This window comes from Balaenoptera borealis (assembly GCF_965194805.1).
Source record: "Balaenoptera borealis genome assembly, chromosome: 18".
NCBI classification, from domain to species: domain Eukaryota; kingdom Metazoa; phylum Chordata; class Mammalia; order Artiodactyla; family Balaenopteridae; genus Balaenoptera; species Balaenoptera borealis.
Window position 1 is genome coordinate 24,742,243 of NC_138877.1, and position 208,124 is coordinate 24,950,366.

At 39.7% G+C, this 208,124-nt stretch overlaps 2 protein-coding genes, 3 long non-coding RNA genes and 2 pseudogenes across 11 annotated transcripts; 3 read left to right on the forward strand and 4 right to left on the reverse strand.

The window, feature by feature from the left end:
• Positions 1–246: 246 nt before the first annotated feature.
• Positions 247–70,235, reverse strand: DNAJC15 (DnaJ heat shock protein family (Hsp40) member C15). Of its 2 annotated transcripts, XM_082365736.1 has the most exons (7): positions 70,078–70,235; positions 37,736–37,787; positions 35,361–35,434; positions 27,086–27,162; positions 20,444–20,514; positions 5,088–5,167; positions 247–475 (listed from the first exon to the last, which is right to left on the reverse strand). In XM_082365736.1, exons 1-6 carry the CDS (start codon positions 70,180–70,182, stop codon positions 5,100–5,102), a joined length of 447 nt encoding a protein of 148 aa, XP_082221862.1. In that variant the 5' UTR covers positions 70,183–70,235; the 3' UTR covers positions 247–475; positions 5,088–5,099. The 2 variants fall into 2 exon arrangements, with proteins under 2 accessions (XP_082221862.1, XP_082221861.1); XM_082365735.1 differs by lacking the exon at positions 5,088–5,167 and having other exon boundaries at positions 70,078–70,234.
• LOC309615550 (integrin alpha-5 pseudogene) lies at positions 44,386–48,720 on the forward strand (annotated as a pseudogene). The gene has a single exon. The product of its transcript is annotated as an integrin alpha-5 pseudogene (transcript).
• Positions 70,236–72,489: 2,254 nt separating the features above from the next.
• Positions 72,490–77,944, forward strand: LOC309615665 (dihydrofolate reductase pseudogene; annotated as a pseudogene). The gene has a single exon. The product of its transcript is annotated as a dihydrofolate reductase pseudogene (transcript).
• A 9,587-nt stretch (positions 77,945–87,531) lies between these two features.
• Positions 87,532–98,986, reverse strand: LOC309615728. The gene is made up of 2 exons (XR_014237026.1): positions 98,900–98,986; positions 87,532–87,929 (listed from the first exon to the last, which is right to left on the reverse strand). It is a non-coding gene; the product is annotated as an uncharacterized lncRNA (long non-coding RNA).
• Positions 98,987–99,064: 78 nt separating this feature from the next.
• EPSTI1 (epithelial stromal interaction 1) lies at positions 99,065–204,909 on the forward strand. 4 transcript variants are annotated; one of them, XM_082365666.1, is made up of 12 exons: positions 99,283–99,364; positions 111,548–111,623; positions 114,762–114,820; positions 117,861–117,944; positions 122,201–122,274; positions 130,130–130,213; positions 140,267–140,340; positions 154,944–155,037; positions 163,984–164,064; positions 191,574–191,647; positions 197,097–197,196; positions 204,365–204,909. In XM_082365666.1, exons 2-12 carry the CDS (start codon positions 111,619–111,621, stop codon positions 204,371–204,373), a joined length of 738 nt encoding a protein of 245 aa, XP_082221792.1. In that variant the 5' UTR covers positions 99,283–99,364; positions 111,548–111,618; the 3' UTR covers positions 204,374–204,909. The 4 variants fall into 4 exon arrangements, with proteins under 4 accessions (XP_082221789.1, XP_082221790.1, XP_082221791.1 ...); XM_082365663.1 differs by lacking the exon at positions 111,548–111,623 and having other exon boundaries at positions 99,065–99,364; XM_082365664.1 differs by lacking the exons at positions 111,548–111,623; positions 163,984–164,064 and having other exon boundaries at positions 99,065–99,364.
• On the reverse strand, positions 129,111–172,928 carry LOC309615710. The gene is made up of 4 exons (XR_014237004.1): positions 166,304–172,928; positions 164,705–164,809; positions 163,344–163,483; positions 129,111–130,129 (listed from the first exon to the last, which is right to left on the reverse strand). It is a non-coding gene; the product is annotated as an uncharacterized lncRNA (long non-coding RNA).
• Positions 194,163–197,088, reverse strand: LOC309615742. Its single transcript, XR_014237039.1, has 2 exons — positions 194,800–197,088; positions 194,163–194,387 (listed from the first exon to the last, which is right to left on the reverse strand). It is a non-coding gene; the product is annotated as an uncharacterized lncRNA (long non-coding RNA).
• Positions 204,910–208,124: the final 3,215 nt, after the last annotated feature.

Consider the following 208,124-nt stretch of genomic DNA (forward strand, 5'->3'; position numbering starts at 1 on the left):
AGGAAACAAGGGACAACACGAGCATAAATATAGGCAGCAAGAAACTTTCTACCCATCGCTCACAAATTCCAGTTATATTACCGATGATTATACTTGTATGCGGGGTTAGGGGGGAGGGGGGGGTGGGAGGAATTCGGGACTAACAGAAGTCTTAGAATGTATGACTACCAGAGAGAGGAAGAAAATAAGGGGGAAAGATCAGTGATTGAATTTTAACGTGTTCCTCTGGAAGATAAAACAAAGATGGATTGTTCATCTTTTATTATTATATAGCTTAGTAGTGGAAGAAATGATTGTGGTCACTACATGTATGAAAATTATGAAGGTCATGATTTAGATTAACTTGCAGGACATTTTTTATAAGGTGCCCCTTTTTCTCCTTCACAGTGGTCCTTGAGCATCAATCAGTGTTTGGTGGCTGCTTCTAGCAAGTCTTTTGCTTCATTAATTTTGGTTGCTAAGTAAGGAGATCCACCTGAGAGGACAAAGAAAAGTAAATGGATTAAAACACACTTCATTACTGACATTTTTTAAAGTCTCAAATGAAATATAATACTTATGGAGTACAGACTTAGAGTGACTGTGCCCTAAAATAAAATTGTCAGTTCTTTTTTAGAGTTCTTCACAATGAATTATTGCTAATGCAAAGAGCAAGAGGAAAACTGAGGTGAATTTCAAATTCAGAATCATTATAAATCACAAACAGACGCTATTTGACATACAAAAATACTGGCCCCAAAACTGTCACGTTAAAGCTATTTAAGCATCATACGCCTTCTAACTTCTAGTCCTGAACACTTTCATTGCTTAACGCTAGAACTAACTATCATATTACAGTTCACCAGTCTCTTTGTGTTTGTTTTTATTTTTTTTTCTCCCCTTGAGTACAAATGATCTATAGCTGTTGAAAACATCATAAGACCTCAGTAGCTCACAACAAACCAAAAACATCTAGATAGCATTTGTGTGTATATTGTCCTGACTTTATCCAGGCCTTTTACTGCTATCATACCACCCACTTTAAAAAGGAAAAAGAAAAAAAAGGGGGGGGGAAGAAAGCAGGGAAACAGAACAGCATAAGGGCAATGCTGAAGGAGCTATATTTAGCTTTTTACCCTTGAGGATATCACTGACATTTTCACATCAAGATCTGAATCGCTACAAACACTTACGGATTATATCACAGAGTGTCCTTGAATATACAATAAGAATTACAAATGAAATTGATGCAAGTTTCCATATGCACTTGATTATGAAATAAACTGATTTCAGGATTATCTTTGAAAATGATCTCAGAATTAGGTAATGTCAATCTTGGTAACAAGCTGTTTAAATTTTGAGAGTTACCAGTGTAATGCCAGGCATCTTGTATATCCTCAACAAATACTAAAATATTAATTGAACTCAAACATAACCTTTAATTGATTGATATGCATTCTGGATATTTAAATCACTGGCCATAACATGCTCACTCATTTAGCAGAAAGAAAAAAAATCAAAGGCATGGAAGATCGAAAGTCTCATTAAACATTATATTTATTGATGGCAATGTTAAAGGAAAAAAACTGACAGTTTATTCAGAATAACATTGAATTACCCTTCACCCTCTTTTAATTAGAGGGACACTGGACTTTTCAATTATGTGCATGGCAGAAACTGTGGGTTCGGCACTCATTCTACTTTCCTAAAACTTGGAAAAGCTCCTAAGCCTAAAACTACGATTCCTATATTCTCTTCAAGTAGTGTTTGATTAAAATTAGGATCTATCAATGAGAGGCACTCTTGTGAGATTTGAAAGGCTGAAGAGAAAGGTTTCCTTGCTGGGCCTCTTTATTACTGCTGCTAGCAAGTGAAATCATGGTGTAGTGATGGCGGCAACTGTGCTTTCCGTACAGTTCCAGCGGCAGTCCACGAGGTAGTCAATGAGTAGCTCTCCTGACAGAGCAGCTCTGTAATTACCAGGGGAGCCATTCTTGTAAGCCAAGTCTAAAATGTTCTCCTTTAGACCTTCCAACAATTTGTAACCATTCATTCCCTGCACTAAATGCTCTCCTGCTTAAAACATCTGGTTTCTGGCACTAAATCTTGACTGATATAAAATATATAGGATACATATCCTTTATTTAATGGAAACAATACAGTTTTGAATCTTTCGATCCTGCTCAGGTTTCTTGGGGAAATCATCTGGATTCCATTTAATTAGAATACTCACCCTCATTCTTGATCTCTGAACCTTTGTACTTTCACTAAATACTAGTGGAGCTCTTCTGCTTTGGGCTATCATGAACTATCAGGTTTTAAACCAACCCTCCCATTAACACCAACTAGAAGACTTTAATAAAATTCAAACACATCAGTATGAAAGCACTGGAGGTCTACCAAGTCAGCCAGGTGTTGAGGGCCAAGATCTTGGAGATGAGGAAATGCACTGTGATGAGCCCAATATTCTGCACTGCTTTATCTCTTCAACGAACCAGACACAAAATAGTACATACTGTACAATTCCACTTACATGAAACATTAGAAAAGACACAACCTATCAATAGTGGGAGAAAGGAGAACGGTGATTGTCCAAGTTGGGGTAGGGATTGGCAATGAGAAGGGACACCAAGGAACCTTTTGAGTTTCGAAATGTTCTATGTCTTCATTATATTACTGGTTACATGGGTGTATACATTTGTCAAATCTCATCAAACTGTGCATTTAAATATATATTTTATTGTATGCAAATTATATCTTAATATAGTTGATGAATTAAAACCAGCAAACTATATGTTGGTTATAAGAGACCATCTTTTTAAGAGTATAAAAAGGCATACACTAATGAAAATAAAGCTGGCATTGGTATGCTAATTATCAGATGAAGTACACTTTAAGGCAAAATGCAATACTAGAGATAAAGTGGGAAATTTCATAGGGTTAAAAGAGTCAATCTTAAATTTGAACATACCTAATAACATAGCTGCAAGATATATAAGGAAAACATAGAACTAAAGGGGAAAATATACAAATCCATAATCAGTGGGAGATTTAATATACCACTAGCAGAATTAGACAAAAACAAACACTAATAAGAATATCAAAAGGTTGAATAACATGATGAACAAACTTGATCTAAATGACATACTTAAAAGACTCCATCCTACAACTGCAGAATGCACCTTCTTTTAAACGGCCCAAGCCACATTCAAAAATCATAAAACTTTGGGAAGGTAGTCAGAAGTGTTGTGAATCATGCAAAAACAAACAAATATCAGCTTATCAAATCAGACTAAATTCACAACCAAGTAAGGTTTATATCAGAAATCCAACACTGGCTTCAACATTAGAAAATTAATCAATGTAATTCATCACATTAACAGAATGAAGAATACATGTATAATCATTTCAACAAATGCAGAAAACGTACATTCACAATAAAAACTTTCAGTAAGCTAAGAATACAGGGAAATTTCTTTTATGTGAGAGGAGTTAAAAAAAATATAGCAAATATCATACTTAGTAGTAAAATGTTGAAACCTTTGGCTCTTATATCAGCAACAAGAAAAAGATACCTATTATCATTTCTATTTAACACTTCATTGGAGGTTCTAGACATTGAAATAAATGTCCTCCTCTATTGCCCCCCCCACCCGTCCCTGCAAAGGATTGGACAGAAAGAAATTATCATTCTTCACAAATGACATGACTAAGTATGCAAGAAAACCAAAAGGCTCTAAAGACAAAATCATAGAATTAATAACCAAATTTAACAAAATGGTGGCTATGACAGCAATATACACAAAAACTAACTTTTCATGCCCTAGAAATAAATAACTATATATATATATATATATATATATATATATATATACATAACTTTTAAAACAACACAGTTTATAATAGCATTTGAAAAATCAATACCTAGGGATAAATTTAACAAATTATGCATATGCCTACAAATTGAAAAATCTCATTGAATAAATTACAGCTGACCTAAATAAATGAAAGGATGTCTTGTTCACAGATTGGAAAAATTCACTATTGTAAAGATGTCAATTTGCCCCAAACAGAGCTACAGATTCATAGCAATCCCAATCATAACCTAGGAGGTTTGTGTGTGAATTATGCATTTGCACATGCAAATTGATGAGATAGTTCCTAACATAATAAAATGTAAAGGGCCAAACATAGCCAAAAAATCTTAAATGATAAAAAATGTAAAGAATTTACATTACCAGGGCTTCCCTGGTGGAGCAGTGGTTAAGAATCCGCCCGCCAACGCAGGGGACATGGGTTTGAGCCCTGGTCCGGGAAGATCCCACATGCCGTGGAGCAACTAAGCCCGTGTGCCACAACTACTGAGCCTGCGCTCTAGGGCCCATGGGCCACAACTACTGAGCCCACCTGCCACAACTACTGAAGCCCACGCGCCTAGAGCCCGTGCTCCGCAACAAGAGAAGCCACCGCGATGCGAAGCCCGCACACTACAACGAAGAGTAGCCCTCACTCACCGCAACTAGAGAAAGCCTGCACAGAGCAACGAACACCCAACGTAGCCAAAAATAAAAAAATAATAAATAAATGAATTAAACAAAATTATCGAAAAACTAACACTGGATATATGTTGACCTCAATGAAGTTTGATGACACTATCAATTCATACTGTCCAAAAATCACTGGGGCTCAGCAAACCCATGATCAAAACCACTGTGATGAGCATAGTAACCAGGCATTATTCTAATATAGTATTTCATTTGGTTCATCCAACTATCCTTTGCAGTTGCTCAATTCTTATTTTCATTACATAAAGAGACTGAATCACAAAAAAGTTTAGTTACTTGCCCAACACTAGCCACAGAGTTAAAATGAGGTGGAGTCAGGATTCCCAGGAAGGTCACCACACCACACTGTCTCTCACTCTCTTTACAAACTTCTTTGCTTATTAAATTCTTACCATGTTAAACATTTGGTTGTTATAAACCTTTTCTACTTTCTTCAAGCCGGTAACCCCATCCCAGGTCCTCTTCCTTCTTAGGAAGATTGAAATCATGCTTTGTGGTTTACTTTTAAAGTATATGTCTATCTACTCATTAGATAATAAATACCTTGAAGAGCAATCATGTCTTACATTTCTCTGTATTATCAGCACAGCTCTGAGTACACAGAAGAGAGTCGAGATGTGTCCCTGATGGGGAGAAGGAAGTGATGAATCACTATTCCCTTATTTTCTTAAATCAAGTACCAGTTTCAGAAAAGTAAAATCACTCCAGAGAGACAGAAAACAGGATAAACAAGTGTGTTAGGAGTGGGTGCTTTAAAAATAAATATCTGTAAAACATCTGGGTAGAACAATCCTAACCAGCACAAGAGAAAATAAGCAAATATTCTACAACTAACAATTGTTACAAAGTTAGGTACAGGCATACCTTGTTTTCTCATGCTTTGTTGTATTGCACTTTGTAGATACTGAGTCTTTTACAAATTGAAGGTTTGCAGCAACCCTGTGTAAAGTAAGTCTACCAGTGCCATTTTTACAACAGGTTTATTTTTTAATTAAGGTATGAACATACATTGTTTTTTAAACATAATGCTATTTCACACTTAACAGACAACAGTATAGTGTAAACATAACTTTTGTATGTACTAGGAAACCAAAATATTCGTGTGACTTGCTTTATTGCAATATTTGCTTTATTGTAGTGGTCTGGAACTGAACCTAGTATCTTTGAGGTATGCCTGTATAATTTATTACTAATGTGAGTTTCACAGAAAGTACACCAATGCGAGGATTAAGAATATATAAGTTCCTTTTTTCCTTGGGTCTTCCTTATGCAGATCCATATATTCCTTAACTCTCGTTAAAACTTATGAATGTCTACATCCCAAATCTGTAAAACAGAAGTAAGAAGTATTGCCATCTGCTGATTTGAAGGGTTCTTAAAAGCCACCCATCTTAAAAGAAATATGTTAAAATCACAAAGAAGCACATTGGAGACTGACTTCTCTGAACTTCAGAGGAGTTCCACTGATCTGCTCCCCAGTGAAACTGGTGAAAACTATGTAATAACCCCCAACCATTTGAAACCTCTAGAAACGGTCTTAAAAAAAAAAAAGAAGAAAGAAAAATCTACTAGAGAAGATCTATGAAAAGTCAGTAAGAAAGGTAGGAATCTGTGGTAAACGGCTCCCTCCTATTCCCCTCCCAGCTCAGCAAGGCAGAGACTCCATGCTGGACTGGTCTAGCAGGAACACAGGGCTCCACCTCTCCCCAGCTCCTGGACAGAGGGCTTTCCTTCTGGGAGGAGTAGGACGGACTTTCGTATTTCTCTTCCTACTCCCAGTTGCCTGGTGCTGAGGCTTAGTCACAGGAAAGTGGAACAGAGGCTCTACCGTGGACATGGCTCCCTTAGAATAAATACTGGGACCTCAACAGCTCTTTTCCCAGTCCACAAGGCATGGTGGTTTCACACCAGGAGAGGCAAGCTGAGAAGACCTCTGGCTACTTCACTAAAGTAATCCAGCCAGTTAATAAACAAATAATAATAACAAGCTACCCTGGGGGGTGGGGAGTGGCAGACCAATACCCAGAGCTGCTATAATACATAATCTAAAATATTCAGTTTCCAACAAAATATTTCAAGGCATGTAAAGGAACAGGCAAGTATGACAGTATGACCCATACACACATCATGAAAAAAGTAGCAACAGAAACTACCTCTGAGAGTGACCAAATGCTGGATTTATGGAAAAAGATTCCAAAGTAGCCATTATACATTCACAGAACTAAAATTAAAAAAAAAAAAATCACTAGAGGGGCTCAAGAGTAGATTTGAACTGGCATAAGACAGGATGAGCAAACTTGAAGATACAATGATTACGATTATGCAAACTGAAGATCAGAGAGAAAAAGGAATGAAGGAGAAAACACCAGAGCCTCATAGAAATGTGGGACATCATAAAATCCATAAAAATACATGAAATGGGAGTACCAGGAGAGGAAAGGAGAAAAAAAATCTTTAAAGATACATTGGCTAAAAACTTCCCAAGTTTATTGAAAAACAATAACCTACACATCCAAGAAGCTCAACAAACTCCAAGTAGGATAAATTTAATAAGGCCTAAAACACACATCATTAAAACATGCTAAAAGTCAAAGACAAGGAGAAAATATGGAAGGTAGCATTAAATTAATTAAAAAATGAGGCCATTAGACTGAGGTGGCTTTAATGCCTTAGTAGACTACATAATCAAACTAAAACCTAAGGCTATAAATCTCTCAACATTAAGAAATTAAAACCTGAGGACAACTAATCACAAACAGCCAACTAGACTTTTCCAGGTAAAGCAAATGCTTACACTACAGCCAATCAAATAATTTTCTTGGTTTGATTCTGCCTCTTCTCTATAAAAATCTTTCCACTAGAGGGCTCCTAACCACTTTTGGTTTGCTGCTGCCCAATTCAAATCAATTTTTGCTCAAACGAACTCTTAAAATTTTTAATATGCCTCAGTTTATCTTTTAACAGTAGCAAGAGAAAGACAGTGTGACACTTATAAAGGAACCCAATAACATAAAAAGCTAACTTAGCAGAAACAATGGAGGCCAGGAAGGCAGTGGTATAACATAAAGTCCTCAAAGAAAAAACTGTTGACCAAGAATGCTATACATTCAGCAAAGCTGTTATTCAGAAATGAAGGTGAAATAAACACTATCCTAGATAATCAAAAACTGAAAGAATTTATTGTTAACCAATCCACTTTAGAAGAAATACTAAAGGAAATTCTTTAGGCTGAAAGAAAGTGACCTCAAATGGTAATCTGAATTTACATATGCAAAGAGCACTAGTAAATGTAACTGTGTAATTATAAAAGACAATATAAATGCCTATTTTGCTTTCTTCTCTTAACTGATTGAAAAGGTAATTATAAAAAAATGTGCATAAAATGTACTGTTTGGTCTGTAACATAGAAATATAATACATGCATAATACATGGGCTAGTAATAGCACAAAGGTGTATAGGAGCAAAGCTGTTATAGATTAAGAAAATAACAGCAGACAGTAATGATTCTAACAATGTACTGTTCAGCTTGTAATATTAGTAGATGTTATGTGTATAACAATAATACCACAAAAGGGGGAAAGTGGGAATAGAGCTATATAGAAGTAATATTTCCATATATATTATAAGAATTAAGCTAGTATAAATCTGAAGCTGATTCTGAGAAATTAAGATGTATATGGTAAACCCTAGAGCAATCACTTTTAAAAACCCTCAAAAATAATGAAATAATAAAATCAAAATGCTACATTAGAAAATATTCAGTGCAAAAGAAAGCAATAAAGGAAGACTAACAGAGGGGTAAAAAAGACATGACATGGAGAACAAAAAGCAAATGCAGGGACTTCCCTGGTGGCGCAGTGGTTAAGAATCTGCCTGCCAATACAGGGGACACGGGTTCAAGCCCTGGTCTGGGAAGATCCCACATGCCGCAGGGCAACTAAGCCCGTGAACCACAACTACTGAGGCTGCGCTCTACAGCCTGTGTGCCACAACTACTAAGCCTGCGCACCACAACTACTGAAGCCCATGCACCTAGAGCCCATGCTCCACAACAAGAGAAGCCACCGCAATGAGAAGCCCGCACATCGCAACGAAGAGTAGCCCGCGCTCACTGCAACTAGATAAAGCCCACACACAGCAACAAAGACCCAATGCAGCAAATAAATAAATAAATAAAATTTTTAAAAAAAGCAAATGCAGACATAAATCCAACTATATCAATAATAAAATTACATGTGAATGGAATAAACAATCCAATCTGTCATTAGGTTGTCGGGTTGGATTAAAAAAACATGAACCAACTAAAGGCTGTTTACAGGAGACAGACTTTAGATTCAAAAACACAAATAGGGTGTCGCCGCCGCCGCCCGGGCCCGCACCCCAATCGTAGGCCCCGGCGTGGCAGGCCGCCACCGCCGCCGCCGCCGTGCGGCCTAGAGTGTGGCGCCCGGGGAGGCGCGGGGCCTGGGCCGGGCGCACCGCAGGGCCGCGGTGGCGGTGGCAGCGGCGGCGGGGCGGCCCGGGTGGCGGCGGTGGCATCGGCAGCATCGGCGGCGGCACCGCCGGCGAGGCCCCTCCACCACACACGCACACCAAATTTAAAAAAAAAAAAAAACACAAATAAATTGAAAGTAAAAGGATGGAAAAAGATGTATCATGAAACACCAACCACAGACAAACTAGAATGGCTATACTCATGAGACAAAATAGAGTTTAAAACAAAAAAGTGTTACTATAAATATGTATGCTCTTAACAACAGAGCACCAAAATATATGAAACAAAAACTAAGAAAAATGAACAGAGAAACAGACAATTCAACAATAAGAATTAATGCCCCACTTTCAATAATGGATAGAACAACTAGACAGAAGATCAACAAGGAAGTAGAAGACTTGGACAACACTTAAAACCAACTAGACCTAACAGACATCTACAGAACACTCCACCCAACAACAGAATATACAGTCTTCTCAAGTGCACATGGAACATTTTCTAGGAGAAGCCATATGATAGGCCATAAAACAAACCTCAATAAATTAAAAGGATAGAAACAATACATTATGTTCTCCAACCACAATTGAATGAAATTAGAAATCAACAGCAAGGACAAATTTGGGAAATAAATACAGGCCATAGCTTAAGTAGTGCTTAGAGAGCAATTACAGTTTTAAGTTCCTGGGTTAAAAAAGAAAAAAGATCTAGGGACTTCCCTGGTGGTCCAGTGGCAAAGAATCCACCTTCCGATGCAGGGGTTGCGGGTTCGATCCCTGGTCCGGGAACTAGGTTCCCACATGCCATGGGGCAGCTAAGCTGCATGCCACAACTACTGAACTCGCGCGCCTCAACTAGAGAGCCTGCGTGCCGCAAAACTACAGAGCCCACGTGCTCTGGAGCCCACGCGCCACAACTACAGAGCCCACGAGCCCTGGAGCCTGTGCGCCACAGCTAGAGAGAGAAAACCCACACACCACAACTAGAGAGAAGCCCATGCGCTGCAAGGAAGAGCCTGCGCACCACAACAAAAGACCCCACATGCCGCAACGAAGATCCTGCCTGCCTCAACTAAGACCCGACGCAGCCAAAATTAATGAATAAATGAATGAATGAATAAATAAATTAAATAAAAAAGAAAAGAAAAAAAGATTTCAAATCAATAACCTAAACTTCAACCTTAAGACACTGGAAAGAGAAGAGCAACCTAAACCTAAAGCAGGAAGAAGAAAGGAAATAGTAAAAAGTAAAACAAAAATTCATGAAAGAGAGAATAGAAAAACAATAGGGAAAATCAACCAGCTCAAAAGATGGTTCTTTGAAAAGAAGTCCTTAGCTTGTTGACCAGCAAAATAAACCTTTAGCTTGTCTGACCAAGAAAAAAAGAAAACAGATTCAAATTACTAGAATCAGAAATCAAAGAGAGGACATTACTATCATACCTTGCAGAAATAAAAATAATTATAATGGAGTACTATAAATAACTATTTCAACAAATTAGAAAACATATATAAAATTAGACAAATTCCTCAAAAGACACAAATTACTGAAACTGTCTCAAGAAAAAATGGACAATCTGAATACATCTATTACAAGTGAAGAGACTGAATCAGTAATCAAAAAACTATGCAAAGAAAACCCAGGTCTAGATGGTTTATAGAAGGGGAGGGAATGCTTCCTAACTCATTTTACAAGGCCCATATTATCTTGATAACAAACCAAACAAAGACATCACAAGAAAACTATAGATCAATATTTCTTATGAATGTGAATGCAAAAAACTCAACAAAATACTAGCAAACTGAATCCAGCAATATACTAAAAAAATTTTGTACACCATGACCAAGTGGGATTTATCCCAGGGATGAAAGATTGGTTTAACAGCCAAAAATCAATTAATGTAACCCACTACATCAACAGAATAAAAAGCAAAAAACAAAAATCACATAATAACCTGAATACATGCAGAAAAAGCATTTGACAAAATCCAACATCATTGCATGATAAAAACACTCAACAAACTAAGAATAGAAAGTAACTTCTTAACCTGACAAAGGGCATCTATGAAAAACCCACAGCTAATACCCCGCTTAATGGGGGAAAGATTGGGTGCTTTTCCATAAGATCAGAACCAAGACAAAAATGTCCCTGCTTACAACTTCTTCTCAACATTGTACTGAGCTTCTAGTCAGGGAAATTAGGTAAGGAAAAGAAATAAACTGCATCCAGATTGGAAAGGAAGAAGTAAAACGAACTCTATTCACAGATGACATAGTTTTATATATAGAAAACCCTAATGAACCTACCAAAAAAACTATTTGAATAAACAAGTTCAGCAAGGTTGAAGGATATGAGATCAATATATTAAAATCAATGATATTCCTATACATTCACAATGAACAATTCAAAAATGAAATTAAGAAAATAATTCTAGGGACTTCCCTGGTGGCGCAATGGTTTAGAATCCACCTGCCAGTGCAGGGGACTGGGTTTGAGCCCTGGTCCAGGAAGAGCCCAGATGCCACGGAGCAACTAAGCCCGTGAGCCACAACTACTGAGCCCGCACTCTAGAGCCCGCGAGCCACAACTACTGAGCCTGTGCTCTACAGCCCTCAAGCCACAACTACTGAGCCTGAGAGCCAAAAACTACTGAAGCCCGCGTGCCTAGAGCCCACGCTCCGCAACAAGAGAAGCCACCACAATGAGAAGCCCGAGCACTGCAACAGAGAGTAGCCCCCACTCGGTGCAACTAGAGAAAGCCAGTGCACAGCAACGAAGACCCAATGCAGCCAAAAATAAATAAATAAAAATAAATAAAATATAATAAGAAAATAATTCTATTCACAACAGTATCAAAAAGAATAAAACACTTTAGAACTACAAAATATTGGTGAAAGAAATTAAAGAAGATCTAAATAAATGGAAAAACATCCCACATCCACGGATCAGTAGATTTAATGTTAAAATGGCAATACTCCGTAAGCTGACTTACAGATTCAACACAATCTCTATGAGAATTCCAGTTGACTTGTTTGTAAAAATTGACAAGCTGATTCTAAAATTCACATGAAATTGCAAGGGACCCAGAATAGCCAAAACAATCCTATAAAAAAGAATAAAGTAAGAGGAGTCACACTTCAAAAAATTAAAACTTATTACAAGGCAAAGGTTATCAAGACAGTGTGGTACTGGCACCAAAGACAAACATACAGATCAAGGGAACAGAACTGAGGATTGGGAGATGGGGTGCGGGTGGAGCTAAAGGATGACAGAGTTTCCTTCTGAGGTGATGAAAATGTTCTAAAATCGACTGTGGTAATGGTGGTACACATCTGTAAATATACCAAAAACTACTGAATTGTACACTTTAAACGGATGAATCATATGGTACATGAATTATATCTCAATATAGCTGTTTAAAAAAAGAAAAAACAGACAGAAGGCTCTGAAGAATACTTTGAGTCTGATTCAGTTTATCAGATCCTTAGAGAATCACAGAAACCTAGGGTTGGAAGAGTCTTAAAGGGTTCTTACCTATTACACAATACATGAATACCTCCTATTACATCACCAACAAACTGTCCTCCAACAGTTTTCGATCTCAGATTACCTTTACTGCTTTGCTTGAACATCACTTTTTCCACTGCTGTAGCTCCAGTGCCTAGAACAGTGCCTAGCTCCCAGTAGGTACTTGTAATTACTAGTTGACTGATATCTCATGAAGGGGAACTAGGATAGCTCCAACTACAAGCATACTCTTCCTTATAGAGGCCCGATCTTCACTGCTCGTAGTTTCTTCTAAGTGAACATAATTCTGCCTCCATAAGGGCACAGAAGAGAGACTTCACATATTCATGCAACATTTTAAGTATTAGATATTGCATAGAGGTCCTCCAATTTTCTCACGATAGCAAGGTTTCTTATTCATTATTGCTTCACCCAAAAACCTAGGAGTTACCCTTCTTCATTTTTACTACCCCCCATGAGCTTTGTTGGCTTTATCTTCAAAATATATCCTGAATTGGACCATTCTTTACCTCCTTCGTTACAAAACCCATAGTGCAAATCAATATCATTCTTTCTTTGGTAACAATTTTCTCTACTAACTTCCTTGCTTCCACTCTTGACATCCTATAGCTATCTTTTCTCCATAGCTGCCAAAGCAGACTTTCTCATATTGTAAACCAGATCATATCATTCCCATTACACTTAAAGGTAAAAGCCAAAGTTCTTAGCATTAGCTCTCCAGCTATGTCATCATCTGGCCCTGGATGTTCTCTCCAATCATATTTTCTACCACTTTTCTCCTTCTCACTACACTCTAGCCAATCTCCTTACAATTCCAGAAATACACAGTATGTTCTCATTCCAAGACCTTTGCACTTGATCTTCCTTCTGCCTAAAATACTCTTAAGATTTCTGCATGACTTCCTACTCCCTCAGGTCTTTGCTCAAATACTATCCCCTTACAGAGAATTTTAAGATGATATAAGTAATACTGCAACTGCCTTCTCTCCAGCTGCTGATCTCTACCCTTCCCCCACTCTGCTTTATTTTTCTTAAAAGCTCTTATTATCATGTGACATTTTTCATACTAGCCTTTTCTGCCTAACTACTCCCAAAACTTAGTGGCTAACAACAACAATGTTTTTTTTCCCTCACTATTCCATGGATTAGCTGGGCAGTTCTTCTGAGCTGGGTCAGGTTAGCTAGGGCTGGTTGGTACAGGATGGCCTCACTGGGACTTTACCTGGGATGGCTAGTCCTTGCTCTCAACTTGGTCTTTTATCCTTCAGGAGGCATAGACCAACCTGGTCTTCTTCACATGGTAGTCTCCAGGTTCTAAGAGGGTAATGGCTGAAGCTGCAAAGCTTTTTGAGGCCTAGACTCAGAATTCATACAATGTTACTTCTGCTATATTCTATTTTGTTGAATGAATGAATGATTCCTCATATGACACTGCTTCCAGCTCCTCAACATCCTGTTTGGTTTCCTCTGAATACTACTTAGTTTGTCAATGTCTTCCAAAATCTAGCATCCAGAAAGGGACACAAAATTCTGGACAAGATCTAACTTCAGCTCAGTACAGCTGGGTAATAAATAGTAGTTGAATAAGTGAGTGACAAGTACAGAAGATTGTGGTAATATTCAGTCTCATAATACAGATACTGTGTGCCCTTTAATGCAGCTTAAGAATGCACTGGCTTATTTCTAATGGCTTTTACACCGTTGAACCTTATAGCCTTTAGATCAAATATACCCCCATGGCTCTTTTTCATGTGAAACACTGCCAAGTCTCTGCCCTATATTTACACAATTGATTTTGGGGACCTAAAAGAACATTACATTTATCCCTGTTGAATTTAAATTTAATCTCTTCTAATTCACTGATCTCTCTAGTTGATCATTTCCACTGACACACTTTTTGGTCTGAGACGAAAAAGTTTGAAAACTGTTGCTTTCATACAAAATACATGGTATTCAAAAAAATAATTACCTTGTATACCCAAAGAAGGCCTGAAAAGGGAGAAAATAAGTTCCTAGAGGAGTATTAGGAACCCCTGGGGGTCCACAGTGCACGCCTTGCTAAGGCTGCTATACATCAATGAGAATGAACGAATGACTGCTCCACATTACAATATGGATGAATTGCACAAAGATAATGTTGACCCAAAGCAGCCAGATGCAAATGACTAGACATTCAAGAGACAAAGCTAACCTATGATATATACATCAAGATAGTGGTTCCTTTTAAGGTTGAGGTAGACTGAAAGGGGTCTTGAAAGTACCCCATACTCTTCAGGGGTATAGTGATGTTTTCGTCCTTGATCTGGGGGCTGTTTATACGAGTATGTTTGTAAAAATTTACTTAGATATATATTATGATGTGAACTTTTCTGCCTGTATTTTCTACTTCAATACAAAGAGAACCTAAAAATAAAAATAGAGATTGAGGAGGAACATAATCTCTTTTAAAAAAAGTAAATCGAATTACATCACTCTACTGCTTAAAACCTGACAGTAACTTCCCACTCTATTTAGAATAAAGTTCAAATATTGGGTTGGCCAAACACGATCCAAATATTGGGTCGTTCGGGTTTTTCTGTGACATCTTATGGAATATTAATATTATACAAAACCTATAGTGTTTCATTACCATAAAGCATACTGTTTTCAAACTCTGGGCACCACCTCACCTCATGCAGCTTCTCCCCTTGCTTATTACACCCTTATCACACTAGTTTTCTCCCTTAAGCACAATAAGTTCTTTCCTCCTAGGAACATGCTAGTTCCTTAACTTTCCAACCACTCTTCACATGGCTAGCTTCTTTTCATCCCTTAGGGCTCCTCAGAGAGGCCTCCCCAGTCATCCCATGTAAAGTTGCCTCTTTCCTGTATTCTATAATCTCAGGCCATTGTGCCCTTTATTGCAATTATTGCAATTTGAAATAGGTTTACTTGTTTTTTGTCTGTCCCTCCACTAGAATGTATGTTCCACGAGGACAAGGATCTAGTTGCCCTGTTTTACAGTTTTTGGGGTTTTTTAAAAATTTATTTATTGTATTTTTATTTATTTTTGGCTGCATTGGGTCTTCATTGCAGTGTGCAGGCTTCTCATTGCAGTGTCTTCTCTTGTTGAGGAGCACGGGCTCTAGGCGTGTGGGCTTCAGTAGTTGTGGCACACAGGCTCAGTAGTTGTGGCTCAAGGGCTCTAGAGCGTAGGCTCAGTAGTTGTGGCACACGGGCTTAGTTGCTCCACGGCATGTGGGATCTTCCCGAGCCAGGGCTCGAACCCATGACCCCTGCATTGGCAGACAGATTCTTAACCACTGCACCACCAGGGAAGCCCTGCCCTGTTTTACAGTTTAAATCCCAAGATTTATTAGCACAATGTTCTGACACCTTGTAGAAGTTGAATAAATAATTTCTGAATGAATAAAAGAATAGTTTCAGGTCATTTCACATCAAGCTAATAAGTCTTTTAAAATTTTGATATGATCATGATATATTCATTTTCACAACACTATTTTATCTGTACATTTAATTTGTATGCCTTCTTTTTATTGATTTGCTTATTCATTCACTCATGAAAAAAATTAGAATTTATTAAATGTCAAACACATAGGTTCTAAAGATAAATAAGCCATGTTCTTTACTTTTAAATATCTCACCACTTATCAAGGAAAATTAATATGTGAGAAAACAAAATTATCTTATACAAAGTCTTAAATCTAATTAAAATGTTGAAATGAAGGGAAATGAAAGATGAGCCCTCTAAAACAAATAATAGTCTAGTACATCTATCAAAAAAGGAAATTGAGCTAATTAGGCATCACTTTTTCTTAGTGATTCCATGTTGACTCTTAGTGATCATATCTTCCTTTTTCTAAATGTTTGAAATACATCTTTTAAATGCAATATATTGTAATAAGTTGTCATATATTATTACCAGGGCTTCATGTCAAATTTGGCTTCTTTTACAATAAGGGTAATTAAGGAAAACCCATTCAACAGTATAAATTACTTTGACTTGTTTTTAATCCCAATATTTAATTTAATTTTGATTTAAATACTATTAAAGAAGAGAAAGCATTATATGTTTATTGAAAGGGGACATACATGGAAAAAAGACTGAGAATGTGCTGCGGCAGGCAGATTTCAGCTAAGTGTAAGGAAGAACTTTTTAGTAGTTACTGCTGCCTATCAGTGCACTGCTTTGCAAAGCAGGAAGCTCTCCATCACTAAATATCTTTAAGGAAAGCTAACAGGGCATTTTTCCCAGGATGGAGCAGAAAGATTTAGTAGGCAGCATTGATTAGATCAGTGTCCTCAAACTATGGTGAAGCACTTTTTAAAAAATTTTCTTCGATGTCATAGCAATGTCAAATGGCTATAAAGATTTCTGAATGCTTACTTTTGATTTCAGTTTTTGATTTGTTGCACACAGGTAACAAACTGGCCTGGTATGAACAGGCAAACTACACTTTGAGAAGCACTGGATTAGACAGTCTATGAGAGATCTCTGAGGTTCTATAGTTTTTCAAATTTACCTAGTCTGTCTTCCTATTTTCGTTAGGCATTAATATCAAACTACTGACTTCATAACAAACTAATCGTTTTCTCCAGTAATTTAAAAAAGTATAAGCTAAAAGATATTCTAAAAGCATTAGATCAAAGAGCTGAGACATTTTTACTGCATTAACCTTTTATCTCACTAAAAGAAAAGGCAAAATTTACTTTTTACCAAAGCACATCTGAATGCTCATTTAAAACTGGTTACAAAAAATTTATTTCCAGTCATTTCCCACACCTAATTTTCTGGTGTCACTTTCTTTGCACAAGCTAATAACGAAATGTGTAACAAGTTATCGTTGATCACACATTTGAAGTTCTCGCTTTGTTTTACCAGCTGGTAGCAAAACCAAGAGAAAAGTCACGCGGGGGTGAGGTGGTGAGAGAAAGAATATGCACGAATTTCAGAAGCACTGGCTGGAGGAGTCAAGTGTTTGCAACCACCTATAAATAACACTCAGTGGTGACCTGGCCAAGCAAACAGGTAAAGAACTGTAAAAAGAGCAGGCAAAATTGAAAGTTGCCCGTTCTCATACTTCCCCAAATATTCCTGGCTTTTTCTCTGCAAGGACAGACATTTTCATTTAAAATCTATTATCTTCTTATAGAGACAGACTGTACCAGGTGAGGAATACCCTTATCTAAATATAACTACTGTAGAGTTAGAAATCAGAAAATATAAACCATTGTGAAAATAAATAACAACAACAAAATCCATTATCTTCTTCCCATTAAAAATGAAGCAAAACAAAACAACCTTCCTTCTCAAGAGATAATTTCCAGATTTATGAGCTATCATCTCCCAACTCCATCAAACATGAATTTTTTTCCCTCAAGTAGTTGCAATATTCCTTAAATCATCATACTTGTACTAGAGCACGAGTTCTTAACTATGAGTTAAGATGGGTTAACTCATTATATGGATGGGTTTTAAGAAGTCTATGAATTCTCTGAAACTCCAAATATTATAAAATTTTGGGTGAATGAGTAATTATATGGACAAGATGTCTACAGTTGTCACATTTGTTGTTGACAACTGTTGATTAAAAGCATCTTTCTTAGGTTAAAAATGTGATCCGAATAGAAATACAAGGTACGGGTTCTTAATTAACTGAATAGGTATATAAAAGTATTACATTATATCATATATCCAAAAAAAGCTTTAGAAATAAATCCTTTCATTTTACATATGATAACATTGACATTTGGAGAGGTTAGGGGAGTGTTCAAGGCCATGCTGCTAGCTAGAAGGCAGAAGATGAAGAATGCTGGCTCCTACTTCCGGATCCATTCCCTCCCACTCTGCCACCAATGCAAGGCCAGACTAGAGGATACTAGTAAGCACACTATGGGCAGCCAACAACCCCAATTCTGATAAATATACAATCTCAGAATAAATCAAGTAATTCTTTAAACACTACTGGCTCATAACATATATAAACATTTTCTATATTTTACTAAGGTATCTAAAAATATATATTCTTTTAGACACATTTTAGAGCTCACTTCCTTGCCAGTAGACACAATCAACAACTTGTCAATCATCTGAAATACATGAGTGCTTGATCCCACTGCAGTCAATGAGAGAAGGGCATACACTTGATAAACTCCTCCCTCCCTTCCTCCCTCCCTCCCTCCCTTTCTTTAATATCTTTATTCCCTCCCTCCCTCCCTTCCTTTCTTTAATATCTTTATTGGAGTATAATTGCTCTACAATGTCCCCATATCTCCCCCTCATGTCCCTCCCACCCTCCCTATCCCACCCCTCTAGGTGATCACAAAGCACCGAGCTGATCTCCTTGTGCTATGCAGCTGCTTCCCACTAGCTATCTATTTTACATTTGGTAGTGTATGTATGTCCATACCACTCTCTCACTTCGTCCCAGCTTACCCTTCCCCTCCCCGCTTCCTCAAATCCATTCTCTATGTCTGTGTCTTTATTCCTGTCCTGCCCCTAGGTTCATCAGAATCACTTAAACACATTTCTTTCTGAGTCAATTACTCTAAAAGCCCACAATGCAAAGTAAATTAGTTGAATGAATCTTTTAGTAACTGTTGAAGCTGTTTAGAAATTTTAAGCAAAACCTCTTTTCAAAGTTTATTCTCTTGCTTATTCACACTAAACAATAGCAAGTACAAAAACCAAAGGAGATGATATTTAGTGAAAAGAATTTTTATAGTAAGTAATTAAGTGAGAAAGCTGAAAAAGAATGCCTGATTTTGGAGTCAGGATGGGTAGAAATCCAAAATTTGTTTTTAATTTTTTTCAAAATAATTAGAAAACTGAAAGTCTGTAAGAACCCAAGAAACCCTTCACTCTCTGTCCCCTACTCCCCCACTTCTGACTTCTGAAATACAGTGTAACCTTCTGCCATCTGTTATTTTAGAGCAGAAACGGTAAAAAACATATGGGCTTTCTCTCTCAAGCAGCTGTAGGGTAGTTAAAGTTATAATAATTGTCTTTCTGTAAGATAAATTTACATTTAAAACCTGGCCAGTTAAAAAAAAATAGCTCAGCCTCAGAGCCTTCCAGAATAAAATTAAGAAATTCAGGATCATCTGTGACATACTACATTAAGAGATTTAGAGAATATCCTCTAAGTCTTGTACTTTTATGTGTAAGGTTAAACAAATGTAATTCATGATGCCCAAATCAGTTAATACAGTCAAAGAGTCCACAACTCATGTTTTTTCTTTCTCCATCAAAATGCTAGGAGCCTCGGGACTTCCCTGGTGGTCCAGTGGTAAAGAATCCGCCTTCCAATGCAGGGGACGTGGGTTCAATCCCTGGTCGGGGAACTAAGATCCCACATGCTGTGGGGCAACTAAGCCCACACACCACAGCTACTGAGCTCATGCGCCTCGACAGAGAGCCCGTGCGCCACAACTACAGAGCCCACGTGCCCTGGAGCCCAAGTGCGACAACTAGAAAGAAGCCCGCATGCCCCAAAGAAGATCCTGCGCGCCACAACAAAAGACCCTGCATGCCACAACTAAGACCTGACGCAGCCAAAAAAATAAAGAAAATAAGTAAAATAAATAAATATTTTTAAAAAAGATTAAAAAATGCTAGGAGCCTCAAACAGGGGTTAGATACTCATATATAGAAATCGCTAACTAAGTTTTCCAAAACTGATAACTATAAATGCATCACTTCGGTGGGTCACTGAACTCCAATCTAAAGGCTCATTTATTTATAAGAAAAATCACAACACGTGTGACACATAAATTTCCATTTCAGCTATATATCATTTATAATGAGCTTAAGTAAACTGAAAGGAATTCAGAGCATATTCTGATCCACATATTGTGAAAAACAGGAATTTTACCTACCTTTATCTGGGTGATTCAAAATCATGATTCTCCTATGAGCTGTTCTAATCTTGGCCTTGCCGGCAGATGGGCTGTAAAAAGAAATTAAAGTGCTTGTAACAAATAGTGTCAAATGCAGATTATAAATTAATGGTTTATATGAGTTTTAAGAAATTAAAAACTAATGAGAATTTCACCATCTTGTGGATAAATATGAAATTACAGCTTGTCACTTCATTCTACCAACCATCAAAATAAATCATATTCAATGCTGCATGTACTTTCCTTCAGTCCTTATTCTCAATTAAAAAAACATATACACAATATATAGGATAGGAGAATCATAGCCTGTAGACTATTACTGTGAGTTTGAAAGTTTATGCTTCAAGCTCTTTGAGGGGAAGGCAGTACATATAATGTAACAAACAGGAATTTGAACTCTAGGGCTACCAGACTTCAGGATTTTAATCCCAGCACTGCCATGAAAGATGGGGTAGCCTTCGTCAAATTTTTTACCCTCTCTGAGCTTCAGTTTCTTCATTGTAAAACAGGGTTAGGAACAACATAGTCCTCATAGAGCAATTACAAGGATTAAATTAGTTGATGCCAACAAAGTGCTACAGCAGTGCCTGGTGTGTAGCAAATGTTCCATAATAGTTAGCTTTTACTATTATTATCTTTCAACAGAACATCTCAAAACGCTTCATAGCTCATAATTTATTTAGCTTTGTGAAAAACCTATGGGAAAAGCTTGGCTGTTAGAGCCTATGCTCTAAACAAAAATTAAAGGAGAAAGTTAAATAAACCTAAAATTATTCCTGTAAAACCTAATTTATCCAGTACTGGAACTCCTTCTCTCTAGTACATTTTCCAGGTAAGGAAAAAAATTAACATTAATAATAACAAAATCCTGGTGTTCCTACTTAATATTTATACTAGCTTATCTAAGCTGCTTTTCTGGGCCTCAAATGGAAATAACAGTAGCTGACTCAAAGTACACAGTGGTTGCTGTGAAACTCAAAATAATCTATATGGATGAACCACACTATAGGGGCTAAAAGCAGGAACTTTTAGAGATATTCAGACACAGGTTTAAATCCATCACTCATAATCTATAAAACTTTGTCTTGGGACTTCCCTGGTGGTCCAGTGGTTAAGACTCCGTACTTCCTCTTCAGGGGATGTGGGTTCGATCCCTGGTGGGGGAACCAAGATCCCACATGCCGTGTGGTGCGGCAAAAACAAACAAAAAAAACACTTTGTCTTGCTTACTTGAACTCTCTGAGTTATAATTTTCTCACAAGCAAAATTTTCTCATAAGCATACCTCCTAGGATTATTTTAAGGACAAATTAGATTATATAAGCAAAAGGATGAGCATGACCTGGCATACATTTAGTGTTCAAAGAATAGTAGTTATTATCATGAACATAAAGAATGCTTATGAAAATGTATTACATTTCCTACTTTTTAAAAAATGGGGTATAAATAATCTAATCTAGCATATTTTGAATGACTCAAAAAGCATTATCATGAGTATCAATTAAGTGCAAAGAAACTCTCAAGGTCTGCAGAGGTTTGCTTGCCCTTCTACTAAATGGTCATAAAATGCTACCCATTTAAGTTTTTCTGTCTGTTTTGAACACTGCCTTCCTTGCTGTCAGTTGTCAATCCTCAATTCTGCCAGTGTTCTAGTCCCTAGCTGTTACTTACCAGTTACTTGCTACTTCTAATCTCCTAGGGTTAAATAACAGATTATTAAACATGTTAAAATACACTATCAATTGCTACATAAGCATATAAACATTCTTCTACAAATAAAATAAATAAGTCTTAAGTCAAAAAGCAAGTCAAAAGAGAAATCAAAAAATATCTTGAGACAAATGAACAACCTACCAAAACTTATGGGATGCAGCCAAAGCATTTCTAAGAGGAAAGTTTATAGTAATAAAAGCCTACATTCAGGGGGAAAAAAAAGAACTTGGATAAACAACCTAACTTTACACCTCAGGGAAGTATAAAAAGAAGAACAAACTAAGCCCAAAATTAGTAGAAGGAAAATAAAGATTACAGTGAAAATAAATGAAATAGAGACTAAAAAGACCAAAAAACCAAAAATCAATGAAACGAAGAGCCAGTTTTTTGAGAATATATACAAAACAGACAAACCACTAGCTAGATCACCAAGAAAACAGAGGACTCAAGTAAAATTGGAAATGAAAAAGGAGAGATTACAACTGATACCACAGAAATACAAAGGATAAGAGACTACTGTGAACTGTACTATACAATAACAAATTGGACACCCTAGGAGAAATGAAGGGATAAATTCCTAGAAACAAAGCATCTACCAAGACTGAATCTTAGAAAATATGAACAGACCAGTTACTACTAATGAGACTGAATCAGCAATCAAAAAACTTCCAACAAAGAAAAGTCCAGGACTTTTTTATACATAAAAATTTTTTTAAATTTTTTACATAATTAAAGAATAATTAACACCTATCCTTAAACTCTAACAAAAAATGCAAGAGGAGGAAACACTTCCAAAATCATTTTATGAGGCTAGCATTACCCTGATACCAAAACCAGAGAAGGACACTACAAGAAAAGGAAAATACAGGCCAATATCCCTGATGATCACAAATGCAAAAATTCTCAACGAATATTACCAAATCGAATTCAACAATACATTAAAAGGATCATATGCCATGATTAAGTGGGATTTATTCCAGGAATGCAAGGATGGTTCAACGTCTGAAAGTCAATCAATGTGATATACCACAGTAACAAAACAAAGGATAAAAATCACATAGTCATTTCAATAGATGTAGAAGAAGCACTTGACAAAATTCAATATCCATTAATGATAAAAACTCTTGACAAGGTTGGTATAGAGGGAACGAACCTCAACATAATAAAGATCATATATGAAAAGCCCACAGCTAACATTATACTCAATGATGAAAAGCTGAAAGCTTTTCCTCTAAGATCAGAAACAAGACAAAGTTGCCCACTCTCACCACCTTTATTCAACATAGCATTGGAAGTCCTAGCCAGAGCAATTAGTCAAGAAAAAGAAATAAAAGGCATCCAAATGAGAAAGGAGGAAGTAAAACTGTCATTATTTGCAGATGACATGATATTACATATAAAAAACCCTAAAGACTACACCAAAAAACTGTTAGAACTAATCAACAAATTCAGTAAAGTTGCAGGCTATAAAATCAATGTACAATAATTTATTGTGTTTCTATATACTAATAACAAGATATCAGAAAATCAAGAAAACAATCCCATTTAAAATTGCATCAAAAACAATAAAATACCGAAGAATAAATTTAACCAAGGAGGTGAAAGACCTGTACACTGAAAACCAGAAGACACTGATGAAAGAAACTGAAGACACAAATAAATGGAAAGATATTCTGTGCTCATGGATTAGAAGAAGTAATTTTTTAAAAATGTCCATACTATCCAAAGCACTATACAGATTCAATGCAACTTATATCAAAATTCCAAAGGCATTTTTCACAGAAATAGAACAAAAATTCCTAAAATTTGTATGGAACCAACCACAAAAGATCCTGAATAACCAAAGGAATCTTGGGAAAGAAGAACAAAGCTGGAGGCATCAAACTTCCTGATTTCAATCTATCACTATATTACAAATGCTCTAGTAATCAAACAGTATGGTATTGGCATAAAAAGACACATAGATTAATGGTACAGAACAGAGCCTAGAAATAAACCCATACATATACGGTCAATTAATTTACAACAAAGGAATAGAGAATATACAGTGAGGGAAAGGATAGTCTCTTCAATAAATAGTGTTTATTGGGAACAGAAAATCTGAACAGTCATATGCAAAGGAATAAAACTGGACCTTTATCTTATACCACACACCAAAATTAACTCAAAATGGATTAAAGACTTAGATGTTAACACCTTAAAACTACTAGAAGAAAATATAGGAGATAAGCTCCTTGATACTGGTCTTGTAAAGATTAAGCAAGATGAGAGAATCCTAGTTCTTAAACAAAGCATTAAAAATTAAATGTAGCTCTGATATATCTCCAGCATAGATAATTCCACCACAATTGAAAACGTAACTTTAAATATCATTTTGCCTAGATCAGGGATTTCCAGCTGCTCCCTGGAATGCATCTGACTGGGAGTAGGTGAGTGCGGTGTGTAGAACAGAGTAGTGCTCCCTGATCCTGTAGCAAATGGAGCAGTTTTGGTCTCATCTTTTTCTACTATCAGTCTATTGAATAACATTTAAACAGAGTTCCACAGACGTTTTTAGAAAGTCTGAAAATCACAAATGTGTGCATAATTTCAGAATATATCAGGTATATTAAGTTTTCCTGGGCAGCTCAGTAAAATATTTCAGGCTTACGCAATATGTAAGACTATACAGAGTCATCTAGTAACATAGTCATCTAGTAACATAGGGGTTTCTTTGTTTTTAAATAGAGTATCAACAGAGTCAGCTCCATTTTGTCTTTACCTACTTGTTATGTAGTCTAAATCATTTGGATTCACTTATCACAGAAAATGGAACCACAGCAATGTATTCACACCTTAAAGAATCTCCTCAAAATCAACACTGCCTGACTGAAAAAAAGGGCTAGAGGAAAGCAAATAAGTTCCACCTTTCTACTTAATGTGTTAAGGGCAAATATTTAGCTTCTGCATTCATGATAGAGATGGGAATAGAGCGGTGCCAACATTTATTCAGCTCCTGTTATTTGGTAGGCACTTTGATAAAAAGGTATCACTCATGTCATTATAAATTCCGACAAGGCAGATATTATTAATTCCAAATCAAAACTTAAGAAGTTGAAGGGCAGAAAAGCTAACAATAAATGCCTCAGCAACAGAATCAGGATGAGGATCTGTCTGCTTAGCTAATATTTATTTAGTTACCAAGTTCTACGTTTATGCTAAAACTTCATATGTGTTCATCTTCGCAGCAACCCTATGCAGTAGAAACTAATATTTTCTCTATTTTACAAATGATGAGACTGAAGTCCCGCACCTAACAGGTGGTAAAATTGGTATTTGTACCCAGATTCACTTGATATCAGAGTCTGTGCTGTTAGCCACTCAATTTTCCTTGTGAAATTTTGTACAGCTTCCAGCTCAATGGGATAAAACTTTATAACTATGTATCTTAAGTCAACTCCTAATTATCTTTCCTAAAAACAGGAGTACCTTGGATGATATTAAATGATACCCTCAAAACCTTTTGTGTTTGGTTTAATAATGTGCATCATATTCACATTTCAACACTATGAATGGGATGATATGGGGGCCCAAGAAAAATAACAATGCCACTCTGAATAATATTAAAGCAAAGAATAGTTAGAAATATAGCTAATTTCCTAGTTTGGTTCCCCTGCTTAAAATCATTTCTTTTTTTTGTATTCTCAGTGAGAGCGCCCATCTCTTCTTTTTTTTTTATTTTTTATTTTTTTAATAAATTTATTTTATTTATTTATTTATTTATGGCTGCATTGGGTCTTCATTGCTGCACATGGGCTTTCTCTAGTTGCAGCGAGCAGAGGCTACTCTTCATGGCGGTGCATGGGCTTCCCATTGCAGTGGCTTCTCTTGTTGCAGAGCATGGGCTCTAGGGGAATGGACTTCAGTAGTTGTGGCACGCAGGCTCAGTACTTGTGGCTCGCGGGCTCTAGAGCGCAGGCTCAGTAGTTGTGGCGCATGGGCTTAGTTGCTCCACGGCATGTGGGATTTTCCTGGACCAGGGCGCGAACCCGTGTCCCCTGCATTGGCAGGCAGACTGTTAACCACTGCGCCACGGAAGCCCCCATCTCTTCTTATATTTAAATGAAGCACCAAGCTAAATTGAGCTGTTCCTCCCCTACCCACCTTTTTGTTTTTTCTTGATTGGTCGTAAGAAATTACAAAATGTTTGGCCTTAAATATCTGCTAATCTAAAAGAGATTAAAAAATTCTGTTGATATAGGACTTTATGATCTATTCTCCTTAATTATGTTGACTAAGTCACCATAAGATGTGTTGTAGGTAACATATTGTAACCAACCCCCATAAAAATTTGAGTGAGCTCTAAGGGAACATAAGGTAAACAAATAGAGATACTGGTAAATCTATGGTAGGGGATGTATTATTAACTTTAAGTGTTAAATGATATACAGCAATCACATAATATCATTAACTTTCTCCAAACTGTCCAAAGTTAGACAATAAATAGATACTAAGGTAAAACAAGTATAACGAAATATGCTAGATGTCAAATTGTGGAACAAGGAAAGAACTGTGAAACAGATCCCATGTTATAATTGAAAATATGATACATATCAAATTAGAAAACTGAATCCAGAAAGAATTCATTGTCACAATAAAGGTTATTTTGATAATTGCATTGGAACTTTAGTATTCAAATACAGTAGCTCCTTGTTAAGAAATAAAGGCACATCACAAATATGCCTGATTTTTTTTAGGGGTGGTAGGATAATCTCTTAGATTTGAGGTTTTAAAATGTAAAAATTTGATATTTTCTCCTCTGCCTCCTATTCATAATTTAAAGTATAAGGATAACTTTATTGTCACATTTTCTCCTTTTTCAAGACAAACTTAGCCACAGAACAAAATAATACATATGCAGCACACCTACCTTACACCTAAAATAAGACTCGCTTCTCGCCTACTCATTTTTTGTTCAAATCCTCCTTTATAGTAGGATGAAAAGCTCTATACAGGAAAGAAAGAGCAAGAAATAATTAGTTCCACGTATGAGGTGGCATGACCTCAATCCCATCACACAGCTGCAATAAGAGTAATGTATTTTCCAGAAGTCAACTTGGAATTGTGGGAGGTGGGGAGGGAGAGCACTAAACAATAATCCTCTACAAGAAATTATGACCAAGATAAACACTACACTGAAGGAATAAAACAGGTCAGTAGAAGCAAAAGGCTTGAACTTTATCTAAGCTCTACGGTAATTTTCTCACTGGATAACCTTGACCAAGTCACTTACTGTAGAGATGACAGACATCTTTTTAACCTACTAGACTGGCTGACTGAGAAAGAGGAGAAACTGACAAGGTGGGGAGGACCATCAGGATATTAGACACGGAGGCCAAGAGACCGGAAGACTAGACTGAAAGGTCAACGTGGCTGGAGAGGCCTGAGCAAGGAGGAGAGAAGTAGCAGAGAGATAACTGGCGCCAGATTGTGGAGGGCCTTGGAAGCAATGGAAATGATTTAGGATTTTATTCTCAGTGGCAGGAGAACCAGAGCACTGGGGTAACAGATCTGACTTGGCTTTAGAAGAATTACTCTAACTGCTGTGTGGAGAAGACAGGTGCAGAGTGCAGGCAGGAGACCAGTTAGGACGACATAACAGTAATCTAGGCAAGAGATGATGCTGGTATGCACCAATGTGATAGTAGAGGAGGAGGTGAGAGCTGTCAGATTTTGTATGTATTTTGAAAGCAGAAATAACATTTGTTTGGATTGAATATGGGATATGAGAAAAAGCAGGGAACTAAAGATGATGCAGTAAATGCTGCTATACACTGCACAGATCCCCCTTCGGAGCTGAGGCACTTACTCCTCAGACACTGGGGCAGCTGCTGGCAGACAGCACTCAGCTGTCAAACTCCAGCAATTGCCTTGGCTGAAGAATGTCAATCTCACGCTCCCTTCGAAGGAGGGTCTCTAGCTGATGACTGGCTGACGTCAGAGTATAAACACTGTAGTTCTCCAGGGCTCAGTCCTTGGACTTCTTAGCTATATTTACCTCCCAGGTGATGTCACTTAGCTTCATGGCCTCTTGCCCCAAATCGGGATAATCACGATGAGTCACCTGAGCGTCAGAGCTCCCGGGCGGGGTGGGGGGGGGGGGGGGTGGCGGCGGCTGGCTGCCTCAGGCCTTTTACTAAGACTGCAGTGCAGCTTAAATTATCCCTCCATTCTTCTTCCTCCTCTTGCCTTCTGGAGCTGTTGATCCTAAAAGCATTCTCTAATAAACTACCAGGTTGCTAAACTTTGTCTCACTCTGCAAATAACTGCAAGGTTTCTGGCCTAAATTGCCATTAATGACTTAGAGAAGGAGTGGTTATTTGTTTCTTGTGGGTAACACACATCAGGAGATTGGTTTTGGTTATATTAAGTTTCAAATGTCTATATAAGTGGAGGAAAAGTCTGACCTGGAGATAACATCTGGGAGTCATGAGTACACAGAGGGTATTTAAAGGTGTGAGACTAAATGAGGTCACCTAGAGGGGGAGTGTAGATAAGAAGTCCAAAGACTGAGCCCTAGAAACTGCAACATTTAGTGGCACAGAGATGGAGAGGAATCAGTGAAGGAAACTGTGACGGCCTAGCGGTGCAGGAGGAGGAAAAGCAGATGCCAAAAGTGAGGAAGTGAAAAATAGTTTGAAGTGCTTCTGATAGGTCAAGTAAGATGAGAACTGAGGACTGACGGCTGGATTTACCCTTTGGTAAATCTAAGTCTAGTGAAGGTACTGGAAGTGAAAGTTTGATTAGAGTGAGTTTAAGAGAGAACAGGAGAGGGTTTCCTTGGTGGCGCAGTAGTTAAGAATCCACCTGCTAATGCAGGGGACACGGGTTCGAGCCCTGGTCCGGGAAGATCCCACATGCCGCGGAGCAACTAAGCCCGTGTACCACAACTACTGAGGCTGCGCTCTAGAGCCCACGAGCCACAACTACTGAAGCCCATGCACCTAGAGCCTGTGCTCCGCAACAAGAGAAGCCACAGCAATGAGAAGCCCGCGCACCACAACGAAGAGTAGCCCCTGCTCACCACAACTAGAGAAAGCCCGTGCGCAGCAACAAAGACCCAACGCAGACAAAAATAAATTAAAAAAAAAAAACAGAGAACAGGAGGAAAGGAATGGGAGACAGCAAAGAGAGACAACTCTTCAGGAGCTCTTAGAGAAAACAGGATGCACGAACTCAACTTTTAGAAGGAAAAAAATTCACACATGATTGAATGCTTGCATGTTTCTAAAACGTGAACCTATATTTTTCTAAGGAAAAACAAATAAGTGTATGCTTGCATAAAACAAAATCTGAAAGTATATACACCAAAATGTTATTTTGGGGGTGGTAGAATTATGAATAATTATTTTCTCCATGTTTATTTTTACTTTCTAAATTTTCAACAATAAACACAGTTACATATACAATTTTTTTTTTAAAAAAAGGACTAAAAGGAAACCAAGTAAATTATTAGAGCTTAAGAAATGAGTCCTAAGGAGCCAGATCTGGTCATTTGTGTAAGCTATTCTCTTTGAACAGCTTGTCATAAATTTCCATTGGTAATAATTCCCTGGCAATTAACTCATTCAACAAATACATTAGCACCTACTATGTGCCAGAACTTTTCAAATGAGACAAGTGAAGTTCTGCCCTTTATCACATAGATGCGAATCTATCAATGTACCAGTACTGTGAGGAATATGATGTACTATTCCAAATTTCAAGTAATTAACAATCTAGTAAGAAAACAAAAAACAAACCCCTCCTCCAAATTGTGAGGGGAGGAAGGGAATCAAATTGTTTAAGTACACATACTAATGTGGACAAATTATGTATATATACACAAGCACACACACACAGGGGAATATATAAAGGAATAAGAGATATATAGGGGAATATATATAAAGGAATAGAAAACTTAACAGAGGAAGAACAGCTGGTTTGAAGGTTTCTCTCAGGTGATCAAAATTTTTACTAGATGCATACCTTACTCCCTAATATTTATGAGTATCTACCTTTGTGAGCTCCAAATTTTCAGCATAATAAACATAAATTGATGATGTTTCATGAACTGTCATTTCCACTATATTCACAAAGCTCATTAACCTTAAAAGTAGCCATTATATCTAAGCAAATTTTTTACTTTGTTTTTTCCAGGTAGAAAAGGAGACTAAGAAAAAGTTACTTAAAGTCTAGCATCTGGATGAGGCTCATACCCTAAAACATTAACCTGTTTACAAATAAGCTTACAAGTAAATATACAATCATCACAATCTTTCTAAGGGAACTATATCATTTTTGAGGATAGACATTTAATATTTGGGGGCTATATACAGAAAGGCAGACAGAGAAAACAACGAAAAAAAACTGCTCATGCTACTTCAGAAAAAATCATGCCTTCTAAACTCATATGGAATTTAGGTTTTACATTACATAATTTTAAAAAGAAATTGTAAGCCCTTTGAAGCTTACAAGTAATACACCAATACTACATTATATTAGGATATATAGACATAGACAATGCAGAACTATTTTCTGACAACACTGGTGGGTCAAGGAAATGTTTAAATTAAAAAAAAATGTGATTACAATAAGGAACAACTATATCATCAAACAGATGGAGTAGATGGTTAGATTTTTCTAATAGAATTTCCAAGAACAGTAATAGTGGGATTTATTCTGCTGTCTATTGGAAACACACCCTGAACCTTACAAATTATTATTTTGTATTATTTTATTTATAAAGTATATATATATAAACAAAAATCAAAATAAATTTCCTTCTAAAATTAACATTGAATGCTGTAGTGCTATATATTATTAAAGAAGATGTGAAACGAATCAAGTTAAAGTCTTCATTAGCTAATTTAATCAATCACTTGAAACATAAAAGCCCTCCAAACAACCAGGAAAATATATCATTCTGCAGTCTTAAGAGAAGAAACATATTTACCATAAACTATAAACTTTAATTATGTATAATAATCTATTTGATTTATAGAGCCACAGAAGGATGAGTTTAATTAGTGTTATTTCCATGAATTTCACTTAACCATCAAACAATGTAAGTCCAATTTAAAAAACTTATATTCAAGTAAAAAGAAAAATTCACAAATAGAAAAAGAAAAGCCTCAAAAGAAGATAAATGACTTGGGGTTTTTTCCCCAAGAAAAAAATTAGAGGTAATTAGACAATAGCTGGGTCAATAATATACATTAATACTTTAAAAAATCAAGTAAAAGGTACTGGTTCAAAACAGCAGACTGAATAATAAAAGTCTTTTGCTTTCCAAAGTGCCTTTGAAATGAGAAGAGAGATATTTTAAACAAGAAAAATCCATAAGAGGCCTAGAAAACAAGAAATGGATCAAGTAGCAAACCAGAAAGTTTAAAGAAATCCTGGAAGATTGAAAACAGGTAAGACTGCACATATAGAAAAATCACAGTAGCCCCAGTTTAGCAGCCCCTCTGACTAAATTCAGAGTCAATAAATACAAAAAATAACATCAGGGTAATTAATTAAACCAGTACAGCAGAGAGAGACCATTCCTAACTCCATTAGTATAGGGCATAAGGGCCTGCCACCTACCACTTTAGCCCTCAGGCCAAGAAAGAGAATCACAGCCTCGGATGCATCTAACTGTGGGTGTTAGGTCCCAAGAGAAGCAAAGGAGAGTACCAGCAGATCACACTGAACCCAGAGGGCTGAAGAGTTATGCCAAGGAGTAAAATACACATAGTACTCAACCACTCCTGGGTTCTGGAGGTTCCAAGACTGCCTCTGGACTCCTTGATTTGGAAGAGACATGACATGACTGTTGATATAAGACACCTACGTGCTCACAGCACACTGCCAATCTTCTCATTCAATTAAACTGTTGAAGTAAATCTACCCAACTGCTAAGAAAGGCCACTTGTATGAGTTCCAGGAGCAGAGACACATTGGAAGGAAAAAATAAAGAAAAAATATATGAGGATCTTACAGAACAAAAAATAGACAATTTTCACATAAGCCAAGGCTAAAAATTCCTGTGAAATTTCAGAATATCAATAATAAAGAGAAAATCCCCCAAATTTCCGGCACTCAGACAAACACACAAAGAAAAATCACCCCAACCTAAAAACCAAAAACACAAACAAAAGAAAATCAAAATCAAAACAAGCAGTGAACAAAGGAAAAAGGACACCAGAAAATCTGGCTAAGTCTGAGAGTACCAAAAAATGTGGCTGAGAGTATGCAGGGAAGTGTAAAGGTGGGCACGGAGATTCAGTCTGAGCAGAGACTTCCGTAGTATCCCTCTAATACTGGCTCCACCAGATTCCAAGAAGCCAGCAGCTACATGATAACAGTGAGAGGGAAAGAAACAAACTCTCCACACATTCCATATGAACAAAATTATTCGAGGCAACATTCCAGAAGAATGGGGAAAAAAGCATGAGAAAAAGAAAGATGAGATTTAAGAAAAAGATGATGTTAAAGCATCGAAGAAGTGAATAAAGTTTAAGAAAAAAATGAAAAGAGAACCCATAGGAACTTGAGCCTTGAACATTCTCCTTTGAGTGACAGGGATTTATTGATACACGACTACAGTCCCTATTTGTTAGTAACTCTATTTGATTAAATAATGAACACAGTTACAAAATCAAAACACTGTAAATGGTGTGCTTATGAATTTGGCTCTTTGGAATCAGTGCCAAGAGAAAGTATGTATATATTTCATTCCTCAATTTCCCTGGAATAATTAATATTTAAAGAATTATTTTAAAAACTCCTATCTTCACTGAGGTATAATTATGATGATGATAAAGATATTCCAAGATGTTTCACTGCAAACTGCAAGAGTAGTACTTTGTGGAAAAGGGGCCAGATTTATCAAAAGGCACTTGTCTTAACTTGAAGCCCACAAAAGGGAGGGAAAGGGGGCACATATCACTTTTCTCTCCTTAAGAAATGCAGGGGTCGGGACTTCCCTGGTAGCGCAGTGGTTAAGAATCCGCCTGCCAATGCAGGGGACACAGTTTCGAGCCCTGGTCCAGGAAGATCCCACATGCCACGGAGCAACTAAGCCCGTGAGCCACAACTACTGAGCCTGCGCTCTAGAGCCCGCGAGCCACAACTACTGAGCCCGCATGCCACAACAACTGAAGTCCGCGTGCCTAGAGCCCGTGCTCCACAACAAGAGAAGCCACCGCAATGAGAAGTCCACACACCGCAATGAAGAGTAGCCCCTCCTTGCCACAACTAGAGAAAGCCTTCGCACAGCAACGAAGACCCAACACAGCCAATAAATAAATAAATAAATAAATAGAGACACCTTTGAAAAGAAAAAAGAAATGCAGGGGCCGCATTCAGGGTACCCATAATAATCTCTTAAACTATTCTACCTTATCTGTGAGCCTCCACAGAGCAGTGAAATGTTTCTCATTTTCTTTCTCTCTTTTCCTTTCAGTGTTAAATAATGTAGTTCTACAAAACACAAGTCTATTTATGGTATAAATATATCTACTGAAGATCAGCATAACAGGAGAGAAATGATTTCTGAAAGTCTCTCAATTTGCTATACATAAACATATGGAAAGACATTTAAATAACTATGTCAAGCCACCATCACCTAAGTCCCTGGACTATCTCAATACCCTCTTAACAGGTTTCACAGCTTCTCCTCTGACTCATTCTAGTCTATACTCTTTGCAGCAGGCAGAGTGATCACCTAAATTGGTAATCATGTTGCCCACGTGCTCAAAACCTTTCAAAGGCTTTCCATCACACTTAAACCAAAATCTGCTGTCTTTGTCACAGTTTATTTGGCCCTAAGTGATCTGGGCCCAAACTACCACTATTCCTTCCACATACACCACTGGAGTTACTCTTGCTGCTAAACTCATTTCCACCTCGGAACCTTTGCAGTGTTCCCACTAGAAAGCTCTTTCTTCAGATGTTCACATGGCCTGCTCCCTCATCTTCTCAGAGAGGCCTTCCCAGACCTATCTAATATAGATTCCTCTCTGCTGTTAAAGAATCAATCTCTTACGCTGATTTAGTTCTCTAAAGAAAACTAAACTTCTACCTTCAACACCTCTACATATTATATATCTTATTTATTTGTTAATTGTTTCCACTAAAAAGTAAACTCCTAGAGGGCAGTGTCTTTGTCTGGTTCATGACTACCTCCCACTCCCCACAATAATGTCCAGTATGTAGTAGGTGCTTAATGAACATTTATTGAATGAATGCTAAATACCTATTAATACTTTAGCCAAATAAAATATAAACAGGAAAACAGAAAATAAACACATGCTCCCTCTAATCACAGACATGCATTTATAAGTCTGCAAAATCACTTGCAGTTCTTTTGACCCCGAGTTTAATTATCTGTCATAAAATAGTATGTCATCCTTTGAAAGTGTGGTTATTGTTCATGACTAACTAAGCCTCACAAACCTATAATGCCTTTGCTAAAACAAGCCATTCATTCTCAAATTGCTGTAAGCCAAACTGATCTATCCCAGATCTTCTGTTTACCAGAAATCAATGTTTATGTTGTACTGCTTCAGTGAGTTTTCTTTGCATGGTCTCCAGTGGTCACAAACCACAGTTCACCACACTATAGCTTTTTAGATACCTACTATCATTCATTTTTTACTTATATTCAGCTCAGCAGAGTAGCTGTAATGCTGGTAGATGAACGTATAAGCCCTATAGGTTTCAAGGTTGGAATCGTATAATTTTATGTTTGAGATAGATAGCCAGGTGTGGTGGTACGAGGAAACTAGTTTCAAATTTGAAGATGAAATAAACTTTTGGGTAAGCTCCATCAGGACAGGGACTATGTCTGTTTTGTTCACCAGCTATGCCTAGCCCCTGGCACAGGACAATCACTAAATGAATACTAATTAAACAAGGAAAATAAATTACCTCAAAGTTGATGTAATACTACTTAAAGGAATATGATAATTAAAGTCAAAGTCAGGAATAAGCTTAGGTATAAAATAACATGACCAAGAAACTTAAAAGAAACTAAATCAATAAAGTAGATAAAGTTGCCAATGATACAAACATTTGTATGAAAATCCAAAACATTTTTCTGAATTACTATCAATAATGGCATATAAACTAAAATCAAAGCAAGGTTAGATTTCTAACTAAAGCCATTTTTAACTTACAGGAGTTGAAATCTTTTTTGCAGTTTCTGTGATTACTTGTCCTAGAGGTTTCCAGATTTGAAATGTGTAGCGACCTAAATAGTAACAGGAATAAAAGCAAATATAATATATTTTCTATAATGAAAGCCAACACCCACAAAGTGCTCACCATAGTATTTATTAATAGTTTACTTTATATATGTTATTTTAATAACTATCTCAAAATCTACCAGAAAGACAGTCACGTTTTTTCAAATTTCTAATTTATTAAATGGAGGACAGATTTCACTTTAATATAATTTTCATAGCTATTAAATTAAACTTTAGTTCATAATTAGAAAATTAGAAAATTTCAATGGTTATGTATAAAATCCTACTTTAATACGTTACAGGTCATAAAAACAATAACATCCTAGCATTCAATTTCTCACTGAGGATGACTACTCTCCTAAAAGCTTCTTTTATTTTAGTGCTTTCCTTTCTTAGGCATCCTAATAATCAAAACTCCTCTGAGTCTGGACAACTAAGTATCAATAGAAAAACAGGTCCTAAATTGTTTTGAGGGTATAGAACAAGAATAAAATGTTATCTGGCTAATTTACCTTTTGTACCCTAATCAGAATGTGTGTCCACTAATACTAGGGTCTCTTTTCCCAAAGCTCTGCTGGAAAACCAGTTATGACCCTCTGAACTTAAATTCAATTTCTAACCATAATGTTATTTGCAAATCAAGATTTCTACTGGGAAAGTTCAACTACATAGATATTTTATAAGAAGTAACCTGTCTAAATATACTGTCATTCCTGTGCAAACAACATGTTACAGTGAAAAACAAAGGATGCTAGACATAGGAAGATGTGAAGTAGGAGATAAAATCTAAGTAGGAGATAAAAAGCTCTTGAGATCAAGTAGAACATTAAATAGAGTAAAATTAAATGAAGCTGGAACCCTAACTCATCTAAATCTCTTATATAAATATCAACTTCCATTTGATTCTACAACAGTATAAAATATGGCTTTTAACGTACCTCAAAATTCCTTCAAAACCACAATCATGCAATCTCAATGTAAAAAAGCAATTAAAGGCTTCAAGAAGTGACATCTGGACATTTACTTTAACCATAAAGGAGAAGATCTAGTTCCAATAGTCTAGGGGTACTTTCTCCTAAATTCTACTCTTCAGTCGTATTTGATCCTGAAAGAGAACTGCCTGCTATTAATATTCTAGTTAGTAAACTGAATTTGGCAACAGAGTAGTATGTATAGAATACATACACCAATTCTTCTCATTGTAGAAAGAAGACCTTGGCAAAAGTATACCTTTCTCTAATTTCAAATAAAAATCTTACATTTGCATTTGAAATAACTATGCCTATTCTGCTACAGTAATTAATACAAAAATTGTTTTATGTTTATGGGCAAGTTTGTCAGAATTCCTTTTCAGACATGATACTCTTCTCATGAAACCTCAGTAAGTAGTTAACTATAGTTATATGAGACACAAGACTTTGACAGTACAAGAACCAAGAGAATCTGAACCACTGATCTTCCTGATTTTAAAGTTCTTACTGGTAAGGTGCTTTAAATAGAGTTGTGTGGAATTAAATATTATACAAAACAAAACAAAATCTTTTATGTCTCTTTTTCTATTGGATCTCACTGCATATAACCACAGTGGAATGTAGCTCCACCTAAAAAGAAGATCCAATTAACAAGATCAAATCCACGGAACTTAAGAGACACAAATGCTAAATGAAAAATGTAAATCTTTATCAACAAGGAAATGCTCTCAGATTAACATTTAATTAGAGAATAGCTATGCAATTTAAAACTATAAATTAATGGTTAGAAGAGACAGCAATTTTACTTTAAATCTTTATAACTATTCTTTCTAAAAAGATTTTGGCAGTAAAAGAAATTCTCCTGGGTTTGTCAAAGAAATTACACCAACATGTTAAAATGAATGATAAATATACTATAATGAATGGCTACGCTCATCAGAAAGAACTGACAGCTCAGAAAATGCGTATTTTTATCGGCAAGAAAAAAATATGGGAGAATAAAAGAGCCCCATTATCACTTACACTGCTTCATATTAAAGAGATTTTATTTTTTAATAGTACACTATAGCTCAAACTAAAAAAATGTCAGGAGGATCAATTATTATTGGGGCTAGTTTTCCTAGCTTTTGTATCGTTAATTTCCTTCACTACAAAGTTTATCTAGATTTGCTACGCTGACAAATCTTCAGTGACTATAAATGTTGCAAAGAATGGGAACGTATGTCTTAAAACCAAAAACCTCAGAATACTAAGAGTCTTCTCATGAATCACTATAGAAGCCATTTGGAAATATTTCTCCTACATTTATTGATATATATCCTTTATTTATCTTACCTGCAAATCCAAGAGCTGCAATACCCAGTCCCACAGCTATCAAACTTCCTGCCTATGGAGGAAAAAATGATTATCACTTATAGTGTTACATACTGGGTTTTTTAAGTAAATCATTTTAAATAATGAGAATAATTATGATTAATAACACATTTTCCTCAAGCTCTGCGGTGTAGAATTTTTAAAAATCTTCAGGATTACAGCTAATTTTCAGTGAATTAAAATAATTCTAGATTTCATTTAATTTCCATGTATTTGAATTTGTTCTAACCAAGAGCTTTTATGTTACCTATTGCTAAAATGTTTCCTATAGACTATTCTCAACAGTGGGTTTAATGTATTTATCTTCTATAAAGCTAAAAGGTAAATATTTCCTCCTCCTTTACATATGCAATGCTCAATGGACTCTGCTATATTTAAAAAACTTGATAAAACGTATCCATGTTTAGAAAAGAAGTCAAACTGCGAAAAATTAGTAAAAGTGATGAATAACTTAAGAGCTAGCTTATTTCTACCTTTCTAGATCAATGTAAAATTTTTACAGTAAGAGCCAAGAATTCAGAATTTAAAGTTATGAGCTCATCCTGATAAATTTTAAATTAGTTATATACTCCATATCAGTCTATGCTTTTCTCCTTAACCACCTTGGGAAAATATATGTCACAACAGAAGAAGGTTTTATGTAGCAAAGATCAACGGTTGCCCCCCCCAAGATCCATTTTCCCCTTCTTCTACAGGATCAAAATTCCTATTTTTAGCCAGACACATATTTCCAAGCCCCCCCTTAGACTTAGGTACAGCTATGTTTACTAAGTGTTGGCTTATAGGATATAAGCAGAGTGGTGTGTGCAGCCTCAGAGAAGTCCTTCATGGGACGGTGGAATGTCCTTCTCCTTTTCCATTCCTCCTTCCTGCTGGCTGCAATTTAGACATTATACCAGGAGCTGCCATGTCGGATAAGGAAGGAAGAACAATGAGATGAAAGGAGATTGTGTCCTGGATGATCATGGAGCTGCCACAGCACCCCTGGACTGCTTCTATTTACATGAGGTAAAAATAAAATTGTCTTCCTAAGATACTACTACTATTTTCAGTTTTCAGGTACTTACAGCCAAATCAAATTTTGATAGGATCAGAACTAAGGAGACACTATAGAAACGGTTTTTGTCTGATTAGTGGTGAAAGAGGCAAACCCATAAGAATCCAAAAACTAAAAAAAAAGCTACAATAATCTCACTAGGGAATAGAATGGAGTCATTTCACAACAGTACAGCAGAAATCATAAGATGGAGGCTGAGACTAGATGGATAGTAAAACCGAAAAGCCCTATAGCCATCAGTTTTCAACTTCTGTAAGGGAATGCAAGTCTTAGGAAATCAAAGCCCCAAGTCTTCAAGAGGAGACTCTATAAGGATAAACATCAAGACACAAAGGCCAACTGTATGAAAGTGCTCTAACTTTAACACCCAGTAACTCTCTCTTGGAAGTCTAGAGCTCTTCATAGACAAGACGAGGAAAGTTCATCTAGGTTTCCCCTCCTCAGTTCCAGTTGTTTTTTTGTTAAGGAGTTAGACTTTTTTTAAAAAATAAATTTATTTATTTTTTGCTTCACTGAGTCTTCCTTGCTGCACGCAGGCTTTCTCTAGTTGCCGTGAGTGGGGTCTACTCTTTGCTGCAGCGTGCGGGCTTCTCATTGCGGTGGCTTCTCTTGTTGCGCAGCACAGGCTCTAGGCGCGCAGGCTTCAGTAGTTGTGGCATGTGGGCTCAGTAGTTGTGGCTCACAGGTTCTAGACTGCATGCTCAGTAGTTGTGGCGCACAGGCTTAGTTGCTCTGCGGCAGGTGGGATCTTCCTGGACCAGGGCTGGAACCCGTGTCTCCTGCGTTGGCAGGCGGATTCTTAACCACTGCGCCACCAGGGAAGTCCTCAGCTCCAGTTCTAAGATTCACATTTTCACCAGGCAGAGCACTAGGGCAATCTCAGTAAAGGAAGATTCTTTCCCTGGCAGAGAAGGACAAGCCTAGAGCTAGCTAGCAAGAGACCAAACAGTCTTTGAGGTTCCTTTCAGGTTGTCTAGACGTAATTACTCCTGAACTGAAGGGAAACGAGTATTGATTTCAAGAAGGTGTTCTGTTGAGGTATATTTTTGCCATTTTCTAGAGCTTCCCAGGGGCTACATATTTTGAGTTTTCCAGGCTTATTTTCCATTGGTTCACTTTAAGGATCCTCAGTCCAACCAAAGTACTCAAATGGGGCTTCCCTGGTGGCACAGTGATTAAGAATCCGCCTGCCAATGCAGGGGACACGGGTTCGAGCCCTGGTCTGGGAAGATCCCACGTGCCGCGGAGCAACAAAGCCCGTGCGCCACAACTACTGAGCCTGCGAGCCACAACTACTGAGCCAGCGCACCACAACTACTGAAGCCCGCACGCCTAGAGCCCGTGCTCTGCATCAAGAGAAGCCACCGCAATGAGAAGCCTGCACACTGCAACGAAGAGTAGCCACCGCTCACTGCAACTAGAGAAAGCCTGCACGCAGCAACAAAGACCCAACTCAGCCATAAATAAATAAATAAATAAATTTATTTTTAAAAAAGTACTCAACTGTTTTCATGTGTGAATTTATTTTCCTTCCTTATAAAACTTGTTTATTCTTTCACCTGACTAGAAATATTTATCTTTGCCTATGAAGATCTGACGTATTCTTAATATTTCAGCTTGAACCAGCCACAGAATGGGAGAAGTCATTTGCAACACATAACGATGAGCACATACCCAAAAATACAGAGAATTCCTCCACATTAAAAAGACAGATGATCCAGTAGAAAATGAACAAAAGAGCCCAGGGGGACTTCCCTGGTGGGTCCAGTGGTAAAGAATCCGCCTTCCAATACAGGGGACATGGGTTTGATCCCTGGTCGGGGAACTAAGATCCCACATGCCGCGGGGCAACTAAGCCCACGTGCCACAACAAAGAGCCCACGTGCTGCAACGAAAGATCCCACATGCCTCATCGAAGATCCCATGTGTGTCACAACTAAGACCCAACACAGCCAAAAATAAATAAATAAATAAAATATTAAAAAAAAAAAAAGAGTAGGTCAGGGACTTCATAGAAAAAAATCTAAATGGCTAATAAACATATGAATACTAACAATAACCACAAAACCAAAATGTTGTAGAAATATTAATACAAGAATATAAAGATCTCTGGCCTTTGTGGAATTTGTTCCATCCACCGATGCATCAAGCACCAAGCAATAATATCTACACTTCTAGGGTTATTCTGAGGATAATATTAATAATGTATGTAAAGGACTTAGCACAGTGGCTTGGCACATAGTAAACAGGCAGTAAACGTGAACCACTTTAATGTTATCAATAAGAATAACTAGCTATTAGGAATGTAAGTGGTGTAACAGAAATACGAACAATGTTTCATAAACTCTTAAATTTGTCCAAGTAAAAGATTCACAGAAGTGGTTTTTGAGGTAGGCCGTGGAAAATGAATTGGTCTTCTCTAGATTAGATAATCCAAATTTTCACATTTTGAAAAATGCATATTTGAAAAACATAAAGTCTTGAAAAGTTGAGTTATTTTAATTTCACATTTTTATAGATTGATTATTGCATCATTTTTATTATTTCTACTATTCAAATATATACATGTGAGACAAATAGTTGCCTCCTTATCCTAAAGAGATTTTTATGTCAAGGTATTTATATCAGAAACATTAAATCATCAGACATTTGATCATTTTTCACTTTAATCTAACAATACGTAAGGCTCAATTGTGTTTAACAATTAAAAATTCAATTTAATTTAACAAATTAAGTATTAAGTACTCTGATGATTATTCTCCATTTGTCTCTCCAGATTCATTTTCCACCCTTCTCTGCCTTGCTCTTTACCTCTGTCTTCCCTTATCTCAAAAGACTACATTATCCAGTCCTCACTTGCCCTCTCTCGCTTCTGGTTGGATTTGGCCAATGAGAGGAAGTGTTGAACAGAACACCATGCACTGGTTACCAATCCCAGAAAAGGACTCTATACATTTCTGCCCATTATATCTTGGTATCAAGGTTGTGAAGGAAAACACAACAGTCAAGCACTAGGTAGAACAGTGATTTACTCACATAGAGAAGAGACAGAGTAAGATCAGCTCCAGTCATGTGCACTAGTCTCATATGACTAGTGGATGCCAGCCAGCCGACAAAGGGAAATTGGCCCACGAGCACCCTCCCCCTCTTTATCCCACACTATCCCTAGAGTCTGAAATACTGAAAGCTGGGGGCAAGCCTGAAACAGGGGACGATAATCCCACAAAGTACAGGTTGTGTGAGCTCCTCATCTCTTGGTAAGGAAGTGTTCCAAGTCCAAGACCCATTCTTACGAGGCCAAAAGGGGTTGAAAGGCTATGCACATGAGACTTTTTCCCAACAGGAAGCATCAGCAGAAAAGCAAAGAGTGGAAGGAGGTAGAAACAATAGTACAACTTATTCCCTGCTATATTTCCTCTTTGGCCATGGCTCTTGTTGAGTGGCTCCTCTTCCATACCTGTAACTCTCACTGGGTTCTGGAGCATAGTTCCCAACCCCTTGCCTCTTTGCCTGAGTGGATAACTGTTTCCAACTGGTGCTAGTCCCTGGGTGATTCTTCATCCCTTTTTGGTTACTTTAAACTATGCCCACAACTCTGCAAATAGCCCCTTCGTTAAACTATGTTCCAAAAAACCATCCATTACTACCAGGACCCTCAATGATACAAGCATGACTGTACACCAGTCACTACACACAACAAGGCAAAGGCCTATATCAAATGGGTCCTCTACAGGATGCTAAACATGGTGAGCCTCCAACGTTTATGCTAATCTCCCAAAGATCTTTATTTTTAACCTATAGCATTTATTTCACTAATGTATGCTTAGATGTGTTCTGTCTCCTTAAGCTTTTCTAGATAGCAAGAGCTTTTAAAAAAATCTGATGAGGGGCTTCCCTGGTGGCGCAGTGGTTGAGAATCTGCCTGCCAATGCAGGGGACACGGGTTCGAGCCCTGGTCTGGGAAGATCCCACATGCCGCGGAGCAACTGGGCCCGTAAGCCACAACTACTGAGCCTGCGCGTCTGGAGCCTGTGCTCCGCAACAAGAGAGGCCGCGATAGTGAGAGGCCCGCGCACCGTGAGGAAGAGTGGCCCCCACTTGCCGCAACTGGAGAAAGCCCTAGCACAGAAACGAAGACCCAACACAGCCAAAAATAAATAAATAAATAAATAAAATAAATTTATTAAAAAAAAAAAAGACAGGCATCTATGTATATTATAGACATTAAAAACTTAATCAGTATTTTAAAAAAAAATCAAAATCTGATGAACTCTATGGATCAACACCTTAGAAAAGCACAAATATATATATATATATATATATACACCCTAGAAAAGCACAAATATTTTTGAATATAATTTGAGGGAATCCATGGGTTTCCCTGAAGCCCTTCAGCTCACAAACCCCAACATGAGAACCTCTAAAAAATAAATAAATGTGGGGCTTCCCTCATGGCACAGTGGTTGAGAGTCCACCTGCCAATGCAGGGGACACCGGTTGGATCCCTGGTCTGGGAAGATCCCACGTGCCGTGGAGCAGCTAAGCCTGAGTGCCACAACTACCAAGCCTGCACTCTAGAGCCCACGAGCCACAACTACTGAAGCCCGCGTGCCTAGAGCCTGGCTCTGCAACAAGAGAAGCCACCGCAATGAGAAGCCCGTGCACTGAAACAAAGAATAGCTCCTGCTCACCACAACTAGAGAAAGCCCACATGCAGCAACGAAGACCCAAGACAGCCAAAAATAAATAAATTAAATTAATTAATTAAAAAAATTTTTTTTAATAAATGTGGACTTCCCTGGTGGTGCAGTGGTTAAGAATCCACCTGCCAGGGGATTCCCTGGTGGCGCAGTGGTTGAGAGTCTGCCTGCCAATGCAGGGGACACGGGTTCGAGCCCTGGTCTGGTAAGATCCCACATGCTGCGGAGCAACTGGGCCCGTGAGCCACAACTACTGAGCCTGCGCGTCTGGAGCCTGTGCTCCGCAACAAGAGAGGCCACGACAGTGAGAGGCCCGTGCGCCGCGATGAAGAGTGGACCCCGCTCGCCGCAACTAGAGAAAGCCCTCGCACAGAAACGAAGACCCAACACAGCCAAAAATAAATAAATAAATAAAATAAATTAAAAAAAAAAAAAAGAATCCGCCTGCCAATGCAGGGGACACAAGTTGGATCCCTGGTCCAGGAAGATTCCACATGCCGCAGAGCAACTAAACCCGTGAGCCACAACTACTGAGCCTGCGCTCTAGAGCCTGTGCGCTGCAACTACTGAGCCCATGCACCGCAACTACTGAAGCCCGCGCACTCTAGGGCCCGTGCTCTGCAACAAGAGAAGCCACCGCAATGAGAAGCCCACGCACCGCAACGAAGAGTGGCCCCCACTCGCCACAACTAGAGGAAGCCTGCGTGCAGCAATGAAGACCCAACGCAACCAAAAAAAATAAATAAATAAGAAAAAAAATAAAAAATTAAAAATAGAGCTGGGGCTGGGGCGAGGGAAGTGGAGAGGTGCGTCCCCCCCACGCCCCTTCGGGGTGGGGGGCGCGGGCTCAGCGTTCCAGGGACCCAGGAATGCCCCCCCGCCCGCCCCCCGCCCCCCGCCCCCGGCAGGCGGGGGGAGGGCTCAGCCGGGAGTTTGGCAAACTCCTCCCCGCGTTGAGTCATTCGCCTCTGGGAGGTTTAGGAAGCGGCTCCAGGTCGGTGGCCCCAGGACAGGGAAGAGCGGGTGCTATGGGGAGCCGGACGCCAGGGTCCCCTCTCCTCGCCGTGCAGCTGCGCTGGGGCCCCCGGCGCCGATCCCAGCTGCTGCCGCTGCTGCTGCTGCTGCTGCCACCGCCGCCCAGGGTCGGGGGCTTCAACTTAGACGCGGAGGCCCCAGCAGTGCTCTCTGGGTCCCCGGGCTCCTTCTTCGGCTTCTCGGTGGAGTTTTACTGGCCGGGGACAGACGAGGTCAGCGTGCTGGTGGGAGCGCCCAAGGCTAACACCAGCCAGCCAGGAGTGCTGCAGGGCGGTGCCGTCTACCTCTGTCCCTGGGGCACCAGCCCGGCACAGTGCACCCCCATTGAATTTGACAGCAAAGGCTCTTGGATCCTGGAGTCCTCACCGCCGTCCAGCCTCGAGGGAGAGGAGCCTGTGGAGTACAAGTCCCTGCAGTGGTTCGGAGCGACGGTGCGAGCCCATGGCTCCTCCATCTTGGCCTGTGCTCCCCTCTACAGCTGGCGCACCGAGAAGGAGCCGCTGAGCGATCCCGTGGGCACCTGCTACCTCTCCACAGACAACTTCACCCGGATTCTGGAGTATGCGCCCTGCTGCTCAGATTTCAGCCGGGCAGCAGGGCAGGGTTACTGCCAAGGGGGCTTCAGTGCCGAGTTCACCAAGACTGGGCGTGTGGTCCTGGGCGGACCAGGGAGCTATTTCTGGCAAGGCCAGATCCTGTCCGCCACCCAGGAGCAGATTGCAGAATCCTATTACCCCGGGTACCTGATCAACCCAGTTCGGGGGCAGCTGCAGACTCGCCAGGCCAGTTCCATTTACGATGACAGCTACCTGGGATACTCTGTGGCTGTAGGTGAATTCAGTGGTGATGACACAGAAGACTTCGTTGCTGGCGTGCCCAAAGGGAACCTCACCTATGGTTACGTCACCATCCTTAATGGCTCAGATATCCGGTCCATCTACAACTTCTCAGGGGAACAGATGGCCTCCTACTTTGGCTATGCAGTGGCTGCCACAGACGTCAATGGGGACGGGCTGGACGACTTGCTGGTAGGGGCGCCCCTGCTCATGGAGCGGACAGCCGATGGGCGGCCGCAGGAGGTGGGCAGGGTCTACATCTACCTGCAGCGCCCGGCCGGCATGGAGCCCATGCCCACCCTTACCCTCACTGGCCATGATGAGTTTGGTCGATTCGGCAGTTCCCTGACCCCCCTGGGGGACCTGGACCAGGATGGCTACAATGATGTAGCCATTGGGGCTGCCTTTGGTGGGGAGAACCAGCAGGGAGTGGTGTTTGTATTCCCTGGGGGCCCAGGGGGCCTGGCCTCTAAGCCTTCCCAGGTTCTGCTGCCCCTGTGGACAGCTAGCCACACGCCGGACTTCTTTGGCTCCGCCCTTCGAGGAGGCCGAGACCTGGATGGCAACAGATACCCTGATCTGATTGTGGGGTCCTTTGGTGTAGACAAGGCTGTGGTGTACAGGGGTCGCCCCATCGTGTCTGCCAGTGCCTCCCTCACCATCTTTCCCGCCATGTTCAACCCAGAGGAGCATAGCTGCAGCTTGGAGGGGAACCCTGCGGCTTGCATCAATCTCAGCTTCTGCCTCAATGCTTCTGGAAAACACGTTCCTGACTCCATCGGCTTCACGGTGGAGCTCCAGTTGGACTGGCAGAAGCAGAAGGGCGGAGCGCGGCGGGCCCTGTTCCTGGCCTCCCGACAGGCCACCCTGACCCAGACCCTGCTCATCCAGAACGGGGCTCGGGAGGATTGCAGAGAGATGAAGATCTACCTCAGGAACGAGTCAGAGTTTCGAGACAAACTCTCCCCAATTCACATCGCTCTCAACTTCTCCCTGGACCCCCAAGCCCCTGTGGACAGCCACGGCCTTCGGCCCGTCCTACACTACCAGAGCAAGAGCCGCATAGAGGACAAGGCTCAGATCTTGCTGGACTGTGGAGAAGACAATATCTGTGTGCCAGACCTACAGCTGGAAGTGTTTGGGGAGCAGAACCATGTGTACCTGGGCGACAAGAACTCTCTGAACCTCACTTTCCATGCCCAGAATGTGGGTGAGGGCGGCGCCTATGAGGCAGAGCTTCGCGTCACGGCCCCTCCGGAGGCTGAGTACTCAGGACTCGTCAGACACCCAGGGAACTTCTCCAGCCTGAGCTGTGACTACTTTGCTGTGAACCAGAGCCGCCTGCTGGTGTGTGACCTGGGCAACCCCATGAAGGCAGGAGCCAGTCTCTGGGGTGGCCTTCGGTTCACAGTCCCGCACCTCAGGGACACGAAGAAAACCATCCAGTTTGACTTCCAGATCCTCAGCAAGAATCTCAACAACTCGCAAAGTGAAGTGGTTTCCTTCCGGCTCTCCGTGGAAGCTCAGGCCCAGGTCTCCCTTAACGGTGTCTCCAAGCCCGAGGCAGTGCTATTCCCGGTGAGCGACTGGCATCCCCGAGACCAGCCGCAGGAAGAGGGGGACGTGGGCCCTGCTGTCCACCACGTCTATGAGCTCATCAACCTGGGCCCCAGCTCCATTAGCCGGGGCGTGCTGGAGCTCAGCTGTCCCCAGGCTCTGGAAGGTCAGCAGCTCCTCTACGTGACCCGGGTCACAGGACTCAGCAACTGCACCACCAGTCACCCCCCCAACCCACAGGGCCTGGAGTTGGATCCCGAGGGTTCCCAGCACCACCGGCTGCAAAGACGGGATGCTCTGGGCCGGAGCCCTGCCTCCTCAGGGCCTCAGATCCTGAAATGCCCGGAGGCCGAGTGTTTCAGGCTGCGCTGCGAGCTGGGGCCACTGCACCGGCAAGAGAGCCGAAGTCTGCTACTGCATTTCCGCGTCTGGGCCAAGACCTTCCTCCAGCGGGAACACCAGCCATTTAGTCTGCAGTGTGAAGCTGTGTATGAAGCCCTGAAGATGCCCTACCGAATCCTGCCTCGGCAGCTTCCCCGAAAGGAACTGCAGGTGGCCACAGCCGTGCAGTGGATCAAGGCAGAGGGCAGCCACAGCGTCCCGCTGTGGATCATTATCCTAGCCGTCCTCATTGGCCTCCTGCTCCTAGGTCTGCTCATCTATATCCTCTACAAGCTCGGATTCTTCAAACGCTCCCTCCCATACGGCACCGCCATGGAAAAAGCTCAGCTCAAGCCTCCAGCCACCTCTGATGCCTGACTCTTCCCGATCTCCCAGACTCCCAATCCTGAAGGTCCAGTCCCCCCACCCTCAGTCTACTGACAGGGAGGGGGCTGGGCGCTTCCTGAAGGTGCTGAGGGCCAGGGAGAAGCTCCTCTCCCCAGCCCAGAGACATACTTGAAGGGCCAGAGCCGGGAGGTGTGGAGCTGGGGATCCCCTCCCCCCATGCACTGTGAAGGACCCTCGTTTACACATGCCCTCCTCATGGATGGGGGAACTCAGATCCAGGGACAGAGGCCCCAGCCTCCCTGCAGCCTTTGCATTTTGGAGAGTTTCCTGAAAACAACTTGGAACCAGAACTGGGAGATCCAATCCCAGTTTTCCGGCTCAGACGTGCCACCACGACTTCCTGTCCAGTTCCAGCCTGCAAAGATCTGTCCTCAGCCCTGCCAGAAGCCCCCAGTTAAGAACCTGGAACCTGGGGAGCGAGACATGGCAGCTCTGGACAGCCCCCACCCTGGTGGGCCAACAAGGAACAATAACCGTGGATGGTGCCCCAGGCCCCGCTCAGGACAGATCCCACACCAGGATCCACGCTGGCCCAGAACCAGCTGCAAGGGGAATCAGAACTCGAACAGGGCCAGATCGAACCTGGGGCCTGGGGTTGATCTGGGACCCAGACTCAGACATTGGTAACCTAACTAGGCAGATCCAGGACTACATTTGAGCCTGCTCCAGACCTGGGCCTGGAGGCCCAATCCACCTCTGACTCAGGAGAAGTCAGGAATTGCCCAGGACCCTGAAGGGGCCACGATGGCAACAGATCTGGAACCTTAACACTGGCCGGACACAGGCCCTACCAGTCCCCTGGAGAAAGGGGGAGCCCGCTGTCCCCGGCCTGCAGGATCTGTGTTCGGCCCGCCAGCTGCACTGACGCTGCCCTTCCTCTCCCTGCCCAACCCTCCCCTCACCTTGGCTCCGGACACCCGGGACTTATTTAAACTCTGTTGCAAGTGCAATAAACCTGGCCCGGTGCCCCCACTGACAAAATAAATAAATAAATAAACAAACGCTCACTGAAATAAGAAGGGTGTTTCATTTACTTTGAGTTCCTAGAGCATATCAGATCTGCCATTTATATTTCATTTCTCATTCATTCAACAATAGTACAATAAGAAAAATAATGCTAATGCCAGAATTAATCTCTATTTCTGAAGACTAACTTTATAGAAAGATAAACACTAAAGGCCTTGCAACCTTTAAAAACAACAAAAACAAACCCAAATTAGGTAGATCATTGGAGCAAACAAGAATGTTCAATAAATGACCCCAAACTGTGCAATCAAGTCTTACTCATCCACACTGAAAATGGACAAAGTATTAGCATAGCTAATCAACAACTCATTTCTTATTGGAATTAAATTACTTATTGGAAGGGGATTGTATCTGATTTACCTCTTTAATAGTATTTTCAATTAATTTGATATTAAAATAGTTTATACCTTTTGAGCATAAACAATTGATAACAAAAATCTATTATCTGGAAGTTGAACTCAACTTGAAATTTTAAAACTATTATGCATCCTGCACTACCAGATTTTTGTACTCTGTAATAAGAATAAAGGTCTTCCGCATAAAGTTTTCTATGGAAATACTAAGACTGTCAGAGAGATAAGCAAATAAGTTAAAACTTTAACCTCAAACGGTCCAGAATAAGAATATTATTTGTTTCCTAGAGAAAAATATTTATCTACTACCTGTTTTTCAGTCACTAGAAAGTCATTTGTATTTTTTTTTCAGACACAAATTTAAGAGAGCTCTAAAACAACAAATTCCACCAACTCTCCACATATGTGAATGACCCAAACAGAAAAAAGAGATCATCTAGTTGCAAATACAGAAGACAGGAAGCACAGGAAAATCCATCTGAAATCTGAGCAAGTAGTTCACGCAGAACTCTCAGCCATACCTTTATCTGATCTTAAATTTTTTAAAGTAAAATAACATCTAAAGCATACTGGGGCTTAAAAAAAAAAGCCCATGGTTCATTTGGCATAACTGTGTAAATATCAGAAAATTCCATCAACATCTTCTCTATTTGACTACTGTTGAAAAAAATTTCACATATGCTTTATCACTATGCTATTTCACATTTATTTAAACTTCAGTGTTGTACCTTCAGGCTAACAGGATCTATTTTATTTCTTTTATATACGCAACACCATATTTGATCTATGTCAAGCACAATGATGTGCTTCAATTTTTATTCTGAATTTTTTTTAAACAATGATGCTTTACAACTAAATTGCCAGTAACAGAACAAAAACGACATTGAAAAGACAATTTAAAAGCAAAATGGAGAGTGAGGCATAAGTGTTAGTATCATAAGTACTGTCATTGTCTACCAACTAGGCAATAACCAGGTTAAATGTCTATGATTGCTCACGCAACTAGACTGATATCACGTTACATCTGTGTTTTTACAGAAACTAGGGAAATGTTGCTACTTCTTTGACTTAGGGAAATTAGAATATGGGCTGAAAATAAGACAGGCAGTGTGATTTAAAAAGAAAGATACGTATACACCTGCACTCTGGCCTAAGCTAAAATGGCCATAGGTGTCAAACATATGTAGGAGACAGTAGATGGTAAATGTGGGTGCCATACAAGGTATTTTTGTTGTTGTTGTTGTTGTTTTAAATATCCACAAGGCTGCCTTCAGGAAGTTTTAGTTTTGAAACTTTTTCTTTGAAGGTTCAGCTGGATGGAAAAGTAGCTAACACTTTCTAGGCCTGCAGAAGATCTAAATAAATTCTTAGATACATTTTTTTCTATATAAAATTATGCAAGCACATATTTAGAACAAGTTGATCTTTCTATAAAAAAGGTATATATGTGCAAATATATACCTAAAACTAATACAGTTACAAATCAGTTAAAAATTCTACCAACTAATTCTTTTACAACTGGTCCAGACCAGTGTTTGGGGAAAGTGGTCTATATAAGGAAAATAGAAAAATTCCATTCATATCAAATTTGGAAATTCAGTTTTTAACAATCTCATCATGGTCACCACAGAAAATACAGATGATATGTATACATATAACTAATTCATGTGTTATTGGCCAATGGTATTGTAAGTTTTAAAAAATTCATAGCAACTTTAAATTATATTTCTCAAAAATGCCAAAAAGCATAGTTTTCACTGCATCCCCTTTGACCATACACAATGCATGAATATTTTAGATTTTAAAATGTCCAAGCATATGTATAATAGCATTGCAGAAATTAACGAACAGTAAATTCCCAATGAAATCACTGACTGATTTAAAGTGGTTGGAGAGTTACCAAAACGAATCCTCTGCCTAGGGACTTCCCTGGTGGCACAGTGGTTAAGACTCTGCACCCCCAATGCAGGGGGCCGGGGTTTGATCCCTGGTTAGGGAACTAGCTCCCACATGCATGCCACAGCTTGCCTGCAAGCTGCAACAAAGCAGGCCACGTGCCGCAAATAAGACCCGGCGCAACTAAATAAATAAATAGAATAAATAAATAAATACATATATTTAAAAAAAGACTCTTCTACCTAGACTGCTAAAGCTGACCGGAGAAAAGTCTTATGAACACACTACATAGCACCATTAAAAAATTATGGTTTCTGATGGCGGCTGGGCTTTCAAATCCACTCAGTATCATCATCTCCTTCATCCTTGATTCATACCATTCCCCATTCCTTTTTGCCCTTACTGTTCTAAATTTTACTTTTGTCATTAGCCTTCATGTTTTTCACCCATGAAGCAAGCATGAACTTCCTCAGTCTTCCACCCTTTCACCCCTGAATGTATAATCCATGTGCTTCAAAGTTAATCAAGCCTGGGCTCCAATTTCAGCTCAACATTTACCAAATCTGTGACCCTAAGCTGATCTCTCTAGGCCCATTTCCTCATCTATAAAATGGGAATGTGGGAATGTGAAAACCTAATCACAGTGTGCTCAAAATGATTTATGAGAAAAGATTATGAAAAATGACCAACGCACTGTATAAACATGGCAGATGTCTGTTAGCTCTTTATTCACACCCACAATTTTACTCTTATTCCTTTCTGTTCTTCTCTGCTCATTCCTCCTGGAAAATCCCTGCTTATTTCAAATAGCTTTAAGGTCACCTCCAGGTAAAACTTTCGCCACCCATCTCCTCACTCAAGTATAAGTTTTTAGTGACCCCATAGTACTTAGCAGTTCTATTATAGTACATAGCACATTATTTAATAATGGCTTACCTATTTCAAACCCTTTCTAACATGTGAGCTTCTGGAGGTAGGGACTGTTTACTTCTTCGGATTTCCGAAATCTAACAAAGTACCTAGTACATAGTAGCTTCTCAAAAGTTAATATAATGGGATGAAAATGATCTTAAGAAGCATCCCCACTATCCAGATGCCTTTTGGAACTTGAATTATTTGTGTACTGTATTGGTGTCTGCTAGTGAATGGAATTATGATGGGAATGGGAAAATATAATGGAAAATGATAGTTAAATTTAATTAAGAAATTAACACATAATCATGTCTCAAAATATTCTGGACCAGGTATATATATCCAAAAGTCTCACAGAAGAAAAAGAAAATGAAGTTAAGGGCCTGTGCCAGGTAAATTTCATTACAAAAATGAAATGAATATAACTCACAGATCCATGTAGAAAAACATGAAGGAGTAACTGAATTGTTAAACAAAGAAAAATAACAAAACTCCAAATAAAAAAAGTCAGGCATTTTTTCAAGCAGCCATTTGGAGACTCTCTCCCATCTCTGAGTATTTCAAAGAGATAGACAATAAACAATAGAAATCAGAAAAATATACAACGGAAAGTGACATGTGCTATGAAGAAAATTAAGCAGCCAAAGAATTATGTGTGGGGACTTCCCTGGTGGCACAGTGGTTAAGAATCTGCCTGCCAATGCAGGGGACACGGGTGTGAGCCCTGGTCGGGGAAGATCCCACATGCTGCAGAGCAACTAAGCCCGTGCACCACAACTACTGAAGCCCGCGTGCCTAGAGCCCATGCTCTGCAACAAGAGAAGCCACCACAGTGAGAAGCCTGTGCACTGCAACGAAGAGTAGCCCCCGCTCACTGCAACTAGAGAAAGCCCACGCGCAGCAACGAAGACCCAACGCAGCCAAAATAAATAAATAAAAACAAATAAATAAATTAATTTTTAAAAAAGCCAACAAGATTTGTTGAGAGACCGGATGTGAGGTATAAAAGAGAGAAGATGATGAATGGATAAAGAAAATGTGGTGCACGTGTACAGTGGAATATTATTCACCCATAAAGAGAAGGAAAGTCTAGCATTTGTGACAACATGGATGAACCTGGAGGACATTACACAAAGTGAAATAAAACCAGACACAGAAAGACAAATATTGATTGATCTCACATACATGTGGAATCTAAAAAAGTCAAAAACTCATGGAAGCAGAGAGTAGAACAGTGGTTAACAGAGGCTGGGGTGGGAGAAATGGGGTGATGTGGGTCAAAGTTCCTGTCAGATGAATAAGTTTTATACTTGAAATTTGCTAAGAGTAGTAGACCTAAGCGTTCTCACCGCATGTGTACATACATGTGCGCACGCACACACACATATATACACACAGAAGGTAACAATGTGAGGTGACCAATGTGTTAATTAGCTTGAATTATGGTGATCATTTCACAATGTATATGTCTATTAAATCATGTTGTACACCTTACATATATACAATCTTTATTTGTCAATTATACCTCCGTAAAGCTGGGGGGAAAGAATGTCAAGGTTATTGCCTTACAGAACTGGAAGAATGGAGTTGCCTTTTGCTGGGAGGAAAGTCTGTGAGAGGAAGTGGGGCAGAGGGAAGGGCTGTCATAAGCTCCTTTGGTCTTGCTTTTCTAGAACACTTGCCACCCTGAGAGTGATAAATAAAACCCAAGCAAAGCTGTACATGAATTCCTAACACCTGGGGAAGAAACGGTCTCATCTACTAATGGAAAAGAAGAATGAGCAGGTTGTCTCAAAATACATCCCTTCTTTGTTATCTTGCAGTGGTTCAGTTCTCAAGGGTTAATCACAAGCAAATCACTTTCTGCTGAACTCAGTGTTTTATGCTGCCTTATTATTTGGTTCAATTTCTACAAAGAAAGCTCTTTGAATTTAAACAGCAAGTGGAAAGGAGAAAAAAGGGAAGAAACAAGAAAGACTGCTTGCCAAATCAGCAGAATTTGAGAAAGAGAGGTAGTGCACATGCAGATCAAAAGAAGGAGAGCAAGGGAATTTATATTCCAGAAAAAGTGTCAGACATGATAAAATGACATTAGGAAGAGAATTTTTACAATTATCCTTCCCTAAAATTTTCAAGCTGGCATGAATGTCCCAGATTTTCATATCTAAATCCACCTGGCCCTTACCATTACTGTTCCATTGCCAAAAAAAAATACACTTGAACTTCTCTCAAAGCACCAATTTTTTAATTAATTTAAGTGAAAAATTTAAATTAAGTAAAAAGAAAAAGCAATGTTTAAACATCTTACTTGCTTGACTTTAAAGTCACTTAATTTATTTTAAACCATAGGCAAGCATTAATATCTACAGCAAGACTAGAGAGTAAATAAAAGGGCAAAACAAAAACAAACTGAAACAATAAAACAAAACCCAAAAGCAAACATAACAAGAAACAAAACTCTCAGGCTCAGGACAAATGAGTACTTCTCCACTCCAATATAATGAACAAAAAATTCTCCAAACTTAAATCCTTGCTATAACTGATGATCTTACGAATAACCTTTTAAGTACTGTTTAGCATATACTCAGGGACCCACTGATACAAACCTTGTCTCTAATAACGCAAGCAGCTTTCTTTGTTAAATGTGACTAGTCAGAAAGTCCTGTCCCAATACCAACCTAGTCCTGGTCGCCTCAGAGAGTACCAGGAGTCCCTGGGTTCATCGTAGGTTTGCCAAACCAGGCTGCACATTTGGCTTCAAGTTCTCAAACCCAAGGATACTGTTGACGGTTCACTTTATGTGTCAGTTTGGCTAGGTCAGTCAACTAAACCTCAGTCTAGGTGTTGCTGTGTAGGTATTTGGTACATGTGGCTAACATCTATAATCAGCTGACTTTATTAAGTAAAGCAGTTTATCTTTGATAATGTAGGTGTGACTCATCCAATCAGTTGAAAGGCCTTAAGAAAACTGAGACTTCCCTGAGGAAGTAGTAATTCTGCCTCAAGACTTAGCTGCTGTCTGAAAGTTGCCAGCCTGCAGGCCTGCCCCACAAATTTTAGACTTGCCAGCCCACACAACTGTGTAAGCCAATTCCTGGAAATAGATGAATAATACATTCTACTTAGTTCTGTTTCTTTGGAGAACCCTGGCTGATACATATTTCTACTGTGTTTCAGGACCAGAAAATAATGCTTTTAGGCATATCGCCCTGACTCATTCATTATTCACTAATTCAACATTTATTTAAACATTTAATCGGGGTGCTTACTACAAACCAGGCACTGTACTAGGGGTAGAGATATGGCTCAATAAGGTCGCCTCACAAAGGTTACAAACTGATTCACAATCTCAAAACAAAACCTGCCAGTCCTCAAAACCTTACTAGTTTGCTTTTATATTTTATTTCTCCATAAATTTATCTAATTTCTTTTAGAACTTACTAGATTTTTAGCCAGAAATATTTCTTAGGATAATAAAGGGATGGTTATTCTAGTTGTCAATGACTCTCAAAAGTGGACACATGACACACCCTCTCTTAGGACCAGATTTTAAATCAGATCATGGACCATAGATAAGATTCCCTCTAGGCTATTTGCAAAGGCACATGGTTGTAACCCCATCCCTTTGTCATGTTACCGCATGATACCTCATCAATGTGCAGAGACACTGGAGTTAAGATCCACTGCTTTATACAGCTGCACTGAGATAACCAATGTGCTGAGAATAATCTAGTGCACAGATTTTACTAATTAGTGTTAACATATTCCATCAAATTTGAAACAAGCATGCCCTAACTAAAAACTCTCTTTAAGGTGTATACAACTATAATAATATAGTAATTGATATTTTTTTAATTGGTAAAAACTTTCACTTTAACACTAGGTTTAACCTGAGGGAGAGATTCCATTTTTCTATCTTTATTACAATTTAGTAAGTCAGTGCTAGTAGGGAGTAGTGGAAGTAAAACGCTGAAAGACGGTTTCAGCAGATAGTTGATCAGAGGCTGCCAATAAGAAACTTGCACTTACCCTTACATGTTTTCCCTGTGAGCTGGTCCCTACCTGTGTCTGGACCGGGTCACTTCCCAAAATAAGCTCTCCATCCTCTGAAGCTGCTGGCTCTGAGTAAGGGAGTTGGGGTATCTGAGTCTTATCCCTACTACCCTCATTCAGTTGAGTCTAATATGTCTCCACCCTTCTGTTTCACCACTGTTCATATAAAGATAGTATTATTGACCCCAGTCCCTAACACAGAAGGATGTCTGGTATATATATATGGCTTCTCAGTTACTAAATAGCAAAGAAAAATGGAACGACTCTAGATAGGCAGCAGGAACAAGTAAATTTCCAAATATGAAAGAAATCAATGCCAACAGTACCCTCTCCCCTATTCAAATACTCCCACCTCTCTACATCCCAGTTTATTTCTCTATTGTAATCCCAGACTACAACTTCATAACTTGTCTCCTTTACTGAACTGTGAGCCTCTAGAGAGCAAGAAGCAGGCATTATTCATCTTTGTATTCCTAGAATACGTATGGGTTAAATAAAAGTTAGTGTTAATTGACTGGATGGATGAATGTATGTGTAGATGGTTAGGTAGACAGGTGGCCAGTTGCTAAGTACTCTGCTTCTGGGTCATAGATGGCTTCTGAGAAGAGTCCAGATAAAACTGAAGGATAGGGTCAATGCTAGACCAAGAGGGCAAAGGGAGGATACAGGAGAGAACAAAGGTTAGAAGCTGGGAAACCTGAATTCTGATTGAGATTCTGCCCTTAACTCACGGTGACCTTAGGTTATTGCAGTTGAATATATGTGTATGTTGGAGGGCAGGGATCATCTACAGAATATGCTAAATATAGACTAGACCAGTAACCTATGAAATATTTCAAACATAGAGCAGACAACTTGTAAAATATAAGTCAACTTCCATCTATGTAACAATACGGAATCATCTCAAGATAATAACCCTAAGCAGACAGGCCAAAAAGGGGCAAGATTTTCAAAGCCAAATTCTAATTAGAAAATTAAACCAGAATGATACTGAAAGATGACTTCAGTGTGTGGAAGATATCTGTTAGGAAGTAAGAACTATGGCAAGCTTTACATCCGTGCTCTGTGGCTCTTCATGCTAGATGTGTCAAGTCTATCAATGAAGCTTCTGAGACGTGTTCTTTGGCCTGAAGCTTCAGATATATCTGCTCTAAAAAGCTGGGTCTTCTGGGCAATTCAAGGTTCATTTAGTTCTAGGAGTTAGTTTCTTTAACTTGTTCATCACTGCTATTTTATTCACTGGCCCTAAATTTCTCTCTTTCAAATTTAAGGATTTTCCTTAGTTCTTCCTATTATCTAAAATTTGGAGAAAAGGGACTTTTTTTACCTAACAGATATCCTTTATCATTTTGTTATTGTACTGACTTTTATTAAATTATTTTTGTCCAGTAACTTCCTGAATTAAGAGTTCTACACTATTCCTGAATTAAGTTCTACACTATTTTAGCCTACTTTCAAATAAGCCTTCCCTGCCTCTTTCCCCCTCACACAATCACACACTTCTCCCACCAATTCATTTATATATTTTCTCTTTCGGGAAATGTTCCATTTCTATTTGACTTTTGAAAGGTGCAAACAGAAGTACACACAGTACTCTAGGAACAGACACATTATACTTTTATACAGAAAAGATATGTTTTGGGAATTCCCTGGTGGTCCAGTGGTTAGGACTCTGCACTTCCACTGCAGGGGGCCCAGTTCGATCCCTGGTTGGGGAACTAAGATCCCACACACACACACAAAAAAGATATGTTTCTCTTTTGTTTTCAATAGTTTCCATAAGATGTCCAATGTTTTGTTGGTATTTTTAGAGCTGAAAGAAATGACAGAAAACATCTAGCCAAAACCCACTCCACTTCCTCCATTTTTACGGAGGAAGACACTGAGGTCCTGAATAGCCACATGCCTTGTCCAAGTTGCAGCCATTGTTTTCTGTTTGTTTGTTTGTGTTGTTTTGTTTTTAATTTAATTTATTTATTTTTGGCTACGTTGGGTCTTCATTGCTGCACACGGGCTTTCTCTAGTTGCAGCAAGTGGGGGCTACTCTTTGTTGCTGTGCACGGGCTCCAGTAGTTGTGGTGCGTGGGCTCAGTAGTTGTGGCACACGGGCTTAGTTGCTCCACGGCATGTGGGATCTTCCCGGACCAGGGCTCGAACCTGTGTCCCCTGCATTGGCAGGCGGATTCTTAACCACTGCGCCACCAGGGAAGCGCCACTGCAATTGTTATCAGTGTCTGCACTGGGACTGGAACACAGGTTTCCTAATTCCAGACCAGAGCCTAGGTCTTCAAGCAACAATTTAATCTCCTACAGTCTTTTAATAGATTATAAAAATTATTCAATTATCTTTCCAGTGTGAGCTCATACTCAATGAAACATCCCTAACTGACTTCAGTGCCCATTCACAAACCTTTTGCCTTGTACAACTTCTTACTAGGTAGTTTGATAAATTACCCAGAGAAAATAGTGTCACTTAATTGTCTAATGTCAAGTTAGATCCTAGCACTGGTCCTTGATGTCCTCACTCCTTATAATTCCCTATTTTTTTTCCACAAAATTTTACCTTCCCTCAACCTCCAACAAGAAGTTGTATGTTCAAAACTCCTACATTTAATATAAAACCAACCAGTTTGTTAAGTATGAAAGTAGGATTACTAGTACCTCCTTCAACTTCTGGATGGGGCCACGTGGCAATCTGTCACACTCCAGTATAAAGGCCATTACTAATGAGAGGCATCCATTTAGCCAACAACTCAAAGCCTTACAATTGTCAAGGGAGTGGTTCAATGAACATTCTCAAACTGATGCTACGAATTCAAATTGGGACAATCTGTCTTGAAGGTAATTTTACCATAGGAATCAACAGCCTTAAACATATTCATGTCGTTAGGCTCAGAAAATAATCAGAGAGGTGCATAAAAACTTTTATATGAGAATATTCATCAGTGCATTATTTATAATATATAAAACTGGAAACAATTTGAATACCCAACAATAGGGGAATAATTAAATAAATTAAGGCACATCTAAAATATGCATCCACAATTAAATAATATATTGAGGAATGTTTACAGACCATGTTAGAGAATAAAAGCAAGTTATACGACAGCATGTTCAGCATATACGCACACAGAAAAAAAATGGACTGCTATAAAACAAAACATTAACAGTAGTTATATATTCTTATTACCTACCTTTCATCACTAAAACAAAATCTTTGGACCTCAACTTTGGAATTCAAAGAAATATGGTTTGAATTGCTCTCTACATATCAGCAAGATAACCTTGGCCAAGTTACTTAACCTCTATACTAGAGCTTCCTCATCTGTAAAATGAGGTAAACAATACCTACCTCCTTGGGTTGCTATGAATTTTTAAAAATTAGGACATACATATACATCACCTAATATTTTACATGTGGTAAACATTCAATAAATGGTATCTACTTCAATTACTATATGATATTATTATACAATTGTTTCTTTTAAAATCAGGGGAAAAAAATAAAGGTTAAAAAAGAAAAGTTGTGGAAGATCCCACCAGTCAGAAGGATTTAATAAATAACTTCTTAAGTCAGAAAACCCTCTGATCTGTCTACTTTAAAAACAAATTCTTCAATAGAAACAAATATACCTCATCTTTGGTATCTCCCTTTTAATCCTGCACTTAATTTTGCACCCTGATCATAAAAGTGATCTTGCTGTGTCTCTAGCTAGCCTCCTCCCTATCATGTACTTTTTTTTAACATCTTTACTGGAGTATAATTGCTTTACAATGGTGTGTTAGTTTCTGCTATATAACAAAGTGAATCAGCTATATGTATACATATATCCCCATATCCTCTCCCTCTTGCGCCTCCCTCCCACCCTCCCTATCCCACCCCTCTAGGTGGTCACAAAGCACCTAGCTGATCTCCCCGTGAGATGCAGCTGCTTCCCACTAGCTATCTATTTTACATTTGGTAGTGTATATATGTCAATGCTACTCTCTCACTTAGTCCCAGCTTACCCTTCCCCCTCACCGTGTTCTCAAGTTCATTCTCTGCATCTGCGTCTTTATTCCTGTCCTGCCCCTAGGTTCATCAGAACCTTTTTTTTTTTAAGATTCCATATATATGTATTAGCATGTGGTATTTGTTTTTCTCTTTATGACTTACTTCACTCTGTATGACAGACTCTAGGTCCATCCACCTCACTACAAATAACTCAATTTCATTTCTTTTTATGGCTGAGTAATATTCCATTGTATATATGTGCCACATCTCCTATCATGTACTCTTACAAGCTTTTACTATACTGACTTTGAAGTCCCTGGCAAGCACCCCTTAAACTCTCTCTTTCGGCTTACCTGCAACACCTTGTAATTCAGTTATTCTTCTTGCTTGGGAAATCATCCCATTTCCTGAAAGCTATTTTTACTCCCTTACAATAGGGTCTTTTACTTTAAGGCTGTAATTTCTTACAATAGCAATGCTTATAGCTTAATTTCATTACACAATATTCTTTTCTTCCTTTTTGAGTTAAGGTGAAATAAAATTAACTCTGCTTTGAAGTTTAAGAATTTTTAAACAGGGCTTCCCTGGTGGCGCAGTGGTTAAGAATCCGCCTGCCAATGCAGGGGACACAGGTTAGAGCCCTGGTCCGGGAAGATCCCACATGCCATGGAGCAACTAAGCCCATGCACCACAACTACTGGGCCTGCGCTCTAGAGCCCGTGAGCCCCAACTGCTAAGCCCACATGCTACAACTACTGAAGCCCACGCGCCTAGAGCCTGTGCTCCGCAACAAGAGAAGCCACCACAATGAGAAGCCCATGCACCACAATGAAGAGGAGCCCCCGCTCGCCGCAACTAGAGAAAGCCCAAGCGCAGCAACAAAGACCCAATGCAGCCAAAAATAAATAAAATAAATAAATTTATTTAAAAAAAACAGAATTTTAAAACATATCTTGAAGCTTCTGAAGACTCTGAAAATTACCACAAAAACCAAGACTGTGTATCATTTCTTGGAGTTGAATTTCATCAATTTCTGATATCTAAATGATGGAGAAATAATATGGTACAGTAAAAAAGTCAAGGACTTTTAGAGTCAAAATTGGTTTCACATCCTAGTCCTGCCACTTACTAGCTATATGACCTTGAGAAAGTTAGTTAACCTCTTTGATCCTCAGTTTTCTTATATGTAAAATGGTGAAAAGTAACATCTAACTTCATGGGTTATTATGAGAAGCGGGAGAATATAATACAGTACCTGGTAAAGAGCATTCACTAAATGTTAGTTCATTTCCTCCCTAACTATTTGTTTGCATATCATAAACTCAATACATTCATGCATATCATTAATTTTTACCTTATTTTTATACATTCAATGATTAAAAATTTAAAATATTACTAATATTATGGGGGTAAGAGACAGGTATGAAACTTGTTACCTTATAAAAAGTTTAAACGATCAGGAAGCACTGTTTGAAGACAAACTCAGAAAAACAATAAAGGTTATTAAAAAACAAAAATCATGAGAAGATCCCACATGGTCACAGCTTTTGTACTGGCCAAAAGTGATTTTATACTACAAGCACCTGAAACAATCCCCTACAAAATCTCACAGTTAAAAAATCTTACCATATTGATCAAATACAGACAATAAACTTAGTTCTAGGAAGAGATCCATTGACACAAAACTGAGAGTAAAAGAGTCAACGATTCTAAACTGTTTCTGAATAGTAGTATATCACAAGCTTTCTAGCATGGAAGGAAAGAATGAAATGGGTTACCCCAAATGGAAATATACAAATTAGGTATCAATTCATGGCACTTACTAAAACTTCTACTTAAAATTCTTTACCTCCAGCGAGCAACTAAGCCTGTGCACCACAACTACTGAGCCTGTGCTCTAGAGCCCGCAAGCCACAACTACTGAGTCTGCGCACCACAACTACTGAAGCCCACAAACATAGAGCCCGTGCTCTGCAACAAGAGAAGCCACCGCAATGCGAAGCCCGCGCACTGCAATGAAGAGTAGCCCCTGCTCGCTGTAACTAGAGAAAGCCCACACGCAGCAACAAAGACCCAACGCAACCAAAAATAAAAATAAATTAATTAGTTAAAAAAAAAATCTTTACCAAAACCACGTAACACATTTAGAAATACTGTAAGTACTATACAGTAATAAAGTTCTTGGTGAGTAAAACTTTAACATCATTGCAGCTAGGCTGTATGTCTATGGCTGCTTCTGCTTTACAACAGCAGAGTTTGGTAGTGTGACAGAAGCCATAAGGTCTGCAAACCTAAAATACTATTCAGCCCTTTACAAAAGAAGTTTGCTGCCCTCTGTCCTTGAGGGTGGCAATCCTGGCTCACTCATCTCCTCCCCCCACACACCTAGTATATAGCTTCTATGTATTTGGTGTTAAAAAAAAAATCTATTATACTGAATTGAATCAACAAACTTTAAAAACAGAGCTGGAGACTGCCTGTGTTATCAGAGGCATCAAGCAATAAAGTTACCAAAATTTGGAAAAGCACATCAGAAGAAGTCAGAGTATCATGTGTACTCTGACTACACCTAATATTTAATACATGCTTATATTTTATGCCTCTCTTTACCATTAAAAAAAAATCAGGGCTTCCCTGGTGGCGCGGTGGTTGGGAGTCTGCCTGCCAATGCAGGGGACACGGGTTCGAGCCCTGTTCTGGGAGGATCCCACGTGCCGCGGAGCAGCTGGGCCCGTGAGCCACAACTACTGAGCCTGCGCGTCTGGAGCCTGTGCTCCGCGGCAAGAGAGGCCGCGATAGTGAGAGGCCCGCGCACCGCGATGAAGAGTGGCCCCCGCTTGCCACAGGTAGGGAAAGCCCTCGCACAGAAATGAAGACCCAACACAGCCATAAAATAAATAAAATAATAAATACTTTAAAAAAAAATCAGAGAGAGAATATCATTTATCTTAGTCTTTTTTATTCATTAAGGCCGTCAGTTCATCATACTGTAAAACATGTCCTCTAATCCTCTGTTTTTCTTCCATCTCGTTGTTTCATTCCTTTGTTAATTTAATTATTCAGTGGATTTATAGAGCAGTAACCAAGGTTGGTACCATGTTGAGAACTGAGAGAACAACGATCCTTAAACCTTGGTCCTTGCCTGTAAAGAATATCTAATTTTAGTTTAAAAGACATGTTTCAAAAAAGGAGAAGAAGCACTATTTAAATAATGCCAGCAAATCAGCAAGTGGGCCAAGTCAGGTATCTGTTACTATCACCTAGTTTCAAATATCCACCAGAAAAACACACACACACAAACACACATTACTTTAAATGTTCCACCATCTTGAATCAAAGAACTTCTGAGAACTGGGAAAATAGCCCACTCCATCATAGCTGCTACTGCTGGGGGGAAAAAAAAAGCATCAAAATTGTTTACAGGGCTTCCCTGGTGGCGCAGTGGTTGAGAATCTGCCTGCCAATGCAGAGGACACGGGTTCGAGCCCTGGTCTGGGAAGATCCCACATGCCACGGAGCAACTGGGCCCGTGAGCCACAATTACTGAGCCTGCGCGTCTGGAGCCTGTGCTCCGCAACAAGAGAGGCTGCGATGGTGAGAGGCCTGTGCACCGCGATGAAGAGTGGTCCTCACTTGCCACAACTAGAGAAAGCCCTCGCACAGAAACGAAGACCCAACACAGTCATAAAAAAAAAAAAAAAAAAAAAATTGTTTACAAATTCCGTAAGGCATTATATTCTTCCAAAACAGCAAAAGCAGTAAATAACCTTCTAGATAAATATGAACTGCCTGAAAGTGTTATAAAATGCTAAAACTTCTATCTTGAGACTGCAACATTTAAGTTTCAAGATAGACAATAGTTGTACCAGAGGAAAATTTAAAAAAAATAATAAATTCTGCATCAAAATGGTAGTTGTGATGGAGAAATATGGAGACTAGTCACTCACTCAACAAACATTTGTTTAGCATTTATCTATAAATATACAAATACTTATTTAGCATCTATGACAGGCTTTGTGCTAAATTCTGGGCAGAGTAGTGAGCAAGACAGACACAGACTCTTCTCCCTTAGAAACTAACACAAAGGAGAAATCCAACAGAAAAAGAATACATGCATCAATATGCTGAACCAAACATCCATGTTTATTTATTAAGCCACTCAGTAGTAATAAAAGTTAATAGCCGTTCATTTAATAAACAATTAAGTAACTACCATGTATCGACTGCAATGCCAATCACAGAAGCGAGCATGTAAGTTCTTGCCCTTAAGACTTCACAACCTAGGTGCTTATACATATATAAATAATTTTGATATATTATAAGAAATAATTTAATAAAAAACTGTATATGACTTTCTAAGGAAGTACTTAGGATAAAACAACTTTATTCTACTAGGGAAAGGGAACTCGAGGCAGGTAAGGCTTCACATCAGTAACCTGAGTCTTAAAAAATGAACAGCAGGGGCTTCCCTGGTGGCGCAGTGGTTAGGAATCACTGCCTGCCAGTGCAGGGGACATGGGTTCGAGCTCTGGTCCGGGAGGATCCCGCATGCCGCAGAGCAGCTAGGCCCGTGAGCCACAGCTGCTGAGCTTGCGCTCTGGAGCCCGCGAGCCACAACTGCTGAGCCTGAGTGCCACAAGTTCTGAGGCCCACGCACCTAGAGCTCGTGCTCTGCAGCGAGAGAGGCCACCCAATGGGAGGCCCGCGCACCGCAAGAAGGGGGTAGCCCCCGCTCGCCACAGCTAAAAGAAAAGCCCGCACGCAGCAACAGAGACCCAATGCAGCCAAAAATAAAAATAAATATATTTAAAAAAAAAAAAAAAAAAAGAACAGCAGTTTGCCAGGCAACGACTTTCAGACAGAGGAGAAAACTACAGTAAGTAAAGTCATAGCACAGGGCACAGTACAGTGAAGGAGATGGAGAATGAGGCTGCGTAAGTAAGTCATTTAGGGGTTAGTTCATGAACAGTCCTGTATATCACAATGGTATATTTATACAATTTATATGATTACCATGGGAAGTTTGGACCTCGGTAAATTTATGAAAAGGAACTTGGTAAATTAATTTAAAAAATTATAGTACCATAATTAGGTGTGTAGTATAGAAAAATAACTGATGGCTGAGTGAAGTGTAAAAAGGGTAAAGGACCAGAAGCAAAGAGACCTGTTTTTAAAGGCTATTATCAATACAATAGGTCAGAGGAGAGATGCTTAAGACCAACAGAATAACAGTGAGAAGGGAGAAAGTGGAGTGATGATGGCATTATTCAAGGTAGTGGATAGGCGAGAATCACCATGCATAGGGAGGGGATATAATGAGCTACACTTTAGATAAGCTGAATTTTGTATTTTTATTGGTAGGACTCACTGGTAGACAACTGAAAATTCTTATTAACTCCATTCTTCTCATTCCTTCCCATTCCAGAATAACATTTACTCATTCAACAATTTCTTTTTAAAGTGCTTACCACATAACAGGCACCTTTATATATGTTGGAAATACACAGACAGCAAAGTCCCTGTTCAGGGAGCTTACATTTTAGCCTCCTCTTATGATAACAATGATAGGAACAGTGTTTTACAGTGAAAGGAACAGTGAGGAAAAAATAGGGCAAGGTTAAAAATATGGATATACAATACATAATCCATGTGATTTCTTCAAAGGGAAGCTTCAAGGTAAATATTTTAAATTCAAATTGCAATTGAAAAATAAAAGTGGTCTCTTTTTTTTGGTAATGAATAAGCACTTGATAATTTACATGTTTGATAGGTTTTGATTTTCATGTATCAGGTTTGCTTACACTGAAACATATATGTGGCTAATTTTCTTATATGTTACATCATCTTAATAATACTAGGAGTTACACTCTTCAGGAAAGTACTGAAAATTGAAAGGCTACCAAGTCATACAAACTGAGTTTTGTTCAAACTGCTTTAAAAATTGTTAATATTCTCCTCTTAACTTTAAAGTTTCTTTTCTACTTTTCCATGAGAAGCAGCTTTGCTAAAGCAAAGTCTGATCATGACTTGTGATTATTAAACAATTAATTGTAAGATAGTATTTTATTCAAAGTACTATGCAGGTATTTCCTCCTACATTTTTATCTTTTACTCTCCCAAACAGGCTAATGAACCTGAATTCTTAATCCCTAAAGGAAAGCTTACATGAGACAGTTATTTCACATCTACAACTGCAGATATATATTTCAAAAACTTTAAAATAAATTGCATCTTTTTAAAAAATGGTATGAAAAATGTCTTTTTCAATTCCTTGACAAATATTTTATTTTCTACTATTTTCAATAAGATTAGCAAATACATCCCATACTTAGGTCATTTGTTCCTTTTTTTTTAAACATCTTTATTGGAGTATAATTGCTTTACAATGGTGTGTTAGTTTCTGCTTTATAACAAAGTGAATCAGTTATACATATACATATGTTCCCATATCTCTTCCCTCTTGCGTCTCCCCATTTATACTTTGTTATCCTACACTTTGTCAACTTCCCATCACTTTCGGTACTTCTAAGTTTCCCCAAAGTTATTATTATCAACTCTCTTATGTTCCACCCCATCATTGGTCACTGCCTGGACCAGTGACTCCCTACAGAAGCAGAACAGACCCTTAGGGACCTTCTGAAAATTTGCAAGGACATTTTTTGGTTGTCACAATAAGTTGGAGAGGAAGGAGGGTATTTAGTGGATGAGGACTATGGGTCCTAGAAGTCCTAAAATATATGAGACAACACTGGACAACAAACAACTGCCTGCATCGCTCAAGATTTTAAAAGACTCTACTGGACACTGAGTAGGTGAAAAGCCTATGTATGATCATCTTAGTCTAGGACTTTACTACATATAAAATATATCATTTTTGCACCATTTTAGTGAAGACTGAATTTTCCAGAATTGCAGCTATCATGTAAATTGAGGTAAGATTCCACTTTGTTTCATTCAAAATTTTACCAAAAATTGTTTACAACTTGGGAAAAATTCGTTTGTCGATGACAATGGCCCTTATGGTATTTGAGCTGCCAATGTAATACATCTGAAATCAGCCTGCATTTATAGCCACCACACTCACAATGATTCCTTTGCACTGGTGCAATGTGCCAGCAACTGATCAGATCTTCACTGTGTCTTCTAATGTAATCATGCCTGAGTACTTACATATTTAAATAGTAGACACGTTATTTTCTAATAAAATACTTATTTTACCTTTATGCTTCAATTAGAGCAGTACACTGATTTTTTAAAATTATGCTTATGGGTATTTTTTATTGCCTATAAATCTTTAGGATATTACAGGAAACTTTAATATTTGTTATAAAAAGGGGGCTCTGGGCTGGACAGGTTTAGAATCACTGGCCTACACTTTAGCCTTCACGTGCCCAGACTACTAAAGATGTCTCCTAACTGATAGCTTGGATTCTATACACTCCCTTTTCCAAAGAAAAGTACCTACAGATGTAAAAAAAATCACCAATATTATTTCTACCTTCAAAATACCACAGGGCTCCAATAGCCTTGCAAATCAGTCCAGTACTGAGATTTTTACAACTCTCCATAGAGACATGAGTTCTGCCTAACCTAATATCTTATCCAGTTTACATCACAGACTGAACACTCTATTCAGAAAGCCTTATTTCTGGGAACTATCCTAAATACTTTGAAATATTTTGTAATAACCTATAAGGGAAAAGAACCTGAATATATATATATCCGAATCACTCTGCTGTGCACCTGAAACCAACATAACATTGTAAATCAACTATACTTCAATTAAAAAAAAAAGTTAAATAATAAAAAAAAAAGAAAGAAAGCCTTATTTCTCAGGAGTCAGCAAGTCACAGTGGAAAGAGTGTTAGGATTTAGAACCCTAGGCCCACCACTTATTAGGAGAATGATCCTGGATGAATTACCACTTTCTGAGTCTCCGTCTCCTCGTTCAAGTGACAACTGAAAAGGACCTTCCTCACAGGGCTGTGGTATGGAATGAATCAGACATAGCAGGAACTCAAAGAGTTTGCTACTTCAAACTTTTTATCTGTTTTGTTCATTTACTTCTTCCAAGGATGACACCTGGGTGGTATCCAGCAGTGCTCAAGAAGTGTCTGTTGAACAAAAGCATATTGCTTTCTGAAACCTTTCCAGCCCACTGACTCTGTTCCAGAAATTTATCAGTTAAGTAACAATAACTGAGCGCTTACCAATTGAGTGCTTACTTGAAGTAAACACCCAGTCTCTGCTCTTAGGAAACAAAAAAACGCTGGAAAATGACAGGTCAACATAAAAGATGTCACAAGACTGTGTATGACTAGTCAATGAACAATATGGACAAAAAGTGCTGTGCATCTATCACTGTTGGCTGGGTCAACACGGAAGGTGGTGTGGAAAAGGGATAAAACAGAATTTCTCCAACTAATCCATTCTTCTCACACGTACCCTGAGAGAACTTTACAACTGCCCAACAGGTCACTCCTCTGCTTAAAACTCATCAAAATGGTACCTCAGGATATCCCAAGCTGTTCACGTGATTTACCAGAAGCTTCCTATGTTCAGGCCCCCATTTGGGAACAGCACAGATCAGTAAGGTGGCCCACTAACTACATGTGGCAACTGAGTATGTGAAATGTGTCTAGTCCGAACTGAGATGTCCTGTTACTGTAAAATACACACTGGATTTCAAAGACTTAGTACAAAAAAAAAAAAGGAAAACATCTCATTAATAATGTTTATATTGGGATTTCCCTGGTGGTTCAGTGGTTAAGAATCCGCCTGCCAATGCAGGGGACACGGGTTCGAGCCCTGGTCGGGGAAGATCCCACATGCCACAGAGCAACTAAGCCGGTGAGCCACAACTACTGAGCCCGCGTACCACAACTGCTGAAGCCCACGCGCCTAGAGCCCGTGCTCTGCAACGAGAAGCCCGCGCACCGCAACGAAGCGTAGCCCCCGCTGGCGGCAACTAGAGAAAGCCTGTGAGCGGCAACAAAGACCCAACGCAGCCAAAAATAAATAAATAAATTTATTTTTTAAAAAAATAATGTTTACATTGATTTCACGTCAAAATATCACTGTGGGGCTTCCCTGGTGGCGCAGTGGTTGAGAATCTGCCTGCCAATGCAGGGGACACGGGTTCGAGCCCTGGTCTGGGAAGATCCCACATGCCGCGGAGCAACTAAGCCCATGTGCCACAACTACTGAGCCTGCGTGTCTGGAGCCTGTGCTCCGCAACAAGAGAGGCCGCGATAGTGAGAGGCCCGCGCACCGCGATGAAGAGTGGCCCCCACTTGCCGCAACTAGAGAAAGCCCTCGCACAGAAACGAAGACCCAACACAGCCATAAATAAATAAATAAAAATTAAAAAATATATATCACTGTGGACATACTGGATTAAATAAAAATGCATTGTTAAAATTAAATCCACCTATTTTTTTCACTTCTTAAATATGGCTACTGAAAATCTAAAAACACGTATGCGGTTCGCATTATGTTTCCACTGTACAGTTTCTTTTCCCAGCTCTACATTTCAGCCTGAAAAGACCCCTTACTATGTCTGACTGGGCCCTGTTTACCTGGCCTACGACTCTGTAGATGATACTACTGGTGCCTGCAACGCTTTTTCCTCTTCACTGAGTCTGCCGCTACTCATTCTTCAGATCTTAGTTTTACAACAATGGTTACAGCGCTTTCTCCTAGAAGCCTCCCCTGGCCTCACCCCCTGGCCCCGAAAGACTGGACTGGGGTCTCCTCCTACATGATGGGAACACCCATCCTACAGCACTTATCACAATGCATCTGCAATTGCCTGTTCTCTGGTCTGTCTTCCCGACAAGAATGAAAGCTCCTTGAGGGACCAGAGATTCTCCGAACACGCCTACTCGTCAACGCCGGGCACCGGGGAGCATCAACTCTGAATAAATGAGGGGGTGGGACAAAGGTAGTGGATGGACACCGCGACGACCCCAGTTCGGGGGTAAGGGGGTGCAGAGAGGTGAGGCAGGGACGGGGCGGGGCGGAGTTTGGGGAGCGCTAGCGGGTAGGCTCGGGCACCTTGGAGCGGGAGAACGGCAGGAGCGCCGGCAGACTCACCAGTCTCCGGTCAATGTCGGCGTCCGACCGCTTGGTCGGGGGCGGCGAGTCCTCAGCGTAGCGCAGGCCCTCGCCGGCGGTGGCTACGCCGCCACGGGCAGCCATGGCAATGCGGCGCCGGGCACTCGGAACGCCCCGCTGCCTACGAGGCGGCCGCAGGGACAAACTACTTAGGGCGGGTCCGTTCGCGGGTTTTACCTCTGCCTCTCCCGCTGCGCTAGTGAAGGGCGGGGCCCCAAGGGATCTCGTTCTCGCCCAGGCTCAGACCAACTTGTCCCCTCAAGCCAAAGGTCAGATCCTAGCTGGGGGCCCTAGGATGTGGAGGATTTTTTTCTTTGTTTCAGATTTGCAGGCCTAAAGCCAACGTTGGGACTCGTGGGGCAAAGCGTGATGGGGCCTTTCTTCCTTCCCCTATCCCGACCTGAGAGCCTGGGTTTAAGCCCTACAGTCTGATGTTAGATCTGATGTTGGTCTCATCAGATGCCGGACCAGGAGAGACCCAGAGAGTCTAAGTGCGGTGCTGAAGTTCCCTGACGTTCCCTGAGACCCACACCAGACCTTTCTAAACCTGCCCTCCCACACACACCCCGCCCAACCACTGATCATACTTCATAATACCACGGTTCTCCCATCCATGAGGGCAATAGAAGTGGCAATCTGCTTACTCCACCCCTTCCCGCCATATGGTTGGCTATATGTAAGGTGAAATTGCAAACAAGAAACTTATAAACCTCCCACCCCACAAATGGTTTTGTGCTGACTTGGATATAGAAAGACGCACTTCGTTATTCGTTTTTTTCTTTTTTGTTTATTTTATTTTTCTGATTTATTATTATTAATTTTTAAGTAAAGCCTTTTGGAGCAAAAATTAACCAACAAATGAAACCAGTGTAGTGCTTTCCAACTCCTGTACCAACTTGGCAGCTCTTCTGACTTTTATACCCATTGCAAAAGCAGCTTACAAATCTTTTCTTTTTTTTTTTAATTCCTGATTTAAAAGTTTTGAGGATCTACTAATTTATTGATTTAGCTAATATTATTAGCAAGCCCAAGAAGTTAGGGCCTGGAAGAATTTACAATCCAGTAGGGAAGATAAAACTAATACGAAGTGATTATAATGTATTCCAGAGCATAAGACTATATGCATCATACAGCAGTATAAAGAGGAAGGGACTAGGAGGATAGAAGAGATCTGAGTTCTGGTGTATGTTCCTTCATTTTCTAGGCTTGTGTTCCTGAATATACCCATTAACTGCTTCAAATCTCTCCTTACCTGTGGAAGGGGAGTAACATTTGTCCAACATTCTGACTCAGGGAAATTGTAAGCATAAAATGAAAAAAGGAAAAAAAAGAATATGGAAGTCATTTGTACAATACACTTAAGAAGAGAGTTACCACCACAATTTGATTGCGGTTTCTGGGAGGGAACGGCCATTTTTAACCAGGGTCATCAGAGGAGGATTGGTGGAGACTGAGCCATTGAGGTGGTCAGTAAAGGATGGGTAAGACTTTTTTACATGAAAGAGAAGGAAGACTGGAAATTTTAGCTGGAAACAAACACACAGAAATGAAAAAGGTGGTGTGTAGAACTGGGTTAAAAAAAAAACATGCCAAGACTCTTCAGAAAAATGGTCTTATTACAGAAATTAATTTTCATTAGACTGATCCACAAGTATCGAGGACGTTGGTGAACTAAGTAAATAAATTGGATTGGAACCCACAGGTCATTCATTCATTCATCCATTCATATATTCGATAAATATGTGTTAAGCATCTGTTAGGTATCAGACACTCTACTCGGCATTGAGTCTACAATGCCAAGTAAATAAATAAGATACAGTAAGTCCCCTACATACAAACCTTCAAGTTGTGAACTTTCAAAATGTGAACGTGCGTTCGCATGTCCAATCACATAAGTTAGTTTACGTGTCTGGAATGCACTGTCACATGTGTGCATACTCTACAAGTGGTTGTGCTTTTATGTACTTTACTGTACAGTACTGTATAGAGTACAGTAGTACAGTACCTTTTATTTCAAGCCCAGGATGTCCAGAAGCAAACGTAAAAACAGCGATGTTGTAGCTGGTACTGCTAAGAAGTACAAAGGGATAACAATGGAAACAAAAGTGAAAATAGGGGCTTTCCTGGTGGCGCAGTGGTTGAGAGTCTGCCTGCCAATGCAGGGGACACGGGTTCAAGCCCTGGTCTGGGAAGATCCCACATGCCGCGGAGCAGCTGGGCCCGTGGGCCACAATTACTGAGCCTGCGCGTCTGGAGCCTGTGCTCCGCAACAAGAGAGGCCGCGATAGTGAGAGGCCCGCACACCGCGATGAAGAGTGGCCCCCGCTTGCGGCAACTAGAGTAAAGCCCTTGCACAGAAACGAAGACCCAACACAGCCATAAAAATAAATTAATTAATTAATTATTTTTTTTTAAAAAGTGAAAATAATTGAGAGAGTGGAGTGAGGCGAAAAGATGGTAGACGTCGTTCATTCTTATAGCATGAATCGTTCAACCACCGGCACGATTCTAAAGAACAAGAACAAGATCATGGAATGTGTGAAGTCTGCCATGCCAATGATGTCAACAATAATATAGAAGAAGCGTGGAAAAGTGATGGAGGAATTTTGCGCCAAGCTGGCGGGTAATCCCCGTGTCAGTGTGACATGCTAGCTTGGAAGTGTTTTCTGCCGCTGTCATGGTTCGTCCACTAAACCGCATGGTCGCTGTGTACATGGGCAGAACATGGGCATTGGCAAGAACAGGGACCTGCCCTGGCCCCTGCTCAGGAATGAATACAGGTATTTCCAAAGAATGACCACAACCTCTTCAGCAGAAGGTAAACAGAATTTGGTGATTATGGGTAGGAAAACCTGGTTCTCCATTCATTCCAGAGAAGAATCGACCTTTAAGGGACAGAATTAATATAGTTCTCATTAGAGAACTCAAGGAACCTCCACAGGGAGCTCCTTTTCTTGCCAAAAGTCTGGATGATGCCTTAAAACTTATTGAGCAACGAGAATTAACAAATAGAGTGGACATGGTCTGGATAGTGGGAGGCAGTTCTGTTTATAAGGAAGCCACGAACAGACCAGGCCATCTTAGACTATTTGTGAGAAGGATCATGCAAGAATTTGAAAGTGACACATTTTTTCCAGAAATTAATTTGGAAAAATATAAACTTATCCCAGAATATCCAGGTGTTCTTTCTGATGTCCAGGAGGAGAAAGGCATTAAGTACAAATTTGAAGTACATGAAAAGAACGATTAATGTGAAAGTGTTTTCTGATCTACTTCAAGCCTCCTCCTCCCCCCCCAAAAAAATTATGTATTTTCTGTTGTAGAGGCTTTTGTTGATTTTAGATCCATGGATAATTATTTCTAAGCAAAGTACTTTCATTCCCCATTAATCTTAACTAGACTGTACCAGATACCATTTGTGAAACATTTCTTGCTGTAACTGCCTGAATACCCATCAGGAGTCAAGAATAGGTGACCAGCACCTGCCTAGGGCAGAATATCTACCAAGACAGCCCAAAGTGGGAGAGTCCCCTGGTCGCATGAGTTGAAACAACCAGAGCCCCTAGAGCTAGGAGCTAGGCAGATGGGTCCAAAGGTCAGAACTGGATTATAAACAGAAGAGCTAGCATTCAATTATTAAAATCAGATCAAAAGAGGGACTGTGAATTACTTTATATCACACTTCTGAAAAAAATTCTGTTCACTCAGACCAGGAGTCAATAAGTTGAAAACTCCAGGATATAGCAGCTCATGCAGCTCAATATCAAAAAAACAAACAACCCAATCCAAAAATGGGCAGAAGACCTAAATAGACATTTCTCCAAAGAAGATATACAGATTGCCAACAAACACATGAAAGGATGCTCAACATCACTAATCATTAGAGAAATGCAAATCAAACTACAATGAGGTATTACCTCACACCAGTCAGAATGGCCATCATCAAAAACTCTACAAACAATAAATGCTGGAGAGGTGTGGAGAAAAGGGAACCCTCCTGCACTGTTGGTGGGAATGTAAATTGATACAGCCACTATGGAGAACAGTATGGAGGTTCCTTAAAAAACTACAAATAGAACTACCATACGACCCAGCAATCCCACTACTGGGCACATACCCTGGGAAAACCATAATTCAAAAAGAGTCATGTACCACAATGTTCACTGTAGCTCTATTTACAATAGCCAGGACATGGAAGCAATCTAAGTGTCCATCGACAGATGAATGGATAAAGAAGATGTGGCACATATATACAATGGAATATTACTCAGCTATAAAAGGAAACAAAATTGAGATATTTGTAGTGAGGTGGATGGACCTAGAGACTGTCATACAGAGTGAAGTAAGTCAGAAAGAGAAAAACAAATACCGTATACTAACACATATATATGGAATCTAAAAAAAAAAAAAAAAAAATGGTTCTGAGGAACCTAGGGGCAGGACAGGAATAGAGACGCAAACGTAGAGAAGGGACTTGAGGACACAGGGAGGGGGAAGGGTAAGCTGGGATGAAGTGAGAGAGTGGCATGGACATATATACACTACCAAATGTAAAATAGATAGCTAGTGGGAAGCAACCGCATAGCACAGGGAGATCAGCTTGGTGCTTTGTGACCACCTAGAGGGGTGGGATAGACAGGGTGTGAGGGAGACACAAGAGGGAGGAGACATGGGGCTATATGTATATGTATAGCTGATTAACTTTGTTATAAAGTAGAAGCTAACACACCATTGTAAAGCAATTATACTCCAATAAAGATGTTAATAAATAAATAAATAAATAAATAAAGGGGGGGAAAAAAAAAACTCCAGGATATTCCACAGGGATAGTAAAGAGGCAGGTACAAGACTACCATTTCGGTGGTTAAAGGAGAAGGTCTGAGACCTTAAAAAACTTTGTTTCTGATCTTCAGTGAGATTGCATGGGATGTTACAATGATAGAACAAGAATCGGCTATTCATTACACAAAAGAATAATCTAGTATCAAGCATAATGGCTAAAACTAAAAATTCAGAGGTAATAAATTGAGAATGAATATTGCTAGAAACCAAAATTAGTAAGTTAGAAACTAAACTTCACAAAATTAAAAAATGAAAATTAAAACATGTTTTACCCATCACGTTAGCAAAGATTTAGATTAAGTATCCAAAAAAAAAAAAAAAAAGCATTTTCTGCCTTATAAATTGGTGCAAGCTTTTTAGAGTATAAGTTAGCAATATGAATTAAACTTCAAAATATTCTGGGTCTGGACACAGAACTTCCACTTCTAGAAATTAATCCTGAACAAAGAAATGGACCCAAGAGTATTTGTTGCAACTTTTTTTTTCAAACTTGGAAACAGCCCAAATGTTGATTAATAGGAAATAACTAACCAATATGTCTAGAAAATGTAACATCTGCCGCAGTTAAAAAGAATGAAGTACTGACAGAAAAATGCCAAAAATTGCTAAGTAAAAGAAGCAAATTGTGTGTAATACTCAAAATGTTTAATAAATGTTCACGTGTGGGGAAAAAAAAAAAGTGATGGAGGAGATGGAGAAACTTCTCAGTGTGTGGATGCAACATCAGCATCAGCGTCGAGTCCCACTCAGCTTAACGCTGATTCAAGAGAAAGCTAAAAGCCGTTCTGAAGACTTGAAGAAGAAATACGGCGAAGAATCAGAGGGCACATCTTTTAATGTCAGCTATGGCTGGTTTCATTGGTTCAAGGCTAGAGCCAACCTTCACAATGTAAAAGTAAGTGGCTAGACAGCGAGTGCAGATTCGGTAGCTGCCAGGGAATTTCCTGAAATGCTCTGAGAAATTATTGATGAAGGCGTATATTTACCCAAGCAGGTTTTTAATGTGGATGAGAGAGGACTGTACCGGAAGAGGATGCCAGACCAAAGTTACATCAGTAAGGAGGAAAAGTTGATGCCAGGCTACAAAGCAGCAAAGGATAGGCTAACTCTGTTGTTTGGTGGCAATGCTTCCGGTTACATGACACTGAAGTCTCTCTTAGTTTATCATTCAGAGAACCCAAGAGCCCTTAAAACCTAGCCAAGGGCTCTTTTCCTGTTGTGTGGAAGAGTAACCCCAAAGCCTGGGTTACCCAAGCCATTTTCCAGGATGGGTTTTTCCACCGCATTATCCCGGAGGTAGAGAAATATTGCTTGGAGAAGGACATCCCATTCAACATTCTTTTGCTGCTCGACAGTGCTCCGGGCCACTCCCCATTCATGGACGACTTTCATCCCAACGTCAAAGTAGTGCATCTTGCACCGAATACTATGTCACTCAGCCAACCTATGGACCAGGGAGTTACAGCGACTTCCAAGAAATATTTACGTTACACTTTTCGTCAGGCAGTAAAGGCAAGTGACGAATCAGGAACAAACTTGTGACAATTTTGGAAGGACTCTAACACCTACAAAGCTATAAAATCATTGACTTTGCTTGGCGTGAGGTTACGGCCATCACCATGAATGGGGTTTGGAAGAACCTTTGCCCGCAATTTGTTCATGATTTTTGTGGAGTTGAGAAGGTGGATGAGGAATCCAAAGAGGTCTTCAGCCACTTAGTGACCCTCAGCGAGAAGCTGTAGCTAGATCTGCAAGAGGACGACTTCATTGAACTCCTTGCTGTGCATCACGAGAGGCTTACTAATGAAGACCTGATGAAATTGGAGGGCCAGGGAAAGGACGAAGAGAGACAAGAGGAAGAAGAAGTAACTGAAGAACCGAAAAGATTCATGACACAGGAAATGGCAAGGGGATATTCTTTATTTGAGGAGGCACTCTTAGTTTCTGAGGCACAGGACCCGAACATAGAATGGTACACAAAGGTTGCTGCAGCCGTTCAGAATGCAATCCAGTGCTACCATGTCATCTATGATGAGAATAAAAGAGCTACTTCCCAGACATCACTGGGTCATTTTTTTCAGGAGGGTAGAATTGAATCCAGCAAGGAACCAGACCTGTGCCATCAACATCAGACGTGAGTGAAATTGCAACTGGCCCTCCATCTCCTATTGCTGACGATCCTTCAGCTCTACCATCTCCCACCTCCTTCCCCTCCTCTAGTTAGTAAATCTTCTTGCCTGTTTGTTCGATGCCAGCCCCTGTATGCCAGCTGTTGTACTGTACTGCTGTATTTTCAAGGTAGTGTACTGTAAGATTAAAAATGTTTTCTTTATTTTTTGTGTTTGTTTTTTATGTATGATTTGTGTGAATAGTATTATAAACCTATTACAGTACAGTACTATATAGTCGGTTGTGTTAGTTGGGTACCTAGGCTAATTTCGTGGGACTTATGAACACGCTCTCAGAAGGGAACTGGTTCTTTTTTTTTTTTTTAAACAGCTTTATTGGAGTATAATTGCATTACAATGGTGTGTTAGTTTCTGCTTTATAACAAAGTGAATCAGTTATACATATACATATGTTCCCATATCTCTTCCCTCTTGCACCTCCCTCCCTCCCACCCTCCCTATCCCACCCCTCTAGGTGGTCACAAAGCACAGAGCTGATCTCCCTGTGCTATGCTGTTGCTTCCCACTAGCTATCTATTTTACGTTTGGTAGTGTATATATGTCCATGCCACTCTCTCACTTTGTCAGAGCTTACTCTTCCCCCTCCCCATATCCTCAAGTCCATTCTCTAGTAGGTCTGTGTCTTTATTCCTGTCTTGCCACTAGGTTCTTCATGACCTTTTTTTTTTTCCCCTTACATTCCATATATATGTGTTAGCAAGACCTAAATAGACATTTCTCCAAAGAAGATATACAGATTGCCAACAAACACATGAAAGAATGCTCAACATCATTAATCATTAGAGAAATGCTACAAAACTACAATGAGATATCATCTCACACCGGTCAGAATGGCCATCACCAAAAAATCTAGAAACAATAAATGCTGGAGAGGATGTGGAGAAAAGTGAACACTCTTGCACTGTTGGTGGGAATGTAAATTGATACAGCCACTATGGAGAACAGTATGGAGGTTCCTTAAAAAACTAAAAATAGAACTACCATACGACCCAGCAATCCCAATACTGGGCATATACCCTGAGAAAACCATAATTCAAAAAGAGTCATGTACCAAAATGTTCATTGCAGCTCTATTTACAACTGCCAGGACATGGAAGCAACCTAAGTGTCCATCATCGGATGAATGGATGAAGAAGATGTGGTACATATATACAATGGAATATTACTCAGCCATAAAAAGAAACGAAATTGAGCTATTTGTAGTGAGGTGGATGGAGTTAGAGTCTGTCATACAGAGTGAAGTAAGTCAGAAAGGGAACTCGTTCTTAGTTAGGGGACTTACTGTATCTGATTTCTTGGAGTTCACAGACTCCACTTCACAGGAGGGTTATGGTGTCCCCTAGTGGCTGGGCCCTTGCAGTCGCAGTTTTCCAGCCTGGAGCAAAGGAGAAATTACAGCAAGACCCAGGTCAAATGCAGCTCCTCTTATGGCAGCTGCTGCCCCTGCTCAAGAGCTGGAGGGAAGCTTCCAGAGTGGAAGTCAGGAAAAGGGGAGAAAGGAGAGGCGGGCAGGGGAGAGGATAACAAGGTGGAAGGGAGTTGGGCTCAGCAGGGTTGCAGCTCGGACTCCACCTCCTGAGAGCAGATTGCTGGCTGCTTGCAGGCTTGCCCCAGCTCCACTGCTGCCTCGGGTCTCTCCTCCTACAGCAGTAGCCACTTTTAAAGAAAAATCTTCCACAAAGACTACTCAGTTGTCAGACTTTGGTTCTTTGCTAAGGACCCAAGGACTGACTCTGTTCCTTACTCTCAGGGTTGGCCCACCACTCTGGCCATGGTGTTTGTTTCATGGATGGGCACATAGTCCTTCTGGGATATCGGGAGTATAGGAGAAGTTTGCTGTGTGCTTCAGGGAAAGCAGTTTCTTTCTATTCAGGTGAACATGAACAGAGAAGCATGAAGCCCTAATTGTGGTTGACAATCGTTTGACAGCCATGAGCTAGGGTGACCTTGTAATTTATCATCCCAAACTAGATCACATTTGAATGAAAGATAGTGCTATAAATAGTTGTGTTAGGACAATAGATGTACCTGGGAGTGCCCTGGCCAACCAGGACACATGATGCCCCAACTGAAACAGTGCACCTCAGATTGGGACTTGAACCCATGCAGCTGGGACTCGAACCCGGCCAAAATCCACAGTCTTCCAGCTGAGATCACACACCTGGTTTTAGGGCTTAATGAAGCTCAGGTTCTTGATGTCTCATCGCAGAAAGAATTCAGTGAGACACAAAGTGGTCGGTAAGAAGTGGATTTATTTAGAGAGAAACACGCTCCACAGACAGAGTGTGGGCCATCGCAGAAGGTGAGAAAGGTACCAGGGTACGGGGTTGTCAGTTTTTATAGGAGTGGGTAATTTCACAGGCTAACGAGTGGGAGGAGTATTCCAGCTATTTTAGGAAGGGGCAGGGATTTCCAGGAATTGGGCCACTGCCCACTTTTTGATCCTTATGGTCGGTCTTGGAACTGTCATGGCTCCTGTGGGTGTGCCATTTAGCTTGATGATGTGTTACAATGAGCACATACTGAGGCTCAAGGTCTAGTGGAAGTTGTCTGCCATCTTGGACCCATTTGGTTCTAATCAGTTTAAGTCATGTCCTCGGGCTATGTCATTCTTTCAGAGGTTGTGCCCTGCCTCCTTCCCTCCTGTTTCACGACCATTAGAAGAGATGGCCTGAGGATGCAGCAAACACCCCTGAAAGCTACAAGGAGGTCAAAAAGAAACTGAGTCCTTAATCAAACTTCATTTGAAGTTTACCCCATCTCTGAAATTTTTAGTTATGAAGTAAAAATTCCCTTTATTTTCATTTCTCTTTAATTTTGTTTTTCAAAATGTAAGCATTTAAAAAGTAGAAAGAATAGTATAACGAGACCTCATAGCCCCTAAATCCAGATTCAACAATTGTCAAGATTCTGCCACAATACTCTCTCTAGGGACTTCCCTGGCGGTCCAGTAGTTAGGACTCTGTGCTTCCATTGCCAAGGGCGTGGGCTTGATCCCTGGTCGGGGAACTAAGATCCCACACACACACAAAAAAGTACTCTATTTTCCTTTCTTGGATGAAGTATTTTAAAGCAAATGAAGATACCATTTCATTTCACCCTAAATATTTCAGTATATTTCCTGCTAAATATGGAATTTTCTAACATATCACACCATTGAGACATCTAATAAAAATTGATAACTTTTTTTGTCATCTAATATCCAGTTATATCCAAATTTCTCTCATCGTTATGAAAAATGTTTAAATAGCTGGTTTGTTCACATCAGGATCCAAACGAAGTCCGCACACCACAGTTGATTTTTATGTCACATTAGTGTCATTTAATCACAAAAATTCCTTTCCCCACATTTTTTCATGCCACTTGCTGCCAAACCCAACTTCATGTGCCCGATGCACAGCGAGGCCAAACAAACCAAAACATTGGCGTTTGGAGCAGAGAAAGGTTTATTACAGGGGCCAAGCAAGGAAAACAGGTGGCTTTTACTCAAAAACTCTGAACTCCCCAATAGTTTTGGGGGAAGAGTTTTTATAGGCAAAATTTGGGGGGTGGGCTGCAGGGTGTGTGACTTTCTTCTGATTGGTTGGTGGTAAGGTAACAGGGTGGTATTCCAGGAATAATTCGCCACGTGGGTGGGGGCCTTAATTCCTGAAGAAGAGTTCAAAGATATGGTTATGTATATCTCTTGAGGAGGAACAAGGACTCTACCTTATCACTGCACTATCGTTTGACTGCTTTTCCTTTGTTTCTGTATTCCCTTGTTACCGAAACAAATTTGTATCTGCTGGCCAATCTACTGTACCGGCACTGGGCTGTGGTGAAGGAAAGTACTGGTGTTTATTGTAAGGCACCAGACAAGGAGCATGGGGCAGCAAATGCTCAAATAACCTGAACTCCCCATTGGGAGGGAGAAGAGCTAGAAGTCAGGAGAGAATGGGGCTATGGAAACCAAGAAAATTTCAAAAGGGATGAAATAGTGAGAAATGCCAGATACCTACAGATAAGGAAAAAATGTTCCCATTGAATGTGGCAAGTAGGTGGTTGCTGGTGGAATCTCATCCATACTAGATAGTCATCAATACCCACACCACATTCTAGAATATTCTAGAGAATATCCTTTTTAAAGAAGTATAAAAAGAGCAGTATGTAATCCTATTTCTCTGTGTATTGATATCAGACAGTTTATATAGCAGGAAGAGAAGGGAAAACTAGCTAATTTGGATTTTATCATCGATCAGATGATTAGGTTTATAAAATGACTGTTATTCTGTGATCACTTGGATATTTTCTTAAATGTTCATCCTTCGGCACTTAAGTAGGATGACAATGAACTGCTCTGCCTTCTCCTTGATGATATTCACTGAACTACCTATAACAAGAAAATACAGCTGAAGAGTGATTTCAGGACTGTATTTCTAATCTTTCAGGAGATTTTAAAAACAAAGAAGTGAATCTAAAAGGAATCACTAGGGGATAAGCCAAACAAAAACATGTTTTCATTTTTTAGCATATATTTTCAGTTGACTGACTGCCAATAGCTGGAAAGCCGGGTTTGGCCTATGTCAAAGGCAGAAAGGTAAGTGCCCTTCATGGAGGTATCCACTGTCTAATCGTGGAAAAGGGGTATCAGCATCATGTAGATTTGTCTACAATGGTCCCCCAGAGCAGTGTCTGCAGCTCAGGTGCCAGCTAGAGATAATCCCATGAAAGAAAACCTGGCACCAGTCCCCATATGTTATTTTCTGGCTCCAATTTACATTTTGTGCTTTTGTCTAGCTGAGCCAAAACAGCATAAACAATGCCAAACCCGGTTTTCTAATTATTTTCAGGCTGATTGAATCTGGCACATGACATGGTTTTATCTAATTAACCAACATGTGGTACAAAACAAAACAAATTTGAAATGGAAAGCTCTTTCTGCCTTTATTGAAAGACTGAGGTGAATATATAATTATTTTGTCCTTGTCTCTCAGCCAAAATTATAGTTGAGAAAGGAGGCCTTTTTCTACTAGATAGCAAAACAAGTTCTGTGTATTACCTATCTATTATAATGAAAACTTATTGTGTTTTACATTTTCCAAATCCAGCCCTTCCCAGGTCTCTCTCGGTCCCCAAAAGAGGAGAAATGTGTGGAAGATATGTTCCTAATTGTGGTATGATAAGAAATTTATTTGGTCTTTATTCCTGGTTCCTGGTACAAAGCTCCTAAAACACGTGGAATTTCCAGCAAGGAGTGCCTTTTGTTATTCCTAAGGAGCTCCTTAAGAGCACCTCTGAGTTTAAGCTAAGGAGGTGATTTAGGGTGGGGTCCCTGGGTAGCCTTAGGATGGGGATAGTCAAAGGGATTCGAAGTTTGAAATGCTCAGCCCCATCCCCCAACCTCTAGGAAGGAGAAGAGGGTGGCCTGAAGATTAAGCTCCATATAACCTCCTAAAAGAGGAGATTTGAGTTTCCACGTTGGTGAACTCATCCATGTGCCTGGAGGGTGGTGCCCCCCCAGCTCCAGCGGAACAGAAGTTCCTACACTGGAGACTCTTCCAGACCTTACCCTATTGAAACTGAACAGTACCCTGTGGGGCTCCTGGGCACAAAAGCCTTTCTGTATCCCCCATTTCTTGATTACAGGAAATAAGCTTCATTCAGCCTTCTTGAACTTCCCTGAGTTCCAAACTGACAGGTTCAAACAGTTGCTAATTAAAGGGAGGGGATGCAGAGACCAGGGACGAACAGTCAAGAAACAATAGTGCAGCCTTGGGGCAGGGTCCTGGTTCCCCATCGAGGGATACACATAATAATATCTTTGAGCTGTTTTGCAGATACTGAAACCCGCACCAGGTGGGAGAAGTTAACTGTATGCTGCCCACAAGCACGCAGACCCCAGACTGGTTGGAACCAGAAGGTTGATGTACTGATTCTCACTTACCTCACCACCAACCCATCAGAAGAATGTCCACGAGCTGATCACACCCTCTTTGAACCATTACTATAAACTCCTCACTCCCTCTCCAGGTCGGGACACACAGTTTTGAGGGCATTAGCCCACTGTGGCTCCCTTTGCCCGGCAAAGCGATAAAGCTATTCTTTTCTACTTCACCCAAAACTCTGTCTCTGAGATTTAGTTCAGTGTTGGGGTACAGAGGCCAGATTTGGCTTCATTATTACCTCTTCATCTGGCTGTTCACCTGTATCAGTTATAATATCCTTTATAATAAACTGGTTAACATAAGTGTTTCTCTGAGTTCTGTGAGTCTCTCTAGCAAATAAATCAAACCCATAGAGAGGGTTGTGGGAACCCCCAATTTATAGCCAGTCAGTCAGAAGCAAAGGTCACCTGAACTTGCATTTGGCATCTGGGGGGTGTGGGTACAGTCTTGCGGGACCAAGCCCTTAACCTGTGAGATCTCACCCTATCACCAGGTGGTGTCAGAATTGAATTTAACTGTACGATACCTAGCTGGTGTCACAGAATTGTTTGGTGTGGGGAAACCCTTCTCTCTCTCTCTCTCTCAAACACACACACACACGCAATTGGTGGCCCGAAGTGTCAGAAGTGATGTATTCTGTGTGAACAAAGATAAACAAACAGTGTTGTTCACCACCCAGTTCTACAATGCTTAAGTAGAGGGACAGTGCACTCAGAGGGGAAATTAATACAAGATGAGGCACTCTGTGCTTTGGACAAGCAGGCACCTTAGATAGTTAGATGCATATCACAAGAAGAATTTTAATGACCTCAGACTCTTGCATCTTCCCATATATAGAAAAGCATTAAAATCGTTAACTTGAGTTAGCTGTTCTTTGTGATTAGCAGTAATCTTTTACCAAGATGTCTGTTTGTTTGCATGTATTTCCTATCCAAAAAATCATATTTAAACTGGCTTTGAAAAGAAGCAGGACCCCGTGGTCCTTTCCCCCAATGTCCTCTGCCTGCCTTTGTCTGTGGAAAAATTTTAGCCAAAGAATAAGTTTAATCAGGGAAATGAGAAATTGCAGAAACAAAGGAAAACAGTCCAACAAGACTAAATAATAATAGTTTAGTCATTAAGCATAGTCAAAGACGTTTAGTTCCTCTTCATGGGTTATAGGTAACATTCTGAGCCCTATCCTGTGAGCTGTCTTATAGATACTGAAACCCCCATCAGGTGAAAGAAGTTAACTACATGATGACCAGACTGTAGACATGACATAAGCTGCCACAATTCCAAGAACTGGCCTCAAGGAAATGGGCACAAACCGACCCTGGAACTGAAGATTAACTGTACTTAAAACAATCAAGATGATGCTGGTCAGACCACCGCATGACCAATTTCAAGGTGACTGTCAGAGCTGACTGTGCCGTTTCTGCATGCAGCCCCCTCCTTCTGTCTATAAAAGCTCTTGCATGCTGATTGTTGGGGTGGGGTGGGGGAATTGACCTTTGGACAGGAGTCTGTCCCCCCTCCCCTCCCCTCCCCATTGCCAGCGTCTGAAATAAAGCAAACTTTCCTTTCACCAACCTTGCCTCTGTATTGGCTTTTGAGTGGTGAGCAGCCAGACCCACTTTTGGTTACAGCTTCTCTACCTCTTTGGAGGAGTTTCCTCAATGCTAACAGTGGCTGTCTCTTGGCTATAGTCTTCCGCAGGACGCTGAATAAAACTTGATGAAATAAAATTCATACTTTATTCAAGACAAGAAAATTTTAAACCTAAAATCTGTGCCTCTTCCATCCCCTTTCATGTGTATTGTGTAACTGCATTAACCAAACCTCCTCAGGAGATAACAGTCCTTCTTAATCTTGTAAAGGGCCATGATGACCCCATGACCCACTACTCACTTTGTAGTGTAGATCTGGATTGTGTGAACTGTTAATAATACCTCATTTAACCCTTTGTCTCAAAAACTTGTATAACTGTGTTTTGAGCTCTAACGGAGGGTGGGGGGGGTGGGGGTGTGGGGGTGGAGGGGGAAGGTGGAGTCCTCAGAGCTTTCTGAAAGACTTTGTCTCCCGGGTTATAATCCTCGGGTTGTCTCAAGTAAAATTTTCCGTTTTCTTCCTTATATCAACTATTGATTAATTTTTTGTTGACAAACTCACATCTCTTATGTTGCGTGTCTTTAAGTCAACATCCGTGTGAGTGGCAAAGGAGAAACAGACAGGACTGTTCTTTTCCTTTTACTAATAAGCACATGAGCTTGTAGGGGAGCAGAATTTGCCACCCCAAAATATGTCTCTTTGGCATATTAAATATTTTAAGCTGGTCATTTTCTAAGAGTAGACATGGGAAAAACTCTGAAAACCAAGTAGGTGGTACCATTTTGTGAGAGATATTTACATTTGTAAGAGAAATCTCCATTTGAAAGGGTGTCTCCCTCCATACCAGGAAGAGAAAGATGCTCAAATCTCTAGGAGGTCTTATCAGTGGGGAAGGAAATGACTTAAATCTGCATCAAAATCACCCTTGTTTACTGTGCTTTTCCTGGTAACCTCCCACAGCTGACTATCCCCACTCTCTACATTTTTTTTTAAATAAATTTATTTATTTATTTATTTTTGGCTGCGTTGGGTCTTCGTTGCTGTGCACAGCTTTTCTCTGGTTGCGTCGAGCAGGGGCTACTCTTTGTTGCAGTGCGCGGGCTTCTCACTGCAGTGGCTTCTCTTGTTGTGGAGCATGGGCTCTAGGTGCGTGGGCTTCAGTAGTTGCAACACGTGGCTCAGTAGTTGTGGCTCGTGGGCTCTAGAGCGCAGGCTCAGTAGTTGTGGCACACGGGCTTAGTTGCTCTATGGCATGTGGGATCTTCCCGGACCAGGGCTCGAACCCGTGTCCCCTTCATTGGCAGGCAGATTCTTAACCACTGTGCCACCAGGGAAGTCCTACATTTTCTTTTGTCTTTAGCTGAGGATGATATTTAAGGTGAGGACTTCGGTCATTTTGACAAGTTATTCAGTTTCCTTTAGTCTCTCCCATGTATACATGTTATTAAACTTTGTTTTATTTTCTCCTGTTAACCTGTTTCATGTCAACTTAATTCTTAGACCAGCTAAAAGAACCTAGAAGGGTAGAAGAAAATTTCTTCCTCCTTAACAGGCTGTTTGTTAAAAAAACCCTCAAAACTGGAAAAGAGATTCTATCATATTTTGAAGAAGGATGTTAAGCAAAGTAAAAGTTCAGCTATCAATTTAGGGCTGTAATTCTTCCATCCTTACTATATTATAAAATGGTGGTCGGAAAGCAGGTGTAAGCAGATAGGGTAAGGGGTCCCTGGAGAAAGAGAATCAGGCATGGATTTCTTGACAGAAGAGAAGTCATTTTGGCCTAAGCCATTTTGTGAGATCTAAACCTGGCCACAATGCTTGCCTTTGAGTGGGTCTCAGTAACTAATGATCTTAAGGGAAGTGAGGGAATGCAGGAAAGGAAAAGCAGTCAAGAAACAATATTTCAGTGATATAACAGAGCCCTAGGATATACATAACAATCTGATGCATGTCTTTGAGTTCTGCAGGAACTAAGGCCCCCAACCCAGTTGGAGGATGGAATGATGATGTTGACCCTCATGACTTCAATCAACTAAAGCTTGGATTCTGTCGACCTTTGCCCCAATTCTGTGCTGAATTCTCCACCACCCAAGTCCCTTCATGAATACATGTGCCCTTAGCTTAAAATGTCCCCAATTTTGCTGTTTGGGGAGACACTGCTTTGGGAAAGATCCCCGGTGTTTTCTTTACTTGCTACAAGTAATAATAAATTCTTCCTTCTCCTGCTTTTTGCCTTGGTTGTGTCCTTTGGCTCGACATCCACCAAAAGGTAATCCCAGTTTTTCGGGTAATGCAGGCATTGTATTCCTCATCTAGAATTGTTTCAGAATGTCTCACACAATGGTGAGTACAGTGGTACTCAGTAAAGTGTTGTTTCCTGTTGATGGCAGCAATAACACCGTTAGAGCAGGAAGTGGTACCTAGCCACAGTTTTTTAAGAGAGAAGAGCTAGTCTCTAAAATGATGCTAAAAAAATAAAGTGTATTTAAACATAAATTTTCTAGATTGGGGGGAGCCATAGTCCAGGGGTAACTTGGTTGGCATGGCCATGATGGATGGTGAGGTCTGGGTTTAGTGTGTGTAATGGGGTCAGGGGTGATGGGAACTCAACCAATGCAACCCCTGTGTGCTGTGAGGCTGAGGAGATGACCCACATGGTGAAGAGTTTGGTTATATGTGAGGAGATTGAGCAAATAAGTAAATGTCTCAAAGATAAGGGAAATCAGGTTATTAATTTTTGAAGGTACAGATCTGAGAAAGGGAAGATTTTAAAAATCCTGTGGTATTTGATTGGAATTAGTGTAAACTCATAGTTTTATATTTATATCAATGTCTAACTGTGTTAGTTTCCTATTGCTGCTGTAACAAATTACCCCAAACTTAGTGTTCTAAAACAACAACTATTTATTAGCTCACAGTTCTGTAGGTCAGAAATCCAAGAGGGCTTGGCTGGGTTCTATGCTCGGGGTATCACAAGATCAAAATCAAGGTGTCATTAGGCTGGGCTCTTATCTACGCTCTGGGAAAAAGATCTGCTTCATTCGGGTTGTTGGTAGAATTTAGTTGCTTGTAGTTGTAGGACTGAGGTCCCTGTTTTCTTTCTGGCAGTCAGCCAGAACCATCCTCAGCTACTTGAGGTCACCTGCATTCTTCAACATGTTGTACCACCATCTTCAAGCCAGCAACAGTATGTTCAAACCTCTTGTGCTTCAAATCTCTGACTTCCCTTCTCCATCTGGAGAAATTCTCCTCTTCTAAAGGACTCATCTGAATAGGCCAGGCTTACCTGAATAATCACAAGGTCAAATGATATAAGACTATAATTATATCTGTAAAATCCCTTCACAGCAGTACCTACATTAATGTTTGATTGAATAAATGAGAGACAAGAATCTTAGGGAGGCTACCCCAGAATTCTATCTACTACACTGTTAAAAAAAAATGATTAAAGAAGACAATTTAGATCATATGAACAAACTTTATTTAACACTTCACGAAGTGGACAGTCTCTGTTTGGAGAACTGCAGAATGGGGTGGGAGCCAGGAAGCTTCTGCAGAATAAAGAGCAAGGAAGAGAAAAATAGAAAATATCTGACTGGCTGGGGCCACAGAGTCAATCTTGCTTGGGGTGAGAAGGAACAAGGAAATAAGTATAGAGCCCAGAGTTGGCTTGGAGTTTGGGGATTGGCAACTGGATATACTGCATTTCTGGTCAAGCAGAGCATTTACAGGGACATGAAAGTTATCTAAGTTTTGGTTTGCTGACATGGCACCCCAAGCAGGAGCAGCTCTGTCTTGGGTCTAGAAAATTATTTCAACAATACTATCTATTTATCATGGGTCAATAAACATCTATATCAATAGATATAAAAACAGAGATATGTGTGAAAGAGCCTAGAAGCAATGATATCTCAGGAAAAGTGAGCACAACTTGCACCCAGTGTTGGTTTCTAAATACCATTCCCCACGAAAAGGAGACAGATCTCTTTGGGGGAATGGATAATTTCTCAGAAGGAAAAGTATGAGATAAGCCCGAAACATCTTGAACCAGAAAGTAAGGAAGTGCTCAAAAAATGATGGGACATGTCAAAAGGAGAGAGGGGCTAGCATGAAGGGGCTCTCACTGGCCAAACATGACAAAATAAATGAAAGTAATGGATTATAACCCATTGAACAAATAAATATCCATGAGTCCATATTTGTATAAATGAATTCATAGGGGAAAAGAGAAAGCTCTTCCTTAAGGTGGAATGTCACCCAATAAATGTTGAAGGAATGATGGAGTTAGAAATAACTATGTTGCAATCATAAATGATTCAGGCAGGAAACATCAATGGATGATCAGACAACTGGGTAAAAGCTTGACGAGAGGTAGGATATTTACATAGTCTCAAAGTATTTCTTCATAAATTGCATATCAGTTACTTATTAATTATTCATTAACTATACAGCTGAGAAACCCAGCATGTACCATCTTAACCAAGCGATGATAGTGAGCATTGCCAATAATGGGACAAACTGCCATCATATGTTTCCTAATATGATACACTGAGAAAAACAGAGCATCTCTGCTGTGGTATTCCTGCCAAAATGCATAGTTTTATTCAATTCTTGAGGCGACATCAGACACACCTTTGCAAAGAACACAGCAAAGTTACTGGCCTGCACCCTTCAAAAATGTCAAGGTCATTAGAGACAAGGAAAAATTGGGAATATTTCCAGCTTGAGAGAGATCAGAGACAGGACAACTAAAAGGCCCTAGATTGGATCCTGGATAATAAAGACAAAAAAGGAAAAGGAGGAAAGAAGACTGCTTTTTGTCTGTCTGTTTGTTTTGTTATGAAGAACTCTTGGGGACAGCTAGCAAAATCTGCATGGAATCTTGTGGCTTAGATAGTAGTATGTATCAATGTTAATTTCTTGATTTTTATAAGTATACTATGGTTATGTAGAAGAAGTATATGTCTTTATTTTTAGGAAATGCACACTGAGGTATTTAGGTGTAATGGGGTTATAAGTCTACAACTTACCCTCAATTAGCAAAAAAAATTTTTTAAACCCTGTTGTGAGTTGAATTGTGTCCCCCAAAGAGATATGCTGAAGACCTAAATCTGTACATGTGAATATGACATTATTTGGAAATGGGGCCTTTGCAGAGGTAATCAGGTTAAAATGAGGTCATATTGGATTAAGGTGGGCCTTAAATATAATGACCAGTGTCCTTACAGGGATAGAGAGATTTGGAGACATAAGGACACACAAGAATGAAGGCCAAGTGATGGCAGAGGCAGAGATTGAAGTTTGGCGGCTATAAGCCAAGAGACGCCAAGGATTTCTAACAAACACCAGAAGCTAGATGACAAACATGGAACAGATTCTCCCTCAGAACCCCCAGAAGGAACCTGTTCTGCCATTTTGTTATGGCAGTCCTAGGAAACTAATACAAACCTTTTGTTTGCTTGCTATTAACATCAGCATCTTATATACATGATTTTCTGGACTTAAATATTCTAAAAGAGCCACTGAAAGAGATATATGAGAATGTGTTGCAATGTACATGTAAGAAAAATGTGTCATTTTTCTATGTACCTATCTTTCATTCACTTACCTGTGGGAAACTTGCAAGTGATGTCACTGTATTTGCTTTGGTATGAATGTTTGTGTCCCCCACCCCAGATTCATGTTTAAATCTTAACCCTCAAAGGTGATGGTTATTAGGAGGTAGGGCCTTTTGGAGGTGATTAGGTAACAAGGGTGGAGCCCTCATGAATGGGATTAGTGCCTTTATAAAAGAGATTCCTCAGAACACCTTAGCCCAATCTGCTGTGTGAGGATACAACAAAAAGTCTGTGACCCAGACGAAGGCCCTCATCCAACCCTGCTGGTGTCCTGATCTCAGACTTCCATCCTCCATAACTTTGAGCAATAAATTTCTGATGTTGGTCTGCAAGGCAGAAATAGAGACACAGATGTAGAGAACCAACGTATGGACACCAAGGAAGGAAAGTGGCGGGGGTAGTGGTGGTGGTGGGATGAAGTGGGAGATTGGGATTGACATACATACACTAATATGTATAAAATAGATAACTAATAAGAACCTGCTGTATAAAAAAATAAATAAAATAAAATTCAAAAATAAATAAATAAATAAATAAATTTCTGTTGTTTATAAGCCACCCAGTCTGTGGTATTTTGTTATAGCAGCCTGAATGGACTAAGACAATATCTTTAATCCTCATTTCCTTGCTGGATAGTATCTCCTTTAAAATATCCAATATGGGGACTTCCCTGGTGGTCCAGTGGGTAAGACTCCACATTCCCAATGCAGGGGGCCCGGGTTTGATCCCTGGTCAGGGAACTAGATCTCACATGCTGCAACTAAGAGTCCTCATGCCACAACTAAAAGATACCACATGCTGTAACTAAAGACCCCACGTGCTACAACTGACTCGGCGCAGCCTAAGTAAATAAATATTAAAATACCCCAATATGATCAAACAGAGACAGACAGCGTAGACAGCAGTAGACAGAGGAATTCAATTTGAAGCCTGATTTTGGAACTAACGCAACACAGGAACAAACACAGTGCCTAACAGTGCTTGACACACTGTAGTAGCCCAGTGTGTGTGTGTGTGTGTGTGTGTGTGTGTGTGTGTGTGTGTGCGTGTTCACTCTGAGTTGCTTGCGTCATCTTTAAAACTAAGAAACTAACATTCTTCACAGATTATGTCAGGATAAATAATAATGAGATAATAAATGGAAAATTTCTTTTTAGATTCTCAACCTTCCTGTAGAGCACATTTATATTATCTGTAAAAATGTTACCGTCTCACTGTTACAATACTATACGCAGATCCAGATTATCCAGTACGCCATTGTTAACTTGTTAAATAATAATTATAAAAAAACACTTTATGATTTCCAGTGTGGAATAATGACATCTGGCTCTGAAATCATGTAAAAGCAAATGGATAGGAGAGGTTTTACAGAAAAGGAAACAGGTTCAGAGGAGTCTAGTAATTCACTTAAGGTCATGTACTCTAAGAAAAAGACACAATATGGGTAACTTTCTTGTTTAAAATTCCCCAAATAACCTGTGTCAGTCATCTCTTTAGAACACAATTTAGTATTCTGGCCAGAATTAATCATCTGGTCTGAAGCACAGATTGTTGACAGTAACTCAGAACTAACCTGCCTATTACTATTTATAGCAGGATACATTGATTGCTTCATTTATTTTCCCAGGGATTTAAAACTTAATCATAGCATTTCATAAGCCAGAAGCACGTGTTTCTTGGATTAAATACATCCTGAAAGGGAATAACAGCATGATGACCCAAGGTCTTTTGCCTTAGAAAAAGCATTGCTGACAAACACAGCCAGGAAATAGAAAATACCGTGTTTTGTTGGGCCTTAACTTTATTTTTGTGGCCAGATTCTGCATGAGTATGTAAGGCTTTGAGACAAGTCTGTTGGATTGTTTTAATCTAAATTAAGCCCCCAAACCTCTATTGAATACTGACATTGTACAAACTGTACTATTTTTCTAGCATCTTATGTGTCCTTCCTATATTATAGCCATGATAATTTATTGAAAACAAAAGGGACTTAGGGTGATGTGGGTTTGCTCTTCAAAATACTTTTATTTTTTACAACAGGGTGCCACAAAACCCATCCCATTGATGTGATGTCCCTGTACTCCAGCCAAAAGAACAACGTGACCTCTTGGGATCACCTGCATGGGATACAAAGAAATGATACTCTGACAAACAGACACAACGGATATGTGTTTGGAAGGAGTTCCAAAAGCACTGTCTAAACAGTTAGACATTTCTTACATCAATAAACAATTTTTATATCCTTACACTTCCCACATTCTCCGGAAAAGTGTCAGGTATTAAATTCACTACCATAGCCTCTGTTTTAGTACATTCTGTGTACATATTTCATCATCCTTCCCTCACAGACCAGCTGATGATTCTTCTCCTATACTCTACAACACCTACTCTATCACAAGCTACAAAAAAGCCTAAATTGTCATTCTGCTTGCACACAGTCCTGTGGTTTTAGCCTAATGTTCTGAGAAATGACTCATTAGAAGCAATTTAAAATAAATGTTCAAGACTGCTCCCTACACGTTGTCTATTTATCAGCCTTCTAAGCCATCATTCTATTACAGTTTAGTAACTTCTTTCTAATCTTTCTGGACAAAAAGCAAACCAAGAGCTGCTCCTAAAGGTGCTGAGAATGATGACTTATTAGCTGGAGCATCAGCTCAAACCTAGAATCTTGTCATCTAAATCATGTCTGTTGCAGGTGAGGCTCCTCACATGTAGTTACTTAGGTATAGCTCTTCCAGTACAGTTCTCTTGACCTGAAGACCTATGAAGTAAAGGGACAAGTTATCATTCCCCAATATATCCAACATAAATTGGTGGCATATGCATAGGATAACTAGTCTAGATACTCTGTTCAAAGGGGAAAAATGGAAGGCATGTAGGTATCACTAGGCTATAGCAATTTTGAAATCCAGGAAGGTACAGATTAATACTTCCTTGATAAGGACTCAAGGAATGGAGATAACTCTTTATGGCACTTGGTTACACCCTTGGGGCTTTAAGTTCTGTCCTTAGAGTCACATTTCCTCTTCCATGAAAGGTAGCCCAGGTGTGCAGTTGTGTAGTTTTCTCAGCCTGATTCCTGTCAGTACAAGACCATTTTCATTTTTTAATGTATATCTCTTTTAGTCCAAACTGGTGGTGTTTCTGCAAATACAATTCTCTTAAAAAGTCTGAGATTTTTTTATGAATCTCATTTGGATTTATTCCACTGGACAAAAAACACACCTTGTCTTTTGCCTTGAAGGACAAACTTTGAAGGACAACACTCTTTAGCTTCTGAAAGTTTTATTCTTTGACTGAATAATTCCCTGAGGTATTTATCACCTTAGATCATTCTGATGTCTTAACAAAAGAACTGACAGCCACTCTCAGCTTCCTCTTTAGCCATTTGAGAGGGCACTTCGAAAAACCAGCAAGTCCTGGCTCCTTTTGTTTAATAATCCTTCATTTGGGTAATCTCTCTCCTCTCATATTAAGCAGCAAGAATAAATTAGGCAGGATCTTCAACTTTCTGCCTGGAAATCTCCTTAGCTAGCTCACTCAGTTTATTAGGTACATTTTCTACTGTCCACGTTACTGTAGGTAACAATGTTGCTAAGCTACCTACCACCGCATAACAAAGATCCCAGTTCCTGATAACATTTCCCTCATCTTTCACTGGCAGCCTCCTCATAGGCTAACAGGCTTCAACTAACAGTCTCTTCAATGGTCCTAAACTTCACTACCTTTTTCTGCAAAGTCCTTTCAGCTCCTGCTCTCTGTTCCAAAACCTAGCCCATATTTTCAGTTTTTTTTTTTTAACTGCACCACACTTCCTGGTACTAAAATTGCCTACTGCTACATTACATTTTATCCCAGTTTTGGGGTAGGATGCAAGAATTACTGCAGGCCATCTTGAAATCTGACTACCATAGCATTTAACAATATTTAACACACTACATGTCTTATTTTTGTTCGTTGTCCATCTAGAATGAAAGCTTCATTATGGCAGGGCTTTTTGATGGATTGATTCACTGCTATATCCCCAGTGCCTGGTACACACTAGGTACTCAACAAATAAGTTTTGAATGCTGAATTAAGACTACATTTCTTGGCTTCTCTTTTTTTTTTTTAATTTCCAAAATAATCTTTAATATAATTTCCTCCTATATCCCTATATAGTAATGTTTTAAGCTTTCATCATAATATATGTTAATTGAAACAACATAGCATCATAAGATCCTTTCATTCTGAATGTATTAGTTGCTTCTATTGATAGATGAATATGTTCTAAGTCTTCCTGGCAAATTATATTTACAAAAGAAAAACACCTCTGGAATTCTATATATACACAAATACCATCAATCAAGAGGGAACTGGAAATTAACTACCAGGTTTCTCCTTAACCTGGTTAGTTTGGAAGAATAACTCACTGAGGGACCAGCACTGAAGATTCTGATTAGTCAAATAAGGAAATAAATCTTTGGTTACCACAGCTAATTCTTCACTCATAGTTTTTTCTTCATACCCTCAACATTTTTGAGCATCTACTATGTGCCAGTCCTTAAGCTAAGTGCTGGGAATGCAACAGTAAGTCAGAAACATACTATGCATGCTCTTACAGCCTCATAAAGACAAATCAAAGAATTTCACTGCTGAAGATGTCTCAGAGGTCATAGTCCAGAATTTCCCAATGCCTATTTCATGAATCTGAGAAGCAGATTTTCACCTTCCCTTCTTTACATATATTGTTTGAGAGAAGACTCAAATACATTTCTCTCTTCCATCTTGTGATGGGCAAAATTCTAAAATGACCCCCACTATCTTTGCCCCCTGGTGTTACTCCCATGATTGTGTTGTTTTACAGCAAAAGGGATTTTGCAGATATAGTCAAGGTTACTTAACTTGACCTTAAGATAGAGAAATTATCTGAGTGGCCTCACCTGATCACATGAACTCTTTCGGAACAGCGAATTCACCTGCATACTTACTATACAACCATCAAAATCTTCATATCAAATTCATCTCTCACATCCCATTCAGTTTTTACAAAGTATCCAAATAATATCCTTTAGAGTCAAAGATCCAATTTGGAGTTAAATATTGCATTTAGCTGTCACCCCTCTTCAGACTCATTCAACTTGGGACATTTTCTCATCCCTTCCTTGGCTTTTATCATCTTGAAACTTGAAGATCACAGGCCAATTATTTTGGAGAATGTCCCTCCGTTTGGATTGGTCCTGTTTTTCTTCAGGATGGTTGTGCATATTGGAGAAATGAAACTGCTTTCTTCTCACTGATTACTATAAAAGAGCATACAATTTCTATTTTTATGATTCCTAGTGATGTTAATTTTGATAACAAGGTGGTGTCTGCCAAGATCCTCCATCGTAAAGTAGTCTTCTTCCCTTTGTAATTTTTTTTTTAACATCTTTATTGGAGTATAATTGCTTTACATTGCTGTGTTAGTTCCTGCTGTATAACAAAGTGAATCAGTTATACGTATACATATAGCCCCATATCTCCTCCCTCTTGTGTCTCCCTCCCACCCTCCCTATCCCACCCCTCTAGGTGGTCACAAAGCACCAAGCTGATCTCCCTGTGCTATGTGGCTGCTTCCCACTAGCTATCTATTTGACATTTGGTAGTGTATATATGTCCATGCCACTCTTTCACTTCGTCCCAGCTTACCCTTCCCCTTCCCCGTGTCCTCAAGCCCATTCTCTACGTCTGCATCTTTATTCCTGTCCTGCCCCTAGGTTCTTCAGAGTCTTTCTCTTTTTTTTTTAGATTCCATATATATGTGTTAGCATATGGTATTTGTTTTTCTCTTTCTGACTTACTTCACTCTGTATGACAGACTCTAGGTCCATCCACCTCACTACAAATAACTCAATTTCATTTCTTTTTATGGCTGAATAGTATTCCATTGTATATATGTGCCACATCTTCTTTATCCATTCATATGTCGATGGACACTTAGGTTGCTTCCATGTCCTGGCTATTGTAAATAGAGCTGCAATGAACATTGTGGTACATGATTCTTTTTGAATTAATTACTTTCTCTTTCAGATTTTTCGTCTTTAGTGTATAGGAATGCAGGAGGTTTCTGTGCATTAATTTTGTATCCTGCTACTCTACCAGATTCATTGATTAGTTCTAGTAGTTTTCTGGTAGCATCTTTAGGATTCTCTATGTATAGTATCATGGATGACTCACTCTTGAGCACCCTGAAGAAGCTTTTAGATGTCTATTGCAATTCACATTTTAGAAAGCATATTCACATTTTTAAAAACACTTTGAGAATGTAGCAAAGCAAGAAGTGAACAGAATAAGCAATTTAGATTTTGCCCATTATCTTCTATTTCTATCTCATGTTTGAAACGTGGGTGTGTTACATGGTTGTGTTGTAAAATAAATATGGTCAACTAAATGCATTCCTGAAGTCAGTATTACTATTACCAGCTCCTTTAACAGAACTGGTTTTCCCCTAATGGGCTTTCCCTTACTGAAAATTTGAATTTAATCCAACCACCAAAACAACTACTTTCTCTTCTGAAAACAAAAGTTTCTGTGGTGTTTTCCCAGCAGAAGAGATCTTGAAGATCACCTCCAGAAAGGCCACCCAGATCCACTGTTTGCATTTCTCACCCTGCAGGCACCTCCAACCCAACTGTTCTCAAACTCTCACCTTCCTCCTGACTCATGATGAATGGTTGTGCCACCTACCCATTTTACAAAGCTAAAACCTTAAAGTCACCATAAAAACAGCAACCATTAAATTACTGGGGTTCTCAACTAGACATATTGTGTAGGTCAGGATTTTTTAACCTGATCTACTGCCGTTTGGGGCAGGATGATTCTCTGTGTGGGGGGCTGTGCTGTGCACAGTAAGGTGTTTAGCATTATTCCTGGCCTCCACTAGATGCCAATAGCCCCACTTCCACCTGCTTCCAGGCTTCACAATAAAAATGATCTCCAGGCGTTGCCAAATATCTGCTGGAGGCAAAGTCAACTTCATTTGAGAACAACTGATGTAGATTAACTCTTTACTCTTCACAATACCCCACAGGGTCCCACCCCAGACCTACTGAATCAGAAACACAAGGGTTAGGGTCCAGAAGTCTGTTTCAATACACCTTCCAGGTGGTTCTGATGCGCTCTGACATTTGAGAACCCGTGGTCTACTTGACAGACCTCTAACGTTGCAGGTGGCATAGAAACCCTGACTTCCTTCCCTAACAAGTCCCTTGCCTTTACCTCCTTCTCTCCTGTCCTACTCCACGCACTGCCCACCCTTCATTTAAATCTTTCATTAGCTACCAAACATGTGTTTGTCTTTATCTTCTAAGCACCAGTAATATAAGCAAAACAATCGAACTCCTAAGTGGCTTGCTGACTACAGGCTGGGGTGTTTCAGCCATCCCACCCCACCTGGAGTAGGTACACACCTTGTCAGTGTAAGCCACAAGCCTCCGGCATTGTGCCTCCTTCTTCTTGGTGAACCCCTTGACTTTTGTGGCTCATTCTCAAGTGTCCCTTTTCTTTGAATTATTCGGAGGGCTAATCCCTACTTTCCCTGAACATCCAATAGCCTTACACATCTTCTTATTTCGCTTATCCCATGGTGGCATTAACGTTTGTTTACGCGTCTCCTAGAGTAGCGGTTGGGTGAGGGAAGAGCCTTCTTTTATCTTTGTGTAGCCAGCTACACACAGGACAGTGGTGATCATCGCAGCACACATCAGAGTCATCCAGGAGTTATTAAAAAATTGGATGCGGGGACTCACCCCCGGACCTATAGAATCTTGCAAATCCATATTTTAAACTACTCCCACACCATAGTTGAATTACTGCCCAATGTCTTGCACAGAGCAGGTATTTAATCAAAATTTCTTGAATGTCTGATCACTTAGCAGGGCTGCACAGAGAATCATCTCTGCCTTCCCCTCAGCTTGCTGCTCCAGTTCTGCTTTTTCTTTCACTTTTGATTTCACTTTCCATTTCCTTTAACTTGGAAGTACTTGGCAGGGGCTTCCCTGGTGGCACAGTGGTTAAGAATCCCCCTGCCAATGCAGGGGACACGGGTTGGAGCCCTGGTCTGGGAAGATCCCACATGCCGCGGAGCAACTAAGCCCGTGCGCCACAACTACTGAGCCTGCGTGCTGCAACTAATGAAGCCCACGCGCCTAGAGCCCGTGCTCCACAACAAGAGAAGCCACCATAATGAGAAGCCTGAGCACCGCAACAAAGAGTAGCCCCTGCTTGCTGCAACTAGAGAAAGCCCGCGCGCAGCAATGAAGACCCAACGGCAGCCAAATAAATAAATAAATAAATAAATAAATAAAATTTAAAAAAAAGAAAGTACTTGGCAAAAACCAAACAGTCAAAACTGATAAAAGGCCAAATTTTGTTTAGATGATTTTAATTATTGACCTAATCTCTGGAACCTGAAGGTTAATATATTGTTCACAGTCTCAAATATCCTGCAGGAACCTCAAATTAGGGTGACCTGTTAAATAGTCCTAAAGTGTCTTTCAGGATTTCAGTTACCTGGCGGCTACTTCCTACTCCCCGCTTGCATGAGGTCTCCGTGATTGATCATAGATAACGTTATCACCCTTTAAGGTGGTTGTGAGACCTCAAACCAACTCACCTGTATGTAGCTGGCCAGGCGCGCTCCATTCAACATCGCCGGCGGGGCAGGGCGTCGCGGCCGGCGCTGTCACCTGCGATCAGGTCGGAGGGCGCCAGGGGAGGAGTAAGGTCGGGGAAGTCCTGGGGGGCGGGGCAGCCCGCGGCTGGTGGCGAGAATCGAAACTCAGCTGCTGAAACCGCCGTTCCCGCTCTTCGGAAACGCATCTCGAGACCCGCGAAGCGTCCCAGCTCGGCCCTCACCCTTCCCGCAGCGGCGGCGGCCCGGGCCCCGCGGGCTCTGAACCATGTACACCCGCACTGGGGTGCAGGGCTCCGGGGTCGGAGCCCCCGCCGCCTCCCGCCCGGCCCGGGACCCCAGTGCGTGGCGCGGGGAGCTGGGCCCGCCGCAGGGCCCCAGGCGGGGTTTGGAGGAGGCTTCCGAGAGCCCTTCGCGGGAGAGCCGGGAGCACGCGGGCCGGAGGTCGTAAGTATTTAATCACCTGTCCTGCGGGGCGGAAACCCAACCCCAAACAAGCCCCCAGGTTCTTCTCAGATCACTGAAGTTTGAACCCCAGGGGCCCCATTACAGGGTCTCTAAGAAAATGAAGGCTCGTTTGTCTAAACAATAGCATCCATGAATTACCTTATAAATTGAGTGTGCCGGTCCGGGATCCTTACTGAACATCTGAGCCCCCCGTTCCCTTTGAGGACACTACTTTCCTGATTCTTGTGACTGGCTACAGGGCTAGGCTACTACTGGGTGTGTAGTAACTGCCTAGGCTTCTTACTGATTTTCCAGGTATCTCCAGAACTCATGCTAGTATGAAAATATTTTTTTCCCTTCCTTAAGAAAACTGATGCCCTAAATAGTATCTTCACATCAGCTGGGAGGGTAAGGGTGAAGAGGGAATGTGTTATGGGGTAGAAATGCAAATGCTGCCTCTAGGAGCCTGCATTCCAACAAAACTCCCGGATAAAGTAGCGTCTTAGGACCAGAGGACTGAGCCGGAGAGGAAGTGAGTGGGTGCAGTGTTTCTTGCCGCGGATGTTGATAAGTGCTCTACACAGGAACAGGTAGGTAGCCTTTATTCCTGGTCTTTGGTTCAGGGACTACAGTTACTATCCTGGAAATATTTATTATGAAAAGTGTCAGTGATCCTTTCCCACCAATGGAATGAGATGCTTTAACCCAACAGTAGGGTTTGTGAAGACATGACTGCTTTTGAAGTGCTGCTTCTGTGAACTGGAATTTCCAGATGGTTTCATTTTCAGTTCCCCCTTTTCATCAACTTCTAGTTACATGAAAGACAAACGTTGGTTTCTAAGGAACAGTATATAACCTTATGCCCAATAAACAGATTTTCTTTCATCCCTTAACTTTTGAAAGAATTCATAAGTACCAGGCTTTTTAATATTATTCACCTTTGGGTTGCCCTTAGGTGGGGTGGGTGATCTGGGTGATTTCAATTAGAGATTGCTGCGTTTCTTTCCTACTCAGAATGTGGGGGGTGGGGCGGGGGGCGGGGCGGGGCTGAGCGGAATTCCCCAGCGGTCCAGTGGTTAGGACTCAGCGCGCTCACTGCTAGGGCGGGTTCAAGTTTGATCCCTGGTGGGGAACTAAGATCCTGCAAGCCGAGCGGTGCGGCCCGAAGAAAAAGGGGGGGATATCTGGTCATAATGGAAGTCCTTTAATTCTGAGTAATCTACATCTCTGTAAGCTGTAGCATTTGATGTAACAGAGGTTACGGATGTATGGTTTCACGTTGATGATAAATACCCTCTATGCGCCTTTTTTTCTATTTTAAAGAACTAGTTAGACATAATCATTTAATTGCAAGCTCATAACATCTCATAAACATTAGCAGTTGCATCTGTATGTTTTCTTATTTGTAAAGTAATTGTAAATTACCCCAGAATCTTGCTGGACTAAATTACTCAGAAAGGGGCAGTTTTCTAATTAATTTTCCAGGCCTCAGTATCTGATGACCTCACTACATTTTGTGATTTCTAATTTGCCAGTAGACCATTAGAGAATACATGGGTGAGTTCAGTTGTGTTTCACAGAACTCATTATTTTCATGTGAACCAGTTGCAATAAGCAGAACATTATAAGATAAATTTCCTTTTAGGTATATAACAAGTAAGAGCCTGTATGGACCACTCTGAATTCTTCTTACATCTCCATTAGTCACTTATATCTACTGTTTATTCTTGCTTGTCTCCTTTAATGGAAGCAGGAAACCAAGGAAAATTGTTGAATGGCAAATAACATCTCAGTAAAATTGACCAAAAAATGCCATTAAGATTTGATTTATTTTCTTGGAGAGAAATTAGAAGCATTTTCTGATAGAAAATTAAGAAAAAGGAAAGATAGAGGTAAGTGCTTAATTGTGAAACTTCACTTGTTCACTTGCAATATGAGCTTATTTATATGATAAAGGGTTGAACTTTGACCTTGTTTTGTGTGCATCCTTCCATTTATTCATTAGGGAAGCCCCAACGTGGGAAAAGGAGCAGGAGCTTTGATGCCAGGAAGACTTGGGTTCAAGTTCTGATTCTGCCATTACTTACTCTCTGAATTTCAACTACTTTATGTCTCAGTGTCCTCATTAGGTGAAATGAGATAATACCAACCTCTCAGGGTCTGTGTATGTGTGCGTCTGTGTGTGCATAAAACAATTTCATGCCTGGCAGAAAGCAAGTATCCAGTAAATGTTGGGTGCTGATAGCCTTGAATTCATTTAACAAATGTTTATTGACCAAGTACTGTGCTGTCACCCTGAAGTGTTTATGCCTTGTAAAAACACACTGATTTAAAACGCTGACTTACATATAAATATAAAGAGACTTTAAGGCAAGTTGTTAGAATGATTCCTGAGGACCTCTAATAGACTCTAAGGCAAGGCTGAGCCCTTAACTATATTTGGATTTAAGTAAAGTGTTTACTAATAAATATTGGATTTCCTAATTATTTTCAGTTCGTGATTTTATCTTGTCCTTAAATATCGTAAGCTATTTATACAGATTTAAAGAGAAAAAAAGTTCACACAAACTTCTAATCCAGAGTAATCCTTTACCCTTCCCCCAAACTCTAGATAAATATAAGACTAAGGCATGGGTTTTTCTGGAAGGAAATTTTACCTCATTTTACCTAATTCTGGGCAAAAGGCTCTTGCCTATGATAGTAATACAGGCAAGGTTCACTTTGTTCAGATACTTGTGTATAACCGTACCTAGAGGTGGTCCTTTAGCTTGATGCTGTTAGAAGGAAATATAAAGATATTCTGAAAATGAACCCATAATGTGGAATTTTACTATGCAGTTAACTTTAACATAATTTGTATATAAACTCAGTTTACCTTAAACATATTTGTGGCCAACTTTATAGCAAAAACTGTAGAGACTTAAAGATTAGCAATAATAACGGCAAGCACTTATGTATTTAACTTATGTTTGTTAAAGTGCATTACATATGTTAACTCTTTTTTAAAAATTTATTATTTATTTTTGGCTGCATTGGGTCTTTGTTGCCATGCGCAGGCTTCCTCTAGTTGCGGTGAGCGGGGGCTGCTCTTTGTTGCGGTGCATGGGCTTCTCATTGCGGTGGCTTCTCTTGTTGTGGAGCGCGGGCTTCAGTAGTTGCAGCACGTGGGCTCAGTAGTTGTGGCTCGCAGGCTCTAGAGCGCAGGCTCAGTAGTTGTGGCGCAGGGGCTTAGTTGCTCTGCGGCATGTGGGATCTTCCCGGACCAGGGCTCGAACCCGTGTCCTCTGCACTGGCAAGCGGATTCTTAACCACTGTGCCACCAGGGAAGCCCCAAACATATGTTAACTCTTTGAATCTTCACAACAACCCTATAAAAAGAGAGGGTTTCTAGCTCTGGATATTTAATTAGAAATACAGGAAAAAATAACTACTCAACAAAAGACAAGCCCTTGTGTAGCTTACAGTCTAATGATGGGGCAGACAGATAATTACATGAGTAACTCTTTATATGCACTGTGAAGGAAAGCCAGGGCCTGAGTTAGTCTTGGGAGCAGGAAAAGTGTTCCCAAGAAGTGATGTTTGAACTGTGATCTATAGGATAATTAGGAGTTGTGGTTTTTTTTGTTTTTTGTTTTGTTTTTTTCTGACAAATATGTTGTTGCAACACCAATAATCTATAATTCAATTCAGTTCTGACATTACTCACAGCTGCTGCAGATGCCACAAGTTAAGGGCTCAGTCCCACAAGCCTGCTCCCACTTTAGGAGTAAGCCACAAGGGGGGCCCCAGTCTCCCCACATCTCTGACTACAAATTTGGGGGTTCTCATGACCTCCCCCCGTGCCCAGGTTTGATAATTCACTAGAATGACTCCCAGAACTCATGGAAACCACTATACTTACAATTACAGTTTTATTATAAAGGATACAGCCCTGGAACAGCCAAATGGAAGATATGAGGAGGGGGGTTGCACAGAGTTTCCATACCCTTTGTGGGTGGGTCACCCTCCTAGCACCTGGATGTCTTCATTAATTTGGAAGCTCCCCAAACCTCATTGTTTGAGGATTTTTATTTAGGCTTCATCACGTAGGCATAATTGATTAAATTGTTGGCCCTTGGTGACTGAACTCAATCTGCAGCCCCTCTCCCCTTCCCAGAGCTGGGGGAGAGGTGGACCTGAAAGTTCTAACCCTCTAATCACATGGTTGTTTTTTATGGCAAACAGCTCCCATCCCGAAGCTATCTAGGGCCCCCACCAGGAATCATCTCTTTAGCATATAATTGACATTCTCTCTTTTTTTTTTTTTTGTCTGTGTTGGGTCTTCGTTGCTGCGTGCGGGCTTTCTCTAGTTGCGGTGAGAGAGGGCTACTCTTCGTTGCGGTGCGCGGGCTTCTCATTGCGGTGGCTTCTCTTGTTGTGGAGCACGGGCTCTAGGCGTGGGAGCTTCAGTAGTTGTGGCACGCGGGCTCAGTAGTTGTGGCTCGAGGGCTCTAGAGCACAGGCTCAGTAGTTGTGGTGCACAGGCTTAGTTGCTCCGCAGCATGTGGAATCTTCCCGAACCAGGGATCAAACCCGTGTCCCCTCCATTGGCAGGTGGATTCTTAACCACTGTGCCACCGGAGAAGTCCTGACATTCTTATAACTTAGAATTCCGAGGATTTTAAGGAGCTCTGAGCCAGGAGCCAGGGACAATGATTGAATACTTAAACTTTATTATACCACGGTAGTTTAAATAGCCTCTATGACAGTCAGGGAAGCTTGCTATTCAGATCTTCAAAAGACTTTACTGTGGGGAGCACAGTTCAACTGCCAGCTCTAGTTGCCATCCTTTTTTTTTTTTTTTTTTTTTTTGCCATCCTTTTGAATCCATTGTATCCTTTGCTCTGAGAGCACACTTATTCTGCACTCTTCCCACCAGTGTCTGAGCATTCCAGGTGGGACTCCTTTATGGGGCAACTTTTGCCAGAAGACTCCCCATTGACCTATCCAAGATTTTCTCAGAACCGTATACCAGTCTGAGGCTCTTCCTACTCAATCCTCCCTCTCTCCTTTCACAGGTGTCAGACCTGCTCATGTTCTTAAGGCTTTCCCTGCCTACTGCTGCTTGCTTACCTTTTATCCTTCACAAGGCTTCCTCCCAGTAAATCTCTTGCTTGTCTAATCTCATCTTGATGTCTACTCCTCGGAGGACCCAAACTGACACAGCCTTTAAGATACACCATACCCCTGACAATAGCAGCTTAGACACCATGGCTGTTGGAGTGCTATATGTCCTGGGGAAACCCACTCCTTTTCCTTATTTCCTTCCTTGGGGCTCAGGGGACATTCGCTAGTTTCCTTTCTCTAACTTCAATACTTTGCCCAATTTGTTGTGCTCCAGGGAAGAAATTAACCCTGGTAACTGATACATTTGTTTCCCCTTCATCCTCAAACTCTCAAGGGAGAGCGAAGGGAGACTAAAGAATAGCTTGGTAAGCCCACTTATTAATGGCCAATTCCTGATTTTTCTCTCTTAAAGAACCCTGGGTTATTTTAGTATTAAACATTTCGTAAATGTAAGATGAGATATAAGATGGGATAGATGATAACATAGTCATTAAGTTATAGCATTAGTTCCATTTTTATTAACATCACTATTTAATCATTGTTGAGTATACTCTTAATCCTGATGTATAATTTATACCCAAGACAGACCATCAAAAACTTCTTAAGTCATTCTTGACTCAGCTCATTTGAATCTGAACTAGCCACATAAAATAGTCTTAAATGAAGTGCAAGTTTTTACAAACTTATGAGAGCCTACAGGAACTGCTTTCACTATTTTTTCTTCACTGCAAATGCCCCAGATTTCTCTTCTGTCTCCTCTTACGACTGTGAGAAAATAAGCTTTTGCCTGTAGTTGTTAAATGGCATGAAAGCATCAGGCTATTACCCCTCCTTGGAGATGGAGAAATGAATAATGCCTGAGTTCCTTTTAGTGCTCTGAAATAATGGTACCTAGGAAGAGAAAAATCTATGATTGATTCTAATGAGTAATCTTCTTGATGGCTCAATATAGATAGCGATTCATTAGGGAACTATTTAACTCAATCTCCAGGCAAGGCTCGTAGGCATTCAGAAAGTTTGTAGAACAATGGACAGTATTTAACTCAATGATAATTTTATGACTCAGTGAGCTGGGTAGGTGTCTCTATGACCAGATTCTACTACCAAACTAATCAGTAGAGCTCTGCCTATTTGACTGCTTTTAGGTCTTGTGCTCTTTGGAAGCCTCTGTTTGACTGCTTTTAGGATTGAGAAATGTGACAAAGCATTGCGATACTGTGGTAGCAGAAAGGAAATTAGTTATGACCTAGAACAGTTAAACCGGGTACTCCGAGGAACTAAAACAAAAATAACAATCAATAGCTCGAACTTTTATGTCTTGAACTTACAACCACGTGCTAGACCCTGTGCTACACACATCATATAATTCATTTTTCTCTTCACAATAAACACTTTGCCCCATTATAGTTGAAGAAACTGAGTCTTGAGAGAGTATATGATTTCCTAAGTTCTCATGGCTTTTTTTAGTCACAGAACCAGCCCTCAAACCTGAGTCTGTCTACCAAAGTCTGGATCCTGAACATGATGGAGCTGGAGGAGGGAGTGATAGTGCAGCTCATGAATTTCCCATCAGTGGTCCTATTTTCACATCAAGAAAATAGAATTTCTATAGACTAAAGAGAGTGGTACTATAGAATCAGCAATGTGACATTTATTTACAGCTTTAAAATGATTTGGATAGAGAGGTAGTTTGTAGGAGCAAAGTTTCTGTGGCGATCCTGTTTTCTCTGCTGCTTTTCTTCATGACAGCTTGGTTGGCTTACATTAGAACAGCTTTCTCACTGTCACTGTTTCTGAGCAACCTAAACCACATACTGCCTTCCAGAGAACTTTCAGACTTCTGACCACTGCCTAAAGTTAGCAATGCATTTGACATTCATGACCTAGTACATGCATGGGTATATGTGAGTTTATGTATAACTGAAAAAAATGTCAGAAAACAATTCTCACCCTTACTATATGTGATGGACTTTGACATTTTCTATTCTTATTCATTAAAAATAAACCCATTAAGTTGATTTCATGGCCCATTAGTGGGTTACCACCTACAGTGTGAAAAGCAAAGCATTGTTCTTTGCATGGCAGAAGAGATTGTTGGAGTGGATGGAAAGAAAAGACATTTTGGTTTGATTAGGTCAAATTTACCTTCCTGTTTATACAGGAGGGGAGAAATTATGGTCCTGTTTAGGATGAATTTCCAACTTTTCTGCATTAGATTCCACTCCTTAATATGGTACGCATTTGAATTCTGCTAAGTCTTGGGGAGCAATCATTTTTGTTCAAATACAATATCAAAAATGAGTGGGCACTTCTCAAAAAGTTTGACAGCTGAAACAGTGAAACAATAAATCAACGGGATGATGAAAGCTTGAAAACACATAAAACCTATAATAATCGGTAGAAGCATAGCAGAAATGAGAAAAAAGAAACTTAGTTCAATTACACAGTAAGGTTACTTACTTCAAAGTCAGTAGAATGCTGTAAGGTTATACTATTGTTAAGGTTAATTGCATCTATGCAGAATGTATTTGAATCTGAAACAAAACCTTAACAGGAAAAAAATCATCAAAGGGAGAAGACTGCATTTGAAGGGTCTGTTCTATGTCAGAGAATCAGGCAATGATGGTTCCTTTGTTCTGTAATGTTTGTAATTCATGCCCCCCCCACCCCCCGCCATGAACACTTAAAAGGCAATTTAGTAAAGTCCTGTAGAAAAACTGAAGACGTTTCCCATCATTAAAACTCAAGAGCTGGTATTTCCCAGTGTTTGTTTTGCTAGGGAACCAGTGAGAGCGGAAATCCTGTGCTACCTAGTCCTGTAAGAAAATCTGAACCCCTGATTTAAGAAATCTTTATTTTAAATATTTTCTCATTTAATACTCCTTGGAATATTTTTTCATGGTTGTAAAAGTAAAGTCATATCCGCTTGTTATAAAAATCTAAACATTACATTGGGAATTCCCTGGCGGTCCAGTGGTTAGGACTGAGCACTTTCACTGCCGTAGCCCAGGTTCAATTCCTGGTCGGAGAACTAAGATCCCACAAACCATGCAGCGCGGCCAAAAAACCCAAAAAACTAAACATTACAAAACTAATATAGAAAGGAAAAGTCCCCTGCAATTCAGATCCTTAGAAATAAACACTTCAAGCTGTTTGATGTAAGGACCTCTTTATCTTTAAAGTGTAAGTTGTTCTTTTTGACTTTTAATCCAAGTAGAAAGACTTAGAGCCATTATGCCCTTCAATTTCTACTGCTAATAGAAGGTGACAATAATAATAAGTGTCTTATACATAATATGTTATATATAATTATTATAATAAAATAGATATCTCCAAATAGGTGTCTTAAGCGTAGGTGGCTTTGTTTCTCTCCTATAAAGTAAGTCTGAAGGTAGGTAGTCTGGGGCTGATATAGTACAAATAATAGGCAATCATAATAGAACATTTGTTATTTCCTAGCCTTGTTCTAAGCACTTCGTACACTAAGAGATAGATATTTGTTATCCCCATTTTACAGGTGAAAGAATAGAAAAACTAATTTGCTCAAAGTTATAGTTAGGAAGTAACAGAATTAGGGTTCAAAGCAGGGCAGTTTGGCAATAGATTACCACTAGTGTGGTAGTTTTACAGATTGCTTCTTTCTGCTCTGCTGTTTCTGATGCATGTCTTACATACTCAAGTTGCCTCACTGACCAAGATGGTTGCTTGAGCACCAGCTTCCACTTCAACCTTCCAGGAAGGGGGGGAGGGCAACAAAAAAGCTTTTCCTGTCCATCTGTCTATCTTCATTTAATGGAGCTTTCCTAGAAATCCTTCTCAATGGCTTCCCCTTATATCTCAATTTGCCAAACTTAATCACACAGTCATATTTGGCTATAAAGAAGGTTGGGGACTATAGTCTTAATGGAGCACATTGTTAACCTGAATAATATAGGAGTGCTTTTAGTAAGGAGGTGGTGAGAATGAATGGTTAGGTAGGCCAGCATCTATTCTGGTTTAGGAATTGAGGAGAGTCAAGCATAAGAGCAGAAATTAATCATATGATCAAACTGTCACTGGAACTTTGGAAATGCAAATGGGATATCTAAGGAACAAAATTTTAAATGTAGTCCACATTCCTGTTCAGAGTATTGATTTTAGAGGACTACTAAGGGTTTTCTTCTGGATAATGTTCTGTGCAATCTTTGTCTTATGCTTTGCACATCCTGCAGGATTGTTTACAATAGTGAACAGTTGAAACAACTGAAATGGTTAAGTGAGTGGTTATATTAATGGTGCATTGATGTTGTGAAATATGTAGCCATTTAATATTAAGCTTGTTACGTGCATAATTGGGAAAACCACTTATAAGTGAAAGCAGCATATAAAATTGGACTTAATATATGACTGCAACTGTGTAATATGTACAGAATATAGATTGAACTGAAATTCACCCAAATAACACTGTAATTGAGACCTCTGAGGAGTGGGGTTATGAGTGACTTTTAAATGTTTTAAAGATAATTTTCTGCATTTTCTCATGTGAGCCTATGTTTATTTCAAAATCAGGATGAATTTCGTTTTTAAATATTCTATGCAGATATTTAGATATAAATACTTTATGTCTTGCATTTCTAGTTTTCTCCTTTAAGTTATAGATGACCTTGAGGAGCAATGCTTAAGACATGTGAACATATGCAGAGCTTAGCCTAATGATAATAATAATAATAAGAGGAATAATAATAATAGAAAATGTATAACAGTTTGATAAGTGTTTTTATGCAAATGCCAATTTTCTTATCACTAAGCCATTCTTAAATATTCTCTTGTTGGAAAAGATAGTCCTCCTTGGGCCTCTTGCACTCTAGATGTCTTGCTGGGTATGCCAAGATTGCATACCTGACTGCTCTAACCTGGACTATTTCTTAGGGTTGTTGTGTAGCTGGGAACCTTGAGAGATGAGGTACATTCTCCCCAGAACAAAGACCAGGCTTGCTTACTATCTGCTATAAAAATGGTGGATTCCACAATGCAGGGTTCCTCAGCTGCAATGCAAACACAGTGTGTGTGCAGCACCCATCATGTTGACTTGGAGCCAGAGAGAACAGACATAAATATGCTGGTGCCATGCCATGAGTGATGAAGTCCACGTCTTCTACCAGCATCCATGAAACAGTAACCGCCTAACTATTAGGCTAACTTTAGCTTGCAAGTAGGTTCAGATCACATCCCAGACCTGACATCTCTATGTGCTGAAAATATGAATTCCGTGTAGTTACTTTTACTGAGGAAGCAATTTAATACATTTTGCAAGTATACTTACCAATTGGTTCCCATCTCTACTTCCATCACTGGTTTTTGCCCTCATAAAGATGGTGAGTCTCTCCGATATTATATTTCATATATATTCTTTGTATCTTTAGAGTGAATCTTTCTTCTTTTTTTAATAGATGAACTTATTTTTATTTATTTATTTATTTTTTGGGGGAGATTGCGATTGACACATATACACTATTTTTAATTTATTTAATTTATTTATTTTTGGCTGTGTTGGGTCTTTGTTGCTGTGCGGGCTTTCTCTAGTTGCGGTGAGAAGGGGCTACTCTTCGTTGCAGTGCACAGGCTTCTCTTTGCGGTGGCTTGTCTTGTTGTGGAGCATGGGCTATAGGCGCTGGGGCTTCACTAGTTTTGGCACGCGGGCTCAGTAGTTGTGGCTCTCGGGCTCTAGAACGCAGGCTCAGTAGTTGTGGCACACGGGTTTAGTGGCTCCGCGGCATGTGGGATCTTCCTGGACCAGGGCTCGAACCCGTGTCCCCTGCACTGGGAGGCAGATTCTTAACCACTGCACCACCAGGGAAGCCCTCTTGCTTCTTTTTTCATAGCTTTTATCATTTACGTGTATATGTGTTTTAAGTGAAGAAGCACAACATCTTTCAGGTCTATCCTGTATGATTGTGCCAGTTGGTAACTATACAGACTTGCCTGGCTAAGGTAGTAATTTGAAGCTGAAATACATACCAAATCATTTGCCTTAGTGTGGGGTTACCTCCATCTGGCAGAAGGGGCACTTTTTTCTAATTTGCATAAATTTACCACCTCTCACTAAGCCGTGGGCCTATGTGAGGATCCTGGGATGGCTATGTGTGTGTGTGTGTGTGTGTGTGTGTGTGTGTGTGTGTGTGTGTTAGTGTAACAAAGGCCCTCTGGGCATCTATTCCGCCCTCCAACAGAAGCTGTGAGTTATAGAACTAACCAGCTTCACATCAGTCTCTTGGGTGTGTAGACTATGTCTGGGGCTCTGCAGGCTTTGAGACCAAAGAGAGTTCATTAGTCCTTCCACACCAGAGATGTGGAATGCAGGATCAGGGCTGGTGTGACGGGCTTAGGGGACAAGGATGATTTACTCAGTCTGATCTTGGTATTTTTTTTCTTAGGAATATGGTCTGTTTATAAAAGAAGTTTTGCAAACCTGAATGCCTCATAAGGTTTGATTCACGTTGGTTAAAAACAGTAAGCTTCAGAGTCCTATGTTGAAGACCATATTAAAAAAGCAATATAGAAAAACATACCTAGAATCTAAATCTCTATCCAGTGTCTTTGATTAAGCAGAAATTTTCCTTTGTTTCAATTTCACCCAAGGATAAGATTTTCTTGAACTATGAAAACCTCAAACCAATTTTTTGTAGGACAGTAGACTTTATGTGTCTACTATTCTGCTTGAAATTATCTGTTTGTCACTTAATCTCTTTCTGAATTTTTGCTCTTGAGTACATTTCTTTTTTACTCAAACCAGTGTTGTTCCTAATTAGAAATTTAAATTACATCTGCTGCAGTTTGTACACACCAGGATATATTTATGTAATACTTTTAGCCAGCCAAGATATTTTTCATGACTCCAACATACCATTTTTTTCATAGAGTGCTTATTGATGAGACCTTATAAAAATGCGCAAGAATGTGCACAGAGAGGCAGTTGCGTAGCTCAGGAGAGACCTCACAAGGAAGAGATTTCTTAAATATATATATTTAAGAAATATATGGTACAGAAAAACACTTCTCCCTCTGTCTTAACGCTGTTCTTTATACGTTCTCCCTTAGTATATCTCATGGATGTGTGCTGTTGGAAAGTGAAAATAATCTTACAAATGGAGATATTTCATTAAATTTCAATGAGGTAATTAAGGAAACTCATTTTCAAAGATATACATTTATTTCAGTGGCTTGAATGTTGCTTCATCAGGAAATGACCAGAATACTAAACACAGGTAGGTTGGGCTTGTCTCCATCGGTAGCTTTGAGAGTCAGGCTGTTGAAAGGGATGACATGGAGGTTAAAACAGCAGAGGCCCTTGCTGTGGGTGGAAACTAATTGGCTGAAAACATGAATAAGTTATACTTGTTATTCATGTCAAGGAAAAGCTAAGAGACAAGGGATGAATATTTCTATCTACCCAGGCATTATGCTCTGCCACAGGATATTAAAAAATAAAAAGCCGATATTTAGACTTAAGCTCCTCTTCCTATAGGAAGGAAGAGGAATAGAGGCTCCATTACTTGGCAATGCTTTCTTCTGAATATTATATTTCAGATTTGACATTTTCAGCCAATAAGATATTGCTAAGAAGGTTGCTAAGGAATTCTCTAACATAAAACATTTATTACTGGGACCACTGTCCTTGAGCCTGGGGTTATGTTTGAATGTTTTCGATTAAAAGCCTCTGATTTCAAGGCTAGAAAATTCTCCCCCTTTTTTCATGGCCCTGTATTGTCTGGGTACTTGTCGGCTACACATGTTGGCCATAGATTGACCACAGTCCTATTCCTAAGGCTAAAGATTCTAGTGTGATATTGTCACACTTAAACCTAATCAGATTAGATACTGTAGAATAAAATCTTTTACAAACTGTTTTTTCTTTTCAAACCTTTCCTGATATTTTCATAAGAGAGATTCATGGAACTTGGAAAATTCTCTATGAAGCTTCTCTTAGCAAAGTGCTAGCACAGAAACCCTTTTTGCCACTTGAGATCCTATCCTTTAAGCCTCAACTTGCTATTCTTCTCTGAAAATTTCTACTCCTCTGGGGTCTCACTGACTCCCCTCCACCTTGCATCTCTGACTACTTCCATCATTCCACTTTGAGGCTTGTTTGAATATCCTTGTGGTCTGCTCTGGTGGTTTCATGAATTGTTCCTAATTAAAGTGTAAGCTCTGTTAAAGGGGTTGGTGTCTGTTTTTTTGGTATCTCCCCTCATTCCTCATAAGCCCCTAACGTAACAAGTCCATAATGGGTGCTTGGCTAAGTAGATTTACTTTGTTTGGAAGTCTATCAAGAGGCCGAAGTTAAGGACAGTCATATTTTATGTTTTCTACGTTGAGCTGAATACTTAGCTCCAGACACCCACCTGGTCTAAGTCAAAAGTGCTTGGTTTGAGTCTCAGCACTATTGCTTAATTAACCTCATGATCTTCGGCATATGATTTAACGTCTGTGTCTTTATCAATGATTTATTAATCCCTCAATTCCCTTTTAGTCCAAATGTTTGAAGACAGCTTGATTGATGTACAGCACTGGTTCTCAAAGTGTGGTCCCCAGATCAAGAATATCATCATCATCTGGGAACTGTTAAAAATGCAAGTTATAGGTGCCCCCCGTCCCATACCTACTGAATCAGAAACTCAACATTTTACAAGCCGTCCAAGTGATTCTGATGCATGCTAAAGTTTAAGAACAACTGATTTGCAGTGTAGTCAAATCCCTGGTATGGTGAGAAGCTCCATACCACAATGTTAACGGACATTGATGATTCTGCAGTAATTTCATGGTTGGCATTTAAATCCGGTATCTCGTTTCATCTTTAAGGCTCTGAAGAATGGCTCACTATTGCATCATACTCAAGTTTGCAGGTACTACCCACAGAACTGCAGCTCCTAAGCTTCTATAAAGTGTGGACAATTGAGGAGTGAAAGATCTTTCTGAGGGTGAACAAAGAATATGCAATGGACAGGGGATTAATTTCCAGCGGCTGCCTCCTAATTTTGTATTCATCCCATTGTACGCATGCTAGGCTACACATGCAACGTCTGCTGGTATACGTTAGGTAATTGGGCATCCAGCAGCCCTGTTTGCATGCAAAGGTGGTTGCACACCTCCCATGTACAACTCTAAAATTAAAGCCCAGTTTGAAGCTGGCTGAAGGCTTACTGCTAGGAAAATGAGATAAGGAAGAAATGGCTTCTGTTAATCAGCACTTTTGGCCTTTACTGTTCAATCTTTGCTAATTTGTCCTTTGAAATTGTACGTTCTGTGTTGGACAAAGACTTCTAAGAGTATCTGGGATTTTTAAAAAAAGACTTACATTTATAAGCTGATTGTATTTATCCATAACATTTCCCCTCACACTGTACCTACATGTACGCCGCAGTCTTGTTGTGCTATATTTTTGCTCTATGAAGTATTCATACTTCTGTGGGACTACATGTATCATCACAAAGAAGAGCCACCCCAGCACAGACTCACGGACTGGGTCTCTGGCATCATTTCATTTCAATTCAGCCCACATTCATCAAGCAGTTACTTTGTGCCAGGGGCTGGGCATATATGGATCCCTCAAGCACAGTTTCTACCCTCAAAAGCTCACAATATTGTAACAACTTCTTGTACCTTAGTGGTGAATATTTTTGCTTAAATGAAGTCTTCCCTGGTCCCCGCTCCCCCATCCCCCCAGAGAATTGAAGTGACTCCTTACTTCTCTGAACTCCTGATTATGCTCGACCTGTGTCCCCAGGAGAATGAGGGGCCCAGCAGACCCCTGCCTAGAAGTCAAAGCCCCAAAACACAAGACTGTGGCCATCTGGCCACTCAGATGGGTCATCAGGAGGTGGCTGCATTGCAAATGGCTCCTACGCCCAGTTTGTGGGAGCAAAAAATGTGTGAGTGTTTCCTGTACTCCTGTTGTGGGTGACATGGAAGAGAATGCCAGTCATCTCAAAGGGATGTGCCCGTGAGCGCCACCTGGAGGCACAGTGGATCCCTACAAAGACAGTTTACCAAGAGCTGACCCTGAAGAAGTCACTTGTCATTCTTCATCAACTGCTTTATATTTCCATATGTGGCCGTGTGCACTTGTTTTACTTTACCAGCTAGATTGTAAGCTCCTGGAGAACACACCTGGGTCTTAAGAGGAATATTATCTTTCCTAGTACCTATGTGATGGTGATGATCATAAATACAGTATATTATCAGGAAGAATGTATGGTGCTTTATATGCATTAATAATTTCTCATGATAATCGATTTTTTTCTCTTCATTCTAGCACAGGTGCATATACCTTGATAGTACCAAATGAAAAACGAAGAAATGAGATGCAACAGAGTATGTATATTATTTACCATTCAAAATACTTCTCATTTTCTTTCTTTTTGTTTTTAAACTACAATTTTTGTTACTTTATTCATAATTTTTTTAAAAATTGATTTTTGGCTGCATTGGGTCTTCATTGCTGCACGCGGGCTCTCTCTAGTTGCGGTGAGTGGGGGTTACGCTTTGTTGCGGTGCGTGGGCTTCTCACTGCGGTGGCTTCTCTTGTCATGGAGCACGGGCTCTAGGCACGCGGCTTCAGTAGTTGTGGCTCGCGGGCTCTAGAGCGCGGGCTCAGTAGTTGTGGCTCACGGGCTTAACTGCTTCCCGGCATTTGGGATCTTCCCAGACCAGGGCTCGAATCTGTGTCCCCTGCATTGGCAGGTGGATTCTTAACCACTGCGCAACCAGGGAAGCCCAAATTTGGCAGTTTTAATTATACCTTTTAAAATTATTCTATTGTTAGTGCTTCTAAATTTGTTTCTCTGTGTTAATAGCAGAACTCATTGCATGGTTATAAATCTGAGGTTTCTGTTGGGCTTAAACAATTTCACGCCTATTGTCAATAGACCTATCAAGTTCCTGTAAAATTGGGCTCACTGCAGATATCCTTACAGGACTTGGAACACTTTTGAAAGAGACAAGTGATATATGAAATAGATTATAAAATCTGTCTCTTTGCAGATCTGTCCCATTCCTTCTTTTTTATAAATTTTTATTTATTTATTTTTATTTTTGGCTGCATTGGGTCTTCATTGCTGTGCGCGGGCTTTCTCTAGTTGCGGTGAGCAGGGGCTACTCTTCGTTGCGGTTCCCGGGCTTCTCATTGCCGTGGCTTCTCTTGTTGCAGAGCATGGGCTCTAGGCATGTGGGCTTCAGTAGTTGTGGCACACGGGCTCAGTAGTTGTGGCTCGCGGTCTCTAGAGCGCAGGCTCACTGGTTGTGGCGCACAGGCTGAGTTGCTCCGTGGCATGTGGGATCTTCCCGGACCAGGGCTCGAACCCATGTCCCCTGCACTGACAGGCGGATTCTTAACCACTGCACCACCAGGGAAGTCCCTGTCCCATTCCTTCTTAATGGAATTTTTTTTTTTAGTCTCTTCTTTTTTTTTTTTTTAATTATTTATTTATTTATTCATTTATCTATGGCTGTATTGGGCCTTCGCCTCTGTGCGAGGGCTCTCCCCAGCTGCAGCAAGCGGGGGCCACTCCTCATCGCAGCGCGCGGGCCTCTCACTATCGCGGCCTCTCCCGCTGCGGAGCACAGGCTCCAGACGCGCAGGCTCAGTAGTTGTGGCTCACGGGCCCAGTTGCTCCGCGGCATGCGGGATCCTCCCAGACCAGGGCCCGAACCCGTGTCCCCTGCACTAGCAGGCAGACTCCCAACCACTGCGCCACCAGGGAAGCCCTTCTTTTTCGTCTCTATGTTCCCATAATTTTGTAACTATCAGCAGTTTTTATTCGTGACTTCACTACCCTCAGCTGTTTTTATTCGTGACTTCACTTTCCTTCTTTAGATTATAAGCTCTTTGAGGGCAGGGGCTACATCTTACTTGTTTTTGTGCTCCGTGTACCTAGTGGGCATATAACATGCTTAACTGAAGTTGTACAGTAAAATAAATGCTGCCCTTTAAAGTTACAGTATTATACCTTAGAGTTGGAAGGAGAACTAAAGTTCATTTAATTCACAAACAAGTTCTGAGGCTTGTTCAAGTCAACTGTGGGGCTAGCACTGAGATTCTGTGCTCTCCTATCTTGATCTTAATAGGAAATTTAATTTTGCAATGACCAATGGACATAAGGGCATAGCAGGAAAGCAGCTTTATAAAGGTCTCCACTGGACAGGTAGGCCCCTGGGTGGTACATCTGAGTCTGTGCAGAATATGACAATCACACCTATGCTAACACGGTGACTGTGGGCACTGCCTGCAGGTGACCAACGGAATCCCAAAGATTCTGGCATTTTACAAGTTTTTGATTTAAATAGTTAACAGGAATTTAAGCCTCAGTGCGGTCTGGATTTTTGAGATGTTGCAGAAAGTTTTTTTCCCTCTAATAATTAAAAAATATTATATATGGACGTTTGAAATAATCACTTCTAATGAGATTCAGGCATACGTTGGAAGAACAGAACTAGTGTCTCTGGCGCCCCCTGCTGCCATTCAGTGTATATTTGGGGAATGAGCACTGCTCTACAGGCAGGAGGCTCAGCCTAGCGGTTCCAAGTGCCAGGAATCAGAGAGGCCTCGTTCCTCATGGTTACATTAAGCTTGGGGAATATTTAAAGTGAATACGGGCATTAGAATTTTATGGGGATTTATGTTTACTCTGTGTGAAAAGTTCTTATTGACACATGAATGTTTTGTACACACTCTCTATAGGAAACTTTTAACATTAAATGATATAGGGTTTGAAAAATGCCAGAGTGGGATGAAAAACTAAACTTCTTTATTTAGTAGGAGTTCAGGTTGTTTTCAATTTTTAAAAAAATTTTATTTAATTTATTTATTTTTGGCTACGTTGGGTCTTTGTTGCTGCGCGCAGCCATTCTTTAGTTGCGGTGAGCGGGGCCTACGAGCAGGGGCTACTCTTCGTTGTGGTGCGCGGGCTTCTCATTGCAGTGGCTTCTCTCGTTGCGGAGCATGCGCTCTAGGCGCAAGGGCTCTAGGTGTGCGGGCTTCAGTAGTTGTGGCACGTGGGCTCAGTAGTTGTGGTGCACGGGCTTAGTTGCTCCGCGGCACGTGGGATCTTCCTGGACCAGGGCTCGAACCCACGTCCCCTGCATTGGCAGGCGGATTCTTAACCCCTGCGCCACCAGGGAAGCCCCTGTTTTCAAACTTGAACCTTCTGTGCAGACTCTTGGAGAGAAAGTGCCTTAGGGTGACCCCAAGGGGTTAGGACTGGGTGGGTGGTGTCTTCCTTTCCTGGATATCTCGTCCACTCATGCTTGCATGTAGTTAATTGTCCATCTGATGGTGGTTTGTGATGCTTTCAAGGGAGCAGTTCCCTTTTCATGCTCTAATAATTGATGATTTGATATTTCTCACCTGGCTTAGTGGCTGCAAAAGAGCTGAAGGACCTGGAGAGGTGGAAGGAGCAACAAAGGACGAAGCCCATTAACCTGGCACCCATGCAGCTAGGTAAGCCAGCAAGCCAGTTGCTTGAATGCGGAAGGACAGGGCCACCCAAGGATCCTGTTAGCATCTTGCCCACATCTGTCTTTCAATGTACGTTATAGGTCATTGGACCATCGTGCTGCTTGAAATGGAATGCATTTAATGTCAAAACATGCACTTAAAGTCAAAAGTATGCAGGTATACTGTTGTTTCTGATTTTCTGCAAGTAGCAAATGGATGATGCCACAGTTATGTGGGAATAAAAGGATGGCTTAATTGCCAAATAATTTAGAGCCTCTTAGTTGATCAGCTCTGAAGAAATCTTACTTGGGCGCTGCATATGCCCTGTCATAGCTTTTACTCCCATCCTGATTAGTGCTATCATAAGCATATTAATCATGGCAGTTAACTGGTTATGGGAAAAAGAATGAATGGAGAGTCAATTCCAACACTAAGATGTGAGTGGGCTGGGGACACAGGGTGGGTATAAAGAGAACATCGCCTGTGTTTTCATTCGCAAATAGAGACTTTTGGGCCTCTGGAGCACGTGGCAGTGTGATGAATTGTCTGTGCTGCCTTTGCCTGGTGTTTGAATCATTCAACAGGGAAGCCCTCTAATGGGAATCATTCACATCTTCTCTTTTCTCTTCCAGAAGCAGCTGAGAGCTTAAAGGGCTGGACACACAGTTCCCACAGATTTAGTTCACACAAATGTGTTACGAGTCAGAGGCCACTTACTCTCACAGTGGTTTTATCTATTTATTTATTTTTTTGGCTGCACCGTGTGGCATGCGGGATCTTAGTTTCCCTACCAGGGATCGAACCCACGCCCCCTGCAGTGGAAGTGCAGAGTCTTAACCACTGGCCTGCCAGGGAAGTCCCTCATAGTAGTTGTCAAGAAGTATTTTTTCCAAGATGTGGGTAAAAATAACCTAATTTGGTAATCACTTAATGGGTGCAAGTAATAGTATTATCATCATCATCCCACTGTATTTCATGAAAGGGGTTAATCTCGTGTCACCATTTTGCTGAATAAGCTGCATTTGAGGGGTGCAACCTGGAGACAGCTTTGTCCTTCCTAACTGGCCCCCTCACACCAGCTATGTGGGTCTACTTTTTCTTATGTTCTTTGGATGAAATTAGATCTTTTTGGTATTTCTCAAATAATAAAGTTGTCCAGCTAATTCTAGGCATAAAAACAGTGTCATTTCAGTAATTAAGTTTAGTCCTAAATACTGGTCAAAACTCTGTTACTGACAGAGATTAAAGCTTCTTCCCTGCTCCAGCCCAGGTCTATTTTGGATAGAAAGTTGGCAAAGGAAATGGGGTGTGGCTGAATTTTTCACTATTGACTCAACTGTTCCCAGATTCTGACCCCTCATGGGTCAAAGGGAGAAGGAGAGGTTAGGGTCTATAGTGCACCGATCCCAGTTTCTTCAAGTTTTGGTGTGTGTTTACTGTGCTTCTCACCCCTGGGGTTCTTGGAGTTCTTCAGAGTCCCTCCTTGCCTGCCAGCCATCTCTCACCTGGATTTCCTTGATAAATATGATACTTCTTCCTGCTGGCAGTGCTTGGCTTCGCCACTGGCTCTTGGTAGCTGGACTATCTTTGTAGAGCTCCATTGTACCTCTGGGTGGCCCACATGGGCAAGGCCCTTTTTTATTTTTTTGGCCATGCCGTGCGGCATACAGGATCTTAGCTCCCCAACCAGGGATCGAACCCGTGCCCCCTGCAGTGGAAGTGCAGAGTCTTAACCACTGGACTGCCAGGGAAATCCCGGGCAAGTCCCTTTAAGATGACTTTAGATTGGCATTCTCTTTCATGACAACCAGATTGGGAGTGCAGGAAACACTTGTGTATCCTTCCCACAAACTCTGGGAATACAGGCCATTTGCCCTTCAGCCATCTCTTCTTTATGACCAGTCTGAGTAGCCACATGAGAGCAGCCATGTGCCTTTTGGCTCTGACCTTCCTCAGCATGGGTCCACTAGGTCCCTCAGTCTCTTGGGGACACAGATTGAGCCCTTCAAGTGATTTTCATTAAACCTCTCTTACTCACATTGATGTGAAGATTCCTCCTTCCCCAAACACATACACAGAGAAGATGAAATTCACAAAGACATCTTCTCTCTGATGTCTACCTTCCTTTGACCTAGCTAACCTCTTTTATAGACTGAAGGTAGTTGCCAATTAAGGTTCCCCAAACTGGTTTTCAGTTACTCCCTTGCAGATCCTGCCTAGGGAGCCAAACACTTGCCTTGGGGATTTGGAGTTGTCGGTGCCTACTGTCTTGGGGCCTTAAGCAAAAAAAGAGCAGGAGTTCTGCTATATGGCGTACCTAGGAATGGTCAAGGGGGAAGAGGGTAGCGAGTAGAAAAGAATTCTAGAATGTTTTAAACTTTGAGATGAGTTTTAAAGAACACCTGCAAATGCTTATACATCTTTCTGCATTTTTATTTTTTAATTTAATTTTTTAATTTTTTGGCCACGCCATGCGGCATGTGGGATCTTAGTTCCCTGACGAGGGATTGAATCCACGCCCCCTGCAATGGAAGCATGGGGTCTTAACCACTGGACTGCCAGGAACGTCCAACTTTCTCCATTTTTAAATTCTCAACTCCTCTTCTATTCCTCTACCCCGTAAAATATTGGAATGGTTCTAGGAGATACTGAAAGTGGCTGTAACATTAGATAAAAGCCTCAATAGCCCTCACTGTTTCTTTCCTTAGGGTCAAGACCAAACAGGTATTATAGAGCTTTTGGGACTCAGAAGTCTCTGTGGTGTCTTTATCTGTTCAATTATAACAACTATGATGAATGCAAATTGTTTTACTGCATCTTCTGTGCAAGTGAATCTTTCAGAGAACTGACACTTTTAGTGACCAAATCACCGGAGAATTATTTCAAAGGAATCTTTAAAATATGCACGCCAAGCTTGCATGAACACTGAGAAATCCCTAAACAGTAATTCTTAGATGATTGTCAAACTGCAAGGATTTCTGGCCCCCAGTTATTATAGGTTTAAGAGAGAGCAGACGAATGACCTAACATCCATATTTTTCTCTTGAATACCTAAAGAAAAGAACAATAAATAGTATGGATTGACAATCAATTTTAATTAGAATATTCCCATTGTACTTTTAAAAACTGGGTTATAAAGACTGTATACTCGTCTCATGGCAAGACCTCTGAGGCTTTCCTGAGCTTTTGCTACTTGAATACAGGGCAATAGAGTCAGAAGAAGAAAAACATTGGAAGCATCACTGATCATCATCTTTATTAGGTTAAGGAATGGTCATACTCTAGCAGAAAGAGTGTTCTGGAATTTCCAGAGCACTATTTCTTATTATTTAGCATGGACCTTCAGGTGTGATTTCAGTCTAAAGAAAAATTTGAATACCTACATGATTGAAAAACCTTAGTAGCATTGTCCTCTTCTTGGGGGAATATGGCCTTATCTTTCTGTCCAGCTCTTTCTCTTTTATGCAATTACTGTTGTTTAATGTCTTATTTAAAAAACTGGTTATGTTACCGAACCAAATTTGGGCCTGCTCAATGCGCAGTAAAGCCAAGCTACTGACACTGGGTTGTGGTGAAGGGAAGTGCAGTTCAGTAAGGCATCATCAGCCAAGGAGCTGGGGACAGCTAGTGCTCAAAAAACCTGAACTCCCCGACGGTTCTCAGGAAAGCATTTTTAAAGGCCAGGTGAGGGAGGGGAGTGATCAGCTTGTGCACAATTCTGATTGGTTGATGGTGAGGTAACAGGGCTGGCTGTGTCACAGGGGTTAACGTTATCAATCCTTAGGCTCCAGGAGGCTTGGGGGCTGTGTGCTCATGGTCATCACGTGCTTGCATCTTCCATTTGGTGGGGGTTTTAGCATCTGTAAAACAACTCAGGAAATGTGCATCAGATAGTATTCTGTAGGTACTTCAGGGAGGAGCTAAAGCAGAGGATACAGGGGAGGGGTCTGTCCCGGGAAGAACCCATAGGGTCTTGCTCAGTTACAGTTCCCCCTTTTCTTTAATATTCCTTAATCTTGAGGAGAACAGGTATTGGACAAGAAAGGGAGTAACGTTTTGGATAGAGAGGTCAATCATAAACTCGGCAGAGGAACTTGGTTTTAGGGGGACTTGGTTTCAGTTATGTCCTTATTTCCAGGGGTATGAAAATGTTGAAGAAACTCATGGTGTAGACTTATCATGTATTTAATTAGTCTCTGATGGCTGACAATTCAGCTTAACATTCATGTTTCACCTTCATGACTTTTTTGTTTACTTAGGTGGAAACCAGTCAGAGGTTGAAGTCAGGCAGAGACAACAACTTCAACTGATACAATCTAAATACCAGAAAAAGGTCAGAATCCATCTCTTTTAGCTTAAATTTGGCAGGAAATTAGAGTACCAGCACTTTCAAAGTAACCATGAAATAACACAGTAACTTTACCAAAAGCATAAAACCTTCGAACAAACTGCAAAAGAAAGTCTCAAAAATCAAAGAAATCAGGATGTGAGAAGTGAAGGGATAAATACTGCAAATTCTCACCCAAGCTGTCTATCAGTCAGTGAGACCTTTGGTAAAGGGGTTTTTTCCCCCCTAGTTTAAGTCTCTACTATGTTTTGAATATTCGAGTTCCAAGAACATGGATTTGTTTACTCCATTCCAGTCCTGAAAGTACTAAAAAAATTTTTAAGACTCCAGCAATTTTTTTTTTTTTTAAAGTGAACTCTGAGTTTTATAATCAGGAAAAATTACCTGCCCTTTCTTCTCTCCAACCTGGTGGAGGTGGGTTGGGGACAGAGGAGACAGAAAGACAGAGACCAAGGAAGAAACACAAAGAAATTTCATGGGCAGCAGATGTGGCCTGACCATCCTCTGTGATCTAAGTAGCTCGAAGAACCAACCTATAATCATGGCACGCTATAGCACAAAAAATACTGTAATTTGCCTTTCATCATAATTTTTTTTTAACATCTTTATTGGAGTATAACTGCTTTAAAATGGTGTGTTACTTTCTGCTTTATAACAAAGTGAATCAGTTATACATATACATATGTTCCCATATCTCTTCCCTCTTGCCTCTCCCTGCCTCCCACCCTCCCTATCCCACCCTATAGGTGGTCACAAAGCACCAAGCTGATCTCCCTGTGCTATGTGGCTGCTTCCCACTAGCTATCTATTTTACATTTGGTAGTGTATATATGTCCATGCCACTCTCTCACTTTGTCACAGCTTACCCTTCCCCCTCCCCGTATCCTCAAGTCTATTCTCCAGTAGGTCTGCGTCTTTATTTCTGTCTTGCCCCTAGGTTCTTCATGACCTTTTTTTTTTTCTTTTTTAGATTCCATATATATGTGTTAGCATACGGTATTTGTTTTTCTCTTTCTGACTTACTTCACTCTGTATGACAGACTCTAGGTCCATCCACCTCACTACAAATAACTCAATCTCATTTCTTTTTATGGCTGAGTAATATTCCATTGTATATATGTGCCACATCTTCTTTATCCATTCATCTGTCGATGGACACTTAGGTTGCTTCCATGTCCTGGCTATTGTAAATAGAGCTGCAATGAATATTGTGGTACATGACTCTTTTAGAATTATGGTTTTCTCAGGGTATATGCCCAGTAGTGGGATTCCTGGGTCGTATGGTAGTTCTATTTTTAGTTTTTTAAGGAACCTCCATACTGTTCTCCATAGTGGCTGTATCAATTTACATTCCCACCAACAGTGCAAGAGGGTTCCCTTTTCTCCACACCCTCTCCAGCATCTATTGTTTGTAGATTTTTTGATGATGGCGATTCTGACTGGTGTGAGATGATATCTCATTGTAGTTTTGATTTGCATTTCTCTAATGATTAATGATGTTGAGCATTCTTTCATATGTTTGTTGGCAATCTGTATATCATCTTTGGAGAAAAGTCTATTTAGGTCTTCTGCCCATTTTTGGATTGGGTTGTTTATTTTTTTGATATTGAGCTGCATGAGCTGCTTGTAAATTTTGGAGATTAATCCTTTGTCAGTTGCTTCGTTTGCAAATATTTCCTCCCATTCTGAGGGTTGTCTTTTCGTCTTGTTTATGATTTCCTTTGCTATGCAAAAGCTTTTAAGTTTCATTAGGTCCCATTTGTTTGTTTTCATTTCCATTTCTCAGGAGGTGGGTCAAAAAGGATCTTGCTGTGATTTAGGTCATAGAGTGTTCTGCCTATGTTTTCCTCTAAGAGTTTGATAGTGTCTGGCTTTACATTTAATCCATTTAATCCATTTTGAGTTTATTTTTGTGTATGGTGTTAGGGAGTGTTCTAATTTCATTCTTTTACTTATAGCTGTCCAGTTTTCCCAGCACCACTTATTGAAGAGGCTGTCTTTTCTCCATTGTATATTATTGCCTCCTTTATCAAGGATAAGGTGACCATATGTGCATGGGTTTATCTCTGGGCTTTCTCTCCTGTTCCATTGATCTATATTTCTGTTTTTGTGCCAGTACCATACTGTCTTGATTACTGTAGCTTTGTAGTATAGGCTGAAGACTGGGAGCCTGATTCCTCCAGCTCCGTTTTTCCTTCTCAAGATTGCTTTGGCTATTCGGGGTCTTTTGTGTTTCCATACAAATTGTGAAATTTTTTGTTCTAGGTCTGTGAAAAATGCCAGTGGTAGTTTGATAGGGATTGCATTGAATCTGTAGATTGCTTTGGGTAGTAGAGTCATTTTCACAGTGTTGATTCTTCCAATCCAAGAACATGGTATATCTCTCCATCTATTTGTATCATCTTTAATTTCTTTCATCAGTGTCTTATAATTTTCTGCATACAGGTCTTTTGTCTCCTTAGGTAGGTTTATTCCTAGATATTTTATTCTTTTCATTGCAATGGTAAATGGGAGTGTTTTCTTAATTTCACTTTCAGATTTTTCATCATCAGTGTATAGGAATACAAGAGATTTCTGTGCATTAATTTTGTATCCTGCTACTTTACCAAATTCATTGATTAGCTCTAGGAGTTTTCTGGTAGCATCTTTAGGATTCTCTATGTATAGTATCATGTCATCTGCAAACAGTGACAGCTTTACTTCTTCTTTTCCCATTTGGATTCCTTTTTTTCCTTTTTCTTCTCTGATTGCTGTGGTTAAAACTTCCAAAACTATGTTGAATAATAGTGGTGAGAGTGGGCAACCTTGTCTTGTTCCTGATCTTAGAGGAAATGGTTTCAGTTCTTCATGATTGAGAACGATGTTGGCTGTGGGTTTGTCATATATGGCCTTTATTATGTTGAGGTAAGTTCCCTCTATACCTGCTTTTTGGAGGGTTTTTATCATAAATGGGTGTTGAATTTTGTCAAAAGCTTTCTCTGTATCTATTGAGATAATCATATGGTTTTTCTCCTCAGTTTGTTAATATGGTGTATCACATTGATTGACTTGCGTATATTGAAGAATCCTTGCATTCCTGGAATAAACCCCATTTGATCATGGTGTATGATCCTTTTAATGTGCTGTTGGAGTCTGTTTGCTAGTATTTTGTTGAGGATTTTTGCATCTATGTTCATCAGTGATATTGGCCTGTAGTTTTCTTTCTTTGTGACATCTTTGTCTGGTTTTGGTATCAGGGTGATGGTGGTCTTGTAGAATGAGTTTGGGAGAGTTCCTCCCTCTGCTATATTTTGGAAGAGTTTGAGAAGGATAGGTTTTAGCTCTTCTCTAAATGTTGGACAGAATTTGCCTGTGAAGCCATTTAGTCCTGGGCTTTAGTTTGTTGGAAGATTTTTAATCACAGTCTCAATTTCAGTGCTTGTGATTGGTCTGTTTATATTTTCTGTTTCTTCCTGGTTCTGTCTCAGAAGGCTGTGCTTTTCTTAGAATTTGTCCATTTCTTCCAGATTGTCCATTTTATTGACATATAGTTGTTTGTTGTAATCTCTCATGACCCTTTGTATTTCTGCAGTGTCAGTTGTTACTTCTCCTTTTTCATTACTAATTTTGTTGATTTGAGCCTTCTCCCTTTTTTTCTTGATGAGTCTGGCTAATGGTTTATCAATTTTGTTTATCTTCTCAAAGAACCAGCTTTTGGTTCAATTGATCGTTGCTACTGTTGCCTTCATTTTTTTTCATTTATTTCTGATATGATTTTTATGTTCTTTCCTTCTGCTAACTTTGGGTTTTTTTTGTTCTTCTCTCTCTAATTGCTTTAGGTGTAAGATTAGGTTGTTCATTTGAGATGTTTCTTGTTTCTTGAGGTAGGACTGTATTGCTATAAACTTCCCTCTTAGAACTGCTTTTGCTGCATCCCATAGGTTTTGGGTCATCGTGTTTTCATTGTCATTTGTTTCTAGGTATTTTTTGATTTCCTCTTTGATTTCTTCAGTGATCTCTTGGTTATTAAGTAGTGTATTGTTTAGCTTCCATGTGTTTGTATTTTTTACAGATTTTTTCCTGTAATTGATATCTGTCACATAGCGTTGTGGTTGGAAAAGATACTTGATACGATTTCAATTTTCTTAAATTTAACAAGGCTTGATTTGTGACCTAAGATATGATCTATCCTGCAGAATTTTCCATGAGCACTTGAGAAGAAAGTGTATTCTGTTGTTTTTGGATGGAATGTCCTATTAATATCAATTAAGTCCATCTTGTTTAATGTATCATTTAAAGCTTGTGTTTCCTTATTTATTTTCATTTTGGATGATCTGTCCATTGGTGAAAGCGGGGTGTTAAAGTCCCCTACTATGATTGTGTTACTGTTGATTTCCCCTTTTATGGCTTTTAGTATTTGCCTTATGTATTGAGGCGCTCCTATGTTGGGTGCATAAATATTTACAATTGTTATATCTTCTTCTTGGATTGATCCCTTGATCATTATGTAGTGTCCTTCTTTGTATCTTGTAATAGTCGTTGTTTTAAAGTATATTGTGTCTGATATGAGAATTGCTTTTCCAGCTTTCTTTTGATTTCCATTTGCATGGAATATCTTTTTCCATCCCCTCACTTTCAGTCTTATGTGTCCCTAGGTCTCAAGTGGGTCTCTTGTAGACAACATATATACGGGTCTTGTTTTTGTATCCATTCAGCCAGTCTATGTCTTTTGGTTCAAGCATTTAATCCATTTACATTTAAGGTTGTTATCAATATGTATTCCCATTTTCTTAATTGTTTTGGGTTTGTTATTGTAGGTCTTTTCCTTCTCTTGTGTTTCCTGCCTAGAGAAGTTCCTTTAGCATTTGTTGTAAAGTTGGTTTGGTGGTGCTGAATTCTCTTAGCTTTTGCTTGTCTGTAAAGGTTTTAATTTCTCTGTCAAATCTGAATGAGATCCTTGCTGAGTAGAGTAATCTTGGTTGTAGGTTTTCCCCCTTCATCACTTTAAATATGTCCTGCCACTCCCTTCTGGCTTGCAGAGTTTCTGCTGAAAGATCAGCTGTTAACCTTATGGGGATTCCCTTGTATGTTATTTGTTGTTTTTCCCTTGCTGCTTTTAATATTTTTTCTTTGTATTTAATTTTTGATAGTTTGATTAATATGTGTCTTGGTGTGTTTCTCCTTGGATTTACCCTGTATGGGAGTCTGTGCTTCCTGGACTTGATTAACTATTAATTTTCCCATATTAGGGAAGTTTTCAACTATAATCTCTTCAAATATTTTCTCAGTCCCTTTCTTTTTCTCTTCTTCTTCTGGAACCCCTATAATTCGAATGTTGGTGCGTTTAATGTTGTCCCAGAGGCCTCTGAGACTGTCCTCAATTCTTTTCATTCTTTTTTCTTTATTCTGCTCTGCAGTAGTTATTTCCACTATTTTATCTTCCAGGTCACTTATCCGTTTTTCTGCCTCAGTTATTCTGCTATTGATCCCTTCTAGAGAATTTTAATTTCATTTACTGTGTTGTTCATCACTGTTTGTTTGCTCTTTAGTTCTTCTAGGTCCTTGTTAAACATTTCTTATATTTTCTCCATTCTATTTCCAAGATTTTGGATTATCTTTACTATCATTATTCTGAATTCTGTTTCAGGTAGACCGCCTATTTCCTCTTCATTTGTTTGGTCTGATGGGTTTTTACCTTGCTCCTTCGTCTGCTGTGTGTTTCCCTTTCTTCTCATTTTGCTTAACTTACTGTGTTTGGGGTCTCCTTTACACAGGCTGCAGGTTCGTAGTTCCCTTTGTTTTTGGTGTCTGCCCCCAGTGGCTAAGGTTGGTTCAGTGGGTTGTGTAGGCTTCCTGGTGGAGGGGACTAGTGCCTGTGTTCTGGTGGATGAGCCTGGATCTTGTCTTTCTGGTGGGAAGGACCACGTCTGGTGGTGTGTTTTGGGGTGTCTGTAACCTTATTATGATTTTAGGCAGCCTCCCTGCTAATGGGTGGGGTTGTGTTCCTGTCTTGCTAGTTGTTTGGCATAGGGTGTCCAGCACTGTAGCTTGCTGGTCGTTGAGTGAAGCTGGGTCTTGGCGTTGAGATGGAGATCTCTGGGAGATTTTTGTCATTTGATATTATGTGGAGCTGGGAGGTCTCTTGTGGACCAATGTCCTGAAGTTGGCTCTCTCACCTCAGAGGCACAGCCCTGATGCCTGGCTGGAGCACCAAGAGCCTGTCATCCACACAGCTCAGAATAAAAGGGAGAAAAAGAAAGAAAGAAAGAAGATAAAATAAAATAAAATTTAAAAGTTATTAAAGTAAAACAAAAATAATAGTTAAAAAATATATTTTTTAAAGTAATAAAAAGAAAGAAGAGAGCAACCAAACCAAAACACAAATCCACCAATGATAACAAATGCTAAAAACTATACTATAAAAAAAAAAAAAAAAGATGGAGAGACTGAACCCTAGGACAAATGGTAAAAGCAAAGCTGTACAAAATCACACACAGAAGCAAATACATACACACTCACAAAAAGAGAAAAAGGGAAAAAAAAAAAGTATATCGTTGCTCCCAAAGTCCACCTCCTCAATTTGGAATGATTCGTTGTCTATTTAGGTATTCCACAGATGCAGGGTACATCAAGTTGATTGTGGAGATTTAATCTGCTGCTTCTGAGGCTGCTGGTAGAGATTCCCCTTTCTCTTCTTTGTTCGCACAGCTCCTGGGGTTCAGCTTTGGATTTGGACCCGCCTCTGCGTGTAGGTCGCCTGAGGGCATCTGTTCTGCGCTCAGACAGGACGGGGTTAAAGGAGCAGCTGCTTCGGGGGCTCTGGCTTACTCAGTGTAGGGGGCGGGAGGGTACGGATGCGAGGCGAGCCTGCGGCGGCAGAGGCCGGCGTGACGTTGCACCAGCCTGAGGCGCGCCGTGTGTTCTCCCGGGGAAGTTGTCCCTGGATCACGGGACCCTGGCAGTGGCGGGCTGCACAGGCTCCCGGGAGGGGCGGTGTGGATAGTGACCTGTGCTCGCACACAGGATTCTTGGTGGCTGCAGCAGCAGCCTTAGCGTCTCATGCCCGTGTCCAGGGTCCGCGCTGATAGCCACGGCTCGCGCCCATCTCTGGAGCTCCTTTAAGCAGCGCTCTTAATCCCCTCTCCTTGCGCACCAGGAAACAAAGAGGCAAGAAAAAGTCTCTTGCCTCTTTGGCAGCTCCAGACTTTTCCCTGCACTCCCTCCCGGCTAGCTGTGGTGCGCTAACCCCTTCAGGCTGTGTTCACGCAGCCAACCCCAGTCCTCTCCCTGCGATCCGAGATCCGACCGAAGCCTGAGTCTCAGCTCCCAGCCCCCGCCTGCCCCGGTGGGTGAGCAGACAAGCCTCTCAGGCTGGTGAGTACTGGTCGGCACTGATCCTCTGTGCAGGAATCTCTCCGCTTTGCCCTCCGCACCCCTGTGGCTGCGCTCTCCTCCGTGGCTCCGAAGCTTCCCCCCTCGGCCACCCGCAGTCTCCGCCCGCGAAGGGGCTTCCTAGTGTGTGGAAACCTTTCCTCTTTCACAGCTCCCTCCCACTGGTGCAGGTCCCGTCCCTATTCTTTTGTTTCTGTTTTTTCTTTTTTCTTTTGCCCTACCCAGGTACGTGGGGAGTTTCTTGCCTTTTGGGAGGTCTGAGGTCTCCTGCCAGCGTTCAGTAGGTGTTCTGTAGGAGTTGTTCCACATGTAGATGTATTTCTGATGTATTTGTGGGGAGGAAGGTGATCTCCACGTCTTAGTCTCCTGCCATCTTGAAGCTCCTCCTTTCATCATAATTTTTTGTTCCATTGGTTCAGACTGAAAAATAGTAACTGCTTTTTTCTTCTGTAATCTCAATACAATTTAGCTGAAAAGAGAAGAATATATAAGAATCAAGAGGGAAGCTGAAGAAGCCGAAATCCAAAAAATGAAGGCAGTTCAGAGAGAAAAGGTAAGACATTGGAGAGAATGGTGAGTCAGCATTTACTGAGGGCTTCTGATGTGCCAGGTTCTGTCCTAGACACTGTTCATATACAAAGTGTTTAATCCTCACAAGAGCCTATGAAGTGTATAATATTCTTATTACCCAAGTTTGCAAATGAAACTGACAGAGGATTAGATAACTTGCCCAAGGACTCGTAGCCAGTAAATAGAAGTAGGGTTTGAATCCAGTCTGACTGATCTCAGAACTAGAGTTCTTTGTCATCACACTCTCTCACCTCCCAGGTAAGTGATCAAAGGAGTAGCTGTGTATTTGGCCAGAAGGCACAGCAGTTAGTAACAATGGCCACCAGTGGTACACCATCATATTTATATCCAAATATTGAATTTTCCAGGGTGAGTGTTAAATAGGTGAACATACCTCTCTCACTGATAAAGAAAAAGCATGCATTTACATTTCAGTATTAGTGATATGATCTATTTCAAACCTCAAACTGATGTGTTTAGTTTTGATACTCTTTCTGGGGCTTGGGGGGAAAAATCTCTTAAAAATGCTCATCTGCTAGAGAAGGAAGAATGTACTGTTCTTCTATCCCCAGTCCCTCCCCCCCCCCCGCCCTTCCTGCTCCCATTCCCCACAAAGTCCTAAGCTGTAATGAGTTTTAAGTGTTGGAGGTCTGGGGGCAAGAGATTGACTCATGATACTGATGACCAAGTATGACATCTGCTGCAGGTTTAAGTCATGAAAACACAATTCTTTTTCTTGCTGTCTGTATCTCTCTTCATCCTTCTCTTTCTTTTTTTCCTCTTAAAGATTCAGTGTTGGTCGAAATTTAAACGTGGTTACCAAGCAATAGATATTTTTACTAGAGTTAATGAAGCCCAAAGCTGATGGCTTGTGGAATGTGCAAGAGTGTGAGTCTTTTCTTTCCCCGAGGAGCTCTCTACCTGGCTGGGGAGCAAACTAAGTCTTTCTTGCAAGGTGTCCTGTTGTGCTGTGTGACCTTGGACAGGCCTGTACCCCTCTCCGAACTATTCCTGTAAAGTGAGTCTGTAAGCCTCACCTCCTTGTCTCTCAAGGCTGGGAACATGTGTAGATGTAGAGATGCTACATCTGTAGAGATGCTACATCTGTAAAGAGGTAGGGGGTAGAGATAAGACTGGACTTATAAATGAGGAATTGAAATGCTGGAGGTATAAAAAAAAAAGAGTATAGGCACTTTGTTTACTAAATTTGATTCAGCAGTTCACTTCCAAGTCATCAGCTATTATACCTTCATTGAAAAGATTCTCATAATAACTTTTTAAAACCTGTCTTTCTCTCTCTTTCTACCTCTCTATTCCTCACTCTTTTCCATTCAACCCCACCCCTGCCCCATTTTTTCCTTCAAAGGAAGGTTCACACTCCAGTCTTGTGATTGTAGAGAAGGAATTCCCTTTATATAGCATAATCATTCTGTATTTCAGGTGCAACTAAGAAAATCATCAAATCTAATTAAGGGGCTTGCAGATCCTAAAGAATTGTGTTGTAAACTCTTATCCTAAAAGTGATTTATTAGTTGTCATTTAATACCCATAATTGGCTGGCTTGTGGGTCATTTATAGCTCATTTCTTCTTTGGTCAAATTATGTATACTATTCAGAAATGTTAGTGGCTGAAACAGTTTTCTTTAACATTGAGTAAAAGCAGCATTCCCTCCCTTTCCAAGTTATACTATAACACTAGATGTACAGCAATCATTAACTACAGAAGTCCTAACTGGGTTGGCTTTTCTAACATGACAAATGTAATGATTATTGGTATAAATTTGTCCAAAAGTGAGAGATGGGGAGAGGGAGTTGATACGTCTAGATCCATCCCATTCAAAATGTGGTCCTTGAACCAGCAGCCTTGATATCACTTATTAGACATACAGAATCTCAAGTCCCACCCCAGACCTTCTGAAACAGAACCTGCATTTTAACAAGCTCTCCAGGTGATTCTTGTACACATACCGGTTTGAGGAGCATTAATCTAAATTGCCTTACAAGAGAAGGAGCAGCCCACTCTGGTCCTTCCACAGAGTTGATTTCTCTGGCTAATCGGCCCGGACTGCCACCCTGACCTAGCTCTCCCTGTTGTATATAAATCTTGCTTTTCATACTAAATGTGAGCCCATTTAATAGCTTGTGTCAGATAAAAGAAAAATGGACATTAGCCATCTAGAAATGGCATACTTCACATTGCCAGTGTGAAAATGGCCAAGGGAAGCGATAATGGCTGTGCTTATGGAGCATTTATTCCTTAAACTGCACAGCAAACACACACATGGACACCAGCTTACAAAATACCACCGTCCCCCTCAGGCAAATGGCTGCTGTCCAGGAACTATGAGCCAAGTCGAATGCAAAAGCCTATTGCCACCCGAGAACCTCTAACTTGGCCTCTTGGTCTTAATCCCCCTTGACCTTCAGTTTGTCCTCTCCCAGGAGGGGTCACCAGGGAACACTGGGTCTCTTTCTGATTGGTCACCACCTGTGTGTGAGTAAGGGGAGAGTAAACTGTACTCCCTGCCAGCACATATGGGTCCTTAATACGCACAAAGGTATGAAAGGCAGCCAGCTCTTTAGCCTCTGATCATGACAATGGGATCCAGGAAGGGTTAATCCTGTGGGTTAAGGGGAACTTTGGAGAGGGCTCTGGGATGCTTCAGTTAAACTTGTATTCCCTACATTAGAGTATGTTGATGTTATGTATTGTTCCAGTGGTGTACCGGGCCTCCTTGTACTGGCTCATGAGAGTGGATTGTTCTATTTTGTGGGCTAGCGGACTTCATGTTGGTAGACTGAAACTGACCATGAGGAGTATTTTCACCACAGAAATCAGTAAATGCTACAAATCAACCTCCCCTCCTCCTCCCTGCTAGAGCTGGTTGTTAAGCTTATCAGCACACCACTGCTTTGCCCTAAAGGAAAGAGGTCCTCCTTTCACTGCCTCCGCCTCCCGCCCCGCCACATTCCCAAACCAAGCTTCAGAGGGCTTGGCGGCAAGGGCAAGGATTTTATGAATTATCTGGCACATTATGTGTCTGATACTTACTGATTTAAAAATAGATTACAACCCATGTGGTAGGCAGAAAAATGCCCCCTTCCCCTCCTCTTCCACATTCTAATCCCTGGAACCTAGGGAGATGTTCTGTTATATGGCAAAGGGGAGCTAAGTTTGCAGGTGGAATTAAGGTTGCTAATCAACTTACTTTCAAGTAGGGAGAGTGTGTATCCTGCATTATTCAGGTGGGTCCAATGTTATCATAAGGGTCCTTAACTTGGAAGAGGGAGACAGAAGATTGAGAGCATGAAGAGATGGAGCAGGAGAAAGACTCAGCCTGCCATTGTTGGCTTGAAGTAGAGAAAGGCCATTGGATAAAGGAGACTAAACCTATGGGTAGGAGCTACAAAACCATAACTGTGGTACCCCTAACTTCTACACTGAACAAATAGATGATGGACATCTTAGGATAGCAGAGCATGCAAACAGAAGATGTGATTCTGGAAATAGAGTCCCTATTGTAGGGGTAGAAAGAAGTAAAGACCCTGCTGTAGTCTTTGGAGGGGACTCATACTGCTAGCTACCGAAAAGCCTTGTGGACATAACAGCTGCTACTGGTACTGGAGTCTGCCAATTTCCCTCAACATCAATATATTATTTTAGCCCCGTTAGACCCGTTTTGGACTTCTGACCTCCAGAACTGTAAGATTATTAACAAATTTATGTTGTTTTAAGTTATTAAGTTCATGGTTGTTATAGCAGCAATAGAAAACTAATACAACTCATGTGGTTTTATAGTGTATTAATTTCTCTTCCTGGAGATCTGTATGGCAGAGTAATAATTTGATTTTTTCCAGACTTTCATAACACCCACAAACTTAAAAAATAAAAATCTCCAATTCCATGTCAAAGACCCTCCCTACCTCCTGGATTCATCTTATTCTGCCTTTGATCCTCGTATGTTTGAAATCATATTATATAGGGCTATATAGTTTACAAATTCTTTCATTTGATTCTCCCAACCTCTTAGGGTATTATAACATCAGAAAGGGCAAGAAATCAGCTACGGATCTGAGTGGCAAACGAAGCCTTTCCTTGTTCTTTCCAGTAAACTATAAAGTCATAAAGCTGATGAAGTTATGTGGAGCCCTGGAGGTCACGGTGTTTTATGTAGACACTGAGAAGCATCATTAGTTCGTTTTAATGTTATAAAATGAAGTAGGAACTACTTTGTACCTACTTCATTTCCTATTAGCATAGAAAACAAGGTATGCATATTAGATGCAGAGATGCATCCATATACATGTTTTTTGTTTTTTTTTAAATTAATTTAATTTTTGGCTGCATTGGGTCTTTGTTGCTGCGCACAGGCTTTCTCTAGTTGCGGTGAATGGGGGCTGCTCTTCGTTGTGGTGTGCGGGTTTCTCATTGTGGTGGCTTCTCTTGTTGCAGAGCACGGCTCTAGGCACGTGGGCTTCAGTAGCTGTGGCTCACGGGCTCAGTAGTTGTGGCTCTAGAGCGCAGGCTCAGTAGTTGTGGTGCACGGGCTTAGTTGCTCCGCGGCATGTGGGATCTTCCCGGACCAGGGCTCGAACCCATGTCCCCTGCATTGGCAGGTGGATTCTTAACCACTGCACCACCAGGGAAGCCCCATATACATGTTTTTAAGAAATCACACTGTTGCTTATTTCTAGGAAACAAGTACTAGCGAGGGCTAATGGTTTAAGAACAGTTTTAGGAATAAAACTCAACATCAAGGAAATTATTTCAATATTGTTTTTATAAACCGGGAAAAGTTTCCATTTCTGAAAACTTTCAAGGAACAAAACAGAACTTTCAAGTATTTCCCAGAAATATGGTTCCTACATCATGCATGTCTTTGTGGATGAACTGGTGTGGGCATTAAGGCTCTGGTTGTTGGAATGCAGTAGGGTCCCATTAATTGACCCCATTAATTAATCCCATAATGTTGGGATGTTAATGATATCTCTGAAATGCAGATGTAGTACTAAAAGTGTAAGCTGTTAGCTTCTTTATGTTTCACTTTCCTTAGCTGTAAAATGGGTATAATAATATAATAATGGGACTGGTGGGGTTAAAGGATACAATAGGTGCAAATCTCTTTGTACAATGGGTAGCGCTAAGTAAGCAGTGAAAAAGGGTGCCCTGACCTAATTAACTATACATGTAAAGAAGTGCCCTATTTCATTTGACTCTACTATTATATCAACCTCTTGTGTGGAAGGCAGAGAGGATTTTTTTTTACACATGAATTGGATTGGTTTAATTTATTTCTAAATTAAATGAACCCACATGAACTGGGTTGCTGGAGAAAAAACACACTGGCTCTTCCTGTCACACGAGATTGCTGGGCTTCCCTCCCAGCTGGGTCTTTAACAATTCCTAGTGCACAGCATTTTCCTTTGCAGTCTAGGCTCATCTCTAATTACCGACATCTTCCTCCCTTCACATTCTTCTTATCCTCACCTTTCGTTTTCAGCACATGACCTCATTTCCCACCTTCTAGTGAATAAAGACCACAAGGCTGGAAGTACCTATATTTTTCCGTTTCCTTACTCTTCCTTTGCTGTTTCTGCCCCCGTCTCATCTCAGCAGGAATAAGAAAGTGCTCTTCCTTGTTGCTATGATGGATTCTCCCACCCGTGCTTCCCATCCCATCTTTCCTCCATCTCCCCGGGAACATTGCTGCTCCATCGGTTAACCCTCCTTTTCTCCTGTAGCTTTCTTGTTGTTTCTGTTTTTCTCTCTTGGGGTATAATCATACTGAAATCTCTCATCTTAAAAACCAAGTGTCTCTGTTCTGGTTTGCTTTCAACTCCTCCCTCCCAAGCATCACAGCTCAGCTCCTTGAAAGCCTTTTCTACCACATTGGGTTCCTACATGCCAGTATGTAGACTGACTCCTTATCAATCACCTGAACCAAAAAAAAGAAAAAAAAAATCATCTCTGTTTTAAACAAAGTTCCCCAGGTGATGCTGAGCTCAGCTAGCTTAGAAACTTACCTTCTTTGAGTCCTCACCTTCACTTGTTCCTTGGTGGGCTGAGTTTGACTTCTGTCTCTAGTAATTCATGGGTATTTATCTAGCCAAGAATCACTAATGAGCTCTTAGTTGAAAAACTCAGTGGAGACTCTTCAGTTCCTAACTTATCTAAACTGTTTGTAATATTGTAACTATTTAAATAGTACTTTGTCCTTCAAATTCTACCCCTCTGGATCCTTTTCCTTTGCTTGTTTTTCTGCTATTGATGTTCTATCCAGGTCCCATCCATTCATCTTCTCTCATTTCCCTGTGCCTATGCCACCAAATTCTTAGGTGAAAGCCCCCCGCATTTCCACGTCTGTGGATTTTGCTTGTGCTGATGATTTCTGAAATCCACATCTCCAGACCATATTCTTGAATCCCAGAACCATATATTTTACTGTATGCTTGATATTTCTTTCTAGATGTGCCACAGTGTATCTCAAATCCAGTAGGTTCAAAACTGACCTCATATTCATTCTGATGCTCTTAAATGATAGTCACCTGTAATCTTCCCCCCTTTTTTGACTCATTCTATATTAATATAGCCTACCTCCTACTATTTCTTTTTACTCTCCTCTTATTTCTGTCCCCCACATTTTTCTAGAATTTGTCCTTTCTTTTCTGTCCCTGTTTTCTTAATTTGGGACTCATAATTTATAGCCTGGATTACTGTGAGAACCACACCGTTGGTTTTTATATCTGTGGTCCTTTCTGCGGCTTATCCTTCGTGTTGCTTTCAGGGTGAGCTGCTTACCATCCTGCTTAAAATAACATAATGGCTCATCATTGCCTTTAATGAAGTCCAAACTCCTTTACTTGGCATATACATTTCTTTACAATTGCCTCTTCCTACTTCCTCAGCCTTGTCCTCCACCCATCTCACTACAAACCCCTTTGAATTTATCCACAAGCTTCTTGGGGTTTCCTGAACTGGCATATTCTCTTGTGCCTTTCTATATTGAAAATATTATGTTATAGGAATGCCCTTTTCCTATTCAGGGCCACTGCTATCCCATCATTGCCTTTGTGCAAATTAGAAACAGATTCTTCATCCAGGCAGTCAGTTCTGTGGGTGCTCAGATTGGTGACAGATGGTGCTTTTGTGAGAAATAGAAAAAGACACCTCTGCTGTGCTGAAACACCCCATGCTGGGATGCAAGCCTTGGTAAGCTGAATGCTGTCTCTGTTTCAGCCTTTTTAACCTCTCTGCTAGGCCCCTGGGCAGTAAGAAACCATACAATGGAGTGCAGTAGCCTTGCTCCCATCACCTCCTTTTCCTCCTGGAAAGTTCTTGCTTAAGATTGGTCTCTATCTAGAATTTCTACCTCTCATTAGACCCATGGTTCTTATCCTTTTATTTGGTCATCAGCCCCTAGGGAAATCTGAAGAAAGCTATGGACTCACGCTCCATAAAAATGAGCATACTCCTATCAGACAGCTTATTCATGAACCCGAGGTTAGAAACCATATTCCAAATGTTATTCAAATTTTGGCTAACCTTAACCCTAACCTTAACCCTAACCCTAACCCTAACCCTAACCCTAACCCTAACCCAGGATGGGGTCTGCCCACATAGAAGGCACTGAATGAATGTCTGTGGAACTGCTGAAAGCATTTCCCAATTGCCCACTTCTGTGCTTTTTCTTTGTATTCATATTACATATTTGCAAACCTCTATTCCCTAATATATTTTACACACTGCCATCATGGCTTTCTTGTCTGTGTTCCCAGCTAGCTTCTAAAATTTTCCAGAGTAGGCACTGCTCTGTTTGTATTCCCAGAATCTAACAGAACATAGTACTGATCATATAATAGGCATTTGATAAATGTTTGTTGAATACATGAGATTCAGTGATATTAAATGATTTGTTTAAGGTCACTCAGTGATGGTGGACCTAGAACTCATTCCATATTTTTTCTTCTGGACCTCATGTTCTTAGATTTTTTTTTTTTAATTTATTTATCTATTTTTGACTGTGTTGGGTCTTTGTTTCTGTGCGAGGGCTTTCTCTAGTTGTGGCAAGTGGGGGCCACTCTTCATCGCAGTGCACAGGCCTCTCACTATCGCGGCCTCTCTTGTTGCGGAGCACAGGCTCCAGACGCACAGGCTCAGCAGTTGTGGCTCACGGGCCCAGCTGCTCCGCGGCATGCGGGATCCTCCCAGACCAGGGCTCGAACCCGTGTCCCCTGCATTGGCAGGCGGATTCTCAACCACTGCACCACTAGGGAAGCCCTTAGATTTTTTATATTATGCGTTTGTATACATATAAGTATGGTTGGGTGACTCCTTAACTCACTGTTAAATGGGAATAAATAAGTAGTCTGACTAAATCTTAAGTATTTGGATTAGTGTGCTAAAATAGCTACTACAGTGGTAGGTATTGAATACTTAAATACTCCAGTATTTTGCAAAATACTTCTCCATCAACTCTTGAGGGATAAACAGACCTTTGTTGGAAAGAATTAAGCTACTGAGTAACTGTTTTTGTAAGTTGAGTCCAATGATAATCTATAAGTGAAGAGATGAAAATCCATGTTCCAATTTCTGACCTTGCTAAAGGAACCCAGCCCTGGTCTCTAAATGCTTGTGTGATTTTCTCACTGTTCTCTAAGTAGCGTTCCTAATCCTGGTTTAATCAATACCTACTGCTTGCTTGCTTGCTGTCTTTTACCTCCCAGCCCCCTTTTCTTCCCCCAGAGATGTGGGGAGCTCATCACAATTGACTACTTTTGGTCTCATGAGTCAGGATTTTTTTCTAGATTGAGATCATGTTTATTCAGTTGTACTATTTTCTGTTAGTTTGCTTCCTAGAACTGTGATTCATTAATAATCCAATTGCCTTGTATTATAATTGAATTACAACTGAATTGTATTACAATTCTCTTGGATTGTAGTAAATTTCCTTTATGTTTTTTCTGAAACTGAAATCATCCATTTTACCTTTCAAAATGGGATGAGTAAATAGTTCTGTGTGAATGAAGACTTTCATGGAAATGAACAATATGAACAGTTTTTTCCTCTCTTTGGAAGATGGAGCTAAACTTATGTTAGAGTTTGGAAGTGATGATTTCCATTATTCCCTTTTCACAGGTCTTCCTGAGGGACAAGTCCATTTTTTTTTTTTTTTTAAAGCAAATCCAGCTGCTTGACTTCTCCCTTGGATTCAATTAAAACTTCAAGTCCTCCTGTGTTGTAGAACTTGTTTCAACTCCCCATTAAATTTGTTGTCTAGGAAGTCTACTTGTTTTTCACAGACAAATTAAAAAAATGACAGTTGTATAATAGTAAAAAAACACAAGCGTTTCTGGGTTATTAAGTTGGATTAAAATATGCCAGAGCCATGGTGACAGTAATATCAAATGTGAAGTTTATCTCTAGACTCTCCAAACAACTAATTTAAAAAATGAGAGGATTCTTCTATTCAAGTGGATGGCTTTTTTTGGACATTTGCTGTTCAGTCTCTCAACAGCTTTAAGTATCTGATTCTAAGTCAGAAGGGAATTGAATTGGCTTATTGAAAATCTTTTCCTGAATGCTTTATTGTAATGTGGAGATATATATGTAGTATCAACTATTTAACCATTTATATATATATACATATTTTGTATCATCTATTTAATCGTTTATTATAATTTTAATTTAACATGATTGGTGTGGAAATTTCATGTTTTCCTTAGAACATTTTGAAAACACTGCTTAAGATATAAATGTTGCTATCATCTGAACTAAGGTAAAAATGTGAAATACTGATTCTGTGATTATACCAATCAAGTTGGGAGAGGGGAGCCATGGAAAGAACTTGGAGCTCCTGGCTTTCAGTGTAGGGCACATGGGTTGTGACAGGATTATCACCTTGGAAGCCCTGGTAGGTACCATATTGGATTACTGAGGCCACTTGAGCCTAAAGATTTTGGACCTTGGGTAATTTTAACATCATGATTCTGCTTAAAGCTTTCCTAATAGATTACATTTTGATACTTGAAATTTCAGAGCAATAAACTAGAGGAGAAAAAGAGGCGTCAAGAAAACCTCAGAAGAGAAGCTTTAAGAGAACATCAGCAATGGTAAATTTATATTTTCAGAACTTTGTACATTTTATAGACATATTGTTCATTGTGCTTTTAAATTCTAGGTGATAGTAACTATTCAAAACATCTGGTGTTGGATTGTTGACTATTAATTATATAATTGAACTCTAGAAGTGAGGTTCTAAGTTTGGAGATATCTATACTCATTAAAGTATTCTTTAGCAGTCAACAGATTAGAAAGAATACTGCCAAATTTGAGAAATTCCCCATTCTAAATAACTTGGAGGGCTTGCTTTTTGGTGATCCAGGTTACTTTTGATTATGAAGACTTCCAAAACACCAATATAAGGAAGATGTTGTTTGAAAGAAGTACCCAAGCAGAATCTAAACTAACTAGGGATTTACCTAATGGACTGAGGACTTCTATTTTTGTAAACAAGAATTGAGAAATAATTTCACATTTATCAGCAAAGCTCCCAAGTGGTGGTCATACATCAAGGTACTTTTTCCAGTATGACTTGTGAATTACAGCAGCTAACATGTATAGGGCAACTACTATGTGCTTTATAATGTAGATAATCTACTCTCTTATACAAGCTTTAAAGATAAGTTTGTGTTCCAGCTCTAAGTAGCTAGGTTACTTGCACACTGCTTAAAAGAATAGACAAAACCAAAGAACCATATTTCTGTCCCTAGGTTAATTCCAAATATGGTAGAATTAAACAAGCAGATTTGGGTTCAAAATCCTAGCTCCATTCTTCAGCTGTGACCTTGGACAAACTACTAAACCTCTTTAAAGCTTAGTTTTTCTAAAAAAATTAGGGTTGGTAATAACTCTCCCATCGGCCATTTGTAAGGATTAAATAAAATATCTTATATAGGGCTTCCCTGGTGGTGCAGTGGTTAAGAATCCGCCTGCCAATGCAGGGGACATGGGTTTGAGCCCTGGTCTTGGAAGATCCCACATGCCGCAGAGCAACTAAGCCTGTGCGCCACAACTACTGAGCCTGTGCTCTACAGCCTGCGAGCCATGATTACTGAGCCCGCATGCCGCAACTACTGAAGCCCGTGGCCCTAGAGCCCGTGCTCTGCAACAAGAGAAGCCACCGCCATGAGAAGCCCATGCACCGCAACAAAGAGTAGCCCCCACTCGCCACAACTAGAGAAGGGCTGCGTGCAGCAACGAAGACCCAACACAGCCAAAAATAAATATAAATAAAATAAATAAATTTATTTTAAAAATCTTATAAAAAATTTATTTAAAAAAATAAATGGTATATAAGTGACTGAATTTCATGGGGACTTGATATGTAACTTCTTACAGAGGTTCTTGTTGAATGGGATCAGACAGCTTATTTTGTAGAGACCGTTTAGAGATTTCTGGTTCCACCAGAACTAGTCATCGGCCTCCCATTTTCCGATGGACTGTACTGACTGCCTCCTCTTATCTGTTCCCGTTGTTATACCTCATTTGTAGAATTTAAGATCATTCTGATGTTGGGGTGAGCATATGTGACACCCTAAAGTGTGTCCCTCTTCCAAGTACAGCATCCTCTGGTTTTCTCATTCCGCTGAGATTCTCCTGCCTCTACTGTAAGCAACAGCTCCTTGCTTTAAGACTCAGAGGTTGGAATGTACAAGAAGTTTCTCAGCACTTCACTTTGCCCATTAGCAAGTTGGATACCTGGCCTCCGCTACCCAGGACAGGAAAAGAGTGGGAGATAGAATGGGGTTGGGTGGAAGTGCTAATGAATGACTTTATCTTTCCCCACTTTTGTTCTAAGGCAGACATGGGGGTAAGGAAGCTGGTGTGAAGCTAAACACCAGGAGAAGTTGGCTGTCTTAGAGAGAGATAGAGGGCGGCAGGCAATAGATTAAGGGTTAATGTATTATTGCCTCCCCCTTCTTTGGTAGAGAATGGATGAGAGTTGATTTCTCGGCCAATCAGAGGAGTTGAATGCCCCCAAATGCTATGGGGGCATTTGTAGCCTGAAGACACAATAAGAACAAATGTACTTATCCTGTGGCATCCTTGTTTACACTGGAAAAGGGAAGACCTGCTTACCAATGAGGGGTCTTAGGTACAGGACTGGGAAGTTGAACAAGTCCATCCTCTGGGGAGTTTTAAACATGATAAAGTGGAGGATGAGAGATTCTTGGGGTTTTAAAGGATGTGGGAGATTGTGTCCTCAAACCTTTTTTTACTAGTCCTCCAGCTTCTTGAGTTTGTGTTTTACTGAATACTAGAGATCACCCTTTTTCTGTAAAGAAAGAAGAGTTCTACCCTCAGGCACCTCACACACTATCAGTGGAGCTGAATTCAATTACACGCACATTTCACTCTTGATCTTTCTTCTGCTTATCATAAAAGTCCCAGTTAACCAGAAAAAAGAGAAGTTGGCTAAAAATGAGAAGTATCTCAAATTGATTGTTAAAGCCTATTGAGAAACACAAGAAGAAGTATATGTGTGTGTGTTTTAAATGTATTTTGTTTTGAAGTACTTTTGAAATTAAAAGACCAATAGCTAATGAAATGAATGACCATTATATAGCTAGAAATATGAAAGAAACTTCTTGTATAAGATGGATCCTCTGTATAACAAGGCTTTATCATATTTTCTTAGAATCAATTTATGGTGGAAGAATTGTATAGGAGAGCTATTAGAATTTTTTTTTAACATCTTTATTGGAGTATAATTGCGTTACAATGGTGTGTTAGTTTCTGCTGTATAACATTTAATTTTTATTTATTTATTTATTTTTGGCTGTGTTGGGTCTCTGTTACTGCGTGTGGGCTTTCTCTAGTTGCAGCGAGCGGGAGCTACTCTTCATTGCGGTGCGTGGGCTTCTTATTGCGGTGGCTTCTCTTGTTGTGGAGCGTGGGCTCTAGGCATGCAGGCTTTAGTAGTTGTGGCACGTGGGCTCAGTAGTTGTGGCTCACGGGCTCTAGAGCACAGGCTCAGTAGTCGTGGCTCATGGGCTTAGCTGCTCTGCGATGTGGGATCTTCCCGGACCAGGGCTCAAACCCATGTCCCCTGCATTGGCAGGCAGATTCTTAACCACTGCGCCACCAGGGAAGTCCGAGAGCTCTCAGCATTTTAACAGCACAAAGTTTTAACTAGACCAACTAGGCTGTTCCCTATTCCATCCCCTTCACCAAAAAATTAGATTCTCCTGAAGCTGTCAAACTAAGGATCACAGAATAGAAACACAAATAGGTAATTCTTTCAATGCTGTGATATGTGTGGTTCAAATAGCAGACTAGGAATGGTGTTCTTTGTTTTGTTTTGTTTTCTGTAGAGAAGGGCAACCATGGACTTGAGCAGACTGTAAACCCAGGTTGCTGGATAAAAAGCTCATGATATCATCCTGGGGCACCACCATGAGAATCTTAATGTATTCTTTCTTACCACTTTGTTCCTGACTTCGTTCATTTGCTTCTGATTATTTTTAGTGTTGTCAATTATTTAGCTAACAGGCAGAAAACTAGGCTTTTATTGACATCCAGAGGGACTCTCCTGAGTGTAATAGTGAAAGCAGTTTATTGAATGCCTGTGGGGTTGCTTTCTAATTGTACGCATTAATCTGCCCATGCAAGCTGGCTGAAAATACACAAGCAGATTGCATGTGCAGATGGAGCACATGGGATGGTTTTTATGAAAAGACCTCTGGAATGTACTTCTGCAGTACTGTCTTTTCCTTAAAAATCAAATGACTGTGACTATTTCAATTGGCGGCTGAGAACAGACCAGATTAATGGTGCATTAAGTCTGCCACTCTGGCTGGGGACAAACTCGAATTTCACAGTGTAGAGTTAGTTCTAGGATTCTTGAGCATGAAAGTGAAGGGTAGAAATAGGCTTCTAACCTTGGCATAGTTTTCACCATTATTTTACTCTGTCATTCTTTACTACTTATAAAAAGACAAATGTGATTTTTCAGGATGGCCTTTTTAATTAGTCAATATTACTGGTAGCTTTGAGGATTTGAAGTAACAGTTAATATACCTTTGTGTGTGTGTGTGTTTTGTTATAATCAAAGAAAGGATGTTGTGATTTAGATTATTTAAATTTCAGCATTTGAAATTTAAATGGTAATTTATTTTGAGTCATAGTCATCTTTCTCACCATGTGGTTTTTGGATGGATGTTGAGACAGATTTGAATTTTGAGCCCATGTAATGAGTTATGGGGGTTAGGGTAAGATGTGAATGGGGCAGTCAGATGCATTTTGGGTGCAGGTGTTAGGAAAAACAATGTTCTCTTAAGGATTTGCTGGAGAGATGAGAATTGGGTATATTTTAAGCATTTACAATTTTAACTCGTATCTAATAATCATTTAATCTAATAGATTGTACATTTGTATAGTTTTAAAAATATACAAAGTGCTTGGCTCTTTTAAATGTTATTTCAAAGTAATAAGCTGTTGTATTATTGAGAACCTATGGAGTGTCAGCAGTGTTAGGCATATTATATACATTTTTTCATTTAATTTTTAGATCAACCCTATTAGGGATATATCATCTTCATTTTACAGGTGGAGGGTTGAGTAATTCAAAGTCGCAGACAGTGAGCAACGCAGCCAAATCTTGGTCTTGAGATTTGAAGGACCAGGGATAATGAGTAATTCAGAGGTGTGCTATACTCACAAGGTCAGGATTATCAGGCTAGGGTGGGGGTGATAAGCACTGTAGCTTATGGGGGGCCTGTGGGAGGCCTGTGGAGAAGACTGTAGAATAGGTCAGTTCAGAGATAAAGACTTGGGCAAAATTGACTTCTGATTCCTCCAAGGAAGATCTAAATTTGGCCTGCAAGAGGCAAAAGAAAAACTGAGGAAGTATGTCTGCTTTCTCTGATTTTCCTCAGACCCGAAGGACATCCCTTTCCAGGTCCAACACTGGATTAATTCCACAGTTAAGCTTCCTGTAGGATACATGGGCTTTTGTGAGCTCTCCTGGCTGGACTGTACTCCTAGGTACCAATATTTCTAGGGGAGAAGGAGCTCAGTTCTTAAAACCTTGGTTGAAAAAGCCCTTGGAACCAAGCTCATTCCAAAGTAGGACCTTCTTATTTCTGAATTGCCAAGCACCACCGTGAGCTCAGCCTGCCGATGGTAATGTGGGGAAGTTTTCTTCATTTCCGCCATTGGAACCACGCATCTCTTTAATTTCCATTTGAATGATAGTGTGATTAGTACCTAGGAGGCACATCTTCATCTGTTTTAGTTTCCTAGAGCTGAGGATCGAGGCAGGTCTGCTGAATATGCACACTTAGGTTCCAAGTTTGTCTTCTAATATGCTCACTAAACTTCTAATGCCCTTCGTGGGAGCTTCCAAAAGACACTTAAGGGCTAAACTGATCCCTTATCCATATGGTAGGCTTAAATCCAACCTCACATTTTATAATCCCAGTAAGGTGAACTGAAAGTCATCCTATTCATAACTTTCTATCTTATGCTAATGAAGTGAACTTACAGGTACAAAAATCCTCTATTTTGTTCAGAATGAGACTGAACAGTTTACGAGAAATCTGAGAGAATCCCTGCCTACTGAATGTTAAATCATGTTGATGGTTAAAATTTCTACCCACTATCAATTTTTCCTGCAGATGTCCTAGTGAATGTTAACTCATTTTCATTCCCACTGCCACCACCTTCATATAGGTATTTCTCACATGCCACTTGCATTATGGCTTCTTTCTCCTTGTCATCCCCTGAGTTACTGGAATGGCTTTCTTACTCTCTTTGCCAACAGTCTCTTTTCTCGATTGTCTTATATGTTTGTCAGATTTCATTTTCTACAGCACAGCTTTTGTCATGTCACTATCCTATTCCAAAAGCCTTGATTATTTCCCATTGCTTATGAAATAAATTCCAAATTCTCTAGCCGCACGATGGGGGAATTGTGAGCCACCTTAGTAAGAAGACGTCAGAAAGGACTTGATTGGGTTTGGGCCTCTGTCGGGTTGATTTCGGGAGAGGGTTTGAGGAAGCAGGGTTTTGTTCTGGGTTGGCTGTTAATCAGGAAGCAGGGGTAATAGTGATTAGGTATCAGGTATCTTTTTTTTTTTTTTTACTTTTTTTTATATTGGAGTACAGTTGATTAACAATGTTGTGTTAGTTTCAGATGTACAGCAAAGTAGGTATCAGGTATCTTAATCTTATTTAAAACAAGGGAAGATCAGAGTGAGACTAATACTGTAATTGATAAATAAGCAATAGTCACTCCTATTAGCCAAAATGTTGGGGTGTTTGGTCACTTTTGTGGTTTAGACAAGGTTCATGTATTTTTCTTGTTCAGACATATCATGGAGTGGCCTTTTTTTTCATGATTCATCACCATCATAAAGTGACCTCCTCTGATATTGATACTGTGTGAAATCACTTTCAATAGGAGAACACCAAGGCTTAGCTGTGAATGCCAGGGCAGCTCCTGGATGTCAGGAACAGCTTCTGTCTTTTTCAGGATGTAGTTAATAATTGGTTAAAGATAAAAGTTGACTGGTGCCTTATTTACAAAATAGTTTCACTTAAGTATCTCATCATTGGAACCTGGTACCATCAGTGCTCCCCTCTTGGGAGGGTAGATCTAGGATCAGACTGCCTGCCTGGTCTCAAACTTTAACCTCTCTCCTAACACTGAGCCTAGGTTTCCTCATATATAGCATGGGGTGGGGCTAATATTTGCTAACTCAAAGATTAATCAATATAACCCATGTAAGAAATCTAGCATAGTGCTTGGAGGGAGAAGGTAGAGTATAAAGGAACTCCAAACAAGGATAGCAGAGGAAGAAGAGAGAGGGACCAGCTGACTCCGGCCTTTATCTCCAAGGGTAGAGCCTAAGAACTTTTGGACACACGAGAAGATCCTGGGGCCCGGAAAGTGCTCCTGGTAAATGTACTATACCTGGGGGAATATGTGCCCCCCCACCCCCGGCCCCTGCCATCCTGGAGACAAGCTACCTGCACAGCCAGCCAACTTTATCACTTCTGTGTGAGTTCTAAGATCTTTACTGAAAAAAACTGCCACAAAATAAACTCTGGTCAAACAAATAAGGAATCCAAGAAAGAGGAAGATGTAAGATATCAGAACAATTATGAATAAAGAAGACAATGACATTTATAGCCAAATATATGATTAGCTTTTTTTCTTTTTTATTATTAAGAATCAACATGATGAAATTAAACTCATGGAGGATTTCAGTGCTATGGAAGAGGCACAAGGGAGAGAGGAGGATAGGAAGTAAAACAATTATTTTTTTTGCACGAGTGAATGCTAGTGAATTCCAGATATTGATAGAAAAAAATAAGTAATTATGTGTTTATTATATGTTTAATTGTATTGTATGTACAAATAGGATATATAACAAAAACGTAAGAAGAAAAAAATCAAATGAAAAATTGATAATTACAACGAAAGGCAGAAAAGAGGGTGGAAGTTTTATAAGCAACAAGACAGCAATCACAAAAAAGGTATATAGGCTAAATTTCCTTATTTAAAAAAAAGTTCTTGGATTGCAAAAAAAAAAAAAAAAAAAAGCAAAAATCTAGCTATATGCTACTCTAAGAGATATCTATAAAACAGAAGAGATGGAAACAAAGGCATGGAACATATATCCATAAATGCTAATAAAAGAAGGCAGATATAGCAATATTAATATGAGACAAAATTGAATTCAAGATGAAAAGCATTCAACAGGATAAAGAATATTTTATGCACATAAAATATGTAATCCTGAAGATAATGTGAACTGTAAATATCAATATAGATTTGAAATATATGAAATAAAAACTGCTGAAGTCTGTAATATAGATTATGGATTTGTCAAATTTTCCTTTTGTTCTCCGTAGAAATTAATAGGTCATCATGTGAACCAAAAAACTTCATAAGGAATAGAGGATATGAATAACAATGACCTGGCATGATAACATAGACATAGTTACAAAGTGTTGTACCTAGTTTATGAAAATACCTATTCTTTACAAATATGACTTAACTACCATTGGCCATGACTAAGGCCTCAAAGACTCTCAGTAAGTTCCAAAAATACCCCCAAATCCTATAAAGCCACTATTCCTAAGAAAAATGTAATAAAATTAGAAATTAAGCAATAAGAAATTTTAATGTTTATCCACTTAAAAATTTTTTTCTAATTACCTTTCTAAAGGACTGTTAGGTTACCATCTGTCACCACACTAGACTTATTGCAGTGATCATTTCATAATGTATAAAAATATCAGGTCACTATGTTTTATACCTGAAACTAATATATTTTGTGTTAATTATTATTCAGTTAAAAAATAAAAATATTAAAGATTCAGGTTCCCTGGGAGGATGGGGGGAGACTATTAGGATAAAAAATTTTGAAACCAAAACTGAAATTACAAATTACTTTGGGATAAGAGAATAGAAATTTCAAAGTATTCCACATTAAAATCCATGGGATGTGACTACAAAATTATTTAGAAGATGCAGAAGTTTAAAAGCTTTTAGAAAAAATGGAAATAAAATAACTAAGCATTTTACTAAGATAAGATTATAGCCATAAAATAAATACAAATAGAAGGGAGGAATAAATAAAGGGGAAAAAGTGATGAAGTTGAATAGAAAAATTTATCATCACTAAATTAAACCAAAAACTAGGTTTTTTTGAAAATTCTGGTAAAATAGATAAACTTTAGACCTGTCTGAGTAAGGAATAAGGAAGAACTCCAAGGATAAGAAAGGAAGTATAACCAAAATTCGAGAAGAGAAATACTGTGTCCTACTTCTGTTAATTTTTTTAACCCAGATTTCGTAGGAAAATATATGCTATTAGACTTGAACCCAGAATAGAATAAAAACTCTAAATGGAAGGGAAAATGTAGTTTGATCTCACCTAAAAAAGACAGTAGGCCCAGTTGGTTTGAAAACAGAAGAAGGTAACTTTCTCAGTAAAGTCTGGAACAGGATAAGAAGGGCATTTGCTATTTATCACTGATACTGATTTTTAGATAGAAAATTAGAGTTTCTATTTGTAACAAAGAAAGAATTTAAATATTGGAAAGGAAGAGATAAGTGCCTCTGATTGCTCACCTAAAACCTCTCAAGGACATCAACTAAAAAATTATTAGAACTAATACAAGTAGTTTGACTATCATGAATGAATCTAAAATCAATATGCAAACACTTCTGTCTTTGCACCATCAGACACACCATCAAAAGCTCATTATAAAATATAATTGAAAGAAAAATTTCATTTACAATAATCATCCACACTGTAAAACAGTTGAGTATAAGTCTAATATACCTATATATATAATAAAATACCTAAAATAAAATGAAAATATTAAATGTAGATCATCTATTTACTATAGAAGGGAAAAAAATCAACATTGTAAAGATAATTCCACTCTTATTCATATATAAATTAAACAGGACCTTTTGTGAAATTTGATAAAACATTTTTAAAGAGAAAATATTAAAAAAAAATAGACAAACCTGAAAAACTGAAGGAACAGGGAGAAGCTTGTACCAGGTATCATATACAACATAGGTATGGTAGTAATAACAAAGTGTTACTGGCATTGTAATAAATAAATTTAGTGAATGGGAGAGAGTCTACAAATAGACCCATGGATATATGGGAATTTAGTATTTAGGACTTTAGCTATTAATAAAAGTATTTGTTCAATCAGTGTCAAAAGGACAGATAATTTGACAAATTGTAATAACTCAGCACAATTAGAATGTAATGAAGAATGCTTTTATAATTTTGTGGTAAAACTCCTTTCTACGCTATATACACAACTTGGAAGCCATAAGAAAAAAAATACAGATTTGACTACAGAAAAAAACCTATGATAGATGACGTAATGAACTACGTTACAAGTAAGTGATAGTCTAGGAGAAACTATTTGCCTCAAAAGTAATTGGCAAAGGCTTAATTTCACAAAGAAGCCTTGAAAATTAATAAGAAAAAGGCAACTCTAGAAAAACTGGCAAAGGGCTTGAAATAAATAGTTAAAAGAGAAGAAGTATAAATAAATGAAATATTCAGCTTCACTAATCAGAGAAACACAAATAATTTTTTTATTTATTACACTGGTAAAAATATAAATGTATTGATAATATCTCACATTAGGAAATGTGCTTTCATTTATTCAACAATTTGTACCTGGTATGTGTCAAGCACTATACTAGGTTAGTATATACTAGGTTAGTAAGTTCTTGGTATGTACTGTGAATATCACTGAGTCGTGCTCCCGTTGCCCTCCCTCTATCTAGGCCCACTTCACTTCACTCATTTATACACCATCTGCACCCTGCAGTCATTGGCATTTGTGTGTCAGCTGACAGGAGGTGAGAGAAGGAAAAACTGCCCCATTCACTCCCAGCAAGATAAAAAGAACCAGGGAGAGATTTGTCACTGGTATTTTTTCAGTGAGGGTACCTTTTAAATTATGACTATTTAGCTTTAAAATCGGTAGTTTAACATTTTTATTAGTATGTTCTTTTTTTTTTTTTGATGTGGACTATTTTTTTAAAAATCTTTATTGAATTTGTTAAAATATTGCTTCTGTTTTATGTTTTGGTTTTTTTGGCTGCAAGGCATGTGGGATCTTAGCTCCCCGACTAGGGATCGAACCCACACCCCCTGCATTGGAAGGCAAAGTCTTAACCACTGGACTGCCAGGGAAGTCTCTATTAGCGTGTTCTTATGTGTCTTGTCATGGTGCAAAGTTGGCAGTTACCTGGTGGGTAACCAGGTAGAGGAAGGTGCATAGCACCTTGTAGCCCTGGGGTGTGATTAGTGGCAGGAGCCTGATTCACAAGCTCCTACAGATCTAAGTGAATGTTTTAAGCATATTCTTTTTTAAAATCCTTGCTGTTTATCTATTTTATATATGGCATGGTGCATCTGTTAATCCCAAACTCCCAATTTGTCCCTCTCCCCCCTTCCCCTTTGGTAACCAAAAGTTTGTTTTCCATGTAAACTGATTCTTCCATGAACGTTAGAAACCCTAGTTGTCTTCTCTAACTATTTTTTTAAAAAGCCTTATAGGAAAAAAAAAAAAAAAAAGCCTTATAGGAATTATCTTTGCATTTCTGTCATATTTAAATGAGCCAGCAGACACACATTTCACTCTCTGTGGCCTTTCCTGTATATATATATATTTTTTAAACTGCAGGTGATTTTTTTTTTAATTTTTTAAATTTTTATTTATTTATGGCTGTGTTGGGTCTTCGTTTCTGTGCGAGGGCTTTCTCTAGTTGCAGCAAGTGGGGGCCACTCTTCATTGCGCTGCGCGGGCTTCTCATTATCGCGGCCTCTCGTTGTGGAGCACAGGCTCCAGACGCGCAGGCTCAGTAATTGTGGCTCACGGGCCTAGTTGCTCCGTGGCATATGGGATCTTCCCAGACCAGGGCTCGAACCCGTGTCTCCTGCATTGGCAGGCAGATTCTCAACCACTGCACCGCCAGGGAAGCCCTCCCGTATATTTTATCCTTTCAAAAAGGTCAAAAACTTTTTGATTGATGAATCTCCATAAACATTAATATTCCATCATATTGCAATATAAGCAGCCATATCCCTTTCCTTTCCTGACTTTCTCACCCTCAGTTTCTCCTTCCAAACCCCTACCTGTCCTCTAACTACTGGGATAAATGAGTATACGTTTTTATACTCTGGGCCTAGGCAGCTCCTAGACCTGATACCAAGACAGCTTAAGGATGGGTGGGTTCCTCCCCTTTCCCACATTCTCCTCCCCTGACTAAGGTTCTGAAATAACTAAGATGCCTAGCTTAATCCTTGAGAATTCTATTCTTCTACTCTTCCTCAGCTCTTCTTGGCCTCTTCTTATGTACTACTTGTGGAACTGATGACCTAAATTGAGAGATAATTCTCTTGTATATATAAATCTATGTGGTATTACTAGGGTTGGCTAATTGCTGTGATCAACAGACCTCAAAATAAATAGTTGCTTGAGCATTATTATTATCTTTTTCTCATGTAAGACATGGGCGAACAGGTTTGAGAGGAGACCCCCTCCACTCAGATAGTCAGGCACCAAAAACTGTTAGCAGTGCTACCACCTTCAATACACAAACGACTTCCAACTTTGTGCTGGGGTTTGCCTCTATTCCAGACAGCCAGAAGGAGGAGGAAAATGTATGGAGGTGCATGTGTAGGAAACTTATTATGAGTTCATCCTGGAAGTGGTGTGTATCACTTCCTTCCTCATTCCATTGGTCAAAACTCAACCACATGGCCAGCCTTAGCAGTAAGGGAGGCTAGGAAATGTAGTCGGGTTGTATGACTAGAAGAGGAAAACTTCCATTTTGTTGGATATTTAGCAGTCTCTTCTACAATGGAATTATGTCCAGGTGATGCTACCCTGAAGAGACATTTTAGAATAAGCCAGAGGCATCACCCTAAGAACAAGTGTCATAAGTTGGAGATGAGTTAAGTAAATCTTCAAAACCAGTCTGTTATTGGTGGTCCATCCTCAGTTGTTCTATGGAGAATAAAGGAAGGGATCCTGTATTTGTGCCTGGGTCAAAGTGATAAAGTGGGAGAGGATCACCCCCCCTTAGTAGGTGGCAGAGTCACAGTGGTGACAAAGAAAGAACCCCAATGAAAAGGTGACTCAGTGCTAGAGTCCAGGGTTCTTAGTTTTGTTGGATTTCCCCTCCAGTAGATGTTCCTCCTTTTGCCCCTCAAGGAGGTTCATATATTTTCTTTTTATTAAATACGACCATAATTACCTACAGGGATTCCAATCCAGTTCAGCCAATGTGTGGAATTTACAGTATTGGTAGTAGAAAAATGCCATTTAGCCTGGTAACTTGGAACTTGTCTTGTTTGTATAGTTAATCACTTGGGAGTTATCCACCATTCTTCACAGGCCCCTACTTGTATGCCTCTGACAGTCCGGTGGCCCTGTCATTATGATTTGATCTTGTGGCATGAGTGGGGCAGTGATCGTTGGCACAAAGGCCGTGCCTGGTGGTTAGCAACCCAGCCAGCTTAGTGCTTGGCATTGGCAGGTAAGAAGCAACTGTTGGAACACAATGCAGGGCTGCCAGCCTACTTGGTCTGAAGCTCCTTATTTGCTTATTATCATGGCGCTTCTTTTTCACTGCTTTCTCCCGTGATCTGCTCTCAGCTAAGGATATTCAGAAATCTCAACCAAACTTCTGGCAATACTCTTCTTTTTGCACTTTTGACTGATGGCTTCATAAAGCCCCAGACAATGGGGCAGCTTCCAGCCCCTGTGACTTCATTAGTCTCCTTGTCTATTCTGGGCAAGATAAGCAATCCTAGACAAATGGAAAGCCTGCTTGTCTCAGCTGCTGAAGCCTTGTGTTTCTCAGGGTCATGTTTGTCGCTTAACTTTCAGCTCTTCCTTTCCCAGCTCAAGCTTCTGACCTTGTTCAAATGCCATGTTCTACCTAAGTGGTTATTTGAAGTGATGTTGGCATCTCTGTTTAACTTCTAATTCCTTTTTTGATTCCCCCCCTCACTGGATACCATTTATTTTTACCAGACCATTTGTGTCTCCTTTGATGCCCATGCCCTAAATGCTTGATAAATTGGATCTTAGCATCAGCCTAAAGTATTAGGGGGAAGCAGAGGGATGAGAAGGAAGGAAGCAGAAGGGGAGCAGGCTGCAAGTGTCTGTTGCAGTATAAGTCTGGCCGTGCTGAGCTATTTGATTGTGAATATGGAGTAAGGGGATCAAAATCCCACAAATCACATGGGGAAAGGACAAAGGAACAGAAATTCATCACTGGTAAGCAGAATGGGGCAGTTGTTACAGTAAGGACTGGGAAACAATTCCAATATTCATGCTTGACATACATGAGGGGAGGAACTGGGATGATGGTGTGGATTTTTAAGAAAAAAGCAACTTATTAAAACAGAGGATTCATCTAGGTCCATCTTTCACAGTCTCTCAGAGCTAAAAAGAGATGCCAGAAATACAGACCAGAACTGGCAGCACTTCTTGCCTTCCGTGGAAGGTACAAATCAAGTATAAAGGTGTGTGTGTGTGTTTGTGTGTGTGTGTGTGTGTGTTTGTGTGTGTGTGTGTAGGGAGAGGGTCTGTTTCTGCTTTCAGAATTCCAAAGGGGTCCATGACTCATAAATGGTGAAGAGTTATGGATTAGAAGCTCTGTGTATCCTGAGAGTAGTCAAAGCACGAGGGCAGTGAGATGACTAGGAGAGAGACCCCTGGAGGGTGAAGGGCCTAATATGACACCAGTGTGGAGTGAGGTGTTGTAGGGGAGGGATATTCCACAGCCCTACAGTGAAGTCTGAGTGTCACGCTTTAAATGTTCAGATAGGAAATTAGGGCCCCATACTGTGGAATCTGAGAGGACATTTATCTCCATGTCAAAGTACACGAAGAAGAAAAAAATGAAATCATAGGTTCATATTCCACAAACCTAGTTTTACATTTTTCAAACTATGAATGCAGTCTTGCAATAGCATTTTGTTTTGATTTTCTACTCTACCGTGTCCACAAACTCACCTTTTGTTCTACCTAGGACACTTTTAGTCATCCCCCAATAAAAGTCTAGGCTAGTACCCAAAGGCACAATAAATAATGATAGTTCTACTTTTACGAAGGTACTAACACCTATTTGGGTTGCTGCTAGCAAAACTGCTGAGTTCTTGAGAAGACTCGACACAGAGTCACCACACAGAGGTACCTGTCCAGTGGCTGTTAGTGACCCACAATCTTCAGCTTCGGTAAGTGGAACGTCATGCAGGGTGCCATCTGGCACTTTTTAAAGTGGATGAAGATTAAGGCCAGAGAGTGACCTGTACAGCATAGAATTTTGGAACTAAAGGCAGATGATCTGAGCTGAAACTTTGACCTCAACTACTGTCTCAGCTGTAAAACAATGCTTGTACTTGTTGCCAACATTATGGACTGAGCATCAGCCTCTGAAAAACCTTTGATCTCACCCAGTCCTCCGTCCATCTATCCATCCCTCAGATTTTTATGTTTATATAAGGTCTACCAAGCACATACAATTTCTGCCTGTAAGGACCTTAGTCAAGTGAAGGAGCGAACCAGGTATAAAGCAGAGTGGTGAGTGTAGAGCATGTAGCAGTTGGAAAGCTGAAGCTTAAAAGATGAGTCAGAAGAGAGTCATTCCAGGTGTCAGAAACTAGAAGCAAGAATTAAGGTATAATGGCAAGAAAAAGCATGGCTGTGTTAGGGATGAGTTTTGCGTAGCCACAGTCTAGAAGGGCAAGCTAGAAGGCTGGAGAAGAAATCAGGAGCCATGAGGAGAGTTTCTCATTTGTGGCAGTCTGGGTGGGATGGTTCATTGTGTGGGCTGTCTTGGGTAGTGCAGGATTTGTAGCGTCCCTGACCCCGGGTACAAGATGCTATCAGCAACTCCTGGACATTGAGGTTCCAGAGATGCCCCACACAGGAAGCTCATGGTGCTTCTGGTAGAACACCACTGCAGACATGTATATGCCACATTGGAAAACTTGAACCTCATTCTGTCAGTACTGAAGGTACTGAAAAGTTTTAAACAGGAAAGCCTCAAGGTCAGATTTGCATTTTAGCTGGATCACTGGTAACCAGGTGAAGGATGGGTCTGAAGTAATAGAGAGGTCTCTGAGGCTTCTATATTAGCCTCGGCAAGCAATGATGAAGACTTGAAGTAAGGTGGTGGGTGAGAGGATGGAGATGAGAGTGCAGGTCAGAGAACCACTTAGGAGGTGAACAAGGCAGGGCTTGGTTACTGACTGACCAACTGGGGGCAAGGAAGTAGTGTCATTAAGGATGACCATCGGAAAGGGTTGTAGTTGAAAGAAAAGATTGGTTTAAGTTTTAAAAAGTCTTAGCTTTTCAGGGTTTGGGCAGGTAAATGAGAGGTTGTTAGAGACATCTGATCTTCCTCTCCACCCAGCCCCTTTTCTCTTTAGTGACCACATTTTAAAATGTCAGGACGACATTAGGACACTCCTTGGGAAAAAGTCATTCTCCTCTTACCTACAAACCTCTAAATGCTTCTTCTTTTTTCCGTGCTTCTAAGGCAGTGTTCCAAAGTCCAAATTTACTAGTGTGGGCTCCACAAGTCACATCAAATCCATCATCCCTCTCCCCTCATTGCAGGGCACTGGAGGAAGGAGTTGAGAAGCTGTAGGTAGTAGAATTAAACCCCGTGTAGAGACACTCCATGACATCTGTCTGGATAGCCTTTTCATGATGCGGGAGGGGAGGGAAAACGGGAGTTGGCTAGCTTTACCACCTGGGTGTTTGGCTGGTCTTGATTTCTGTTTGAGGGCTTCTTGAATTCTGTGGTTGAAACACCTGTGTGCTTGCTCTATTGATTTTGGCTCGTTTCTTCAATTTAACAAGATCATCCTGGAATTTTAATATTGTCTTCCAAGGCATTAGTAATCTCTCCCAGAGCTGCATTTTCTGTGGATTGATTACTGCCTTAGTCATAAGATCCTCAGAGCTATTAATAGGAAATATGGAGCAGTATTGGCTCCTTACCAACAGCATTCAATAGCTGCTCCCGTTTTGACACCAAACTATTAATAATTTGTGGGTGTTCAATATATTTAACTGACTTTTTACCCATATTGTATTCGTCTCATACTGTCTAATCCATATGCATAGAAGTCCTCAGAGAATGCACTGCAGAACCATTTTTTAATGCTTTAGGAAAATCAAATATGTACATTACACTTCTGCGAAGTTAAAAGAAGACACCTGCAGTTTGCCTTAACTGTGGTCAGTGCACAGAAGGTGAACACTGCATGATATCCACATAGGCGGGGCGTGAGGAGCCGCACTCTCTCAAGTTTTTTTAAACACAATTTAAATTTTGCTATATAATGCAACTTTCCTGAGAAAATTGTTCTTCTCACACTTATTTAAATGTGGGGCTGCCATGGCAGATGGGAATTTAATAAATGCCATATGACGATGTCAGTGAAAAAGACAAGAAGAAAATTCCTGTGGGTGTCACACAAGAGAACTTCAGACAAGAAGAACTTGCAGTGTCCACTCACACATGGATGGATGTAGTTCTCTGTACTGGCGGTGGGTGTGGAAGCAGAAGTACCAGCATCATCATACCCTCCCCAGTCCCGATCACTGAATGTTTCCAGTTGTACCATTAATGTACAACCCGTCTCTGGTTTGCTTCCCCCTGCCTCTTCTACAGGGACTAGTAATTTAAAAAAACCTCATCCTGTTGTTCCACTGCTCAGTGGCTCCCTATATCTTCAAGGATCAAGTCAAAATGCCTTAGCTTAAGCACAAAGCCCTCTCTGCCCTCTGTCCTCCTGTGCCTCCATTCTCCCCTACCTCCCACAACTCACCTCTCTGCAGTCCTGCGGTCTAGGTCTCTGCTGCTCCAAGTGTGCTCCAGAGACCAGCAGTATAAGCATCACCTGGGAGCTCCAGACCTGAATCAGAGCCTGCATTTTAACACGGTCCACAGGTGATTTGTGTGCACCTTAATGTTTGAGGAGCACTGCTCTCTAATTCCCGCCTTTCTGGCCATATCCTCTCACTTCCACTCCTCTGAACACTCAGTGCAGTTTGCTTTAATTTTTTACCCATGTGTCACATGACCTTTAAAAAGTCAACACTGAAAGGCATACGTCCCTTGCATCCCTTCAATCCTACCTGCATTTCAATTCTTTAAACTCCTTGTATTACTTTTCCACTGCTGCTGTAATGATTTTTTGCCAATTTAGCAGCTTAAAACAACACAAATATATTCTCTCGTAGTTCTGGAGGTCAGACGTCAGACATGAGGATGAAGGGACTGAAGTCAGGGTGTCAGTAGGGCTGGTTCCTTCTGGAGGCTCGAGGGGAACTCGGTTCCTTGCCTCTTCCAGCGTCTCTTGGCTGCCACCATTCTTTGGCTCCTTGGCACGTGGATCACTTTAATCTTGACTTTTCATCCTCACCTCACCTTCTCTCCACACTTTGACCTTCTCGCCTTCCTCTTATAATGACCATTGTGATTATATTGGTTCCACCTGGATCACACAGGCCCATATCCCGGTCTCCAGATCCTCAATTTCTGCAAAGTCCCTTTTGCCATATAAAGTATAACATTGACAACTTCCAGGGATTAGGACGTGGACATCTTTGGGGGGCCATTATTCATCCCGCCACATTCCCTTAGCTGTGTCTTTTGTTATTTGGCTCTGAATATCTGTTAACGTGTATATTGCTATCTCTTGATTAATCAATGTTAAATCTTATTAATTTCTTTCCCCCATTCTCCCAATATAATCATTCAGTATTTCAGGCTTTCCTTCATTATGACTCTGAAAATATTTTCTCACTGCCAAGCCAGTTATACTCTACATTTTTTTCCTTTCAAAACGTTGAAAAAATTTCATTTTATTTTTGCATTTTCTTAGTTTCCTTTGAACATTTGATGGCCTTCCTTTAGCTTTTGTGACTGTTCTACAAAGTGCCTCTTGATGAAAATTTCCACACAATTTTCCACTTTGTGCCTGTCAGATAACTTGTCAATTTCGGGTTTCTTTCCCTTCTGGAAATATCCCTCCTCTCCTCCTCCTCCCTCCTGACTTAACCTGTGCTGGTTGTTCTTTATGCCTCCTACACAGCTGTGGTTCTGGGACTGTCCTTTCATGGAATGATTCCCAACCTCATCTGCACATTGGAATCACCTGGGGGGCTTTAAAGTTCCCTGATGCCTGGGTCGCACCCCCTGAGCTCCTGCTGTATTGTGGCCTGGGCTTGAGGCTTTTAAAGCTCCCCAGGTAATTCTACTCTGCAGCCAAGGATGAGAATCACTGCTGTAACATCATCTGGGGAGTTGCTTTTGTTGCTTTCCTGTGTTGGGTTCCCTGATTTCTGTTTCTCTATTTTTTAAATTTATTTCTTTGTTTTGGTGGAGCATATTATTTAGTAGCTTGCCAAGAGAAGATGTATGTTCAAGCCCTTGCATGTCTGAAACTGTCTTTTATTCAGCCCTCACACTTAGCTTGCAATTTTCTGTTAAGTATTCCAAATTGCAAATAATTTTCCTTTAGCATTTTGAAGGCATTGCTCTTCTAACTTTGAGTTATTTGTTCCTGAGAAATCCAAGGCCATCTGAATTTCAGTTCTTATATGAGGTCTTTTCTGTGCTTCCCCTGGAAATAATTTAATACCTCCTTTTTTCTGATATTCTGTAATTTCATATTGTGCCTTAGTGGGAGGGTCATTTTTATTCATTTTAAGTCTGGAAACTTATCTCTAGTTTTAGATGATTTTCTTGTGCTATTTCTTTGATTTATTTCCCTTCATTTTCTCTTTATGGGATTCTTATTATTCAAATCTTAGGCCTCCTTGATTTATCTTCTTCTTTTTCGTAAAAATTTTTTCTCCTCTAATTTACCTTTGACTACTTTTTCCCCCTTACTTCCTGGCATATTGAGCTAGAAAAAAACCCAGTCCTTTCTCTCCTGAGTGTCTCCTTTACTCCTGCTCCACTGACACACACACAACACTTCTGAGACCAGGTGTGTGTGGTGTTTTCCCCACCAAGCAGTCCTGCAACACCAGCTGGGTGTCCTACCATTCAACTCAGTTCTGACACTCTCTGCCTGGTGATAGCGTCAGATTCCACAGGGTAAGGACTCAGTCCCACAAGACTGCTCCCCACTTCAGATGCCAGTCACAAGTGGTAGGTCCCCAGGGTACCCACAACTTCTGTCCAACGTGGCCACAAATCACAAGTTCCCACAACCTGCACCTGGGGTTTACTTAATTTACTAGAGCCACTCACAGAACTCATACTACTATATACTTACTTATGTTTACCAGTTTATTAAAGGGTGGATACAGATGAACAGCCAGATGAAGAGATACATAGGGTGAGGTCAGGGAGGGTCCCGAGTGCAGGAGCTTCTGTCCCTGTGGAGTTGGGGTGTGGTCACCCTCCTGGTATATGGATATGTTCACCTACCTGACAGTTCCCGGAACCCCCATGCCTCTGGGACTTTTATGGAGGCTTCCTCATGTAAGCATGATCAATTATTAATTCCATTTCCAGCTCCTTTTTCCTCTCTGGAGGATGTGGGTTTGAGACTGAAAATTACAAACTTCTAATCATGGCTCCGTCTCTCTGGTGACCAGCCCCCATGCAGGAGTCACCCAGGAGCCCACATGGAGTTGCCTCAGTAGAACAAAAGATGCTCGTTATGCTCTAACCACTTAGGAAATTATGAGGATTTTAAGGAGCCCTGAGTCAGGGATGGGGTCAAAGACGAAATATTAGAACAAGAGATGCTCCTAAAGCTCTTACCATTTAGGAAATTACAAAGGTTTTAGGAGCTTTATGCCAGGAACTTGGGGCAGATATATGTATATATATATACACACACACACACACACATATATGACACTATATACAAAATGTATATAAAAATATAAAATATACATAATTTTTTTGTTATCTCACACATTTTATTGACCTTATCTTCTAAATATTTTACTGGTTTGTCTTTTTGTGGGGAAAGAGGAGATATTTTTAATTTCTAAGAGCTCCTCTTTTCTTTGCTGCTTTTAAAAAATAACAACCTGTTCTTGTTTCATGGATAAAATCACCCTCTACGTCTTAGAGGAAACAGTACAGGGAGCAGTAGAAAACTTCAAAGAAGGGGGCCCAGAGGCTCACCGCTTAGTATGTAGGAGTTTACACAATCCTTTCATTCTTGCCCTGGGATATGACCACAGCTGTCTTCTGTACTAGGCCTGTCTGGTTTAGTTGATCCAGAGGATACACTTTTGAGTTCCTCTCAAGGCTGGGAGAATTAGCACCTGAATTTTCAGGGTGGAAGCAGACATAGGCACCATCCTTTCATCCAACTGTCTTACCCAGTAGCTGGTGCATCAATTTCTGGGGCCCTCACATTGTTCTGTGGAAAAAGCTGGCTTCTTGTGAGTCCTCTGTCCCCACCCAGCAAGTCTTTAGGTTTGCTCTTTCCTCTCCTAGCCACTTACCATTTCTTCATCTACTTTGTCTTCATAGATTTTTGTCTGGGAATACAGATTTCTCTTGGGTTTTGAAGCAGGGTTTGTGTTTGTTTCATTTCCTCCTCTGTTTAGGGTAATTTCTGAGAGGGGAATGGAGCAGAAACATATTCACTTCACCATCTTGAAATGGGAACTTAGTGCTTGTCATGGATTGAATTGTGTCCCCTCAAAATTTATATGTCGAAGACCTAACCTCCCGTACTTCAGAATGTGATCTTATTTGGAGACTGGGTCTTTACAGAGGTCAAGTTAAAATGAGATCTAATCCAATAGGAAAGGAATCCTTATAAAAACGGGAAATTTGGACATAGGAACAGACATGTATAGAGGGACGATGATGTGAAGAGACATGGGGAGAAGACGGTCATCTGTAAGCAAGGAGAGAGGCCTAGCTCCTTCCCTCACAGCCCTCAGAAGGAAACAACCTTGCAGACACCTTGATTTTGGACTTCTAACTTCCATGTGAGGCAATGAATATCTGTTGTTTAAGCCACCCAGTCTGTGGTACTTTGTTATGGCAGCCTGAGCCAACTAATACAACGCCATTTTTCATTTATTCACACAGTGCCCCGCCCCGCTTAGTCTGATTCCTACTCTTTAAGACACAACCTAGTGTCACCCAGTTTGAGAAGGTGTCCTTGATCCAGTTTAATTAAATGTCCTTCTTTTTAGCATCTTTTGTCACAATACCTCTCATGATGTCACAATACCTGTAATCATTAGTCTCATTAATCTTTTTGTCTGACTTCCATACTAGGCTATGAGCACTTGAGGTCTGGGATCATGTCTGACCACAGTGCTTGTGCATAGGAGGCTGAAATATTGCTTATTGAATGAATATATTATAAGCATAGCTTGTGGGGGAGGATGACTAAAAGTATATATTTTAGTTGAATAACAAAAAGTTTATTATTAATATGTTAAATCAATATTTTATGATAGAAAAATAATGTGAATATGACATAGAAATTTCTGGGACTTAGAACTAAGAAAAATAGTGATCAAAAGTTTTTTCCCCCCTATTTTTGAACAGAAACTTCCTGTCGTGCCCAGGGATCACAGCAAGCATTAGGACTGCAAGTAACTTTGAACTCTTTGTAGTTGAGATGCCATGTGACTTCCCAGTTTCTGTGGCCTTTTCATTGACACTTTATGTGTCTAACCATTTTTTTTCCTGACTCAAAAACTAGGACCCATATTTTGATAAAAGAACAGCAAAGTGGTTAAGTTTAAAAGAAAGGTATACAAATAGGTTCCTCAATAAAGTCATCATGTCTGCTTTAACTATCTTACTCCTCCTTTTAGTCCCTTGACTATAAGATGTGCCCCTGGCCCCCTTCCCACCTTTCAGATCTTGTATGGAATATTTGTGATAAAAACTAGCCTTCTCTAATATAAAAAGAAGGGCTCATGGGAGAATGACTCCCCCTCCTTTATATCTTACCACAGTCCCCTTGTCTTCAGGATATGGACACAACAAAGTCCTAGGATATGTGTGCCTGTCTAATGTAGCAGGGTTTGGGTACATGTGGGCTTTCTGAACACATCTGGAGCTCTACCTTTCTAATTGGTAGTGCTATAGCTGATACAATTCTGAGAGCCTCTCTCCCTTTCTGGCAAGTGCTTCTCATTATTTGATGGAATATGGGTTTTATAGTGACAGAAATGGGGGAATGAATTAAGAAGTGCTTGAGAAAAATTATGGTGAGAGAAAAGGGGGGATCAGGCTACATAAGCTTTATGGATTATTAGTCCAAAGAACTAGGCCTGAAATATGTCACCTGCTGCCATGATGCTGCTGGTAGTTTTATGAGAACAATGGATTTCCTACGCATTAACTTATCAGGCTGGCCTCTCTGCCTTACAGAGGGTGGGCTACAAATCAATGTGAGGGAGAGAAAGTGACATGAACAGATAGAATACTTGAAATCTCATAAATTCCAGCACACATGGTCTCTGCCCCCATGGGGAGAACCCTGACGTGGAGGGTCACTGGGACTGAAGGACATCTTACCGTGTGTGCTGGCTCTTCCGAGGGTCCCCCTTGAGGTCCTAATTCAGCCAGGAATGATGGCTCCTGTGCTCCTGAACAGGCTTTGCTTTCCCTCTCAGGAACAGAAGTGAGCTTCAGGTACAGATTAGGGACGCAAAGACCTGGAGAGAAAGGCATCTGTGGGATTACATGGTATCAATCAGCAGCTGACATGCTGTTTAATAGGATAGCATTAATGAGCAGTAGACATGTCAGTGCTTCTGATGTCAGTGTCACCATTGCTTGCCTCTGATATTCATCAGCTAGTTGGAATATTCTTGAAAAATATATTTAACTTTCCTCTGATTCAAATCCTTCTCATTAGAAAGAATAAACTATGTTGATTATCTCTGAGGGGATATTTTTAAAGCTTAATGAAACAAACATTTAGATCATCCTTTAAAATGTGCTGGATGATTTTGCTTGTACTCACCTTCTTTTTGTATATCCCAAGGGGTGTCTGCAGACATATGCATAAATCGCTCAGTAAGCAACCGTATATGGAGAGCTCACTATATGCTTAGTATGAGGTCAATTTGTTAGAACCAGACCCATGAGAGGCAGACCAGTACATTGTTGTGATGCTTTTTTTCCATGATTTTTTTTTCCTATACCATTACAGGCCAGAAGACAGGCTTATGTGGATTCTATAAGGGAAGGAAGTAAAAAATTGCAAAAGATGAAGGATGAACACTGCCAGAAGGTATTCAAAGACCCAATTAGCCACTGCTAATTATTTGCTTGGGGTACTAGATAATTTTGAAGGGTTTCGGAACAGAAATACCTACATACGTGAAAATCACGATAAAAAAACCCCACAGGTGTTAAAAATGGTGAGATGTGAGTGTGTTTTAAAAGTATGGTGGTGTGGTAGCTCCTTCTGGTCAAAACTCTCATGATACTTAGCCTCATAGGGGCTACAATGTGTCTGCTATAGTTGGTGCCAGCATCTCATGGAGAAGATGATAGAACACTTGGGAACTTATGATCTACAAAACATAATTAATGCCACTGCCGTTTTTTAAACCAAAGATATATGATATTGCAAATAGTGTCCAGAGACTACTATAATGCATAACAAACAAAGCAGGCATACAAAATCATGAAACTGGCTTAAATGTTCATCTAAAAATATACATAGAATGAAAAGTAAGGATACTCTACACATATACAAATATGTGAGGCATTCCAAACAAAACATAAAATTCCAAATAAAACGAGCAACAGAAATCAGTGAAATGAATACAGAACCTCCTAAGAAAAGTACTTAAAGGGTAATCCTTATTAGAATATGAAATTTCTGGCATGTAACTGAAAACAGTGTTGTGACTTGATGGTCATACCTGCCTTTGATATGTAGGCTCAGTGGTGCCAGAGGCTCCTCAACAAGGGCTGGGAGTGATGGGGAAGATGGGAGTCAGCTCCAAGGGGCCACTTCATTCCAGGTCCTTTAAAAAAGCAAAATAAATTATTCAGCTAGTTGAAGACCGTTATATTCCCCATCATTTTTATTTTCCAACATTTTTCTTGCTGTGTTTGTGGTGATATCCTGTCATTTCTTCCAGAATATCTTTTTTTTTTAATTTTATAAATTTATTTATTTATTTTTTGTACTTCTGGCTGTGTTGGGTCTTTGTTGCTGTGCGCAGGCTTTCTCTAGTTGCGGTGAGCGGGGGCTACTCTTTGTTGCAGTGCGGGGGTTCTCATTGCGGTGGCTTCTCTTGTTGTGGAGCACAGGCTTTAGGTGCGTGGGCTTCAGTAGTTGTGGCACATGGGCTCAGTAGTTGTGGCTCGTGGGCTTAGCTGCTCCATGGCATGTGGGATCTTCCCGGGCCAGGGCTCAAACCCGTGCCCCCTGCATTGGCAGGTGGATTCTTAACCACTGTGCCACCAGGGAAGCCCTATTCCAGAATATCTCTTAAATCTGTTTCTTCAATTATACAATTAACTGAATTCTAACTCCCATTCTGAGTTCCTCGATTTCATTTAATTTGGTTTTTTTTCCCTTATGTCTTTGTTGCACAAGGTAACTTATTATAGCAATTGTGTGTGTAAATCATATTATGAAATATGTACTAATTGTCGTTGCTGTAATTTGACCCTTTTGAGTACTACCCTCCTCCCCAAAGTGGTCAATTTCTTACTCATTCATAATTTCATCCAGCATACAATATAAATGACTGTGTCACTGAGCTGTTTTGTGCATAGTACGTAGTAATTAAATTGTTGAAAGAAATAATGTAAGTTACCAATTTAGTTATTAAGCTACTATATAAGCAATAAAGAAACCATGAAACATTTTTATCCCTTGGTGTTTAAAAAATTTTTTTTCTTTTGACAAAGGCCTCATATTGAAATCTACAATTAAAGAAGCAATGTTACAGTAAGATTCTAGCAATTAGCATGTGGAAACTAAATCTGGTATACACTCATGTTGTATTTTCAGTAATGTCTGTTAAATCACATGAAGTGTTTCTGTGATCTTTTAACTTATTCCTAGGTCCTGAGGTACTTAGATACTGAGGGGAGTGTTATGAAATCAGTGTAGATACGATTTACTTTAAAATAACTTTTAGTGAATTTTAAATAGTGTTTTATAAAGTTTGGTGTATATATTTAGAATGTAAAAACCATTAAAAGTAGAACATTTTACAAAGAGAATGCTCAACAGATTAGAAAATCAGATCTGGGATTTAATTTTCAGGTTGAGCAGTTATTTTAAACAGTGAAAATAAAGCTTTTTATTTCTTAATCTTGTTTTTCTTCTGGAGTTAGACAAATATTGATACATACATATTTTCTGGTTACTAATTAAACATATTTTTTTTAACATAAATTATTTCCCTTTACTTGCTGAAGCTTTCAGTAAAATGAATCACGAGTGTATAGATAATTCCATCACTAGGGACTTCAATAAGGGTAGAATACATAAGGATATTTACCTTCTTTTTGCTTCTCTCCCTTTTTGCTCAGTCTGTTGTTGTTAGAAAATGTCCCCTGGAGGCATTTCCTGGCTGGTAGAGTCTGTTACTCCTTAATCACTTCAGTGGTTTACCTTAAGAAAACAAGAAGAATCATGTTTATGGTAGGAAGATACAGAAAATAACACATTTGAATAAACCTACCTAGGGAGACAAAAGACCTGTATGCAGAAAACTATAAGACACTGATGAAAGAAATTAAAGATGATACCAACAGATGGAGAGATATACCATGTTCCTGGATTGGAAGAATCAATATTGTGAAAATGACTATACTACCCAAAGCAATCTACAGATTCAGTGCAATCCCTATCAAATTACCAGTGTCATTTTTTACAGAACAAGAACAAAAAAATATTAAAATGAGTATGGAGACACAAAAGATCCCGAATAAACAAAGCAGTCTTGAGGGAAAAAAGTGGAGCTGGAGGAATCAGACTCCCTGACTTCAGACTATACTACAAAGCTACAGTAATCAAGACAATACGGTACTGGCACAAAAAGAGAAATATAGATCAATGGGACAAGATAGAAAGCCTAGAGATAAACCCACGCACCTATGGTCAACTAATCTATGACAAAGGAGGCAAGGATATACAATGGAGAAAAGACAGTCTCTTCAATAAGTGGTGCTGGGAAAACTGGACAGCTACATGTAAAAGAATGAAATTAGAACACTCCCTGACACCATACACAAAAATAAACTCAAAATGGATTAGAGACCTAAATGTAAGACTGGACACTATAAAACTCTTAGAGGAAAACATAGGAAGAAGACTCTTTGACATAAATCACAGCAAGATCTTTTCTGATCCACCTCCTAGAGTAATGGAAATAAAAACAAAAATAAACAAATGGGACCTAATGAAACTTCAAAGCTTTTGCATAGCAAAGGAAACCATAAACAAGACGAAAAGACAATCCTCAGAATGGGAGAAAATATTTGCAAACGAATCAACAGACAAAGGATTAATTTGAAAAATATATAAACAGCTCATGCAGCTCAATATTAAAAAAACAAACAACCCAATCCAAAAATGGGCAGAAGACCTAAATAGACATTTCTCCAAAGAAGACATACAGATGGCCAAGAAGCACATGAAAAGCTGCTCAACATCACTAATTATTAGAGAAATGCAAATCAAAACTACAATGAGGTATCACCTCACACCAGTCAGAATGGGCATCATCAGAAAATCTACAAACAACAAATGCTGGAGAGGGTGTGGAGGAAAGGGAACCCTCCTGCACTGTTGGTGGGCATGTAAATTGATACAGCCACTATGGAGAACAGTATGGAGGTTCCTTAAAAAACTAAAAATAGAATTACCATATGATCCAGCAATTCCACTACTGGGCATATACCCAGAGAAAACCATAATTCAAAAAGAGTCATGTACCAAAATGTTCATTGCAGCTCTGTTTACAACAGCCAGGTCATGGAAGCAACCTAAATGCCCATCGACAGATGAATGGATAAAGAAGATGTGGTACATATATACAATGGAATATTATGCAGCCATAAAAAGGAACGAAATTGGGTCATTTGTTGAGACGTGGATGGATCTAGAGACTGTCATACAGAGTGAAGTAAGTCAGAAAGAGAAAAGCAAATATCATATATTAACGCATATATGTGGAACCTAGAAAAATGGTACAGATGAACAGGTTTGCAGGGCAGAAATTGAGACACAGATGTAGAGAACAAACGTATGGACACCAAGGGGGGAAGTGGTGGGGGGGTGGGCATGGTGGTGTGATGAATTGTGCGATTGGGATTGACATGTATACACTGATGTGTATAAAACTGATGACTAATAAGAACCTGCTGTATAAAAAAATAAATAAAATAAAATTCAAAAAAAAAAAGAATCATGTTTATGGTAGGAAGATACAGAAAATAACACATTTGTATCATTGTGTCTATTCATGTGTTTGTTCATTCCATTCATTCAACAAGTATTTATTGAACACCTGCTGTGGAGTAATTGGAAAGTAGATTCTCTAGGTTAAGTTGAGGTGACAGCACATTGATCCTGCCCTGTATGTCCCTGACTTTCACATTCTTACATTACGCTGGTCTCTGGGGACAGTAGGTTCTTCCTTAAGTTTAACTTCTCAGTATTTTACCTTTGATTCAATTCCCTCTTCTAGAAATTTATTTACAATTCCCTTTCCAACCTATGCCTTCAGTATATTCTCCACTGACTACTACTTTTTTTGTCAACAAACATGCTGACTCTTGCCATTCTAAATAAAGAAGCCAACCAACTCCTTCCTTGATTCTGCTATCCTCAGAGCTAACACCTTTTCTGCTTCTACCAAAAAAAAAAAAAAAAGACAAAGGTAATATTACTGTAATCACACCTTTATAGCCCACTTTGTCCTTAATGCTTTATGTTCTGGTTTATATTCATAAATATTCTTACTGCAACTGCTCTCTAAAGGTAAAATCCCTTCTGAACATTCAATTCAGTGGTCTTTTTGAAATCCCTCTATCCCTGTAACTCTGACACTATTTAACACCATATTAAGCTTTCCTTTTCTGGCTTTTTTTTTTTTTTTCACTTTATTATTCTGGTTGATCTATCTCAGAGTAATCCATCCCAGTATTCATTCATCCATCCATCCATCCATCCATCCATTCATCCATCCATCCATCCATCCATCCATCCATCCATCCATCCATCCATCCATCCATCCTCTCAACAAACATGTACTGAGCTCATATTATGTACTGAGCCTTCTGCAAGATGCTGGAGCTCCAATTAGAAACAGGATAGACAAGGTCCCTGCTCTCCTGAATTTTACTTTTTCATGGAGAAGATGGACAATTAAAAGGAGAAAAATAAAAAACATTGCACTTTTATTTTATAGTGATTAATCACTTGGTAGTAATTAATGCTACACAAGAAAATATTGTGTTGTGATAACTTCAGAGTGGTGTATCAAATATTGTCAATTGCCTAATTCTCTCCTAAAACCCTGTTTTTTTCCTTCATGTATTCATCCTACTTAGCAAGGCCTGTGTTTCCGAGAATTCAGAAGAAATCAGTCCAGGGATCCATTTGCAAATGGTCTAACTGATCAAGGAAATTCTATTCTCCTTAACTATGACTGGTTCAGCCATTGATATGGGAAGTAGTTCCAACCAATGAGACTTATAAGAAGCCTGCCTTTCAGTACAGATTTTTATTTATATGTAATATACTACTCTTCCCATTTAGTGATTTTTGGCTTTATGTTTTTGGTCTTTTGTCTGATTCTAATATATTTTTCTGCCATCCTTCTTGTTAGAACTTATGTGGCAATTTCTTTTTCCATCACTTAATATTAACCCCTGTGTGTCACGTGGCTTAAATTAGATTTCTAGTGACAAAAATGGCTTTTTCTTTTACCCAATTTTGTAGTCTTTTAATATATTCTCATTTATTGTGATTGCTAGTGTATTTGCACATATTCTTGCTACAGAATTTACTTTTTTTTCTAATATCTTTATCAGAGTATAATTACTTTACAGTGTTGTGTTAGTTTCTGCTGTATAACAAAGCGAATCAGCTATATGCATACGTATATCCCCATATGCCCTCCCTCTTGCGTCTCCCTCCCACCCTCCTTATCCCACCCCTCCAGGTGGTCACAAAGCACTAAGCTGATCTCCTTGTGCTATGCAGCTGCTTCCCACTAGCTATTTTACATTTGGTAGTGTATATATGTCCATGCCACTCTCTCACTTCGTCCCAGCTTACCCTTCCCCCTCCCCTTGTCCTCAAGTCCATTCTCTACGTCTGTGTCTTTATTCCTGTCCTGCCCCTAGGTTCATGAGAACCTTTTTTTTTTTCCGATTCCATATATATGTGTTAGCATACGGTATTTGTTTTTCTCTTTCTGACTTACTTCACTCTGTATGACAGACTCTAGGTCCATCCACCTCACTACAAATAACACAATTTCATTTCTTTTTATGGCTGAGTAATATTCCATTATATATATGCGTGCCACACTTCTTTATCTGTTCATCTGCCGATGGACACTGAGGTTGCTTCCATGTCCTGGCTATTGTAAACAGTGCTGCAGTGAACATTGTGGTACATGACTCTTTTTGAATTATGGTTTTGTCAGGGTATATGCCCAGTAGTGGGACTGCTGGGTCATATGGTAGTTCTATTTTTAGTTTTTTAAGGAACCTCCATACCGTTCTCCATAATGGCTGTATCAATTTACGTTTCCACCAACAGTGCAAGAGGGTTCCCTTTCCTCCACACCCTCTCCAGCATTTATGTAGATTTTTTGATGATGGCCATTCTCACCGGTGTGAGGTGATACCTCATTGTAGTTTTGATTTGCATTTCTCTAATGATTAGTGATGTTGAGCATCTTTTCATGAGTTTGTTGGCAATCTGTATATCTTCTTCAGAGAAATGTCTATTTAGGTCTTCTGCCCATTTTTGGATTGGGTTGTTTGTTTTTTTGATATTGAGCTTCATGAGCTGCTTATATATTTTGGAGATTAATCCTTTGTCAGTTGCTTCGTTTGCAAATATTTTCTCCCATTCTGAGGATTGTCTTTTTGTCTTTTTTTATGGTTTCCTTTGCTGTGCAAAAGCTTTTAAGTTTCATTAGGCCCCATTTGTTTATTTTTATTTCTATTTCTCCAGGAGGTGGGTCAAAAAGGATCTTGCTGTGATTTATGTCATAGAGTGTTTTGCCTATGTTTTCCTCTAAGAGTTTTATATTGCCTGGCCTTACATTTAGGTCTTTAATCCATTTTGAGTTTATTTTTGTGTATGGTGTTAGGTGGTGTTCTAATTTCATTCTTTTACATGTAGCTGTCCAGTTTTCCCAGCCACTTATTGAGGAGGTTGTCTTTTCTCCATTGTATACTCTTGCCTCCTTTGTCAAATATAAGGTGACCATATGTTTGTGGGTTTATCTCTGGGCTTTCTATCCTGTTCCATTGATCTATATTTCTGTTTTTGTGCCAATACCATACTATCTTGATTACTGTAACTTTGTAGTATAGTCTGAAGTCTGGGAGCCTGATTCCTCCAGCTCCATTTTTCTTTCTCAAGATTTCTTTGGCTATTCAGGGTCTTCTGTGTTTCCATGCAAAGTGTGAAGTTTTTTGTTCTAATTTTCTGAAAAATGCCATTGGTAGTTTGATAGGGATTGCATTGAATTTGTAGATTGCTTTGGGTAGTACAGTCATTTTCACAGTATTGATTCTTCCAATCCAAGAACATGGTATATCTCTCCATCTGTTTGTATTATCTTTAACTTCTTTCATCAGTGTCTTATAGTTTTCTGCATACAGGTCTTTTATCTCCTTAGGTAGGTTTATTCCTAGGTATTTTATTCTTTTTGTTGCAGTGGTAAGTGGGAGTGTTTCCTTAATGTCGCTTTCAGATTTTTCATCATTAGTGTGTAGGAATGCAAGAGATTTCTGTGCATTAATTTTGTATCCTGCTACTTTACCAAATTCATTGATTAGCTCTAGGAGTTTTCTGGTAGCATCTTTAGGATTCTCTATGTATAGTATCATGTCATCTGCAAACAGTGACAGTTTTACTTCTTCTTTTCCAATTTGGATTCCTTTTATTTCTTTTTCTTCTCTGATTGCCGTGGCTAAAACTTCCAAAACTATGTTGAATAACAGTGGTGAGAGTGGGCAACCTTGTCTTGTTCCTGATTTTAGAGGAAATGGTTTCAGTTTTTCATCATTGAGAATGTTGTTGGCTGTGGCTTTGTCATATATGGCTTTAATTATGTTGAGGTAAGTCCCCTCTATGCCTACTTTCTGGAGGGTTTTTATCATAAATGGGTGTTGAATTTTGTCACAACTTTTTTCTGCATCTATTGAGATGATCATATTGTATTTCTCCTTCAGTTTGTTAATATGGTGTATCACATTGATTGACTGGCATATATTGAAGAATCATTGCATTCCTGGGATAAACCCCACTTGATCATAGTGTATGACCCTTTCAATGTGCTGTTGGATTCTGTTTGCTAGTGTTTTGTTGAGGATTGTTGCATCTATGTTCATCAGTGTTATTGGCCTATAGTTTTCTTTCTTTGTGACATCTTTGTCTGGTTTTGTATCAGGGTGATGGTGGCCTCATAGAATAAGTTTGGGAGTGTTTGTCCCTCTGCTATATTTTGGAAGAGTTTGAGAAGGATAGGTGTTAGCTCTTCTCTAAATGTTTGATAGAATTCGCCTCTGAAGCCATCCGGTCCTGGGTTTTTGTTTGTTGGAAGATTTTTAATTACAGTCTCAATTTCAGTGCTTGTGATTGGTCTGTTTATACTTTCTATTTCTTCCTGGTTCTGTCTCAGAAGGCTGTGCTTTTCTTAGAATTTGTCCATTTCTTCCAGATTGTCCACTTTATTGGCATATAGTTGCTTGTAGTAATCTGTCATGATCCTTTGTATTTCTGCAGTGTCAGTTGTTACTTCTCCTTTTTCATTTCTAATTCTGTTGATTTGAGCCTTCTCCCTTTTTTTCTTGATGAGTCTGGCTAATGGTTTATCAATTTTGTTTATCTTCTCAAAGAACCAGCTTTTAATTTTATTGATCTTTGCTATTGTTTCCTTCATTACTTTTTCATTTATTTCAGATCTGTCATGATTTCTTTCCTTCTGCTAACTTTGGGTTTTTTTTTTTTTGTTCTTTCTCTAATCACATTAGGTTGTTTGAGATGTTTCTTGTTTCTTGAGGTAGGATTGTATTGCTATAAACTTACCTCTTAGAACTGCTTTTGCTGCGTCCCATAGGTTTTGGGTCGTCGTGTTTTCACTGTCATTTGTTTCTAGGTATTTTTTATTTCTTGTTTGATTTCTTCAGTGATCTCTAGGTTATTTAGTAGCGTATTGCTTAGCCTCCATGTGTTTGTACTTTTTACAGTTTTTTTCCTGTAATTGATATCTAGTCTCATAGAGTTGTGGTCAGAAAAGATACTTGATACGATTTCAATTTTCTTAAATTTAACAAGGCTTGATTTGTGACCCAAGATATGGTCTATCCTGGAGAATGTTCCATGAGCACTTGAGAGGAAAGTGTATTCTGTTGTTTTTGGATGGTGTGTCCTATAAATATCAATTAAGTCCATCTTGTTTAATGTGTCATTTAAAGTTTGTGTTTCCTCATTTATTTTCATTTTGGATGATCTGTCCATTGGTGAAAGTTGGGTGTTAAAGTCCCCTCCTACGATTGTGTTACTATTGATTTCCCCTTCTATGGCTGTTAGCATCTGCCTTATGTATTGAGGTGCTCCTGTGTTGGGTGCATAAATATTTACAATTGTTCTATCTTCTTCTTGGTTTGATCCCTTGATCATTATGTAGTGTCCCTGTTTGTCTCTTATAATAGTCTTTATTTTAAAGTCTATTTTGTCCGATATGAGAATTCCTACTCCAGCTTTCTTTTGATTTCCTTTTGCATGGAACATCTTTTTCCATCCCCTCACTTTCAGTCTGTATGGGTCCCTAGGTCTGAAGTGGGTAGACAGCATATGTATGGGTCTTGTTTATGTATCCATTCAGCCAGTCTGTGTCTTTTGGTTGGAGCTTTTAATCCATTTACATTTAAGGTAATTATCCATATGTATGTTCCTATTACCATTTTCCTAATTGCTTTGGGTTTGTTTTTGTAGGTCTTTTCCTTCTCTTGTATTTCCTCTCTAGAGAAGTTCCTTTAGCATTTGTTGTAAAGCTGGTTTGGTTGTGCTGAATTCTCTTAGCTCTTGCTTGTCTGTAAGGGTTTTAATATCTCTGTAGAATCTGAATGAGATTCTTGCTGGGTAGGGTAATCTTCATTGCTGGTTGTTCCCTTTCATCACTTTAAATATGTCCTGCCACTCCCTTCTGGCTTGCAGAGTTTCTGCTGAACTATCAGCTGTTAACATTATGGGGATTCCCGTGTATGTTATTTGTTGCTTTTCCTTTGCTGCTTTTAACATTTTTTCTTTTTATTTAATTTTTGATAGTTTGATTAATATGTGTCTCAGTGTGTGTCTCTTTTTGGTTTATCCTTATGGGACTCTCTGTGCTTCCTGGACTTCACTGACTATTTCCTTTTCCATGTTAGGGAAGTTTTTGACTATAACTGTTCAAATATTTTCTCAGACCCTTTCTTTTTGTCTTCTTCTTCTGGGACCCCTATAATTCGAATGTTGGTGTGTTTAATGTTGTCCCAGAGGTCTCTGAGACTGTCCTCAATTCTTTTCATTCTTTTTTCTTTTTTTTTTATTCTGCTCCCTGGAAGTTATTTCCACCCTTTTATCTTCCAGGTCACTTATCCATTCTTATGCCTCAGTTATTCTGTTATTGATTCCTTCTAGAGTATTTTTAATTTCAGTTATTGTGTTGTTCATCGCTGTTTGTTTGCTCTTTAATTCTTCTAGATCCTCGTTAGATGTTTCTTGTATTTTCTCCATTATGTTTCCGAGATTTGGATCATCTTTACTATCATTACTCTGAATTCTTTTTCAGGTAGGTTGCCTATTTGTCTTCATTTATTTGGTCTTGTAGGTTTTTACGCTGCTGCTTCTTCTGTACGTATCTTTTTGTCATTTCATTTTTTTTTTTTTTTTGATGGGTGATGCTGTATTCCTGTATTACTGGTTGTTTGGCCTGAGATGTCCAGCACTGGAGTTTGCAGGCAGTTGGATAGAGCTGGGTCTTGGTGCTGAGATGAGGACCTCCGGGAGGCCTCACTCTGATTGATATTCCCTGGTTTCTGAGGTTCTCTGTTAGTCCAGCAATTTGGACTTGGATCTCCCACTACAGGAGCTTGGGCCCAACCTCCGGCCTGGGAACCAAGATCCTGCAAGCCTCATGGTGTGGTAAAAAAAAAAAAAAAAAAAATTAGAAAGAAAGAAAAAAAGGAGCAGTACAATATCAAAGAATTAAAATACCAAATAAAATTAGAAAGATAAAAAATATATTAGGAAAAATAAAACTATAATTGAAACAATTGCAACAAGGTAAAATAAAACCACAACAGAAAAAAGAAAAAAAAAAAAAAACGGGGGAGGGAAAACATGCCAAAAGGAGAGTACAATAACAAAGTATAAAGAATTAAATAAAATTAGACAAATAAAAGATTTATTAGGAAAAATAAAAATATAAACGAATCAGCAACAATGAATCAACAAGGTAAAACAGAACCCCAATCTAAAAGAGGAAAAAAAAAAAAAAAAAAGAAGCCTTGGCTATGGGGGTGGAGTTTAGGTGGGGGATGGAACTTAGGCAGGGGTGGGGTTTTGGGTGGGGTGGGACCTAGGTGGGTGGGGGGGTGACATTTTAGCGGGGGGCAGGGCCTAGTCGGGGTGACATTGAAGCATGGGGCAGGGCCTCTGCTTAGGACCTGCATGTAAGGGGAAAGGCCAGATGTCGAAAGGAGGGCTTCTGGAGTGTGGAGTTCCGGAGTTTGGAGGTAGGGCACAGAGTGAGGTTGTGTGGGTGGGGTTTAGCCCCAGAGCATTGGAGGGGGTCTCAGAGCGTAGAGGTGGGGCCCTGGGGGGTGTGTAGGGGCGGGGCTTGGGCTCTGCATGGCAGGAGGGAGGCTCTGAGGGCAGAGGATTAGGCCTGGGAGCCCAACAGGCTTCCTGGTGACTAATGGACAGGGAGAGCACTGCCCCCGTTCCCTTTCATTCCTTCGTATCCCTTCCCTACCATGTCCCCCAGGGTCTACCCCGTCACCACTGGACCCCTAACTGTGGGTGGGTCCCACTGGGTGCAGTAACTCCTCCCCTCCCCCAGCCACCCCTCAGGGGTGCCAGTCCTGGAGGTCTGGCCTTTACTTTTGCTCCCCCTTCCCTCCCTCCCACTCCCTCAGGACCCGTGCGGCTGGAGGAGGCATAGGTGGGCAGAGGATCAGGCCCAGGATCTCAGCATGTTCCTGGGAGCCCAATTGGGCAGTGGAAACCTGGCCACGCTCCCTTTTGATCCTCTGCCCTCCCAATGGTTCCCAATTTACCCCTTTGGGCGTGGGATACCTTTCCCTTCCCCAGCCGCCCCTCAGGGGCACCAGTCCCGTCCCACCTCCACTTCTCCTCCCCCTTCACTCCCTCCATGCCCCACGTCCTATCCGGTTGCTGGGGGTTCCTTCTGTCCCCTTAGATGTCTATGGTACCCCACCGGTGCCTGGTAGGTGCCCTAGTTGTGAGGAGATTCGAACACTGCGTCCTCCTAGTACGCCATCTTGACTCTGCTCCTCCTACATAATTTACTTTTTAACTACATTTTCTTTCTTGCTTTCTGTTTTTTATTTTCTTGACTCTGAATTTTCTGTTGCATTTATTTATTTTTCCTCTTTTCTCTCCTCTCCTTTCCTCCCCATCGTAAGAAATTTCACAGTGTTTTTGTTTTAAATTTTGTATGACATTTGGTTGGCCTATTTAAGCTGAAAATATAAGTCTCACTCCAGTTCAGGGAAATTTCTATTTTCCTTTCACATTTCTTCCCCTGTATTGTCTCTTCTCTCCACTTCTGGGTTATGTATCAAGTGGCTTTCGGAAATTCTAGATCTGTTCTCTCTCTTAATCGTTTTTCTTATACTTCCTGTCTTTTTGGCCTTTTCTGTTGCATTCTGGAGGAAACCTTAAGCTAGATCATCCTGCTCACTATGTTACTTCATAAGTGTCCATTCTGCTTATTTGGCACATGCATCAAATTTGTTTACCAAGGTCGCTGACTTACTTTTTCATAGCCACGTTCTGCTTTATAAGTGCAGTAGTCTTTCTGATCTCTTCATTGATGCTAATTATACAACCATTAAAATTTTCTATTTACTATTTTAGCAGTACTTTTTTTCCTTTCCATTGTAAGTTTTATCTTGTGTAGTTTTCTTTCTCGAATGTTTGGTGATTCTTGGTTATCTCCTCATGTTTCTTTGGGCACACGGCCAAGTGAGATATACAGGAGCCTGTCTTCTGCATGTGGCAGCCTCCTGTTCTCCTAAAGTCAGCAGGTATTGGGACATTGTCCTGTTTCTCTGAGCTCAGACACCCTTCCTCCATTCACTGTTACCCAAGGGGCTGTGTCAGTGCTTGCTGCTATGTACGCAAGCGTGGGAGGGGAAGAGCCCGCTGCCAAGCTCATCTCAGTGTAGTTCTCCAACTGGTCATCTTCATGACTGCCTCCCAGAGCTCCTTCAGAAACACAGCTAACTCAGCCCCGGTTTATCCTGCATGCTTGTTTCTCCATATAATTTATTTTGTCTCCTTTCTTGTCTCCTTTCTTGTCTCCTTTCTACCTTCTAGGAATTCAAAATTTTTTTTCTGATAGGCTGAGTGCACTTACTGATTTTGCATGATTATTGATTTTATATAGTCATTTGGAAAGTAAAAACAAACCAAAAAATGAGAACATACTTAAATTATTCAATGACAGAAAATTATCATAGAATACATTAGAAATCATGGAGAGAGAACTTTATGGGGAATGCATTCAAAGCTGTACCCTGAGATGCTCTACTCAGAGAAAGAAAAATCATAACTTTAAATCCAATCAGTACTCAAAACAGAAATGAATTAAGTATCCAGCCTAAGAATTTAGAACAAGAACAATAAACTATACTGAAGGAAGTAATTAAGAACAGAAATTAATAACAAAACTTCAAGAAACAGCTGTTATAAAAATCCAACAGCTTGTTCTTTGATAAGGTCAACAAAATGAACAGATCTCTGGTAAGTCTAATGAAGAAGAGATTAGTAAAAATGCACAACTGCATTTCTACTGTTTCTACACAACAGTAGAAATGAGGGGCTAGAACCACAGTTTTAGAAAAGATTAAGTTTATATTACTATAGATAATACTATACTAATGAATTGAATATGTGGATTAAGTGAATGGGTTTATGAGAAAATGTAAAATTCTAAAATGATTCAAAGAATTAAAATAAAAAAAATTAAAAAGTGAGTGATTTCTAAAATTTTTTGAGAATTACTTCTCCTTAACAAGCTAAACTTGGATAATTTTCCAGGAAAGTTCATTAGAATTTTCAAGGAACAGATTTTTTTCCTATGTTCTACGAATTGTTTCAGAGAAAGGAAAAAGATGAAATAATTTAGAATTAGAATTAATATTATTTAACTATCATCCCCATGATGTCACAACCTTTTAAAGGGAGCAGACACACACACACACACACACACACACACACACACACACACACACACACACACACACAGAGATTTATAGAGATTAACATCTGAAAGAAAATTCTAACTAATGGGATTCTTTTTTCTCTTAAATAATTTACCAAGACATAGTAAGGTTTTTTCTTGGAATGCAAAGATGACTAGCTATATATTATAACTTTTAATATCATATCACTGCAAATATGATATGTCATGAGAGAAAAAGAATTTGACTACCTCTGTAGTTGTAAAAAATGGGCATTGGTAAGTTAAAATCTATCAATTAAAGAAAACATAGTGAGCTAGAAATAAAAATTTTTCTCTTAATATACATATAGTCTTCCAAAGCAATAACCAACATTAATGTCAGTGGGAAAATATTAGAATAGTGAACAACATAAGGGTATTTGCAAACCCTACCACTAACCAGTGTTGTTCTGCAAATTCTAACCTAGCGCTTCTCAATGTTATTTGACGAAAAACTCTTTTTAGTGAAGGGGAAAAAACCTTCAGTTTTGCATGGAACAAGGTTTGGGACTTGTTTTAGTCAACTTGATAAGACAAAAATAAAAAAAGGAGTTTGTCTAATTATTGGAAATAAGTAATTTATAGATGACAGCAATCTGCCCGTACAACCCGAGAATCAACTGAAAAATGCTTAGAACAAATGGAGTTAGAGTTGGTTATAAAACATTTATATAAGAATCAACAACTTCCTCAAATATTAGCAAAAAATTAATTAGAAAATAGGGGATAAAAAGATCTCATCAAAAAGCAACTATGGGGACTTCCCTGGTGGCACAGAGGTTAAAAATCCACCTGCCAATGCAGGGGACACGGGTTCGAGCCCTGGTTCGGGAAGATCCCACATGCCATGGAGCAACTAAGCCCACGCGCCACAACTACTGAGCCTGTGCTCTAGAGCCCGCACGCCACATCTACTGAGCCCGTGCACCACATCTGCTGAAGCCCGCATGCTTAGAACCCGTGCTCCGCAACGAGGGAAGCCACTGCAATGAGAAGCCTGTGCACCGCAACGAAGAGTAGCCCCAACTCGCTGCAGCTAGAGAAAGCCCGCGCACAGCAACGAAGACCCAATGCAGCCAAAAGTAAAATAAATAAATAAATAAAATAAAATAAAATAAGATTTAAAAAGCAACTATGTAAAAAATTGCTCAATCCATAAAAAAAAAAAACTCACCCAAATGCCCCAAACCTAAAAAACCCCGCATAAAACGTGAGAACTTTCCTGTGATCCATTAAAGTCAATTTGAATAGAGATGGCTGATGCCCCTGAGTGGTAAAATCAATACTGTAATAACTACAGTTCTATCCAAATTAATTAGAGAGTTAAATGGAATTCCAATAAATATCTCAATGGAATTTGATGTAGTTTGAAAAACTATATCTACACTTCAACTGGGAGAATAAGCACAAGATTAAACAAGAAGTTTTATAAAAATACAGATAATAATTTGTGTGTTTGCTGGGGCAAGGAGGGCTTACACTATTAGCTATTAAAAAACATTACAGACTCCCTTGTACTGCTGCTGGTAAAAGGGGAACTGAAGGGCTATCTGATGATACGAAATTCTAAAGAGTTTCCTAAATATAAAAGTATTAGATCTAGGGGCTTCCCTGGTGGCGCAGTGGTTGAGAATCTGCCTGCCAATGCAGGGGACACGGGTTCGAGCTCTGGTCTGGGAAGATCCCACATGCCGCTGAGCAACTGGGCCCGCGAGCCACAGCTGCTGAGCCTGTGCGTTTGGAGCCTGTGTTCCGCAACAAGAGAGGCCGCGATAGTGAGAGGCCCGCGCACCGCGATGAGGAGTGGCCCCCGCTTGCCACAACTAGAGAAAGCCCTCGCACAGAAACTAAGACCCAACACAGCCAAAAATAAATAAATAAATTTATAAAAACAAACAAAAAAACAAAAACATTTATTTGAAAAAAAAAAAGTATTAGATCTAAAAGGTATACATCTAGTCTGAGGAAATAATCAGAGATGCACACAAGTTGTTTATATAAGAATGTTTATTTTTAAAATCATCTTAATGGAAAATTTGAAACAATTTGTTCAGCAGTAGAGGATTTGAAGATTTTGAAGTTTGGAATACAGTGCATCAATCACTACTGTGTTTTAATGACGTAGGAATATGCTCACCTACATGAAACTGAAAAAAGGGAAGATTATAAAATAGAGTCTGGGTGAGTTTTGAAGCCCACCTCTTCTTCTTATGGTACTTTGTGTGTGGATTACTTCGTCTCTCTAAACCTCATCTGTTATGGATAATAGTGATGTTATTTACCTCATGACATTGTTTCTAAGATTACGTGAGAGAGAGCACGTGGAGAGTTTATCCTAACGCCTGGCATGTGGAAGCCTGTAAATGTGACTCGAGGTGGTGATAAGCAGTTATAATTTCTGTATGTATGTAAATTAAGAAATGAAGGAAATATACTGACATGTTAAAGGAGCTTATCTCTGGGTGGAGGGTTTTTATGAGTGATTATTATGTTTTCCTTCATAGTTTTTGTACTTTCTACATTTTCGACAATGTATAAGTAAATTTTATAAGAAAAAAAATTTTTTAAGTTAGAAAGAAATTTAATTTCTTAAAAAATTTTTTAAGTTAGAAGAAATTTAATAGGAAGTATTTATGGGTGGGAGATAGAGAGCTGTGTGATTCAATGACTATTGTAGCTGAAAGTCTACAATAGTAGACTTTTCAGAAAGCTGAAAGTTTCTTTATATTAAAATGATAGAATTAACAATAACTAGTAAGAAAGGAGTACACATTATTAATGCTATTTTTTCACTCTCCTACTTTACCCATGAGTATTTACTTCCTTGGATTTGGTTGGTCTCCTCTCAATATTTTGAGGTCATTTCCACTTTTTCTCATAGCCAAGGACATCTTTGTCCTTCTGAGCAAAGTTACTACTGTGGGGAGCCACAGAACCAAGACTCCTCTAAGCTGTCCCCGGCCCCAAACTCTTCTCCTGTTTTAAAAATCATTCAAAGTAGGGGTTCTTGAACTTCATGGCATTAACTCTCCTGCTTCTATTATCCTTTTCCTCTTGTTGAGTTGAGAGAACACTCTCTCCTGGGAGAAGTATGTCCTGCCCGTGTGATGGCACTTTAATGTTTACATAAAGCAGTCAAGCTGAACCATGCCAGAACATGCCCCACTGGTATTCAAACATGATTTTAAAATGACCCTATCCTAGTCTCCAGTTACTACAGCCTTGCTTTGGAACATGCCTTTAAACTCATCAGCTTTCTCAAGCATCCAGCCTTGAGCACACCTGTTTGTTGTATAGTTGAGCCTTTGGTAAATTGCAACACAGAGAAGTGATTTCTATAACCTCTAGCAGGAGATGGTGACCCTTTTCCTTCTTGCTGTTAGCTTGGGCCCCCAGCACTGATCCCTGGCAGCCCTTCCTCCAGTGAGAGCAATCCTGGCAGGGTGGGCACAGAACGTGGCACCGTTTGCAGTGTTGTCCTCATTTACCAAACACCACTTGGCCAGTGTTTACAGGAGGTTCTGCTCTTGGCATCTCCAAGATGATATTTTGTTTTTCCTAGTACTTAAGTACCTTCTCTGTATGGAGCTCTGTCTGAATGCAGGGAGATGAGCAGAGCAGTGAGAAGACACACACTCTTTCCCCTGGGAGGCTTCATGGATGCACTTAAAATGTCAAACATTCAGGAATATTTATTCCTTGTCTCTCATTTGCATCCCTTCCTTCGTATTCCCGTGTCATGTTGCTCGAACTTGTATTCAGTAATGCATTTCTTTTTGTTTTGTATCACAGTTGTTTCTGGGTCTGTCTCTCTCATTATACTGTGATTTCCTTCAGGTTGGAGCTGGGTCTTCCTTGCATCTGTACCTTCAGCCTGAATCCAGGTGTCTGGAAAACGGTTGGTGCTTCACAAATTTGTGTTGAGTGAGATAAGATTTGACAGTGTCTCAGATGCTGTGCGTCATGTCCCTCTGGCTTAGAGTGTTTTGATTTTCTTAATGTCCAAAGCTCAGTCCTTGGAACAGGAATGACTTATTTTGTATCTATCCAACGAGGTATTGCACTTATGTGTGAGAACCGCATCAATGAACCAGGAATACGCTTATAAAGCATGCAGATGCATCTGTAGTGGCTGTCAGTTCAGCAGAACAAATTAATTAGTTGAAATAATCCTTTGTGGCACCAAAGGAAAACCAGCCTCTCCCTAGTAAATATGGTTTGCTGCTTATAGAATAATAATCCTGAGTGCAGTGGAGCTAGAGCCCCCGCTTCTGCCACCTGGAGCAGTGGTCTTGAATGGTGATGCCTCATCAGTTCCCTTACCCTTCCCTCCTGCTCTATTTTCTCCTCTCCCCTGTCCTTGCCTCTGTAACAGGATGCTGCGTGCTATTCTCTTCCCGTCCTCTTTTTTCTTCCCTGACAGTCCTTGGCTTCATGATGTAGTATTTTGCTCTTTTACATTACAACTGTATATCCATTGGGATTTTTAAATAAAGGAAAGCATAAAGAAACAGAAACGGTCTCCTACACAGATAAACCTTCTTGATGGTTTGAGGAAGTAATATATTCACGTGGTTCAAAATTAAAAAAACAAACACTATTTATGATATTAAAGTTTCCTTCTTCTACCTATCTACTCGCTATGCTTTTATCTCCAGTGATAGTTATAGTTAGCATTTTAGTATGTGGTTTACCATAAAAATGTCTAAAATATGATGTACACCGGCATATGAGTTAAAATGGATGTATGTGTATCTTTTCTATTTACATGGAAGAGTCCCCCACAAAATTGCTCTGAACCTGACTTTTATTATTTAATGTGTCTTAGAGATCTCACCATAGGCACCCCCCTCAGTCTATCTAATTCTTTGTAACTGCTGCATAGTATTCTGTTGTGTGGATGGTCTACCTTACTGTGCCAGGTCCTTGTTAATGTGCATTAAGACTTTCTCCTGAACTTTTACTGTTTCAATAATACAAGTATGCCTCTCCTTTTATACATATCTTTGAACACTTCTGCAAAGGATGTGTACATTTTACATATCGATGTTTATTGCTCTCCAAAAACTAAATTAGTTTTTATTAACTTAGACACTCCACCAAAGTGCTGGGATGTACCTGATTCTCTATCAAACTTTTCTAGTTTCTCTCACTGTGATAGAAGAAAAATTTTATCTCATTGTTTTGATTTATATTTCTTTGACTATGTGTGAAGATGATGACTATTTTTTTTTTTTTAAGGAAATTCATGTTCTTTTATTTATTTATTTATTTATTTATGACTGTGTTGAGTCTTCGTTTCTGTGCGAGGGCTTTCTCTAGTTGCGGCAAGTGGGGACCACTCTTCATCGCGGTGCGCGGACCTCTCACCATCGTGGCCTCTCTTGTTGCGGAGCACAGGCTCCAGACGCGCAGGCTCAGTAATTGTGGCTCACGGGCCCAGTTGCTCCGTGGCATGTGGGATCTTCCCAGACCAGGGCTCGAACCCGTGTCCCCTGCATTGGCAGGCAGACTCTCAACCACTGCGCCACCAGGGAAGCCCGATGACTATTTTTAATTTACAGGCAGTCTGTAGTTTACCTGCCAACTTCCTCCTCCTATCCTTGGCCTTCTTCTGTTTGGTGGTTGTGTTTTCCTTGTTGGTTTATATAAGGTCTTTAGCTACCTACTCAGGCCTTCCCTGAGACTCCATCTAAAATAGGAACTGAGCCACTGAGCCTCACAACAGTGTGTTTAATCCTCTGCATAGGATAACGGGCGGATATTTTTCTCACTTATTCATGGGCTTCCTTTTTTCTAGAATATAAACTCTTAAGGAGCAAGGATCTCATCTATCTTGTTCATTATCATTTCCCCGTCATGTAGATCCAAGCCTGCCTCATAATAAGCACTCAGATATTGTTGAATGACTGAATAAAAGAATAATTGAGTTAGCCTATGTATGTCATAAACATTTTTTTAAGTTTTTTTTCCCCCAATTGAAGCTTTGAATTTTCATGCAGCCAAATTTATTAATCCTTTTCCTTTATGATTTCTGGACCTTCCTCATTCCAAGTTTATCAATAAAATTACCCATGCCTCCTTTGGAAACTTCTATGGTTCCATCTTTTAGATTCAAATCCTAGGGCTCTATAAAATTTATTTTGATATAAAAATAAAGGATCTTGTCCTAATTTTTCTCACAGTAGTTGGCTAGTCCATCATCATTCATTGAACTATCTCTCCTGCAAGGGTTTAGCACAACAACTTATGGTAAACTGTGTTTCCATGTAGTAAGTCTTTTCCTGGACTCAATCAAATTGTTTTAATTACTGTAGTTTCATGATATGTTTTAATATTTGGGGAAGCTGGTTTTCCCTCTTTTCTTTTTTTTAGGATTTTTTTATTGCTATGATTGCAAATTTAATTTTTCCAGATAAATTTCAGGATCATTTTTGCCAAGGCTGAAAAAAACTATCTTAAAAATTAGTTTAAAGAAATATGTAGTAATATGCATATATAAAATATATGTGTTTTATAGGTTTTTTTAAAAAACATTTTTATTGGAGTATAATTGCTTTACAATGGTGTGTTAGTTTCTGCTTTATAATAAAGTGAATCAGTTATACATATACATATATCCCCATATCTCTTCCCACTTGTGTCTCCCTCCCTCCCACCCTCCCTATCCCACCCTTCTAGCTGGTCACAAAGCACCGAGCTGATCTCCCTGTGCTATGCGACTGCTTCCCACTAGCTATCTATTTTACATTTGGTAGTCTATATATGTCCATATATACACTACTACTCTCTCACTTTGTCACAGCTTACCCTTCTCCCTCCCTGTGTCCTCAAGTCCATTCTCTAGTAGGTCTGTGTCTTTATTCCTGTCTTGCCCCTAGGTTCTTCATGACCTTTTTTTTTTTTTTTTTTTTTAGATTCCATATATATGTGTTAGCATACGGTATTTGTTTCTCTCTTTCTGACTTACTTTACTCTGTTGACAGACTCTAGGTCCATCCACCTCACTACAAATAACTCAATTTCGTTTCTTTTTGTGGCTGAGTAATATTCCATTGTATATATGTGCCACATCTTCTTTATCCATTCATCTGTCGATGGACACTTAGGTTGCTTCCATGTCCTGGCTATTGTAAATAGAGCTGCAATGAACACTGCGGTACATGACTCTTTTTGAATTATGGTTTTCTCAGGGTAAATGCCCAGTAGTGGGATTGCTGGGTCGTATGGTAGTTCTATTTTTAGTTTTTTAAGGAGCCTCCATACTGTTCTCCATAGTGGCTGTATCAATTTACATTCCCACCAACAGTGCAAGAGGGTTCCCTTTTCTCCACACCCTCTCCAGCATTTATTGTTTGTAGATTTTTTGATGATGGCCATTCTGACCAGTGTGAGATGATATCGCATTGTAGTTTTGATTTGCATTTCTCTAATGATTAATGATGTTGAGCATTCTTTCATGTGTTTGTTGGCAATCTGTATATCTTCTTTGGAGAAATGTCTATTTAGGTCTTCTGCCCATTTTTGGATTGGGTTTTTTGTTTTTTTGATATTGAGCTGCATGAGCTGCTTGTATATTTTGGAGATTAATCCTTTGTCAGTTGCTTCGTTTGCAAATATTTTCTCCCATTCTGAGGATTGTCTTTTTGTCTTTTTTATGGTTTCCTTTGCTGTGCAAAAGCTTTGAAGTTTCATTAGGTCCCATTTGTTTATTTTTGTTTTTATTTCCATTTCTCCAGGAGGTGGGTCAAAAAGGATCTTGCTGTGATTTATGTCATAGAGTGTTCTGCCTGTGTTTTCCTCTAAGAGTTTGATAGTGTCTGGCCTTACATTTAGGTCTTTAATCCATTTTGAGTTTATTTTTGTGTATGGTGTTAGGGAGTGTTCTAAAATCATTCTTTAACATGTAGCCGTCCAGTTTTCCCAGCACCACTTATTGAAGAGGCTGTCTTTTCTCCATTGTATATTCTTGCCTCCTTTATCAAAGATAAGGTGACCATATGTGCGTGAGTTTATCTCTGGGCTTTCTATCCTGTTCCATTGATCTATATTTCTCTTTTTGTGCCAGTACCATACTGTCTTGATTACTGTAGCTTTGTAGTATGGACTGAAGTCTGGGAGCCTGATTCCTCCAGCTCCGTTTTTCTTTCTCAAGATTGCTTTGGCTATTTGGGGTCTTTTGTGTTTCCACACAAATTGTGAAATTTTTTGTTCTAGTTCTGTGAAAAATGCCAGTGGTAGTTTGATAGGGATTGCATTGAATCTGTAGATTGCTTTGGGTAGTATAGTCATTTTCACAATGTTGATTCTTCCAATCCAAGAACATGGTATATCTCTCCATTTATTTGTATCATCTTTAATTTCTTTCATCAGTGTCGTATAGTTTTCTGCATACAGGTCTTTTGTCTCCTTAGGTAGGTTTATTCCTAGGTATTTTATTCTTTTTGTTGCAGTGGTAACAAAATCTTTTGTCTCGTATCTAGAACTGATGAGTTTAGTTTGTTCAGGGTTCATATTATCAACTTAGAATGGGTTGGATATTAGAAGTTGCTCCTTGGAGAAATGGGTTAATACATGTGGGAAGAATTAGCATCCTTTGACAAGAGGGATTTAGGTTTTGTTTTTTTTTTTTCTTTTTAAAAACAGCTTTACTGAAGTATAATTGATTACAAAGAACTATACATATTAAATGTATATAATTTGAAGAGTTTGTACATATGCATACTCCCATGATACCATCACCACAATTAAGGTAAAAGACATATTCAACAGCTCCCAGAGTTTCCTTGTGTCCCTTTGTTTTTGTGATAACAACATTTAACATGAGATCTATCCTCTTAAATTTTGAAGTGCACAATACTATATTGTTAACTATAGCCACACAGCAGATCTCTATAACTTATTAATGTTGTACAGCAAATCTCTATATCTTATTAATATAGCATAACTGAAACTTTATACACACTGAATAACAACTCCCCATATCCCCCACCCCCTAGCTCATGACAACCACTATTTCTCTTAGCAAATGTCCTCAAGGTTCATCCACATTGTTGCATATTGCAGGGTTTCCTTCTTTTAAAGCCTGAATAATATTCCATCCTATGTACATACTAACTTTTAAAAATTAATTCATCTACTGATGAACACTCAGGTTTTTTCTGTATCTTGGCTACTATGAATAGTGATACAAAGAACATGCGACTGGAGATATCTCTTTGATATCCTGAATTCAGTTCTTTTGGATACATACCCAGAAGTGGGATTGCTGGATAATATGGTAGTTCTATTTTTGATTTTTAAAGGAACCTCCATACCCTTTGCCATTCCCCAACCAACAATGAACAAGGGTTCCTGTTTCTCCACAACATTGTCAACACTTACCCTTTATTTGCTATCCTAACAGATGTGAGGTGATATCTTATTGTAGTTTTGATTTGTATTTCCCTGATAATTAATGATATTGAGCATCTTTTCATATACCTGTTGGCCATTTGCATGTCTTCGTTGGATAAATGTCCATTTAAGACCTTTGCCCATTTAAAAAACTGGGTTATTTATTTTTGGCTATTGATTTGTAGGAGTTCCTTATTTATTTTGAACATTAACCCCTTACCAAACATGGTTTACAAATACTTTCTCCCATTCTGTAGCTTGGCTTTCCATTCTGTTGATTGTTTCCTTTGCTGTATGGAAACTTTTTAGTTTGATGTAACCCTACTTGTTTATTTTAGCTTTTGTTGCCTGTACTTTGGTGTCACATCCAAGAAATCATTTCCAAGACCAATGTCAAATAGCTTTTCTGTTACGCTTTCTTCTAGGAGTTTTACAGTTACACGTTTTATGTTTAGGTCTCTAATCCATTTTGCATTGATTTTTGTGTATGGTTTAAGTCAGGGGTCCAATCTGATTCTTTTGTATGTGGATATCCAGTTTCCTAACACCAGTTGTTGAAGAGACAACATTTCCCCATTGTGTGTTCTTGGCACCCCTGTCAAAGATTAGTAACAGTATATGCATGAGTTTATTTCTGGGCTCTGTATTCTGTTCCATTAGTCTATATGTCTGTCTTTATGCCAGTACATTACTAATTTAATTACTGTAGTTTTGCAAAATATTTTGAAATCAAGAAGTGTGGTGCTTCCAGCTTTGTGTTTCTTCCTCAAGATCACTTTGACTATCCTGGGTCTTCTGTGATTCCAGATGAATTTAGGATTGTTTTTTTCTATTTCTGTAAAATATGCCATTGGAATTTTGGTGGGTATAGCATTGAATCTATAGGTTGTTTTGGGTAGTGTGGACATTTTAATATTAATTCTTCCAATCTACGAACACAGGATATCTTTCCTTTTATTTGTTTCTTTTTCAGTTCTTTCATCCATGTTTTGTAGTTTTCAGTGTACAAGTATTTTACCTGCTGGTACTCAGCATGCAGTCTGCAGTCGCTGTTTGGGAGGCTCCCTGCTCTGCGAGGTAACGGTCCACGCTCAAACTCCATGAGGTCCTGATGGCCCCTTAAATGAGTTATTCATACACTATCTGAGAAAGCTCCTATTCACATCTCCCAATATCTTTAAAAGGCTTGAGTGCATACATGGGGGATGTCCCAGACACGGCTTCTGATGGCAGGCCGCCTACGGGCACCTCGCTTGGAGCACAGGTGGTGCCCTCGCTCTCAAATGCCACGACCTGCGGGCTGCCATCTTGGGAACGCCTGCCCTCCCGGGATTTACATTTGAACTTAGGTTAGATAGGATATACTAGAACTTTTGAGTGTAAATGGGCCCTATAGTTCTAGATATGGCTGTTTATTAACTACTGACAAGTTATCCTTAATCTTAACTGCCTATTTTGGATGCATTTTTACAGAAGATTAGATAACAAAAAAAGTCTAAGCTCTAGTCTTTATTTTGCTACTTAGGAGCCACTTAGCATTTGATAAAATACTTAAACTGAGTCTCTGATCCTTTGTTTCCTCATCTATGAAACAAGCATAATAATGCTCATCCATTCATTCATCAAATAACACTTTATTTACCTGCCTACCTTTGAGAATTGTTGTGAGGATCAAGTAACAGAATTCTGGTGTAATTTTTGTTTGAAAATGTTAAGGTCTTCTGGTTAAACACTGCACTTTCAAAATATTTCATTTGCTTATCTCCAGTCCCTGTTTCACCAAATCCCACTAAAAACACAATACACGAAATGTTTTTTAAAAAAGCACAATAAGCCAGTATGTAGAACAAAAGAACAGGCCAGGAGGCTGCAGCAAAAAAACAAAGAACAAAAAAACAACAGGATATCAGCACAAGTTCAGGCTGGAAAGTAGAGCAGGAAAAGGCAGAACTCATTTTCAAGAAGTGGTAACACTGAAGTTGAAGCAGTCCCGATACAAGTGTGGAATTGGAGGCACCTGGTATCTCTGAGGGCTAGGGTTGAAAAAAGGATGACTTGGAAATCTAACTCAGGAATGGTAAGACCCCTAGGACCCTTCCCCCACCTCACTGAAAGTTAAAAAAAAAAAAAAAGTTGTAAGGATGAGGGATGAGGATGGTGGTGTACCAGGAAGGGAAGTTGGAATTGGGATGGAGGTAGTAATAGAGATATAAATCTTCTCCATGGTAGGAAGTCAAAAAAGTTACTATTTTTTTTAAAAAATTAAGAAATAGAAGAATATTCATGTTTTGAAGAGGTTATTGACAGATGAAACCACACACAAAAATTGAACGTGATTGTGTGGGTGAGGGGGAGGACTGGAGCTTCTTTTATTTTAATATAAGCCTAGTATAAGTAGTACTGTTGCTTGGTAGACTTTTAAACTATGTTCATATAGCGACAAAAATTAAAATGAAAGACTTTATGCCATTGTAGAGAATGAGTGTCTAGCACAAGGCTTGGCATCTCAGTATTTAATAAGTACTTATGAAGTGGCTGAATGAATATTATTCAGTTATTTAGAAAAGTCTCCAATTTTACCCTTGTCATTGGTGCTAGGTGGAAATTAGAATTAAATAATGTGCTTTAGGGATTAATGAGTAGCATATTTGGATTATCACAGTATAAGAAACCAGTCTTTTTATTCTGGAGGCTATAGAATGTTGGAAGGCCTTTGAGTATAGTTAAAAGAATAAAGTGTCAATCTGAACTTTGAATTTATTTTATACTTTTCATCATGGAAGTTTGGGGGTTAAAAAAATACATGTGTTGGTATGTGTTTATCAAGAGGTGACAATATTTTCTCTCTCAGAAAACCTCTTTGACTTAGGCACTAACTTATGACATGGGCCTGATAACTTCCCTCTGCCTTTTTCTGTCTTTGACATGAGGTTATAACTTGGTCTGCCTCAAGATGTACACAGTTGAGTATTGAGATTCTCTGGCACCTAGTTCTTTGGTTTAATACTGTAAATACAGTAACTGAGTGTGGAAGTTGTTGCCTCTTCCAAGAAGATAATTAGAATGTCAGAAGCTAGAGATTTAGTTTTAGTAACATGATCTCCTATTTGAAGCAAAGTATCCTCTCCAGGGAGTCCAAAGTTCTGCTAGTATATGAAGTAACCAGTCAATGATAGGTGAGTATTATTCTCCAAAATGGAAAGTGTTTTTGGAATTGCTCTACAGAATCAAGTCCAATATGTATTTGTAAGTAGCCATGAATTTGTTGGGAAAAAGAAGCTAGAGAAATTACCAAGAAATAGTACTGTGTAACATTCGTTAAGGAACTAATTTGTTTTGTTTTTCTTTGTAAGACACAGGTGAGTTTGGCTCACATTGTGTTTTCCTCTGTGTTATGTTGTACTGAATGGTCTCATATCTTGAACATGCACATTGGCTTTTTAATCTCACGATTTTACACTCACAGAGTTATTATTTGACTAAGGCACAATTATTTTTGCTACCTGGTTATGTAAGAAAATAATTTCACATGGAAATGGTACTTAAGTAAAAGTTTCAAAAATGAAATATTGTACCAGCTAAGGTCAAATATTTAATTGATTTGGGTGTCTTCTGTACAACCATGTTAACTGAAAACCATATTTTAAAATTTCATTGTTCCTAGAGTGAATTACTGGAATTTAAACGAGAGCAACAGGAGGAAGAAAGAGCCAGAATCCACCAGGCTGAACACAGGAGGTATAAATGGCAATAAAATAAGCATCCTTGGTTAAAACACTACCTATAAAGTTTTTTCAATGTTTTGGGAAAACACTAAAGTAATATTGAATACAGTTTTGGAATCTATATTACCTTTTAATCTTTATATTATTGGGGTGTGGTATGTGTGAGGATGCCAGCTGCTATGCGCGCACACACACACATACACATACAATATCCAATTTTTCTGAACTGGTGGCATAAATTGACGCTAGAAAGTGGAATCAGCTCTCAAGCTATATGTTTATTTAGGTCATACTTAATTTTCCCCCCATGGAACAAAGCATATTAATCCTTTGATATGATGCTTTACCATTTGTAGACTACTTTAGAATGATTGAACTAGTATAGATGGTAAGATACTCACACTTGAATATAAAAGCTCAGACAAGAACTACCATTAAAGTTGTTTTATGTTGACTAACATATTAGGGAAAAAATCTTAAAATAGAACCAGTAAGTAATTTTTAATAGTGGAAATAGTCTCTGTCTTATTTCTAATGTCAGGCAGTAAGAGTACCCAGAATATCATGTTGATGTTGGACCAGTGCTAATAACTACCATAGATATCATTATTCTAGATTTTCCTAGGGAGCAGTTGTGTTATTTGAGTTTACTGCAGTGTGATTGTCTCAGGAGGAGAATTTAATGTAAAGGCTTTCATGATTTAAAGGAGCAAATTCTTTTGAAACTGACTGGCTTCATTTATGTGTTTAACCTTCCCACTATCACTAAAGTGTATTTTAAAATTGTGGTGGTTTCATTTTGTAAATGAGACTTTAAAAAGTGTTAATGGAAGCTCCCAATTCTGCTGCAGCTGCCAACTGTGGATGTGTACTCATATTATTTTGACTGGATTATTCAGCTTCCATAGCCCAGTCAGAACAGTTTTAAAATATCAAATGTGAATTTATGTGTTCTTCTCTGGTTATAAGGAAACATAAAAACTCTGATACACTGACTATTTTGTTGGGTAAAGGGGAACCGTTACTGCTACCTATTTTATAATAAAGTAGGTCATGAATTAGTTTAGTCTTCTACTTTTTTTTTCTCTTTAAAAGTCTTCCTATTAAAAAACCTGATATTGTATTTCTATAACACTGGTTAGTAGTAGCCAGTTATTTCTCTGAATTTCTGAGAGTTGGATTATAAAGCTTTAAGCATTTTAGAGATAGTGGTATGTCACATTAATAGGTCCCATTGCTAAGAAATTAATCTTCAATGGGCACCCAATAAAAATGCGTTATTTGATTAGAGGTGGAAAAGGTTACTTTTTTGTTACAGGAACCTTGACCCTTATTCTTTATTTCCTTATTGCTGAATACCTAAATATTGGTGGCACTATTTATTTCCTACACCTCCTATTCTTTCTATTGATTCTAGTTAAATGTAGATCCAAATTTAATCCAATAGGAAATCTCTCTGGATAATAAACTCAGTAATCAGTTTTGAAACAACTGATCAAGTCTTTAAACATATTTTATGCTATCAGTTTTTGATAAAAGCTTATGTTTGTATTGTCCTTTGGAGTTTATAGTGAGCTTTTCTATGTTATCATATGAAAATACTCATTCAGTTGTCTCTTTTTTTTTTTTAATTTTATTTATTTATTTTTGGCTGTGTTGGGTCTTCGTTTCTGTGCGAGGGCTTTCTCCAGTTGCGGCGAGTGGGGGCCACTCTTCATCGCGGTGCGCGGGCCTCTCACTATCGCGGCCTCTCTTGTTGCGGAGCACAGGCTCCAGACGCGCAGGCTCAGTAGTTGTGGCTCATGGGCCCAGCCGCTCCGCGGCATGTGGGATCCTCCCATACCAGGGCTCGAAACCGTGTCCCCTGCATTAGCAGGCAGACTCCCAACCACTGCGCCACCAGGGAAGCCCCAGTTGTCTCTTAATGAATAAAATAGCTGTGTCCATTCCTGCTGAGGGCAACAATACAAACTATGTAGTTTGAGCATACGGGACATAAGTTAGGTTTTCTCCAGGGACATAATTTTATTGGAGACAAAAAGACAATGTGTTTCCCACTGTTTGGAAGTTCACATAGCAGAAAGTGCAGCCCTGAGTTTTATAATAGAAAGCTTGTAGATTCCTAATAAGCTTTACAATGAATCCCATAATGATTGAACCTGATTGCACCTGAACCTGACCCAGTGTAACTTTTTGAGTAAGAGAAGAAAGTTGAAGCTCCAGTGGGAAAAGACAGAGCACTGGGGTCAAGGACTTGAAAGGATCTGGGCCACAAGCTGGAAATTGGAATGAACTGAACTGATTTATTGAAACTTGAACCATCCTTGAACAATAGTTTTTATCCAAGTTAATCCTTAGAAGAAAATTCACAGCACTAGGTTGACAGCAATGAAATGTATGTATTTTCTAACACTAGTAAACAAAAATATAAACTGGTACTTTTTTCCCCTATTTGAATTTGTTACTGAGTCCAAGCTCGTACTTCTCGTCCCATGACAGGCCAATAAATCAGAGACGAGGTGCTGGGGCAAGGAATAGCGACTTTATTCGGAAACCGGCAAACTGAGAAGATGGTGGACTCGTGTCCCAGAGAATCATCTTGCCTGAGTTAGAATTCAGGCTTCTTTTATACTAAAAGGGGAGGGAGTAAAGTCAAACGTTTCCTGGTTCCATCAGCCTCCAGAGGGGATGTGTTAATTTCTTCCTCCCTGCAGTCATTCACAGGTGGGCCTGGTCAGCATGTTTCCTGTGAGCTAAACAAAGGTATTTTACCTCATTATCTGAGAGGAAGGGTTCTCAAAAATGGGCCATTCTGTATAATTTAAGCTTATAGGCAACATCCCTTTAGTGATTAACTTGTAGTAGAATACAAAAGATTCTTCCCTATTACAAATTCTTGATAGAAATTGAAAAAGGTAATCTGTTTACCACCCATGATCTCTAGTTGACCCACTCTGCTGTCCTCTTAGTAACATGCTTAAAAGTGAATCACATCACCTTGTGTGCATCACAAGTCATCCATCTTCAAAGTGTTTGAGTGAATTGAGTGCAGTGGACAATGAACTACATTCACTACCATGGGTAATTTCACAATGCAGCTGCAGTCACAGAAGCAGGCCGAGGTGGGGACCATGCACCTGGACAATTCATTCATTCACCTCTTACATATCAGGGCACACTCTGTGAAGGCTTTGTTCTAGGCACTGGGAATAGGCATAAACAAGGCACAGAAGGTCCCTGACTGCATGGAATTTGCAATCTGGAGGAAAGAAACAGAAGTCAACAATTTAACGGCAAGATTATTTCAGACAGTGATACACACCAGGAGGACCACGTCACAGAGTGATGTTAAGGGAGAGACTGGAGACGATAGTTCCTCAATGAAGAGGTGACATCCAAAAACAAAAGCCGGTCACATAGAGTTGGGGGGTGCAAAACATACAATGGAATGTCCCCTCTTATCAAGCATAGGAACAAAAGCAAAGGCCCTAAATCAGGAATGAGCTTGGTCTTTTTGAGTCCCAAATGATTTGATTATAGATGGTGAGGAAGAGAATAATACAACATGAGGTAAGAAAGGTAGGCAGGAAATAGAAGATTCTGTAAGCCAATGATTTTATTCTAAGACTAATAGGAGTCATGGGAGGGTTTTAAACAAAATTCCAGAAGGCATGATCCCTTTTATAATTTAGTAAGGTGGTTGTATGGCGAACAGATTGCAGAGGGCAGGAGTGGAAGCAGAAGCAGGATGAGAGAGGATAGGGATTTGGACTAGAATGGTGGTCATCAAAAGAAATGGGTGATTCAGGATGTGTTTAGTGGATGGAGCCAACAAGAATTCGAGTGGATTGGAGGTGGGGTGGGATGGGGGATATTGAGGGAAAGCCCATCTTTGTTATTGACAAAAAGACTGGATAAAAACAGCCCCAGGCATATGGACCATCCAGAATACCATTGGTTGTGTAGTTTTAGAGGGATCAAGGTCAGTTCTGTCTTCCTTAATATTCAAGTCTCCAGCTCAAGTATCTTACTTCGATCTGCATGCTGAGAGGTCTAGAAAAGGTGACTTAAACATTCAGTTCTGCAGTGAACCAGTCTGACCAGAATATGGCACCTGGGTAGATTTTATGGTGAGAGATAAAAAAAAGCCTTCTAATAACTAAGATGTGACCACTGCCAGACGCGGCTTGGAGTTGAGGAGAAAACAGCAACCCCATAAGCCAGAGACTAACCTGGGTCAACATGCAGTTGGCATTTTAGCTGGCACACTGAGCAAGACCGCTAGGCAAACCCCCAGCCTCTGACTTTGCCACTCCGCAGTCATTATCCTCAAAGTTCCAAAATCTCGCACAGTCGCTGACTTACAGCCACCCACCATGACCACGATTCGCTAAACTTCATGACTAAAAAGGAGGCTAACTTGACTGGGTCCTGCCTATCCTCCCTTTCACAAGCATGGATTGAGTGGGTGCTGTGCTCCAGGCACTCTTGTTTCTGCTGAGAAGCTTATGGTCTTCATGACACTATTCCTCAATAATCCGTTCACATCACAGGGTACCTGTTACAATGCTATTTCTCCAGCCACCACGTCCCTGACTCTACTCAGCCATACATGGGCAACTCAGAGCATGGTGTGGCCTTTTTCTTTTTTAAATTCAAAAATTGTAAGATATAACACACAGAAAGTCCATGAAACGAATATTTAGGATGATTAATTATAAAATGGACATCCAGGTAACCAGCTCCAGGAATAGAATATAACCATCATCCTACAGGTAACCTTATCCTGACCCTTATGATAATCACTTCTTGCCTTTCTTTATCGTTTTACCTCCTATATGTTAAACTTAATTTCTGAAATTGGTTGCTGCAAGTATGACCGAACATCAGGGAAAAATGTACCCCTCCCTTCTTTTGAAAGCTTGGGCTTCCTTCTTCTGATATTTCCCTTTTCCCACACTCTCTTCCTATTTTCCTTCTACTTTTCACTAATGGGATTTACCTTAGCAAGACTGGCAGTGGGGTACAGGATATATGGGAGGGGACATCTGTCTTGTAAAAAGAGCACCACAGAGCTATGTTTGGTTTCTCTTTATGTTTTAGTTCTTGCTGAAGCTTCCATCTTTCCTCAGCTTCTGGGGTTCACTCCTGGCATGGCCCTGAGGGGTATGGATGCTTGGGTGACCAAGGCTCTTGTAGAACTGGTAGAGGTGGGTAAGTGAAACTCTGAAGTTAAGAATTTATGCCCCTTTTGGCCTGAGCCAAGACTGGCACCAGCTCCACCAGAGGACTGTTCACAGCGTGTCGTATGGTTAATGTGAAAAGAAGTGTCTGTAGATTTCTTCTGAGCTGAATGGGGGCAGCAGTCCCCACAGTCCGTTCAGACAGCACATTAGGTTCTCAGAAATCTCTCAGGCCTGCAGCAAGCTTTCCACTTACACACATTTTTCATTGTTTTAAAGGGTAAATAATGCTTTTCTGGACCGACTCCAAGGTGAAAGTCAACCAGGTGGCCTTCAGCACTTTGGAGGCAATTGGAATATGAATAGTGGTAACAGCTGGGTGAGTTTTTTTTCTTTTCTAAAAAAATTTCTTTCAAAGTTGAAGAATGAAAACAATGAGAGTTTTAAAAATATGTTGTGGCCTTCTCCCCAGATACTATTTTTTTTTGGCGTGCTATTCAGCTGTGTGATGGACAGTCAGCCAGGGTGATTACTGTAAATTCCACAATAGCTTCTGAGAGATGGAGAAGGTCCTGATTTCAGCTCCAGTCAATGCCAATCACAATAAAAAATGACACCTGCCCTTTGTTTGCTGTGTGATTGCCTGGACTGCAAGGCTTTTTAAAAAATCACCCTTTGCCCAGACCTAAAACAAAAACAAATGAACATTTTTTTTCAGGAAGATTTTCAGCGAAATATGGTTATAAAAATAGTAAGCATTCTCTTGTAATATATTCTTACAGTGAAACTAGCAGGTCAAAGAAACCAGCATTTAATTTTTCACTACAAAATGATTTTTAAAAACCCCTACAGCTAAATGCACTTTTTGAAAATGAAATGTTCTTACAGATTTCCGTGAAGAAAACCTTGCAACTGTGTTGTAATATGTGTGTAATGTGTTTTGTGTGCACAATATATTATTGAAACAGCACCAAAGCTTTGGAATGTATGGAATTGTGGGGTTTGCAATGTGTACAGAATCAAAACTAACTACAGTGGGTTCTACAATTTAATTGAAGCCCAAGTGCATATGTACCTACTCAAAAAAAAAAAGAACGGATAGAAACCTTTAAACTGGTAAAATACAACAAAGTAATCAAATGCTTGCTGACCTGGAAACTCTAGAGGAAATCACCCCTTAACAAATACTTGATGGACAAAAGATCATTTTTGAGAATACAATCTGTTAAAAATCTTATATGCATGTTTCCTTGGAATGCATCTAGTGGTTAAAATTTATGGATAGATTTCAAAAATGTATATATATATTGAAGATAATTAAGTGTAGGCAAATTTGTAGAGAATGCACAGTGGATGTGTCTATTTATAATGTATGCTCATGTGTATCACTATGGATTCAGAATAGGGACAATGTACAAGACAGAAAAAAGAATCAAAACACAGTATCTTTGCATCTTGTGTGAAATTGACAAATTACTGACATAAGAATAAGTGAGTAGGAATCATGTGGAAAATAGGGCATTGTGAATTTAAGACTATCCAAGTTTACAGAATTTATAAGTTGTGAAATGTGATTGAAACTCAGATTTTGGACAGGACTTGGAAACTTGCTGTACATTTTCTCCTCTACTTAATAATTCCCCCCCACCAATTTAGAAGGTACATATATGTAGAAAAATACCTGGGATTGAAGGGAAGATGATGGGAGAGAGTAAATGAATACTGCATGGGCTGCTGTTAGGAGAATGAGGATATGGGAGTCTGGCTCACCACTGACTATTGGTAGGTCTTAGGTAAGTGAGCTGTGAATCTCCACTTAGGTTCCTCACAGATAAAAAGAGCGGAACATTGCTTTCTCATGATGTGATGTGAGTGAGGATGACTGAAGATTCCTTAGTAAGACAGGCATATCCAAGTCCAAAGTGGATATTGGCTTTTCCCTTGTGTGAAAGAAGCAGTGACACAAAGGTGAGAACTTGCTCAGTCTCCCATCTCCACCTCACTTACCTACACACATCTCTTCCTCTATGTCTGCTTTTCCTTATGGACCAGATTCTATCTCCTCCTCCTACTGGGGGACTTTGTTCTAACAACGTTCTTCTCTCTCTCCTGAACTGTCAGCTGTCATCTTGACTAGAAAATTCCCATCAGCAGAAAACTTAAATAAATATACATTATATATTGAAGCCCCTTTCCCTCTTGCTACTGTCCTGTTTCTTTGTTCCCCTTTAGAGAAAAACTTTGAGGTATCTGTCTGTCTCCAATTTCTTTCCTCCCTTTTCTCTTAAACCCAGTCTAATCGGAATTTAGACCATAACTGTCTAACCACAATGTTCTTCTCATGGTTACTGACATTGTCTGCATTACAAATCAAATGGTTATTTCTCAATTTTCATCTTTTGACCGATCAGCATCATTTGTCATGGTGAATCACTGCCTCCTCTTTGAACCTCTTTCTTTTCTTGGCTTCTGGGACACTGTACTCTCCTGGGTTTCCACCTATTTCAGTGGCCACTCCTTTCTATTCTCCTTTGCTGAATCCCCGGTATCTTTCTGTCCTCTTAACACTGGAGTGCCTCAGGGATCCACCTTGGACCATCTTCTTTACATTTATTTAATACCTTCATGGCCCCATTCATTCTCATGAAATTAAATACCAATATGCTCTGTACTCCCAAATTTCAATTGCCAGCCTAGACCTCTTCCTCTAGACTTGCAGATCCATTTGTCTACCCAACATCCCTACTTGCATGTCTAAGACAGTTCAACCTTAACATGTCTAAAACTTCACCTTTGATCCTCTTTACCCCAATGCTCTATCTTCACTTTTTCCTGTTTGCATAACAGTACAACCCATCTCTCACATCCTCACAGCTGACCCATCAGCGAATCTTCTTGACTCTTCCTTCAAAATAGATCCCATCCTCTATCACTGCTCATCTCAATTCTTGAAGTAGTCTCCTCGATGGTTTCCTTGCTTCCACACTTACCCACCTAGAGTCTGTTCTCAATATGAGACTGAAAAATAAGTCAGATCCTGTCACTCCTCTGCCTCTCCAATGGCTCTGACAACTCTCCAAATGTTTGGAGTAAAAGCCAAAGTCCTTAGAGTAAAAGCCAAAGGATTTGTATTTACTAATCCTTACAGGGGCTCCATGATCTACACCCCACTCTACTCCTCTGGCACTCTCCTCCTACTGCCCTTCTTCCTCATTCCTCCCAGCCATGCCAGCTTTCTGGCTGTTCTTTGAAAACTTAAGAACTGGCTGCTCCCTCTATACTCTTCTCCAAAGTATCCAAATGATTTGTTCTCTTTCAAGTATTTTCTTGAGTTCCAAGAATTCTTTGGCCATTCATTTAATGCTGCCACCTGTGCCCTTACCCCAGGCTCTTGTCATTCTCTTTGCAGTCTCCATTTCTTTATTCAATAGCACTCTGCAACTTCTAACATCATTTTCTTAGATGTTTTGTTGACTAATTACTCTTATTCTCTCCCTGTGGTAATTTATGTTCCATCTTCCATCAGAGCAGGGCCCTCTGACTGTTTTGTTCACTGATATATCCCAAGCATAACACAGTGACTGGAACTTACCACAAGCACAGGGAAACATGTGGTTGTGGCTGAGGTCACCAAAATGACAGATTTAGAACCAAATGATTTGATATACTAAAATGATTAGGTACTGAATTTAAAATAACTATGTATAAAACACTTGATGGAATAAATATTGGATTTGAAATGATGAGCAAAAACAAGAGATAAAGACAACCAGGAAGATTTCAAAGAGACCAAAACAGAACTTCTAGGAATAAAAAAAATATAATCTTTGAAATTAAAGCACCCAATGAATTTATAACAAAAAGAATACAAATTAAGAACTAAACCAAAATATCATTTTTCATCTATTATTTGGCAAAGCACAAGAGACTGACAACATACTCTGTTGGCAAGACTGGGGAAACAGTTTCTTTCACACTTTGTTGGTGGGAATTCAAAATGATTTAAACCATATCTAGATTAGTTACTGTCTTCCCATAAAATAAAAATCAGGCCTACACATATTACAGAAAAGTTTTACTAAATGTTCAAGAAACAGATTATTCCAAATGTCTAGAATGTTTTCCAGATAAATGAAAAGGAGGGAGTATTCTTCCAAAGGATTAAGCAGGTGAATGGAACTGTGAATCAAAATCAAAGACTATATAGAAAATAAATTATAGGCCAGTCTCATTCATAAATATAGATTAAAAAAATCACAACACAATTTTGACAGATTCAATAATGAATTTCTTTAAAAAAGCATAGTATATCCTTATCAAATTATATTCACCCCAGAAGTACAAGCTTGGCTTATCACAAATAAAAAAAAAACCCAGAAAAATCTCCGAGATAATTTACCTCATAAATTATAGGAGAAACACCATATGATCATCTCAATAGATACAGAGAAAGCATTTGATAAGTTTCAATACTCATTTGCAGTAAAAACTTCTAGCAAACTAGGAATAGAAAAGAAATTTCTTTAGCTAATACAGGGATCAAAGTTCTATAATAAAAACACATCAAAAGCTTTTCTTTTGAATCAGATATAAGCATTGACAAGGAAAAAATTTATAAATCACAGATGATACAATTATCTACCTAGAAAATCCAAAAGAATTTATATTAAAATTATTAGAATAAACAAGGGCCTAGCCATGTTGGTAGATATAGGATCAATATATAAGAACTAACTTTGTCTCTACACGTGGAGAATCAACAAAAGAACCTAATAAAAAGGTAAAACCAAAGATGTATATTACCTTTAAAATACCTATAAAATTTTATAGAAAGACATTAAGGAATAAATAAATAAATGGTGTTTTACCTAGTTAATGGATAAGAATGAGCTCTCAAATAATCTGTTGATTTAGTTAAATTCTAATCAGAGCAAAGAACCAAGAATAGCCAGTTCACTCCTAAAAATACAGAAGTACATATGGGACTTAATAAAATATTTAATATGGTATAGAATTGGCACAGGCAGGCCCAACTATTTCTAGAATTTTGTTGTATGACAAAAGGCAGAGCCCATCATCAGGGGAAAATGGACTCTTCAACAAATGCTGTTGGGACAATTGAGTACCCACATGAAATCATAAAAAAAATCAATTCCAGGTAGAGTAAAGCTTATAAATAGAAAGGAAGACTTTTTAAATTCTAGAAGAAAATAGACTATTTATAAAATTGAGCTAGGGAGGATTTCATAAGACCCAAGGTATAAACTAAAAAGAAATGATAAATATACATTAAAATAAAACATCTGTTCATCAAAGGACACCATACAAAAATAAGAAAAGTTATAAACTAAACTTTTATTGTGGATATGTTTTATAAATAACAAGTGGACAAGAGGTTAGTATACAGAATATATTTAGAATGTGGCATTTGTTTAGAAGTTGGTAGATAACAATTGAGCTCCTACAAGGAATGAGAGGAGAGCTCACAGATGCGGCTTGGAGGATATGTTGGAATCAGTAAAAAGCCAAAGACAGAGAAAGAAAGGAGGGAGGCAGAAAATATGATAAAACTATGATGAAAGCCAAAGAAAGAAAAACTTGTTTCTTGAAACATCATATAGACACTTAAGTAGTAGGCCTTTGATCAGCATATTTTGGGTAGAAAAATTAGACTGATCTTTATTTTTAAAGCTTTTTCTAATTTAAATCACATTCTTCTCAGGTTACTTAATACATATTTGTTCTTTGGTTATTTATTTATAATTTTCATTTTTTAAAGATTTTATTGGAGTATGGTTGATTTACAACGTTGTGTTAGTTTCAGATGTATGGCAAAATGATTCAGTTATACCTATACATGTATTCATTCTTTTTTTTTTTTAAATGGGAATTATTTATTTATTTATTTATTTATGGCTGTGTTGGGTCTTCGTTTCTGTGCGAGGGCTTTCTCTAGTTGCGGCAAGTGGGGGCCACTCTTCCTCGTGGTGCGCGGGCCTCTCACTATCGCGGCCTCTCTTGTTGTGGAGCACAGGCTCCAGACGCGCAGGCTCAGCAGTTGTGGCTCACGGGCCTAGTTGCTCCACGGCATGTGGGATCTTCCCAAACAAGGGCTCGAACCCGTGTCCCCTGCATTGACAGGCAGATTCTCAACCACTGCGCCACCAGGGAAGCCCCCATGTATTCATCCTTATTCAGATTCTTTTCTCATATAGATTATCACAGAATATTGAGTAGAGTTCCCTGTGTTATACAGTAGGTCCTTGTTGGTTATCTGTCTTATATATAGTAGTGTGTGTTAATCCCATGCTCCTGATTTATCCCTTCCCCTCCCTCTGGTAACCATAAATTTGTTTTAGATATCTGTAAGTCGGCTTCTGTCTTGTAAGTAAGTTCATTTTTAAAAAATTAGATTCCACATATGAGTGATATCATATGATATATGTCTTTGTCTGACTTACTTCACTTAGCATGATAATCTCTAGGTCCATCCATGTTGCTGCAAATGGCATTATTTCATTCTTTTTTTATGGCTGAGTAATATTCCATTGTATATATGTACCACATCTTCTTTATCCATTCCTCTGTCGATGGACATTTAGGTTGCTTCCATGTCTTGGCTATTGTAAATAGTGTTGCAGTGAACAATGGGGTGCATGTATCTTTTCAAATTATAGTTTTCTCCGGATATATGCCCAGGAGTGGGATTGCTGGATCATATGTAATTTATTTTTAGTTTTTTAAGGACGCTCTATACTGTTCTCCATAGTACCATATTCTTTGATAATTTAAAATTGCTTTTATATTAAAATTTTTTTTGGTCTTCTAGAATCCTTTATTACTTTTCATGATGCATCTAGGGTAGGATGTTTAAAGAATGACTTCAAACGATCCTTTCTCTGATACCAGTAGGTGAGACCCTTTGAGATGCTGTGGCAACGCTGAATCCAGTGTCTTCAAAGGCAGTTAAGCATTTGCCATGACCCATGAGGCAACCTGAAATTTTAGTTTCCCATAATGTTAGAGCACCAATAGTCTGAATCCCAGGTGTACCTTGGCCCAGCAGTCTGGGAGGCTTGATGGAGATGTCATGACTGTTTGCACATAGTGGGGGGAGGGGACTCATTTAAGTCTATCTCCTTTCCTCAACGTCCCCTTAGAAGTCACCTTCCTGCTGTATAATACAGTGCACCTCTACTCCATACAGTTCCATTTAAATTTCTCTGCTCCATACTATATTTGCCCTGTCCTTGCTGTAACTATGGAGGTGGGTGACAGTATTTGTGAACACTATTAGTTGTGACCCGTGTTAGCGTATCTCTCAGAACACAGCTGACGAGCTATCATTCAATAAGCCATTACATTGTTGACAGAGACCATTTTGTGACTCAAAATGGAACTTGAAAATTAAATCATTTCACTGGGACTTGAAATTATTGAAAAAATAGTCAGGTAGTCAGAGTGTTTTTTGGAGGAACTTCATTTTGGATTTACAAAGGCTTTGAATTTTGTTGCTGGTACTAATTTTTGTTTTCTTTTTCTTCCAGGATATATGAGAAATATTTGCTTACATCTGGCCTTTGTCAACTGGCCTTGAAAAACCACACGAGATGTTTTTCCTTCTTGCAGCTTTGTTCAGCCTCACTGTTTTTACCTTGACTTCAACTGCCCACCCACTCAGCTGAGCAGCTGGGGATGACTGGTTTCTCCCTGTCATTATTTATGCATGTTTGTAGGAGCTGATTACTGAACTCATATTTAATCTCTACTGCCAGTGAAATGCTGCATGATTTTTCTAATTGGTTTCACCTCTTATTGGAAGTATAATTATAGACGTGTTAGTAAGATAGAAAAGGAGGGAATCATTTGATGCTTTCAGGTTAGTGAGAGCTGTGGGTGCTGCATGCTTGTCTCTCTAAACAGCTAATTCTTATCTAATTCTCAGATCAGGTTTGGGGAAGCTTTGGCACCTTTAGATTTGAATCCCTACTTTCTTAATTCAGGGCACAAATGTGAGCCAAAGAAAAAAAATAAATCTTTTATATGCTTTTAAACAAATTTATAAATAAAATTTGAACTGCTTCTGTATAAATGGCTTGTGTTTGTTTTTTAATGAAAAGCTCTTGAGGGGTCTCATTTTTATATTCTCCTTTACAGTCCATAGAGATCAAATGTAGTACTATAATCACTATTGGATTTGGCTTTGGTCTTGACTTACTTACTAATACTGTTCCTCTGGTTTTTCAGAGTGGGACAGTTCATTTCCTGAAAGGCCATGAAAAAAATCAGCTAGACACAGATACCATGTGTGGTTTGTAGGTATTTTGGAAACTTGTCTTTGCTCATGCAATCTATTTCCTATTACTAATTCAGTAGGCTTTCCTGTTCTACTTTTATGACCTTGAGCCAGTTTATAGACACTAGTGTGAGAATATTGGTTTTCCACACTGTATGGTCTGGCCACCCCCCATCCCCCCACGTTATGTAGGCAAAGCACTGTAGCACTGCATTTAGTCTTAGAAGGAAGGTTGGAAGAGTAGATAACTTTTGCAGCTGGACACGAGTAGACAACACTTTGCAGCATTTAAGAGATCTTCTGTGTTACCAACTGCTCTGTTGAAAGTAACTTTCTAAACCTATATTTAGGGAAACACTGGGATTTCAGGTTTTTGGGCCAAGATTGGGGGAGCTCATGGAAGTGGGGTGAGGGTGTGGTACAGAAAGAGCTGCACTGGGTGGTGGTGGCTGACAGCAGATGGTGCTCAGCTCGTTTCTTTGGAGTAAATAATGCAGACACTCTTGGTTTCCCTCACTTCTGCCAGCAGAACCTACGTTAGTGCTGTTGACAGTAATATACAATGTTTGGTCCATCTGAAATCTTTGTCACTGCCTAATATGGGGAAAATGAAATCCCTCAGCCTGGGTTGGAAACACCGCCAAACTGATTGTAAGTGTGTGAATGTCACAGGCATTTTACTGCTGTAATGGCATGCAGCCATTTCAGTCCTACACCTGCCAGCCTGGCTACTTCACAGTCCACGGTCATGTTCTGGTTTTTGTGTCTACGCTTGGCATTCCTCACTTGCTGCTATTTTCCAGTGTGTAACCAGGAGTCAGTATAAGGGAAAGAGATACTTTCTTACTTTGGGGACTCTTATAGGAAAGTTGGTGTCAATTTCTCTTCTACTGCCTGCCATATCCTGCATTCCCAAAGATTTTGTTCAGGTGTCTGGCTGGTCTCATAAAAAAAATCATTGTGCAGGTATGGAAAATTGTGACTTTATGGCCAAAATTATCTCGACTACATATGGGATGGTAAACATCTTCCTTGAACAATTCTCTATGTAGGTAGAAGTAACCAGAAAAGAAGCAAGAGTTGCTGTGTAAGGGAGTCTACCATTTTGCTTTTCATATTTAATCTGCTCTTGATTGGAATACAGTTTGACTTTTGGGTAACCCTGGATAGGAATCCCAAAGTTCCAATCACCTTTTCTATGCTTTTAAAGTACATTTTCTGAAAAAGAGAATAAAAATGAGACAAACTGTTACAAAAGTAGTAAGTTTTTGTTACAGACACTTTAGACATACAGATGAGTAATAAAAAGGAAAAAAATTGGTGATTGTTTTTTTTCAGATTCTATTTGTTGATCTTCACACCTTAGTATTTTGGTATGCATCCTTCCAGATACTTTTATCTGTATGTGTATCAAAATCCCTGCAATAAAATCCTTACAGATACTTGTCTAATGATTGGATGAGGACAAATACCTTGAATTAGAACTGGTGGTTTTAAGGGAATCCACATTTATAGGGGTTTTAATATATGTAGTTAAATTACTTTCCCAAGAGTTGACATCAGTATTTACTGCCACCAGAAGTATGCTCTATACCCTCCCTCATCCCATTACTATTTTTTAAAAATCTTCGCTTATAGATGTAGAGAATGGACTTGAGGACACGGGGAGGGGGAAGGGTAAGCTGGGACGAAGTGAGGGAGTGGCATGGACATATATACACTACCAAATGTAAAATAGATAGCTAGTGAGAAGCAGCCACATAGCACAGGGAGATCAGCTAAGTGCTTTGTGACCACCTAGAGGGGTGGGATAGGGAGGGTGGGAGGGAGACGCAAGAGGGAGGAGATACATATACATATGTTTATGTATAGCTGATTCACTTTGTTATAAAGCAGAAACTAACACACCATTGTAAAGCAATTATACTCCAATAAAGATGTAAAAAAAAAAAAATCTTCCTTTATATGTTGAGTGAAAAATGTCATTTGGAGAGCTTAATCCCTCTTTTCTTTTTCCTTAGGTCTACTGGTCATTTTTTATCTTCTTTTGTGTGCGTGCATGCATGCGTGTGTGTGTGTGTGTGTGTGTGTGTGTGTGTATATAGTTGATTTGTAAAAGATTTCTCTGTTGAGATATTACGTTGCAAATATTCTAATTTTTATAAATCTTTTAATTTAGTATTTAATTTAGTATTGGGTTTTAAATATTTGTGTATGGGGATGTATCAATCTTTTCCCTTTGTGGTTTCTTCTTGGTGTTATGTTGATAGATTTTAAAATGTGCAGCAAGGCAGCAACCCACCCAATGAGAAAATGAAGGACTTCTCCTGGGTGTAGTTATGGGTGATATGGGGCAGAAGATCTTACTCCGTTCATAGCATAGACCTGAGCTCACAGGTTTGTTTTATGTATTTTTACACTGGAGAAGTATTTCCTGTGGTCCCTAAACACTTTGTTTAGGTTGAAAAAAATTAGATTCCTTCCATAGATTGAGCTCGTTAAACATTATAAAAATTCTCTAAGCTGATTTTTAACTTGAAGATTTGTTTGTCTTTTAGAAAGTATCTTTAGGAAATTACATTATAGTTATAGTAAATGTAGAAATATTTCCCTCCAAAATAAAGCACTTGGCATTTATAAAAATGAAAACTTCAAGTTAAAATTCAAAGTTTTGATAACTCTAGCTAAAAATTTGTAATTGATTTTAGGAAACATAAATCATAGAGACAGTGCCTGCAGGCTGAATTTTAACTTCCAGAATATGAAACAGATGGGCTGCGATTAGCTGGACCTTCTCCTATGAAAGGGCGTGTTTGGAGCTGTGGCTGCCAGAGGAGGTAACAGACATTGTGTTAGAACTATTAATAGGTAGAAGAAAATAGTAAGAAGGCTGTGGGCTTTTTGTTTTTAATTCTATGAACCAATGTACCTAGTAGGTAGCTCTGGGCCAGTGTCCATGAAATAAGATTGGAGTGATGAATAATATACTTATTGAGGAAGAAAAAATATGC

Excerpts from the sequence above, each read along its gene's own strand:
- DNAJC15 (XM_082365735.1), bottom strand. The coding sequence starts at position 70,182 with ATGGCTGCCCGTGGCGGCGTAGCCACCGCCGGCGAGGGCCTGCGCTAC. Across the intron at positions 27,163-35,360 it reads CAAAAAAGATTTCAACTCCT|AGCTTTTCATCCTACTATAA; the intron begins GTAAGTTAAAAA and ends TTTCCTGTATAG. Across the intron at positions 20,515-27,085 it reads AGTCTTATTTTAGGTGTAAG|CCCATCTGCCGGCAAGGCCA; the intron begins GTAGGTGTGCTG and ends TTCTTTTTACAG.
- EPSTI1 (XM_082365663.1), top strand. The coding sequence starts at position 99,186 with ATGTACACCCGCACTGGGGTGCAGGGCTCCGGGGTCGGAGCCCCCGCC. Across the intron at positions 155,038-163,983 it reads ACCCACAATCTTCAGCTTCG|GCCAGAAGACAGGCTTATGT; the intron begins GTAAGTGGAACG and ends ATACCATTACAG. Across the intron at positions 164,065-191,573 it reads AGGATGAACACTGCCAGAAG|AGTGAATTACTGGAATTTAA; the intron begins GTATTCAAAGAC and ends CATTGTTCCTAG.